We start from the raw sequence: 242350 nt of genomic DNA, 5'->3' as shown, positions 1-242350 counted from the left end.
AATAAGAAGCTGGTGATGCTTTCTGTTTTAGAAAAATTAATCTGGAAGAGATGAATAGAATGTTTGGGAAAGCAGGCACTGACAGATCTTTAATAAGGAAGCCGGTTAGGAAGCTTTTGCAATAATCCAGGCAAGAGGGTGGTGGGAGCATGAAAACATAGTGACCTAAAAGGAAATGGATGGAGGTGCTTGGCTGGCTCGTCAGAAGAGTATGCGACTCATGGTCTTGGGGTTGTGAGTTTGAGCCCCACATCAGGTGTAGCCATTACTTAAATAAATAAAACTTTAAACAAAATAAGAGTAAAAGGAAATGGATGAAGGAAAAGTCAAAGCTGCTGCAAACTTTTTTGCTAGAGTGATTAATAGATTTGATGGTATCATCAACAGAATAGGGAAGACAGAAAGAAGGAATGGTTTAAGGCACAGAAAGCAGTTAGAAATGTTAGCACAAACAGTAAAGATGAAAAACAAAAACAATAGCAACAGAAAGCCAAAATAATTTTAAAATAAACATTGTATAGGAGCACCTGGGTGGTGCAGTTGGCTAAGCAGTAGATGCTTGATTTCTACTCAGGTCATGATCTCAGGGTTATGGGATTGAGCCCTGGGGTGGACTCTGTGGTCAGCGCAGGGTGTGCTGGGAATTCTTGCTCTTTCCCTCTCCCTCCTCACGTGCCCCTCCACCGCTGGCATGTACCCTCTCTCTCTCTAAAATAAATAGAAAAAATCCTAAAAAAAAAAAAACAACCCCCAAAACTGTAAAGGTGATGAAAATATGCAAAGTGTCAAAGAACGAAATTTGTTTTGTTTTTAAGTGAGCTCTACTCTCAAAAAAGGGGCTTGAACTCTCGACTCTGAAATCAAGAGTAGCATGCTCTACTGACTGAGCCAGCCAGATGTCCCTTGCAAAGGACAAAGTTCTGGCGAAGCTTTTTTTTTTTTTTTTTTTTTTTGAAGGTTTTATTTATTTATTTGAGAGAGAGAGAGGGAGAGAGCACACGAGCAGGGAGGATGGGTAGAGGGAGAGGGAGAGACAGGCTCCCTGTTGAGCAGGGAGCCCTATGCGGGACTCGATCCCATGACGCCATGCTTAGCTGACAGCCACCCACGCACCCCAAAGCTTTTTTTTTTTTTAGTATGGACTATATATGAATACCATATAGACCATATATAACAATAACTACCCCAAAAGCCTTCTTTGTGGGGTGCCTGTTGGTTAAGATTACAACTCTTGATTTCTACTCAGGTCCTGATCTCAGGGTCCTGAAATCAAGCCATGCCTAGAGCTCTGTGCTGAGTGTGGGACCTGCTGAAGATTCTCTCTCTCTCTCCCTCTGCCCCTTCCCAACTGCTCACACTCTATCTCACTTTCTCTCTAAAAATATAAAAAAGAAAACTTTGAAAACGTTCCCATCCCCACATGTACCCCCACATTTTGTGAAACAGGGAGGAATAGCGGAGGAGCTGTTTTGCTGAACACAAGAGAGTGATCAGAAAACACAGGGGTGCCTGGGTAGCGCAGTCGTTAAGCGTCTGCCTTCGGCTCAGGGCCTGATCCCAGGGTCCTGGGATCGAGCCCCACATCAGGCTCCTCTGCTAGGGGCCTGCTTCTTCCTCTCCCACTCCCCCCGCTTGTGTTCCCTGTCTCGCTGGCTGTCTCTCTCTCTCTCTGTGTCAAATAAATAAATAAAATCTTAAAAAAAAAAATGAGATCATTGAGCCATAGGAGCTACCACAGTGCTCAGCACACAGTAGGTGCTATATTTCTCTCACTTCCTTAGTATGTGCACTCCTAGACCGGCACAACACATCATTATTCATTCAGTCAACATACATTTATTATCTACCTACTGTGTTCAAGGCATTATGTTAGATGACCAGGATATAAAAGTTAATAAGACAAAATTTCTACAAAGTCTTTTGTAAGAGATCAAGCAGCTACAAAAAAGTGAGAACAATTTGTTGGTATTAGGGGTGTGCATGGAGTACTATAAGGTAGAAAGAGGGGAGAGACCAATTCTATAAGAGGAATAGGGAGATTAGGAAAAGCTAGAGACAAGCTGAGCTTTGAAAAATGAGTAAGAGTTTTCCAGGCAGCGTAGGAGAAAAAAATATTTCAGAAGATCTGCATCATCCCAATGTTGTTAAAATTAAATATAACAATGAACTAGAAATTGTTTACAGAACCGACCTAATTTATTCTTTCATTCATTCAATAGGTATTTCTTATACAGATGATAGGCATCAAAGATGCAATAGTAGGGGTGTCTGGGTGGCTCAGTTGGTTGAGTGACTTTCTTCAGCTTAGGTCATGATCGAGATCCCCCTGCTTCAGGGGGCTGCGGGGGGTGTCCCTACTCAGCAGGGAGCCTGCTTCTCCCTCTCCTGCTCCCCCTGCTTGTGCGCTCTCTCTCTCTCTCTCCCTCTTTCTGTCAAATAAATAAATAAAATATTTTTAAAAAGATACAATAGTAAATAAAAACGTGGTCCATCTTGATCTTGGGGTAGTAAGTTTGAGCCCCATGTTGGGTGTAGAGATTACTTAAAAATAAAAGCTCAAGGGGATGCCTCAACGGCTCAGTTGGTTAAGGGTCTGCCTTCAGCTCAGGTCATGATCCTGGGGTTCTGGGATGGAGCCCCTCATCAGGCTCCCTGCTCAATGGGGAGCCTGCTTCTCCCTCTGCCTGCTTCTCACTCTACTTGCCATTCCTCCTGCTTGTGCTTGCTCTCTCTCTCTCTCTCTCTCTGACAAATGAACAAACAAAATCTTTTAAAAAATAAAAATAAAAGCTTAAAACAAACCAAAACCAAAACAAACCTGGTCCATGCCCTTCAGGGAACTTACATTCTGGAGGGAAAGACAAATCTTAATCAACTAATCACAGAAATTCATGTAAGATTGAGTTAAGTACTTTTAAGAGGAGACTTAATGCATGGTGATAGAAGACTGTAAAACAGGGATTTGACCTAACCAAGAAGTTTAGAAAAGGCTTCCTTTAGGAAGTGAAGCTTGAACCCAGAGGTGAAGGATGATGACTAGGGTTTAACTGAGGAAAGAAATAAGAAAAAGCATTCTAGAAAAAGGAAACAGAGCCTCTGGTGGGAGAGTTTGGTGGTTTCAAAGGTCTGACCACAATCTCAAATGCATTATTGCACTCTGTCCTTTAAGGGTCAAGAATTCAGATGCCTTCCAGGATCAGGCAGGTCACTTATACTGATAAATGTATGAGACAATAGAGGGAGCTGCTAGACTGGAGAAGTGTCAAAGTGTTTGTTCAGCCTAAAATGAAACTTGTCTGCAAATGAAATTTACTGGTTTACAAGAACAGAAATATTGGTTTGCAACTACAGAAGAAAGCCACTGTGGCTGGAGTAGGAAGAACTAGGAGGTTTGTGATATAAGATGAGATAGAGAAATAGGTCAAATTTTATACCACTAGCAGCCTTATAGCCACCATGGAGGTCTTGTCATCACCCTAAAAGCAACATGAAGCCAGGGTGTTAAGCTGTGGTTGACATGGTCAGGTGTACATTTCAAAAAGATCCCTGCCCATGGCTTGGTTAATGCAATAGGGACAAAAGTAGCTATGATTAGACTATTGCAAGGTGTGGCACATGGTCTAGAGTAAAGGCCATAGAATGAAGGGAAGTGGATGGATTGGAGAGACACTGAAGTGATAAAATGGGTGAGACCTGGCAATAGATTCAATAAGGGCAATGGGAGAGGGAGATGTCAAGGATAACTCCTAGGTTCCTGTTAACATAAATGGATTCACTGAAGCAGGGATCACTGGAAGAAGATCGGTTTAGATTGGTTTAGAGCAAGGTGGAAGGACAGAGGAAAGGATGAGTTGCTTGGTTGGGACATATTGAGTTTGCAGAAGCCTGGGAGACATCCAAGTGGAGATATTAAAAAGTTGACTACATAAGGAGCAGCCTGGGCTGAAGATATAACATTAGTAAATCAAGACTAAGAAGAAAGTGAGAACCCAGAATTCAGCCGTGGGTAATCACAACACTTAATGGCCTGCTAGGGAATGATGGCAGAAGGGACAAAGAAGTAGCTACAGATGTAGAGGGGGAAAAAAGAGTTACAGAAGTCAATGGAAAAGTGTGTTTTAAGAATACCATAGTATTGGGTGATCAGTACTGAGTAACATATGGAATTCTTGAAGCACTGAAACTAATATAACACTGCATGTTAACTATGCCGGAGTTAAAATTTAAAAATAAATAAAAAAATAAATAAACAAAATAAAAATAAAGACAAAAAAAAAAAAACTTAAGCGATTAGAATGTTGAGAGAGAGAGAAAATAATACAGTATTGGAAATGTTGAGTTTAGAGGCACCTAGCTGGCTCAGGCAGCAGAGCACATGACTCTTGATGACAGGGTCATGAGTTCAAGCCCCATGTTGGGCGTGGAGACTACTTTAAAAAAAAATTTGAGTTTAAAGGTTTGTGAAGGATCGAAGTCAAAATAATCCGGATCTCAAAAATGGATTTAAAGGGGCTCCTGGGTGGCTCAGTGAGTTAAGCATCTGCCGTCGGCTTAGATCATGACCCCAGGTTCCTGGGATTGAGCCCTGCATTGGCTCCCTGCTCAGCAGGGAGTCTGCTTCTCCCTCTACCCGCTGTTCCCCCTGCTTGTGTTCTCTCTCTCTCTCTGTCAAATAAATAAAGAAATAAAATCTTTTTAAAAATGGACTTTAAGTTTACAGAAATAAACTTGGAGGTTCACAGCATTTAAATTGCAATTTAAGCTGTACTTATTTGGGGAACAAGTTTAATGTGTAAAGATAGTGGTTGTACTCCATCAACAGTAGCAATTACTATTCACACACTTGAGCAATAATAACACTGGTGGATTTACTTACTGTTTTCCTCCCAGAAGATAAAAATACTTTGGAGATATTATGCAATTGCTTCTGTCAGTCAATATTATTTGGCCTGTCAGCAATATTTATTGAGGGTATAATAGTATGAGGTCCTATACAAAGATAAGATCCAAAAGAAATAGAAGATAGCAGTCTTACCCTGAAGCCTTCAGGCAGTTGGGGAAATAAAATGTTGATATATGTAATACTAATGGACAGTGTCAAAATTACATATTGGTGAGTACCAATTAGTAAAATTCAATACTATTCTTCATGAATGCTGAGGAGGGATGATAATTCAGAGGTAATTTACGTTTGCTGGAGTTGTTCAAGAACAATTTCCTAGAGGAACTGAGTTGTCAGTGGATTTTGAATATAGAACTGTAGAGATGGTAAAGGCTTTGAAAATCTTCAAGGCAATGACAAATATTTTTGAAGTTCTTCCTATACATAAGTGGAGGCAAAGGGCAAGGGACTTGCAAAGCCCCTGCTTTGTGTGGGCCGGTTGTAGGTGCTTTACATTTTCTGTCATGCTTAAAGTACGGTGACACCGTGAAGTTGATCAGGCAATCAGTCCTGCGGCACCTGGATGGCTCAGTCGGTTAGGCTTCCAACTCTTGATTTCGGCTCTGATCGCGATTTTGGGGTTGTGGGATTGAGCTTCCCAACAGGTCTGTGCCCAGCACAGACTCTGCTTGCCCCTCTCCCTCTGCTCCTCCCTTGGCTCACTCTCTTTCTTTCTCTCTCTCAAATAAATAAATGAATAAAATCTTTAAAAATAAAAAATTTGTTGTGCAAACATAGAATTGCTGGATTGCAGCCATAGCACCTCAGAGAGGTATTTAACAAAAACCAAAACAAAACAAAACTTTTTAAAATATTTTTTTAAGGAGATTTTTAAGGAGAAAGAGAGAGGGTGTACATGCAGGGAGGTAAGGAGGGGCAGAAGGAGAGAATCTTCAAGCTGACTCCTCACTGAGCCCAGAGCCCTAGGCAGGTCTCGATCTCATGACCCATGAGCTTATGACCTGAGATGAAACCAAGAGTCTGACGCTCAACCTACTGAGCCACCCAGGTGCCCCAACAAAAATTTCTTGAGCCATTTGGTATCTGCTGTGAAGCAGGTCCTGAGCTAAGCACTGGGAATATAAAAATGAAAGATAAGCCGCTTGAGGGGCATACAGTTTAGTAAGTGGAGTGGAGTGTGTGAGAGGTGCTATGACAGAGATGTGGAAATGCTACAGAAGCAGTGTGGAGGGAGCTGTGACACTCCTAATTCTGCCTGGGTCCTTATGTGAGGCTTCAAGGACAAAGAGCTCTGCGAGCTGGGTTTTAAAGGATGAGGATAAGTTTGCGAGATTGACAAGAATAAGAGTAATATAGAGGAAGGAGAGACAGAACAGGAGGGAAGACATTCCAGGCAGACCTGTACCCGCTCCAACCTTTCCATCTCTTATATTCACAAAGCCAGAGAAAATAGTTTGTTAGGAGAGACTCATCAGGTAATTAAGATAACGTTGAATGAATTCTCAGTGGGGAGGAAGAAAATCTTCAGAAATAATTCAGGCAATTGCTTGTAAAGTGTCTAACAGGGGCCCCTGGGTGGCTCAGTGGGTTAAGCATCTGCCTTTGGCTCAGGTCATGATCACAGGGTCCTGGGATCCACACATCGGGCTCCTGGCTCAGCTGGGAGCTGACTTCTCCTTCTCCCTCTGCCCCTCCTCCCTGCTCAGGCTCTCTTGCTCTCTCTCTCTCAAATAAATAAATAAAATCTTAAAAAAGAAAAAAGTGCCTAATAAGTGGAGGTCGCCACATGTGACATAGAGAAACATCAGCACGGAGCAGGGCCCAGGATGCTTCAGGTAAAAATGAAAGGAAAGTAGACCAGGAACATCGCCCATGGCTTCCGAGGTGAGAGATAATGGGCTGAAGTTACAAAGCAAAATATTCTGGGCTGCATTCAGCTCTGGAAGTCTTCTGCTGAACCGGGAGTCCTAAAGTACTTGCAATGCCGAGAGAACTCTGAGAAGAGTCAAAAGTCAGGGTGGGGGGAACAACATGGAGCTGTGCCGGCAGTGTGACGTCAGGAGAGTGGGTCATCAGGTTCAGGAAGAAATAGACGTTATAGGAACAAGAAACAGCAAGAAACAGAATCTGTCACAGAGAGAAATGGGACTTAAGTTAGATGGGAGAGCAAGATCAGGTAAAGGGGTGACCTGGGCAAGCTGAACAAAAAGACCTCTAGAATGCAGAGAAGACGGAGCATTGAAGGAGAGACTGAGATGCTAGAAGAAGGTCCCTTAAAATAGTAAAAACAGCTTAAATAAAATAGCATGGACACTATGGGCTCCAGGGCAAAAGTTACGGAGCAGCCGTATAACAGGAAAGAAACCTCAGCGAAGGAAATGGTACTGCTGAGGAAGGGTGGGAAGGGTACGTAAGAAATCTATTGCTTGGGTGGCTCGTTGGTTGGGCTTCTGCCTTCGGCCTGGGTCGTGATCCCAGGGTCTTGAGATCAAGTCCCACATCAGGGGCTCTGCTTGGGCAGGGGGGGGGGGGGAGCCTGCTTCTCCCATTCCCTCTGCAGCTTCCCCTGCTTGTGCTCTCTCATGCTCTCTGTCAAATAAAAAAAAAATAAAATCTAGAGGGGCTCCTGGGTGGCTCAGTCGTTAAGCGTCTGCCTTCGGCTCAGGGCGTGATCCCGGAGTCCTGGGATCGAGCCCCATGTTGGGCTTCTCCGCTGGGAAGCCTGCTTCTTCCTCTCCCACTCCCCCTGCCTGTGTTCCCTCTCTCACTGGCTGTCTCTCTCTCTGTCAAATAAATAAATAAAATCTTAAAAAAAAATAAAATAAAATAAAATAAAATCTAGAAGGAAAGAAGGAAGGAAGGAAGGAAGGAAGGAAGGAAGGAAGGAAGGAAGGAAGGAAGGAAGGAAGGAAGGAAGGAAGAAATGTATTGCTTGAGGGCCCCACTTGACAGCTTTGGCTATGGGCAGCTTGGGTGGTGAGGAAAATGAAGGCTCAGAACAGGTCCCATGGCAGAAAAAGGCTAAAAATCTCCCCAAACAGAGAGTACTGAGGAGCAATAAAGACTTCAGGCAGATTTAGGTCTTAAGATTTTGAAGCTGGCTAAGGCTCTAAGAGAATTCTGCTGTTGCAAGCAGTAGAGAAAATGGATGATGGGAATATAGAGGTCAAGCGGGGATGCTTCCAAGTTGAGTTGGGGAGACGTTAAGGGAACAATTGAATTAGTAGATTGAAAAATTTACCAATGAAATTGGTGGACAAGGCTTAAAAAGAGAAAATGGCCTAATCTTGTCATTAGAAGTAGGGAAGGAGCTTGCACCAAAACAGGCTCCCTTAGACCACATTCAGATAGTTCTCCATTTGAAGTTTGGTCCTTTTGAAAGTTGTCTATAATATAAAAGATCTTGTTTCATCATTATAACTAGAATATGTCTTCATGCTTTAAAATTACTGTGAAGACATGCCAATTCTACTTCCTTTCAAAACAGTTCTGGCAATACCAATTTTTTTTTTCCCTTCAGAATACCAATTTGATTTCCTCTCTCCCACCTTCTTCACGGAAATGTCTTTTGGTTTGTACCTACCATGTGTTGAATACATGCTGTGTATTCTTGACAATCTTTGAATTCAATTTAGAAACTTGAGTGAGAAAAAGGTTTTAGGTCTGTGTCTGCCATTAAATTGACCAACAAATGCCCTAAATTCCTGCAAACTTGCTCAGTGCAAATTCTCTGGTAATTCCCTTGAGTCTTTTCTGCTCTACGTTTTTCTTGCTCTCTTGAACTTCTGGCAGAATTGACAACATAGATGTTTTTCAATTTTTTTTTTTTAAGGTTTAGTTATTTGAGAGAGAGAGCACATGAGCAGGTAAGCATGAGCAGGGAGAAGGAGAGGAAGAGAGAGAATCCTCTCCCTACTGAGCACAGAGCCCAATGCAGGGGATCCCAGGACCCTGAGATCATGACCTGAGCTGACATCCAGAGTTGGCATCTTAACTGACTGAGCCACCCAGGCAAGCCAACAGCATAGATCTTTTTCAATACTAAGCTGTTACTGCACATTGATCATGCCCAGACTCCCCTGTTATCTTCTAGTATCCTGCAAATTGTGCTGTCCTAGATCACCAAGAGGCAATTAACTCTCTCCCACCCACTATTATATCATCTATCTATCTATCTATCTATCTATCTATCTATCCATCCATCCGTTCATACCTCCCTGATCTCCTAATAAAGAATACTTAGCTTGTCTTCCTTAGTTGTTATGCCATTTGTACTACCAGGAATGTATAAGATGTCCTCACCAATACTAATACAGTATTGCCAAATTATTGTTTTAATTTTTTTATTTTAATTCCTCTGTAGTTAACAGTGTTATATTAGTTTTAGGTGTACAATGTAGTGATTCAACAATTCTATCCGTTACTCCATGCTCATCACGATGGGTGTACCCTTCAATCCCCATCATGTATTTCACCCATTCCCCCCACCACCTCCCCTCTGGTAACCACCAGTTCTCTATAGTTCAGAATCTGTTTCTTGGTTTCTCTCTCCGTCTTTTTTTTTTTTTTTTTTTTTTTTTTTTAAGATTTTATTTATTTATTGGACAGAGAGACACAGTGAGAGAGGGAACACCAGCAGGGGGAGTGGGAGAGGGAGAAGCAGGCTTCCCACTGAGCAGGGAGCCTGATGTGGGGCTGGATCCCAGGAGCCTGGGATCACGACCTGAACTGAAGGCAGCTGCTTAACAACTGAGCCACCCAGGCGCCCCCTCTGTCTTTTTTTTAACCTTAGCTCATTTATTTTGTTTCTTAAATTCCACATATGAGTAAAATCATATGGTATTTGTCTTTCTCTGTCTGACTTAGTTCACTTAGCATTATACTCTCTAGATCCATCCATGCTATTGCAAATGGCAAGATTTCGTTCTTTATTATGGCTGAGTAATATTTCAGTGTGTGTGTGTGTGTCTCTGTGTGTGTGTGTGTGTATCATATCTTCTTTATCCATTTTTTTAAAAATTGTTTCAAGATTTTATTTATTTGAGAGAGAGAGAGCACACATAAGCAGGGGGAGGGGCAAAAGGAGAGGGAGAAGCAGACTCCCCACTGATCAGGGAACCCCCAATGTGGGGCTTGTCCCAGAACCTTGGGATCATGACCTGACCTGAAGGCAGACACTTAATAAACTGAGCCAGCCAGGCACCCCTTCTTTATCCATTCTTCTATCAATGAACACAGGCTGTTTCCATAATTTGCCTATTGTAAATAATGCAATAAACATAGGAGTGCATGTATCTTTACAAATTAGTGTTTTCAAATTCTTTGGGTAAATATCCAGTAGTGGAATTAACTGGATCATATGGTGGTTCTATTTTTAATTTTTTGAGGAAACTCCATACTATTTTCCTCAGTGGCTGCACCAGTTGGCATTCCTACCAATAGTGCAAGAGGGTTTCTTTTTCTCCACATCCTCGCCAACACTTGTTGTTTCTTGTGTTTTTTTTATTTTAGCCATTCTGACAGATGTGAGATGATATCTCATTGTGATTTTATTTTATTTTAGACTTTATTTATTTATTTATTTGACAGAGAGAGAGACAGCCAGCGAGAGAGGGAACACAAGCAGGGGGAGTGGGAGAGAAGCAGGCTCCTAGCAGAGGAGGGAGCCCGATGCAGGGCTCGATCCCAGGATGCTGGGATCACGCCCTGAGCCAAAGGCAGACGCTTAACAACTGAGCCACCCAGTCGCCCCTTTCATTGTGGTTTTGATTTACATTTCCCTGATGATGACTGATGTTGAACATGTTTTCATGTGTCTGTTGGTTATCTGTGTATCTTCTTTGGAGAAATGTGTGTTCATGTCTTCTGTACATGTTTTCACTATTATTTGGGTTTTCTGGTGTTGAGTTGTATCAGTTCTTTACGTATTTTGGATACTAACCCTTTATTGGATATGTCTTTCGCAAATATCTTCTCCCAGTTAGTAGGTCGTCTTTTAGTTTAGTTGATTTTTAAAAAATTATTTTTACTTTTATTTATTTTTTATTTATTTATTTATTTTAAGTAGGCTCCATGCCCAATGTGGGGTGTGAACTCATGACCCCGAGGTCAAGAGTCACATGCTTTGCCAACTGAGTCAGCCTGGTGCCCCAGAAGCTTTTTATTTTGATGTAGTCCCAATAATTTATTTTTACTTTTGTTTCCCTTGCCTCAGAAGACATATCCAAAAAAAAAAAAAGGTTGCTATAGCCAATGTCAGAGAAACTGCTGCCTGTGCTCTCTTCTAGGATTTTTACTTTTCAGGTCTCACATTTAAGTCTTTAACTCATTTTGAGTTCATTTTTGAGTATGGTGTAAGAAAGTGGTCCAGGTTCATTCTTTTGCATGTTGCTATCCCCAGTTTTCCCAACACTATTTGTTGAAGAGACAATATTGCCAAATTAAAAAATTTTTGCCAATCAAGATTATATTCTTTAGGAAAGAAGCTGTGTGTGGATGTATATGTGTGTGCATGCGTGTATGTGTATGTGTGTGTATGTTTGAGGAGAGTATATACATTTTTTCCCAGGGCACTGCCTAAGGTAAATTAGTAAGCAGGGCAGCCAAGATGAAATTAGTTATATCTTGAGGCACCTGGGTGGCTCAGCCGGTTAAGCCTCTGCCTTCAGCTCAGGGCATGATTCCAGGGTCCTGGGATCACTTTCTTTTCTTCTCCTTAACATAGTAGACACTATGTTATTGACTAGTTCCTCATGAGTTGCTCAACCTTTTAGTTTCTGCTATAAATATCAGACCCCTTTTCTGATAGTTCCAGATGGACCTGATGATGGTTGGCGAGATGTTTAAGACTCAGATACCAAGGTGGATGTAAATATCATGTACATGTGGAGGTGCCTGGGTGGCTCCATTGGTTAAGTGTCTAACTCTCGATCTCAGCTCGGGTCTTGATCTCATAGTTGTGAGTTCAAGCCCTGTGTTGGGTAAATAAATAAAAAATTAATAAATATCATCTACATGCTGATGACCCTCAAATCTGTTTTTCCAAATGAAACCTCTTTTCCAAAATCAGAATTGTCCCAGACTTGGCCAATGGGAGTGATCTATACTTTTTTTGGCATATAGAGTTTCCAATGTTACACTGTTGTGAAACGCAGTGAAATTTTTGTGTTGCCACAAACACAATCTCACCTGCAGGGCCTTTGCACTTGCTTTTTCCTACACATAAAATCTCCTCCAGCTCCCTCCCTTATCTTTTTCAGATCTACTCAATGAGCTCATTGCTGTATTTGAAATTGCAACTTTTGGGGCACCTGGATGGCTCAGTCAGTTAAGTGTCTGCCTTCAGCTCAGGTCATGATCCCAGGATCCTGGGATTGAGCCCTACATCGGACTCCCTGCTCAGCAGGAAGTCTGCTTCTCCCTGTCCCTCTGCCTCTCCCCCATCACCCCCACCCCCGGCTCTGTCTCTCAAATAGATAAATAAAATCTTTAAAATTGCAACTTTCCCCAGCACTCCCTGTCCCCTTCCCTGTTTTTCTCCCCCTCCCTCTAACCATCACCATCTGACACACTATATATATTCTGTTTATTTGCCTTCTTTATTTTCAGCCCATCCCCACTCTATGATGGAATGTAAGCTCCACAAGGACAGAGGTTTCATTCTGCTACTGTTGTTTTCCCAAAGTTCAGAACTGTGCCTGGCACATAGTATGCATTCAACTAACATTTAGGGAATGAAGGGAATGAGTGTTACCATGGACATTTTTTTTAAAGATTTTATTTATTTACTTGTCAGAGAGAGGGAGTATAAACAGGGAGAACAGCAGGCAGAGGGAGAAGCAGCCTCCCGCTGAGCAAGGAGCCCGATGTGGGGCTCGATCCCAGGACCCTGGGTTCATGACTGAGCCACAGGCAGATGCTTAACAACTGAGCCACCCAGGTTTTCCACCATGGACATTTTTCTACATCTTTATGTGATTTTCCCATTTCAATACTTTTTAAAGTTAATCATTTCAGTTAATTGACAAATGCCAGGATATTGCTATTTCATGATAATCTTTTCACCTTTCTTTTCTTTTCTTTTTTTTAAATTTATTTTTAGAAAGATTTTATTTATTTATTTGACAGAGAGAGAGAGAGAGCACAAGCAGGGTGAGCAGCAGAGGGAGAGGGAGAAGCATGCTCCCCACTGAGCAGGGAGCCTGACCTAGGGCTCCATCCCAGGACCCTGGGATCATGACCTGAGCTGAGGGCAGATACTTAACTGACTGAGCCACCCTGTTCTTTTTAAAATGTTCTTTCTTTTTTGTTTTTTTTTAATGGAGATCAAGTTATGAGTCAAACTCTCCCAACATTCTTTTCATCTAGGTCCTAGGAAATTGTTTCTGACAAGGTATTAATAATTAGGCTTTTGGAAACATTGAGAAAAATCCATTATTGCAGATAAGGTTTATTTCAAATGCCACATTTTTTACTTTCTCCAACTATTTATCTGACTGTAACCCTGAAAACACTGTAGGGCGGTCATTAGTTTGTTTGGCTTGCCAACCAGGATTTGTGTTCCTCCTGTTTAAGAGGCAAATTTTATTTATCTCTGTATACCTATATCCTAGCTCAAGAATAAATTTGAATGAATCAATCCATGAGAAAGGTTGAAAGTTTAGGAATCTTTCTCAAGAGAACAATCTGGTTATGCTTATTAAAGCAAGTATACCAAAGAATAAAAATTATGTGCAGAATGGGGGTAGAACGGTGTTGAAGGTAATGATAGGATGAGTCTTTCTCTCCAGCTGAAGTTTTGACGTGGGAGGAATGATAGTTCCACGAACACCATTTTCCTTATCAGTGTGAGCCCATGAAAGATCTGGATTCCCTTGTCTGTGTCATGACTGACTGCTGGAAGAAGCAATAGCCATCAAACATTTAGGGAGAAATTCCAATGCACCATTCGGTCTTAATTTGGGGTAATACCCTGGTTAATCCTTCTAATGCTCAAAACTTACTTCTTCTGGCGCCTTCCTTGCTCCATCCATAAAATGAATATGATCACCCTTAATGTACAAGGGCCAAATAGCTAACAAAAATGTAATGATGACCTTTTCAGACATCAAGTGTAGAGTCAAGGGAACACAACCCTCCTCTGGCCTCTCTTTGGTGTTGAGGGCAGTTTACCATCATCTGCAACCCAGATATTGCTCAATTGTGTCATCTCTGATCTGGCATTCCCTTGATCTGTCTATAAACATTCAATTTAGAAACCCTAAAATTTGTCTCTCAGCCCAAGAGCCCCTCCGAAAAAAAGGTAATGACAAGAAAACCTTGACACCTCTCTTCCGGTCCAATACTCTCTTTTGACCTTAAAAAAAAAAAAAAAAAAAAAAAAAAAAGGTGTTGTGAGAGAGGAGGGCGAAGGGGAGGGGTAAGGGTCGAGAGGGGAGTCCAGCTCCAGTTTGGGGAAATCCAGCGCGCGTTTTGACTCTAGCTCAGTGGTGCAGGGTCCAGCAAAGGCAGAGCCCCTGCTTCACTCCCTGAGGTCTGTCCTGGGGAGACACTTCTGCTCCGGGGGGCTGACCTGGCGGGGAGTGGCAGCGCAATCCTTTCCCGCACGGCTTTGTGCGCGCAGCCGCCAGCCCCTCGGCTCCCGGGTCTGCCCCCTGGGACAACCCCCTGCCCCGCCCCAGTCATGCAACTCTACCTGCCTCTCCTCTGTGGACCTTTGGGAAGCTGCCGCCCACCCCGGGGGCTCGGGCCCTGACCCTGCCAGGCAGCCGGTAGGTGTCCGCCCTGGGCCCGCTCCCGCTCCTCGCGCCCGCCGGGGCCCTGGGCTCCCAAGTTGTGGCGACCAGCGCGAGTCGGAAAGTTTGCCCGAGGGCTGGTGCGGGCTTGGAGCCGGGGGCACGCGCGCTGCCCTCCGAGCCTGAGCGGGCCAGTGGTGAGCTGGGGCCGGGGCAGAGGGCAGGGGTGCGGGGACCCTCACGCCGAGGCCGGAAGGGGGTGCGAGGGGCGGTACTCGGCTGGGGCTGGGATGAGGGCCAGAGCTGAGCGTCCGCGGGTCCTCGGGGTCCGCAGGGGTGGGCCCACTCCCCGCGGCGACCCCCTGCCCTGAGCGGCGTGGGGAGCTTTTGTTGCGGGTGGTAAACAATGCCCCCGGCCGGAGGACGCGGCCGCCTGCCCCCGAGGCCCAGCTTCGGCGCTGGATGGGGGGGAGCGGGGGCGGGGGCGCCGTGGGCTCGGACCTCCCGCGCCGCTGCAACCCGGGCTGGGGGAGGGCAAGTGTGCCTTCGCGGATCCCTGAAGGTGCCGGCGACCCAGGCGCCTCTTAGGAGAGTTGGAAGTCCGGCACCTCAAGACGAGAAGTAAGAGTTAGGGCAAGTTGCGGGTGGGGAGCCCGTCCTGTCGTATAATCAAGCCCACCCTCAGATTTTCTCCCTCCCCCATGCTGGTGTGGGAGACAGATTCGTTGGGAAACATTTGGCACGTCCCTCCCTGAGCATGTCGGGGAGGGGACTCCAAGGATGAACCTTTAGAGTGGAGGTAGCAGGGGAGTCTGACCTGAGGTGACCCGGAGTTATACCGATCGGCGAGGAAGGGAATGGGGAATAGAATTAGTGTTCTGTCAAAATGGCTTTTTAAAACCTCTTTCTGAGCGCCGCCAGGTCGCCGATCCCGCCAGCGTTGCCGCGCGTCAGTCCCGCTGGCGGGATCCGGGAGCTGGGAGGTGCGCGGAGCTGGGTGCTGCGGACCCGGGGAGGGGCCGGATTCCGGCCGGAGCCTGCGGCCGGGGGCGCCAGCACTTCACGTGTCGGGGAGGGAAGGGGCTAGACCTCTCTCCTCTCCCTCTCTCTCCCCTTCCTCCCTCTCACCCATACCCCCAACTGATTGAGCTTCTGGAAAGGCTGTATGCAGTCCAAACAGTTCCACAAAAAGTGGTCAGGAAGTTGCCGGTCGGCCCCAGTAGCCTTTCCACATGAATGGGGAACCCAAATTGAGCATTTCTGACCCAATAAAAATGAATGTGTTACCAAGAGAACAAATACTTCTTGAACTAGGAGACTTTCTGCCGCCCCCAACTCGTCCTCTTCCCAAACTAACCATTTTGCGTCGGTCGCTGATGTGCCACTTCTCTCCGGTTCCGCTCTCCGGTACCAGATGAGCTGCACAATACATGGGAATGGACAGTTTGTGAAGAAATGAAGCGTAAGTGCTTCGAGATTTGAAGCGAGTGAAAGATGAGGTGCACAATTTAGTGCCCGCGGGGTGCGCAGCGCGCCGCTCCGGGATGGGTTGAAGGGCGGCGCTGTAGGGCAGCAGCCTCGGGTCGGCCCTGAACCGAAATGTGCTCACTTGCCCTTGTCCTCCTCCCAACAATATTTAGTAAAATAAATTTAGTAAAATAAAGACGGTGGCTTCTTTAGGCCTCAGGATGTCAAGCACACACATACATGTATGTATGTATGTATGCAAATATATATATATTATTAACCAGTTAGGGCAAGTGTAATTTAGGGCATATCAGGAATTTATGACAACAGTTAATCAAGGGTGGTACACGCAGGTAGGTGCATAGATAAGGAAATGTTGGAGGTTAGTCTGTATAGTTTCCAAGAACTAAAAGACTTCGGTGCTGTGATTTTGGGTGTGTTTCCTGATTTTAATCGGTTTTAGATTACGCTGGTTAAAACCTTCCTTTCCCTCCCCAATTAAGGGATCTTAAATAGGTTGGTTGTAGCCTCTGACAGTGTTTAAAGCCCTGTTATGATTTCAGCTAAACTTCAGAATCAAGATATAGGGGAGTTACTGGCACACACTGTCCCTTTTTCTTTGCAAAGATTAGTAGCTGAGATTTACAATTCTTCAACCACCACTTACCGTTTTAATGAGAGTTAACTATCGTACTCAGCTCTGGTTTTCCAGAATTGATGGGTCGGAGGTTTGGATCACCGCTGTTCCTGCTCTTTGTTTCTCTTCCCTCTCCAGTCTTCTTTATCTGGTTTGTCCATCCCCTCCCCCACGCTCTCTTTGCATCTATCTTTCTTTCCCTGCACACTTAAATTTCTTTTTTCCCTCTAGGTCTTTCTTCTTTGAGTCTTCAGCATTTTGATCCCACTTATCTTTTTTATATTCTCCCTTTATTACTATAAATTTCTTCCTCTTACTCTTGTCTTTTGCTCCCCTTCTCCCCTTTAGACTTTTCTTCCTTAGGCTTTTTACTATTCCACTGGTATTTTACATTTTTCTTGTTTTTGGAAGAGCCGTTCTATCTCCATTTTAACTTCTCCCTTCCCTTTTCTGTGGCCCTCTTAGGCTTTTTTTCCCTTGGCTCTCTGCAGGGCAGCAGGGGTGTTTTACATATGGAAGGAGCCTTTGACTAAATCTGCTGGTATTCTAGTGAGTTTCCTTGAACAGCCTTTCCTTTCGCAGAGGGTTCTCACACTTCCTGTGGTAGAAGACTATCTAGGAACTGCAACCAGCCCGCCCACCTCCTCTTCCTTTAGATGTAGAACTTAGTGCTGGACGAAACTAAGTCAGGTGGTGTCTTTTAAAAGAAATGTTTTACATCTTCTATTTCGCAGTCAAGTGCAGTAGGCTGAACGGAGTGACCATGAAATCAGAGCCTCTTTTGCCTCGAGCCCTACGGATGAGAATACTCACCACTTTTTTGGCCACTGCTGGTAGTGGGAAGGGTTGCAGTATAATTTTAAATTGACATGCGGGCTGTCTGGTTACATCAGTTCAGCCACTTCCTGCCCAGGGGACTTCGGAAGATCCAGAAGGAGGAGGGATGTAGATGGGAGAGGATTTTCTGACGTGGTGCTGTCAACATCGTCCTTTACAGACGACGGATAAAGTTTAGGAAGTCAGCCTTTCATTTTCTAGGCAAGGGGATTACTTCAATAATTACAAAAAAGGCCTTCTGTAGGGAAAGGTTGACTACTTAGTAAGCTCAGATAATAGTGATGAAAATACCTGATCCTATTTGTTGACCAATTTGGTTAGGTAAGTTTTAAGTTACTTGTGAATAATTAGCAGATCCTTACACAGGCACTGTTTACCATATTCACCCTGGGGCCCGCTCCTGCCACTTCTGTCCTCTGTCTTTAGCTTTATATTCTCTACTTTAGGCTGGCAACATGTCTTTTCATGGTTCAAATTTTATGTTGGGCTCTTATCTCCTAGCTTTTAATGTTTGGATGACATATGCTCTAGTCCCCTATATCACAAGGACATTTTAGGAAAAATAATTTTTATTTTTGGTGCCCTCTGGTGAAAAGTCTTGCTAACTAAAGTTTTGCATCCCACAGTGATTGGATTTTTTTTCTTTGGTTCATTTTGTTTCTCTTTGTTTTCTCAGGGAAATAAGAACCCACACAATAGTATCAATTAATTGCAAATAATTTAGGAAAAATAATTTTTATTTTTGGTGCCCTCTGGTGAAAAGTCTTGCTAACTAAAGTTTTGCATCCCACAGTGATTGGATTTTTTTTCTTTGGTTCATTTTGTTTCTCTTTGTTTTCTCAGGGAAATAAGAACCCACACAATAGTATCAATTAATTGCAAATAATTATGGCCTATGGTATATGTTTAATAACAGCAACACTAGTCTCTTACTTTCAGCTTTGTTCATGTTATCCTACAGCTATCTCCGTAGCACTCAGACTCTTGGATATATTCTAGGGTAGAATAAAACTGATTTTGACAAATATTGAAATGTCAGTATTCATCGGAAATGAAAAATGGAAAAAAATGATAAATGGAAGTAGAATTAATTTTTAATTGTAAATATACCTTTTTGTATGACTTAAGTACTCTACAATAAATAAAAACACCGAAAAAGGGGGAAATGAAGCATTTAACAATGTTTACAGATTAATAAGGAAAATAAATATCAGGAGATCTGTGGGGATAATTCTATATTTAAATATGTGCCTATTTAATAGAATGGACTACATTGTTTTTTTACCCCACAAATATTTAAAAAAAAAAAAAAAAAAAGCTTGCTGCCTCTCCTCCCAGAGTTCAGCCCTGGAGATAACTTAGTTTATCACAAAAGAAGGTCACATTTCATCAGTGGAGCCAAGGGTGATAAAATTAGGATCTTGTGGGAGCCCTTATTTTGTTCCTGATTGTCTGTTTCTTTGGCTGGGTGGTACCCAGTGGTTTCTCCCCTGCAGTTGGGTTTTTCAGGGGTCATTGGCCTCTTTCATGATCTCATAAAAAGGCTGTTACCATTTAAAGAGGCCACATCTTCCCAATCCATGTTGCTCATACCTTTTCCATTTCCTTGGTAGGCTCTTTTTCAGGAGATAATGTTTGAATGGTAAACATTATCTTAATTACAAGTCTGAATTTCTAAAGCACTTTAATTTAAAAATATAAAAGAATATATGAGACAGAGATCAATTTATAAACTACTTTCATAGGCAGATCCCATGACACCTTCTGGCATATCCAGATTACTTGCCTACATATGTGAATTTTAATTTTTGTGGCTGATTGCAATACCTAGATTATATGCTCCTAATAATTTTCTAGCAATGTAATCTTGATACAAGAGATAAAGCAAGCTTATACCGATATTGTTGAATTACTAAAGAAAGGAAAGGATTGCTTTTTGCTATCTGAAAAAAACATCCTTATAAAGACTGCTGACTTTCTGGAGATTAGAATTGGAATGTCTTTTGTTTTCTAAAAATACTGGTACAAAAAGCAGTGGTCTTTGGAGAAAATATCCTACAGTTTTTCACAGCCAAAAAGTTAGTGCAAGCCAAAAACTTTTTTTTTCTTTTTTTAAGAAAAGGGGGAAGGCAGAGAGCTTAGATGCCAAGAACTCAAGTGAAGTATTCTCTAGTCTAGTGTTTGTGTTTAACACAGATTTATCAAACTTATTTTTCTTGTGGTTAATGTTATCACTAATGTCTATTTAAAAAGTCTGTCTTAAAGGCACAATGCTTTGACTCTAAATCTTGTGCTCTAGGATTTTTTATTATAGTGCCTGGCTTACAGTGTGTTAGGTGATAACAAAAACAAAAGAACTAGATCTTGTTTTGCAGGATATGGCAAACTGGGGGTTAAACTGGTTCTATAATAATGATAACAACCCTTTAGCTTATTTTCTCTTGTTATTTTTTGTATTTTGGAAGTATAAGCAGCCTTTATTTTTTTAGCTCCCATTTATTATTAAACACCTATTATATGCCAGCCCTGTGCTAAGTGTTTACACATGTCATCACATTTATTCTCATGGTAACCCAATGAGGTCGGTACTATTATGCTTCCTATTCTATTACACATAAGGAAACTGAAATATAGAGAGACTGAGGAATATATCAGAATCACATGACTAGTAAGTTTCTGAGCTGGAAACTGAACCCAAATCTGCCAACTTCCAAAGTCCTTACCTTACCCCCCCCCCCAACCTCAGATATCAATAGGAAGCCTCCAGGCTTTCCCTGTAGGAGCCCAGTGATACCTCAAAACAACCTCATTTCCGATGTAGAAACTGTGTTAAATAGGTTCTGGAAGGACATAGCTGTTGATCACTGATTCAAACTCACAGCTTTCTGATGGACACATCTCTAGCTACTAAACCAACCAGTGCATCCTAGGATTACCTGGATCAGATTAGTACAAGAAAAACAAATGCACAATTTGAGAATGATGGAGGGCTGTCAAGTTTTTACTTTGCCAAGTAATAATGGTATAAAATAAACCTATCACTACCTTTTCACAAAAAGGACTTTTATTACTTTTTTAAAGAAAGGACATTTTTAAAAAGATTTTATTTATTTATTTATTTAAAAAGAATTTTGAGAGAGTGAGAGAGAGAGCACGTGCGCGCACGAATGGGGAGGGGGAGGGGCAGAGGGAGAGGAAGAAGCCAATTTCTGGCTGAGTGTGGAGTTCTGGCAGGCCAGAAGCAGGGGTAGGGGGCGGGCCTTCATTCCAGAACCCTGGATCATGACCTGAGCTGAAGTCAGATGCTTAACCGACTGAGCCACCCAGGTGCCCCTATTTATTTGAGAGAGACCGAGTGAGCCTGAGTCTGGTGGGGGGGGGAGGGAAGAAGGGAAGGCAGAGGGAGAAGGGAGAGAATCCCAGTCAGACCCTCCCCCTCCCCCCCCAACCTGAGATCAGGACCCAAGCTGACCCCAGCTGAAATCAAGAATGGGTTGCTCAATTGCTAAGGCACCCAGGCACCCTGAGAAAGGACATTTTAATGAGAGAAAACTGGAAGGCACAACTTCAGAGTAAAGAACAGTTGTTTAAAATGAATAAATTCAACTTCATGAGAAACATGATACTGCCTGGTTTTCCTGATTGTGTCACAGACTGTTGATCACTTGGTTGCAGACCAGTTTTTGGTAACTACCCTACACCACTTTCCTATTAACCCAACAACCTGTCAACTGTTAAAGAACCCTCGCCCACTCAGTTGTATCACTCTTGATCTGTGATCATTAGAGAGTATATTGATACATCTTGTATGGTGAGCTTTATTCTTGTTCATAGTTTGATTTTAGTCTGCATTAGGGTAAGCAATCTAAGGAGAGCAAAGACAATTAATGATGGCTCTTAGCTCCCTTTCATTTTCTTCTTTTTTCTTGCTAATAGTTGCTTTCCTAGTATGCTTTACTGTTCTAATTATCTCATTTTCTCTTTATTTCCAATTTCCTTGCCTAGGCATTCATCATGAGACTTTTGGGACCCTTGGTAGAAGGGATTTTAGAACCAGCAGTCTTTGGATTAAGTCGGGTGAAACAGAAAAGAGGGACATCATTTCTGGGTGTGGGCGGTGCCCACCACAATGCCTTCCTTATACATAGTAGGTACTCAACAGATATTTGTTGGACCCGTGAGTCTTATTTGTAACCTAATCTGTCAATACTAACTTCTCAGATCTTACGCTATTTTTGTGTGCATGTGTAAAGCTCAAAATTTGTAGATTCTTAATTGGAATGTAGTATTAATATTATTGGATCTCCAAGTAGAGTTTCTTGAATTACAATAAGGCTCTTCGTCCTCTGGTTTTGACAGCTTTACTGTCCAACACATGACACCTGTGCCTGTATGGCGATGTGCTGAGGAAAGAGATTAAGAGATAATTTCTGAAGTATCTAAATTTGTAAAGATTGGGATTTGATCTTTAAACTACATGTAACTACAATAGTTGTGGTTTCTAATACAGAATAACCCCCTTGCTTAACCTGTGCATTGAACTTCATCAACTAAATCAGTTGTCACAGTAATTAAAGGAGCTTTATTTGTGAATCCAGGGTTTAAAGGATACTTTAGTATCTTTTGTGTTTGTCGTATTTGCTTTTGCAGTAAACATTCTTAGTGCCCTAATTTTGATTAATAATTGTTAGTAGATATTCTGTTTCAAATGGGAGAATACATAGGAAAAAAACTCACTCCCAATGTTTTTTTTTTTGTTGTTGCTATTTCAGACCAAAGTCTTGTGTCACTGAGCTCAACCATGGTGCATCCAGATTCTCCTCAGAAGTGAGACTTTCCAAAGGACCAATGACTCTCTTCCCTGTGCCCTTTCATTTTTTCCTACTCCGTAGCTATGTCTCGATCCCGCCATGCAAGGCCTTCCAGATTAGTCAGGAGGGAAGATCTAAACAGAACGAAAAGCACCCAACTGAAGAAGACATCTAAGGCAGCCAACAAAAATGTGGCATCAGTCAAGACTGTGACCCCTGGAAAAGTAAAGCAATTAATTCAAGAAAGAGATGTTAAGAAAAAAATAGAACCCAAACCACCTGTGCCAGTCAGAAGCCTTCTAACAAGAGCTGGCGCAGCACGAATGAATTTGGATAGGACTGAGGTTCTTTTCCAGAACCCAGAATCCTTAACTTGCAATGGGTTTACAATGGCCCTCCGAAGCACCTCTCTTAGCAGGCGACTCTCCCAACCTCCAGTGATCATAGCCAAACCCAAGAAAGTTCCACCTCCTAAGAATTTAGAAAAGCAACATGAATGTGATTATAATGTAGTTACTGACATGGGAGTAAAACACTCAGAAAATGATTCCGTTCCAACGCAAGTCCCCCTAATTGCTCCCGATGTAGAGAATCTAGTCGGTGTACAAAATGCATCTTTAATTAAAGGTGAGAGCCAAGAGACAACCCAGTCTTGGCCCCAAAGGGTGGAGGATTCCAAAGTAAATATCTCCAGTCACAGTGGCCCTGCAGTAGAGATCCTTTCTGGGTCATCGGAAGGGACACATGGTGGTGAAGGACTATTCTCTAAAGAGACATTAAATAATATCAGCGATTCCCCTAGAATGTTTGCTCAGGACACTCTATGTGCTCCTTTGCTCCAGAGAGCATCCCTCAAGGTTACTTATGAAGGAAACTCCAGCATTCAGTTAGAAGATTTGGGTTCACGAGTAGAATCTCTTAAGCTATCTGATTCTTACCTGGATCCCATCAAAAGTGAACATGATTGCTACCCCACCTCAAGCTTTAATAAGGTTATACCTGAATTGGACCTTAGAAACTGTTTGTCCATTGGTGGGTCAATATATCCTACCTCATTGATAAAACTCCTCTTGGCAAGCTCAGAACAAGAAACCCTTGGTGCTAAACTAGATCAAGAGGTCCTCAAAGCTACCCCAGATCAACAGGAAATTCCTGATACCACCCCTGTCGTAGGACAGGCTTTTAGTGCTGTCCCACATCGATGGGAAGTTCCTGGTGCTAACATAGTTCATGGAGAGGCTCTGGATGAGACCCCAGACCCACCAGAGATGCCTGGTGCTATTCCAGTCCAAGGAGAGGTCTTTGGTGCTATCCTAGACCGACAAATCCTTGGAATGGGTGGTGGTACTGCCTCAGACCCACCTATCTTTCTTCCAGCTCCTCTAAACCCAATTGCTACCTATAATGCTCTCCCACAATGGCCTGAGCCTCAGAGCACTGTTTCATATGGGCTTGAAGTCCAGGGCGCTGTGCAGATTTTGCCTTTGGGCTCAGGTCACACTCCTCAGCCATCATCAAACTCAGAGATAAGTTCGGTACCTCCAATAATGACTATTAGCAATATAGAAAATGAGAAGCAGGTTCATATAAGCTTTCTGCCAGCTAACACTCAGGGGGTCCCATTAACTCCTGAGCAAGGACTCTTCCATGCTTCCCAGGGCATTACCCAACTCTCCCAGGCTGGTCCCAGCACATTGGAAGGAGGGAGCTCCCAGATCAGCATGACCAGCGTGGTTGACATCAACACCACAGTGGTGTCTAGGCCAGTGTCACTCGCCAGTACCTCCTCTCCTCCTTCCTATACAACTTTGCTACCTACTTTGGAAAAGAAGAAACGAAAACGGTGTGGGGTCTGTGAGCCCTGCCAGCAGAAGACCAACTGTGGTGAATGTACTTACTGTAAGAACAGAAAGAATAGCCATCAGATCTGTAAGAAAAGGAAATGTGAGGAGCTGAAAAAGAAACCGTCCGTCCTCGTGCCTTTGGAGGTGAGTAAACCCTCAAGGGCTTGGAGATGCCTGTGAGGCTCAGTAGAGTGATCTGTGCAGAGACAAGGTGATTCAGAACTACATCCTTTTACTTTGGTAACATTTTGTATTATCTATAAGCATGTGTGGATCTCCCTGAAGTATGTCTTGTGCAGTGAGTGGTACATTAGCTTAATTTTAGAATTTATCTCAGAAGACTAGAACGTAAAGTGTTCCCATTACGGGATTTGATGGAGACAGGGAAATGACATGAAATGTGGTTTTGCAAAGATTTCCACTATACCTTATTTTGGATAGTTGTGTGTCTTTTGGAAGTTACAGATTTAACTTAAATTTAAATTAAGAGTGGAACAAATGCATTAACTCCCTTGCAGCTTGACAAACCAGTGGGATTAAACGTCTATTCTTTTGAAGGAATAAAACTGTCTCAATTCTTAATTTTGAAACTTTGCCTTTGAAGGTATAACAATAATAAAGCTTTCATCTTAACTTTTGGCGGGTGATTTCCGCCTGCTTTACATATCCCGTGTGGTTGTTAGGATTATCAGAAGTTCAAAATAGTTTGTAAACTCCAAAGTGATACATAAGCATTGGTTCTCATTATTACAGTTTATGGGCCTAAGGTACCAAAAATAATTCTGGTTGGCTTAGACTTTAAGGATTTTATGGAACTTGGTTAATACTTGGTTTTCAGACCTTTAAAACACATGCCAACTACGGTGTTATGATTTTTAGGTCACTCATTTGAAGTTATGCTTATTTTGTGTCTGCTATGAATACAGGTATAGTAGAATAGATTAATTTCAAAGTATTGTGGACTTAGACGTAGCCATTCTTTTCTATTTGACTGACCCATTGCCAACGGGATCAGACATTTAACCAATCATGTATTAATGGGCATTTGAGGTGTTTCTAAAATACTCTGTTATTACAAACCTTACTGCAATGAATAATTTTTACTCAAGTCACTTGACGTATGTGGGAATGGCCAGAAACTTAATGGTTTACAAACACATCTAAAACACAAGCAGCAATGTCTTACAGCAGAGAGACCTCCCTTGTCAGTTCATGATTTGGAACATTGCCAGATGGCATCATTGCTCAAAGTACTCACTTTATCTCTAATAGGTGTAAATGAATTTGTTTTCCTTTTTCCTAAACCTGCTCCTCTTTTTGCATGACATATTTGGCTTAATGACTGACCATCTACATGGTCACCCAAAATGGAAAATTGAGTCATCTTTGATGGCTTCCTCTCACTCTTCTAGATTTCTTGTTCTATGAGATCTGAGCACTCCTACGTCTCCATTTTCTTGGCTACTTCTATAGTTGATGCCTTTGTCCTTCATTGGGACAATTTCAGTGTTCTCTCTATTATCAGCAAGTATTTACTGCACTTCTACTCCAGTTTGCGTACTGGGGATATAGTCGTGAGTGTACCAGTTAGAAGAGAAGCCAGGATGTTGAACAAAAACCTCTTAAGTGCAGCTCAAGTTTTCTTTCTAAAACCCTGATGGTTCTCCTACTTAAATACATTTCGTGCTCTTCTCTATGTGTGACATATCTCACTCAAAACAAAACAAAACAAAAATAGAGAAGAGCTTCTTGTGCCTTCCAAGTACAGATGAAGCCTAGCTTCTTCTTCTTACTCTTTTTTTTAAAGACAGAGAGAGAGAGAGAAAGAGGAGAGAGGTGGGGGAGGGGTAGAGGGAAAGGGAGAGGGAATCTCAAGCAGACTACCTGCTGAGCATGGAGCCTGACATGGGGCTTGATCCTATGACCCTGAGATCATGATTTGATCCAAAATTAAAAGTCAGATGCTTAACTCACTGAGCCATCAAGGTGCCCCCCAAAAGATCCCTTTTATCACTTACAAAGCTGATTCTGAAGAATGTATTGGGTTGTCCTTGTACTGAACTCTGGCAGCAGATAGACCTACCCATCCAAAAGTTCATGAAGAGGCAGAGGAGAACACAGGAAACACTTCTCTGAGGGAAGTTCATTCTGAGAGAGCAAAGAACAGTTGCATACTCTTGTTTCTGGTTTCTCTGCTTAATATTCATCAATAATGGTGCTTATATAGTTATTCATTTTTATGGCAGTATAATGTTCCATTGTGTGTTTATATCATAATACACTAATCATTCTACTGTTAAAATTTTTTTTTAAAGATTTTATTTATCCAGTTGTCAGCGAGAGAGTGAGTACACAAGCCAGGGGAATGGCAGGCAGAAGAAGCAGGCTCCCCGCTGAGCAAGGAACCCTATACCGGGCTTGATCCCAGAACTCTGGGATCATGATCTGAGCCAAAGGCAGACGCTTCACCAACTGAGCCACCCAGGCATCCCTAATCCATTCTACTGTTAATGTGCACATTGTCTTAAATGTCTTTTGGAGAACATGTATGTGCATTCTAGTGAGGAGATTCCTAGGAGTGGAATTGCTGGGTCATAGAGTACATATGTTTAGCTTTCGTGCATATTACTGAGCAGTTGTGGTTGTTCCCCATTAAGACCCTTCATCAGTCGTGTATGAACATTCCACTAGCACCACATCCTTGCCAACGCTTGATACTTTCTGTCTTGTTTACTTGAGTCGTTTTGTTGGGTGTGTAGTGGCATCACTACGTTGGACTAATGAAATTGAGCTACTTCTCCTTTGCTTCTTAGTCATTTAGATACTGGTTTTTCTGCCTTTTCATTATTGGTTTATAAGAGTTCATTACATTTTATTGATATAAATTCCTTGTTGAATATATGATTGCAGATATCTTTACTTATTCCATGACAACTTTTCACTCCCTTTATCCTGCTTTTAATGAACAGGACGTTTTAACTTTAATGTCCAATTTACCAGTGCTTTCCTTTATGTCCTGGTTAAGAAAACTTGGTCTATTTTTTGCCAATTCCAAGGTCATGAAGATGTTCTCTTTTGCTTCCTTCTTAAAAAGTTACTTCTTAAAGCCTTTCACATTTAGGGGTAAAGTATATCTGGAATTGACTTCTGTGTATAGTGTGAGGAGTTAAGATTGATTCTTTTTTATATGGATCTCTAATTGACTGGCGCCATTACTGAAATGACCATCCTTTCCCTGCTATACGATCTCATCTTTGTCATAAATCAGGTGATTGATTAGTTCTGGGTCTATTTCTAGACTCAGTTTCATTGGTCTTTTTGTCTGTCCTTGTGTCTAAGCTCATCATCAGTAGGCTTTCTAATTGTTAACTGGTAGTATAAGTCCTTCAGCTTTGTTCTCCAATACTGATTTAGGCTATTTTTATTGTTGTTCTTTGCATTTTCATTAACATTTTTGAATCAGCTTGTAAATTTCCACCAAAAACTCTGCTGGGATTTTATTGTGATTGGGGTGAACCTATACATCAATTTGGAAAGACTGACATTTTTACGATATTGAATCTTCCAGTTTATGAGAATGGTATATCTTTATATATCTGTCATTTATTTTCTTTCAGTAATATTTTGTAGTTTTCGGGACATCTGGGTGGTTCAGTTGGTTAAGTGTTTGCCTCCTGGGATCCAGTCCCAAATTGGGCTCCTTGGTCAGTGGGGAGCCTGCTTATCCCTCTGCCTGCCACTCTCCCTGCTTGTGCTCTCTCTTTCTGACATAAATAAATAAGATCTTTAAAAAAAAATAACATTTTGTAGTTTTCAATTTCAATATTTATTTTATATCTAGGTATTTGATATTTTTATTCCTAGGTGTTTGATATATCCCTAGATATTTGATAGTTTTTAAAAATATTTATTTGATGCTAGTATTAATGATTGAAGACCATTCACTTTGATAACTAAGAATACAGCTAAGCAAATACATTTCATGTATTTGTATGTTCCTTACATCAGAATTATTTCACTTATTGAGAGTTGGAGTTAGAAATAGAAAATACATTTACAGTTTTAAAATATTAATGTTTTTGTTACTGCTTATATTAAACAAGTATACATTTTAAAAATAGATTTGTTAGGGGTGCCTGGGTGGCTCATTGGTTCAGTGTCTGCCTTTGGCTCGGGTCATGATCCCAGGGTCCTGGGATCGAGTCCTACATCAGGCTCCTTGGTCAGCAAGGAGCCTGCGTCTCCCTCTCCCTCTGCTCCCCCTGCTTGTGCTCTCTGTCAAATAAATGAATAAAATCTTTTAAAAAAATTGTTAGAATTCTTTTTCTAAAATATACTTAGCGTATGCCATCTCTCAAAAAGTTAACTACTGATGTCTGAGGGAAGTAAAAACAATTTTTTACTTGCCCCTTTTGGTCATAGATTACATTTTTGTCTGCCACAAAATCAGAATTTTTTTATTTGTATGACAAGGTGGTTAGGTAGTCTCCCCAGAGATATCTTTTGGCCAAGAGATAAAATGGTATTTTTCTGTCAGGTTTACTTCAGCTTGCTTTCTCTATATTAAAAAATATAGATAATTAAAGCCACTAACTTTGTAGCTCATAGGCATCTAGGAATTTGCTCTTGGCTAGGTATACCTCAAATGTATTTGTAATTTCACCTCTTTTTTTTTTTTTAAAGATTTTATTTATTTATTTGACAGAGACAGACAGCCAGCGAGAGAGGGAACACAAGCAGCGGGAGTGGGAGAGGAAGAGGCAGGCTTCCAGCAGAGGAGCCTGGTGTGGGGCTCGATCCCAGGACTCTGGGATCACTCCCTGGGCTGAAGGCAGACGCTTAACAACTGAGCCACCCAGGCGCCCCTGTAATTTAGCCTTTTAAGACATATTTTAAGTCATGTAGGATTATTTTCCGATTTATCGTATAATGTTAGAAGTGGAAAAAAAAGAAGGGGGTGCTTTTTAGAGATACAGAGTAGGTGTATGATCAGGCTACACTTTTGCAAGTAATTTTTAGTGTATATAAAAACAAAAGTAAAGAAAACAGTTGTTTGTAGATAGTTTCTGAGGGCAGGGTATTGAATTATTTATCTGTAGCTTGATGATTTGGGTACAGTACATCACACGTTTAATAAATCAAATGACTGAATGAGCAGTTGGTGAGTTGGTTGCCAAAGTGAAATAAGTTTTTCCCACAATATTGAGGGTTATTATGTTTGGTTATATTATTATTATTAATTTAAGTCTTTTAAATTATTTATTTATTTGTTTGTTTATTTATTTATTTATTTATAAGAGAGAGCAAGCGCTTGCGTGCAGTGCGTGCCTGCGTGAGCAGGGGAGGGGAGGGGCCGAGGGAGAGGGGGAGAGAGAATCCCAAGCAGGCTCCACGCCCAGTGCATGAGCCCTAGGCAGGGCTTAATCTCATGACCCTGAGATCATGACCTGAGCCAAAACCAAGACTCAGCGCTTAACCGACTGAACCACCCAGGCGCCTCTATTTTTTTCACAATTGTATTTTTAAGTAATCTCTACAGCCAACGTGGGGCTCAAGCTTGCAACCCTGAGATCAAGAGTCACATGCTCTGTGGACTGAGCCAGCCAGGAGCCCCTATTTGGTTAGAGTCAATAGCAGTGCACTAGAGAACACTGCAAAATGTGCTGTTTGTTACCACACTATCTTCTAAGCTAATGCAAATTTTATCTGGAAAAATAGTAATACCTCCAAAGGTTGTGCTTGAAAAACTCAAAGTTCAGTAGTAGTGTATGATACAAACTGAACCAATGACTGTTCGCTATTTTATGAATAGCGTGATAACAGTCTAGTTCCAGAGAGGTCATTTTGGAATTGGTTGACATACTTGTTTTTATTTTATCCATTTTAGTGGGAGTGGGGTGGGACAAGCCTCTCCTGGCCACTGCTTTTTAAATCTAATTTAATCAATCATTGAATTATATTTATTTTTAAGGTTTTATTTAGAGAAAGAGTGCATGTGTGAGTGCTTACATGTGCACAGGTGGGGGCAAAAAGGGAGGGATAGGGACGGGCAGACTCCACACTGAGCTCGGAGCCAACTGGGGGCTCAGTCCCACGACCCCCAGATCATCACCTGAGCCGAAATCAATAGTCAGACATTAATCGACTGAGCCACCCAAGCGCCCCTGGCCACTGTTTTTTTAGTGTTTTTAAACAGTCAGATCTCATTTTGGTTTATGTTGTGTATGTCATATGGAACACATTTTTGCTACCAACTCCTTTAATTGAGGGCAGATGTTATATGTCCTTAAGTATGCCTTTAAGGAATCTCTTTGGATCACTGCTGAGACTTCAGTAGCATACCTTACCGCAGGGCCGACTGTAGGCAAAAAAACCCTACGGTGTCTAGGATCCTTGCATGTGTAAATCACAAGTATGTCAACAAAACCATGCTGACTTTGATTGACTCTGACCTATGGGTGTTAATTTCTGGAATCTTGTCATTATGGCTCAAATCTTACCTTGCCATTTTGTGTGTATCGTCTTACCCAAGAAGGAAAATATGTGAAACTGCTTAACACCTTCCTCTAGTGTCAGCATAATCCGGATGATACTGTTATGTAATAGTGCGCACCATAGCATGGTACATGTTCACTTTGCCATAGAACTTAACTCCATATCTTGTTTTGTTGGTCACCCTCTTGTTTTTTTGTTGTTGTTGTTGTTTGTTTGTTTATTAGAGTAGTATTTTAAGAGTTGATGGTTTCAAAGCTGCAACGTTCGTTCTCCTTATAAAGTAGCCAGTAATTGTTGTACTGTGGTGGGTGTACCAGGGAGGCGAGAAGGCGAGATCTTATCTTTTTGCATTATTTTCATACTAAAATAAGATACAACTAGCAAATGAATCAAACTAATCAAACCAATTCAGGTCATTACTTTGATAATGAGACTCAGTGCTCGAGTCATAGTATCCAGAAAGTCTTGGCTAATTATCATTAGCTCTTCATGTCTGCAATGAAAGAAACAAAAGAAAATCTTGCTCTTTTCTGATTTAATTATTTTCCGTTAATACTGTGTCACGGGGGCACCTGGCTGGCTCTGTCAGAAGAGCATGCGACTCTTGATCTCAGGGTTGTGAGTTTGAGCCCCACGTTGGGTGTAGAGATTACTTAAAAAAACAGTAAAAAAATGAAAAATACTGAGTCACAGTTTTTATTTTTTATTTTCTTGGGAGGGGGAGTGGCAGAAGGAGAGGGAGAGAAAGAATCTTTCTTTCTTTCTTTTTTTTTTTTAAGATTTTTTTTATTTTAGGGGCACCTGGGTGGCTCAGTCGTTAAGTGTCTGCCTTCGGCTCAGGGCGTGATCCCGGCGTTCTGGAAACGAGCCCCACATCAGGCTCCTCTGCTGGGAGCCTGCTTCTTTCTCTCTCACTCCCCTTGCTTGTGTTCCCTCTCTCGCTGGCTGTCTCTGTCTCTGTCAAATAAATAAATAAAATCTTAAAAAAAAAAAAAAGATTTTATTTATTTTAGAGAGGGACCACGAGCATGAAGGTTGCCTGAGGTTGGGAGTGAGGGAGAGAATCCCAAGTAGACTTCAAGCTGAGCTTGGAGCCCGACCCCAGGGCTCAATCTCATGACTCTGAGATCATTATCTGAGCTGAAAGCAAGAGCCCTGTGCTCAACCTACTGAACCACCCCAGGTGCCCCAGAGAGAGGGAATCTTAAGCAGTCTGCATGCCCAAAGCGGGGCTCAATGTGGGGCTTTATCTCACAACCCTGAGATCATGACCTGAGCCAAAATCAAGGTGAACACTTAAAAGAGCTGAGCCACCCAAGTGCCCCTGAGACACAGTTTTTATAAAAGAAAGTCATAGTGTTCTCCTACAGAAAGAAAAGTGATTAATTGGAGTGAGATGTTTTTTATTTATTTATTTACTATTTTTTGGAAGTGAGATGTTTAAATTACTTTAGAGCCCAAGCCTAGGATTTAGGACTGGCACATAATAGGTGCTTAATAAATGTTTGGTGAACAAATGATTCAGTGATTGAATGAAAACATGAAATCTCATCAAAAATGTAAGATTTCTGCACATTTCTCACATACCAATGTATCTTTTTAGTTTAAATTTTGTTTTATTTATTTTTTTAATTTTTTAAAAACAGAGAGCCTGAGCAGGTTGAGAGGGAGGGGGAGTGGAAGAAGCAGACTCCCCGCTGAGCAGGAAGCTGGATGCGGGGCTCCATCCTAGGACCCTGAGATCATGACCTGAGCCACAAGCAGTTTAACGGACTGAGCCGCCCAGGGGCCCTTGATTTCATTTTTTTAAAGATTTTATTTATTTTTTATTTTTTATTTTTTAAGATTTTATTTATTTATTTGACAGAGACAGCCAGCGAGAGAGGGAACACAAGCAGGGGGAGTGGGAGAGGAAGAAGCAGGCTCATAGCGGAGAAGCCTGATGTGGGGCTCGATCCCAGAACGCTGAGATCACGCCCTGAGCCGAAGGCAGACGCTTAACGACTGCACCACCCAAGCGCCCCTAAAGATTTTATTTTTAAGTAATCTCTGTACCCAATCTAGGACTAGAACTTAAAACCCCGAGATCAAGAGTCCCATGCTCTATTGACCCAGGCAGCCAGGCACCCTCAATGTATCTTTTTAAGAAGCACACTACAAATCATCACTATATCCAATTATGTACTTAATATATCATCTTCTGGGCTAGAACCCCAAAGCATTTTGGGTTTTTTTCTATCAATATTATTTTCAAGTACTGAAGATTAGGATCATGGGATATCCATCACAGAAATTCAAGTAGAGGACTCGAAAAAAAAGTTTTTAGTAATGTAGACAGTGCTTTTTAAAATAGGTGTTAAAAAGCTGCTACCTATGTTGCTTAAAATTACTGGCATATGTGCTTGTGATTGTGAGTGATATCATGATGCAAAGTTTGAACTGCTCAAAATCCTGTATTTTTCTAATTCTAAATGGAAAAACAATTCTAGAAGGACACCTACCAAACAAAACTGTTGAAAGTGTTTACCTCTAAGGACAGTTTTTTTGGATGGAGGAAGGGCATATTAGGAAATTGGTGATTGAAATTTTTTACTTAAATTTTTCTATGTGGTTTGAATTTTTATATAAAGAGCTTATGTTACTTTAAAAAGTAATACAGCATACTAAGTCAAAGTAATATAATTTACATTTAGAAAGTTTAGGAGCAGGAAAAAAAAAAAACTATAATTCTACTTAGAGGCAGCCATCATGGATATATTGGCATATTTGCTTCCAGTATTTTTTCTGCATTTAAAAAATAACATAGTTGAAGTTAAATGGAATAAATGTGTTTCTTCTCTTTTCACATTTTCCCTTGTAATTAACATTTTGTAAAGATTTAAAAACTATGTGCAAAATACTTTTTTAGGTAAATGAACATAGCCCTACTAAATTATTTTTCATTGGTGGTTGCTTCAGTTTCTTACAGTTTTTTGTATGATAGTGAACTTTTTTCGGGATAAATCTTGGTTTCCCTTTCAGATTATTTTCTTGACACTGGAATCATTCGTCCTTTATTTCAAGCTAAAAGTATTAGCATAACCAAAATGTTTAGTGTTTTTCTAATGAGTTATTGCCTAATGGTTTCTAAATCTTTACCACTTTTAGAAACCCAAGGTTTGTATTTATAGTACAGATTTTTTTTGGAAAGTCAGGTTTATTTCCTTCTTCAAAAATGAGAAACTGAAGTTTCTATTACATTCTTTTTGGCTAACACATCTTAGTTGCCTTCTCAAAGATGGTGATTGAGGTAGCATTTCAGCATATCCCCTAACTAATGACTGGATACTAGCCAGATCAGATTAGGTACTTGGTGAACTTTTAGCTACCATGGAAAAACCAGAATTTTAAAATCACTGTTATTATATTATATTAGTTTTTTAGTCCTGCTAAACTTTCCACATGTTTTTTTGGTTGCCCGACAAGAATTCCTAAGACGAATTAGATCCTAGTTTGAATGATCCCAACACTCATACAGTATTTCAGTAATCATAAAAATAGAACTTATACTTATTTTTAAGGTATATTTATTTATTTTCCAGAGAGAGAGAGAGAGAGGGAGAGAGGTAGGGGAAATGCAGAGGGAGAGAAACTCAAGTAGATTCTGGCTGAGTGGTGAGCCCCATGGGGGGGCTCTATCTCACAACCCTGAGCCAAAATCAAGAGCGAGCCACTCAGTCAACTGAGCCACCCAGGCACCCCTACACTGGAGGGTTTTTAATGTGGATGGCCTTTAATAGTCTGCAATCTCATTCCTTCAAAATTTTATGCAACGTGTGTGTGTGTGTGTGTGTGTGTGTGTGTGTGTATTCCAGTATGGTTAACATACAATGTTATATTAGTTTGCAACACATTATTTTTATATGTATTTGTCTGGAGAGATGGTCCATAGTTTTTATTAGATTTCATAGAAATGTAAGTCATGTCTCCCACTCCCCAAAAGAAAAACAAGTAAGAGAATCATGAAATTGACAAGTGTTCCTATGGTTAAAGAAAAAACGGTTATGCTGAGTTTTGATATTCCCCCATGTGGTCATCAGTGCGAGAATGGATCTATTTGTAACACTGTGAGACAGGCTTGGGAAGGAGGGATGCCATAAGGAGCAGAAGTGATGTCTATAAAAGGCCTGGCAGTGTGCCTGCTACATACCAGGTGCCTAAAGGTGGTAGTTGTTATATCCTTGAAGAGATTTGTATATTCATTTCATTACATTCAGCCATTTCCCTCTTGCCGCTTGATTCATGTTATTTAGAGAAAAGTAATTGTAGTCCTCAGAAGTAGCCAGTACACACCATTTTGTAATATCTGCAAAAGCATTTTTCCTGCTGGAGAATTAAGATGTGTTATGAATGAACTGGTTTCACTGTTCCCATGTGATACAGAATTATAGTTGTGGTTTGCAGTGAGAGGACGATGGTGTAGTTATTTTCTTGCCTTTGTATAATGAGAAGGTTTCGGTGTTTCTGCTGTATTCTAAACATTTAGAGTACACAGCTTGTTTTCATATCAGATTTCATGTGCGACACCACTCTGGTGAGTTTTCTGTTAAAGAGCAAAAGTAGGATCAAGGCAAAGGAAGTGGGAGGACAAGACGGTGGAAGTCCATAGTTTATGCGAGGCATGACATTTTAGATGGAGTTGATATAGTTTAGGTTTAGAAAGAAAAGTGTGTGTGTGTGTGGGGGGGTGGCACCTGGGTGGCTCGGTTGGTTGGGCATCTGCCTTCCGCTGGGGTCTTGGTCTCCAGGTCTGGGGATTGAGCCCCGCAGCGGGCTCCCTGCTCAGCCGGGAACTTGCTTCTCCCTCTCCCTCAACCCCTCCACCCTGTTTCCCCCTCTCTTTCGCTCTATTTCAAATAAATAAATAAAAAATCTTTAAAAAGAGGGGCACCTGGGTGGCACAGTCGTTAAGCGTCTGCCTTCGGCTCAGGATGTGATCCCAGCGTTCTGGGATCGAGCCCCACATCAGGCTCCTCCGCTAGGAGCCTGCTTCTTCCTCTCCCACTCCCCCTGCTTGTGGTCCCTCTCTCGCTGGCTGTCTCTGTCAGATAAATAAATAAAATCTTAAAAAAAAATCTTAAAAAAGAGAAGAAAAGAAAATGTGTGTGTGTGTGTGTGTTCTCTACAACAAGTAACTTGTTTAGGAGTTAATTCAGAATTATAGGGAGATTGGTCTACTAGGCAACACAGAAATTAAAATGCCTTCTTTATTTACCTAGTTTCATTTTCTAGCGCATTATGAGATGCTAAACAAAAATCAATAAAACAAGGAAAACAAAATAATAGCATTTTTATCTTTTTTCAAAGAACTAATAACTTAGGGGACTCTGTCTTCATTGCTCATTGTGTACGTAAGATTTTGACAAAATATAAGCTTCTTTGACTTGAAATAGGAAACTGACAAAGGAAAGAGAAGAAAGAAATTAACATTTATTGAGGGTCTACTATGGGCTAGACACTGTGCTAAAAGGCTTAATGTTACCATATTCGTGATTGATGAAGTATAAGTATTAAGGACTCTCATTTTGCAGACTGGGGAATAGAAACCCACTTTTAAAAATAGTGTTTGATTCTCCATGGCTAGCAAGTAGTAGAGGCACTGTCTTCACTGTGATAAAGGAGAATTAAACAATCTCTTTTTTAAAAAAATTGAGATAGAGTTCACATAATAAAATTCTCTCTTTTAGTAGTGCACAAGTCAGTGATTTTTAATATGTTTACAAGGTTGTGCAACCATCACCACAATCTAATTCTGGAACATTTTCATTATTCTAGAAGAAATCCTCTGCCACTCAGCAGTCACTCCATTCTCCCCTCCCCCAGCTCCTGGCAACCACTAATCTGCTTTTTGTCTCTTTGGACGTGCCTATTCTGGACATTTCATGTAAATGGAGTCATACGGTATTTGGTCTTTTGTGTCGGGCTTCTTTCACTTAGCATAATGCTTTCAAGGTTCATCCATGTTGTACCATATATCAGTATTTTCTTCTCTTTAATGGCTGAATAATATTTCGTTGTATGAATAAACCACATTTTGTATAAACGTTCATCAGTTCATGGACTTTTAGGTTGTTTCCAATTTTTGCCTATTACGAGTAATGCTGTTATGAACATTTGTGTACAGGTTTTTGTGTAGACATGTGTTTTCAGTTACGTTGTGTATATTCCTAGAAGTGGAATTGCTGGGTCAAATGGTAACTGTTTAAATTTAAGAAATTACCAAACTGTTTTCCAAAGTAGCTGTACCATTTTGGATTCCAACCAGCAATGTATGAGGGTTCTGATTTTTCTGCATCCTCACCAACACTTATTATCTGACTTTTTGATTATTGCTGTCCTAGTGAGTGTGAAGTGGTATCTCATGATGGTTTTGATTTGCATTTCTCTAATGATTAAGGAGGTCAAGCATCTTTTCATGTGCTTCTAGACTATTTGTATCTCTTTTATGAATACTTTGCAATTCTGTTTTAGTCCTTTCAGGCTGCTGTAACAAAATACTACAGACAGGTAGCTTATGAATAACAGAAGTATATCGCTCACAGTTCTGGAGGCTGGGAAGTTCAAGATCAAGGTACCAGCACGGTCAAATTCTGGTGAAGGCCCTCTTCATGATTTATAGTTGGTGCCTTCTCATCGTGTCCTCACTTGGTGAAATAGGCTAGGGATCTCTTCGGAGCTTCTGTTTTAAGGCACTAATCCCATTCGTGAGGGTTCTACTCTTACTACTTAAGCTCTTCCCAAAGGCCGCATCTTCTAATACCATATTGGGCATTGGAATTTCAACATAGATTTTGGGAGGACACAAACATTCAGACTGTAGCAAAGTCCTTTGTCTTTCTTTGAATTGGCTTGTTTTCTGTTGAATTGCAAATGTGCTTTGTGTGTTCTGTATACTAGACCCCAATCAGATAGATGATTTACAAATATTTTTCTGGGAGTTGTCTTTTCACTCTTGTGATAGGTCCTTTGAGACAGAAATTTTCAATTTTGATGAATTCGCTTTTAGTTATCTTTTTCTTTGGTTGCTGTGCTTAATCTCTCTTTTTATTGTGTCATTTAGCTCTAAGTGAACTTTACTTTTTGTTTTGTAGAAATGTCACTGGCTTGACTGAAGAGGCTAGGTTTTTTTTTTTTTTTCCTTGCCCTTCATTTTCCCTGTGCGGTGCCTGGCATTTGGTAGCCACCAAACAAATGTTGGTTGAATTGAATGATGCTGATCATTGATGTGGAACTGTATGCAGTAAACATTGATATCTGAAGGGGTTAATAACAGAGATCATGTTTTGAGTACTTACTAAGTGCCCAATACTGTTTTAAGCACTGACATACTCATTGTCTCATTTAATCCTTGCAACACTCCTATGAAATATACATTCTTCCCCCAAGGTATAAAGTAAGACACTGAAGTTTAGAGAGGCAAAGTTAACTTTGTCTAAGACCACACGGTGGATCTGGGTTTAGAACCCTTGGCTTGAATGGTATGTGCTCATTTTTACCACCATGTTCTTGAGCGAGGGCAACAATCAAAACATGAAGAACCCAGAGGATGGAATGAGTGGGACCAAGAGGCGAACTTGTGAATAGTCACATTAAGGGTACTGATGCTTTCAGACTTGTGAAACTTTGAAAGAGAAGTTGTTTAAACAAGAGTCTTATGGGTTCGTTTCGCAAAAGTATCATTCTTTTTTGACCTGAATCAAATTTTGAACCGCTCTAAGTTCTCTTTAACCATCTTTTTAGCTGTTTCCCTCTATTTTATATTTTTACTTAAAATATTTTTACCCTCCCTGGAACTCCTTCCCCTCTGAATCTTGGTATGGCAATTCTATGCTATCACAGCAATTTTTCACTCTTCTATGTCTCCAAGCAGATGTTCTTATGTTTGGTGTAGATTTTCTAATTGTCTTTAGCAGGATTGTTGATCCAAATTATCAATTCTGTTATCAGTGAAAATGAAAGTTTCATGTTCTTCTTAACAAATAAATGTAGGATTGTGTTGTAATGAAATGGTGAAATTAGAATGCCCAACTCTAGCAGAAATCTTGTTAATACTGGATTTATCTGGGAGAGGTTCTAATGTCCCAAAATGGTGTGTGCTTGAATATCTTCAGTTTTTATATTAAATGAATTTTAATTGCTCATTAATTTTTTTTCATTACATTTTTTAAAATTCCATATAGTTAACATACAGTGCTAAATTAGTCTCAGGTGTACAATATAGTGATTCAACAATTCTATATATCACTCAGTGCTCATCATAATAAGTGTACTCTTTTTTTTTTTAAAGATTTTATTTATTTATGTGACAGAGATAGAGACAGCCAGCGAGAGAGGGAACACAAGCAGGGGGAGTGGGAGAGGAAGAAGCAGGCTCATAGTGGAGGAGCCCGATGTGGGACTCGATCCCGGTACACCGGGATCACGCCCTGAGCCGAAGGCAGATGCTTTAACGACTGCGCTACCCAGGCGCCCCCATAATAAGTGTACTCTTAATCCCCTTCACCCATTTCACCCCCCACCCACCTCCCCTCTGGTAACCATCTGTTTGTTCTCAGTAGTTAAGAGTCACTTTTTTTCGTTTGTTTCTTTTTTTTCCCTTTGTTTCTTAAATTCCACATATGAGTGAAATCATACAGTGTTTATCTTTCTCTGACTTATTTCACTTAACATTGTACTCTCTAGATCCGTCCATGTTGTTGCAAATGGCAAGATTTCATTCTTTTTTACAGCTCACTAATATCTTTATCCATTCATCTATCAGTGGGCACTTGGGCTGCTACCATAATTTGGCTATTATAAATAATGCTGCAGTAAACATTGGGGCATGTATATAATTTCAAATGAGTGTGTTCATATTCTTTGGGTAAATACACAGTAGTGGAATTACTGGATCCTAGGGTAGCTCTAGTTTAAATTTTTTGAGGAACCTCCATCCTGTGTTCTACAATGGCTGCCTCAGTCTGTGTTCCCACTAGCAGTCCATGAGTGTTCCTTTTTTTCTACATTCTTGCAAACAGTCGTTGTTTCTTTACATTTTTTTTCTTTTAAAATTTAAAATCAAATGTAATTTATTTGAGAGAGAGAGCATGAGCGGGTTGGGGGGGTCAGGGCAGAGGGAGAGGGAGAAGCAGACTCCCCGCTGAGCAGAGAGCCCAACATGGGGCTCAATCCCAGGACCCTGAGATCATGAGCAAGCGCTCATTAAAGCAAACACTCAGCTGGCTGAGTCACCTAGGAGCCCCTACATTTTTTTTTAATTACACTGTTTTTTGTATACAGTTTTTTTAACTAGTAACAGTCATGGTTCTCTGTTGATGCAACAGGTTAGGGTTAGGGTTGGTTAGCCAAATGCCATATCACATACTCTTCATAGTCATTTAACCCTAATGTCAGCTTCCTTCACTGAGTCTTTGGGAGGCTGATTTGCTCAAGGCGCCATATTTAATAGCATCATTGGGATTTGGACCCACCAGGGACCTATTGATCTTGCTTAAAATAATATTTTGAGGGGTTCCTGGGTTCAGTGTATAAACAATAGTAGAACATTAAGAATCAGGGGTACCTGGATGGCCCAGTTGCTTAAACATCGATTCTTGATTTCAGCTCAGGTCATGATCTCAGAGTGCTGTGATGGAGCGCCACATCTGGCTCCAAGCTCAGCATCTGCTTGAGATTCTTTCCCCTCCTCCTCCCTACCCCCTGACACTCATGCTCACTCTCTCAAACAAGTAAATAAATCTTGAAAAAAACCATAAGAACCATGTATTTATTTTAAACAACAAGAGCTAATGTGCCTATTGATTAAATATTTGGAAGTCAGGGAAATCAAACACTTTTGGGGAGAAATTGCATTTTCTTAACTAGTATTAAGAGTGAATATCTATGGGGGCACCTGGCTGGCTCAGTTGTTAGAGCATTCCACTCTTGATCTTGGGGTGTGAGTTGGAGCCCCACGTTGACTGTAGAGATTACTTAAAAATAAAATCTTTAGGGGCACCTGGGTAGCTCAGTCAGTTAAGGTCTGCCTTAGGCTCCAGTCATGATCCCAGGGCCCTGGGATTGAGCCCTGCCTTGAGTTCCGTGGGGAGCCTGCTTCTCCCTCTCCCTATGCCTGCTGCTCCCTCTGCTTCTGTTCTCTCTCTGTCAAATAAATAAATAAAATCTTAAAAAAAAAAAAAAGACTTTGTTTATTTGAAAGAGTATGTCAGGGAGGTGGGGGGTGGGGAAGGGCAGAGGGAGAGGAAGAGAGAGCATCTCAAGCAGACTCCCTGCTCAGCACAGAGCCAGATGCAGGGCTGTATCCCAGCACCCCCAGGTCCTGATCTGAGGGAAATCAAGAGCAGTCACTCGAATGACTGAGCTACCCAGTCACTCTTATACTTGTTGATTTCTAAGGCGAAGTGTGATGAAAATAACCTTTTGGGTCTTTTGCTATGGCAAGTATATCTTCTGACTTCACAAGGTATTTCTGAAGGGTTTTACTTTGCAAAAGTATGAAAAGATCCCCTTCAAACACAGATATAGTAGCATGTTAGAACTGTCTCTAGTAAAAGGGTGCCTGGGTGGCTCAGTCGTTAAGCATCTGCCTTCAGCTCAGGGAGTGATCCCAGGGTCCTGGGATAGAGCCCCACATCAGGCTCCCTGCTCAGTGGGAGCCTGCTTCTTCCTCTCCTACTCCCCCTGCTTGTGTTCCCTATATCGCTGGCTATCTCTCTCTCTGTCAAATAAATAATAAAATCTTAAAAAAAAACAAAAACCAAAAACTGTCTCTAGTAAGAACCTCGAGGACAATTTATTTATTTTAAATAAGAGATAATGTGCTCATTGAATAAGTGTTTGACTGTCAGGAAAATCGGACAAGACTTTGGAAAAAATTTTTGATTTTAGGCATTCTATTATTACAAATATTACAGGCTCAATAGCAAGTTTTTTGGGTTTTGTTTTTCTGTTCTTCCTGAAAAAAATGATAATTCCTGTCTTCTCTCTAGCGGGGTTAAGCTCCGTGGAAAGGAATTATTCATTAAATCAGAGATCCCAAAGGTATTAAGAAGTGTCTCCAATATAGTGTGTATTCTCTATCCTATTCCTGGAATGAACAAAGGTTACCCCTTCCTCCAAACATAAAAAGCATCTGTCCAGTATACTCAGCTGAAAGAATAACTTATTTCCTGGCAGACAAGCTTTCTTCTCTATAGATTGTGTGAAACTCTGATAAATAACCTCAAAAATTTAAGGAGTTAACCCTTCTTGGGGTGCCTGGGTGACTCAGTGGGTTGCATGTTTGCCTTCGGCTCAGGTCATGATGAGATTGAGCCCCTCATCGGTCTTCCTGCTCTTTGGGGAAACTGCTTCTGCCTCTGCCCCTCTCCCCAGCTTGTGTGCTCTCTCTCTCATTCTTTAAAATAAAATTTTAAAAAATCTTAAAAAAAAGAAAAAGGAGTTAACCCTTCTTGAATAACCGATCTTAACAAAAATTTTACATACATTCATTTCCAAAATATGCCTTTCTCTGATCAGGAGACTTACTTATACAAGGGTGCTTTCTATCTTAAAAACCAGGGTTTTAAAGATCTCAGCCAAACCAATCGCCTCTCCTTAGTTCTTCCCTTGAAAAAGTAGCCAATATTTGTGATGATTTAACAGGACCATCCTAGTGGGCTTTTGAAAGGACTAATTATGGAAAATTGAAGGATGGAACAAAAAAAGCCACATTTCAAACTGGAATGGTAGAGAACTGAAAGCTGATTACATCTCTTCATGTGCAAGCTCAGGGACCAGCCTTTTATGTGCATTGTCCCCTTTGCCTCTTCACAGCCATACTCTAGTGTGACTTTTCCTTAGCCACAATGCTACCGGTGTCCTTGCACATGCTGTTACTTTCATCGGGGGCACTTCTCTTCCTTCCTTCCCTCTAAATTTCACCAACTCCTGCTTATCCTCTTTAGGTTTCAGTGGAAAAGTCACTTCCCTGAGAAGCCTTCTCTGCCTTTCATAGCTTTCTGGGCGCATCTCCATTCTACACTGCATCATGATTGTCAGTTTGTGTCTCTCCTCAGTTGGTAGGTTCTGGGTGGGCAGGCCCAGCACCACTTTTTTTTTTTTTACATTTTATTTATCTGTTTGAAAGAGAGCGAGCATGCATGTGCAGCGGGAAGGGTAGAGGGGGAAGGAGAAGCAGACTCCCCACTGAGCAGGGAGCCCAACCCAGGGCTGGACACAGGGCAGACACAAGCTGAAGGCAGACACGTACCCGACTGAGCCACCCAAGCGCCCCATGGCCCAGCACCATTCCTGCATACTGAAAGTCCCCAACATTTATTAAGTCGTTGTATGGGTTTTTAATTATTTTTTTATTATTAAGTTGTTTAAGGGTTTAAATGGGGAAGTCCATTGTAAAAAAAATGAACTAACACTTTTTAAAGAAAATGTTTTTGGATGTGAGGTCAATAATTTTGATTTTGCTAAACTTAGGGGGTAACTAGATCTAACTTTCTCAGAAAGAGAAGTTGTCTGGATGAGGGGCGCCCGGGTGGCTCAGTTGGTTGAGCATCTGCCGTCGGCTCAGGTCATTATTCCAGGTTCTGGGATTGAGTCCCACATGGTGGGGGTGGGGGTGGGGGTGGGGGGTCCTTTCTCAGCAGGGAGCCTGCTTCTCCCTCTCCCTTTGCCCCTCTCCCCGCTCATGCTCTCTCTGTCTCTTTCTCTCAAATAAATAAATAAAATCTTAAAAAAAAAGAAGTTGCGTGGGTGTAAAATGATTTGAGCTTCTCAGTGAAACAATAAATTTTTATGATTTTGCTATTAGACTTGATGAGACAATTGGATTATTTAAAAACTGAGGGTACAATGCTATCTAGTGTCAGCTCTCTAGCGTGAATGACAGGGATAAGGAGCCCAAAGATACAGAAATTCCTTTTTAAAAAAAGGCTATTATTGATTACAAAATACATGGGACAGACTAGCAAATAATAAGAAGCAAACTTCAATATATCATTCATAAAAGGGGACATTTTTCTCAATAGCATCATCCTTTGTGATTTCTTTGTTTTTGACAAAAACCCATTGATACTCTTATTGGATTTCTCTGTCCAAATTATGAATCTGGACTGTAATGGAGTAGGCTTGTCGATTTCAAGGTAGTACTGAGAATGGCTGAGAAATTGAGGAGAGGTGATATTTCAGCCCCATTAGTCTCTGGCATTATCTCTGGTTCACCTCATTGTCAACAGTTCTCACTTGGCAACTATTGAAAACCATCGCTTATTCCTTAATTCTTGTTATTGAAGAGCCGTTGTTTTTACCAGCAGTAAGCAGGACTGCTAGAGGGAATGGGGTAGTCACTAGATAGACCTGGCCCCTTAGAAGGAAAAAGAGCTTCTGCAGATAAGCCTCAGGGAAGGAAGTGGGGGAGGGAAGCCAGGGAAAGGCTGTGTGAGGAGATCGGCCCCCTGTACCCAGACTATTATTGTTTACCCAATCACCCAGGAAGATCTGTTAATCTGAAGTTTCTCTGTCTCACAAGAAATAAAACCAAGCTAACTTTTAAGATCTCTGTTAGAATTGTGAAAGGAATGAGCTGTCCTTTTCTTATTTTTAATGGTTTAAAATTTATAAAATACGGTACTTGAAATATCTTTACCCAGGTGTCACAGCAAAAGCTATGACCACTCCCTGCCCCCAACAATATGAGAAAAGAGAAATATATAGAAGGATTTCATGGGAGAGGAGAGTGTGGCTAATACTGGAAGGATTTTGTGCTGCTGGAGAGGTGTCAACTTTGAGGAACTGTGATCGCTTGAAATTACCTTAGAAGAAAACTCCTCCTAGGCAGTGTTTCATATGTCTAGTTTCTTGTGGATGCAGAGTGGTTTATACTTAGAAAGAGAAGTGGAATTTTGAAATTATTCATTAATTTATCTGAGGGCACAAAATTTATTTTTTTAAAAGCACACCTAATGTGATTTTCATTTAAATACCAGTCTTGGAGAAATCTGAGCCACTACTCCTCTATCCTAAGTGCGTGGGAGTGCCTGGGTGGCTCAGTAGGTTAAGCGTCTGTCTTCAGCTCAGATCCTGATCCCAGGGTCCTGGGATGAGAGCCCTGTTCCTGCTCAGCAGGAGACTCTGCTTCTCTCTTTCCCTCCCCCAACTTGTGCTCTCTCTCTCTCAAGAAAGAAAAGAAAAACAAAACAAAAAAAAACTTAGTGTGTGGTTTTGAAGATGTTTCAATCTTAAAGGTTATTAGGAGGAGTTACAGAGAAAGTAGTGTAGACAGTTGGTTATACCTCAGCTCAAGTTAAGTTCTAACTTGCTGTGCAATGTGATTTCTTTAAGCCTTAGTTTATCAGTGAAATAATGTAGTTAGACTCATTTTTCTCTGATGTTCTTTTTTAGTTCTATAATTGTGAGTTTTAAGAGAAAAGAGATCTCATTTTGTAATATTTGAAGGAACCTAATACTCTAGAGTTATTACAAAATTAAATACATCTTTTGCAACTTAATAATCATGATTCCTTGTGAGAAAAACAAATAAATTTAAGAGACAGAAACAAGTTCTGAATAAGTAGGACTACAACACAGGGTTTCTTAGTTTCTGACTTGCCATTCTTCCAACAGAATCTAGTTGTATGCACTTTGCCCTAAATAATAAGAGAATGGGAATGGCTCTCCTGCCCTCCAATTTCTTTGTTAGTAATGTCTGATTATTTTCTCCATCAAAGCTCACCATCACCTAAGCCCTGAGCTGAGAGACTGTCAAATCAGTAAGTACAGGATTTAGAGCAGATGGTCACAACCAATATAGGTTACGAATCTCTTCTGTGTTCAAACAAGTGCAGATCTTCATAGCGTAGTATCACTTGGATATTTTGAGTTAATGTTAGCTGTGGTCACTTTAATTAACCCTCGTATTTAGTTGAGATGAGCTGTGGCTTTATTTATTAATTCATTTTACAGAACACTGCACACAGACCTCCAGTGTTTGCTTAGTTTGCCAAGTGCAGTGTTGTATGGCTTCATGAGTGTTCCATGCAATGAAAATGCTTGTCAATGGGGCTTTAAAAAGTGGACTTCTCACTGCTGTGAATATTCAGTATACCCAACACTCCGAGTCTGATTTTATTTTATTTTATTGAGACAAACATGGATCGCAGAGGTAATAGCTTGTTTTTAATTTTATAATTATATGTATTATATATCATGGATCACTTTACTAAATATTGAGCAATCAAGCTGGAAAAATGTTGATGCTTTTAAAAAATTGTATTCAGGTATTCAAGGGGGAGAGGCATAATTTAATTGAAATGCAAGGAACTTTAAGAAATGTAGGGCTACCCATGTGTGCACTGCTGACAGGAATGTAAAATGGAATAGCCACTCTAGAAAGTTTGGTGGTTCCTTAAATATTTAAAAAGAAGTATGTGATCCAGCAGTTCTTCTCCTAGGTATATATTCAGAAGAATTGAAAGCAGGGACTCAAATAGATACTCGTACCCATGTTCACAGCAGTATTACTCACTATAGACAGAAGGTGGGAACAACCCAACGGAAGAATAAACAAGTTTGGTGTATATACACACAGTGAAAAACTATTGAGCCTCCAAACAGAATGTAATTCTGATACATCTTACAACATGGATGAAGCTTGAAACCATTATGCAAACTGGAATAAGCCAGACCCGAAAGGACAAATATGTGATACCACTTATATGAGATACTAGAATAGGCGAATTTATAGAGACAAAAAGCAAAATCGAAGGTAGCAAGGACTGAGAGAAGGCAGATGAGTTATTGTTGAATGGATACAGAGTGTCTGGGATAATGAAAAGGTGCTGGAAATGGAGAGTGGGAATAGTTTCACAACATTGTAAATGTACTTAACGCTACTGAACTGTACACTTAAAAATGGTTAAAAGGGCAGATTGTATGTTACGTATATTTTATCGCGCATGCGCGCGTGTATGTTATGCGAGCGCACACACACTTCAAAGAAAAAGAAGGGTTTAGGGCATTTCCTAGTCTTGCTGTGTTTTAGGTCCTGTTTTTCTACCTATTTCATGGTTTTGCTTCGTTTGCCACAGAGAGCTTCTTAGTGTGGGCTCAGTATTAAGTTGGCCTGATGGATGTGTTTAGGTCAGAATCCACCGGTTTTGCTACAAAGAGGCTTGGTTTTTATATTTGTTAAAAATTTTGAGAGTGGGTAGGTGAGGGAGAGGTAGTTTAACGTGGGAAAACAGTGCATGTTGGCCTTAACCATTCCAACAAGGAAAGCGTGCTTTTGTGGCAAACCGAAAGGCTAGGAATCCCGGGTGATGAAACACAGGCCTTCCGGCCCTCACTCTGTTCCTGATTTCTGGTTGTGGGAATCTGTTCTGCATCCAACTGCAAGTGGAAAACCCATCTTTGGCTGAGCAGCCAAGGAGGCCCTCCTGCCAATCCCCTAAATATGTTGCTGAAACTTTGGCCCTGTGAGGATGGAGCTGAGGCTTCTTCCCAAGATCTGTGCAGCTGTCAAGGTGGCTGTGATGGGACTGTGACCGGTCTCTGCACTACATTTTGGCAGTGACCTTGAGACCTGCCAGCTCACAGCAGCTGTCCTGGTTCTTTCTCTGCTGCCACGGTTGCCTGGCCAGGGGGCTCGCGAGAAGGAGCTAAACTCCTCTGGCTCTGGCATTCTCAGGGACTGGCAAGTTCCAACTACGGTGCCCAGCTTTCTCAGTGCCTACCACCCACCGGGCGCAGTGGCAGTCCAGGTGCGTGAGTGTGGGTGGCTGCTAGTGCCGCCTCTGGCGCAGCTCCCAATCCCCGGGAAGTGGGTGGCCCCGTCTGACCATCAGCCGGGTGGGCGGACAGGCTCAGCGGGGGGACCTACTTGGCAGCTCCAGGGAGAGATGCTCAGTGACAGTTGATGATCTTGGGAGACAGAGGAGCCAAAGGTACCCCTTTTTCCCCCAAAGGTATGAGCCCGCCTTCTGAACGGGAGGGATTTCTTGAGGAAATGAAGGTCACCAGAAATGTCCAGAGCAAGAGAGAGAAATCTTTTTCTCTCCAGCCACTCAGAGTGGCAAGTGTATTTTGAAAACTCCTCCCCCTCTCCTTGTCCTCATCCTGTCCTTTTCCTTTTAAGTGGCTTCATTAGTATTTTTTAATCCGCCTTTGTCATTGGACATTTATTGACAGAAATCAAATTGCTGTGTTTCTGGGCAAAGCGCCTGCTGCAAAGAGGTGTGGTTCCCGGGGAATGAGACACGCAGCCCAACAGCTGAGCCTACACTGTCCTCACATAACCTCCCTGCCTTAAATATCGCCAATATTTAGCCTTGCCTTATAAAGTAAAAATGCACAATACCTTCCAGAGTTTCAGCAAGCCCAAATGCCCCCCTCGGCTCAGTTATATCTCCTGTACGTTGGAGGCAGAGCCGCGCACCCCTCCCCCCGCGCAGACCTGCCCTCGGAGCCGCCAAGAGGTTACTAATCAGGGAGCCTCCGCCATCGATCCGATGGTGGAGACCTGGGGGATTTGTGTGCATTGTTTTTGCTGAAGCCTCCTGTGATTTCGGCGCGACCAGATCCTCTGCAGCGCACTCCATGTCGCAGCTTGTGGCTGCCTGTGTCCTGTGGTGAGAGCGGAGCCGCACAGGAGATCCTTTGTCTAGGAAGGCTAGCAGAGAAGATCACTTTGGAGTTGCTAAGCTCTGCATTGCCATTGGCTGCACTCTTTGTGGGGCTGTTTTTGCAAAAGGCATGCCCAGCACGTCTACAGTGCTGGCAGGCCAGGGCTGCCTTTAAACACCATGATAATAATACCAAAAAGCAGTTTGCAGAACTGTTCCACTGTAGAGGCTTCCTCTGCAGAAGCAAGCAAGATGGCTACCTCGTGGGCTTCGCTGTGAAGAATGCAGAGGCTAATTAAGACAGACTTTAAGGGGAAAAAAGGGTATTTCCCTACTTCATCTTTATGCAAGGCTTTTTTTCAGTGACTTTTAAAGTATACATTTTACATAAGCTCTTTAGGTTCTGCCTAGCAAACATGTTGATGATTTTAAATGGTCTAAGTAGTTTTATAGAGAAATAGCCAAAAATTTTGGGGGGGTGGGAGCTAATTTTTTTTTTCTTAAATGGAGGCTCATTTTGCAATTTGATTTTTTTTAGGTTATAAAAGAAAACAAGAGGCCCCAGAGGGAAAAGAAGCCCAAAGTTTTAAAGGTAATCAGCTATCGATTAAATCATATTTAATTTTTTGCCATTTCATATAGTATTTTTCTGTCACTTAGGAGTAAATTTGGAGTACAGTGGATGTGAATTCTCCCGGATTTTCAGTAGATAAATGAATTTTCACTCAACCGAAGTGTTTCTCTCTCTCTCTCTCTCTTTTTTTGATGTGCTGCATGATGTGCATATTAGCATCCTTTATTTTCAACTCCACACAAGTCTGCAGAAGGAAAAGTTTACATGCAAAGTGTTGTGAATAAAATTTGTTTTTCTTTGTAGATCCCTTTGTAGCATCTGCCTTTGTGGTGTTGCACCAGTGTGTAAACTTAAGCTCTTAAGGAGACACTATTTGAAGTTGACAGCTATGATCCATTGTGATTTTAATAGACCTTCCATTAGATACTATTTTAAAATGTGTGGTTTTGCTTTCCAAAGGAAAAGGTCCTTAGAGGTTTTAGTTCAACTTAAAATATGTAAGCCATCGAGATCAGCCAAATTATCATTGCTTAATCCCAAATTCTCATTGTATCATTTTTAATTTTGGCATTCATAGAGCTGTAGCAATATGCATGTTTTCTTTATTTTCAGTAGTTTGCCTAATGAGCATTTAGCAGTAACCTAATTCGGTTATAAGCTAACAGTCTGTGTTGGGAGCTTTGTATGTATTTAGAAGGGTTAATTTAAAAGCATAGGGCACGACTAAAAGTTCAGGTCTAGCTTTAGTTTAGCAAATGGGTGCTTATGTGTTAAAGGTTTCAAGTGACATATTGCTGTTATAAATGTAAACAACCTGAGCAAGTAACCTTTTTAATTCAAAAAAAAGATTTATTAAGCAATAAAACTTACTGGTCTTTAAAATTATATCGTGTATATATAATTAACAATATTTTAACCTAATCTTAGCTTTTCTTTTACAAATAAAGTTTTAGCACTCAAAGAGGAACAACATGTTGAACTATGGATGTGGCAAATTTTTGTCATTTGCTTCACCAGTTGTGTACCTCGAAAATGTTATTGACATGGAGAACCAAAGCTTGCATTGCTTTCAAATTTGTCTGACCACCTTGAGTTTCTGTTTCCTGTATGTACACGGCGTTGCCATGTACATTTTCATGAACCAACAAGTATTTGTTTAATATTTACCACACAGTCATCAGTGTTCTAGGCACTGTGAAATGAATGAAATTGCTTGGCACAAATTCTTATTGGGCCTGGACAAATAGAATACTGGTTATTTTCAAGGTAAATTAACCCCTCCTGTTTTTCTTCTGCATATTGATCCACCCACCCCCTTTTACTTCCTTCCCCTTCTCCAGCTATAGAATTGTATCATTAAAAGCCCTGCTTATATTTCTTAATCTCTTCTTACACTCTCTGTATTGGGTGTATCCATCTCAGGTGTTCTGTCTTCAAATCTTCAAGGGAGAAATCATTTTAGTGCTGCTGTTAAAATGGCTCTCAAATTTGCAGGGGTTGGGGTGGGGGCATAGGAGAAAGAGGTCAATTGCATGGACATACTAATATAGATGAAGCTTGGTAGCTAAATCATCATCTGCTTTTGTTAGGAAGTAGAATTGGGTTTGGGGGATACTATTTAATTTTATGTTTATTTTGTTAGTCTGTGGGTGTCCTGTCACCTGAAATAAATTTCAGAAGTAAATATACCGTGTGTTGCTTTTTTGAATTATGGCAATGGACTCTGACTTATTTTTAAATGTGCCTGTGGGTGGCTGAATTTCATGTGCCACAGAAGGGCAGAACTGAATTGTTGCTTACTTTCCTCTGTAGTTATCAATTGTTGTACAAGAGTAGGGAAATGCCCTAAAAGGAAAAAAAAAAAATTTCCCCCCTGATGTTGGCATTTTAAAATGTTTTCTTTAATTTTCTATTGGCCATAATATATTTTGTTCTCCAGAGGAAGCTTTGTTTCTTTGTTCCACGGTAGAAAGGCTAAAATACTTTCAAATTTTAGCTTGATGGGTGTAAAAGAGGTAGTATGTTGTACAACCCTGAAGGAGATGTTAAGAAAATGAAATCCATATTTGGGGGGGGGGGGCGGGGGAAGAGTACAACTTTCAGTTTAAGGTTTTCTGGGTGAGGACTTAGTGTTCCAGCTGGCTGCTACCTGGCGGAGCAGTGATGGGAGTCTATAGGGTACTGCTTGGTCTCCTTTCATAATTCTCTCTGCATTTGTCATTGTGCCGGAGATCTAGTCCACTTCCTTTGACTCCGGCGCCTTAGATCTTCAAATCTGGGTCCCTCGCTCTTTAATCAGGGTGGATGCTGCAGGTATCCTAACCAAAGATGTTCATCTTTATCATCTGTGAAGAAGTAGTTGGACAGGTGAAGAGTCTGGTTAAGGAAATTGGGTGCAGAATTAAAGCTTGTCCCATCCTACTCTGAACGGGCTAACTAAATATTGAATCTAGTTGTGGGGCTGAAATTGCCTGGTATGTCTCATAGCTCTCACTTTTAAGCCATCTGTTATCTATATGAATAACCTATATTCATTCTATTGTAGTTCAAAATGTAAAACGGTAGATAGTGATTTCAAATCCCTGACTAGAGAGGGAATTCTCCTCTAGCTGAAATGACAGTTTCTGTCCAAAGCACTCAAATGGCCAGAATGGGTATCAGATGATGGGGGTAGAGGGTAGGCAAAGGACAAATTCCTGCCTGTACTGGTTCTGGAGGACCAGGTTCCGGCTCAAGCCCTATTGATTATCACTAGATATTTTTCATATACATGGCAGCTTATTGGCTGTGCTGTAATTGTTTCCTTGACTCTTGTGTAAGGTAAAGGTGTGAAGTAATTTCAGGCATTGATTCATCAAATTGGACTTGCGAGTGGTATGATTTGGAACTCCACATAGTAGAAACATTTATGTAAATAATCTCTACTTGGTGTGTCAGGGTAAGAGGATATATTCCCTTAAGAGAATGTCGATTTTAAGGTAATATCACTTTGGTTACGTTATCAGTCATTGTCCCTGGAAAAAATCAGATTGCATGGTCCTTTGGGGCTGTTGAGGGGAATTTAATAAAGGAGTTGTTTAAAAGATGTGGGCAGAGTTAAGAGAAGAACTGGGGATGCCAAAGCATCCCAGGACTAGTGACAGCAGAGATTTCTCACCACTTCTAGGCCTGAAGGGGCCAGGAAGTGGGAACAGAAACGCAGATAGAAAGATAGTTGGAGTTGAAGAGATGGAGCAGGGGCTTTTATTGCAGCCTTTGGTAACGGGATGTTTCTGCAGAAAGTTTTGGGGAGTGGGGGATGGAAATAAATACCTGCCCTCCAGTTTTCTGCTGCTTTCATTGGTGGATCTAATACGAAGCCAGAAGAGGCCAGTCGGCTCCTGTGGCAAGCAAGAGGGTATGGAGGATGAGTGTGGACCTAGAGGGTCAGACAGAACATATTCAGCAGCACTAGTGACCACAGGGACAGGGTGGCAGGGTCAAAAATAGTACCAGAACCCTTATTATACCAACGTAACATTAGGTGAGCCTGGGTGTAGATAAGAAACTATACTGTGTTTGCAACTTATCTGTAAATCTAAAATCATTTCTTTTTTTTTTTTTTTTTTAGATTTTATTTATTTATTTGACAGAGAGAGCAAGAGAGCACAAGCAGGGGGAGGAGTAGAGGGAGAGGGAGAGGCAGACTCCCCGCTGAGCAGGGAGCCCGATGTGGGGCTCCATCCCAGAATCCTGGGATCATGACACGAGCTGAAGGCAGACACTGAATTATCTGAGCCACCCAGGCGCCCCTAAAATCATTTCAAAATAAAAAGTATGGGCATCCCTGAGCGGGGACCATATTTAATTCTGGAATTAGAGACACTCTTTCGAGGTCAGTAAGGGATATTTTCTAGCTATTTGGTTATAAACTATCATCAAAGTAGTATTTGGAAGAACTGAGTGAACAAATATAAAGAAATGTCAGTGGATATTAAACCAGGAAATGGTCTACAGATGATTTAGAAAAGAAAAACATGAAAGCTAAGTGATCTTCCTGCTAGCTTCTGCACTGGCAACCCTGCTCTTCGCTGTTTCCTTCCTTCCTTGATGACGCTGATAAAGGAGAACAAGTACTGCTAGGGGCTGATGGGGGACATAGACACATCTCACTAGGAGAGAAGACACGAGCATATAGCTAGACTTAAATATATTTTTAAAAGATTTTATTTATTTATTTGTCAGAGAAAGAGCACAGGCAGGGGGAGAGGCAGGCAGAGGGAGAAGCAGGCTCCCTGCTGAGCAAGGAACCCGTTGGGGGACTCTATCCCAGGACCCTGGGATCATGACCTGAGCCGAAGGCAGACGCTTAACTGACTGAGCCACCCAGGCGCCCCTACTTAAATATTTTTTTGAAAAATGTTTTAAAAGAAGAATCAAATCATTCAAAAAGTCATATTCATACATGGTCTTGATTTGCATGACATAGTGACATTCAAAATATTTAGTACCATCATTTCCTGGCACTAAGTGAATGCTCAGTAAGCTCAGTTTCCTAAACACATTTACATTCAGTAATTTTTTTTTAAAGCATATACTAAATGCGTGGGCTACAATGGGGTACAAGACCAAAATGGTTTCTGCCCTCACAGAGATTAACTTTTGCTTAGGAAAGGCAGGCAAAAAAATTAAAGACAAATGAATAAATTCCAAATTGTGGTATATGCTTTGCAGGAAACAAAAAAAGTGTCAAGCTAGGGAAATTTACTTCATATCTTTGAAAGCTGTTCTCTTCATTTTTGAATTGTTACGTATCCTGGTGTTGATTTAAAAGTACCAAATTAGATACAATTGAGTTATCTTGTTTATTTTTAAAACCTTATTAAGCTAGGTGAAGTGGAAAATTTAACAGTTACTAAACATTTTTTCTCTGCACACTTATCTACAACTTTGTTTCAGTTAGTAAAAAAATCATTGGTAAAATGATAAACTTTTCTTAACTCTTTATAATGTAACATTCCATGACTTAGAGTAACATGTTGCAAATTTAAGTGCTAGATCAAATACCAAGCTTGACCATTGTTCAGGGAAAAAAGCATGCCATTTTTATAGTCTTTCATAGCTGCCTGCAGTGAATCCCAGACTTCTGAGTATAACGGACTAGTGGGGAAAAAAACTCAGAATGGGTGGTGAGAGTATCCAGAAAACAATACTAGCTTTAAAACAAACAAACAAACATATAAATTCAAGGAAGATAATCTCCGAATACAAGACAGTCATATAAATTTAATTATTTAGTTTTATGATTCAACACATGGTCCTTATTTTCCTCATTATGTCATAAACTGGCAAAAATTGTCAAAGATGTGTGCTCATCCATCAGTGTTTATTCACACGATCAAAGGCACACATGGGGCTTCTGGTTTGCAAACCCAGAAATTGTAATATAGCATTTTGCCCAGAGATGATCAGACTGATTTCAGGGCTAGGTTCTCACTAAGCCAGCTCACACACGGTCAAATCATTCATTTATTATTGGAGCACGTACATTTCCAGTGACTCAAGACCCATGTTCATTCTGTAATTTCTAGGAATGATCCCAGAGAATCAGTGAATAAAAGCCAAGTGGGGTGAATGGGCGTGAGGAAAATTTCATTCAAGCTACCAAAAAAAAAAAAAAAAAAAAAAATCTTGTGAAATCTTCCTAGCTAAGAAAAGAATATATACCTTGTGTCTTGAATACTTATGCTCATTTGAAACTGTGTTTGTGTTTTCATAGTGCTGGACTAGAATGTATTCTTAAGAGTCAGATAAAAAGTGCTAAATAAGAAATGTTAATAAATTTTTGTTGAAACCTTACTAGTATCTTAATTCATTTTCAAGTTTAATTAATTTAATAATGGAATGTCTTTCAGTGTCCAAAATGTTGTAAAAATAATATTTTTAAAGATTTGATCACAAAATTTACCGGCCACAGTGGCATATGCAAGAGAATGACAATTATAGAATCTCTTTATAACCTGTCATAATTATTTATTGTTTTAAATACTGACTGACTCTTTGAGTCCTTTTTGAACTAAAAGTAGGACTTTCTGCATGTGACAAATTTTAAGAGAGCAGATGCTATAGTTTTATCATCTATGTTTAAAATTTATTGATGTCATATGAATTTGATTAAAGCACATTTTCTTTTCATGGTTCGATGTTAAACAGTAAACTTACTATAGGAACTTATTTTAAAGAACTGAATTATTTAGTTTAGGTATTATGGTATGTGTGCTTAATTTTATTTTATTTTATTTTATTTTATTTATTTTATTTTTTTTTAAGATTTTATTTATTTATTTGACAGAGAGAGAGGCAGTGAGAGAGGGAACACAAACAGGGGGAGTGTGAGAGGAAGAAGCAGGCTCCCAGTGGAGGAGCCCGATGTGGGACTCGATCCCAGAACGCCGGGATCACACCCTGAGCCGAAGGCAGGTGCTTAACCACTAAGCCATCCAGGCGCCCCGAGTGTGCTTAATTTTAAATATAGTATATGTATAAGCATACCTACATAAGATCATAGGATTGTTGTAGAGTTAAATTAATTATTTAATACATGTAAAGTGATTAGGATAGCTTGGTATATAGTTATTTCTCAATTAGTATATTATTATATCTAAAGGTGTAAGATATGTTACTAAAAATATTAAGTGAACCTTTCAGGAAATGTGTATTTTCTTAGCAGTATATTCACTTAATTACTTTATTTGAAAAATATAAACCTATATTCCAGAAAGCCTTTTCTTTCCTTTTAAAAATTCCACTTCTGCTTTTTGTAATGAGGAATATCAGAAGTAACACTTTAAACCTTGAAAGTCCTAAATCTCTCTTTCCCCTTTTATTTATAAATACTTTATAGGGGTGCCTGGTTTGCCCTGTTGGTTGGGCATCTGACTCTTGATTTCGACTTAGGTCATGCTCTTGGGGTCATGAGACAAGCCCTACATTGGGCTTTGCACTGGGCATGGAGTCTGCTTAAGATTCTCTCTCTCCCTCTCCCTTTAAAAAAAATGCACACACACACACACACTCACACACACACACGTAATAGAATCAAGTATTCTATAATAAAGACTAGATTATCATCAGTATGAAAAAATAATCTCACAATTAATGGTTAGTTTGAATTATAGAACTCAGGTACAAAGACAAAGGTGAGATGGACATGAACACATCCAAAACAGAATACAACTTTTAGTGATGTTTTTGGATTATATATCTTAAGCCTATTTTCTTCCAGATGAGAATCACATAATAAAGTTCTTACTGAATTATAGAAAAAATTATCTTAAATGTCTGAAGGCATTTTTTCTATCTCAGAAACAAATGTTTTCACTTAATATCTTATGTATTCATTTCACTTTAGAGAAAAATTATCTAATAACTTTATTTCAGTTTTTGAAATAAGCTTAAGGTTATTTTAGACAAAACTTCCTTCTGAAAAAATAGAAAAAATATATCTGAAATTTTCTGAGCATTTAAATTTTGATGTCATAAATATCTAATGTTTTTAATTACATTTCATTTTTTATTTGAACTGTATATTCCTGTGGTATCAGCAATACCCAAAAGAAGGTGGATGACCTTTAATGTCACATAGTCCTGGGTTAAGCCCTGTTTCATCTATTTACCGTATGACCTAAGGAAGCCTAAGTGAAGTCTGAGACCTATTTTCCTTATCTGTAAAAGGGGAACAGTAACTAATCCACAGTGTTGTTTGGTAACTTGCATAATTTTTAATTTACTTAATTTATCTCATATAGTGTATATTCAATAAATGATAGCTTACACCATCATTATTGTTTTTGTTATGATTATTAATATAAAATAAAATTCTTTGTAGAACATTAATGTGTTTAGATTTTGAGTTCTCATTTTTTTTAAAAGATTTTATTTATTTATTTTTTGAGAGAGAGAGAGAGGTAGTGAGAGACAGCAGGAGTAGGAGAGAGAGGGAGAAGCAGGCTCCCCACTGAGCAGGGAGCCTGTTGCAGGGCTCAATCCCAGGACCCCGGGATCATAACCTGACCTAAAGGCTGATGCTTAACCATCTGAGCCACCCAGGCATCCCAGGTTCTCATTATTCTTTAAACTAGATTGTAAACCTTTTAGTTTAGAGCAGTAGTCAACTTTGTGTTCTGCATACTGTCTTAGTGTAATACCTTGGCCCTACAATTCAATAGATGTTAGTTTAATGAATGATTGAATTAATACAGATAATGGTCTAATTTCAATCAGTTGGGTTAGAACTGTAGAAATTACTATACTGACATCTTGGTGTATAAGAGAAACTGTGTTTTCTCAAATCATCTGGCCAGGCCTGAGTAGTCTGTGTAATGAATTGCTATGGAAATCAGAATATATATCTAATAAATTTAAATTAATTTGATTAATTTTTCTCTAATTTTTACTTGAAAAAAACTAAACCTACAGAAAAGTTGAAAGAAAAATACATTAAACATCTGTATTCTTTTGTATACTTTTATATACTTTGTGTGTTTTTTTTTGTTTTTTGTGTTTTTGTGTGTGTGTGTTTTTTTTGCTGCACCATGTAACATTTTAGCTGTAAATACTTCAGCCTACCTCTAAGAAAAGAATATTCTTCTATGTAACCACAATACAATTATTACACTAAAGAAGTTTCATATTGATTCAGTCTAATCTAAAATACTGTCTATTTAAAAATCTTTTCAGTTGTTCTCCCAACCCCCTAAAAATCCTTTCTAGCTGTTTCCTCCTGGTTTAGCATCTAGTGTTAGATCACATCTTTGCATTTGGTTATGTCTCTTTGATTATCTGGTTTTCCTACAATTGTGTGTGTGTGTGTTCCTTTTTTTTTTTTTTTTTAAAGATTTTATTTATTTGACAGAGAGAGACACAGCGAGAGAGGGAACACAAGCAGGGGGAGTGGGAGAGGGAGAAGCAGGCTTCCCGCTGAGCAGGGAGCCCAATGTGGGGCTCGACCCATGACCTGAGCCAAAGGCAGATGCTTAACGACTGAGCCACCTGGGCACCCTGTTGGGTCTTTCTTGACTGATGAGTTTGAACACTGCTTGTCTTTTATTATGTTGTTGTTGTTTAAGATTTTATTTATTTATTTATTTATTTATTTACTTATTTATTTATTTGACAGAGAGAGGGAGGGAGAGAGAGAGTGACCAAGCTCAAGCAGGTGAGAATCAGGCAGAGGGAGAAGGAGAAGCAGACTCCCTGCTGAGTAGGGAGTCAACGTGGGGCTCGATCGTAGGACCCCAGGATCATGACCTGAGCCAAAGACAGATGCTTAACCCACTGAGCCACCCAGGCACCCCTCTTTCCTTACATTCTTATAAAATCTTCTTATTTGACAGTCAAGAAATCCAGGTAACTTGACAGTAAATTTCAGGTTTTGGGTAGATTGTCCAATCCACATTTAGCTGTTGGAGGTTGTCCAGTGTTTCCTGGATTGGATCCTAAATTTCTAATTAGAGGAGGTAAGCAGATTGGAAAAGAAATAAGTGTAAACTCAGGGATTAAATTGATCTTCTGCGTCTACACCTGGCAGTAGCAGGGAATGGGTAAGAAAGGGATGCCTTGGTTATGGGTTCACTGAAATAAAGAAATAAAAAATGAAGTAGAGGTATTTATAGAGCCATGGGGAAGCACTTACAAATGTATTATTGGCTTAAAGGAAGGGTTTTGATGAACCTTATAAAAATCTGAAGTTTATTTGATTCCGATAAATAGAAGGTACTTCAAAATGTTAATTTTATCACTCCACCCATGAAATCTAGTTTACTTAATGGCTCGTGTAAAATAACTGCACCGCAGGTTAGAACATTTCTTCAGAAATGTAATCCAGCTGTCCAGGGTTTATTTAAAGCCTCTGATATTTGATCTCTTCACTAAAACAAGTTAGGGCCATCAGAAAGCAGAGTTACCTGGGCCACATTTCCTAAGGTCCCATGCATTATGACACACGATACAGTTATATTAGGGCCTGACAGGCTAACGTATGCTCAGTATAATTTCTAATAAAAACTGACTGTGAAGATTAATTTACACGCTGCCTGTGGTCAGAAAGGAAAAGACAATATAAGCAATGTTTTCCAATTTGGCTTTGCAGTCAGAATACTCAGATTCATAGGTCAAGCATTGTAAGGTGCTCAACTTTGAAATGAGAAAGCATCTGGTCTTCTCTCTACTTTCTTGTGAACCTCATTAAAATTAAAAAAAATTTTTTTGACATATTTTCAAACTACAGAAAAGCTGTGAGTAGTACAAAGTAGTCCCGTATACCCCTCACGGAGTTTTTCGAAATGGTAATGTTTTATATTGTTTGCTTTATCTCTCTCCACATACATAGATTTCACCCCTGAATTCTTTGAGTGTAAATTTCGGATGTGATGTCTCTTTACCCTAAATACTAAAATGTGTATTTCATACAAACAAGGACCTCTTCTTACATAATTATAGTACAAAGATCAAAGTCAGTAAATTAACATTGACATAATAACTGTCATTATCTAATCTACTGATCAGATTTCACCAATTGTCCTTAATAATGTAGTGATATCAAAAGATCATCTCAGATTATACATTGTATTCAGTTCTCTTTTTTATATTAAAAGTATTATTTGTTATGCATAGTTTTATGACTGTGTATATATACATATATACGTATGTATATATAGCATACATATATATAGTCATATATGTATATATATCTCCCCCCAAGTGACACAAGTTGAAATTAAAAATTTTATATCTATTAAATTGAAACTCCAAAATATCCATTCCTCAAAAAAGTAGAGTTCGTATAATTTTATTAGTGAATTTTTCTAAATAGTTAAGGTCAAAAACAAAAATAGCATTTTTACAAGCATTTTTCTTGAGAAAGGAACACTAATACTCTCTAATACTCTCTCTCTGACAAATAAATACAATCTTTAAGAAAAACCTTAAAAATATAGAAAATTTTGAATAGAATGGAACCATCTTAATTTGATATATTTCCCTTAAAAACAGAGCAGCCATTTTTCTAAATGGTTATATATTGAATAATTTTATCCTAAGACTGGGAAAATGAAAAGCATGTCTCCGAGACTAGTGTATTAGATACTATATTTGAGTTATAAGCCATTGCAGTAAGCGAAGAGACAAAAGATAAAGACAATTATAAAATAATAAATAAAACTGATGAATATGACATTGTAATATGTACAGAAAATCTGAAAGAATCTACAGATTCTATTTTAAAAAATCAATAGTTAGGGGCACCTGGGTGGCTCAGTCATTAAGCATCTGCCTTCAGCTCAGGGCGTGGGGATTGACCCCCGCATTGGGCTCCCTGCTCTGCTGGGAGCCTGCTTCTTCCTCTCCCACTCCCCCTGCTTGTGTTCCCTCTCTCGCTGGCTGTCTCTCTCTCTCTGTCAAATAAATAAATAAAATCTTAAAAAAAGAGTCAATAGGGGCGCCTGGGTGGCACAGCGGTTGAGCGTCTGACTTCGGCTCAGGGCGTGATCCCGGCGTTATGGGATCGAGCCCCACATCAGGCTCCTCCGCTGTGAGCCTGCTTCTTCCTCTCCCACTCCCCCTGCTTGTGTTCCCTCTCTAGCTGGCTGTCTCTATCTCTGTCAAATAAAATAAATAAAATCTTAAAAAAAAAAAAAAGTCAATAGTTAATTTAATAAAACATTTTAACTCAAGCAATGACTTTTTTTTAAAAGCGGGCATGTTTTATTTTATTCTTTGAAAAATTTTTAATTTTAATTAATTAACATATAATGTATTAGTTTCAGAGGTACAGGTCTGTGATTCATCAGTCTTATATAATACCCAGTGCTCGTTACATCACATGCCCTCCTTAATGTCCATTACCCAGGTATCCTATCCCTCCACTCCCCTCCAGCAAGCCTCAGTTTGTTTCCTATAATTAAGAGCCTCTTATGGTTTGTCTACCTTTATGATTTCATCTTGTTTCCTTTTTTCCTCTCTTCTCCTATGATCCTGTTTTGTTTCTTAAATTCCACATATGAGAGAGATCATGTGATAATTGTCTTTCTCTGATTGAGTTCTCTCTTTAATCTAGCCAATCTGATGTTTTCAAAGAATGCAAGTCAGTTACTTTTGTAGAATGTCACTTTAATTTGGGTTTATTCAATGTTTACTCATGATTAGATTCAGGTTATGCATTTTTAGCAAGAATGCCACAGAAGTGAGCTTGTATTCTTCTCAGTGGATCTTATCTGGAGGCACATGATGGCAATTTGTTTCATTACTGTGATCTCCACATTGATTACTTGATTAAGGTGTTATCTGCCAAGTTGCAATTTATTCCAACCTTTTGTGATTTACTATGTTGAGATACTCTAGGACTATGTAAGTATTCTCTTTCTTCTAACGTCTTTCGAATCCATTCATGATTCTTGTCTGAATGATATACTATTATTATGCAGTCAATTTTTAACCTAAACATTCTATTTTATATTTTATTACATTTAAGGCACGTTGACTTTGGGGGGGAAGGTGCATAAAAAAGTTGAACTTAAAAACTTTTAAGTTCTAGAGATGAAACGAATAAAACTTTTTAGTAGTAATGAAAAATGCCTTTGGCTCTATGTAGTGTCCTATTGCACATTGTAGGCAAATGGTTAATTTTGGTTGAGAATGTTGGATTCAGGCTACTATGTGCTAAAATGCGGTTATAGTATCTGGGATGTTGAGAAAAAGCGGTTATCGGGATAATGAGGCTAACTAGGCATAGAATTCCAAGGGAATGTGACGTTAGACTTCATTCCTTCTTTATCTTGCCCTTTCCACTTCTTATCTTCCACACAACCCTATCTTACCAAGAACTTAATACAAAAGAAAGAAGCCCAACTCAGAAACTCAACCGAGACAAAGTAAAATAGAAGATAATCAACCAGTGATAACCTACTCCCTCAGTTGAGGACCCAGTAGTTTTAAAGAAAAGAAAAAAGATTTGTTTATGAACCAGATAAGAAGCCAATTACATTAAAGATTTTTCAGGGTATATACAAGAAGCAAAACTCACAAAATCACCTCTGACTGAAGTTAATAAGTTATAATAATAGCAAAAGTATACCACAATCCTGTGTACAGTTAATGATCTGATGGAAACATCAAAGTGTAGTCAAAATTTATTATGTTAAATAATAAAATGTAAAGATCAGTATGATTTAAAAAAATCCAGTAAACTCATTTAAAAATAGTTTTAAATTACAAAAAAAAATTAAAAATAGTTTAAATTACATTTCAAACAGAAATATGAAAAAGCAAAAGTTGTCCTATGCTCCTTGTCCTTCCCTTCTGTCAACCTCCTTTTGTCACATCTGAGAGGTACATACTGTTACTAGTTTTGTATTTCCCAGATATAGTCTATATACATATAAGTGTATCTATAGTTCCATATATGTCAGGTACATATGCAGATATATCAACTCATTTTTTAATAGTGGTATTATTTTTTGAAATATATTTGATATGCCTTGAAATACTCAGGCTTTATGTATACTGTTCAACTAATTTTGGTGAATACAAAGACACCAATCATTCCTGTCACCACAGTAAGTTCTCCTGTGCTTCTTCCTACTCGGTGTTACCCTCCCCCCACACCAGCAACTACTGATCTGTTTTCTGTCATCATAGGTTAGTTTCTTTTACATATGAAATTATATAGAATAAATTGGCTTCTTTCACTCCGTACTAGGTTGGTAGATTTGAACATCCTTAGTTGTTTTTTTTTAACAGCTTCATTGAGATATAATTCATATACCACACAATTCACTCATTGAAAATGTACAATTCAGTGGCTTTTAGTATATTTACAGTTGTACATGGTTTACCATAATCAATTTTAGAAGATTTTCATTATCCCAGAGAGTAACCCTGTTCCCCTTAGCTGTCACCTCTCAACCTCTCCACCCACTCCAGCCCTAGGCAACCAGTAATTTACTTTCTATCTCTATGAATTTGCCTATTCTAGACATTGCATATAAATATAATCATGCAATACACAGTAGTCTGTGACTGGTTTCTTTCATTTGACATGGTATTTTCAAGGTTTATCCTTATTGTATCATGTATCAGTACTTAATTCCTTCCTTCCTGAATAATATTCCATTGTCTGTATACAGCACATTTTATTTACCCAGTCACCATTTGGTGGTCATTTGGGACGTTTCCACTTTTTGGCTATTATGAATAATGCTGCTGTGGTCATTCGTATAGAAGTTTTAGTGTGGGACATGTGTTTTCATTTCTCTTGGGTACAGACCTACAGGTAAAATTGCTGAGTTCTAAGTTGACGTTATGGTTAGTTTTTAGAAAAATTGCCAAACATCGCTAAAGCAGCTTCACCGTTTTACATTCTCACTAGAATTGTATGAGAGATCCAATTTTTCTACATTTTGGCTGACACTCATTATTCTGTGTCTTTTTATTTTAGCCCTCCTAGTGGGTAGGTGAAGTGGTGTCTCACGTGATAGTAAGCATCTCTTTATGTGCCTATTAGGCATTTGTGTGTCTTCTTTGGAGAACTATCTATTCATGTTCTAATGAGTTATTTGACTTTTATTGTTGACTTATAACTGTATATATGTATTCTACCTTCAAGACCCTTATCAGTTGTATGATTTGAAAATATTTTACCCCAGTCAGTAGGTTATCTTTTTCTTGATGTGTCTTTTGAAGCGCAACAGTAGTTTTTTTTTTTTTTTAATATTTTATCTATCTATTTGAGAGAGAGAAAGAGAAGAGGCTCACGAGCCCGGGGAGGGGCAGAGGGAGAGGGAGAAGGAGACTCCTCACGGAGCAGGGAGCCCGATGTGGCACTCAATCCCGGGACCCGGGGATTAGAACCTGAGCCAAAGCAGCCGCCTAACCAACTGAGCCACCCAGGTGCCCTGAAGCACAACAGTTCTTAATTTTGATTATATTCAGTTTATCTGGGTGGTTTTTTGTTTTTTTTTTTTGGTTGTTGCTTGCTTGTGCTTTTGTTATCATACCTAAGAAACCATTGCCTAATCCAAGTTTACAAATACACATAAGTTTTCTTCAAAGAGATTTTTTTTTTTTTTAAAGATTTTATTTGTTTATTTGACAGAGACAGAGACAGCCAGTGAGAGAGGGAACACAAGCAGGGGGAGTGGGAGAGGAAGAAGCAGGCTCATAGCGGAGGAGCCTGATGTGGGGCTCGATCCCATAACGCCGGGATCACGCCCTGAGCCGAAGGCAGACGCTCAACCGCTGTGCCACCCAGGCGCCCCTCAAAGAGATTGTTCATTGGTTTAGCTTTTATTTTAAAATCTTTGATTCATTTTAAGTTAATTTTTACATATGTTGTGATGCAGGGTCCAGCTTAATTTCTTGGCAAGTGGAAATCCAGTTGTCCCAGCACCATTTATTGAAAAGACTGTTTTCCTATTGAATTGTCTTGGATCTCATCACGTTTTTGAGTTTCATTCACATTACTGTGTATATCAGTCCTTTGCTCCATTTTATTGCTGAACAGTATTCCATTGTAAGAATATACCATACTTTGTTTATTCATTCTCACTGATGGACATTTTGATTATTTCCAGTTTGGGGCTTTTATGGGTGAAGCTGTTACGAACATTCTTACACAAGGGGTTTTTTTCGTGGACATGTGTTTTCATTTCTCTAAGGGAGTTGAATTGCTGAGTCATAGGGCAGGTGTATGTTTAGTATTTTAAGAATCTGCCAAACGATTTTCTAAAGTGAATGTGTCATTTTATACTTCCACTGCAATTATGAGAATTCTTAGTTGCTCCCCATCTTATCCAACATTTGGTTTGACAACTTTTTCATTTAGTCATACTAATGATAGCCACATTCTTATGTTACCCATCATATGGCTCTATAATTACTATATTTTTGAACACTATTCTATATATTACCTGAAAATAGTAGTGTTATTAAATTACATTAATATTTTGGAAAAAACCCCTATCATCCAGGAGAATTAATTCGCTTCTAGGTTTTCATCATTATGGTTATCATTAAAATAAACATACTTGACTAAACACAGATTATTAAAGGTATATAATCCATGCACCTGTCATATAATATTGAACCTGTAAGAACAGTATGAAGAAAAATAGAGTTAAAAGTGCAGTTCAGTGGGTTTTTAAAAATTATTAGTATTTTAAGCATTGGTGGTGAACTTTGGCAATTCCATAGAGGAAGCAGGACCTGTCTTGCATTTTTGCCATTTGTCTTTAATCTTTGGATTAAACGTTCTATTCAAAGATTAATCTTTGGATAGGACATCCAAAAGAGGAATTGAAGGTCAGGATGTTTGATGATAGTGTACAAAATTTTGCTCATAGTTGGTCTAAAAAGAGTTCACATTTCTACTTAAGATAGATGGCATCCCGTAATAACAACAGTACTTGGAAATAAGAGCACATAAATAACATCAGTGATGTTTATGGTGGTATGGAGAAGGAAAGAACTGTCTGGAAGTTTAAAATAAAAAGAAAAATTCCTAAGTTGTCAGCATCACAAAAGAAGAAATATAAACATCCAAGAAATAGTTTTTCAATGATCAACCTCTACAATAATTTGAAAATGTGCATTAAGATTCTGTTTTGTTTTTTTATATGAATTTGTAAGGGTAAAATGACAGGATTAGCAAATATGAGAAATTTGAATTAAAATGGGACACTTGGCACTCTGAAAAAAATAAATTTGTACGGTCTTTCTAGAGAGCAGTTTGGCTTAGTCTTGAAAGTATGCACGCCAGGGCTCGTGGGTGGCTCAGTCAGTTAAGTGTCTGTGCCGGGGTCCTGGGATCAAGCCCCACAGTGGGCTCCCTACTTAGTGGGGAGCCTGCTTCTCCCTCTCCCTCTGCCGCTCGCCCTGCTTGTGCTCTGTCAAATGAATTATTAAAGTCTTTTTTTTTTTTTTCAAAAGTGTGCATGCCTACTTCAGTCTTTAATAAAGAGAGATGTGTGTATATTTTTAAGTGAATAAGTAAGTTACAAAATGCCATGGTATAGATCTCATTTTTGTTTTAAAAATACAGTGCACCAAATATAATATACATGAAAAGGGATCTAGGAGACTACATACTAGTTTTCCCTGAGCACATGATTTGGAATCCTTCTTCTGGTTTTCCCTATCTGCCAGTTTTTTGGTTTTTTGTTTTCTTTTTTTTCCTGTAATGAGAATGTAATAAAATCAAAGAAATTTTAATTAAAATAAAAAATGCAAACCTTACCATTGTGATTAAAGAGCAGTGACTACCACTCTGAACACTGTGAAAACCATTCTGTCTGTATAAAGGGTCCAGTAAAGCCTTGAGGGCAGAACAGTCTTGGGGAGAGGAGATTGGGCTCTAGGCTATGACAGGTATGTTTTGTTTTGTTTTGTTTTGTTTTTTGACTTTTTATTTGAATATCCTTTCCAATTTATAAGAGTATTGCAGAAATAGTACAAAGAATTTACCCAACATCCCCAAATGTTTATGTTTTTATTTTAATTCCATTATAGTTAACATACAGTGTTACATTAGATTCAGGTGTACAATACGAGTCATAGTGATTTAACAAAACTATACATGACCAAGCCCTTATCATGTTATGTGTTCTCTTTAATCCCCATCACTTGTTCCCACCGCCCCCACACACGTCTCCCCTCTGGTAACCATCAGTTTGTTCTCTAATTAAGAGTCTGTTTCTTGGTTTGACTCTCTTTTTCCCTCTTTGTTTATTTGTTTTCTTAAATTCCACATATGAGTGAAATCATATGGTATTTGTCTCTCTCTGACTGACTTCACATAGCATAATACACTGCAGCTCCATCCATGTTGCAGATGTGGCTGAGTAATATTCCATTGTATGCATGTATGTATCTAACATCCTCTTTGTCCATTCATCCATAGATGGACACTTGGGCTGCTTCCATAATTTGGCTATTGTAGGTAATGCTGCTAGAAACACAGTGGTGCATGTATCCCTTTGAATTCGTGTTTTTGAATTTTTTGGGTAAATACCCAGTAGTGTGATTTCTGGATTGTACGGTAGTTTTATTTTTAACTTACTGTTTTCCACAGTGGCTGCACCAGTTTGCGTTTTCACCAACAATGCAACAGGATTCCTTTTTCTCCACATCCTTGTCAAAACCTGTTATTTCTTGTGTTGTTGACTTTAGCCATTCTGATGGGTGAGGTGCTATTTCATTAAAGTTTTGATTTGCATTTCCCTGATGATGACCATCCCCAAATGTTAACATCTTACATACTATGGGTCGAAACTAGGACGTTAACACTGACAAAATATTATTTACTGTTCTAAAGACCTAATTCAGATTTGGCCAATTTCCCCACTAATGTCCTTTTTTGGGAGTTCAGGGTTCAATTTAAGATCTCTCATCAAATTTAGTTGTCATGTTTCCTTAGTCTCCAAACTGTAATATGTAATAGTTCTCAGTGTTTCAATGTCTTTTTTGTTTGTTTGTTTTTGTCTCAATGTCTTTCATGGCATTGGGGCTTTCGAAGAATCCTGTTCAGTTGTTTTGTAGAATGTCCCTCCTGTTAGGTTGTGTGATGCTGTCTCGTGATTAAATTTAGTATATGCATTTTTGGCAAGAATCCACAGAAGCAATGTGCCTTTCTCAGTGTATCATATCAAGTCTCATGTCTGAATTAACTTTGATCTCTTGGCTTAAGTTTCTGCCAGGATTCTTCTCTATAAAATTACTATGTCCTTTTGTAGTTAAAAGCTATCTTATGGGGTGCCTGGGTGGCTCAGTTGTTAAGCGTCTCCCTTTGGCTCAAGGTGTGATCCCAGGGTCCTGGGATCGAGCCCTGCATCGGGCTCCCTGCTCTGCTGGGAGCCTGCTTCTTCCTCTCCCACTCCCCCTGCTTATGTTCCCTCTCTCGCTGGCTGTCTCTCTCTCTGTCAAATAAATAAATAAAAGCTTAAAAAAAAAAAAGCTATCTTCTGGGGAGATTCTTGGACACTATGCAAATATCCTGTCTTCCATCATGTTTTTACCCACTAATTTTATTTTTATTTTTTTTAGAGGTGGGTGAGGGGCGGGGGTAGAGAAGCAGGCTCATGCGCAGTGTGGAGCCCACATGGGGCTCCATCTCACAACCCTGAGATCATGACCTGAGCCAAAATCAGGAGTTGGACGCTTAACTGACTGAGCCACCCAGGTGCCCGACTACCTGTTAATTTTAGTATTCATACATAATTTTGCTTCCAACAATTATTAATATGGTGCTTACCAAATGGTCATGTTCTACTGTTCCTCTCCATCTGTTAATGGGAATTGTCGTGTAAGAAAGCACTGTCCCTTTTCTCCCACTTACTTATTCATTCAATTATTTATTATATCACTATGGACTCAGAGTATTTATTTTATTCTGTGGGCTTAATCCATCACTGATCGTTAAGTGAAGGGTTAAGGAAGACTTGCCATGTCAGATTCCAAGCATAAAAATAAAACTGGTACGTGTAGGATAGGAAGAAACAGCATATTTAACTGTTTAGAGGTAGTTTCTTGTTACTTTGGGTACTTAAGCAAAAGTTGATGAATCACTAAAGGTAATGCAGAGATTGGGCCTGGCATAAGGAGGTGGATTCCATGTCCTTGAAGGTCTGCTCTAACCTTGAGAACGTCTCATCTGCTTAGGCAGAAAACACAGATGGTCACTTCATAACTTACTTAACTACTAAGCTTGTGTAGTAAGGGTTTTATATCAGAGCATGTTTAGCCTCTGGTGTATCTGTTGCGTAATTTGTTAAAAACCCATCCAGCACCCCAGGCAAAGGCTGAGATGTGTGGAACTTCAGTGTATATACTCTAAAAATGCCAGGCCTGTCAGTTTCCATCACTTTCATGTAGCTGGGTTCTTACTTCTTAGAATTAAACATAACGATGTGTAAGTTTATCTCAAGGTGACTTTTTCTTGGATGTGTAAAGGAGATTATTGCATTGATTTGCTGGTGTAGTTGTGTTGTTTTATGATTTGCTGCCTGTTGAATTTCAAGTCTTTTCAACTCTTCTTCCTTAGAATTTTAGCCTTGGTTTATATCCCCCAGCCATTTTCATTTTTTCAAATGAATTCTATACTTGTCTTTGTTTCCATGGTTTCTGAAATATTTCCACGAAATAATAAAATAGTTTTAAAGATTTTTTTTTTTTTTAATTTGACGGAGAGAGGGGGAGATAGAGAACAAGCAAGGGGAATGGCAAGCAGAGGGAGAGGGAGAAGCAGGCTTCCCCCTGAGCAAGGAGCCTGATATGGGGCTTGATCCCAGGACCCTGGGATCATGACCTGAGCTGAAGGCAGCCGATTAACCGACTGAGCCACCCAGGTGCCCCTAATGTAGTTTTAACAAACTTATTTTCTTATTTTATGTTCTTATATTTGTGTATTTTATTACACATGAAATATTGAACTTTATGTAAAATTTTTCATATTTATTTTTCCCCACCTTTATTGAGATACACTTGACATCTAAGTATAAAGGGTACAACATGTTTATGGGATAGACATATATATTGTAAAATGATTGCCACATGTTTGTGTTCATTCAGAATGCCATTGAAATTTTCTTCCCTTGTAGTAACTTGTAGCCTTGGTCATAAATTTATTAGTGGCCCAGACTTTACTCTTTTCTGTGTTTTTCAATTAATTGTTAGAGTTAGCAGGTCTTAGGTGTGATTTCAATCTCTACTGGCTAAATACTGCTCAGCCCTGGCAAGGATCCTTTGTTCACCATATTTAATCCAGCTTTTAGGTCCACTGATTGCTCTTTCCCAAGCTCATTTGTTTGAATCATTTTTGCAAGTATAATACCAATTGGCCTGGTAGGAATTGCTTCATTATTAATGTTCAAACGTGTAACAACATCTGCTGAGGCTTCTTCATGCCTGGAGCCTTGTGTTCTCAAAAGTCCTGTTAACAGTTTCCACGGCTGTTGTCTCATTTGTTAGCAAAGCATCAGAATGGTTTTAAGAACAGGCCACAAAAGTTTTCCTGGCAGCTTTCCAGCCAGGTACAGAACAGAGATATTTTAGGGTCAGGTTGTAACTTTGAAATTCATAAAAAAGAGGTGAGAAAAATTCAGCGGTAACAGAAAGCCCTCAGTGTTCACAGACTAGGGGACTTTTTTCCCTGGTGTTATTTTTGTTTATTTTTATTAAAAGCCCTACACTCAGCTATGTCAGTCTTTACAATCATCCTCAGTTGTATGATAGTAAAGTGTGGCGATTTTCTGTTTTATGACACCAGTCTTTTGCAAACAGTGGAATTCAAAATCGTGTCCCTTTCTGATTTATGTTTTTATTCCTGTGTTTCTTAATTGGATTTATATTCCATGATGTCTAAGGTGTTCATGAAGAAGTCAAAGGCAACAGAGTCCCAGAATTGAATTTGTTTGTGATACCTGTCAAAGAAATACATAGAGGGTGTGTGGAAATTCAGTGCCCGCTTCCTTAAGGTAGTAATGACTAAAAACTTCAATGAAGTTTTTTGTAATGCCTTCATTTTTTCCTGTGGCATTTTGTTTGTGCTATGAAATACATAAAACGAGATAACACACGTGCTGGTGTTTTATTCTAAATAATGTGTGAGCCCAAGCAGATGACATTCTTTTTTTATTTTTTTAAGATTTATTTATTTACTTAGAGAGAGAGAGAGCAAGCAAGCACCTGCAGGGAGGGCCAGAGGGAGAGGGAGAAAAGGAATCTCAAGCAGACTCCTGGCCGAGTGAGGAGCCGGATGCTGGCTCTATCTCAAAACCCTCAGATCATGACCTGAGCCAAAATCAAGAGTTGGACACTTAACCTAGTGAACCACCCAGGTGCTCCCAAGTGCTCCCAAGCAGATGACATTCTGGACACTTATTAAAATGAGTATCTCTTGGGACATCTGTCTGCCTTAGCCAGAGGAGCATGCAAGTCTTGATCTCAGGGTCATAAGTTCGAGCCCAAGGTAAAATTGTCTTTTTCTTTAATTGTAAATTTAATTGTAGCAGACAGTTTGCTTCCCCCAGCTCACACACATGGACGCACTATTAACAATTGACTTATATGATAAGTGTCCTGTGACTATACTAATACTTATTATTTTATAAAAATTAGACTGTACCATGTTGCTTCTTTGCAGCTTGGTTCTTTTCGTATTAATTTATTCTGTGCTCCATTTTGGGTCAGTTTACGTAGATCACCAGTGTGATTTTAATAAATAGAGAAATATGGATTTAAGAATAACATTGAAAGATCTGAAAAGAATCAGTAGTAAATTTAAAATAGAGTCTATGTCTTTTATTTATTTATTTTTAAGATTTTATTTATTTATTTGAGAGAGAGAGATAGTGAGAGAGCACAAGCACAGGGAGGAGAGGGAGAAGCAGGCTTCCCTCGAGCAGGGAGCCCACTGAGGGACTTGATCCCAGGACTCTGAGCCGAAGACAGATACTTAACCGACTGAGCCACCCAGGTGCCCCTGAGGCTATGTCTTTTAAATTAATAGAGGAAAAGAGAATGAAATAGAAAAATAACCCATTTAGCAAGAAACCTGCCAGCACCAAACATTTATTATTACATTGTGACTATAAAATGTAGTTACCATCTAGAAGAAATGCCTCAGATTATGTAAATAAAACAAAGTCTAAATTAAATGATTTATTGTCCACAAGGGACACTCCTAAAGGAAAGAGAGTTGAAACTCAAAGGATGAGCAAAAATATTCCAGAGAAATGTAAACAAAAGTAGAATATGCTTCTATTTTTAAGTTAAATTTTTGATAATTATTACCATCTGTAAATTTAAAAATTGAACCAAGAGCAGCAAGTTTATCACATCTAGATATTACCAATTATTCTTTGTCAATCTAACATTTTTAATTGATTACATTATTTTTATTTAAAAATTATTTCTGAGGGTTTGTTTTTTGGATTTATTGAGGTATAATTGACAAATATGTATGATACCTAATGTGCGTAGCGTGGTGAATTGATACGCGTATATACTCCGGAAGGATTCCCTCCATCGTGGTAACACATCCATTACCTCACAGATTTACCTGTTTTTTTCTCTTTTTAGTGAGAAAATGCAAATTCTACTCCTTTAGCAAATTTAATTATACAATACAGTATTATCAACTATAGTCACCACGTTGTACATTGGATCCTCAGACCTTTTTCATTTTATAACAGAAAGTTTGTGCCCTTTTTATCAACCTCTCCCTATTTTCTCCACCCCCCAGTCCCTGGCAATCACTTTTGTACTGTTTCTTGAGTTTGCATTGTTAAGATTTTTGATTCCAAATATAAATGTTCCCATGCAGTATTTGTCATTCTGTGTCTGACGTTTTCACTTAGCCTAATACTCATAAGAATCATCCATGCTCATCTTTGTTGTTTCAAATGGCATGATTTCCTTCTCCTTTTGTAAGGCTGAATAAGTATCCCTGTGTGTGTGTACATATATACACATATACACATTTACTTTACCCATTCGTCTGTCAGACACACTAGATTGTTGCCTTAGCTTGGCTGTTGTGAATAATGCTGCCGCCTCATAGAGGTATCTCCTTTTGGTTTTGATTTGCATTTATATGATGATTGATAATGATTAGCACGTGGACACCCGCCTGGCTCAGTTGGTAAATCATCCAACTCTTGATCTTAGGGTCCTCAGGGTCATGAGTTCAAGCCCCACACTGGTCATGAAGCCTACTTAAAAAAAAAAAAAATGATTAGCACCTTTTCCAGTACCTGTTGGCCATTTGCATTTTAGTCATTGGAAAAAAATACCTATTTAGGTCCTTAATTTTATTTATTATTAATGAAGTGAAATATCTTTTTGTAGAAAATTAATTTAATATTGGGATTTGGCATACATATGTAGTTTTCTGGATTTTATTTCAGTTTTGTATGCCTTTATAATTTATTCATTTATTTTATTTATTTGAGAGAGTGAGTGGCAGGAAGGAGCAGAGGAGAGGGACAGAGCCCAGACATGGGGCTGAGCTCAGAGCTCACAGCCTGACCTGGGGCTCTTATCCAGGACCCTGAGATCATGACATGAGCTGAAATCAAGACCAGATGCTCAACTGACTGAGCAACCCAGGCGCCCCATGCCTTTAGAACAAAAAAACAAAACAAAAAACTTTATTATAAAAGGAACAGATACTAGTTGAAAAAAGTTAAAATATCAAAGTGCTAAAAGTTACAATTCCCATTCTCTTCTCCCTTCCTCCCCATCTCTTTTATTTCACAGCAGTAACCTCAGGACTATGTTGTTGTGTATCTCTTCAGATGTTTTATTATATTATTTTATTTTTAAATTATTTTTTAAAGATTTTATTTTTAAATAATCTCTACACTCAACATGGGGTTTGAACTCACAACCCTGAGATCAAGAGTTGCATGCTCTACTGACTTAGCCAGGCAGGGGCCCCTCTTCAGATGTTTTAAATCTACACTTAGAGATCTCCCCCCAACTGTCCCTACATACACACCCACAAGACTGTATCATATGTTCCTCTTCAGTTGGTCTTTTCATGAAATGTTTTGGATCTTTTGCCATTTCAGTACGTGGTATCTCATTGGCTACCTGGAATTCCATCGTACAGACATATCGTACCATACTTTATTCACCTAGTCCGGTACTGTTTTTGAAATATTTGCTGTTACAATGTAGCTCAAACAAGTCTGTCATAAACATTCTTGTGTATGGTGTTTTTTTTTTAATTCTTTTTCTTATTAAGGAAATATCTAAATCTGGAAATACTTTAAAATTTTTACTTCTTCTGAATAGAAGGAGAAGGGTAAGGCAAAATTTCCATCATTGTATTTATTTTCTGGAAATAAAAAGAGGAAAAAAGGAGTGTTCTCATGATGGGAATCTGTAGGTGGGTAGTACCTCTTAGCTTCATGACTTTGCCTCTAAGAGCTTACCTGGGTTTCTCTTCCTGACTTGCCAAGACTGAGTCACGCAATAAAAGGTGAGTTACGTAGAAGACTCTGGTGAAGGAGAAAGGTGTTATATACAGAGTGAATGGGGGTGGATGAGGAAGGAAAGTTTAGTGAAAGTAGGTGCTGGAGACTGTTTTGCAGGAGGCAAGGAAAGACTAGAACAAGTTTATCTAAATTAACTTTTCCTTTTTCCTAACCAATCCTACTATGTGAGGTGTCTGATTCCAGAAGAGCCACCTTCTGAAAACAAGTACTGAAAAATTGACATTTAGAAAGGAAGGACTATTCCTTTATTCTAAAATAATATTTACAAATCAATAAAGCTAAATTGGAAAATCTCTCCAGATTAAACCACCCTGTGGTTTTTCTTCTAAATTCATTTGTGTACTTATTTATTTATTCTTATGATCATCATCCAGCTTTTTAAATAAACATTTTAAGCAGAAAACAAGTTGAGAGAATAATGCAATGAACGCCACTATGTCCACTATCCCAATTCAATATTTGACTTTCTGTATGTATATGAACCACTGGAGAGTTGTAGGTTATCATCTTTAAGGTTAAATCCTACCATACAATCATACCATTATTAAGATTCCCTATTATCTAATATCTAGCGTATACTTAGATTTTCCCATTTGTTCCCAAAATAAAACCCGTTTGTGAGCCTAGAGGACAATCACCAAGATCTCTTCTCTGGGGATTAAAGTCCAAGATGAAGAGACCGCATTGCAAACAGATAAGTAAGTACAATCAATTGATATGATAAATATCTGTACCTAGATAGTAAAGGAAGGAGTGTTCAGTTTTATCTGAGCAGAGCTGGGGGAAAAGAAATACTGGAGTTTACCAGCTGGGGAATTGTTAAAAATAGTTGATTTCTACGGATACTTTTCTTCTAGTTCTAGGTGTTTTTTGGGCAAAATTGATGGGGGAGGGTTGAATGACGGAAGGGCATTCTACCTTAAAGCAGCTACTCAAGAAAGGACTGGGCTGCTTAAAATAGCCTTAGGGGAAGCAAGGCTGGGGGTGGGGCTGGTCTGCGGTTGCAAGATACATTCTGTAAAATTTGGCAAAGGCTAGGATCTTGGAGGCCTTTCTTGTTGTAGTGAAAAATGTGAATTTTGCTCTGGTGGTTAGTGGTTTCCAGGTTCCCTTACCATGCTGTTCTTTGAGTCTATATAGAATTTCTACCTTCAGACTAAGGGAATTTTGCTGGGGCTAGTTTAGAAGTTCCTTTTCTAAAACCCCTAGGGTGATGTTGATGTTTAGCCAGGTGCTTGTGGAATGCAGCCTAAATCAATGAGATTTGCATTTAAAATGATCTCTGTAAATAACTGCATATCTGATCATTGAAATTTGGGTAGAACAATGAAGAAATTGACTTTGTGATTTTATTTAATTTTAATTGGTTTAAAATTTAAAACTGAATTAAAGTGAAATATTTTTTATTAAATACAACTTCGTTTTAGTACTATAGTTTACTTTAACCATTGAAAATTTAGCAATGAATTAATTTTCAGTATGTATAAAATATACACTGAATTTCTTAGACTTAATATACAAAATATCTTCATTAATTTTTCATATTACATGTTGAAATTTTGATGATATTTTTAATATGGTGGCTTAAATAGAAATATATTAAAATTTGGTTCACCTGTTTCTTTTTACTTTTAAGAAATAAACCTCCTAAAATCTTTAAAATTATTTCTGTAGCCCATATTGTATTTCCATTGGACAGTGCTTCCTTAGAATTACAGTATATGAAGGTTTGGGAGTCCTACAGACTGGAAACCAATTCCAGTTCTGAGGTTAATCCACTAAGGGTAGTCGGTGAAAGATTAGGTTCTGAAATGCTTGTTACCTAACATTCACTAGAATGCAATATCCAGGGGTGCCTGGGTGGCTCAGTTGGTTAAGCATCTGCCTTTGGCTCAGGTCATGATCTCAGGGTCCTAGGATCGAGCCCGCATCAGGCTGTCTGCTCAGGGGTCCTTTGAGTTGGCTCAGCAAGGAGTCTGCTTCTCCTTCTCCCTCTGCCCTTCTGCTCCCCCCACCCCTGCCCCATTCTCTCTCTCTCTCTCTCTCTCTCAAATAAACAAAATCTTAAAAAAAAAAAAAAAGAATGTAGTATCCATAAGAACTGGTGCCTCTCATGTTAGCTCTACCATCAACCATGTCCACAGCATGTTATGGATACTCTTGTAAACGTAGAATGAACACACTGAGGCAAAAGCAGTAGAAATGAAGAACTGAGGATTAAAGGAAGAGGTTTTAAGTAAGACCACTGAATTCATTGGCTGAATTTGGGTGTTGAATGGAGGAGGCTTCTGAGGAGACTCATGAGTTACTATATTAGGTGAGTTTTGGGGTTAAAGCAGGTGTGGGGTAGAGGTAACTCATTAACTTTTAGATGTGGTTGAGTTTTAATTGCGGGATGAAGATGTCCAGTTGGTGCATGACTGAGTTTGAAGTTTAGAGGAAAGATCTTGTCTTGCTGTGGGAGTCATCAGCAAATAGGTGTAGACTGGAGGCCTATATATAGATAAATGGGGAGCCCAGAGAGAAGGCAAAGGGGAACACCGTCATTCATAAGTGGGTGGAAAAGCCAGCAAAGGAAACTAAAATGATGTGTGGAGAATTGAAGGGAGAACCTTACAGATGTGAGCAGCACTATTAAAAGATATTCTGGCAGTCCATTGAATTTGACAATTGGGACTACATTGGCCAGTTTCAATGAGGTGGTGGCCGCAGAATCCTAATTATAGTGGGCTAAAGAGTGCATGATAGTGATTGCAGACAATTATTTGAAGGCCATTTTTTGTAAAGTGGTGCAGTGAGGGTGAGAGCTAAATACTCCTCGAGGGTTTTTGTTTTCTTTAGTTGAAAAGCCTTGAATTTGTTATGGCCTGTGGGGAGGCGGCTAGAAGGGAAAGATTTACAGATCTTGATACTTCGGCTCCAGAATGCTCTCTGATTTTTCTGTTAGGAATGTGTAAATACCTCTGTGCATAGCATCACCAGCTAAGTGCTAAATAAATACTCAGTATTCTTGGAGTGTATGTTCTTAGAAAGCCTAAACAGAAATAGACACTTTTTTTTTCTTTAAAGGGAAACATTGAGGAAGGAGACCCAAGGCCACATGAGCGATATTGGAAAGAACTGAAAGTTGAAATCTTTATTGGTGCCTTGTAGGACCATGAATTAGCTAGTTATCTGATGGCCTTCTGGTTGGAGTCGGGTGAGGCAAGGTCCTTGAATTTATCTTTGATCATGAAGGAGCATTCCAGGCAGAATGACTTGATAGAGGCTAAACCCTAGTGGAAAACAGGATTTGTCATAAGACCAGTCTCCTGAAATCTTGAGGAGCATTTAAATGCTCCCCCCAAAAAAGATATTTGGAGCCTGCCTTCTATCGTGAACCTTGATAGTATGAGTGCATATAAATTGCACTTGCCAAACTAGTATGATTGACTCTAGTCTGATTGAATTAGACAATCAGCAATTTTTGTGTTCTTTTCATTGTTTTTTAAAAAGTAATGTGGTACTTCACGTTGGGGTATTATTTAATACCCATAAGTTTTTGGGGCACCTGGCTGGCTGAGTTGGTAGAGTGTCGTGGAGCCTACTTAAAATTCAAAACAAAACAAAACAAAAACAATTAAGTTTTCACTGAACCTTCTAATAATATGAAACTGAAAATTTTGAGTAAAAAGTTAAGAAGAAGGTAAAGTAAATCGGATTTATCCAGAAGTAAGGAGGGTTATAGTGTAGTGAACATTTGGAGAGAAAATAGACAGTGACCTCACAGTGACCTCTGATCATATCCTGAAGAGTTGGATTATAAATTGGATTCTAATTTCACCCAACTCTCCTTCATAACTTGGTGTGAACCCTGCGTGCATATACTGAATTTGCACAAAGGGAGAGAATATTTTGAATAGCAATGCAGTATTGTTACAAAACTCAAAAACAGGTGAATGAAAGTAGGCCAGTGGGTTCAGAAAAACAATAATTCACACAATCCAGGAAAAGAAACAACCAGAGGAATTGAGTTGTTCTTCTAAGTTTTAAGCATCTACGGTAATCTTAGGTCAGTAAACATTACTAAATATTAGTAACTGATGGAATTCGTCGTAAATGTTAATTATTACTTAAAGAGGAGTGCCTTGGGAGAGACCTCTGGTTTGATTCTGGCTCTAAGAGTATTGATTTGACTTTGCCTAGTTACTTAACCTTTCTAAACCTCATCAGAAGAATGGAAATACTAATACTATACTTAGTAGGAAAAGCAAGGAGATAATTCCTATAAAACATTAATGATGATGCCTGGCAAGTATTCCGTGCTCAACACATGAATAATAGCTATGAATAAATATTTTTTCTTAATTGTTGACTTGAGACTGGAGTTAGTAGGTTTTTGCTATATGTTGAAGGACATGTATCAAAGAACTACCTAATAGATGTTTTTCCCCTAAATAGTTCATTTCCACACATAGTAAGGTCCAACAATATGTGTAAATGCATTGTTTCATTTCATCCTGACAATAAACTGGTTCAGTGAATGCTATTACTAGTCCTGATATATCTTAGGGAAACTGAGGCTCAAAGAGGCTTCAGAGAGCAAAGCCTCACTCTCTGCCACTTGGTTGGTAAGTGACGGAGCAGGGAAAAGTAGCCAAAGTTTGTCTGCTTCCAATAAAGCCCCCATTCTGAAAATATATGAAGATACACAAAAAGTATAAAGAATAAACTACATTGGACACAGAGTTGGTTATTCACTTTAAGCATGGGGAAGACTGTTCATGAAAACGGTGAAGAATGAACAGGCAGTGGGTTTGGCTTTGGAATCCTCTAAGTTGTAGGCTCAGGGGGACACGCCTCCAGCCTGGGGACAGAGGCACAGAAATGTGGAGCTCCCAGGGACACCTAGATTTTACAGTTTCAGCTGAGACTCTCCTTTCAGGTCTACAAAAGAGCAGGTTAAGGAATGATGGAATTTGACAATCGAGGGCTCACACAGAACCTTGGGGTAGGCATTTAAGATACTTGAATGAGGAGGGAATTTGATAGGATGAGAGCTTGAGGCAAATTTGGAGTCTGAAAGGTTGTTAGTCTTTTTGACTTGGCATACATTGCACTGGCTCGGAGCTCCAGAGGAAGACTGCAGGAACAGGGACACCTGGGACTAAGGGAGGTTTCATTCTTGGGTCAGTTTCGTATACATTCAGAACCAATCTACAATTTAGATGTTTTTGGATTAAATAGAATTGTCTCTCCCTCTAATAATATGCTTCCCCTCCTCTGCCCCATCCCCCCCCCCCCATTCTGATACCCTGTGGCCAAATGAGGGTGGAGTTTTTGTTGGGAGAGGAGTAAAAAATTAGAATAGAAAAGAAGTCTGGATGTGGTGGATCAAAGTGGAAAAGGAATTTTCAGAGTCTCTGGGATGGCCTCTATTCAGCCCAGGCGTGGAAGAGACATAAGGCTTAATGGCACCAAGGTAGGACAAGTGGGGATGAGTACAGACTCAGTCCGTTAGACCCCACCCTCTCCTGCCTTTCCATGAACTTTGAACATCTTACAGGGTGGCTGTAGGCAAACTGGAGAAAATGGAACAGAGGCAAAGCTCAATTATTAGGGCTACAAAATGTGGTGGGGTAGGTGTCTTCTTTTTATGCCCCCAAAAGGGAAAGAGCTAGACAGTTGTAGTGCTGTAGGAAAATAAGGTAACTGTTTTGCAGGTCCCCGTTGAAGAAGGATTTGTGTGTGTGTGTGTGTGTGTGTTTAGTGTTTATTTTAGCTTTGGTGAATGGCTGGTTTATCTTTCTTTTGATTTCGATTTGGGTTTGTTCGAAAGCAGTTGTGCAGAGCAGGGGCTGACCTCCATGCTTCTGTGGGAATGTGCGAGGTCAAATACCGTATCCGGCATGATTACATCACCTTAAAGTTAACAGGAATGGAGCCACCAGTGGTTCTCCTGAATTTTTTCTCCAAACACTTAATTTTCAGGTTGAGAACATAGGTCCTGAGGGTGTCACTTCAGGTATAAATACTTTGTGGGTTGCTCCTTGCCTTCTACATGTTAGTTTTCTTTTTCTTTTTTTTAGGCTTTTTTATTTATTTGAGAGAGAGAGTGAGCGTGCAAGCTAGTGGGGGGAGGGGCAGCAGGAGAGAGAGAAGCAGACTCCATTGTCAGCTCAGAACCCAGGAGCCCAACGTGGGGCTCTCGTGGGGCTCCATCCAGCTCACAACCCTGAGATCATAACCTGAGCCGAAATCAAGAGTCACACGCCCTTAACCGACTGAACCACCCAGGCGCCCCTTCTACGCGTTAGTTTTTTTAATTCCTTAAGACCGGTTCTTGATTGCTGGGAGAGGGTAAAAATAATCTTAGATACAATGATGGGACCACAGTACATAAACAGATACATACTATATCTGTGAAATTAAAATTTCCTGGGGAGAGCTATTAGGGAAAACATGTTTTAAAAGACGATTGGTGGGGGGGTGAAAGAGGAAAGCAAAAAAAACCCTAAAGGCAGGTTGAGAAACATTGATCTGCCTGCCTGATCATATAGTCTTGTGGACCATGTCTCTGTACATGCTTTGAAAGACTTTTCCATGTGATCTGAGCAGCTGTTTCTTGATACAGGAAATACAGCATGTATGGAATGTGAGTGTTGGGAGAGGAGACGTCAGATTCTGTCCAAAGGGCATAGTCATTTCAGAATAAAATACCACTTTGCTCAATGCCATTTGAGCTCATTCAGGAGTGGGTGTCAGTATCACTATGATAGGAATGTGGAGAAATGAGAAAACAGGGTGTTTGGTAACTATTGGACCCAGATCTGATCTAAGGTGATCAACATTCCTGTTGGTTCAGAAGGGATAAGAGGGGCCCTGAGCAACGTATAGTCTTGTGCCTGGTATAGAGTAAGCAACGCAGAGAAGTGGGACAATTTGAATTACTGTCCTTAAATGGTACCTTTGAACACTTTTGGGGTGATAGAGGACGGAGAGGAGACACCGGTGGGCAGGTGGCATGAGTTTGGGTCCTCAGAGAATATATGGCGCTTGAGGGAGTAAAACAGCCAATTTTTTGTGAAACACTTCACTTCCTTCAGAGAGTTGGCATCTCTTCAGAGAGGTAGATGTTAACAAATATTTTGAGATTCAAAATGGGTATTTGGGAATGCACTCCACCTAAGCAGATTAAATGTCCAGGAAATCTTCATTAAAAAATAAACATTCATAATGTAGTCAGTGGAGCCTGTTCACGAAGTGGTTTGGGTTTGTACACTCTGGTAGGTTGGAGTGGGCTCCTTTCAGGTCAGTAATGATGTGCATTTCTTCCTAAGGCTGGCTCACGTGTCTTACTGATCATTTACAGCCCACCGTGGTGGAGGTATTGACACCACAGAAATTGGCCTATGTACCGAAAAAAACTGTTTCTTCCCTCTCAGTTCCCAATCTGATTGTTAAACACTCACCAGTATTCTACTGAGTACAATTTCTATGCAACAAGTGTGGAGAATCGGGCATAGCCTCCCTGAATATTAGCAAATGTGTATGTACTCCACATCCTATCTTTCTGCTCTAATTTGTTTGTAATTTGGTACTACAGAAACTTTTTAGCTTTTTTCACTTACTGTATGCTAGAAATCTTCCCATAGACTGCTTCACTTTTGGTTTAAATCTAAAGGAAGTATATTTTAAAAAGCAACAGTATTTGTTCAGATCTGGGTTTAACGGTTCCCAAGCTCCTGTATTGTTCTTGACCTCTTCCTACTCACCACTCCTATTAGTTTCATTTGTATTCTTCTGAAGTTTCTTTTTGCAAATATGAATATATATATTAATTCCCTATACTTTTTATTAAAATTTAAAAAATGGTACAGTTCTAGATCCTCTTTTTTTTTTTTTTTTAACGTAATATATCCTGGACATCTGCCTATTAGGAATGGAATTTCTTTTCTTTCTTTTTTATAGCTGCGAGGTATTATGTAGATAACACAGTTGAATTAGTCTGCTACAGGTGGATATTCGGGTATTATCGGTTACTTCTTAAAATATACAAAGCTGTCAGAACATACCATTAAGTGCAGGTAGAAGTAGGATAAATTCTCAGAAGTGAAAATGCTGTATCAAAGGAGAGGTTGAATTTGTAATTTTGATAGTTATTGCCAAATCGTTCTCCATAGGGATGATACCGCTTTGCACTCCACTAACATTATATGAGAGTATATATCCCCACAACTTTCCCAAGGGCTTGGGTGTTCAAACATTTTGATGTTTGCTATTCTGATAAATGAAAAATGTTATCTGGACCATTTTTAATTGCATTTTTCTTAAAATTGAGCACCTTTTTACAGTGTCCATCTCAGTTGTAGTGAAGATCAAATGAGTTCTTGCAGTAAGGACTGTATATTATAATATAACTAACATTCTTTGGATTACAACTATTATAATGAAATTGTTAGTGTTCTCTCTTAGTGATGCCTCATCTTCACTGGGCTAACAACTTTGGTCATATGGTCTCATTGAATCCCCATCACAATCTAGATGACCCTTAAAAAAGGAGGACACTAAAGTTCAGGCTACATGGCATCCCCTGGATCAGACAACTCCAAAGGATTGCTCTTTCCCCATTTAGTGTTCAAGATTAACCAGTAATAGGGGCGCCTGGGTGGCTCAGTTGGTTAAACATCTGCCTTCTGCTCTGGTCATGATCCCAGGGTCCTGGGATCGAGCCCCACATCCTGACTCCTTGCTCAGCGGGGAGCCTGCTTCTCCTCTCCCTCTGCCTGCTCCCCCTGCTTGTGTACCCCACCCTCTCTCTCAGTCAAATAAATAAATAAAATCTTAAAAAAAAAAAAGAAAAGATAAACCAGTTACAGAAATTAGATTGGTTTATTTTCCACACTTATGTTTAAAAATAAACATGTTTACACATTATTTAGATGTACCTTTTAAACATAAGGCAGTGTTATTATATCTTTTTCAAGTTTCTTTTTCACTCATCTTTTTTTTTAAGAACTTTATTGAGATATCCTATATTTACACCATACAATTCATCTGTTTTGTTGATGCACTTTTGAGATGACATGAACTTGAATTTTTTGTTTTTCCCCAGTAGCTGAATGTTTGTTCTGGCCACTCAGTTTCACTATGAACAGCAAGTGAAACTAAGAGTAACCATTTTCTCAGTGCACATACATGGATACACGTATAATCACATTTAATAGTATGTACTTGTAAGAGTTCCAGCTGATTTCAGAGAACAGAGAACATCTTACTAGCCCCTACTGAAACGTAATCTATCAAATTGTTTTCTTAAAGGTTAGGTTTAGTAGTTGGCATTGTGTAGACCATGTTCTCATGTATTTATTGACCCCGTGTTTTTAAACCCTGAGTTTGTAAAACAGTCATGAGATATAGGGGCACCTGGGTGGCTCAGTCGGTTAAGCGTCTGGCTCTTGATTCAGCTCAGGTCATGAACTCAGGGTGATGAGATCGAGCCCACATCATGCTTCGTGCTGGGTGTGGAGCCTGCTGAATGAAGATTCCCTCTACCCCCCTTCCCACCGTCTCCCTCTCTCTAGAAACAAAAAGTTATATGAGATATAACTGAATGATAAAGGTCAGTTTTTAATTAAGCCCATTAGTTAATGAGAATGTTCTGTGTTTGCAGCACATAAATCTTAAAATGTTCTCAGGGTCCTCTGTAGAGGAATATGTACGTCCTTGTGTCTTAGATATCCATATTTGTAAAATTAAAAGCATCAAGTAAAACAAACAAAACTTCTCTTTTCCTCACTTTTGTTTCCCAGTGGTAACTGGTATTAACATTTTACCTACCAGCTTTCAGCATCTTATTATTTAGGCTCTCTTGCCATGCAATCACTAGATTGATACATCCAAGTAATGGCTGTACATTGTTTCACAATATGAATAGGAGTTTGTTTATTTCATACTTTCCCTAGTATAAATGTTATATTGCATTATAATTTGCTTACATACATTTCTACATTTTTAGTTTTGTCATTTGGGTGGATTAAAAAGTTGCATTTATTTTCATTTGCTTGTCTTCTAGGAAAGTCAACAGCTTTTGATCCTGTGGATTTCCACTTAAGCAAAGTACATATTCCTGTCTATTTCTCACTCTTCTGTCAAGTCATTTACCTTTTCTTGTTGATTGTGGAAGCTCTTTTACATTAAGAATAGTAACTATTTACATGTAGTTTGAATATTTTCCTAGACTATCCTTTGACTTTTTATTTTTTTTAATGGCGATATTTTTCCTGCCTTTTTTGACAACTATATATATGAAGAAATAAATACATTTTACATTCTGATTCAGTGCACAGACATATACAAACACATTACATAAAAGATTTACATTGTAGGGTTGCTGTGGTAGCTCAGTTGGAAGAGCATCCGACTCTTGATTGTGGGGTTCTGAGGTCAAGCCCCACATTGGGTGTAGAAATTACTTAAATAAAAATTTAAAAAAAAGATTTATGTTGTAATAGTTATTTTTACTAAATGTAGTGCATTTGTATTTTTCTGTACTATTCCATTAAGAAAAAGCACTTGTTACAAAGCACTAAATTGGTATTGGAACTTGTAGATTGTTATCAGCAGTTTGTAAAGAACTATATTATGGTGCCTTTGCTTCAAAAATTGTTCATATTACATGTAGTGAAAATACATATTAAAAAATACATTCTTTCCTTTATGGCCTCTCACTTTTTACTCTTTCTTGGGAATATTTTCCCGGCTTTCTATATTTTCTTATTTTTAAATATTTAAATTATTAACATATCTGGAATTTTTATTTCATATTATGAGATGGGGGTCAAATTTCCCCTTTGTCATTACTAAGAAATTGTTACTTTTCTCCACTGCTTAGACATGCCATCATTTTAATAATAAATTGTTAAATATTTTCAAGTCTGTCTGTTAATTTATTACCCTCTACGTTAAGAATTGAGTTTTTTCAGATTTTTTTAAGTTACTACTGAAATGTAATATACATAAAGAAAATGTATGTATGATAATTATATACGTTAATGAATTTTGGCAAACTGAACATAATCTGTGTAACCTGTGTACCCTGCTCAAGAAATTAAATATAGTTTATTTCTACTAAGATTGTTTAATGTGAAAGAAAAGATTGTTTAATGTTTAATTATGCAGTTGGGTAATGCTTGCATATTTTATAGCTCTTCTGAACTTTGACTTAGTTTTTCAGTCGGTATTCCTGGTTTTTCTATGGACTCGGGTATGTCACTTCATTCACTAGGAAGTCTCCTAATCTTAAATTTTTCTCTCCCTGAGGCATTGAATAGAATGTCCAGAGCTATACTGAAGATTAGGAGGTGGAGGTTATCTTTACTAAATTCGCTCCTGACAACAGTTGGAAATGCCCCTACTGTCTCAATTCCTATGTTGTAATTTTGGATGAGCTGTTGGGTTTTAAAAATAGGGATTAGTAGGGGAAATAGAGAGCGATTGCTTAATGGGTACAAGGTTTCTTTTAGGGGTGATGAAAATGTTCTGGAATTAGATAAGGGTGATTATTGCATAACGTTGTAAATATGTTTAAAAATCACTGAATTGTACAATTTTAAATGGTAAAATGATTAATCTTATTTTATGGGCATTTCATCTAAAATTTTTTTTGAAGGGATTATATTATTCCCACTAAACACAATGGCTTAAGTGAAAAGACAGAAAATACTAACTGCTAATAAGAGTGTACAACAGTTAGAGCTATCATAATTACTCATGGGAGTGTATGTTTATAACCACTTTAGACAATTATTTGGCCTATCTACTAAACCCGAAGTTAACATATGCATACGCACACACTTGATAACCCAGCACTTCCACTCCACCCAATGTATATATAACAGTAATATTTATAGTGGTATACAACCAAAAATAACTCAAATGTCCATCTATAGTAGAATCAATAAATATCATTCAGTGAATTACTATACAATAGTAAGAATCAATGGACTGCAATGGGGATGAATCACAAATGTAATTTTGAGTGAAAGGAAGTCAGTTATGTAAAGTTTGGAAAATAAGCAAAAGAAATCCATGATAGATGTCAAAATAATGGTTACCCTTTGGTAGTAGAATGATGACAAGATGGGAGTTTCTTGGCTGGAATCTGGCCACATGGGGGTTCATTTGTGAAAATTCATTAAACTATGTACTTAGAATTTGTACACTTTTATGTGTGTATTTTGTATTTCAGTACAGTTTGCATTAAGATAAGAGTTATTACCCATCGAATGGTACTAATGTAAAAATATTTTAAAGATTTATTTGGAGGGGCACCTGCGTGGCTTTAGTTAAGCGTCCAAACTCTTGATTTTGGCTCAGGTCATGATCTCAGGGTCATGAGATCGGACCTGCATCGGTCTCTGCTCTGCACTGAGTGTGGAGCCTGCTTAAGATTCTTTCTCTCCTTCTGACCTTCACAACCCTACCAACCGCCCCCCGCCCCTGCTTGCACTTCCTTGCTCGCTGTCTCAAAAAAAAAAAAAAATTTTTTTTTTGAAAAACAAATAAATATACCAAAATATTAACAGGTATGAGTTAATGATATTTGTACTTCCAATTTTTTTTTTCTTTTTCCTTACACAGCCCTTTTGGTATTTTATTGAAAACATAAAAAGCAAAAGTAATATTTTTTTCAGGGACTTTACATTTAGTTCATGTTAAATCATAAAGTTCCTCTGGCTCTTATTCCAATATTTGTATAGATAATATAAGGTATTTCTGTGTTTATTTTGTAGGCAGATTTTGTCAACAAATCAGTAAATGGCCCCAAGTCAGAATCCATGGAATACAGGAGGAGCTATGGGGGGGAACAGAGATTGGAATTAAACCCACCTCCCCTTGAAAATGTAACTAAAAATGAAGAAAGTATGACAGGTATTGAAGTGGAGAAGTGGACGCAAAACAAGAAATCACATTTAACCGATCATGTCAAAGGCGAATTTAAGGCAATTGTGACAGAAGCTGACAAATTAAAAAATTCTGAAGATGACAGGAAAAAAGTCCTACTTACTGACTTAATTGAGCCTCAGAAATTGTTTGCACAAACTGTAAGAAACGGCATTAAAAATGTACACTATTTACCAACCGAAACAAATGTGTCTTTTAAAAAATTCAATATTGAAGAATTTGGCAAGGCATTTGAAAACAACTCCCATAAATTCCTGAAAGACACTGCCAACCACAATGCCATGAGTTCCATTGCCACTACTGCGAGCTGTGATCATCTCAAGGGGAGAAATAATGTTTCAGTCTTCCAGAAATCTGGGTTTAACTGCAAGTCTTTTCCAGATCCTGCAACTTTCAACTTAAATAGTCATACTAGTACACACAATGAAAGTAATCAACCCAAATCTCTAGAAAATATACCAAGTAAAGAACCAAAGGATGGATCTCCAGTTCAACCAAGTCTTCTATCCCTAATGAAAGATAGGAGATTAACACTGGAGCAAGTGGTGGCCATAGAAGCTCTGACCCAACTGTCAGAAGCCCCATCAGAAAATTCCTCACCATCAAAGTCAGAGAAGGATGAAGAAACAGAACACAGAACAGCGAGTTTGCTTAATAGCTGTAAAGCTATCCTCTATTCTGTAAGAAAAGACCTCCAAGACCCAAACTTACAAGGGGAGCCAGAAAGCCTTCATCACTATCCATCTTTGGAAAAGCAGAGTTCATGCAACACGGTGGTATTCAATGGCCAAAACATTTCCAAGTCACACAACAGCTCAGCTGCTAACCAGGCACCTACAAAGTCACAGGAATATTCAAAAGTCACAAATTCAATATCTCTTTTCATACCAAATTCAAATTCATCTAAAATTGACACCAATAAAAATGTTGCTCAAGGTAGAATTACTTCTGATAGTTCTAAGAATTTGCATCAGTTGCCCCCAACAAGTGATAAATTGGGGTATTGTAACCAGTCACTGACCAGCAGTAAAAAGATAGACTTAAAAGATGATCCGTCGTGTCTAAATACAATACATAGCAAAATAGAGGAAGACGTTGCAACACAGTTAACACAACTTGCATCAATAATTAAATTCAATTATATAAAACAAGAGGACAAAAAGTTTGAAAATACACCAACAAGCCTTGCTGCATGTAATGTACAGCAAAAATGTGGTCAGGAGAAGGTCGCAATACAACAGAAACCACCTTCCAGTGTACAAAATAATCATAGCTCATCGTTGACAAAGCAAAAGAACACAACACAGAAAAAGACAAGAGCTACCCCATCAAGAGATCGGCGGAAAAAGAAGCCTGTAGTCATAAGTTGTCAAGAAAATGACCAGAAAAAGCAAGAACAGTTGTCATATGAGTATAGTAAGTTACATGACATTTGGATAGCATCTAAGTTTCAAAGATTTGGTCAGTTTGGTCCACACGATTTTCCCATTCTGTTGGGAAAAATTCCTCCCCTAACCAAAGTATGGAAACCAGTGACTCAAAAGAGTTCAGCATTAGAACACAAAAAATTATTTCCTCCACTCACTCAAATAAAATTTGAGCGTTATTATCCCGAATTAGCACAGGAAAGAAACATGAAGGTTGAACTGTTGGATTCTCTCCCATTATGCCAGTTAAAAACAGAATCCAATGGGCAGGCGTTTACAGAAAAAGTTTATAATTCTCAGGTACAGCCAACAGTGAATGTCAATCAGAAAGCTCATCCTTTACTCCAGCCCTCCTCTCCGACTAACCAGTGTGCTAATGTAATGGCCAGCGATGACCAAACACAGTTCCAGCGGGATGTTAAAGACCAGCTCGTGCATCAGAAACTGCCAACGTTGCCTGGTATCTCTCATGAAAGCCCCTTACCAGACCCAGCACAAATTCTCAGGAATGTCAATGTAGTATGTTCGGGTGGAATTACAGTGGTTTCTACCAAGAGTGAAGAGGACGTGTGTTCATCTAGTGTTGGAGCATCAGAATTTTACCCAGTAGACAGTGCGCAGAAAAGTTTTAATGATTATGCCATGAACTTCTTTACCAATCCTACAAAAAACCTGGTGTCCACCACGAAAGATTCTGAATTGCCAACCTGCAACTGTCTTGGTAAGTGTGTGCACGTGTGCCCGAGTCTCTGTGTGTGTGTGTGTGTGTGTGTGTGTGTGTGTGTGTTCTTTGTTTACCTCCATTAATTGCCTCATCATGACCTTATCAAATTTTGGGTAGTCTTTTATATGTCGCATTTTTGCCCCATTCGTATTCTGGCGAAATTGGACTGAATTCTATACCCATTTTTCTGTTGGACCTTTATTGATTTTGCTCAAATAATTGTTAAATATAACTTATAATTTGGAATCTTTCCCAAGTGGAAAATTTGCTGATTTCTCTTGGCTTAATGTCTCCTAAGTTATTTATTGTGCATATCGTAAGAATGAATTTCTTTAATACTCTATTAGAGTTTATTCTTCCTATGTTTAAAAGAATTTCAACCTATAAGCATTTTGTTTAAAAAATGTTTTATTGTGAGATATACATACACAGAATGTAAAACATATGTGCAGCTTAACAAATAACTATAAAAAGTATCTATAATTGCCACCCCGTTCAAGAACTGGAACGGGTTTGTTTCTTTTTCAATCCCTGGTGCCTTTTTCTGCTCTGTGATACAAAGGATGTCCCTACAAATGAAAATCCAGTCTTGGCCATCGAAGAATTTGTAAACCTTCTGAAATTTTAAAATATGAAATTGTTGTATAATATTGATTCCCTATAAAGAAACAAGTAGGTATGTGCAAATAGCTGATTTATGGAGTTTATGACTGATACATATTTTGTGCCTTAGGAGTCATTGAAAGAGAACATCCAGGAACTAATAATTAGAATTTTTATCGATGTGTTAAAGGCCCTGAGACAATCTTGCTGAACTAACGATTCATAGGCAGGCCTTATGAGAAATCTGCTCAGTATTTGAAACACATGAAAGCTGAATTTGAACCCTGTAGTGATTAGTCACTGTCTATGGTCAAATTTCATGTAAGTGTTCAAATAAAAGAAGAATTAGTTTACTCTAATGTAGCTGTAATAGGGAGATTAAATAGATTGTGTCATTAAAGTTTGTAAGGCTGCTTGATGCCCTCATTATTACAACTTATGAGGAGAGAATTTGTGAAATAACCTATTTTGAACCCAAATAGGTTTAATTATTAAAACAGTCTTATTAAAAAAAAAATCTTAAAATATAACCCCAAATCACAAAGATTTCAGATTGGCCCTGAACTAAGGAAGTGTTTTTTGCCTGAAGTAGGTGGTTCATTAGTACATTCCAGAATGGGTAAATGATTGCTTGAAGGGATAAACTATATCATTTAGATTTTTTTTTTTTTAACCACAGTAGAAAAAATAGTGAAGTGTAGCAATGACTTTTTGCTCTTGATTATCTAAAGTACATTTGATACTCTGAGATCAATCCTTCCATTTCTCTACTCCTCTTTCAACGCAGTTTTCACAGCCTACCATGTGCCAGGCCCCGGGGATAGGCTCTTTTTAGAAGGATCTCATAAGCTGAAAAGGGTGACAGTGTTGAGTGGGGTTGAACTGGTTGAATGAGAGCTTCTTGGAGCAGGGACAGAAGAGTATAGTAATGATGATCCCTATTCCAGATATTTTACTGGGAGTCTGATACTGTGCCATGACCTTGACTTGTTATATTCAGAGCACGCCTATAAAGTGAAGATGTGTTATCTCCAATTTACAAGTTAGGAAACTAAGTCACAGGAAAGGTCACAGCTAGTAAATGATTAAACTGGAATTCAAAGACAGCAGTCTCAACTTCAGAGCCTATGTTTGTAGCCTCCTTCCTCTTGTTTTGAAAATCTGAATTAAGAAAGGGACAGTGTTTTTCTGAATATCATTACACATGGAAAAAAGATCTCAAATTTAAAATGCCATTAAAAGGTATATACCTGAGCTAGTGTAATCTTACTGTGTGCATAATGTCAGTAGAATGATTGTCTAATTTCAGGACTCTTTCCTTATGCATTACACAGTAACTAGTCACCGTGTAGCAGTTGAGACTTCGAGGCACTTAACTGAGCATCTGCAGTGGACCTGTGATTATTTTATACATTGTCACATGTTTTCCTATAATCATTATGTTTTCCTATAATCATTACATGTGAGGTTATTGTGCTCATTGTGTAGAAATGGGAAAAACAGAAAACTAGGGGTGCCTGGTTGGCTCAGTCAGTTAAGCATCCGACTATTTCAGCTTAGGTCTTGAATTGGAGTCATGAGTTCAAGCCCCATGTTGGGCTCCACGCTGGGAAGGGAGCCTACTTTGAAACAACAACAACAACAAACCCAAAAAGCAGACCCACTCAGAAATCATCCCAAGTGGAACGATCATATCTAAGAGTAAAAGATTTCCATGGAGGGGCCCCTAGGTGGCTCAGTCAGTTACGGGACTGGCTCAGGTCTTGATCTGAAGTCTGCTTGATATTTTCTCCCTCTGCCCCTCGCCCCGCACACACTCACTCTCTCTCTAAAATAAAATAAATAAATGCAATCCTTAATATTAAAAAGAGATTTCCGTGGAAGTATTGTGTTATAGCAAACTAAGAGTGATTCCCCTCCGGATCATGGTTTCTCAGTTTGAGCACTGTTGGCATTTTAGATAGGATAATTCTTTGACGTGGGGGGACTGTCCTCTGCATCCTAGCCTGTTAAGTGGCATCCGTGGCCTCTACCCACCAGATTCCAGTAACACACACACACACACACACCTCTGCGCAGTTGTAACAACCAAAAATGTTCAGCAAACGTCCACTCAGGAAAAATCGCCCCTGGCTAAGAACCACTGCTCTAGATCATCAGTAGTAAGTTAAAATCTGCTCATTGTATCTTAGGAGGCCACAGAAGTAATCCTATATTTTATCTGATATCCAATCAAAATGGTTAAATAATGACCTTTTGGTATAGGTGCACCATGGCTAGAAATGCATTACTCCGCGATTCTAGTTAGACATGATTCTAAGAGGTCAAGTTAAAAAATACTGTTTTTGAGAAATAACAAATTCACAGACATAAAATTTCGAATAGTACAGGGGCTCCTGGCTGGCTCAGTCACTAGAGCATGCAACTGTTGATCTCGGGTTTGTAATTTTGAGCTCCACATTGGGTGTAGAGATTGCTTAAAGTTAAAATCTTTAAATAATAATAATACTAAAAAAAAAATTTCAGATAGTACATGATGAAAATGTCTTCTTGAAGGACAATTCTCTAGAGAGAAAACCTCTGTTAGAGTTTTTTATATGAATTAATGGTATTACTGCTTTTAATTTTGCTTGCAGTTTTATAAAATTTAGGTTTTTTAAAATATACTATTTTTGCAATTTGCTTTTTTAAAAATTTAATGAAATCTCAGGTTTTTCCATGTTTGTAAATACTGTTTTTTTTTTTTAATTTTTATTTATTTATTTAAGAGAGAGTGTGAGCAGGGGGCGGGGTCAAAGGGAGAGGGAGGAAACAGACTCCCCACTGAGCAGGGAGCCTGACCCAGGCTCTCTTTCAGGACCCTGAGATCATGACCTGAGCTGAAGGCAGACATTTAACCAGCTGAGCCACCCAGGCGCCCAATGTTTGTAAATATTCGTTTAATAGTTTTATTGTTTTCCACTATATAAACATCCCTTAATTTATTCAGCCTATCATTTAGTGACAGATGCTAAGTGTGTTTCTCTTTCTTTTTTGATATTACAAATAACTGTGACAAGTAACATTCCTGTATACATTTGCATTACAAATATATAATTATGTGAGTGTATAGTAGAATAAACTCTTAGTAGTGCAGTTGCTGGGCTCAATTTTAATAGGATTCTGAGGCCAAGCTTTCAAAGATGTATTGCTCTTAGATAACCTTTAATTTTGCACCTCAATTATTAATAAATTTCTTTTAAAGCAGGAGATAGGAGAAGTAATATGACCCACATCTTAAAATTTTTTTTTCCTCCTCTGATGCTTAGAGGAAGAATGGAATAGTTAGGCGCTGAAAGAAAGGAACAAGTTAAATTCTAGGGCCTATTGTCCTAGATTTTAGTTATTAAAGTTCACCAAAACCTTGTCAAGATAAATTGTTCTGAATTGAAAAAAAAATTAATAAAAATAGCTCCTCCTTGCCCCTATGCAATTCTGTAAAGCTTTGGGTCTAATAATCTTATTCCTTCCACAGATCGAGTTATACAAAAAGACAAAGGCCCATATTATACACACCTTGGGGCAGGACCAAGTGTTGCTGCTGTCAGGGAAATCATGGAGAATAGGTGAGGAAATACCCTTCCCTGTTAAAATCATTCATTATTGTGCACCTGACTCAATGCAGAGAGACTGTCTCTGGGAACAAATGAGAAGTAAATGGAAAGCCTTCAGGAGTACAAGTCGGATGTTTCTTAGGGCCCAGGAAAAGAATAGTGTCCTGGTGTCCCTGCTGAGTCACTCAACACTTGAGCCTTTGGGCCCTCCACAAGACACTCACAAAGCAAGGCTGTCTTTGTTAAATCCAGAAATACTTGTTTTTATATCGTTGTATAATGGTAGAAATATTAAAATTACCTCCAACAACACTGCTTTTATATTCCTTATGCCAGTCCATGTTTTAAACGAGTGATCTTTAAGGATAAGTAAACAGAATGGGATAACAAATAAAAATATCTGCCACACAAAAGAAAATTTTTAACAAATGTAAATTTTAACAAACAGGGTGTTGGGTTTCTGTACTTCTGTAAGTCTGTATCTTCTGTACCTTAAGATGTTAAGAGGGTATATCGCAATTAATTGCAATTATTTTCCCTTCACTGTGTTTTGTACTCAGGTATGGTCAAAAAGGAAACGCAGTAAGGATAGAAATTGTAGTGTATACGGGAAAAGAAGGAAAAAGCTCTCATGGGTGTCCAATTGCTAAGTGGGTAAGTATTTTATACTTAACACGTTTTTCAAAAATGAATTTATTCTGCAGATAAAATCAATCAATTTATTTTCCATGAAAATGTGGACTAGAAAAGTATCCACTTTCATTATTCCCTGGGAAATAATAAGGAAGCTCTATCTATCTTGGCCTGGGCTTTTTATGTTAAATGAACAGAAATTCACAGTTATTACCAAGTGATCTTCATCTCCCCAAGGTCACCACTTTTACCAATTTCTTGTGTACTTTGCAAGATCTTTTAATGCAGGTATAACTGGGTTGCGTATGTAAAGGGTACTAAACTGTTCATACTGTTCTATAACTTTTATCTGTTTCTTTATTTTGTGATTATTTCCAAGTCATTATCCATCGGACCACCTTAATGCAGGTCATAGGATTCTGAAAGCAAAACTAAATGTTTTATGACATACTCCCAAGACTGTTCCCATGACCACTTTGAGTTTTCTAAACATGCAGAACTATACGAAGGACTGTATTCAATTTCTTTTAGGAAGTTCTCAAGTGAAACACAAGTTCATAGCCAAATGTGTAGATTCAATAGGATATTCATATCCACAAGGGTATCAACCAGTTGATTTGGAGTTTTTGACCATAGAATCATTTGAGATCTCTGTTCCATCATTTGTTAATAACGATGATGATGTAAAAAAGTTTTTTTTTTTAATGATGATGATGGGAACAATGGTAATAAAATAATAGCAACTACCTTTTATTACATATCAGGCACTATGTTAAGAACTTGACATACATTGCCTCATAAATCCTCACACAAGGGCTCCATTATGATTTTGAATAAGGTAAAGATCATTATTTTCATACCTCTTCTGGAGAAAAACATTAAATGCAAAGCAGAGGTAGGATTTAAACTCAGGTATTCCTGAAGTAAGACAATTGCCACACTCCTAGCTACTCTAGTAGTAGATTATTTGTCTTTGTTACTTTTCAGACTTTGGGAGGGGACAGCAGTTACAAGCACAAAAGCGGCACACTGAGCAGTAAATACTTTAGAATGCTTCATTTCTTCAGTCTGGAGATAGGTTGAGTCTAGTCTTGTCAAAATGCACATAAACTCAGAGATCTGGAATTTACCTTGTTCATTTATCTTACATCCGGGAAAGTGCACAAATTGAAAATGGACCTACCAAGGTTATTCTTGATTTGTATAACACTATCCAGATAATGATATAATCATTTTAGCCACCCAGAAGGCTCCCTCATGGCCCCTGCCAGCCAATGATTCCACATAATGATAACTGCTATTTTGACTTTTATCTCCATAACATTTGTTTTCGTTTAATGAACTTTTTATAACTGGAATCATATAGTATATGCTCTTTTGTGCTTGCTTCCTTTCACTCAGCATTTATAGAACACTGATTTAACGGCTGGAGTTCCAACAGCCATCTGGAAGCCTAAATTGACTTCATAGTGGAGGATATGTGCTAAGATAGTGGGAAGAAATATAGGTGCCCGAATTCTTGGTGATACCAATAGAGCTGCCGTACCAACCCCAGCTCTTCTTAAATCTGAATTTCTTTAACATGGGAGAGAAAAAAAAAATTTTTTTTACTTATTTAAAACCTGTGATTTGTGGGTTTTCTGTTATATGAAATAGAATCAATTACCAACTAAGATAAACTGCCTTCAATTAGTTACAATGTGGGTGAATTTTAGCAAAAAAAATTTTTTTTATTTTTCAGAATGAGAAAAATAAGTAAAGAAACTTGTGCTTGTTGAGAACTTTCTATTGATTGCCAGGCCCTAGGCTAGATATTGGGGGTGCAAACATGAATTAAGATCCGGTCATTTCATTTTGTAGATGGAAAGAAACTGGCCCAGAGTTCTATCAGCCAGTTTGCGATTAGGCTTGCTGACTACAGTTTACTTTACCCTCCAGGAATAGATTTGCTGGGGTCACCTTGCCTCTCAAGAACTAACTAAAATTTCCTTGAAATGCTCCCCAACTAGTTCTGAACTGTTGTTTCCTCATTTCATGGATCAGTCTCTTGTCCTGTCATGCACTGATTTTCACGCTGTGTTAACTCAGCTATGAAAGTACATCTCTTTCTCAGTCCCCACAAAACACTCACATCAGTCAGCTTCTATGTGTAATAGTTTGGGTGAAGACATATCTAAACAACAGCCAGAGTGACGTTTATTTTTGTTTTATTCACTCTTTTGAAAAAGTAATACAGTTTATTCAAAGCAGTTTAAAGTAGGAAATAATGTACAGATTGCCCATCTTTCTATTGGATTATTCGTCTTCTATTGCTTTTATAGGAGCCCCTTTAGAAAATTGACATTTGTGATAAAAGTTGCAGATAGATTTCCAGTTTGTCATTGTTTTTAACGTCCAGATTTTTTAAATTAAATTTTACATTTAAAAAAAAATTTAAACTTGGAAAAAAATTTTTTAAAGATGAAAAATACTTTTCATCTGTTCTTCTATGATTTTAGTGTATTGTCTTAATTAGAAAAATCTACCACTTCTAGCTTATAAATCTTCCATTTTCTTTATGTTGTATTTTAATGATTCCATTTTTCTGCATTTAACTCTTTTATTCATTTTTTGTGTGTAAAATATTGGTAACAACTTATATTTTTTCAGATTACTACCCAGCCATCCAGCACCACTTACTTAATTGTCCATCTTTTTCTCCACTGATTTGTGTTTGTTTATGTTAATAGATTTTCAGTTCTGTTTTCCAAGTGTTATGTGTCTCCTGTATAAGCATCAAATTACTCTTAATTATTTAGGTTTCATGTTTTCATATCTGATAGAGCTAATTCTCCTTTTAATTCTTCAGAAATTTCTTGACTTTTCTTTTCTTGTTTATTTCCCCGTAAGTTCAAAATCATCTAATTGCAAGAATAAAGTCCTATTGGTATTATTATTGGAAGCATATTGCACAGAAAATTTGTTGAATTTACTTCTATGTTTAGTCTTTCTATCTTAAATAGTATACCTTTCCATTGGCTGATGCCTTCTTTTGTCCTTCAGAGGTGTTTTGATTTTTTTTTTTTTAAGGAATCTTTACACTCAACGTGTAGAGAGCCCCAAACCCCAAGATCAAGAGTCACATGCTCTGCCAACTGAGCCAGCCCAGTGCCCCTCCTTCAGAGGTGTCTTGACGTTTTGTTCCTGGAGTTTCCATGTTTCTTGTTTTTCAGTTTATTTTTCTTGTGTATCAGAAGTACAGTCATGACGGGGCGCCTGGGTGGCACAGCAGTTAAGCATCTGCCTTCGGCTCAGGGTGTGATCCCGGCGTTATGGGATCGAGCCCCACATCAGGCTCCTTTGCTGTGAGCCTGCTTCTTCCTCTCCCACTCCCCCTGCTTGTGTTCCCTCTCTCGCTGGCTGTCTCTATCTCTGTTGAATAAATAAATAAAATCTTAAAAAAAAAAAAAAAAGAAGTACAGTCATGTAATCTATAGTAACAAGTTTGTATTCTCCTTTCCAAATTTTACATTATTAATTTCTTCTTTCATTTAATGTAGTTAGTCAAACAAACTAACTCCAGTTTTATATGGCTGTAAATATGGCCTCCTTGTCTTGTTTCTCAGTTGAGTGGGAACTTTCCAGGGCGTTCTCATGATCAGGTCATCAGGAAAGGCCTCTCTGGGGAGGGAACATTTAAGCTGAGTGACAAAAAAGAGCCAAGTATGCAAAGAACACTCTCAAGAATGCAGGGGAGAACATTCCTGAGCAGAGAAAACAGCAAATACGAAGGTAAAAGAAGAGAGTATATTCTTGAATAATCTGAGGAGTCCAGTGATTTTGAGAAGGTGGAGAGTGGAGACAGGTGAGGGTAAAAAGGTAAGGCAGAAGCCAGAGCATGAATGGATTTATACACCATGGCGGGGAGTTTAGGTTTTAGTCCATGAGCAGCATGAAGCCTTGAAGCATTTTAATTAGGGAGGTGTTCTCCATCTGATTATGATTTATAAAGAGCATTCTAAGGAATTAATTGACAATCTATTAATTATCTGTTGTTGCTTAACAAGTACTCAAATTTAGTAGCTTTGAACAATAAACATTATCTCATAGAGTTTTTGTGGATCAGGCATCTGAGAGCTGGGGCACCTGGCTGGCTCAGTCAGTAGAGTATTCGACTTTTTCTTTTTCTTTAAGATTTATTTATTTGAGATAGAGAGAGAGAGAGCATGGGAGCGGGGGAGGGGGGTGCGCAGAGGGAAAAAACTTCAGTCAGACCCCTTGACTGGGGAGCATGGAGTGGAGCTGGACGGGTCATTTGCGGGAGGCTTTTCCTTGGTGGCTGTTTGCTGGAGGCCTCACTTTCTTACCATAGGACTTCTTACATGTTTCCCCATGTCATGGCAGCTTAGTGTTCCCCATAGTGAGTCAGTCAAAGGATAAGGAAGAGACCACAATGTCTTTTAAGACATTGGCCTTGGAAATTGCTATACAAGTGAGCCCTATTCAGTGTAGGAAGTTTTTTTTTTTTTTTTTAAGATTTTTATTTATTTGTTTGTGAGAGAGAGAGAGCATAAGCAGGCAGAGTGGCAGGCAGAGGGAGAAGCAGACTCTCCACTGAGCAGGGAGCCCGATGCAGGCCTTGATCCCAGGACCCTGGGATTGTAACTTGAGCTGAAGGCAGACACTTAACCAACTGAGCCACCCAGGCATCCCAGTGTAGGAAGTTCTATGCAAGGGTGTAAATACCGGGTGGTGACAGTCACTGGGGACATCTTGGAAATGCCTAACACAATATTCCATATCTCTTCTTCACTACAAATATCAATATGTGAAAGACACTACATTAGATCATAAAATACATCTATCTCAGCCTTGTCCAATGTATCTAATTTTGGGGGCGCCTGGTGTTGCAGTTGGTTGAGGGTCTGCCTTTAGCTACTGTCGTGACCCTCAGTCCTGGGATTGTCCCCTCCCCCGCCCCCCATTGGTCAGGCTCGCTTCTCAGCTCTCTCACTCTTTCTCGCTCTCAAATAAATAAATAAAATATTCAAAAAAAACCCCAGTATATCTAATATTTAATATATAATGCATCTAATCTATCTGACTTAGTCCTATTTTTTCCTAAGGAATAGGTCCTTTGTGGATCTTTATTCACAAACTAATGCTATTAAGTATTAACATTTTTCATTATGTCAACAGACATAATCAACAGAAAAGTTCATAAAATATAAATGTACAGTTTACCTATAATTATATAGAAAATACTCATGAAGCAACTACCCAGGTCAGAAACAGATCATTCTTAGATTCCAAGAAGCTCTAAGGACTTCCCATTCTGACTTTCCTGGTAATATTCTTGCTTTGGGGAGCACTTGGGTGGCTCAGTCAATTAAAGTTCTGACTGTTGGTTTTGTTAGGTCATGATCTCCTGGGACATGGGTTGCAGCCCCACATCAGGCTCTGCTTAGTCGGCTTGGGATTTTCTCTCTCTCCTCTCCCTCTGTTCCTCCCCCTGCTCCCACTTGCCCATTCCCCCCCCCAATAAATAAATAACCTTAAAAAAACGCTTTTTTCTTGCTGTTCCCCTCCACTTACATGCTTCTCAACGGTATTGTTTCGCTTCATTCTTTTGTATCTTGCCCTTAACATAGTACCTTACACATTTGTTGAAATAAATAGCAGTTTATTGGTTCCCAATATCTGGCATTGATAGTTGACATAGGTTCATTTATCTGTATCTGTTAAATAATTCTGAATCCTTTACTTTCTTGCCCATTAAGTAGCAAAGTGTAAAAGTATCCTTAGGATGTGGCAGGTGGCTCTCCCTAGAGTAAATGAGCCAAAAGAGAGCAAGATAACTGGGATAAGTGGTGGGATTTTGGAGGAGTCTTCCTTCCCGCCTTTCAAAACTTCTCTTATGTAATAATGATGACACCGATAGAATTTAGTATATGCTTCTTTTTTTTTTTTTTGTGAAGACAAATATGAAATCTACAGTTCAAAGATTTTGGTAGCAACTTTCTGTTGATGTTATCAAGTCTTCAAGGGTTCTTAGGCAGATTAAAGAGTATTTAAAGAGTATTTAGCATTTTCCCTAAAGCAGTGGTAGCAAAATTACTTTCTTATTTTCCCCTTTGCAATATTTCTTTCAGAATAAATAGGACATTTCAGTACGTAGTGATACATATCTGGCACTTTTCACAAATAAAAAAACAATCCGGAGATAAAGAATGAAGTAAAGCACAGTTGCTAAGCAACTTATTGAAAATTTTGATATCTACTAGTGATAAGTCGAAGTATAATCTTGATAACAAAACCAAGAATTGATTTTCTAGATCTGTGAAAAAGAAAGTCTAGGCGTCATAAATGATTATATGTTAGAAAAATCAAAATATTAATCAAACTTTATTTTTTGCAAACTTTCCAAGTTATCTTCTTTAAAATATTTGTATGTTCATTGCTTGTGCCCAAAGCATTGCCGGCACATAGTCAACACTGAATAAATTTTGTTGAGTGAATGAATATAGAGCTTAAATAAGACTGCTTTAGAATATTGAATGTTTTGAACTTAAATTTGTATCTTGGAATAGTTTTGCTGTGGTATTCATTATTAGCTCTTTTCTGAGGAATGCAGAACTCTGAGTATTAGAATTGATAAGGTTGTCCATCAAAAATTTGAACTTTTGATAGAGGTTAAATAAAAAAGAGAGAGAGAGGATTAGGTCTTCATAGTTGTCATACTTTTTAGGACTTTATAGCAGATTATTTTGAATAATAAAAGAATAATTCTTTCTTTTTTTTTAAAGATTTTATTTATTTATTTGACAGAGACAGCCAGCAAGAGAGGGAACACAAGCAGGGGGAGTGGGAGAGGAAGAAGCAGGCTCCTAGCAGAGGAGCCTGATGTGGGGCTCAATCCCAGGACCCTGGGATCACGCCCTGAGCCGAAGGCAGATGCTTAACGACTGCGCCACCCCGGCGCCCTTAGAATAATTCTTATATGACTGTTTTATGCGGAAATGAAGAGGAAGGGATAGAGGAAGATCAATCATTTTAAACTAAGGAATCCAGTAAGCAATTAACTAGTGGGTTGCATTGTTCCAGATTTATTTTGCATCTTGCACAGTGTGTATTTGATATTAAGCATTAACTTAAATATTGTGTGATTTTTGTAAATTTTTTCACTCTACGTGCAGGCTTACATTTGTTCATAGTGGTTGAATTCTATCCTATTTTTATTGTGCTGCACTTGCCTCCTTTTCTTGAAAGAGGGGCTTATTGCTTCTTTTTTTAATGGTCACACACAAACAGCAAATTCTAACTGGGCAGCACAACTTTCTGGGCCAATTTCACCCTGTTTTGTCATTGCTCTTAACACTGTTTTCTTTGCCAGGTAGTCATTAACGCTCCCCCATAATTTGGTAGATGTTTCTGACCCTTCTGTGCTGTCACTGTGGGTCTTGTCAGGGACTAGTTATCCTGTTACTCAGTAGATTTTGGTGGAAAGGATGTACTTTTTTGATGGAAAGGATGTAGTTTCTTGGATCCAGTAGGCTCTATTAACTCCCTATGCTACTAACTCCTGCCTGTCTCTCTCCCTCTCTCTCCCTCTGTCACACACACACCACACACCACACACACACACACACACACACACACACACACCACACACAGAGCACAGTTGACCATCTGGGGTGGTGGCAGGAGTAGGGAAGAAGATTCAAGCAGTAGGCTCCCTGGATGGCCGTAATGCCTGATCTGTTCACGCCAGGAGTTAGTTCTTGGGTTCTCCTCTGTAGGATTGTTTATAAGTCAGTAGAACAGGTGTGGCAATGAATATACACAATGTATACAAGTGAATGTTTTGTTGCCTATTCTGATCTGAGGTGACCAGAGTTTCGGAAAAGGAGTAAACCAAGTATCTAAAAGCTTTCAAACGATCTTGCCTGGATTTATACATGTACATAATCTTTCCCTTCTTGTTTCCTTTGTTCCAAGATTCTGCTTTAAATGTCTTTGGGCTGCCTTTTTGTTTTGTTTTATGTGATGAAATAAATATACATATATTTTTATATGTGTGTGTGGGGGGTGAAATAAATATATGCACATATAGATGTGTGTATGTGGGTTTAAGTGATCTTAAACAATGGGTTTTTTGGTTGGCCACCATCATTTTCTGTTGAAAATACAGCTCTACTTTGTCTCTCACATGATTATTTGATACACTCAAAAATGAGTTCCAGTATAGTTTACATACAGTGTGTTACATTAGTTTCAGGTGTACCATACAGTGATTCAGAAATTCTGTATATTACTCAGTGCTCATCTGGATAAAGTGTACTGTTAATCCTCTACACGTATTTCACCCATCCCCCGCCCACCTCCCCTCTGGTGACCATCAGTTTGTTCTGTATAGTTAAGAGTCTGTTTTTTGGGTTGCCTGGTTGTTTTTTTTTTTTTTTTTTCTTTGTTCACTTGCTTTGTTGCTTAAATTCCCCATATGAATGAAATCATATGGTACTTGTCTTTCTAAGTTCACTTAACATAATACTCAGTAGCTCATTCCATGTTGTTGCAAATGGCATTCCTTCTTCCATGGCTGGATAATATTCCAGTGTGTGCACCACCCCTTCATCCATTCATCTATCAACAGATGCTGGGGCTGCTTCTATAATTTGGATGTTATAAATAATGCAGTAAACACAGGGGTGCATATATCTTTTTGAAGTTTGTGTTTTCATATTCTTTGGATAAGGACCCAGTAGTGGAATTTCTGCATCATTTGGCATTTCTATTTTTAATATTTTGAGGAACCTCCATACTGTTTGCCATACTGGCTGCACCAGTTTGCATTCCCACCAACAGTGCACAAGGGTTCCTTTTTCTCCACATCCTTGCCAACACTTGTGTCTTGTATTTTTTTATTTTAGTCATTTTGACAGGTGTGAGGTGATATCTCATTGTGGTTTTGATTTGCGTTTCCCTAATGATGAGTGATGTTGAAAGTCTTTTCATGTGTCTATTGGCCATCTGTATTTATTCTTTGGAGAAATATCTGTTATGTCTTCTGTCCATTTTTTAATTGAATTATTTGGTTTTTGCATGTTGTTAAATCAGTTTTTTATATGTTTTGAATACTAACCCTTTATCGAATATGTCATTTGCAAGTATCTTTTCTCATTCAGTAGGTTGTCTTTTAGTTTTGTTGATTCTTTCCTTTGCTTAAAAATCTATTACTTTCAGGGGCTCAGTTGGTTATGTGTCCAACTTTTGATTTCAGTTCAAGTCACGATCTCAGGGTTGTGAGATTGAGCCCCGCTGGGTGTGGAGTCAGTTTAAGATTCTCTCTCTCCCACTCTCCCTCCCCCCAGTAAATAGATCAATAAATTTAAAAAATTTTATTACTTTCAAATTTTAAAATCCATCTTAAATTTAGCCTCTGAGATAATGATATTTAACAAATTCCGGTATATGTAAACTATGTTTTGGCGTTAAAACTTTGAGTTACAAATGATAGACAACTGCTGAAGTATGTTGAACAAAGAAGTGACAGGGTCAATATTACTTATGGTAAAAACTGATTATTCTATAACTTTATAAACTTCAATAAAAGCTTATTTGATTAAATAAGTATGGGATAGTTTTGGAGCAGAATCTCCTTGAGCATTTGTTCTTCCTTACATACTGAAATGGAAATCTGTGTGTGTTCGGATGCAGTATTAGAAATTATAAAGAAGGCATCTGAGAACTCCCTTAACTGTTAAAAAAGGCTAGAGAAAAATGGATTCTTACAAATTCTTTGCTTATAATATTTGGGTTAACAATAAACCTTTTAGGGGCGCCTGGGTGGCTCAGTTGTTGGGCGTCTGCCTTCGGCTCAGGGTGTGATTCTGGAGTTCTGGGATCAAGCCCCACGTCAGGCTCTTCCGCTGGGAGCCTGCTTCTTCCTCTCCCACTCCCCCTGCTTGTGTTCCCTCTCTCACTGGCTGTCTCTATCTCTGTCAAATAAATAAATAAAATCTTTAAAAAAAAAATAAACCTTTTAGTTTATGTTAACTCTTCAAAAATAGAATTGTGTGTGTGTGTGTATAAAATATAATGTATTTCATCGTCAACCTAGTAAGTAAAAATTGATACCATGAATGAATTTGCATTTTAACTAGTAAAGTTGGTTTCTTTTAAATGTTTACTAACCATTTGTATTTATTCCATGATGTCACTCTTCATAACCATTTTTTTGTTTTGTTTACGTTATCTTTTTTGTAACAGAAACTTGTATTATATAGTTCGCCATTGTTTGATCCTAGATTTTCTTTTAGTCTTAGTGCTTGATTGTTATTTTTGTACAGAAGTTTGAAATTCTTAGCAGGTCAAATCTATGTCACTATATACCTTCAGTTTCTCATGTTGCTACAAAAGCCTTTCCTCACCCTGCTATTATAAAAATAGTGTCTCGTGTGCTTTCATAATTTTATGTACAGATCTGGTAGTTAATTTGACATTTTTCATTGATTTAAAATTCCACTTCATTTTCTACATTTCCGTTTTTGTTGACATTGCTCATTGACCGTTAGAGCAGACCATTGCTAGATACTACATGCTTTGCTTGAGCTTTAAGGAAAAATTTTAGATTTAGAAGGCCAATTCCCTCTCATTAAAAAAAAAAAAAAAAAAAATTGTCTTGAACACCTAATATTCTCTGTTTTTTTGGAAGTAGGGAGATTAGACAGCTGTTTAAATACTTTTTTTTCCTGTTGCCTATATAAATATACTATGACTAGAATCTAAATTTGCCTGCTGTAGTAGAAACCTTTCTTGGTCTTTTAGTTTCTTCTTTCTATGCCCTAAAGATATGAAAATACTGTTACCTTGCATTTGCCTCTTTAGAAATAGTAACAGTAATTTTGTTTTTCAGGACAGTCTTCTCTCTCCACCAGTTTTTGTTTTGGTTTTAGGATTTTATTTATTTATTTATTTGAGAGAGAGAGAGAGAGAGAGAGAATGAGCGCGGGAGGGGCAGAGGGACAAATAGACTCCCAGCTGAGCTGGGAGCCCAGCGCCAGGCTCCATCCCAGGACCCCAGGATTATGACCTGAGCCAATGTCGGACGCTCAACTGACTGAGCCACCCAGGTGCCCCTCTCGCCACCAATTTTTTTTTTTTAAGATTTTATTTATTTATTTATTTGACAGAGAGAGACAGCCAGCGAGAGAGGAAACACAAGCAGGGGGAGTGGGAGAGGAAGAAGCAGGTTCCCAGTGGAGAAGCCTGATGTGGGGCTCCATGCCAGAACGCTGGGATCACACCCTGAGCTGAAGGCAGACGTTTAACGACTGCGCCACCCAGGCGCCCCTCTCCACCAATTTTTATACGCATAGTAATGAGTTGTCCTAAACCCCCCTAGACCAGAGGTTATTTAGAATATCCTAGGTTATTGCTCTTCATCCTGGCCAAACCTGCTTTAATAAGAGTGTCCCATTGGGAATTTCAATAGGTTGTCGCATCTGGACCAGATTCTTAGAAAATAAGTTTAATACTTACTTTTCAGAGCTATTCATAAATATGCTGTTGAGGCAGAATAACTCATAACCTGGGATAAGGAAATTCTGTAATAGATTTGCTAGGAAATCTTTCCCTAATGATCATCGGACTGATCTATCTTCTTTCTCTACCCTTTCTCTGAAAGTGCAATCCCAATGATCAACCAATTCCTTAACTGCCAAGGAAAATTCTAGGTCCTCATAGCCTTTCTTCAGCAGCTCAAACTATTGGTTACACTTCACTCCCCTGAGAAGTTCATGTGTTGCTTGGCTTCTATAACAAAGCTTTTCCCCATCACTCCTCAGCTCTTCAGTCAGCCTGTCTATAACATGTCTTCTTAGGTGAGCTTATTCATGACCCTGCCTTAAGCAGTCACCAGCGTGCTAGTTATTGTGAAATCCTACCACTTGCCTGCTTGAGAATAGCATATAGAGGGAGTAGGGAGGAGACCAAGTTTGGGGGTGAGTGTCCAGGAAGGGCTCTGGGGAGATATTGACCCTTGAACTACATCTTATATACACAGCATGCATCATCTTAATGTCAGAGATCCCAGAAATAGAACCAACTATGTATAATAATTTAATAAAGGAGGTTTTATAAATCACAGAAGCCATCTGGTATCAATACAGTTAGCAGAATTCTTCCTTAAATAACATTCTTGCTTCTTGGAGCTTGCTTTCCAAAATCTTAGCATTGCCTTTGTACTATCTTCTCAATGGTGGCAAACTCTTTTTGTCCTTTAAGAAGAGTCTCCTCTGTGAAGCCTTCCTGCTCCAAACAGAAAGACTTAGTCCTACTTTGCACACTTATTCATACAGACCCCTTAAAAATGTCTTCTGTTATTCCCCTAACAATATCACAATTGAAAAATACATTGCTCATATTTTCCCCATTAGTCGAAATGATACTGTACGTTCAATTTTGTGTTCGAATTGTTTCACTTACAGTCATATTTAATTGGCTTCCCAGGTGATTACAATTTGTAGCATATCATAATTAGACAAAATGACATCTTGCTAACCTGACAGTATTTTGGACTTGCTACTAATTGCTTTATCTAAATTCACATACTTTTTCACTTACATTAATTTACTTTAGATGTTATCTAAAACTTAATAAACACCAAATATTTACTGTCCCATAGATTGACTTTAACTCAAAATAGAGAGATCTCTTATTTTGCAAAAAAAATGTGTCCATTGTTCATTCATCAGTTTATGTAAGAACTTACTCTTTGCCCTTCTTCTTGGTTTCTGACAGTGGCCTGTTTTTTTAAATCACTGGAGTTGGTACTTTCCATCCAGAGATCTGCCTGTGGGTTATCTCTTAACCTGTAACTCCACACATCCAGTAGCTCTGTTTTGAACCTTGTCTTCCATTTCTAGGGGTCATGAGCACTTGAATCCCAGGCTTGTATTAAGAATAAAATATACAATATGAAACTTTGGTCAGCACCATAGAAATATTTTTTAAACTTATGATTTTGAAATATTTTCAGACTTATTAAAAACTGGCAGGAATAGTGCAGAATTTCTGTATATTCTTCCCTGAAATTTCCCAAATTTAGCTTTTTACCAAATTAACTTTTCTTTATTTTTCACACTCCCTCCTTCTCTCTCCTTTGCTCCTCCCCCTTCTCTATTTTTATCTTAACACTTCAGTAGTAATTTGTAAACATGCCCTTTACCCCTAAATACATTGGTGCATTTTTCATAAAACTAGGACATTGCAGGACACCTGGCTGGCTCAGTCAGGGGAGCGTGAGACTCTTGATCTCAGGGTCATGAGTTGAAACCCCACGTTAGGCATAAAAATTACTAAAAAAAAAAAAAAATGGTGCACCTGGGTGGCTCAGTCATTAAGCATCTGCCTTCAGCTCAGGTCACGATCCCAGCATTCTGGGATCGAGCCTTGCATAGGGCTCCCTGCTCAGCGGGAAGTCTGCTTCTCCCTCTCCCACTCCCCCTGCTTGTGTTCCCTCTCTCTCTGCTTCTCTTTCTGTCAAATAAATAAATAAAATATTTTAAAAAATAATAAAATAAAATTTAAAAAAAGAAAAATTGATAAGAAAACAGTCTTAAAAAAAGAAAAGCCAAGACGTTGTTTTATAACCACAAAACAATTATGAAACTACAAAGCTACAGGACAATTATCGATGCTTTTATAATATTATTGTCTGATGTTTACATCTTATAACTAATAATTTCCTTTATGGAAAAAGAAAACAAATTTTGTCTTATATCCAAATTCAATCCAGAATCACTTGTTTATATTTAGTTGTTATATACCACATTTTTTAAAAATTAAAACTTTACAGTAAAATAAATTGTCCTGAAATGCCTAAGTGACTTAAAGACTTATTCAGTAAACAGGCTTTAGGTGGTCAATCATGTTTTCTTTTTCCCTTTATGTTAATTATCGAGGTATAATTAACGTAAAATGAAATATCCACATGGGGGGCACCTGGGTGGCTCAGTTGGTTGAGCATTGGACTCCCCTGAATTCCATATTTTAAAACGATGGACTTTATGATATTTAAATTATATTTCAGTTGCAGTGATATCAAAAGACAAGTGGAGTATATTTATGAACGCTACTTAAAACATTTTTCGTTCCAGCGTGTTCAATTTGCTGTATGTTTTTAATTAACACAATTACCAAAAGAATGTCTATATGATGTTGCATAGGATATAACAATTTCATAATATATAATGGAAATTATACAAATAGGTATTTTTCAATAACAGAGAAGTAGTCACAGGCGTTACTCACGGAAGTTTGTATACACAATTTAGCATCTAAAGTGACTGCCATGTGGCCACAAATTCAACAGCTTCCATGTTAATACATCCTCCAGTTACGAAATAATGTGATTCTCGAGAAAAGTTCTAAAATTTGCGACATTTGTATGATTTAAAATTTTCTTTTGAAATGAGAGTTTTCATCTTATTGTGTTACTTAGATATTTTGAAATTTTCATAAAATGCAACCACATTAGGTTTTCTTGGTTTTTCACCATCCATTCAACAAACATTTGATGAGCTGGGTTCTGTGCTCAGGAGCCATGTGTGCAGTAATAAAGCAAAAAGACAGAAAATAGTGGCTAATATTTATTAGATTCAAGCTTTGTGCTACTATAGAAAAGTTAAGAATCTTGCTACATCCGGAGGCAGTAAATTGACTAAGCAGTTTCAGGCTTTTGTTTTTAATTTAGGGTAAGATACACTTTTTAAAATTAATTATAGCGTACACTTAGAAGATTATAGAAATCCTAAATCACAGAATTTTTCTAAAGTGATTACCATTGTGTGGCTAGCATCTAATATTACTAGCAGTTCAGAAGCACTTGTGTACCCCCACCTGCTGCCCCCTAAAAGTAGCCACTCTCCTGTCTTCTAACATTATGGATTAATCTTGCCTGATTTGAACTTTATATGAATATAGTCTCAAAAGTAATTATTCTTTTGTCGTTTTTTATCCAGCATTAAAATTGTAAGATAAATTCATGTTGTCTGTAATTGTATATCATTCTCATTCTCATTGTTCAGTGGTGGTCTGTTATCAAATAGTTAAAATTTATTTATTTATTCTTCCGGTGATTAACATTGGAGTTGTTTCCAGATTGGGATAATTATGAATATTGCTGTTGTCTTTGGGAAGTAGAAGAATACATTTTTTGTGTGATATGTACCTAGAAGTGGAGTTGCTGGATTATGGGGGCAAGGAGCAGGGTGTTCATCTGTGCAGCTTTGGTTGATAGGAACAATAGCTTTCCCAAGTGCTTATCTCTTTTTCCATTCCCAAGAGTAATGCACAAATGTTCCAGTTGCTCCACATTCTTATCACTGCTCCACATTTTCTTTGCCATTTTGCACATTCTACTGGGGGTGTAGTGTAATGCCTCCTTTTTTTTTTTTTAAGACCTCTTTCCTCTTTTTTTTAATATTAAGTGTACAGTTCAGTAGTGTTACATATGTTCACATTGTTGTGAAATAGAGCCCCAGAATTTCTTCGTCTTTGAAATCTGAAACTTTATACCCATTAAATAACTCTCCGTTTTCCCATCATCACAGCCACTGGTAACCACCATTCCACTTCTATGTTTTATGAATTTGACTACTTTAGAGTAGTCATAGAACTAGAATTATACAGTTTACTTTTTTGTGACTGGCTTACTTCACCTAACGTTATCTCCTTATGGTTGACCCATGTTGTAGGATGTAACAGGATTTCCTTCCTTTTTAAGTCTGAATAATATTCCATTATATGTATATGCCACATTTTGTTTATCCATTCATCTGTCCGTGGACGTTTGAGCTATTTCCACCTCTTAGCTATTGTGAAGTGTTGCTGTCAACCTGCATATGCAAATCACTGTTTCAGGCCTTGCTTTCAACTCTTTTGGATGTATACTCAGAAGTGGAATTGTTGGATCACATGGCAGTTCTATTTTTAATTTTTTGAGGAACTTCCAGACTGTTTTCTATAGCAGTTGCACCATTTTATAATCCCACCAACATATGTGGTGCTTTAAGATTTTTTTTACTTCGTTACATGACTAGTAATGTGGAGCATATTTTCATATGTTCATCATCTGTTTGATATTCTCTTGTGTTGAGCCTATTCAATATTTTGGCCAGTTTTCTGTTGTGTTTTTATTACTCATTTGGAGAAATTTCTTTATATATTTTGGGTTAAAATATTTCGTCAATTATATCTATTGCCAGTATTTCTCCCACTGTATTGCTTGCCTTTATAGCTTCTTAATCTTTTGCTACTTAATGTTTTTGATGAACAGAGGTTCTTAATCATAATGCAATCCAGGGTTTTTTTAATATTTTATTTTTAAGTAATCTCTTCAACTAACATGAGGCTCAAACTTCCAACCCGCATGCTCTACCAGCTGAGCCAGCCAGTCACCCGTATAATCCAACTTCTTAACTTTCTCTTTTATGATTATTAAATTTGATAATTCATTCTAAAATGGTTTTACTTGCTTCAAGGTCATGAAGATGTTTTCTTCCAAAAACTTATTGTTTTAACTTTTGTATTTAGATCAACAATATAACTCAAGCTACTTATGTGAAGTAGGGGTGACAATTCATATTTTTCCCATATGGATATCTACATAGTACCATTTATTGAAAAGACTACTTTTTATTGCAATGTCAACTTTGTCATAAGTCTGATGGCCATATATATATATACATCTCCTGCACTCTTTATTCTATTGATCTGTTTAGTGTCATTGAACCAATACTAAACTATAATTACTATAGCTTTACAATAGATATTGATAATCTCTTAAATCACTTTGCCTTTGTTCATTTTCTTGGCTTTTCATCTTCCTTTCATTTCCATATAAACTTTGACACAAGTTTCTCAACTTCCATCCAAAACAAAATAAACTCTGACAGGATTTTGATTGGGATTGCGTCAAATCTAGAAATCCATTTGGGGAAAATTGACAACATTATATAATAGTGTCTATTCCATGAACATGGTACTTCTCTCTATTTATTTAGGTCATCTTTAATTTCTTTTAATGTTTTTATAGTTTTCATAGGTCTTACACAGGTTTAATACTTGTCTTCCTCCATTTAGACCTCTATGAGAAAATACCAGACTGAGTGGCTTCTATACAACAGAAATTTATTTCTCACAGTTCTGGAGTTTGGAAGTCTCAGATCAGGGTGCCAGCATGGTTGGGTGAGGGCCCTCTTCTCTTTGTGTTTTCACATGTTTAAAGGCATTAGGGAGTTCTGTGGTGTGTATTTTATATGAACACTAATCTCACCAATGAGAGCTTCCCCCTTATGACTTAATTATCTCGCAAAGGCCCTATCTCCTAAGACCATTCACAATTGGGATTCAGGATTTAATATATTGATTTTGGGTGGTCACAAATACCCATACCAAGGCAATAGCTAATGTGTTTATTGAACCTAGATCTGAATTTAGAGATTCATTATGCTTAATTTTCTAATGTTCACTAAAGGATATTTGGAAAATGTGGGAAAAGCACAGATACCTAATAAATAGCATTTTAGCATTTCCCATACAAAAACTGGATCAATGTAACTTTGTTCCTTGTTTGATAACTTGAGAAGTATCTAGAAAAATTTTGTTTGATACAATATATATCATTTTGTATTTGAGCTTATTTGAAAGCAAATGTATTCTTATTTGGCTGTAAAAGGACATATAAATATAGAAAAAAATTTTAATATAAATAATTGTGTTTAGGGGGAAGGTCCTAAAGCCAACTCTACTCAAGGGATGCCTTGGTAGCAATGATTGTTAACCATCTGGAGTGACAGAAGAAAGTGATATTGGGTAACTAACATCTTAAGAAGTTTCATCTCAAGTTTATGTAATATTGTTATAGCAACAACAATGGAATCTTAATTACGCTGTTGGTTGCTCCATTTTGGTCACAGGGGTGGGCTCCTTTATCACTTACTGATTATGTACTGATTAATGTGGTCAGTGTCTTTGCTCTGTAAATTTGTGATACATAGAGGGAGTTTTAACCAGAATTGGTTGGTTTTATGTTTTGTCAACAATTTTATGTAATTCTTTTTGTATGCACTGGGACCACCGGGCAATATTTTAAACACTTTTGAGGCCTTTTTAGCCCCCCATGGGTTTGATGCGGTGTAAGATAAATCAGCCACTATTCAAAATTAATTGTTGTATTTTCCATTTAACATGCAACTGAACCACCTTAATCTTATGATAATATGGGTGTGATAAATCCTTGTGGTAGCATGGGAAAAAGCCACAGAAATTGCAGGAACATTGCTTTGTATATTAATTATTCTGTATCATAAAACCATTCACCCAAGGAAAAGATCTGTAACTTTGCACAAATGCTGAATTTCAGTGCTGAAGTTCATTTTTGATATTGGAAGTCCTTGGTTATTTGCAGGTAGCTAGATTTGTCCCATTGTGGCCCTTATGGAAGAGCAGAACAGTTAGGCTCTTTTCCAGGAGATCCTGTGTTGTCTCTTTTGCAATACTGTATCAACAGTGAAATAAAACACAAACTGCTTTGGTCTACTTTTACAAATAACAACCACATACCACAGACTTCTGTTCTGCCTGTTGTTTGTTTAGTCAGGTAACCTGGGATACTCTGATGAGTTGTGTGGACACAGCTAGTCAGAAAACGGAATGTCTTATATAGGCTTCAACCCTTTGAGAAATAGTCATGTTTAAAAAGACCTAAAATGCAATGACACAGAGCTTTAAAAACAATATCCATTGCACTCGACTGTAGGTTTCTTGTTTTCTATAAATAAATGCATTCTGCTTTTCCAGGTTTTAAGAAGAGGCAGCGATGAAGAGAAAGTTCTTTGTTTGGTCCGGCAGCGTACAGGCCATCACTGTCCGACAGCTGTGATGGTGGTGCTCATCATGGTATGGGACGGCATTCCTCTCCCCATGGCCGACAGATTGTACACGGAGCTCACTGAAAACCTAAAGTCCTACAATGGCCATCCCACAGACCGAAGATGCACCCTCAATGAAAAGTAATCAGATCTGTTTTATACTGCTTTCCCATTCACACCTCTATCATATAACATTAAATTGTTCATTAACTACCAGTTATGCATATTACAGAATTTTAGCAATTCTGAAACTAAAGAATGGACTTTTTTTAAAAAAAAAAAGAGAGACTTGGTTTCATAGGGAGTTGAGACCAATGTAGGGTTGGTTTGTTTGTTTGTTTGTAATCTCTACACCCAGCATGGGGCTCGAGCTCCCCACCCCCAGATCAGACACTGAGATCAAGAGTTGCAGGCTCCTGTGACTGAGCCAGCCGGTGCCCTTAGAGAGTATTCTTTTTCTGCTTCCTTCTTTGATGCCTGATTCCACTCACCCATAGAGTCTGGAGGAGAGGGATTTTTCCAGAAAGGAAAAGCTCCTCCGTAGAGAATTGTACCATATTCTCAGCAATGTAAAAGAATATCTGTTTTCCTACCGTTTTGCCAGAAATAACCTCAAACTTGAGGTTTTCCACTTTTAGTCGGTGATAAATGGCATTTTTCATGTTATGAGCGAGTGTTTTTTCATATGGTTAAGAGTCATTTGCCTTTTTGGGTGGGGGAAGTTCTTGCTCAACTACCCGTGAATTGTTCTAGCTCTTGTTTCTAAAGGATTGCTTCTTTTAGGTATTGGGGCTCTTATAACACTTTGTTATATAATATCTAAACGGTTTTGCCAGTTTGATACTTGTCTTTTTACTTCTGCTATCTTTCGCAAAGGTTTTCCTTTTTAAATTATTTTTTATTTTTTAAGTAATCTCCACACCCATGGGCTCGAACTTACAACCCCAAGATCAAGAGGGATATGCTCCAGCAACTGAGCCAGCCAGGCGCCCCATCCCCTTTCCTTTTTAATATAGTTAATCAAATCTATTTTTTCTTTTGTGTCTGAATTTTAACTGATATTTAAGAACATTTTTCTCTCTTTCAAGTTATATGGTAATTCACCCATGTTTTCTTTTAGTTCTTGTTGAAACTGTGAATTTTTAAAACATGAATCTGTGATGTATTTAAAATTTATGCTAGTTAATAGTGGAGGAGGAGATCCATTTCTGTCCTTTTTTCCATTTAAGATTGGAGAGCATTTCTTAGAAGAGAGCATTTCTTCCCCTTGATTTGAAATGCCACTTTAACTGTAAACAAAAATTATATATGAGACGGAGTCCTCTCTTGTATTTGAAATTTATATCATTGTCCTGGCCTTTCATGTACCCCCTTTTTTTTTTTTAATTATAGAGGTTTTATAATGTATTTTAATATTTGGTAGGGCTACCTCCCCTTACTTGCTCTTTTTCAAAGTTTTCTATTATTCTTTTCTGTTTGTGCTTCCAAATAACTTAAAAATGAATTTGTCTAGTTTAAGATAGAGCCAATGACATTTTTAAGGAGATTTCATTAAATTAACTTATAATGATAATCTTCCTATTCCATAACATGGTTTTTCTTTCCATTTGTTCAAGTTTACTTTTGTGTTCTTCAGGATCATTTTGTGTGGTTTTCTTAATGTATGTCTCTCTTTTTTAAAAGAAATGTCATTATACTGGGCGCCCGGCTGGCTCAGTTGGTGGAGCATGCAACTCTTGATCTCGGGTTCTGAGTTCGAGCCGCATGGTCAGCGTAGAGATTACGGAAAAAATAAAAATCTGGGCGCCTGGGTGGCTCAGTAGGTTAAGTGTCCGACTCTTTCAGGTCAGTTCATGATCTCAGGGTCATGAGATCAAGCCCTGCATTGGGCTCCAGGCAGAACATGGGGCTTGCTTGAGATTCTCTCCTTCTCCCTCTACCCCTTCCCCTGCTCATGCTTGCTCTGTCTCAGTCTCTCTCAAATAAATGAATGAATAGATAAATAAATAAATGAAATCTTTGTAAGAAAAATAAATAGATAAAAAGTCTTTTTTTAAAAAGTCATTATACAAAATATAAACAATAATATATATTGTCCCCTCTCTGATCCCCACACAAAATTAATTTGCATACCTTTAAGAGTATTTTTTTCATGCTTATATCATCATTTCATTACATTTTCCTTATTTTTACAATGCCAGTAATATACAAACTATTTCAAACTATTTTTAATGTCTGGTAATTCTTTTGTATGTAGATTCACAATAATCATAATAACTCTTCTGTAAAGGCACTGCTTTGAAGGATATACACACATATTGTCTTATTTTATCTTCCCAAGAATCCAATAACATAAGTTTTACTCTTTTTCACTCAATGTAGATCGAGCATACCTTTTTAATTTTTAAGTAATCTCTATGCCCAATATGGGGTTCAATCTCATGGCCCAAAAATAAAGTCTCATGCTCTACGGACTTGTTTTTTTTTTTTTTTTTTAGATTCTTACAGGGGTGCCAGACTGGTTCAGTCGGTAGATGATGTGACTTCTGATCTCAGCATTGTGAGTTCAAGCCCCATATTGGGTGTGGAGCCTAGTTAAAAAAGAAATAAAATAAATAAATACTCTTATTGACAGAATAGATGCAAGAATCCTTCAATGAACTCTTAAATACCTTTCACCTAGATTTCATCATCACTAAGTTTGTAACATTTGCATTTATATACAAAGTCACCCATATATACATGCATATTATTTATTTTCATATTATTATTGATTTAAAAAAATTTTTTTTCCCTTCTGGAATGTCAGCTAGTTGCAGGCTTTATGCCTTTTTTCTATAAATAATATTTCCAAGGGTATATTCTTAGAATGAGGACATTCATTTACATAACCCCAGTAAAATTATTAAAATCAGAAAATTTAACTTTGGTAAAATGCTGTTATCTAGTCTACAGTTCATAGTCAGATATTGAATATTTTCCAGTAATGTACTTTATAGGGGCGCCTGGGTTGCTTAGTTGGTTAAGCTTCTGCCTTCAGCTCAGGTCATGATCCCAGGGTCCTGCGATCAAGTTCCACATTGGGCTCCCTGCTCCGTGGTGGGTCTGCTTTTCCCTCTCCCTCTGCCCCTCTCCCTGATTGTGTGTGTGCTCTCTCTCTCTCTCTCAAATAAAAAAATAAAATCTTTAAAAAAATAATAATGTACTTTATAGTAATTTCTCCCCCTCACAGGAACTGATGGATTAACTTGATTTGTCTTTTTCCTCTCTCTCTCTCTCTTTCATCTTTTTTGGTCTCTTGTTTCTTATCTCACGCCTTGTCTTTCATGGCATTGCTGATTTTTTTTTTTAAGATTTTTTATTTATTTATTTGGTAGGGAGAGAGACTGCGTAAGCATGGGGAGGGGCCACAGAGAGAGAATCTGAACTCCGCACTGAGTGCTGAGCCTCACAGGGGTTCTGTCTCACAACCCTGAGACCCCGACCCAGCAGAAATCAAGAGTCAGGTGCTTAACCAGCTGAGCCACCCAGGCGCCTGGGAATGGACGTGCACTGACATTTTTGAAGGCCTGATTTTATAGACTGTTGCTCAGTTTGTGTTTGTCTGATTGTTTGTTTGTAATTAAATTCAATTGAGAAATTACTGGTAGGAATACACTTTGTCTATAATATTAGGACCTATTTTCAGTTCATTTGTCCTATTATCAGTGATGTTGACTATTTCAGATATTCTGCAAAAGCTCTTTTAGGTCTCACAATCCTGTACATTTCCTATGTGTTTCGTTGTTTAAATAACTGTCAGCTGTCAATTAAAGTACATTTTTCTTTCCTTTCCATGTATCATTTCAATGGCACAGATGTAGTATCTATTTTTCCTTTCATAGTCAATGGTATCTTAATATCAGGTATTCTTGACTTTCACAATTAAAAAATACTACTAATTTTGATCTCAGAATTTCTATATATTTTTCATTTACTGGTGTTTTAACTATGGGGTTTTTTTGTTTGTTTTTTAATCATTACCAATGTACCACATTCATACTATTAGAAGTTTCAAGTATTATGCAGTTGGTTTCATATCTTTGTATGAATATTCTAATCATTGTCATCCTTATTATCGGGTCCATGTTAGGGCCTCAGAAATGCCCCCAATGTGCTAAAATAACCAAGTTACTGAATGAAACAAGTTTCAGTTCAATTTTTTCCTCTTGCAATCTTAATAAAGGCTTTTTTTAAAATTAAAAAGTGATTTCACATATAATATATATTATCCATTATCAATCCTCATCAGGATTATATCAAGTCAGTTTATAGATGGCAGGGTTAAAGTCCAAAGAGGTAATGAGATACTCTCCTTTCTAATTTAAAAGGATTTAAAAGGCAGACCCCAGGGTGCCTGGGTGGTTCAGATGGTTGAGCATCTGCCTTCATCTCAGGTCATGATCTCCAGGTCCTGGGATCGAGCCCCATATCTGGATCCCGGCTCACTGGAGAGTCTGCTTTAAATAAATAAATAAATAAATAAATAAATAAATAAATAAATGGCACCTGGGTGGCTCAGTCGGATAAGCGGCCAACTCTTGGTTTCAGCTCAGATCCTGATCTCAGGGTGGAGGTCCAGCCCCAGGTTGGGCTCTGCACTGAGCATGGAGTCTCCTTAAGATTCTCTCTCAATAAAGTAAAACGCAGACTGTTTATTTCCTCTGAGGCATATCCAAATCAAAGTTATGGGTATTTCTGTATAGTTTATTGCAGTTTATTTGGATTTACAGTCTTGAACAAACATTTTCATTAAAAGCTTGTTTTTATTCAAGGACAATTAGCTTTGGGTTGTTAACACTACTTAAGATAAAATAAGTAATAAAATAGATACGTTAAAATCAGTTCAGTAGTCGTTTGTACTTCTAAAGTTACAGGGATCTGAAATGTTCGGTCTGAGGTATTGGCCTTGCTTTACCAGTTCATTCCCTTCTGATTACCATCTTACAGTCGTACCTGTACATGCCAAGGAATTGATCCAGAGACTTGCGGAGCTTCGTTCTCTTTTGGCTGTTCATGGAGTATGTATTTCAATGGATGTAAATTTGGTAGAAGCCCAAGCCCCAGAAGATTTAGAATTGATCCAAGCTCTCCCTTACACGTAAGTGTCCTTTTTTACTTTTCAGTTACACAATGAATTTATTTATAAGTACATTCCTTAAAATATTTTCTAAATAGTAAAAGATTTCAATATTTTAAAATAGTGGGAAAAAAACTAAGAAAATATATATATAAGTAAATAGTTTAAAATTCTCAATAAATTAGGTAAAGTCTTTAACTACCAACCCAAATTCCAACTGTCCCTGGTTCCCTCCTCCTTCTCCCCTAACCCCAGAGGAAGTCATTGTTAAAAGAACCTAGAATTTTATACCCAGCCAAAGTAGGAAGAATAAATAAAGCCATTTGCCAACATTTCAAAGACTCAGAAAGTTTACTACCCACAGAACTACTATGAAAGAATTACTAAAGGACGTAATCCAGAAAGAAGATATATGAAACCGGAACCAATCTGTCCGGGACACGAGGCCATGGTGAGCAAAGAAATTAGTCAACCTTACTGTTAAGTTTAAATAAGTGGAGTACTTACATTTTTTTAATTAAAATAACAACCGATAAGTATAATTCCATACTCTTATCAACTCAAGGGTGGGTAGACACTGGGAGGGGGATGGGGCACCTATAGGAACTAAGTGTGGTGATGTTTTATGCTGTTTGGAGTGGGGAGAATTTAGGTACTAAGATCAGTGTTTTTCAAACTTTGAGCTGTGACCAAGAATAAAAAACATTTTATATTACAAACTGCTGTACAATAGGTATATTTAAGTAAATAATTAAAATAAAACCATCAGAAAATAATATTTCATCTTCTATGTAAGAGAAGATATTAAAATATTAAAAAGTTAATATCCAGTCTAGCTTTTGCTGAAGATCACTGATTCACTATAATATTTTTTCTAAAATTTCATTTTTCTTTTTTTAAATGTTAGTTATTACCTACTAAACTGATTTCATGGCCCATGAATGAGTCATGACCCACAGCTTGGAAAACACTGCTCTAGATGTTTTCAGAAAAACATATATTTGAGAGAGAAAGTGTATGTTTTAAGATTTTTTAGATGAATAGAAACAGAATTTTTAACATTTCGAAATAGTTGTGGGGGAAAAATCTTTAAAAAGAAGACAATCTGAAAGGATTTTTAAAAATCATTAGAATGCAAGATAAATAGGAAACACAAAATAAAACAGCAGGAATGAATCCAATTATATCTGTAATACAATGAATATAACATCTTTCAAGAAACTCAGAATTAATAATGATCCCTTTACAGAGATAATCAGAATTATTCAGCATTTTCTTGAGTTGCCATCTACTGCAATTAAACAAGGAAATGATTCCAGAGAGAACTATCATTCGCAAATCAAGGACCTTAGAAGAAATCTAATAAGTATGTTAGGGGCGCCTGGCTGTCTCAGTCAGTAGATTGTGCAACTCTTGATCTTGGGGTCACGAGTTTAAGCCCCGTGTTAGGTGTAGAGCTTACCTTAAAAAAAAAGGAAGTGTATTAGAACTTTAGGGAGAAAACTTTAAAAATTTAGTAAAGGACATATAAAACACCTGATCATGAAAAGGTGCTATATTCAACCATAAGAACACTTGATAATGTGATGTGTCCTTCTCCCTTAAAATTAATAAGTTAGGTTTTCTTTCCAAATATTATATGATGAAACTACCAGTATATAAATATATTAGTAATATTGACATGACTGTTAAATTTTTATTCTACAATAGAATAATAATTAATGAGTATGAGATCAGTTTTTGTTGATGAGCATTTTAAATATTGAATAACATTTATATAGTGCTTATAATACAGAAAGAAGCATTTCTCATTACAGAAACTGACAGAAGGCCAGTGTGAAGCTCAGCAGGCAAGGGAGAGTAAGGTGAATGCAGTGGCCTTGTGAGCGATGTCAAACATTTTGGAAGGTCGTTGAAGGGTTTTAATGAAAATGATACAATTACACTTGTCTGTGAAAGAGATCTCTCTGGTTTCTCTTTGAATAATGGATTGGAGTTGGTAAAGAGTGTGTTTAGCAAGATGAGATAGACTTAAAAATAGTCCAGAGAAGGGATAATTGTGACTTGGAATATGGTTGTGACAGAGGAAATGGTGGGCAGTGGTTAGTCTGGAAAAGTTTTAATTATTAGATGGTAGTGCTGTTGCTCGATAGAAGGTACATGGAAATAGAACCCAGTTTCAAAAGGGCAGATTATGAAATCATTTTGGAGCCTCTAGATTAGAGACTGCTATAAAATTCAAGTGGGAATGTCAGGTCAATAATAAGAATCTGGGGGCACCTGGATGGCTCAGTCAGTAGAGCGTCGGACTCTTGGTTTCGGCTCAGGTCGTGATCTCATGGGTCTTGAAATCGAACCCCCGTCAGGCTCCACACTCAGCAGGGAGTCTGCTGGAAGATTGTCTCCCTCAGCCTCTTCCCCCCACTCACGTCCTCTCTCTCTTTCTCTTTCAAATGAATAAATCTTAAATAATAAGAAAAAAGAGAAGAATCCGAAGCTCAAGTGTGATTTGTGGTCCAGGTAGTAATTGTAGCCACAGATGTGGGTATATGACAGTCCTCGGGATGAGGTATAGGAAGAAACGAGCAGAGGAATGTAGGCTTGAGCCCCAACAGGTAAAGATCTGAAAAGAAGAACCCTCTATATCTGACACCCACATTCGTTCTAATGAAAGAATTAGAAAATCAAAATTTTTACATTATGTATAATGAGACTTAAATTTGTAAAATGATACCAGTGGTCAGCTTTGCAAGCTTTATTTTATTTTTTTTCAACGTGCCTACTTTATTTCAACATTTCTACAGTATAAATGAGATACTTCATGATGACCAATTACTTAGTCTGGCTTTTGATACCAGATGATTCGTAATCTCCTAGTCGTAAAACACAGTTACCTACTCCACCTAAATATTTCAGGTATTAGAAAACATAATCAAAAATCAAAATCTTTTCAGTAGGTACTTAAATCACAATTGTTGTTTTCTCCAAATAAATGAAATAATTAATGGGTGAGTATATCCAGGAAGTGTTTTTAAAGTAGGGTCCTGACTTTCCTGACTGTATTTATGAAACTATATTAAGTATCAGATACATAAGTAAAACAGACGAAAGGTACACAGTAATCTATATATAGACCTGATATGCATAAATTTCTTTTTCAATGAAAGCATCAACCTAAATCATCAGGACACCAAAGGGGTTATCACTGATGCTTTAGGGTTGCCCAAATTGGGTTTGTTAAATGCACTCCAGATTTAACTTCCTGCATCTACATCGTGTGTGGCTTTGGCTTTATTAATAATCTGATGCATATCAGAAGTGAACTAATACACGTGAAGTTCTTCTTTCTGTATCCTTGGCATCCACCAAATCTCAAATGAAGCAGAAGCATCGAGCCTTCTTCAGTCTCTCCTTCACCCTTACTCCCAGTTGCCCTTCAGTGGTCTTCCGTGGATGTGACTGACCACTTATCAAGTCTTTGATTGATTTAGGATACAATCCTTTCTCAAAAATTACCACAGTGGGGGCGCCTGGGTGGCACAGCGGTTAAGCGCCTGCCTTCGGCTCAGGGCGTGATCCCGGCGTTATGGGATTGAGCCCCACATCAGGCTCCTCCGCTATGAGCCTGCTTCTTCCTCTCCCACTCCCCCTGCTTGTGTTCCCTCTCTCGCTGGCTGTCTCTATCTCTGTCGAATAAATAAATAAAATCTTTTAAAAAAAAAATTATCGCAGTGGCCTTTCAACTGTTGTTTCCAAAGTCTGCCTTATCTGCTGCCTATGTTATACTGTCTTCAGTGACTTTTTTTAAGATTGATTGATTGATTGTTTGATTTTAGAGAAGGAAACAGAGCGTGACAGGATAGGGGAGAGTCTCAAGCTGTCTTAGCTCTGAGATGGGAGCCCAACTCGGGGCTCAAACTCACAACCTTGAGATCATGACCTGACCTGAAACTTCAGTGAGATTTTGAATAGAGACATTTGTCATGACTGTTCTCCTTGAAAAAGAAGGTCTCATATGTTTCTACTATGAGTAGCAATCCGGATTCTTTTTATGGTGTCCCACTACGTCTTCCACGATTTGTAGCCGTTTTAAGGTGAGACAGAAAACACTAGTTTTAGACAATCGGTTGCCCACTTATCTGTATTTGAAGCTGTTAGCACAGGACCTGATATATAGTATGCGCCTTATGTTCGTTGTTCCCCCACTTCTGTTATAGACACTTGTTGCGCTGTGTCAGAGTTCTTTACTTCAGCATCTCCTCTTGCCACTAGGAGCCCTGTCTCCATTTATTTCAGGTGCCCAGTACTACTAAAATAGGGTTCTTCTACAACAGCACTTTACCTCTAACACCATTTAGATTTCTAATTAGCTTATAACATAGAAGTTGAATTTCAGAAACTCAATTAAAGCATAACAATGACCAGTAGTTCAGATTTTTGGAGAAACAATCCATGTGATTTTCTGTGGTAGCTCTTTTATTAGGGTAAGTATGAGTTCTGCATCACCCACACATCAGCAATGATTTATGATTCGTTTTCCTACCTAAAACTCCTGTCATTATGAAACAACTTTTATGGACTGTCTTTTCCTGTAGGAAAAAAACCTTGAAGATAATTTACAGAGTTTGGCTACACGATTAGCTCCAGTCTATAAGCAGTATGCTCCAGTTGCTTACCAAAACCAGGTACGTGTTGCGACCATATACAGTGCTCTTACACATCGTTGAAATTTCTATATAAGCAACATCATTGTTAATAGAAAACCTTCAGATTTGAACTTGAGTGTGTATCTGTTTTTACAGAACAGCTTAAAAAAATTATCCAGCCTGGATGTGCCAGGCTGGCTCAGTCGGTAGAGCATGCGACTCTTGATCCTTGGGGTCGTGAGTTTGGGGCCCATACTGGGTGTAGATATTTCTTTAAAAATATATTTTTTTTAAGTTTAAAAAGTTATCTAGCCTTGTTTTTAAAAGACTTCCTATCAGGACAATTGAATTAGAACTTCAGAGTGACAGAATTGTGATTAACTCTAGAAATATAATTTGTAAAACAGGAATGCATGATTGGTTCAACACAAGAAAATCAGTTAGTGTAGTATACTAACTACATTAATAGAACAAACAACAAAAAACACATGATCTTCCTATAAATAGAATACATTTCACAAAATCCAACACTTCGCTGATAAAAACAGTTAACAAAATAGCAATAGAAGGGAATTGCCTCAGCCTGATAACGGACATCTGCAAAAACCCACAGATAATATCATAATTACGATAAAAGACTAAAAAAATTTTTGCTTAATACCTGGAACAAGACAATGTCTACTCGCCATTTCTATTAAACATTTTGCTAGAGGTTCTATTAACAAGTTGAAGAAATTCAGGGGTGCCTGGGTGGCACAGCGGTTAAGCGTCTGCCTTCGGCTCAGGGCGTGATCCTGGCGTTCTGGGATCAAGCCCCACATCAGGCTCCTCCGCTGGGAGCCTGCTTCTTCCTCTCCCACTCCCCCTGCTTGTGTTCCCTCTCTCTCTGGCTGTCTCTATCTCTGTCGAATAAATAAACAAAATCTTTAAAAACAAGTTGAAGAAATTCAGAGTAAAAAAGGAGATAAAGTGATCTCTGCTACCCAGTGGTATGATCCTATATATGGAAACTACTGAGGGTTACACATACATACACACCCACTCTTAGAGCTAATAAATGAATTTAGCAAGGTTTCAGGATACAAGATCAATACGCAAAGTCATTGTTTTTCTATATACTAGCAATAGACAATCCAAAAACAAAAATAAGGAAAAATAGGTTGTCAAAATTTCTAAATTTTGTGCTTCAAAGGACATCAAGAAAATAAATGAGGGGTGGGGGAAATGAGATGATGGTCAGGGGGTACAAGCTCCCAGCCATAAGATAAATAAGACTTGGTCATCTGTTGCACAGCCTGGGAACGATAATTAACAATACTGTGTCATAGACTTAAAAGTTTTTAAGAGATCTTAAATGTTAGCATGACAAACACAAAATAATCCTCACTACGTGAAGGGATTGAGATGTTAATTAACCTAATTGTGACAATCATTTTGCAATACGTACGTGTACGCAGTCATCACACGGTAGAAAATAAGTGTAAAGATCTTTTTATTTTAAACATAACCAGAGATCTGGATTTCTTTTTTTTTAATGTTTTTTTTATTATATTATATTAGTCACCATACAGTACATCCCTGGTTTCTGATGCAAAGTTCGATGATTCATTAGTTGCGTATAACACCCAGTGCACCATGCAATACGTGCCCTCCTTACTACCCATCACCGGTCTATCCCGTTCCCCCACCCCCCTCCACTCTGAGGCCCTCAGTTTGTTTCCCAGAGTCCATAGATCTGGATTTCTTAAATCTTTATTTCTGTTATCATGAATAACATGCTGTTAATTGCCGACTTTTCGTTTTAAAAGAGTCATAAATTCACTTTCTGTATAGACTCATGTACATATGTGTATACGTTTACCTACTTTCTGTAGACACTGAAAACTCTTCACATGTGCTTCATGCACTGTAGTCGTCCATCTTCCTCCTGAGATAATTTAGACTTGGTCCGCTCATTTATTCACCTCCAGCACGTATTGTCATCAGCCTACCATTAGTCACCGCCGTCACTGTCATTTTACTTGATATCCTCCCAAACTCTTCTTCCCGAATGTTACTGAACTACACGGCTACTTGACCACACTATAGTCAGAAATCTGACATTACAAATGTAATTAGTTTAAGAACTTGGTGAAGAGGTGGTTTTTACTCTTTACTAAAGGTGATTCTTTCTGGCTCTTACAACTGTGTGTCATACATTCGTCTTTTTAGGTAGAATATGAGCATGTTGCCCGAGAATGTCGGCTTGGGAGCAAAGAAGGTCGTCCTTTCTCTGGTGTTACTGCTTGCCTAGACTTCTGTGCCCATCCCCACAGGGACATTCACAACATGAACAATGGAAGCACTGTGGTATGTACCCGCGTGGCTTTTGATTCTAAACGATCCATTCGCTGTGTGCTTAGGCTGAGGTCTTGAAATATGATGATCGTGAAAAATCCTGTTTTATGGTCTGTCCCACATAATATATAATATCAGTGGTGTTTAAGTTATTGTCGATAGACTTGCACGGAGTGACAGAACTGGCCTTAAATATTTTGTTACAAGTCTTGAATTATTGTGATGTGTTTGTTAGGAGGTAGGAGTACAGTTCTATGCCATCAAACTGGTAGGTAGGAAGTTAAGCAGCTTACTGCTTTTCGTTTTTGTTTTTTGCCTTCTGTGTACTTCAGGGTTTTTGTGAAGGGACTATGCCAAATGTATCATTTTTGTGTGTGTGTGTGCATGTTTGTTCTTAATGCCAGTATATATGTATAAAGTTAGATTAATATTCCAGAATTGTCAGAAATACTTCCATTTAGTTGTACACACTTAGGTTTACAGCCACGAAAAGAATTACACACCCGTAGCGTGATGTCAATCAAGAGATATTTAAATGAGGTCAAAGACCCTGTGGAGAATCGTGCAATAGTCCTTTTGTAAGTAGAAGGGGTTTGCTTCAAGTAACTGTCTTCTCACCTGGTAAAACATACCACTCTATTCTTCACTGCACCAGTCTGCTTGGTTGGCCCCGAATAAGAAAGATAGCCACAGGCCGCTAAGGTACACAGTCCAGTCCATCAAAAGGCAGCCTTCCTTTCTTGTCTGGCCAGTAAAGTCTATGAGTGATTAAGGAGCCTTTTTTTTCTTTTTTCTTAATCATTCTTCTCCACCGTTGTTGACTGTAGCCTTTGAGATCAATGTTATTTTCAGATGGTGAAATATTATAAACCTGTCCGGACGATTCTTAGCCGGAGTGTAGTTCATGGTCATTGCTTGGCTAGTGCATTTTACCTGATTTGCTTCGTTATAAACTATCTGTGATCGGGCTGAATTAGGTTCAGAATCAAACTAAATTTTGGTTTCGCTTCTCTTATGCTTCTCTTATCTATTATTCAGTGCTGCCTCTTCTCCAGTGCTCTGTTGTTCATGCCAAGAGGCTTGTACCCAGAACTTGACATAACTCCAAATTTCCCCATCTCTGAAACCCTGAGTTCTTCAAATTCGGCTGCCAACTCTTTTCACCCTGTCTGCTGCCTCAGTCCTTCTAATTATGCTCCTCAGATCTAGTCCTTGTCCCCTTCTTAGTCTCCTTGTGAACACATAAACTGATGAAAGTAAACATTTATTGCTGGAAGAGTCTAATTTTTAACATGGTTACTTTAAAATTACTGACAAATAACACTCAAGAGAATTCAGTATTTCAAGTCTTGCTGGTAAATGTGACTGTAAATATTGAGAAAATAGTGTGATTTTAAAAACTTTACGTTTAGCTTACTTTCCCATCTGTAGTCATCAAGTCTTATCAACCTTACAATCAGGCAGTTATATTTCTTTCCAGCCTACTGTCTTAGAAAGAGCCCTTAGCTCTAGGAGAAATGTTTTTAATAAAAATAAGGAAACCATTAGATATATTTTTGGTGGCTCTTTAATGACCCTTGAAAATTAATTACCACTAAGATACTAATCTATGAAGAAAAATATTAATATTAGGCATCAAAGTCAGGAATTTCCTGTATGTAGTTCTGTAGTTTTATTTCTCTACAATGAATAAAAACAACTTTTAAAGTAAGGAGAAAAACTGTGACAGGTTATATTCAAGACAGAATTTTCTTCAGATGTCTTACTTCACATGCAAAAGAAAAGTAGGTAACTTCTTGGTATGTTCCTAACCAGAATAGAAGCAACATGAAGCAGAAAGAGAAAATAGATCAAAGTGAAAGTTTAATTTTTAAAAACTATTAGAATTTTTAAAAACAAATAATTTTTTAAAATAATAGAAAATCAATTTAAAAATAAAACTATTAGCATGTAAGTCCTGCTAGAGAGAGAAATGTCTTGTGCTTCCTTTACTTCATTAATATCTGTTCAGTTCATTTAGTGAAGAAAAAATCACCCTGACGTGGGGGGGGGGTTGCAGAAAAAAATACCTATATATCTATAGATAAATTCCACTTATAAACAGAAGTGAAAAAATCCTGAAGGAAAACAGAGCAAATTAGAAAATTCTTCATAATTAATCCCCCTCTACCCAAAGAATGTGACATTATTTAAGAAACAGGGAAATATATAGGCTAAAATAATGTCTTCTTAATAGTTAGTATTTGATATGAACACTGGGCAATCCAGTTGATATTCCCTAACTTAGGCAATGAAGTAAAATGGAACGTAACAAAAGCCTTAATATTTAAAATATAGGAGTTTTGCGGTGCCTGGCTGGCTAGTTGGAACAGCATGTGACTCTTGATCTCGGTGTCGTGAGTTTGAGTCCCACATTGGGGATAGAGGTTACTCTTTAAAAATACTATAAAGTGCATAACGTGTATAATATCATTGACTTACAAAATCAACTCAAAATTATACTGGTCTGCTTACAAACAGTTGATAAATTACTAGAATTGATGCGTGTTGAGTGACTTGATACATATTATTTATCCAAAATCACTATACCAGCTGTAATCAATGGAAAACTGAATGGGAATACAGATCCTTTTGACAATGGCAACAGTTAGAAGGTAGAAATAACGATGTGACTGTGCAGGACCTATTTCCTGTTTTCTTTCTGTCAGGTTTGTACTTTAACACGAGAAGATAACCGCTCCTTGGGGGTTATCCCTCAGGATGAGCAGCTGCATGTGCTTCCGCTCTACAAACTCTCAGACACAGATGAGTTTGGCTCTAGTGAAGGAATGGAAGCCAAGATCCAATCTGGGGCCATTGAGGTGCTCGCACCCCGCCGCAAAAAAAGAATGCGTTTTACTCAGCCAGTTCCTCGTTCTGGGAAGAAGAGGGCAGCCATGATGACAGAAGTTCTCGCACATAAGATAAGAGCTGTGGAGAAGAAATTCATTCCTCGGATCAAGCGCAAGAATAACTCGACCACAAACAATAGCAAGGCATCATCGCTGCCGCTTTTAGGTGAGGCCTGTGGACACTGCTGAGTTTCTGTGCATAACTTCCATTGGCCAAAGGGTTGGGACTTGCCTTTGCACCTTATTTCCCCTCTCCTTTATCTTTGCTGCTCTCTTAGGAATGAGGGATTCTGGGAAGAAAAGAAAAAAAGGAAGACGAACCCAACTTCAGATCAGATATCAATTCAGTTAGACAATCCTTCTTAACTCTCCTTTGTTTTTAATACCGGTTGGTTTAGAAAATAAGACACTGACTGCATTCACGTACACAATTTCTCCGTACTTGCCAAAACTCAAAGTCATCCAGAAAGTGGCCCATCAGTATTTCTTGGTATTTTTTTTTTCTATTTATGGTTTTTTTGTTTGTTTGTTTGTTTTGTTTTTTTTAAACACGTTTTTATTGTTTTTTCCCCATCTGTTTTGAAGCCCGACTCCTCCTCCTTGTCATACGTGAAATGCCGTCACTTCCTTGAAGTCCTCCTCAGTCATGTTTAGCATCAATTTAAGTAAGGCAGTCAACAGGTATTACCGACCATCCCTTTGTGTGGTTGTGGGTGTTGGAAATATAGCGGTGAAAGAGGAGACGGAGTGCTGTGCAAGAATACCATTTGAATATGGTTGTCAGAGAATGATTTGCTGGGAATGAGGCGTTTGAGTCAAGGCCCCAAAGCAATGAGAATCATGAGTGTTTTTATTTGGAGAAATAGCATTTCAGGCAGAGTAAATGGCAAATGTAAAGGTCAGGAGGCAAGAATTTGCCTGGAATACTTGAGGCAAGCAAGGAGGCCAGTGGGGCTGAAGCAAGTATGAAATGGGGAGAAGAGTAGGAGATAGATCAGAGAGGGAAGAGGGGTGTCTGAGCTTTTCATCCCAGGCTTTGTTGACTGCTGTAAAGACATCGGCTTTTATTGAGTGAGAGGTAGGTTACTGAATATTTCAGAATCGAGGACTTAGGGCACCTGGCTGGTTCAGTTGGTGGAGAGTGTGACCCTTTACCTCAGGGTTTTAAGTTCGAGCCCCACCTTGGGTGTAGAGATTATATAAAAAAATGAAAGCTTAAAAAAAAAAAAAAAAAAGGAATAGAGAAGAACTATAACCTGACTCAAATCTAACATTCTACTTAGTGGATTGAAAGTGAAAACAGTAGACAGAAAACAGAAAAATAGGCTGATGGTACAGAGGCCATCCTAACAGCTCAGAAGGGAGGTGATGGCGCTTGGCCCAGATTGGCTAATTTGAAGGACGTGAGAAATGTCTGGTCCTGGATTTTTCAAGGTAGAGTCAACAAGATTTCTCATAAATCTGGAATGTGGACAAAAAGAAGTCTCAGTGTTTATCCTGATGTTGTTGGTCTGAAGGAACTGGAAAGATGGGGAAATGACCAAAGGTCATGAGAAATGGGGAGAGAGGAATAGATTTGGAAAGATACAGAGGGAGATCAGAAGCTCACTTTTGGACATGTCAATTTCAAGACACCTGTCAGACAGCTATGACATAAACAGTTGAATAAGTGTATAGTTCCGAGAAGAAATGTAGGCTCGAGGTATGATTTAGGAAGTCAGATGTGTAGAGATGGTATTTAAAAGCCCGAGAGTGAATGAAATCACAGAGACACTAAAGGAGCTAGAAGGACAAATCCTAGGAATTTCCAGAGTGTACAGTCTTCAGAGATGAAGAACCAGCAAGAGAGACTTGGAAGGTCTGGTGAGGTGGGAGTGAAACGCCAAGAGGGTATGTAGTGTTTCAAGGAGGGAGTGATCAACCATGGCAGATGCTGCTCTGTGCCAGGCGAGATGAGGATTGAAATTTCACCATGAGTTTTGCAGGCTACAAGAGGTCCTACTTGAGCAGACTCAGTAGTGAGAATGAATGAAGTGGATTCATAGGGAAATGGGAGAGAAATGGGGAAATTCTTGTGGCTGGCTCTAAAGGGGATCAGTTGAATGCAGTGGAGTTTACAGGGCTGTGAGGTTTTTTTCTGAAATGGAAAAAATTTTTAAAGTACAAAATGAGTGACTTAATTTAATGAATCCCACTTCCCTCTTTTGCTCCCAACTTAAAACATTTAAAAATTGTTTAATTCTTTTTTAAAAATATTTATTTATTTATTTTAAAGCAGCCTCCACACCCACTGTGGAGCCCAACATGGGGCTTGAACTCACGACCCTGAGATCAAGACCTGAGCTGGAACCAAGAGTGGACCCTTAACTGACTGAGCCACCCAGGCTGCCCCTAAAATATTTTTAATACGTAATAATTCTTATTTCATCTATATCCTTATCCAGGCCCTACCCCTTCAAAATTTTTGATAACAAATTGCAGAAGTCACATCATACTATCAATTACTTCATCAGTGTGTGCCACTAAAAGAGGGAATATTTAGAACCACAATACCCAAAACAAATAAATCAAATAATGCCTTAATACCAGTCAGTGCTCAAATTGCTCCACCTGTCCTCTAAATGATTTTTCTTTTTTGACATTTGGTATGTTTAAATCGGTATCCAAACAAGGTCACACATTATGGTTAGTTGTTATGTATCCTATACCTTTTTTCATTTGAAGCTGGCTTTTCCTATTTTTTCCTTCTTCTCTGTGTTTTTTACATATAGCAGAAACCATTATCCTGTAGAGACAAATTCAGCTTCAGTTTTAAAAACACTTAACTACGGGGGCACCTGGCTGGCTCAGTAGGTAGAACGTAGGACCCTTGATCTCCGGCGAGATGGCGAGTTCAAGCCCCACATTGGATGTAGAGCTCACTAAAACAACAACAGACCAGAAAACAAAAAACACTTGTTGCGGCAGGGACACTGTCCCATTTCTACACTCTTGTTTCTTCACATCAGGAAACACAGTGTCTGATGGTATCTCTTTTTCTGATGTTAAGGCTGATCTGTGGTACAGGTGTTGTCAATGTGATTCACTGATTATAACATTCCCTATGAGCTTTTCACCTGATGGTTTTAGAAATTACTATTATGTTCTACATTCTTTATTCCATTAGGAGTAACAAACTCTACCATTCTATTTCCATTTGTTAGTTGATCTTTTAAAAAGAAGTATTGTCCTTACCGATAACTTGTTAACTCTGAGATGTGGCTCATATCAAGAAATTAGAATAAATGCTTGGCAACTTAACTTTATTCACCAGTTTTCAGAATACAAGTTAATTCCTAAGCATGTTCCAGTGTGTTCAATTTTTTTAAAATTTAGTATCATTTGATCTCGTGTTATTATTTTACAGGCAGTATTTATATTTCATTATTTATAGTTTATATTTCAGTGCATATTAAATAGGGTTTTTCCCAATTAAATATGAAAATGCTTTAAAAATCCTCAAACTGAAACCAAATATCCTCAAATTGTCCCAACTTTGCTCAGTAGAAACCCATCGTGCTGGCTTCTGAACTTTTTTGTCATGACCCTGTCTTTCATAGCTTCCTTAGCTTCTCTTCCGACGAGATGTTCTAGGCTCATCTTATATAATCCTGCCCCATATATAAATTCAGCCATCTCTCCGGGGAGTCCAAAGAAAAAAAATACACCTTGAATGTATGCTGATACTCAACATTAGAATTACAGGGTATTCCTTAACTTTGATTTTTTTATATTTGCGAGGAGAGTTGGCTTATTTGGTTTTGGAAGATAAAAGAAATGACAGTGCAGACACTTATATAACGCTAGGAAAGATTCAGTAAATAGAAGTGAAGAGGCAAGGCCGAGAGAATTAGCATTCCTTTTTGCTTCTTAGCTCCATTGTACAAATACTTAGTTTAGGTTTATTTTAAGATTCTCATGCCTGGTTCCATGCTGCCTGTAAACAGCATTCCTATCATTTTCATCTTTGTGTCATGCCCTAATCGCATCTTTACAAGCTGTGTTTTCAGTAGTATCTATCCTATTAGTAGCCTCTGCACGATATTTGCCTTATTACGCTTTGTCCTTTTGTAATCTTACCCCTAAGAATGCTTTTATTTTTTGTCTTATTTTTCTTAAGATTCTATTTATTTATTTGAGAGAGATAGCAAGAGAGCACGAGCAGCAGGGAGAGGGAGAAGCAGGCTCCCTGCTGAGCAGGGAGCCCAACATGGGGCTCAATCCCAGGACCCTGGGATCACAGCCTGAGTCAAAGGCAGACGCTTAACCCACTGAGCGACCCAGCCACCCCCATAAGAACTGTTTAAAATAGATTTATCCGTTTCAATAAAAGACTCCATACTCTTTTTTTTTTTAATTCTACCTCCCCTACCTCCCAATCCCCCAAGACTCATTACTCTTACAATCTTTCCTCTCCGTGATTTATATTCTGTTGAAAACTTCTATTATACGTGCAACCACAGATTTCTTAAGGTGCCACCCCTTGGGTTCCACGTACAAGTTCTCTTTAAAAATGAGAACTGGCGGGGCGCCTGGGTGGCGCAGTGGGTTAAGCCTATGACTCTTGATTTCAGCTCGGGTCATGATCTCAGCGTTGGGAGATCGAGTCCTGCGTCGGTCTCCACACTGGGACTGGAGCCTACTTAAGATTCTTTCTCCCTTTGCCCCTCTCTCCACCCTCCTTAAAGAAAGAGAGAGAACTGGGTCACCTGGCTGGCTTAGTCAGTGGAGCATGAGACTCTATCTCACTGTTGAAAGTTTCAGCCCCTCATTAGGTGTAGAGATTACTTAAAGAAAGAAAAGAAAAGTAAAATAAAAATGAGAATTATCATGGTGCTGGCTTCAGCAGCACATATACGGAAATTGGAACGACGCAGAGAATATTAGCACGGCCCCTGCACAAGGATGACCTACAAATTCGTGAAGTGTTCCGTGTTTTATTTGATTTACTTTTTTAAGCTTTCCGTGCTTAAAAAAAGAGAGAAAAGAATTATCCTGTCTTCAGGTAGTGTTATGTTATATTAGTTTCAGGTATACAATATATGCAGTTACTTTGAATTCGATCAGTGTTTGCTCTTATATTGTTAATTATTTCAAAACATGGCCATTTTACATTTTCTATTTCTTTTTTCTTTTTTAAGATTTTATTTATTTATTCGACAGAGATAGAGACAGCCAGCGAGAGAGGGAACACAAGCAGGGGAGTGGGAGAGAAAGAAGCAGGCTCATAGCGGAAGAGCCTGATGTGGGGCTCGATCCCACAACGCCGGGATCACGCCCTGAGCCAAAGGCAGACGCTCAACCGCTGTGCCACCCAGGCGCCCCTACGTTTTCTATTTCTTATCCTAAAATCTGCTGCTTTTACACTTCCAAGAAAAATTTTCAGTACTTCAAAACATGGAGAATGTCCTCAAGAAAAATGTGTCCATTTGATATGAAGTTTGTGTGGTTCTGTCAGAACAGATGACCCACAATGGCCAATGTGATAATAACGATCTGCCTAATTAGTGAGAAAGCGACAAAGCTTAAGTGCACTTGGTCTCGAGGGTCACGAAGGACTTATTTCAACTAAAATTTCTTCTGTGACTTCCCTTTGCCTAATAATTGAATTTGCCAGTCATGATGTTTTCTTGGTAACTACTTCTTTATTTTTACTTTCTTGAAAGTGAGATCATGCAGTACCTAAAATGTATCTAAACATCTCTTTGGGTAGAAATACTGCTCTGTACCACGATGTTCTCACCTGCATTGTATTCTGATGTATGATTTTAATACTCACTTCATAGCCAATTAGGTCCTTTCTAATCTATTACTGTTTTAAACAATGGACATCCTTCTGGCAAAATCTTTGTGCTTATTTATGTTATTTGCAAAGGGAAGAATCCTTTAAGGGAAATTTTTGGTTGAAAAAGCATACCAAACTACATGCAATCTTTAATGCCTGCTTGTGTGTTTGACTTAAAGTCAGTAGAACAAAACTGGCCAGCCTTGCCATCATCAATGTGTTCTTACATTATCCTTTGTATTTCTCTTTGAAATACTCCTTAAAGACAACTCCCAAAAGTAGTTTGTACTTATCTTCGCATTTGGTGTCCTTTTCTCCATTTAGGGAATAAAACTGAAGCCTTGCAACTTGAAATAAAAAGTGAAACTGAACCCCATTTTATCTTCAAAGGTTCGGACAACACTAAAACCTACTCACTGACCCCATCCATTCCTCACACATTGAAAGAGGCAAACATATCTGCAGGTTTCTCCTGGTCCCCTAAGACTGCATCAGCCACAACAGCTCCTTTTAAGAATGATGCATCAGGTTCGTACGGGTTTTCAGAAAGAAGCAGCAATCCCCACTGCGCGGTGCCTTCTGCGAGACACAGTGGTGCTAATGCAGCGACGGGGGAATGCACTGGAATTGCACAGCCTGGCGAAGTGGTTTCTCTTCCCACCTTGTCAACTCCCATGACGGATCCCCTGGTTTATTCTGAGCCTCCCACTGGTCCGCCCGACCCGCTACCTTCTAATCATCCGAACCAGCAACCCCCCTTGACCACCTCTCCTCATGACCCGGCGTCCTCTCTGGTGGAAGAAGATGAGCAGCATTCTGATGCAGACGAGCCTCTCTCCGACGACCCCCTGTCCGACGACCCCCTGTCACCCGCTGAGGAGAAACTGCCCCACATCGATGAGTATTGGTCAGACAGCGAGCACATCTTCTTGGATGCCAGCGTCGGCGGCGTGGCCATCGCGCCTGCTCACGGCTCCGTGCTGATCGAGTGCGCCCGGCGAGAGCTGCACGCCACCACTCCCGTCGAGCACCCCAACCGGAATCACCCCACGCGCCTCTCGCTCGTTTTCTACCAGCACAAAAACCTGAATAAGCCCCAACATGGTTTTGAACTAAACAAAATTAAGTTCGAGGCGAAAGAAGCGAAGAATAAGAAAATTAAGGCCATAGAGCAGAAAGACCAGGCAGCTAATGAGGGTCCCGAACTGTCCCCCGAAGTTAATGAATTGAACCAAATTCCTTCTCATAAAGCGTTAACATTAACCCATGACAACATTGTCACCGTGTCCCCTTATGCTCTCACACATGTTGCAGGACCCTATAACCATTGGGTCTGAGGCTTTTCTCCCCTTCTTAATGCCTTTGCTAGTGCAGTGTATTTTTTCAAGGTGCTGTTAAAAGAAAGTCATGTTGTCGTTTACTTATCTTCATCTCACCCATTTGAAGGCTGAGGTAAAAAAACAAAAAAAAAAAACAAAACAAAAATGGGGTGGGTATTTCTTAACTGTGACTATATTTTGACAATTGGTAGAAGGTGCACATTTTAAGCAAAAATAAAAGTTTTATAGTTTTAAATACATAAAGAAATGTTTTGGTTAGGTGTTAACCTTGATAGAATCACTCAGTTTGGTGCTTTAAATTAAGTCTGTTTACTATGAAACAAGAGTCATTTTTAGAGGATTTTAACTAAAGGTTCATGTGCTATGATGTAAAATCAAGACACAGTGTTAACTCTACACAGCTCCTGGTGCTTACCCACATCAACAGTTAAAAATAAGCTGCATTATTATTTCATGGTGCCATCGTTCCAACATCTTCCAATCATTGCTAGAAAATCGGCATATTCCTTTGAAATAAACCAATGAAATGTTTTCTCTCTCAAAATATCTCTCCTGTATAAAATAATTCATTATTGTTAATAATGGTTGGAGGCTGTTCATAAATTGTAAATATATATTTTAAAAGCACTTTCTATTTTTAAAAGTAACTTGAAATAGTATAGTATAAGAATCTTATTGTCTATTGTTTGTGCATATTTGCATACAAGAGAAATCATTTATTCTTGCTGTGTAGAGTTCCATCTTGTTAACTGCAATATGTATTCTAATCATGTATATGGTTTGTTTTTTTTAATGTGTTCTTTCTCATGCAAATATTAGCTACTTATATAAAATAGTTAGAACATGCAAAAATTGTTAATTTTCTCTAAAATCGGAATTAGGAAGCATATCACCAATATCGATTAACATTTTATTTGGAACTAAGTAAGAGTGGTCTCTTCTGATTTATCAAGCAACAGTGGCCCCAGTTTTACTTTCACCCCAGCTTTCTCAATATAATCATGAAAGGTTTTTCCAAAAGGAGATGGGACATTGTAGTATTCGGAAGAGTCAAATGCTTCTAAAGTTTCAAGGCGATAAAATATAAAAATTAAGTAGCAAGAACCCCGCCCATCCAGATTGCCTTATTTGTTCTCAGAGTCACTCTGGTACAGAATAAGAATAAAATTCCCGTAGAAATCTTTTGAAAACAAATCCCCTATTGTTGTCACACATCCACACATCCCAAACAGTAGGAGTGGTATTCTAAGTAAGATATTGCTCGTTAAGAGCTAATCCCAAGTAGTTTACCTAAGCATATTAGTTTTAGGGAAATAAAAACTAATCTTCTCTGGTAATTGCCTGTGTTCTAGGTAACAGGAAAATAGGCATTCCAATTATGTTAGCCCTCCCATATTTTTTCCCATTACTTATTGGCTCATTTTATAGCAAAACAAAAGGAATTGCCCAAACAAAATGTTTAGAGCAAGAAATTTCAATGAAATACTTGATTCTATTAAAATGCAGAGGTGCTATAACATTCAAAGTGTCAGATACCTTGGGAGTGTGGAAAACCTAAATAATGGTGCTTCTCCCTTGGAAATGCCATAGGAAGCCCACAACTGCTAACACTCAACAATTTTGGTGCAAAAGCAAACAGTTCCAGCAAGCTCTAAAGAAAAACTCATAACTTATATTAAAATAATATATGGTGCAAAGTATCAGTTTCAAGCTTTTGACTAATCCAAGTACAGGAATATGAAGGGATTGTATATAACAAATATCCATTGGTAGACCATCATCTTGTACAAGTAGATTTCTGCTTCTTGAATATGTAAAATAGGGTGATTCATTGACTTGTTTTAGTATTTTGTGTGCCTTAGATTTCCGTTTTAAAACATGTATATTTTTGTGAGCCTAAGGTTTCTTATACATATGAGTATATAAATAAGTGATTGTTTATTATTTCAGCTGCTTTGATAAGATATTTACTAGTATTAGACTATCAGGAATACACCCTTGTGATATTTCGTTTTAGATATTAGGCCTTAGCTCCCACTAGAAATTATCTCCTCACCAGATTTAATGAATCAAGTTTTAAAACCCTTTATCCAACCACCCATCTTCCTTCCATTCAATACTTACTGAATGTCTGCAGAATTTAAATACTAGCTTTTGTTTTTCTTTGAACTGCCACCCACAACACAGTAAACGTGAAGCATTGAAATCCTTAAAGATGCTTTTACCCGTGTTTTTTCAAAGAAACAGCAGATTTCCTTCAAAAGAATCCACGGTAGGGGTGCCTGGCTGGCTCAGTTGGTAGAGCACGCGACTCTTAATCTCAGGGTCGTGAGTTCGAGCCCCACGTTGGGTATGGAATCTACTTAAAATTGAGAAAACAAAAAGAACAAAAGAATCCATTGTAATCTATCTGGAGCAGTTCAGATCAGTGTCACTAACTTTGAGTACGTTTCTTAACAACTAAACTTGAAGCACCAGCGTTACTTAGGGGAATATTGGGATTTGTGAGGTTGGTTACAGTTGCCCAAAGCAAGTACATGAAAATATATCCCTTCTCGACTAAAGTGTTTCCATTCTGTTGTTATGATTAACACCATCGATGTCTTGCCTCAACTGATAACCCCATGGTGGGAACCACCTGTGATTCCTACTTTGTCGGACTCTACTTGATAAGTTTAAATTAACAATTTACCATCCCATTGTCTGCCCTGCGATTTTCTTTTTCTTTTTAGAAGCTCATGCTTATTCAGTGTTCTCCAGCATTGCAATTGTATGCTAGTAACACTGCTTTTAGAATGCTCTTATGAAGCAAGGAAATAAATTTGTTTGAAATGACATTTTCACTCAGCAAACTGGTCATCTAACATTATTTCTGCACTTTCTATTATGGTTTATACTGTAATGATCACCTTTTGCTTTACCTGTCTTGTAACACTCAAAATGAGTTTTTCAATATTCGGCCTTTGTGGTATGATAATTGAATTGGTAAATACATGACCCGCGAGTTAACCCAGCCTGTCCATAACGAGTTACAGATTACAAACTTACTAACTACGATGAGCTGACTATTTTAGAATCCTACAAAATATGCCGCCCTTCAAAATCCCGTATCTAACGGCTCTCAGGCCATGGTGGAAAAAAGATTTCTTCTGCTTATCAGCCTCACCTCCATCTTTCCAGTTCGTCCACAACGTACCAAATACATCATGTCATAGACCTAATTGAACTATATTATTGGAAAGTGAGGCTAGCTGAAAATGTATAGCTGTAGGTAAATTTTTGCAACACATCAGCAAAATGTTTACAGCTTAACCTTCCAACATCTTTGTTATGCAATCTGCATGTGGATGAAATAATTTAATTTGTTAAATATAGAATTTCAACTAGATGAGATCCATAAGCAATTTACTTACTTAAGACATAACCCCAATACATACTTAATTGAATGCATACCCTTGTGTAAATGAGATGACAATTCATACGAAGTAACCTACTTTCTAATGTTATTACTTCAATGGACTCAACTGATTATCATTTATTCCACAATAGCATGTATGAAAATAACCCTAAACTACTTAAGTTTACTCTTTAAAACAAATTCTATGGAGGTTTCTTATCTGGGACAAAGTTTTGACATTGCATGACAACTTCCACCAGTAGTGGGCACAGGATTTCCTTCGACAGTGCCGAGTAAATCAGTAGCTGTCATATGACTTTTAATAATATATAGCTACCTTCTATTTCACAACTTCTTGATGCATGGAAATTTCTTTTTTGTCTAGAGTTAGTACAACTGTGAGTTTTGATCTTCTGTAAAAATTAATGACGAGAATTGTGAAATAATATGGTAGTGGCCTCTCACAGTTCCAGAAGACACCCTAGAAGTCACAGTTCAATCACGGGCCCAGAGAGCAGATGTTAATGTCGGTGTGTACTTAATGTTTATAATTAGAGTTGAAACAATCAAATGAAGGCCACTTTGTGCTTAGGAGGACTCCAGGAAACAAACTTGATCTGCTCACCCAGAGAGTATCTTATCACTGGGAAATAACCTTACTGTGGTACAAGTAAAAATTAAAATGTTTTTTTATTTTTTGTTGGTTTTTTTTTTTCCTGAGAGATTCGGGAAAACAAGTTAAGCGAGATTGGATCAAGATTCCCCCGCCTGCAGAGTTTTGTGGGCCTTGTGTGGGAAATCTAGCTGCCTTTTACCTATGACGCTGTCCTGTTAACTCATCCAACAAACTGTGGCGATAGTCTTTTATTTACAATTTCAATAAAGAAGTATCAAGTGCTTATATAGTACAGGCTTTTATTTCCCCTAGAACAAGTATTAGGTATATACAAGGAGTTAGAAAACATTGAGTGGTTGAAAGAATTGGGGGAAATATATCAATTGTATATACTGCCTAGCCATCATTGTACAGTCTATTCACACCTCTTGCCAAGGTGGCCTCACAATAAGTCCTAGCATGGTTCATTTTGATGTGATTGTCTGCGTGTATTAGAGTACTGTTGTATTGTGCACAGCTCCAAAACTTGCCCATACGTGTATTGAACTTCCAACGTCCAACATCAACACTAAGGCACAGTCAACCAGGTGATAGAATAAGTCTAGATTTACCCAGATCAAATTGTGGTCCACATTGTGCTTTCTTCTGATAGATTTAGAAAATGAGGCCATTCATGGCTCTGGATTGCAAGTCAAACAATCGGCATGTCAGAAGCTAAATTTGTGTTTTTCTTAGAATGTGTTGAGATTTATTGGCTTTTTTTTCCTTTTCTCATTTATAAAGTAGAGTCTAAGTTGGTTAATTTTGGCTATGGTAAAACTGGCTTTTATACAAGAAGACATCCCTCTTTGTCCACAATGAACTCCAGAAACTTGAATTTTCTGCATTCCAGTATATCTGGGTGACTGTTTCAATCTCTGGTACTTCTGGGCATCCAGTCAGATATCATTGTTTACTTTGAAAGGCATAAATTTTATTCCTTCAAGTGATGCAAAGGTGTTCCTTATGTGGCCAGTCCTAATCTTCACTTCTCCTTTAAGGGCCCCACAATGTGTTTCTCTATTGGTAATATGCAGTGCTTAATATTTCTGGCTTTAGATGTCCAACACTAATCTGCACTGTTGGCTGTATTTTTCCCATCCCTACTGTGATATCCATGATCCTGCCTGGGTCACGGGTTTTTCTTGTTTCTTCATATTCCCTATAATTAAAGCAAAACTTAGTCTAAGCTAGGAATGTCAGTATCAGATGTCTAACATATTACTGATTTAACTGATTTATGTTTGAGTGCAACTTGGGAAACCCTTGTTTAACAATATAAACCTAGTTTTCCTAAAAATAGAAATTTTGTCCCTAGCAGCTGTTATGAAAGGCATTTCTCTTGTTCATCAGAAAAAAATCTTGCAGCTTGCCGGAAACGTTCACTTTTGGAGAAACAGTACTGAAAAGTAATTTTCGTTTGTTCTTCATTTGGCTAGGTATAAACTTACCAGCTTTGACCAGAATTGCTGGTTGTTACTATTTTTCCTTTTCATTTTACTGAGGCTATGATGTCATTAAGTGTACTTCTCATTCTTTTTACCGTTATGATCCTTTTCTCTGATTTTCTTCAAATTAAAACTTTATTGCTTCCCCTCTCTGTTCTCCCTCCATTCCCCATGACCCCTACACACATACGCATGATTCGTGTTAAGAACAGCAGTGATTTTGGTCAAGTTGTCTTTTCCTGTTTTCTAAAAATCATGATTCACAAATCCTTTGTGGAATAATACCAAAAAGGATCATGATCTTTTATTAGGTCATTTTCCATTAGAGGCAAATTCAGTTTTTAGGAAGAGAGAGTGGTCACAAGCCCCCAGGTTAGAATCCACTTCTCTTTAACAATCCCAACAATGTTTTGCTTTGTTTGCGTTTTAAATCCCAACAATGTCGGACTCGCAACGTGTGTTTGAGTGTTTTGCAAAACTTTATATCAGAAGTTAAATATTCTAGCACTATCTCTCTATAGCTTTGCTATTTCTATATGATGCATCATACTAATTATAAGTTGTCTGACCAGTGGCTTTGAATTAATAACGGGTCTGATTTATACAGTAGACAATACTTTTTTTTCACATGCTTTTTTCTCCCAGCTCAGTTTTGTGCATAGTATTTACTTTCCAATGTAAATTTACCCCTTTGGAATTTGGGTTTTGGCAATCATAGAAACTATTCTATAATCTGGATGAGAAAGGTTAAAAAATGAACTAAAAGTGATTGAGGAATTCTTGGGGTCAATCAGTTATCAGGAGTTGTGAGTATAATAGGGGGAAGTTCAGGGGCAGGAAGGAGGGAGAATTGTGTTCCTCTCAGCCATGTGCAGGTTCGTTCCCCCAGCTCAACACCAAAACGTACTTTAATAGCTCTTCTCCCCGCCCCATAACAGTTTTATCTGAAAAATAGCAACTCAAAATGAGGAACCATTGTGAATGCAAATATGGTAGTAAGAAAAATTATAATCCCTATACTTTATAATATTTTAGGTTATCAAACTGCTTCACTGTGTGTTCCCTTTTTCTCCACAACACTGAGGGTCGGACAGATGTCCAAATGGTCCCATCTTACCCGTCATGCATATTGGCAAGAATAGCAAATGCCTTGCTCCGAGTCATAGAGCAAGTCAGCCCATCTGAGACCCAATCATTTCATACCCGCAGACTGCTGAGTGCATTTCTGCACCATAAACTATGACTTAGAGAGTGTTACTGAGTAGAAATTTTGTCAGACCTAATCTAAGAATAATGTAAAACCTACTTATCGTATGCAAAACATGCTTCTGAAGTATTTTGTTTCCAGTATTTATTTAGCCAGTGATTTTTTTTATGCATACTTTGGAAGGTCTCCCCAAATTCCCAAGACTTCTGCATTTTAGGATTTAGATTAATGAAGCTTTAGTTTTTCCCTGTAAATAAACTTTTTAATAAGGAATGTCCCTGTACTACTAAAACAAAGGGAAACCTCAATAATATTTGTCTTAAAAACATAATTTTTAAAAAGACTGAGATCAGCAACTCATTATCGAAGTTTAATGTATTTGTTATAATGAAATGCAGGTTTCTAGAAGGGAAGGTGCTAGGTAAACAGACTATTTTAGTTCCCAGGTACTCATGGTAAAAATGTAAAATCGTTGGCATCTCTTAAGAGATAGTACTGTCTCCCACTTATTTTTGTTTTGTTTTGTTTTTTGTTTTGTTTTGTTTTTTGTTCCACTCTGTTTAAACATAACTTTGCCCATAGAGTTAAGAAAAATAATGAGATGTATTTGTAAAGTTTCTGGTAAGCTCTTTATAAATATAAAGAGGTGGGGTATTTTGGCTATTCCATCAGTGCATCATGGGTTACTAATGAAAAACCCAAACTTCCCGAAATAGTCAGATAAATTCCACTTTTGGTGATTTGGTTCAGTAACTGCCAATCCTCGCTAATGCCTGGTGGTGGAATTAGAAAATGGCTGACAACGTAGGACTTTACAAAAACAGCTCTTCAAAAACAAAAAACAAAAAGAAGACTAAATATTTTTTATTAATAGGTATGGTCATTTTTTTTAAACTTCTATAACAGATAACATTGTGATAGGTGCTTTAAGAGAAATATTTTTCCAGAAATGGTTTTATAGTAAAAAAGGGGGGGGGCAGCTTTTGCATTGTGACGTATGGGTAGGTAGTCATCTTTGAGTCACTAAGAAATCATAAAGTGTTCCCTGAAGAGAAACTCATAAAACTACTTGGCAGAAAGAAAAGCGTTAATTTCTAGTTTCTCCATTTTCTCTTGTGTTATATGGTGTCCTACCAAGTAGGTTCACGTGCATATCAATACTTTGGCTCAAAAGAGAAGATTGAGTGCTTTTCAATAGTGGGAGTAACATTTTCACAGATTCTTCATCATGGGGAAATAGAGTAGTACTGACTTTGAATAGAGAAATACCAATTTCACAAGTTAATATTCCTGTCTCTAGGTGACTTCGTCTCTCCTTAGGGTATATTCACTATTTATTTTGTACCTTTGAACTTTTGCTTTGGGGGATTATTTTTACCTATTGCAGTCCTACTGTATTAAATATCCCATATAATGAAATAAGTTAGTTAGGTAAAGATTTTAAAACTCCACAAAATCTGGTTTGGGTTCTTAATATATGGGAGAACCAGTTTAAAGAAAAAGCACTTCACCATGCAGAAGGGAAAGAGATAATCTTAATGATGATGATTTCAATTCAGGATCAACATGTAGTGCTCTGCAGACAAGGGAACACTTACTAGCAGTACTTGAAGACTTGTGAGTTGGAATTGCATGTTACTTGAAAGACCTAATTAAGCTAAATTTTGGTGCACAGCAGTTGTACATGATTTCATGTTTATGTAGCAAAATGCATTGAAATGTACTAGTATTGAAACATACATGTAAAGATAGTTGTGGAAATTGTCTATTATATTTTCCTTGTGTGTCTCATTTATTTAGAGCACAAAGTTTCTTTTTTTTAAGTGTTCTAACTGAATAAGTCTAAATGAATACTGTAATTGAAATTATATTTTAAATCTTTGTGATGAGTTTTTAAAAAAATTATTGCAAATTGTATCATTCCTGATTACACAGAACTTTGTGGGTGGTTTTAAATAAATTTTATACTTCTATTTTGCACCTGCTAGTCTAATTTTTCTTTCCTCTTCAAAATAATATTTTAAAACTTTAATATCCAATAAGAATCACATATTTTTAACTATAAAGGACTGTAAGATTTAATATTTTGAGATGTCCAGTTGTGTGGATTACGTTCAACATAAAATCAAGATGGCTATATTTATGGAATCCTTATATTTTGGGTGGGGGGCGTTAAATAGGCTCCATGCCCAGTGCGGGGCTTGAATTTATGACCCTGAGATTGAGAGTCGCATGCTCTGCTGACTGAGCCAGCCAGGTGCCCCTAGGAATCCTTATTATGTACCAAACTCTTGCATTTTAGATAAATTATTTAACATCCACAGTGATGCTATTCAGTAAGGACTCTTATCAAGCCCATTTACAGATTAATTCTGAAGCTTAAAGTGGCTAAGATCATACCCCTAGTAACTGGCAGAGCTTCCAATCAAGTTGGATATAAACTGACTCATGCCCTGTCTTGGGTTTTTCATTATTTTCATAAACTTAATCCTGAACACAGTACGCTAACAGTATTTTAAAGTTGACATCCTAATGTATTTACTAAAACCTGGAGTGAAAAAAAGTTAATAGGCTTTTAGTGATATTACAGCAAATATCAAAAGGTAATAAATTACTTTAAATTCATCTAATCTAAGGGCACCTGGCTGTTTCAGTTGGTGGAAAATATGACTCCTGATCTCAGGGTTGTGAGTTCAAGCCCCATGTTGGGTGTAAAGCCTACTTTTTTTTTTTTTTTAAGATTTTATTTTATTTATTTGACAGAGAGAGAGAGAGAGAGAGAGACAGCCAGCGAGAGAGGGAACACAGGCAGAGGGAGTGGGAGAGGAAGAAGCAGGCTCCCAGCCGAGACGCCTGATGCGGGGCTCGATCCCAGAACGCCGGGATCACGCCCTGAGCTGAAGGCAGACGCTTAACGACTAAGCCACCCAGGCGCCCCTAGAGCTTACTTTAAAAATTAATTGATTGATTGATTGATTGATTAATCTAATCTGAAACCCAACTCCCCTGCTGCAGCATCTGGTATTACTCTTCCTCCTAGTAATGGGAACAACTCCACCCCCAGACCAGATCTCCTCCTCAGGTTTAGCTGGGCAGCTAGAGACCACATTTTCTACCTTTTTCCTGGCTGATTAAAAGGGAGATAATGTGAGTTAGGCTGACCATACATACATGGGCAGCACGCTAGGTGATGCCGGAACAGCAAAATAGAAGGAACTTAGGTCCCTGGATGACCTACTCCCCTGACCCACCTCTCAAATTTGTTTTTACACGAGAGAAAAATATTCTTTTCTACGATTTTGCTCCCTGCTAAACAGCTCAGTGAATATCCTAACTAAACATCCACCTTATAAGACAACTATCGTGTTTTGTTTTGTTTTGTTTTGTTTTATCTTCAGGCCAAATATACAGTTCCTTCCCTCTAGTGACATGGTTTCTAGATTCTTTATCTTAATGCTCTCTAGACAACAGCCTGTATATGTGTGTATGTATCTATGTATGTATGTATGTATTTATTTATTTATTAAGTAGGTTCCATGGGATGCTTAGCCATCCGAGCCACCCAGGCACCTCGTGTAATCTTTTAAGAGTATATCTCAGGGGTGCCTGGGTGGCTCAGTTGGTTGAGAGACACAACACTTTTTTTTTTTTAAGATTTTTTTTTTTTGGTACTCATTTGAGAGAGACAGCGAGTGAAAGCATGAGCAGGGGGTAGTGTCAGGGAGAGGGAGAAGTAGACTCCCCGCTGAGCAGGGACCCTGATACGGAGCTCCATCCCAGGACCCCAGGATCATGACCTGAACCAAATCAGATGCTCAACCTACTGAGCCACCCAGGCGCCCCGGGAGACCAACTCTTGATCTCAGCTCAGGTCTTGATCTCACGGTCGTGAGTTCGAGCCACACACTGGGCGCTGCCCTCAATGCAGTCTGCTTGAGTATCTCGTTCCCCCCCGCCCCTTCCCACCTTGAGCTCTCTCTCTCTCAAATAAATCAATAAACCTTTAAAAGATAATAAAATAAAAATTAAAAAAAAAACCCAGATCTCAGATCATGACATTTCCCTGCTCAAAAGACCTCTACGCCTTCCAATTGCACTTAGTATGAAACCGACCTCCTTACGTAGTCGGCAAAGCTCTGGGGAATCCAATCCCTGCCAGCCTGTCTGCCCACTTACCATGCTCCAGCCACCCTGAGCTACAGCTCCTTGAACAGGCCAAACTCTTTCGACTCAAACCCTTTGTACCTGCTGCTTGGTCCTACCTTCAGTTTCTCACACAGTTAGATCCTTCTCGTAGTTCTGTATCAGCTCCAGGATCTTATCTTTTTCTTTTTTTTACCCTCAAGAGATACCAACATTTATTTATTTATTTGTTTGTTTGTTTATTTATTTATTTTCCAAATATTTATTTAAATTCTAGTTGGTGGGCACCTGGGTGGCATAGTTGGTTAAGCACCCGCCTCTCGGTTTCGGCTCAGGTCGTGATCTCAGGATTGTGAGATCAAGCCCCACATGGGCTCTGTGCTCACATGGAGTCTGCTTGTGTTTCTCTCTCCCTCTCCCTCTTTCCCCTCCCCCCGCTCTCTCTTTCTCTCTACAAATGATATAGATACATAGATAGATTCTAGTTAGTTAGCGTACAGTGCTCAGTTCCTTGATCTTATCCAGGCACCTTCTTTCCCCTTCCCCAGAGCCTCCTTTTTCCAGTCACAGAATGGAATATATCATCACTTCCAAAATCATTAGCTCACATACCGAACATCAGGACCTCCTATCTGTCCTGTTGTCCTGCAGCCATTTCCAGAGCACCTTTTCTACCTCACTGGAGCCTCCGTGGCTCCTTCTTCCTCTGCAATCTTTCCCTTTCTGGCTTCTTTCCTGATTTCAATCATTCTCTGGCCAGCACTTTACATTGTCTTTCTAATCAGCCCTTTCTGGCAGTTTAAAGAAAAATTTTTGGCCAAAGATCAAGAAAAATCCCTTCCCCTTGCCAGACACCAAATTTGTTACCAGGCTTTTTTATAAGACTGTGAATGAAAAGTTTAGAACTTTAAGAGACAGACATTGTTCAAAAGCATTTTTCACACAAGATTTTAATTTTCTTTAAGACATTTTTTGAAGATTTATTTATGTACTTATTTATGTATTTACTTACTTGTTTTAGTACTCTCTATCCCCAGTGTGGGACTAGAACTCATGGCCCCAAGATCAAGAGTCGCACGCTATACTGACTGACAGCCAGGCACCTCTAACAGTTATGCTTATTGAGGTATAACTTACATACAGCAGAATTCTCCCTTTACATGAGTTCTCTAAGTTTGGACAAACAAATATAGTCATGTAACCGTCACGACAATCAAGATACGGAACAGCACTGTCCGACAGAGAACTGAGAGTTATGTCTGTAATTAAAATTTTGTAGGATAGCCACATTTAAAAACGTAAATAAGAGAAGTAAATAAAAGAAAAAGTTAAATTAAAAAGGAAAAAAGAGGGGCACCTGGGTGGTTCAGTGGTTTAAGCATCTGCTTTCTGCTCAGGTCATGATCTCAGGGTCCTCAGATTAAGCCCCAAGTCGGGCTCTCTGCTCAGCGGGGAGTCTGCTTCTCCTTCTCCCTCTGCCCCCTCCCTGCTTCTGCGCACTCTCTCTCTCTCTGAAATAAATAAATTAAATTAAATTAAAAAGTAAAAAAGAGACAGAAGAAATTATTTTTAATTGTATATTTTATGTAACTTAATATATCCAAAATAGTATCATTTTATTTTTTTAAGGGTTTTTTTTTTTTTTTTTTTTTTTTTTTGAGAGAGAGTGCTTGTGCAAGAGCAGGGGGAGAGTCCGGGAGGGGGAAGGGAGAGGGAATCCTCAGACAGAATCCTGGCTGAGTGAGGAGCTGACCTGGGGCTTGATCCCGGGATCCTGAGATCATGACTTGAGCTGAAATCAAGAGCCACTCAGGTGCTCCCCAAAATAGTATCATTTTAATAGTAATGATGAGTTTTTTTGCATTAAGTCTTTGAAATTTAGTGTGCATTTTATATATACAGTATATCTCAGTTCAGAAGTTATATTTTCTTACGAAATACTTGATCTACTCCATCAAATTTACTTGAAAAAGTAGACATGCATACCAGTTATTCTAAACGTACTTAAAAGTTTTCCAATAATTGAATCAATGATCAGTTTTTAAGTTTAGATTTTGGTTAATTAAAATTAAACACAACTGGGGTGCCTGGCTGGCTCAGTCAGTAGAGCACGCCACTCCTGATCTCGGAGTTGTGAGTTCAAGCCCCGTGCTGGATGCAGAGCTTACTTTGAAAAAAAAAATTTTTTTTAATTACATACAACTAAAAGTTCAGTTCCTTTCTTGCACTAGTCACAATTCAAGTACTCAGTAGCCGCATGTGGCTAGTGCCTACTCTATCAGATGGCTCAGATTACAACATATTTCCGATATCCCCCAAAGTTCCCTAATATCCTTGTAGTCCAGTCGCCTCCCCAGACGCTTGCTCCGGGCAATGACTGGTCAGATTTCTTTCCTTAATTTTTTTGCCTTTTTCCGAATGTCATGAAAATAAAATAGCTCGCTTATACCATTACGCATAGTGCTTTTGAGATTCATCCAAGTTATTTTTTCTGTATTTTCTACTAAAGGTAAGTTTGAATCATAAGCAGATGTTATCCGTACTAGTTTCCCAGCCCTGCAGGAATGAAGTTGCTCTCCTTGAACTGTTTCATGTATGTGAGCAGACATGGAATAGATTCCAATAGTTTCCTATATGCCAACACTGTTCTAAGTGCTTCCCTCGAAACCACTGCATGTCTAATAGTCATGTAATCCTTGATCAAGAAATAAGCCCCGAAAAGGTAACTGGCATGCCCAGCGTGACCACAACTGTTACGAGAAGAAGCCAGAATTGAATGAAGGCTGTCTGGTCCCACAGTCTATACTCTTTAACTTCTGCTTCCAAGCATCCCTGCCCCATCTTGGGTGATTCAGAGTAAAGGAGCTCCTCTGTGAGACGATTTGGTCACTACCTGTCCACTTTGCGATGGCCTTCGTCTTTCATGCTCAGGACTGATAATGATACGCAACTTTCCTTTCTTATTGGACCACTGAAAGGTGAGGTTTCTCTGTTCCTTAACGGGATATTACAAGGTCGTGAGCACAGCAAAACTGTCATGACCTACTGCATAATATAACGTCCCGGGAAAATGTGATGTTTTTGTTCTCTTTCTTTGGTTATTACATATAAATTATTTCATGAAAATGAAACAGCCTGGGCCTTGCTTACCTAGTGACGGGTTATTAACTCCATACGTTCCCAGGTGAAGAAAGCAGAGTCACATGGCATATGGCCAAGGAGCTCTTCTACTTCCTGAGGCTGGATTCTGGAAAGGTCCCCTGGCACGCTGGCAGAATCCCCCTCTCAGTCACATAGTCACGGTTACCAGCGTCAATGAGGCCTACAACACTGTTTTTCTAAACCATCCAATCCGTGTACACCTTTGGACCCCATTTGTTCTCAATTATTGACTGCCTTTTTCCTCAAAGCCACAAACCAAAACTCCTCTCCTTTTCCCATCTGTAGCTTATAAATCTCCCTCCACCTGCACCCATCTTCTGCTTCCCATTAGAGTGAGGGAAATGTCCTTCCTCCAATCAAAGATTAATCCCTCTCTGTGCACTCTGGCCTCTGTCCCGCCTAGCCTTCTCGGGGACTTCCCGTTCTTTGGAAGAGTGTTATTTCTTCTTTCCCTGTAACTTCAATCTCATTATTGGATCCTCCCTAGCAGTATTTAAATACATTCCAGTCTCTGGCATCGTAAGACAAATAAGACACTGCTCTTCGACCCCACATCCCCTTCCGGGCACCACCATTTCTTTCTTCTTCAGTCACAATCATTTCAAAAAATGATTATTTACATACATCTAAGCAGCTAGAATTTCTGATCGTTCCAAAGAAATGTAAAATGTGGAAATGTAAAAAGGTATTAGCTCAGTATAATGTGGGAGGAAAACTGCAACACCCAAAACTCGGGTTACTTCTAAGCGAAGTAAAAACTTCATTAATTTTCAGTGTGCTAGTCATAAAAATTCTATTTCGGGGGCTCCTGGGTGGCTCAGTTGGTTGAGTGGCCGGCCACCTCTTGCTCTTGGCTCAGGTGGTGATCCCCTGGGTAGTGGGAGCAAGCACTCACCGGGGAGTCTGCTTGAACAAGCGGCTCTGCCCCTCCCCCCACTCTTACGCGCATGCTCTCTCTCTCTCTAAGATAAGTAAATAAATCTTTCTCTTTTTTTAAGATTTTATTTATTGGGGCACATGGGTGGCTCAGTTGGTTAAGCATCTGCCTTTGGCTCAGGTCATGATCCCAGAATCCTGGGATCAAGCCCCCCATCAGGCTCCGTGCTCAACAGGGAGTCTGTTTCTCCCTCTGCCCACTGCTCTCAGCTAGTGCGTGCTCTCTCTAGCTCTCACTCTCCCTTTCTCTCTGGTGAGTAAATAAATAAAATCTTTCTTAAAAAAATACACATAAAGTTCACATGGAGGGGTGCCTGAATGGCTCAGTTGGTTAAGCATCTGCTTTCAGGGGCGCCTGGGTGGCTAAGTCATTAAGTGTCTGCCTTCAGCTCAGGGCGTGATCCTGGGGTCCTGGGATCAAGCCCCGCATCAGGCTCCCTGCCCTGCTGGGATTCTGCTTCTTCCTCTCCCACTCCCCCTGCTTGTGTTCCCTCTCTTGCTGGCTGTCTCTCTCTGTCAAATGAATAAATAAAATCTTTAAAAAAAAAGAAAGCATCTGCGTTCAGCTCAGGTCATGATTTTGGATTCCCGGGAATGAGCCCTATGTCTGGCTCCCTGCTCAGCAGGGAGCCGGTTTCTCTTTCTCCCTCTGCCCCTCCCACGCTCATACGCTCTCTCTCTCTCTCTCTCAAATAAGTAAATAAAATCTTTAAGAAAAAATAAAGTTCAAATGGAATAGATAAAAATAGCCCCAAAAATCCAGGGATCAGGGGGAAAGGGAGGATAGTTAAGGGCTACTAGTTCTGGGTGTCTGGGTGGCTCAGTTGGTTAAGCATCTGCCTTCAGCTCAGGTGGTGATCCTGGGGTCCTGGGATTGAGTTCTGTATCGGGCTCCTTGCTCCTCAGGGAGCTTGCTTCTCCCTCTGCCTCTGCCTGTCTCTCATGAATAAATAAACGAAATCATTAAAAAAAAAAAAGTGGGGGTACTGTTCCTACTCAATATTACAAATATAAAATATTTTTAAAAAGATTTTATTTATTTATTTGACAGAGAGAGAGCACAAGCAGGGAGAGTAGCAGGCAGAGGGAGAGGGAGAAGCAGGCTCTCCGCTGAGCAGGGCGCCTGACTCAGGGCTGGATCCCAGCATGACCCGAGCCAAAGGCAGACACTTAACTGAAAGAGCCACCCAGGTTGCCCAAGATAGAAAATATTTTATAAAGCTACAATAAATGAAAGAATATGGTACTAGTGTGATGAATAATAGATCGGTAGAACAGAACAGAATTCCAAAACGAACTGATGTGAAAATGTTGACGTTTGGAGTGAACGGTCCAGGAAGAATTCTTTTTTTTTTTTAAGATTTTATTTATTTATTCGATGGAGAGAAAGAGGGAAAGAGAGAACACAAGCAGGGGGAGTGGCAGGCAGAGGGAAAGGGAGAAGCAGGCTCTCCGCTGAGCAGAGAGCCCAATGTAGGGCTTGAACCCAGGATCCTGGGATCATGACCTGAGCTGAAGGCAGGCGCTTAACAGACTGAGCCACCCAGGCGTCCCTCTTCTTTTTTTTTTTTTTTTTTTAGATTTATTTATTTAAGCAATCTCCACACCCAGCATGGGACTTGAACTCTCCGCCTTGAGATCTGGAGTCTCACGCTCCTCCAACTGCGCCAGCCAGGTACCCCAAGAAAGAATTCTTGAGGCATCTTCGGCACACACAGAGTGGTTTTATTAAAGTGCAGGGACAGGACCGTGGGCAGAAAGAGCTGCACTGGGATCGTGAGGAATGGCGGATTATATACTTTCAAGCTGGGAGGCGGTTAGGGACAGCATAAGTCTCTAAGGAATTTGGAAGCAAGATTTCCAGGACCTTGAGGAGCTGACTATTGTCAGGAAAAGGTCATTTATTACTGTCTAGTAGAATCTTAGTCATGAGGCCTTTCAGATGTATATCAGTGGGCCCATATGCTTGGAGGATGACTGCCAACATACATCTTTGGGGAGTAGGGGGTAGAGGTAAAAGAAGTTTCCAAAGGGATTTTTACAGGATCTTAGAGGTCTGGCTAGCGTGAAGCTAAGGTTGCCTGTTGCCTCTAGCCATGTGTTAACATCAGGGCAGTTAAGCTCCTTGAGGATGGTCACTCTGCTGGTCTCAAGTACTTGTCAATAGGCTCTAAGTTCTAAAGAAGTTTAACTCTTTTTCTTTTGTCTTTGTTCTCCACATCACAAACCTAAATACATACAGATTTTTGCAATAATTTAAGGGTGGCGGTCCAAATCACTGGGGAAATGAAGGATTATTCAATGAATAATCAGAATAACTGGGTAGCCATCTGTATAAACAAAGTTAGATTCTTACCTCACTCCTTTCCTTAGGATAAATTCTAAATGAATTGAAAACTTAAAGATAAATAAATAAAAATTCTAGAAGATACCATTGTAGAATTTATTTTTTTTTTATAATGAGTGGGAAAGGCCTTTTTCCCCCTAGAAATTCAGGGGAAATAAAAGAAAAATTTTATAAATTTTACTACATAAAGATAAAAACTTCTGCACAGTAAAACGCTCCAAAATCCAAGTTAAAAAAATTAAAAATTAACATGAAATATTTTTAGGTGATATGACAAAGGACTAAGATAATGAGCTCCCAAAAATTAAGAAGAAAAGGATCAGCGTCCAGATAGAAAAAGAACCAAGGAAATGAATATTGATTACTAGGAAAGGAAATACAAATGTGTCTTACACCTGTGAAAAGATAGCCTCACTCATACTGAGAGAAATACTAACCAAAATTACATCAGGCTACCAAAGAGAGCCATCATCTCCTTTCCTCCCTCTCTGCGTATCTATTATGCTACCTCGTTCAAACTGAGCTGACATTATCCCCTTCCTTACTTTGGAGGCTGAGCGGTCATAAAGAAGGCCAGGCTGTTCCTGGAGAGGCTGAAAGGCAAGGAGGACTCACTCTAGTGCCAGATGTGAGTCAAGAGATGACCTTGGACAGGCCAGGATGAGAAGTCTCCAGCCTCAGCTGCCATCTGACTGCAAGCAAACCAGAGACCTTAAGCCACCACCATCTTGCTGAGCTCTGTCATCCCACAGAGCCTGCAGATACTAAGAAGTGGTTATTTCAAGCCACTGCATTTTGTGATGGTTTGCTACACGATAATGGATAACAGACGCAGTGCTATTCACCTATGAGCAGGCTTTGAAGTTTGAAAATATACTATTTGGCAAGCGTAGGGGAAAACAGATGCTCTCATACATTGCGGGTGGGAGTGTAAATTGGTGTGACCTTATGGAAGTCAAGTTGGCAAGATGCATTAAAATTGTAAATTCACAAGATCTGTGACCAAGCAACCCTACTGCTAGAAACGTATTCTACTGATATAATTTTACAAGAGAGAAATGACCTAGGTATGAGGGTGTTTATTGCAGCACTGCTTGAGTGCAAAAGATTCAAAATCCCCTACATAGGGGCACCTGGGTGGCTTAGCCGGTGAAGCGTCTGTCTTCAGCTCAGGTCATGATCCCAGGGTCCTGGGACTGAGCTCTGCACTGGGCTCCCTGCTCAGCGGGGAGTCTGCTTCTCCTCCCTCGGCTGCTCTCCTGCTTGTGTTCTCGTTCTCTCTCTCTGTCAAATAAATAAATAAAATCTTTTTAAAAAAATGCCCTACATAGGGGGTGCCTGCCTGGCTCAGTTGGGAGAACATGAGACTCTTAATCTCCGGTAGTGAGTTCAAGCCCCACTTTGGGGGTAGAGCCTACTTTTAATAAATAAATAAATACTTCTTTCCATTAAAAAAAAAAGATATTTTAACATTTCATTTTTAAGTAATCTCTATACCCGATGTGGGACTCAAGCCAAACAAAATTTGCCCACCTTACTGACTAAGCCAGTCAGGTACCCCCCAAAAAAGATTTTTTTTAAAGATTTATTTATTTATTTTAGAGAGAGAGTGCACACACGCACAAGCCAGTGGGGGGAGCGGCAAAGGGAGAGAATCTTCAAGCAGGCTCCCCGCCAACCCCAGAGGCCGGCTCAGGGCTTGATCCCAGGACCCATGGGGTCATAACCTGAGCCACAACCAAAAGTCGCACACTCAACCAACTGAGTCACTCAAGCGCCACCCAAAAAAAGGTTGTTTTTTTTTTTTTTTTTAAGACTTTATTTATTTAGTTGACAGAGAGAGAGACAGCCAGCAAGAGAGGGAACACAGGCAGGGGGAGCGGGAGAGGAAGAAACAGGCTCCCAGCGGAGGAGCCTGATATGGGGCTCAATCCCAGGACTCTGGGATCACGCCCTGAGCAGAAGGCAGACGCTTTACTGAGCCACCCAGGCGCCCCCAAAAAAGGTTTTTTAAAAATGGCCTATAGGGGCACCTGGGTGATTCATCCGGTTAAGTGTCTGCCTTCGGCTCAGGTCACAATCCCGGAGTTCTGGGATTGAGCCCCACATTGGGCTCCCTGCTCAGCGGGGAGTCTGCTTCTCCCTCTGCCCCTCACCCTGCTAGTACTCTCTCTGTCTCGCTCTCTCTCAAATAAATAGATAAAATCTTAAAACAAAAATAAAAATAAATTAAAATGGCCTATAGGGGCGCCTGGGTGGCACAGTCGTTGAGCGTCTGCCTTCGGCTCAGGGCGTGATCCCGGCGTTCTGGGATCGAGCCCCACATCAGGCTCCTCCACTGGGAGCCTGCTTCTTCCTCTCCCACTCCCCCTGCTTGTGTTCCCTCTCTCGCTGGCTGTCTCTCTCTAATAAATAAATAAATAAATAAATAAATAAATAAATAAATCTTTTAAAATAAAATAAAATAAAATGGCCTATAAACTCATCAATAAGGGATTAAGTAAACATATTATGGTAATTCATACAAAAAATATTACTTGGCTAGCAAAAAGAATGGGGAAACACTTAAATTCTAATATGGAAAAATTTCCAAGACATATTATTTGAAATGCAAGTATAGAATTTTTGGGACAAATGGGGAGAAAAGGGGCACCTGACTGGCTCAGTCAGTAGAGCACATGGCTTCTGATCTCAGGGTTGTAAGTTCAAGCCCCATGTTGGGTGTAGAGATTCCTTAAAAATAAAACCTTAAAAAATTTTTTTTGAGTCAGTAATCGAAATACTATCCACTGAGGGGTGCCTGGGTGGCTCAGTCGGTTAAGCATCTGCCTTTGGCTCAGGTCAGGACCCCAGGGTTCTGGGATCGAGCCCTGCATCGGATTCTCTGCTCACTGGGGAGCCTGCTTCTCCCTCTCCCTCTGCTGCTCCCCCTGCTTGTGTTTTCTCTTGCTCTCTCTCCCGCTCTCTGTCAAATAAATAAATAAAATCTTTAAAAAAAATGCTATCCACTGAGAAAAAAAAGTCCAGGACAAAATGAATTCTATCAAATATTTGAAAAGGAATTAACCCAATTCTTCTCAAGCATTTCTAAAGGGTGGCAAAAGGAACACTTCCTAATCAATTTTATGAGCTAAGTATTACTCTCAGACCAAAGCCAGTCAAAGACATCACAAGAGGGGCACCTGGCTGGCTCAGTCACGAGAGTATGTGACTCTTGATCTCAAGGTGGTAATTTCCAGCCCCATGCTGAGCAGAGAGATTATTAAAAAAAAAAAAAATTAAGAAGAACATCACAGGGGTGCCTGGGTGACTCAGTCGGTTAAGCACCTGACTCCAGGATTTCTGATCTCATGGCTCATGAAATCAAGCCCTATGTTGGGCTCCAAGTTCACTGGGAGTCTGTTAGGATATTCTCTCCCTCTGCCCCTTCACCCACTCTCTCTCTCAAATAAATAAATAAATCTTGAAGAAGAAGAAGACTACAGACCAATACATATGCAAAAATTCCAAACAAAATCCTAGCAAATCAAACCCAGCAGCATAGTAAAAGGATTATATACCACAACCAAGTGGGACTTATTCCAGGAATGTAAGGGTAGATCAATATACAAAAACGAATCAGTCTAATATACCATATTAACACAGCGCAGCGGAAATCCACACGGTCGTCTCAGTTGATGGAGGAAAACCATTTGATAACATGCAAATCCTTTCATGATAAAAAGTGTCAGTAAACTAGGACTAGAAGAGAACCTTCGTTTTCTTTTTTTCGAGTAGGGCTTGAACTCATGATCCTGAGATGAAGACCTGAGCTGAGGTCAAGCTTAACTGACTGAGACGCCCAGGTACTTCTAGGAATAAAAGAGAACCTTCTTAACCTGATGACAGGCATCTGTGAAAAAAACCCACAGCTAAAATCATATGTAATAGAAAAAGACTGAAGCTTTCCCCCTAAAATTGCATTTGGCAATTGCTTCGTACGTATGACACCAAAACCATAATTGTATGAGAGCAAAATTTGCCACCCCAAATGTGTGTTTTTGGCATATGGGTTATTCTAGGCCAATTATTTTTTTTAAGATTTATTTATTTATTTAATACTAGAGGGAGATGGGATGCCTGGGTGGCTCAGTCAGTTAAGGGTCTGGCTTCAGCCCAAGTCATGTTTCCAGAGTCCTGCTCGGTGGGGGTCTGCTTCTCCATCTGCCCCTCCCCTGCTTGTGCTCATGCACGTTCTCTCTCTCAAATAAATAAAATCTTTAAAAAATTAAAATCTTAAATACAATAAAAATAAGATAAAATAAGTAAATAAATAATAATAGTAAAAGGGACACCTAGTCGGCTCAGCTGGTAGATTATGGGACTCTTGATCTCAGGATCATAGCCCCACATGATGTATAGAGATTACTTAAAAATAAAATCTTAAAAAAAAAAATGTGCTCCTATTATTTTTTTAGTTATCTCTATGCCCAGTGTGGGGCTTGAATTCATGACCACAAGATCAAATGGTGCATGTTCCACCGATTAAGCCAGCCAGGCACCCCCGTCGATAACTATAGTTTAATATGAACTAGGTATGTTAGACAGGAGGACCCTAGCAAGGCCTCTTTGATCTCTATGTCCCATTGTCTCTGGATGGCCCGGCAAACATTTATTTACCAAATATTTACTTTTTCTGTTCTTCCTATGAATTACCTTCCTTCCCTTTCAAGCCCCTCACCCCTACCGCCTTTTCCTTAGTCCTTATGACATATAGACCTCATTTTGCTTGACTATCTTTGGAATCTCTCATATTTATGTGGATGTCCCACATATATATAATTAAATTAAATTTGACTTTTCTTCTGTTAATCTGTCTCATCTTAGTTTAATTCTTAGATCAGGGAGAATAATCTTAGAGCCTAGCAGGAAATTTTTCCTCCCAAACAGAAATAACAAAAGAAAAAAAAATAGATAAGTTCAACTTCAAGAAAAATCAGTGTTTTGTGCATGAAACGACACTATTAATAAAGTGAAAAGATAATCCACAGAATGGGTGAAAATATCTGCAAATCATATCTCTGATAAAGATTTGATGTGTAGTTGGGATGCCTGTGTGGCTGAGTCGGTTAGGCGTCTTGTCTTTGGCTCAGGTCATGATACCAGGGTCCTGGGATCAAGTTCCGCATCTGTCTGCTTTTCTTTCTCCCTCCTGTTCTCCCCCTGCTTGTGTACATGTCTCTCTGACAAATAAATAAAATCTTAAAAAAAAAAAAAAAGATTTAATATGTAGAACTAGAACTCTTTAGACTCAGTCAAAAAGACAACCAAATTTAAACTTGGGCAAAGGTAGGGTGGCCTGGGTGGCTCAGTCAGTTAAGCCTCTGCCTGTAGCTCAAGTCATGAACCCTAGGTTCCTGGGATTGAACCCCAAGTTGGGCTCCCTGCTCATCAGGGAGTCTGCTCCCCTTTGTCTCTGTGTGCTTATTTACTCTCTCTCAAATAAATAAATAAATAAATAAATAAATAAATAAATAAATCTTTACAAAAAATAAAATTGGGCAGAGGTAATGGTTGCCCCTCTCTGTAAGTGTACTTAATGCCACTGTATTATACACTTCTAGAAATGGTTAAAATGATAAATTTTATGTTATATATTTTTTATTACACATACTAAAGAATCACCAAGTTCAGGGAAGGGGAACCAAAGGAATTGAATAGACATTTCTGCAAGGAAGATATACAAATTGTCAGTAAGATAACTTTGTTAGTCATTAGGGATACTAATCAAATCCATTTCATATACTGGGATAGCTATAACAACAACTTTTTTGTTTTAAAAGATTTATTAATTTTAAAGAGAGATGGCGAGAGAGCACATGTGCATGTGCAACAGTCGGGGGAGGACAAAGGGAAAGAACCTTCAAGCAGACTCCAGGCTGAACAGGGAGCCTTCATGTGGCTTGATCTCCCCACGGGCAAGATTGTGACCTGAGCCAAAACCAAGAGTCTGACACCTAACCAACCAAGCCACCCAGGCGCTCCTACAAAAACAACTTCTTGTTTTTTTAAAGATTTTATTTATTTGTCAGAGAGAGAGAGCGCGCCCATGGGAGCACAAGCAGGGAGGGGGGAGAGAGAGAAGATCCCAGGACCCCAGGATCACGACCTGAGCCAAAGGCAGACACCCGACCTACTGAGCCACCCAGGCGTCCCACAACAACTTGTTAAAAAGAAAGAGTTGAGGAGGATGTGGTGCATTGCGTGCGGTAATTAAATTAGTGTAACTGCTGTGAGAAAAGGTTGGCATTTCTCAATATTTAAGTACACCACGTGACCCAGAATTCCACTCCTGTGCACATACCTAAGAGAACTGGAAACAAAAGTTAAAAAAACAACAACCACCCTGTATGTGAATATTCACAGATGCATTATTCATAACACCCTAATGTGAAGATAACCTAAGTGATCAACTTAGAACAAATGGATAAACAAATTGCTATTATCCATTTAAAGGATTAGTTTTAACAATAAAATGGAATAAAGTACTGATACTTGCTTCACGAACCTTAGAAACAATAGTTAAGTTAAAGAAGCTGTAGAGGACACTTTTAGGCAAACAGGCTTGAGCAACAGAATATAGAAGGGTCCACAAGACCACCTGGCTGAATAATGAGGGGCCCATTCCGGGAACCACTTCAAAATATGCATAGGTCCTAAATGGCCAATGAATTACTTACAACTAGTCACATTTACCAAAAAAGGGAGAATTCCGCAGGTGGCCACGCTCATCTTCCCCCTTTAAATACAGCCCCCCACCCACTGCTTCCTCCAGACAGCCTGTCCTCTGCAGTCCTGCTGGTGGCTCCCTTGTGGTGTATTCAATAAACTATCTCCTTTGTTCAGCCTCAGGTGGATTCTTTCACCACCTGCACCACTGGCTTCCACCTGAAGGGGTCGCTCCACATTTGAAAGGGGCCGATCAGATCCAGAGACACCCCACTTAGACACCGCAGAAGCCAGACACAAAAGACCATATATTATATAATTCTACTAATATGAAGTATCTAGGATATTCAAATCCATGGAGACAAAGCCGCTTAGTGACTGTAAAGGGATGGCGGGGGCAGGGATTAAGCAGTGACTGCTTAACGGGGAGGGGTTTCTTCTAAGGGTTGAGTTCGTGATGGTTGCAAAAACTTAGGACTGTATAAAGGCCATAGGAAAAAATAAAGCTCACTGAATTGTACAAAATATTTAAAACAGTGAATTATATGGTAAGTGAATTTTATCTCAATTAAAAAAAAACTTAGGAAGATGGTACAGGATATGTCCATTCTTCCAAGTACTTGAATTCAACTAGAAAAAAAAGACACAGAAAGGCGAAAAAACACAAAATGGCGGCGAGGTGATCGGATCACGTGACCGCCAATTCTTCCCTGCCCACCCTTAGAAAAGTCTTTTCTTCAGAGCTGGCGAACAAACACAGGCGGCTCATTGTTATGGGAAGCCCAGGTAACTCTTCTCAGGCGCGCTCTAGCTCTAGCTGCGTAGTGAGAGCGGTGAGCGTATTGAAGGCGAGCTGGGGAGCGCGCACGTAGAACGTAAGCCCGTAAGCGCCGTTCCTCGCAGAGATGAGGAGGAGGGGAGAGGCGTGGAGGAAGAGGGGGAAGTTGGCGCATGCGCCTAACGCTGACGGGTTTGAAATGGCCTCGGTGTTAGCCGGGACTCGATTCAGGTGAAGGTCTGGTCCTCGCGGTTGGAGCAGCGGGCGGCGGAGCCGGGGTCCTAACGTCCTGTCGGATCCGCGGAAGGGCCGAGAGCGACTGTTTTGGTAGCACGGCGTCCGTAGGCCGGCGACGGTGGGGCTCTCGTGGGACTGGGGCGGGAGGGACATGGTCCCTTTTGTGCGGGTCGGAGCAGGCCCCGCGCGGCAGCCCCTCCCCCACCGCTTCGGTTTTTTTCGACCCCCCTTCCCCCCCCCGCGGTTCTTCAGGTATCTCCAGCGCCCCTCAGCCTCGGCTTGACGGGTCTGGAGGGACTGCCGAGCGCCATCCCTCACTCTGGGGCCGCTGAGTTTTAGCTTCACGGCCTCCGGCCCAGGGCGTCGGGTGGCTGGCGGCGGCGCCGGTTTTGGGGGATAGAGGCTCTCTGCCCGGCCGGGGGGTTAAGGGGACCAGGACTTTCAATAGTTCTCTCATGGCGCTTCGCCCAGTCTCGTGAGACGGAGGATTCCGCCTTCTCTGGTCTGCGTCCCGCGAGGAGCTGGGGCTGGAGGAAGATGGATGGCAGAGCTCTGGCCCCTACGAGTCGCGGGGGGAAGGAGGGGGTGCGCGGGCTGATTCTTAGCCTTTTCTGGCTTGATTTTGGGGGGAGGGGTCTTAGCGATGGTTCTTTAGGGGGCATCCGTTATTTCAACTGTCTTTCCCCTGGAGGGAGGGGAGAGAAAAGGAGCCCCTCGGCCCTTCCCAACCCGAGAAAGTAAGGAGATGTTCGTTATTTAAATGATAGTCTTAAATACCTTTATTCAATGTCTCGTCTCCGTTTCCGTTATTGGTTCTACCACTTTCAGCCCCCAACTGATTGCCAAAAGAAACACGCAGGCTCTATTTTCTTTGAACCTGAAGCTGTGTACTTACTGTTAAGAACTGGGTAGATAACAGCACTTGGTTTTCTGTTTAAATGTGACAGTTTGTAGCCACGGAAAGAAGTGCCTTTCTTGTGATTCTACCCTTAACGTCTTATGTTGAAATTGGGTGTTTTTGGTGAGCTACTTGGTGTAGAATGTTCTTGCTGCATATCGGACGTATATATACCTTGTTATTTATACTATGATCTACGAAGATGTCCTTGACAAACATTTCTTTAATAATACTTTAATGATATTTATAGTTTGAACTTTAAAACGTGGATTCTTTTTCTTAATAGATCGCTGCTATAGAAGACAAACAGGTGAAGGTTTTTTCCCTTCTTTCATCATGGCTCAGTTTGGAGGACAGAAGAATCCGCCATGGGCTACTCAGTTTACAGCCACTGCGGTATCTCAGCCAGGTCAGGCCACTGAACACATGTACTGTAAACTTGGGGGTTGGGGAGGGGGTATAACTATGTGAATTAGGCTGTGTGTGATATTGAAAAAGGTTCCTAAAGGATGTATCTTTTATTTGTGAAGCTTTTAAAAATTCCTGTATCAACTAGCAAAAAAAAAATCTGTTGTACACAGCAGTTTGGATAGTTATATAGTTTTTCAAACATTAAATTAAGTTTTATTTGATTCAGTTAGGTTAGCAGCCACTCATTGATTAGAGGTTATATCATTTGGCATGTTAAGGTGTCAGTATGCACATGTTATATTTAAAAATAAATGTATTCAAATTTTCTATTTTATGAAAAACTATATATGACTGTTTTTCGGTTGTTGGAGTTTAAAGTGGAAAACCGAATTCTAAAGAATTTATCAAGCAAAGGAGAAAGATAAATAGATATAAAAGAATGAATACATTTTCAAAATAAGGTCAACAAATAATGTCATTGAAAATGTTTCAATAAGCTTCTTCCTTCTGCTTCTTAGGAAAAAAAAATTTTTTTAAGTAAAAAAAAAAATTTTTTTTTTTAACCATTTGACATAAGGTTTGAATCTATTTAAATAAGTTTCCCATGGATTCTACAGAATGAATTTCAGTTTCCTTGGGTGCCCAGAAAAGTTGCAGCTTCTTCTGTTAATTTGAATATATTTATTATTTATGACATCTCTAATACTGGATCTTTACTGCTTTTACTTAAAATATCTATTTTAATTCAAGGTCAGTTACAGAGATACTATGATCTTCTGACTTGGGTGTTCTAAAATTTGAGGGACATGATTATCTTGTTATGTTGGTGACCTTTCTCCTTAAAGAAATGGATACTTCAGAGTTTTTATTTCAGTTACTCTTCATTTGGGGGGGTTAAATGATCAATTCTGCAGACAACTGAAGAGATTATGAAATAATAATTATAGATTGTGTTTAATTCAGATCCAGGTACTTCTTTATGTTAAATAATGGGGGCTCTGGAGTTGACTTAGTTTCAATGAAACAGGACTTATTAGCAATTGCTCTGTGTCTAGAAGCAAGTGCTATGGACTTATATTTTGGTAAACTAAACATGTTTTACCTGGCTTTTTCTACATATGATTTGTTTTACTTATTTATAAACAAAGTCAGGAACATAATTAATATTATGAGTGACATTTGTTTTGTTTTTGTAAGGATTTTATTTATTTGTTTGATAGAGTGAGAGAGAGCTGGAGCAAGGAGAGGGAGAAGCAGGCACCCCACTGAGTAGGGAGCCTGATGTGGGGCTCCATCCCAGGACCCTGGAATCATGACCTGAGCCAAAGGCAGATGCTTAACCAACTGAGCCACTCAGGCACCCCTATAATATGTTTTAAATTGATATCTGTATTGTTCCAGTTAAATAGCTCTTAAGGTGGAAGCCTATTGTCTATAGCTCTTAACATTTGTATTGTGAGGCGCCTGGGTGGCTCAGTTGGTTGGGCGACTCCCTTCTGCTCAGGTCATGATCTCAGGGTCCTGGAATTGAGCCCTGTGAAGGGCTCTCTGCTCAGCAGGGAGCCTGCTTCTCCCTCTTCTCCCCACTCGTGCTCTCTCTTGCTATCTCTGCCTCTCTTGAAAATAAATAGATAAAATTGTTTTTAAAAATTTGTATTTTAATTACTTAAATTAATGTTATACTTTTTTTGTTTTTATTTTAAGACTGAGCGAAGAAGACACCAAACGTTCATAAAAATTATCAAACACAGGGGCGCCTGGGTGGCTCAGTCGTTAAGCGTCTGCCTTCGGCTCAGGGCGTGATCCCAGTGTTCTGGGATCGAGCCCCACATCAGGCTCCTCTGCTAGGAGCCTGCTTCTTCCTCTCCCACTCCCCCTGCTTGTGTTCCCTCTCTCGCTGGCTGTCTTTCTCTGTCAAATAAATAAATAAAATCTTTAAAAAAAAATTATCAAACACAAAGTCAATAGTAAATATAGATCTCCCTTTCCATATTTGGGAATAGAGTCCAAATATAAATAGTGGGATTTGTGTAAATAGAGCTTCTATTTGTGCTGTAGGAAATTATTTATGGGTTTTCTTAGAGATTGTTGTTAATCATAGTTTTTCAAAATCAAATTTTTTGACACATCATGACTTCAGTAAGTAGGCCAAGTGTTTTGTTAGCATCTGTCTACTCTTAGCTTTCCTCTAAAAATCCTGGATTAGGTTCTAGATGGAACTCTGTAGTGATACTGTTTTTATTAAAATCTTTATTTTCCAGGTGCTATATTTCAGGCTGCTTCCTGAAAGCTTGCTGTTTTCTTACCTTCATCTTACAGTCTTATTTGTGATTAATCATCTCGTCTTTTTAGAGCTGATTTTCAGAGCCACACACATTTTTATAAAAGTTAAATTTTCAATCCTGAGGCAATTAAAATATGTTTTATTGACATCTCATCTAAATGGAGAACTTTTTTTTTTTTTTTTAACTTTAATCTCCACACCCATCATGGGGCTTGAACTCACAACCCCAAGATCAGGAGTCACATGCTCCACTGGTTGAGCCAGCTAGGTGCCCCTAAATGGAGAACATTCCAACCTAATTATAGTGCCTCAAGTTTTCTCCTGGCAGCTTCAAATACAATTTGAGAAAAAATTTCAATAAAGGACATATAAGGACTTAATCAGGGCAATAGTTTAGGTGCCAGTTTTTTACTCTGTTAAAAAAAAAAAAAATGCAGCCTTTGAAATATTCCAGACATGTTAGTATCAGAGGCCACTGTCATAAATCAAATGATCATGGAACAGAAAAAGTTAACTGAGTAATTCAACTTGAATTAAATATTTTGATCTCTGTACCTATATTTCTGACTCATTTTTCTCTTGAGGGCAGTATAATAATTACTACTCTTTTCGTATATAACATAACATGATGTTCAGTTTTTGCTATTTCCATTTTCTAGCAAGCAAGGATATTTTGCATTTGTGCTAATCTTGAAAATTCTGTCTGTGACAGAAAATTTCACTGCATTCACACAGATGACTTATTTAAAATAATATAAAGGGGCACCTGGCAGGCTCAATTAGAAGAGTATGGGACTCTTTTTTTTTGTTTTGTTTTAAGATTTTATTTATTTATTCGACAGAGATAGAGACAGCCAGCGAGAGAGGGAACACAAGCAGGGGGAGTGGGAGAGGAAGAAGCAGGCTCATAGCGGAGGAGCCTGATGTGGGGCTCGATCCCATAACGCCGGGATCACACCCTGAGCCGAAGGCAGATGCTTAACCGCTGTGCCACCCAGGCGCCCCAGAGTATGGGACTCTTGATCTTAGAGTCATGAGTTCGAGCTCCATGTTAGGTGTAGAGAGTACTTAAATAAATAAACTTAAAAAAATAAAGTAATATTAAAAACTTCAGTAAAAGCATGCATGCTAACAATGTATTGCTGAAATCTGTTGTAAAATTAAAGATCAGTATTTGAATTGTTTCTGATTTTGGATTGCTAGGTGTCATTATCTATCATCTTTGGTTTTCTTTTCCTTTAACCCCCATATTCAATCATATATCAAATCTTGACTTTTTTTCTCTTTTGAAAATGCCTCAGGTATACTCCATTTTACATTTAGGCCCTGGGCACTTCATATTTGAATAACTGTGTCATAGCAGGTTTCTCTTGCTTACAGCTCATATGCCAAAGTCTCTCACCTAACTTTCAGGTCCTTCCTTGCCTTTCCCAAACTTAATCCATAGTGCTTACCATAGATCCTTAAGTCAGGAAGCTCTTTTTTCCATCTCTCACTTGGTAGTGTTACTCTTTATTATCCTTTATTTAGTTTTTGTTTTTTTTTTAAGATTTATTTATTAGAGCACGCATGTGCAGAGGGAGAAACAGACTCCCTCCTGAGCAGGGATGCCAGTAGGGGGGCTGGAACCCAGTGGGGGGCTTGGTCCCAGGACTCCAGGATCATGACCTGAGCTGAAGACAGATGTTTACCCAGCTGAGCCAAGCAGGCACCCCTCTGTTATTTAGTTCTAATTGCTTTTATTTGCTCTCCTTTCTTATATACTGAATATGCTACTTCTTATTTCTCTCAGCTTCAGTGTATCTGTCAGATGTGATACTACTAAAGCATTTTTTTTTTTTTTCTTCAGGTAGGCTCCACACCCTATGAGGGTTTCAAACTCATGACCCTGGGATCGAATCACATGCTCCACCGACTTAGCCAGCCAGGCTCCCCTTGTAATTTCTGTCTAAATCGAATTTTTCAAAGTTGGATGGGACATGACCTAGATTCTGTCTCAAAACCTTTCTCTATCAGATAAGGAATTTGAGGCCCATAAAAGTGAAAAAATTTGTTTAGGTTTTAAAGATGGTCACAGGAGAGTTAATGTTAGAACATCAGAATTGTGGTTTATTGTATCTTCCACTATTTTTACTCGTCTACAAAAAATATCTTCAAGCATTTTAGAATTCATTTTAAACTCCTTGAGATGGTATTCACGATGTTTTGTCTTTCCAGCCCTATATATCATTTTTCCTACACTGAAATAATTGTTCTTAATATTTCCCCTTTCTTCCCATCTAGCTGAAGTGCTGTGATACGTATTCAGTGACTTTTAGATTTGAAAGTTTAAGTTTCCTGTGTATAAAGAGACATTGAGAGAATAGCAGGTGAATCACTGATTGAATCTTTATGAGATTTTTTTTTTTCTTTCAAAGATTTTATCTATGGGGTGCTGGATGGCTCAGTTGGTTAAGCATCTGCCTTCAGCTCAGGTCGTGGTCCCTGGGTCCTGGGATCGGGTCTCATGTTGGGCTCCCTTTCAGGGAGTCTGTGTTTCCCTCTCCCTCTGTCCCTCCCCCTGCTTGTGCTCTCCCTCACTCACTTTTTCTCTCAAATAAATAAATAAAATCTTTAATAAATAAAAGTTTTTGTTTACTTATTTATTAGAGTGCATACGTGAGTGGGGGAGGAGCAGAGGGAGAGAGACAGTCAGACTCTGTGCTGAGCACGGAACCCAGCCTGGGGCTCGATCCCATGACCCTGAGATGATCTGAGCTAAAATCAAGAGTCGGATGCTTAACTGACTGAGCCACCGAGGCACCCTGTGAGATTTTTTTTTAATTAATTATTTTTAAAGATTTTATTTTTATTAGATGGGCAGCGAGAGAGGGAACACAAGTTGGGGGGGGGCCAGTGGGAGAGGGAGAAGCAGGCTTCCCGCTGAGCAGGGATCCCCATGCGGGGCTCGATCCCAGAACGCTGGGATCATAACCTGAGCCAAAGGCAGACGCTTAACGAATGAGCCACCCAGGCGCCCCTAAAATTTATTTTTATTATTGGGGTTGGTTGGTGACTCAGTTGGTTAAGCAACTGCCTTCGGCTCACGTCATGATCCCGGGGTCCTGAGATCAAGTTTCGCTTCGGGCTCCCCCTGCTCTTCAGGGAGCCTGTTTCTCCCCCTCGTTCTGCCTGCCACTCCCCCTGCTTGTGCTGTCTCTCTGTCAAATGAATAAATAAAATCTTTTAAAAAAATAAATAAAATTAATTTTTTTTTTTTTTAGTGCTAGGATTCAGGAACCCAAGATCAAGAGTTGCATGCTCCACTCCTGAGCCAGCCAGGTGTCCCGCTGATTGAATCTTTAACCCTTAGATTAATTATATTGACTAGGGGTTGTGTGTAGATTTGACTCAAAATATTTGCTTTTCTATCTGTATGCAATTATAATAATATTGAAGTGTGGGGAATGATGTAGCGTATTCTCACCTATTTTCTCATCTATTTCTTTTGACCATTTGTAAAATGACTGCATTCTGACCATAGAGAAACATGAACTACTTTAGAAGTTAAAATTATAGTTATAATGTGCTTTCCAACAGGTGACTGAAGCTAATACCAATACAGTTGTTTTAAATATGACTCCATTTTTTCCTGCCTCTCTATTCTGGCCCAGTGGTCATCTTTTAAAACCACAGTCTTTTGAATCAGCAGCTCAGATTGTTAAATTCCAAAACTCATGGTCTTTTTGAAACTAATAATAGCTGATATACCATGTGTGCTTCACTAATATTAGTTATCCCTTAATGGACTTGAATGTTTACAACTCATTTGGTAGGAAAGGATTGCTACCAGTATTGGTTTAACCCTGTTTAAACACTGCTTGTGCTATGTGATAGCAAATAGTTTCTAAAACATTTTCCCAAGAGTAAAAAAAAAAAACATAAAATCTTTTAAGGCTCATTGTTAATACATATTTTTCCCCCTCATCCTCTGAGTATGCCTTACTTGTGCTCTTAACTAGTGACAGCTGCATTAACATCAGGTGCGCCTGGGTGGCTCCGTTATGTGTCTGCCTAAGCGCCTGCCTTCAGCTCAGGTCATGATCCCAGGGTCTTACGATTGAGCCCCACATTGGGTACTTTGCTTAGTGGGGAGCCTGCTTCTCCCGCTCCCTCTCCCTCTATCGCTCCCCCTGCTTGTGTTCTCTCTCTCTTGTCTGAAATAAATAAATAAAATCTTTAAAACATCAAACTACAAACACTGAATACCCCCATCTCTCTATCCTAACTTTTCTTTTTTTTCCTCCCTATCCTAACTTGAGCATGCAGCTTTGAGGTTTTGAAATTTATTGTTTCAGGATGATTCATCTTAGTAAAGATAGAGCACCAAGGTTTAAAGGTAATATGTATTTTTAAATTTAACAGTGAGTTTGATAAGATTAAGGGACAACAGAAAAAGGACGGGCTTCTCTTTTGTGTTTTAGTGGAGTGTTCACTGGTATTCAGTGAAAACTACGAATATATCATAATACAAGTGTGTTTGAGTCCTATGAAACTGATTTTACATTTTAGAAGGTGATAAATTTGTCCTTAAAGGTTTAAGAGAACTTAGACCTTAAGTTTACTTATTTACCTGGTAGCCTGTGGTCATCTAGGGCTCATTTCATAGGTTTGTCTGTGCAAGTATTGGTACACAGTGATAAGCATATCTGTTTCAGAAGGGTCACAAGAGTTTCAGCAATCATATTGAATTAGGTATAAGTAGATGAACAGACTGTTCTATTGTGAATAATTGGAAAAGATCTCCAGCTGACAAGCGTTTGGCCACTTAGGTGGAGAGAAAGATTAAATCAGGGATTGATAACTTTGCAATATGCAAGTTATATTATTATCTTGCAGAATATTGATTATAATTCACAAGAGTGGAGAATGCTACTTACAAATACTCAAGGATAGTTTCTCACGTAACCACAAAAAAGGAATATTAATGAAATATACTTATATTGAGAGTAAAGTCTAAAATATAAATGATTTTATTTTATTTTAAAAGAACTTCTTGTCTTCTGTATTTTTTTAAAGATTTCAGGGGCGCCTGGGTGGCTCAGTCATTAAGCGTCTGCCTTCAGCTCAGGGTGTGATCCCAGCGTTCTGGGATCGAGCCCCACATCAGGCTCCTCCGCTAGGAGCCTGCTTCTTCCTCTCCCACTCCCCCTGCTTGTGTTCCCTCTCTCGCTGGCTGTCTCTGTCAAATAAATAAAATCTTTAAAAAAATTAAAAAAAAAAAGATTTCATTCATTTATTAGAGAAAGAGTATGCACACCAGTGGGGTGAGGGGCAGAGGGAGAGGGAGAAGGAGGCTCCCCACTAAGCAGGGAGCCCTATGCGGGCCTCGATCCCAGGACCCTGAGATGATGACCTGAGCCGAAGTCTGATGCTTAGACTACTAAGCCACCCAGGTGCCCTTAAAATATGAATGATTTAAAAAGAGCTATATTGCAGATATATAAAATTTTCACAGTGATTTCACAAAATTTGAATTAACTAGCTAATGGTGTGACACAACTAGTAGAATGTAAATTTCCTTCCCATAAATTTCTAGCAGTTGAACCCTTCATTATCAACAGGTGTTGACCCTTGAAGACCATGGGTTTGAACAGTGTGAGTCCACTTTTATGCGGATTTTGGAGGGGGGGGATAAGTACTGTCCTGTAAATATATTTTCGTTAATGATTTTCTTTTCTCTAGCTTACTTTATTGTAGGAATACAGTATATAGGGGCTCCTGGGTGGCTCAGTTGGTCAAGAGTCAACTCTTGATCTCAGCTCAGGTCTTGATCTCAGGGTCATGAATTCAAGGCCTTTGTTGGGCCTCATGCTGTGCGTGGAGCCTACTTAAAAAAAAATACATAGTATATATAACGTACAAAATATGTTAACTGTTATGTTACTGGTCAGGCTTTCGGTCAACAGTTGGCTGTTAGTGTTTTGTAGTTTGTTTTTAAAGATTTTATTTATTAGAGGGGATGGAAATGCATGCATGACGGTGGGGGGGAAGGAGAGGGACAAGCAGACTCCTTGCTGAGGGTGGAACCCTAAGTGGGGCTCTGTTTTAATAACCCTAAAATCATGACCTGAGCCGAAACCAAGAGTCAGATGCTTAACTGACTGAGCCACCCAGGTGCCCTAGAGATACTTTATTTTCCCTTCTAAATCCAAAGGCTAGTTTTAAAAATTGAATACCACTTAGTCTGATTCACATAAACATTAATGTTTAGCTTCATTTTCAGAGTCCAAGAATGAAAACTTTTAGTTGAACACGGAGTAAGCCACATGTTTAGGTAGTATTTCTTTAAACGTTTTTTGGTTTTTTTGTTTTGTTTTTTTTTTCTTAAAAAGTCTTAAAATATGATATAGCACCTAAATTTTCAGTGGCATGTATAGGCTATTAACACATGTTCTGAAACGTCAGTCCTGAGGTTTTTTGTTTTTGTTTATGTTTTAAATTTATTTCAGTAACCTCTACACCCCCAATGTGGGGCTTGAACTCACGATGCCAAGATCAAGAGTCATATGCTCCTCCAACAGAGCCAGCCAGGCACTCCCCTGAATTAGCTTTTAATAAAAAAGAAAACTGAGCTCTATATTTTTTCTATGCTACTATAGTTTTCCTTCTATTCATTTTAGCGTTTCACTTTATACTGTTTTCAGTTTTCTTTTAAAATCTTTGAATGGAATCCTACAATGCAAAATTTAGGGAGAAATGATAATTAGAAAACATACAATGACAAACTTTCATGACTAAGTGTTGATCCACTTAGTAACTGCTAATACTTGTGAATGGAATGGTTTTCTTGTCTGTCTGTTTTTTAGTAAGCTCTACACTCACCGTGGGGCTTGAACTCATGACCCTGAGATCAAGAGTTGCATGCTCTACTGACTAAGCCAGCCAGGCACCCCTGTATTCTTTTATTTTAGAGAGAGAGCGAGCATACAGGGAGGGGCAGGAGAAGGGAGAGGGATAGAAAATCTTGAGCAGACTCTACGCTGAGCAGTGAGGCTCAATCCCACAACCTGAGCCAAAGTCAAGAGTTGGATGCTCAGCTGACTGAGCCACCTAGACATCCCTGCTCCTGTATTTTTATTCATCAAGACATCAGTATGGTCTTAAAGCCTTGTGTCTGTATATGCTTCCCTGTGTGTGAATGGCTTACATAGACGTAACACTGTATGGTGGTCCTAGAAAAAGAATGACTTCAACAAATCAACTGATTGGCACTTTCTTTCATTAGGAATATTTTATCCCAAGGCTCTAGGCTATTGCTAGTTAATTTTGGGGGACTCAGAAGTTAATATACAGATTTTCAATTGTGTGTGGAGGTCAGGCACCTTTAACTCCCACATTGTTCAGGGGTCACCTGTAATTTTTTTGTAGTTTCTAATTTATCACACTGTTAACAGAAGAGAGGTGTGTCTGGTATCCTGCCTACTTAATGCTAGGCTACTGTATGATGCCAGGATTCAGAACACCTAGAAAAGTAATAGGAAAAAAGACTTTCTGGGATATTGGCTCTGAGCTCTTCTGCTGTGGCAACTTCCAGGGTTCATACCAACAGAACGAAACAGAGCAGATCTGAGGTCAGAGCTCAGGTGGGTGAAGGAGCTGGGTGTGATATTTGAATCATGGATGCTACTTTGTCAAATATATGACGTGCCAGTCTTAGAATTTAAAGCACTAATAATTTTTCCTATGGTCTTTATCTTGTGTTCAGTGTGTTATTTTGCTTCCATTATCCTGGAACCGTGGTTCTCAACATTTTTTGGGGTCCGTAATTCTGTTGAAAACTGATGAAAGCTTCGGACTTTCTTGTCTGCAATTTTGCATACAATTTTAAAAGGTTAACAGGATCCATTGATTAGAACCTGTGTGTCTACATTTCAGTACCTTTTCCTTTATTCTCATTGTAGTTAACCTGACTTTGAACTTAATGCTGGTGTTAAGATATTCTCCACTTCTATTTAGATTTCTGTTTAAATCCATTTAGTTAGTCCTGATTTCCTCTTTCTGCCCATCTGTGATATCTGACTTTCCTTAAAAACAAGAAAAGATTAGAAATTTTTTGTTTATTGTAGACTCTTCCTTTTCTTGCCCCTCCTTTTTTAATTTTTAAAAATCAGTATTTTTTGCAGGGAGTAATTTGTAATTTACAAGAACTACAGACATACTTTCTTGGACTTTTGTTTGTTTTTGCTTTACTTTGTTGTTGGTTTGTTTTGTTTTTAAATAAAATTAGTCTGAACTTTTAAACAACTGATGATGAACCTCACACTTCTAAAGGTTTTCTGGGATATTCTAGACAAAGTGCTTTGGTTAGTTCATTAACATTCTTTGTTCTTCTAAAGCAAAATATTGTTCTTTCTATAAGGTTGTTTAATAATTATAGAGCAGCATTTTTTCAGGTTATTTTCAGATACAAGCAAGCTGCTTTGGAAAAGGGAATTGCTAGATTGCTTTTATGGCTATCTTTTGAGATTCAGAATGCTGAGTTGGCATATTAAAGGTTCTGAGAAATCCTGCAGTAAAAATACGTGCTTAATTTCACTGTTTCTAAACTTTTTTGTTTTATATGATTCTCTTCTACTTGGAGGTAAAACAGTAAATTCTAGATAAGTAAAGTAAGATGGTTTATTTTCTGCTCTTTTTCCTAAAAATACTTCTTGAGAGTACTTCAGCCTCTTGGTCTAGGTTTGTGTTCATTATGTAGTTATTATAGAATAATGTTTTCTTCTATCTATTATGACATGAAAATTAAATATAAAGCCACTAGATCTGGGGAGGTACTTGAATCAATTAAATTTAACAAGCATTACAGGAATTTTGCCTTAGGTTTTTACTAAACAATGGCAGAACATAATTTCATAACTAAGCACTTATGGAAAATTCCTAGAAAGGATCCAAATAATGCTTTTTTCTTTTTTTTTTCCCCCATTTCCTTTTTAATCTCATTTTAGCTGCGTTGGGTGTTCAGCAGCCATCACTCCTTGGAGCGTCTCCTACCATTTATACACAGCAAACTGCATTAGCAGCAGCAGGCCTTACCACACAAACCCCAGCAAACTATCAGTTAACTCAGACTGCAGCCTTGCAGCAACAAGCTGCAGCTGCAGCAGCTGCATTGCAACAGGTGAGTCTTTATTGGGTTTCAGTATGTGACATGTTAAACTGAGTAGCCAGATAGTTTTTAAAGAATTAATAAGTGTGGGGTTTTTTTTTTTAAGATTTATTTATTTGAGAGAGCACTTGTGCGTGTGCATGCACGCACATGCACACACATGCACAAGGGATAGGGGCAGAGGGAGAGGGAGAATCCCAAGCAGACTCCGTGCTGAGCTCGGAGCCCGAGGTGGGGCTGGATCCCAGGACCCTAAGATCATGACCTGAGCCGAAACCAAGTCAGACACTTAACTGACTGTGCCACCCAGGCGCCCCAATAATTGTGTATTTTAATTATGCTTATTGTTTTTTCAGTTAATAAAATTAGATGTGCCTGTGACATATAGAAGAGTGAAGTTGTGTGGTCAAAATTCTTAAAACAGGCAGTTCTTATACCTTAATTATTTGAACAAAATTCAGTTCTTGATGAATCTTAGAGTATAAGGGAGTCACCAGTTTGCTTATTTTTGGTGAAGTTTAGTTCACAAAATTTCTTTGTAGTGTGATTTTGTTTATGTATTTGTATGTATGTATGTATATCGCTTCTTGAGAATGAATAAAACTGACTCCGTATTTTTCTTTGAAAAATCTTTTTTTTTCCAGCAATATTCACAACCTCAGCAGGCCTTGTATAGTGTGCAACAACAGGTTAGTTTATATTTTCCATGTTAAAAACTGATGTAAAAAAATAATTTGTCTCAGGTTCAGTTTATATATAGATTTTATTTCCTGTCAGCTACATTAATGTGTGATTTGAATTCTTTGGGGGTGGGCTAAATGAGGTAGGCAAAAAGGAATGTCTCCAAGGGAGAGGAAGATAGAGGTCCTGAAAATCCAAATCCTCAGCTAGCAGCCAGTCTTTGTCACATGTTTCTTTCCTTCTTCGTTTATTTATTTTTTTAAGATTCATTCATTTATTTATTTGAGAGAGCACGAGGAGGGGGGAGGAACAGAGTGAGAGGGAGAGGCAGACTCCGCACTGAGCAGGGAGCCCGACACTGGGCTCAATTCCAAGACCCCAGGATCAGGACCAGAGCCGAAGGCAGGTGCTTACCTGACTAAGCCACCCAGGTGCCCCGTCACATGTTTCTAGGAAAGCATGCAGAGGAGAATTTGGAAAGAATCACTGTATTACTGAATCTTTGTCCCAGTTTTTCTATTTGGTACATCCAGCCCCATTGTGCTGTACTAGACCATCCGTGAAAATGGGGAGATCCTTTTTCCCATTTAAAGCCTTAACCCTAGATAGACCATTGGCTTTGAGCCTTTGTTTATTTAAATTTTTTTCTTTTTGTAGAGCAAGAGCATGCAAGGGGGGTGGGAGAGAGGGAGAGGTAGAGAGAGAATCTTTAGCAGTCTCCACATCCAGCATAGAGCCCAATGTCGGATTCAGTCTCACAACCTTGAGGTCATGCCCTGAGCCAAAATCAAGAGATAGATTCTTAACTGACTGAGCCATCCAGGCCACCCCTAATTTAATTTTTTTAAACTTTTAAATGTAAGCTGTGTGCCCAGCATGGGGCTGTAACTCAGAACTCTTGAGATCAAGAGTCGCATGCTCTACTGACTGTCCCAGCCAATCATCCCATGAACCTTTATTTTTTATCTTTATTTTTCTTAAGATTTTATTTACTTAGAGGGGCACCTGGGTAGCACAGTTGTTAAGCGTCTGCCTTCGTCTCAGGGTGTGATCCCAGCGTTCCGGGATTGAGTCCCACGTTGGGCTCCTCCGATGGGAGCCTGCTTCTTCCTCTCCCACTCCCTCTGCTGTGTTCCCTCTCTCGCTGGCTGTCTCTCTGTCAAATAAATAAATAAAATCTTTAAAAAAAAATAAAAAAGATTTTATTTACTTGGAGATAGTGGGGGAGAGGGAGAAACACACTCCCCCCTGAGCAGGAAGCCCAACGTGGGGCTCGATCCCCGGGCCCCAAGATCACGACCTGAGCAAAAGACAGATGCTCGACTGACTGACCCACCCAGGTTCCCATTTTTTTTTTGTTGTTTTTCTTAAGATTCTACTTATGAGTGGAATCATATGGTATTTGTCTTTCTCAGTCTCACATATTTCTCTTAGCATAATATCCTCTGGGTCCATCTTTGTTGTCTCAAATGGCAGAAGCTCATCCTTTTTATGGCTGTGTAGTACTCCATTGTGCATGTGCTTGTGTGTATACCCACCGGGTTTTCCTTATCCATTTATCTACTGATGGACAGTTAGGTTGCTTCCATATCTTGGCTGTTGTAAATAATGCTGCGGTAAGCAAGGATGCGTACATCGTTTTGAGTCAGTGTTTTTTCTCTTTGGGTAAATATCCAGTAGTGGAATTATTGGATTATATGGTATTTCTATTTTTGATTTCCTGAGGAACCTCCATACTGTTTTCCACAGTGACTGTACCAATTTACATTCCACCAAACGTACCTGAAATTTCTTTTCTCCACATCCTTGCCAATAATTGTTTCTTGTGTTTTTGATTATAACTCTTCTGACAGGTGTGAGATGATAGTTCATTGTAGTTTTGATTTGCATTTCCGTGGTGATGCATGATGTTGAGCATCTTTTCATGTTTCTTTTCTCAATTCGTATGTCTTCTTTCAAACAGAGTCTGTTCATTTCCTCTGCCCATTTTTTAATTGGATTGTTTGTTTCTTGGTTTAAGATTTTGTGTGTTCTTTATATATTTTGTGTTATGGATTTCTTATCAGATATGTCATTTAAAGAGGCAGTGATTTTTTTTTTTCCCCAATGGTATTTCTGTAGCATGGTGACCAACATGTCAATACTAGAAATTTTCCCATCTAAGGACTTAAGGTTTTTTGGTGTGTTGTGTGTGTGTGTGTGTGTGTGTGTGTGTTTGTTTTGTTTTTTTGGGGCGGTGTTATTCCTATGAAATAAGATAAAAGATCAGTTTTTTATTGGATGTGTTTGTTTGTTTGTTTTCAAGATTTTATGTTTACGGGCACCTGAGTGGCTCAGTGGGTTAAGCATTTGCCTTCGGCTCAGGTTATGATCCCAGGTTCCTGGGATCAAGCCCCGCATTGGGCTCTCTTCAGCAGGGAGCCTGCTTCTCACTCTCCCTCTGCCTGCGTGCTCCTTACTTGTGCTCTCTCTCTCTCTGTGTCAAATGAATAAGTAAGATCTTTAAAAAAAAAGAAAAGAAAAGAAAAAAGATGTTTAGTAATCTCTGCACCCAATATGGGGCTCAAACTTAGAACACTGAGATCAGTAGTTGCATGCTCTACTGACTGAGCCAGCCAGGTGCCCCATTGAATGAGTTAGTTATACATCACGTCTGCAATTAGAAATAGTTGTAGGAAATCTTACACCTAATGACTTCTGTTGCTTTTCATCATATTTCTTAATTAGAAATGAAGTACCCATTTAATGGGAATTTTTCCTTATAAATAAGAGCGTCTGTGAAACAATTTTGATTGATCCTTTTCTTTTTTCTTCCCTGTTTTTGTTTGATTTTTCTATTTTCAGTTACAGCAACCTCAGCAGACCCTTTTAACACAGGTTAGTTTGCAGTTAATTTATTTCTTTTGGATATCTGAATGAAGAATAGGCCAAAATTTTATTCCTATTCTAGTATTTCTTTCAGGGTTTGAAGATGAATATTGGTTGGATTTACATATTAGTGTACATATTAGTTTATTACATATTAGTTTAACAATATATGAAAGATGGAGTGCATGTTTTGTTGTTTTGTCTTTTATGGTTTTTGATCCAGCTGTGATCTAGTTTGAATAAATATGAGGTCTTATTTTAAACTCAATCCTTTTTTTTTTTTTTTTTTTTTAAGATTTTATTATTTGACAGGGAGAGAGGGAGAGAGAGAGAGCACAAGCAGGGGAAGGGGCAGAGGGAGAGAGAAGTAGGCTCTCTGCTGAGCAGGGAGCCCATCATGGGGCATGATCCCAGGACCCTGGGATCATGACGTAAGCTGATGGCAGTTGCTTAACTGACTGAGCCACCCAGGCGCCCGTAAACTTAATTCTTATTTTGAACTTAATTCTTAATACATTGAGCTTAATTCTTAATACATTTTCATTGTAGCTAATATTTTTAGGAGATTTTTTTATGTGTTATATCATTTTAAGCTTGACCTTATTAGATGAGGGTATTGTATTACATTATCAGTTTAACTTTTCAGCAGCATTACAATGTTTTTGAACTTCAAGAAATATATATTTATTTGAGATAGAGAACATGCACAGTAAACAGCAGGAGAGGGACAAGCAGACTGTGCGTTGAGTGCAGAGCCCAATGTGGGGCTCCATCCCATGACCCTGAGACCATGACCTGAGCCAAAAGCAAGTCGGAGCCTGAACCGACCAGCCACCCAGTGGTTTTTTTTTTTTTTTTAAAACCTCCTTCATTTTTAAACTGAAATACATTGTCCTCCTTTAGGTTTGTGGACCAGTCTTTGTTGCATATTTTTTTCTTTTTAAAAATTATTTTAAAGTGTAAGAAACCAGGGCACATGGGTGACTCAGTCGGTTAAGTGTGTGACTTCACTCAGGTCATGATCTCAGGGTCCTGACATGAGCCCTGCATTAAGCCTCCCCGCTCAGCTTGTCCCTCTCCTTCTGCCCCTCTCCTTCATGTTCTGTCTCTCAAATAATTTAATAAAATCTTTAAAAATTAATAAAATGTAAGAAACCATCCCTGGTTTCCGAGCTATACAAAAATCACAAAATCGTAAGCTCTGGGCTGGATTTGGACCAAGGGCCATGGTTCACTGACTGAAAGTTAAATATTATGAAACTGATAAAAAGGAAGGAGAACCTGTAATAAAAGCTGGTGACAGTGATTGTGCATGGATAGGGAATGGGGTAGCTAAGGAACAGGAGTAGGGGAGAAGCTTTGTACCTTTCATACCATTTTAGTCTTGAATCTGTTATTTTTGTAAAAAAAAAAAAAATTCACTTGAGAGGTTACTCTCCCTTTGTTTTTATTAAGGGATCAAAATCAACTGACACTGATCATGTACTTTCAATCTCCAATAGCAGAATTTCCAAACTAAGTAGAAAAAGTATAAAAACTAGACTAGTCTTTTCTTAGAATAGCATTTCCTAGTTTGCATCTGTGAATCATTATTGTCTTAGGATGTTAAGGAAATTTCATGAGAAATAATTTTGTGGTTATAGTCTGAGAAATGTTGAATTCTTTTACTATTTATAGGACTTGGCCTTTTCTTTTTTTAATTGTAGAAATTAAGAGCTTGCTTTATTGGGCAAGTATAAAACAAATACTGTGTTTTGCCTTGAAGAGTCAGATGGTTGTTTCTTTATTTCTAATGATTTTATGTCTATTTATATATAGAAGTTTAAAACAGTAATATGCTATTCATGTTTGTGCCAGAAAAGACGAATGAAAGTGTTAACATTTTTCTTGTTTGTTCAGTTTTATGGAAAGATAATTGATTTGTAACATTGTATTAATATAAAATAAACAGCGTAGTTTGATTTATGTATGTATTGTGAAATGATGACCACAATAAGTTTTTTCTTTAACGTGAATCACCTCACATAGTTAAATTTTTTTTCTGTTGAGAACTTTTAAGAGCTGTGTCAGCAGCTTTCAAATATACAATACAGTATTATAGTCATCATGTTGTACATTACATCCGTGGAACTTATTTATCTTATAACTGGAAGTTTGTGCTTTTTGACCAACTTCACTCATTTCTTTCTCCCTCCATACCCTTGGCAATCACCAAGGTTCTGTTCTGTTTCTGTGAATTTTTTTTTTTTTTTTAGATTTCACATGTAAGTGAGATCATACATATTTGTCTTTCTCTGACTTACTTCACTTACATAGGACTTTCCTGAGTATTATGCCACTATTGTTTTGAATTTCTAAGAGGGGACTAAAATTCACAGGTTTTTTTTTTCTTTTTTCTTTTTTTTTTTTAAAGTAATATCTACTCCCAATATGGGACTCAAACCCAGAACCCTGAGATGAAGAGTCGCATGCTTCACCAACTGAGCCAGCCAGGCACCCCTAATATATGCAGTATTGTTTTAAGTGGGGGGTTGCACAGGAAGAGGGAGAGAGCGAATCTTAAGCAGGCTCCATGCCCGGCACATGAGTCTGACGTGGGGCTCCATCTCACAACCCTGAGAAATCATGAATCAGACGCTTAACTAATTGAGTCACCTAGGCGCCCCGATATGCATTATTTATTTTAGAGAGAGAGTGTGTATATGTGCTCAAGCATGGGTAGGGGCAGAGGGAGAGGGCGTAAGAGAATCCCAATGGACTCCTCCAGCACAGGGCTCGATCTCATGACCTTCAGATCATGACCTGAGCCGAAATTGAGAGTTGGATGCTCAACCAGCTGAGCTACCCAGACGTTCCTGCAGTATTCTTAAAACTCATTTCACTATGGTATCTTCTTTTCCTGGAACAACCTGTGAAAACTTTCATTTGGCGCAACTTAATGTTGAGGTAGAGTTAAAAAAAAAAAAAAAATTTTTTTTCAGACTTGATTCTTTTCTTCAAGGTGTACATGTGTATTTCCTAACTTCAGATAAGTTAATTTTAGCATTTTGAGTTCGTTTTGAGTGGTCATTTTTAATTTCTAGGGTATTTCAAATCATTAGCCTAATTGGATCTTGATTTTGTTTTATAGCCAGCTGTTGCACTGCCTACAAGCCTTAGCCTGTCTACTCCTCAGCCTGCAGCACAGATAACTGTATCGTATCCAACACCAAGGTCCAGTCAGCAACAAACTCAGCCTCAGAAACAGCGTGTTTTTACGGGAGTAGTTACAAAACTACATGATACATTTGGATTTGTGGATGAAGATGTATTCTTTCAGCTTAGGTAACTTAATTAGGTGTTGGCAAATGCCTTCTTGTATTTAGCATGAAATATATTGATAAGACCTAATTGTGGCATAGGATTGTAGTTTAGTTATAATTTTTTGTTTTAATTATATAGTTTGTATTATATTTGTATCTGGCCTTTTTTCATGGAGAATATGAGTGAAGATATTTTCTGGTTACTGAATAAAATAGTTATAGTGAATTCTTTATGCATGTTTTATAGGAATGAGTTAATTTTTCCAACTCTTCATGGGCAGGCTTCCAGTGAGAATAGAGATTGAAATAGTCATATGCCTTTTAAAATTTAATCTTCTGTTTGAAGTATCTAAGGATACTATGTACTAAAAAAGCATTTTTAATTGAAAAACTATTGAGTGGGATTGAATGATGAATGACTAACATATTCAGAATAGTATTTTTTTAGTGTGATGATGGTTGCATGAAAGATTTTCCTTGGATATTTTAACCGTATTCCTAGTGAACTGCCTTAGAAGTACTTTATTTGGGAAATTAACTTTAATTATCATAATGAGATTTTTCTAAAAGTGGGTCTCCTGTTTTCCATCTTCATCTCTCTTATCACTTCATAGCCCAAAGGAGATCTTACTCTTGGGTTATAAAAGTTACTACCGTAGAAGGAGGGACGCAATATTGGGAGAATATGAAGTGTAAAGTTATTTCTTCCACTCCAAACACTCTGTTTTTTTAGGAAGCGTGAAACATGATCAGTTCTAAAATAAAATAAGTCTAGGAGGTATATTTACTTTTTAAAAGGGCTTTTTTTAGACTTCCATTTCAGATAGTTTACATTAGATAAAATACTACAAATATAAATTTTTTTTGAGGACTCTCTTAATTGTGTATGTATTTAACTTGTTTTTTTTTTTCTAGTGCTGTCAAAGGGAAAACCCCCCAAGTGGGTGACAGAGTGTTGGTTGAAGCTACATATAATCCCAATATGCCTTTTAAATGGAATGCTCAAAGAATTCAGACGCTACCAAATCAGGTATATAAAATACTGAGTTAGGTGTTAGACAAACTTGGTGATTCAGTCTTCCAGTTTTCAGAGTTTTTTCTTCCTCTTTAAATTTTTTATTTTATTTCTTTATTTTTGTTAAGAATCAGTCCCAAACTCAGCCTTTACTGAAGACTCCTCCTGCTGTACTTCAGCCAATTGCACCACAGACGACATTTGGTGTTCAGGCTCAGCCCCAGCCCCAGTCCCTGCTGCAGGCCCAGATCTCAGCAGCTTCTATTACACCGTTATTGCAGACTCAGCCACAGCCTTTATTACAGCAGCCACAGCAGAAAGGTATTACTTGCAATGTGTCTTTTCTGTTTCAGGCTAACACATAACTTTTACAACTGTGTAGTTGTTAAAATAACGAGAATATGCTTTTAATTATAAAAAAGGCAGGGATTTCTAGAATACATGAAAGGAAGATTAAGTATCTTGTGTAGACCACTTCTACTTCTATAGCTGTTTGGAAGTAATTTTATTTTATTGCTCTTATAGAAAGACATGCTCTTTGTGAACTTAAATATCAGAACTATTAATCCCCAGTCCTTTTATTGGTATCTGTAATGGAAGAAAATGTCATAGAAACATTTTATTTTTTTTTAAGATTTATTTTTAATATTTATATTATGGGGGAGAGGGGCAGACAGGGAGAGAGAGAATCAAGAGCAGACGCCCACTTAGCATGGAGCCCAATGTGGGGCTCGATACCAGGACCCTGAGATCATGACCTGAGCCAAAATCCAGAGTTGCCCACTTAACTGACTGGGCCAACCAGGTGCCCTTAAACATAATACTTTATATATATATGTTTTCTGGTAGTAGTACTTTAAATTATGCATTGAATTATAGTGCATGAAATAAATGAGCTGTATTTTACATTTTCCTTTGCAAATTAATTGAAATTCTGGACACTTTTTATTGAAGCCTTGGCTTAATCAAAGCCTGCTTTTTTTTTTTTTTTTAAGATTTTATTTATTTTGAGAGAGAGTGAGAGAGCAAGCATGAGGGGAGTGGGTGGAGGGAGAGAGAGAAGCAGACTCCCTGCTGAGCAGGGAGCTGGATGTGGGGCTTGAACCCAGGACCCTGGGATCATGACCTGAGCCGAAAGCAAATGCTCAACCAACTGAGCCACCCTGGTGCCCCAACAAAAGCCTACTTAATTCATTTGTTGTTGTTCTTTTGGGTAGGGATTTTTTTTGTTTTTTTTTGTTTTTGTTTTGTTTTGTTTTTAAGATTTATTTAGAGACAGCACAGGAGCAGGGGAAAGAGCAGAGGGGGTGTGGAGGGAAAGGAGAGAAAGAAATTCAAGCAGATTCCGCCAAGCGTGTAGCCCAATGCGGGGCTCCATCCCATGATCATGAGATCATGGCATGAGCGGAAATCAAGAGTCAGACGCTTAACCAGCTGAGCCATGCAGACGCCGCTAATTTTTAAAGTGTGATTTGTGGCATTTTTCTTTTATTACAACACACTTAAAATCACTAAAGAGGGGGCGCCTGGGTGGCACAGCAGTTAGGCGTCTGCCTTCGGCTCAGGGCGTGATCCCGGCGTTCTGGGATCAAGCCCCACATCAGGCTCCTCCGCTGTGAGCCTGCTTCTTCCTCTCCCACTCCCCATGCTTGTGTTCCCTCTCTCGCTGGCTGTCTCTATCTCTGTCAAATAAATAAATAAAATCTTTAAAAAAAAAAATTCACTAAAGAGATTGCATTGTACAGTGTAATGAGTTACTAAATGAACACCTATGTAATGGTTACTTGGGTAAAATTAAAATTTTGCTAGTTTACTCTTTTTTAATAGTTTTATTCTCTAAATATGCATCCTCATGATACTGTTTAGATTTGTCTGTCTTTGAATATTACATAGTGTTTGATTCCATTTCTATAATCTGTTGTGTATGACTTATTTTTTTCCAACATTCTAAAAGTTTCTCATGCTACTTTTTCCATCTGGCTCATTCTTCATTTTCATTATTAGATAATATTACACATATGAATATTGTACATTTTATCTGTTCTCTGATAAACATTAGGATAGTTTCTAGCTTTTGGTTTCAGAAAATACTGCTATAAATGTCCTCATATGTGTGTCCAGGGGCAACATGCCCAGGTTTCTCTAGGACATACATACACCTTCAGGTGTAATTGCAAGGTCTGAGGGTTTGAGTAACTTAATAGGTAATTCCAGGGTGTTTCCAAGCTACTTGGTTCTTCCAGATATCTGACTGGTAGTCCTGTGATTTCTTTTCTGTTTGTTTTTATTTACTTTTCTAAAGATTTTATTTATTCATTTGTTAGAGCACAAGCAGGGGGGGAGCAGCAGGCAGAGGGAGAAGCAGCCTTCCGCTGAGCAAGGAGCCTCTTGTGGGACTTGATCCCAGGACCCTGTGATCATGACTTGTGCCAAAGGCAGATGCCTAATTGACTTAGCCACCCAGGCGCCCCTCGGTTTATTTGTTTTTAAAGATTTTATTTAAGGGTGTCTTGGTGGCTTAGTTGGTTAAGCATCTGCCTTTGCTCAGGTCATGATCCCAGGGTCCTGGGATCAAGCCCCACGTCAGTCTTTCTGCTCAGCAGGGAGCCTGGTTCTCTCTCTCCCTCTGCCTGCCACTCCCCCTGCTGGTGCTCTCTCTTTCTCTCTATCAAATAAATAAAATCTTAAAAAAAAAAAAACTTTAGAAAGAAAATTGCCATTGGCAACTAGGATTCCTTAACATAGGAAATGTTCATAAGTTAGTTGTTTCTTTCCTCCCCACAATTTTTATTATGAAAATGTTCAAGCATACAAAAATGTTGGAAGAACAATAAAGTGATCACTTACATACTTACAGCCTTGTTCTGTCTGCTTACATGTGTACAAATACAGTTTTTTTTAAGATTTTATTTATTGATTAGAGTGAGAACACGAGCAGGTTGAGAGGGGCAGAGGGAGAAGCAGACTCCCCACTGAGCAGGGAGCCCGACTCGGGGCACAGTCCCAGGACCCTGGGATCATGACCTGAGCCAAAGGCAGACACTTAACCACTGAACCACTCAGGCACCCCTGAAGCATGCTCTTTCTAAAGGAAACCATTTTTCTATATAACTACAATCTATTCTCACATGTAAGAGAAAACATTTAAGTATTCTCAGTATATTCCGATCTCCCCATTTGTCTCCCAGATGTCTTTGAAGGTTGTTTTTTGTTTCCTAAACAAAAAGCCAGTCAACTTTTATCCATTGTGTTTGGTTATGTTACTTTAGTTTTTTTTTTCTAGAATAGTTTCCCACTTTTTCGTTTTTTAAAGATTTATTTATTTGAAAGAGAATGTGGCATAGAGCGGGAGGCGGAGGGCAGGAGAGGGAGAAAGAATCCCAAGGCAGACTCTCCACTGGTGCAAAGCCCAAGGCAGATTCCTATTCTTGAACCTTGGGATTATGACTTGAGCTGAAATCAAGAGTTGAACACTCAACTGATTGAGCCACCCAGGTGCCCCAGTTTCCCGCTTTTTCTTTCTTCCTTTATGACATTGGCTTTTTTGAAGAAATTAGGCTAGTTGTCTTGTAGTTTCTTTTGGAATGTTGTATTATGGATTTGCCTTTGTTGGTTGTGATGTTTTTACCTTGTTCCTCTATCTGCCATATAAACTATGAACCTAGTAGTTAAAGGCTTTGGTAAGGGGCGCCTGGGTGGCTTGGTCAGTTAAGCGTCAGACTCCTGATTTAGGTTTCAGGTCATGATCTCAGGGTTGCGCAGTTGAGTCCACACATGAGTCTCCTCTCTGGGTGTGGAGCCTGCTTAAGATTCTCTCTTTCTTCCTCTCCTTCTTCCCCCCCACTCTCCACCCCCTGACTCAGTTGCACTCTCTGTGTTAAAAAATGAAAGGGGCGCCTGGGTGGCACAGCGGTTAGGCGTCTGCCTTCGGCTCAGGGCGTGATCCCGGCGTTATGGGATCGAGCCCCACATCAGGCTCCTCCGCTGTGAGCCTGCTTCTTCCTCTCCCATTCCCCCTGCTTGTGTTCCCTCTCTCGCTGGCTGTCTCTATCTCTGTCAAATAAATTAATAAAATCTTAAAAAAAAAAAATGAAAAAGAAAGGCTTTGGTCAGAACACATTATGGGTGATGTTTTGTAATTTGTATTATGTTTTACTAGGAGGCACATGTCAGATTCTTCCATTAATTGATGCTAAATTTGATTACTAGGTCAGAGTGGAGATCTCTCTGTAATGAGTTCTTTTTCTCTGTGGAACCTTTGGGTGATAGTTTGGCACCCTGTGAATAACTTGTACAGCAATCTTTAGTTTACTCTCTGTGGATTAGGGATTTCAAACTATAGCCCTTCGATTTGGTCCGTGGCCTGGTTTATATGGTGCCTGAGCTATAAATGGCTTTTGCATTTTTAAATGATTACAAAAAATATATACAAATATGCAGGTGGCGTCTGCTGTTTGTTCACCGCAAAGCTTAAAATGTTAGCCAACTTCTGCTAGTTGTATAACTTAACTAGGCACTGCTTTTATTTAAGTTAAAACGTTTTTTTCTCTTTTAAAGCTGGTTTATTGCAGCCTCCTGTTCGTATAGTTTCACAGCCACAACCAGCCCGAAGATTAGATCCACCATCGAGATTTTCAGGAAGGAATGACAGAGGGGATCAAGTGCCTAACAGAAAAGATGACCGCAGGTATTTTTTTTAAAGTATGCTTTTGGTGGTGGTGACGGTGCGCGCTGTGAGGGCATGTAATGCCACCAACCGTACAGTTAAAAATGGCCAGGTGGTGCGTTTGTGTTACACATACTGTACAACAGTTTTTCAGAACTTAGAGAATCTTACATTGTCTATTATATTTATTTTGTTAAAGAACTGTTCAATAATGCCAGAAATATTAGTAATTTTAGAAAAATTTGTTTTAAGTCGTGAAAGGGAGAGAGAACGACGTAGATCCAGAGAAAGGTCTCCTCAGAGAAAACGTTCTCGGGAGAGATCTCCTCGAAGAGAGAGAGAACGATCACCTCGGAGAGTTCGACGTGTTGTTCCACGTTACACAGTTCAGTTTTCAAAATTTTCCTTAGATTGGTAAGTTCTTTTCCCCCATTTTTTGTAGAATAACCAATTTTGTAATTTGTCTAATTTAGTAGAATGTGTTACAGAGATATTTTTCTTACAACTTTTATTCCTGACATTTAATATAGGGCAAAAATGCAATTTGAAGTAGGAGTGTATTTTCACATATTCATAAAATCATTAAAGATAGCAGCTATTGAAAGTTGTGATCAACTTGTGTTTTTTTTGTCTTGTTTTAATTTGTTTCTTAAAGTTACAGTCATTTAAGGTCCAGATTTATTGATAACTTTATTAAGTCCATGTTCATTGTGTATGATGAAGTAGTAACACAGCAGTGGAACTTCTTAGTTTCACCTGCAAAATGGAAATTTTATCAACTAGCAGAATTACTAAGGTTAAATTGAGTTCGTGTATCTAAAGCACTTAATCCAATCTGTGGCAGTTGTAGATATTCCATAATTAATGGTGGTGGTGGGATGTCATGGTCAGGTAATAACTACAAAGTTGTAATTCATAAGAAGGTAAATTGATAAAATGACTGATTTAGTCTAAGGGGAGGGAGGAATTATCTAAAGGCCTGGGGACTGGCAATTGTATATAAGATAAATTAACAAATGGAGAAAACAAATTGACAGTAAAATAAAAATGAATCATTAAAAGCACTGTTTAAAGCTGTTTAGCATAGAAACAACTGTATGCACTTCAGCATCCTGGAAGTATTACTGCATTTCAACAAAAAATGAGAATTAATATTCATAATACTGACCTATCAAAATGTTAATTTCTATATATTCAGTTCTAGGTTGAGTAAAACAGTGTAATTTACTTAAACTACTCAATGCCAAAAAAAATCTCCCCTTGGTAACTTTGCTTAATTGTTACATAGTTCACGTCCCTTTAGTCATGTAGTCAAATGAGCAACTATTCTTAATTTATACTTGTTTTCTTGTTACTCCTGTTTACTTACATATTCTTAAATATCTAGACTGGATGTATGAGAGAAACTTACTAGAACCAAAAACACTTCTCCAGTCCCAAAGATACTAAATAGAGCAGCTCTGCTCTAGACTGTTCAGTCTAGAATGCTACTTTTGGGGAGAATTGTGATGAATAGCATGTAAATTCAATAGCTAGCTATCTCCTTCTAAGTTAGACCTTCACAGTTTCATTTCACCACTTTGAAATAAATTCCCAGAACATCAATTCAACCCATTACAAATAAAAATCATTTTAAAATTACCATACCTTTTCTCATCTATAGTTGTGGAAGTAAAGATTGTTTTATAGTAATGTGATTATAAGGTACTATATGCCAAGAAATAACTCATTTGTACATCTTTTGTTGATTTTAATCCTACAGGGTAAAACACAACTTCAAAAATTCTAGTGATGGAAAACTAAGAAACAATTCACATAATGTTTGCAACACTTCTTTAAAAAAAAAACAACTCAAATACCTATTTTTCACATTTTCCTTATTTTGACAGCAGAATTTTATCCAGATAAAGTATAATTATGTTAGCAACCATACTTGATAAGTTAATCATTACATATTTATTATTTTTAGGCTTCAAATAAAAAGATACCCCTACAAATATATTAGGTCATATTTTATACCTTGTCCTTAGTTGTCTTTAAAAAAGACAGTGAAAAGAAAAGTAATAAAAAAGAGAATGTAGTTATCTTTTCATCTTACTGATTGTTGTTGTCCACTTTTTGTTATGCTTTTAATAGAAATCCTTTGTTCTTTTACCAGATTGATTTACCTTTGAGTTCTTTTCCTTTAAAAGTTCTGCTTCTTTAGGAAAAAGGAAAGCATCCTTTAAAAAAAATCAGTATGCCAGATTTAAAAGGCAAGAAACTTATCCTCTTTACGTAATAAACAATCAGGTATGGATCATAACCATTGAGAGAGAGAGGTATGGAGGTGTTAGATAATCAAAAAACATTTAGATTTAGCTTTCCTGTGGATTTTTGTGCTTAATTTTGAATGTAAATATGTTTGGTACAGGATCTTACTATAAAATAAAGGTTTATTTTTTTTGCATTGTATGAACCTGATTGAGGAGTACTCATCATTTGGTACCATTCTTGTCCCTTCTTTGTATCCACTCTATACAAATTATAACTTTCTAAAAAATGCATAGTTTCAGCTGAGGTAGAATTGCCTTTTGTTTATAACTTCTCTGGAGCTGGCGTTGAAGTTATTTTAGAGGGTCTCTAATGTATTTGAAGCTACACACAAAAAGCAAAGAAATGAAGGTAATACTTAGGTACCAGTTATTTATTTAAAGCTGTAAGTAGACAGATTTGAAAGTGTGGTTTCGTAGGGCTCTTTGCAAATCTGTAGCTCATTAATAATTGCCTCTGACCATTCTCAGCTGGCTTTTAACCATGTCAGGTTATATATTTAGATATGGAATGGAGTGAATGTTTATATAATTTTTGATGTTAAGGCTATTTATTCACTTACTTATGTCTGTTTTTCAGTCCTAGTTGTGACATGATGGAACTAAGGCGCCGTTATCAGAATTTATATATACCTAGTGACTTTTTTGATGCTCAGTTTACATGGGTGGATGCTTTCCCTTTGTCAAGACCATTTCAGCTGGGAAATTACTGCAATTTCTATGTAATGCACAGAGAAGTAGAGTCCTTAGAAAAAAATATGGCTATTCTTGATCCACCAGATGCTGACCATTTATACAGTGCAAAGGTTTGTATTCTGTGATATATAGCTAAAATTTCTGAGCAGTTATTCATATTAAGAGCGTGTATGTGGATTGAATCTTCTGAAAATGGTTAAGTTAAAGACATGAATAGCTATTTTTTTTCTTGTCTGCCTGATTCAGTTTTGGTTATTGAAGTAATTTAATTTAACCTCTTTGTCTTACTTCTGAAGCTATAAAACTTATGGTTATTGTTTTAATGTTTTGAAACGCAAATGTGAAGATGAAGTTGATTTTATTGAGCTTTTTGGAATGTTCTGTGACTTCTGGTAGCCTCAGATGAAATGTAATGTTGGTGAATACCCTATATGTTAGTCTTCAGGGCAACATTCAGTATATTGCTTATGGTTGGATAGTTTTTGGCTATTATAGAACATTGATCAAAAAGCATTTCTTGACAAGTTAAAACTGTGAAATATCTAATACCATTTCTGCTGTAGCGTTTTACTTTCCATTTTTATAAAAAAATTTGGATATCTAATATGTAAGGATAATTAGTAGTGCTTCTCATTTTTTTACATTACTTTAGACTTTTGACAGGATTGAATTATTTGACTATAATAGGTAATGCTGATGGCTAGTCCTAGTATGGAAGATTTGTATCATAAGTCCTGTGCTCTTGCTGAAGACCCACAAGAACTTCGAGATGGATTTCAACATCCTGCTAGACTTGTTAAGGTAAAATGAAACCTTTATTTTAACTTCAGGTGTATATTTGCTTTGCTTAGCTCTCTGTGTGTGTTGTGTGTGTGTGTGTGTACACATATATGTGTATATACATACATGCATATAGTTACAAACATATATAATTAAAAATACACTTAACATACTGATTAACAACTAATTTTTGTATTGTTGAGGCACTCAAAATTTAATGCTGTAGATTTTTTTTCATTGCAGATTATGGCTATATCTTATTTGTATGTCACTAGTTCAGCTGTCATTTTGGTGTTTTATATTAGCATAGTAAAATTTTAGTGGTAATGGATTTAGTATGTCTTTGGATTCTCTTAAAGTGTGAATTATAGCTTGTTTCTTTAAAGAATTCTTTATCGAAGAAATATTTTAGAAGGATGAGTTATGATGTATAAATCCTATTCCATTGCTGAAATGCAGTGTGGAACACGATGAACTGAACTCTTCCTTGACTGACAGATACCAGAGGTAGTAAAAATGGTATTGGAAAGGTTTGTACCTTTCCTTTTCAAGTATTTTATTTGTAATTTGACAAGTTGCATAATACATGTAAATGATTCTTTGTTTTGAATTAGTTTTTAGTGGGCATGAAAGGCAAGGATGAAGCCATGGCCATTGGAGGTCACTGGTCTCCTTCGTTGGATGGACCAGACCCAGAAAAAGACCCCTCTGTGTTGATTAAGACTGCTATTCGTTGTTGTAAGGCTCTGACAGGCATTGATCTAAGTGTATGCACACAATGGTAAGTACCAATTCATTTCTTGATTAGAAATGTTTTTTCATAGTTTATATAGATGTTCTTATGTGTCAGCCCCATCCCCCCTTATTTTAGCAACCTTGATCATGCAGGTAATCTCAAAGGAAAATCCCCATTTGTAGCAAAAGTTTATTTGGTGCCAAGAATGTTGGGGGAGGGGGAAGGATTTAAGAACTAATCAAAATAAACTGAGAATTATTTAAATGTTTTGTTATGCTTTACTTCGGAAGTTGGATGTATGTTGAAAATATTTTTCATTTCATGCATAGCTGGAGAAGATCGTCAAGAGAGAACTTCATTTCATTATAATTCTTTTGTTATAAAATGATGTAGTTGCTGATTATTTTTGTTCAGCCATATTTTCTCTTGAGGCTTATTTGTCCTTTGTATTTTAGTGTATTTCTTGTGACTTAATTGAGAATATTCTCTTTTTAGCACATGAATTCTGAACAGCTATCCAGCTTCTTCAGGTATTCTCTAAAATATGGGTAGCTCTATAATCAATCTTGAAAATGCCTTGGGGAACATATTCTTTTAACCATAAAATATTGTACAAATGTACCAAAAGAGGAACTATGGCTTCTATAATTTTTTTTTCTTTAGACCAACCTCAAGTTCTTGCAGCAAAATTTCTTTACTTGATGTGCTACAAGTGAACTAGGGTCTTTAAAATGTATTTTAGAATTTTTTTTCCAACATGCTTCTTCCCTTGCAACAGGTACCGTTTTGCAGAGATTCGCTACCATCGCCCTGAGGAGACCCACAAGGGGCGTACAGTTCCAGCTCATGTGGAGACAGTGGTTTTATTTTTCCCGGATGTTTGGCATTGCCTTCCCACCCGCTCAGAGTGGGAAACCCTCTCCCGAGGATACAAGCAGCAGCTGGTCGAGAAGCTTCAGGGTGAACGCAAGGAGGCTGATGGAGAACAGGCACTGAACGCTAATCCCTTTTTCTATTTCCGCTTCTCACAGGCACAGGAACACAGGCACAAATGCACACCACACACTACATAACAAACACACATGGAGGAACATAACTGGTAACAGCGACTGGTAATCCAGCTTTCAGCAGTATAGTTGTATTTTCTTTTCTTTTAAAAAAAATCTGTCTAGTATGCTAACTTTAAGAGTGCTGAGACCTCAAAGGAAAATAAGTTGTGCTTAAATTGCACAGAATTTTGTTTTTATCATAGGTCTAGTTGCTGGAATCTGGGACCAGTTGTTGAGCAAGATTCAGTATTAAGCCATTTTAAACATTTTGCCATTTTCTAAAATTTAAAAAATTTTCTCTTTCACGGTCATCAGTTCTAGTCATGGATATTTGAAATTGGACAACCACAAGTCTGAGAGATTTGACATTTCAGGCTATGTGGCATCGTCTTTGGTACATTTGAAAGGTCTGACTAAATCAGTCTTTGGGTGGCTTGAAAATTGGGGCAAGATCACACACTGTGTGGTTAGTGGAGACCGGCAGTGTTTGTGCATCCCTGATATCCTTTGTGTTGTAATTTATCACCCTTTTGTGTTTCACAGATCTGGCTTTGATTGGCTGATGAGTGTCTTTGTGATCAGTTAAAAGTGGTAGAGTGTATGTACGTGGACTTGCCTAAATAATAACTTTAGGAGAAGACAATCTGAAACATTTGTGACCTTGCACAGATCAGCAACAGACTTTTAAAAATAAATTACCTTTATTTTAAGGTTTCAGAATAGTAATTATGTTCTTAACTTTGTATATCAGGATGAAGAAGAGAAAGATGATGGTGAAGCTAAAGAAATTTCTACTCCCACCCATTGGTCTAAACTTGATCCAAAGACAATGAAGGTAACATTGAAATTGGTGGTATTTAATTGAAACCTGACAAGAATAGAGGATGAGATCAGTGTTTTATCATAAAAATTATTAAAAATAAAGTCCACTGATTTTATATAAATATTCTGTATTACATTTGTGTGTGTACAATGATTAAATAAAGGTTGACTTCATAAATCAGTGCAGCCAGTATCTGTCAAATGTAATACACAAGTGCCTGTAGTGTGAGTAACATCTTTTTTTAATTGGGGAACTGACCAAGAAAGGCAGAATTTCTGCACTTAAGTAATTTTAAATTCAAGAAAAAAGGGAAGAAACAGGAGAAAGATTATTAAGATTATTTTTAAAAAGTAGATTGATACACATCTGAACTGGGAAGGAAATAGTAATTTAAAAGCCTCTTTTGAAAAACATTGGTTAAGCTGTACTAGTTTTTCTTTGTTCCCCAATGTCTTTGGACCTGTTATCATTCTACACTTCGTTTCTGGGCTTATAATGTGAATGTAAATCCATAGAATTCTACATATGTACATTCTACATAGATCAGAAGATCACGAGCTTTTGCAGCCCGTTATTTTTAACACGTTATTTTTAACAAAAGCTGACCTTTTGGTTAACTTCTGGTATCAGCAAAAAACCAGTTTTCTTCCTTTTTATGAAATTGTAGTTTTTAACCCACATTTTTAAAATTTTAGTAAGTAGAGAATGTATATCATAAGAAGATTAAGCCTGCATCCCAGGACTTTTTATCAAACTGATGGCTTTGCCATTAACTTTCTTATTTTATGTATTTCTTTTGGTTATAAATATAATGTATGCTTATTTTAAAAACTGGTACATACATAAGAAGTAGAAGATAAAAGTTACTCAAGCCTATAACTCAAACACAACCCCTGTTAAAATTTTGATATATTTTTTCCATTTTTTCTGTGTACAAGCTTTGTGATTGGTTCGTTGGTTCTGATCACATATAAAACAGTTGCAGTCTCATCCTTTTCAATAAATCTTGTTGTTTCCCATGCAATTATTTTTAAATGTTCTTGTATTTCTCCCATCTGGTTGATGTGGTATTACTATCTTTTATTGGATATTTAGATTCTTCACATTTTTGAAGAAGGGACTGTTAGAAGAAATATGTCAAGGTTTTGTTTTGTTTTTTCCCTGTGTTTAGAGTATTTCTTTAGGGTAAATTACCATAAATTAGAATTTCTGTGTCAAAGAGCAGTAACTTTTTTAAGCATCTTAAAACATGTTACAGATTATTTTCCAAAAATATTCTATCAGTTTGCATTTTCACAAACATGTTCTGAGCTCTACAAGTGTATTTTTCACCAACATTTTGAAAAACCAGACAAAAGATAATTGCAGAGTTTATTCCCTATTTCAATATCTCATTTCCTTTTTCTGTGTTTTTATGCTCTGTGTATTTAGGTAAATGATCTCCGAAAAGAATTAGAAAGTCGAGCTCTTAGTTCTAAAGGATTAAAATCCCAGTTAATAGCCCGATTGACGAAACAGCTTAAAGTAGAAGAGCAAAAAGAAGAACAAAAGGAATTAGAGAAATCAGAAAAAGAAGAGGAAGAGGAGGATGATAGGAAATCTGAAGATGATAAAGAGGTATATACCATTAAATATAATATTGGTTTATAGGGGGTTCTTGAAATAATGTGTGTGTATACTTTTATTAAGATAAAACTACAGGGGTCCCTTCCCCCTGCTCGCTCACTGTCTCTCTGAAATCTTAAAAAAAAAAAAAAAAAAAAAAGATACAACTATGTAAGTCTAAGATTTGACCTTTTTAGTGAACAGTTTTGCAAGTTTGACAAATGCATATAGTTGTGTAAGCACCACCACAATTAAGATATAAAACAGGTCTGTCACCCCCTAAAAATCCTCTGTATCCCTCTGTAAGCATTTTCCTCTATCCATGTGTACCTTCTGCCTTCCAGACCAGCCTCTGGGAGCCACGGACCTGTTTCTTCCATTGTACTTAATAATTATTTACTTACTTCCTCAGTTGTCTGTCGCATACCCTCTTCTGTCTGGGTAACCCTCTTTACTCTACATTGGTCTGATATCCTACCCTGTATTCTGTCTTTATATGGATGCCCTCCCTTGCTCTATTTGGGTTTTAAAACCTGGTAACTGGGCAGCTCATCTGCTCTGAGCCTTTGTAGCTCTTCCTCTTTGTCAGCCTCCATCCCTGTGTAGACACCTGCTTTGCTTGGAGGAGTTGCTTTAGAATTGAATCATTACTGACAAAGAGTAGATAGAGAAGGCAAAGAAGAGCTGGTTTTCACTTTTTGATGTTAGCAGCCATTGGAGTTGAAAAGTGGTGATAATTTTTACCATTTTGTTTTCACATATTTTCCTCATCTGCTATTCGGTTACCGAGTGGCGTAGTTTTACCTATTCATAAATTCATGTAGAAGAAGGCAGAATCAATGCTTGATTGTTTTTTTTTTTTTTTTAAATATAGAGTGCTTCTTAAATATGAGTCATCCTTGTGCAAGGCCCATGTTAATCTTCATATTGTTTTAATTATATGTGCTACTGAAACAAGCACTGTTTTCCTGTATTTTATCCAGTTTTCAAGATACTGAATTGGTTCACTATCATCTTCTGATGGTTACCTGTTTCTTTTTAAACATCGTTGTGGCGGTGCCTGGTTGGCTCATTTGGTTGCCCCTCCCCCTGCGTGTGCTCTCTCTCAAATAAATAAAATCTTTTAAAAAAATAAGCATCATTATGAATTCATACGTTTATTTTTAAGATTTTTTACTAGAGACAGAGCACAAGCGGGGGGAGGGGCAGTAGGAGAGGGAGAAACATACTCCCCACTGAGCAGGGAGCCTGATGCAGGTCTTGATCCCAGGACCCTGGGATCATGACCTGAGCTAAAGGCAGATGCTCAGCCAACTGAGCCACCCAGGCTCCCTGGTTTATAGATTTAAACACATTTTATGAGTTTCAGTTCTTTGCAATTCTTATCCTTATTGAGGCTCAAATTATCTTTTTTTGGCCAGTGGGTAGGAATATATATACAGATAACACAACAGTAATGTAGAACTAATAGTGTACCACTAATGTTATTGCTGAAATTTATTTAAAATTATTTTTGCATTTCCTATTATTATTTTCTCCCCATTGTTGTTATGTTGTACTGTAAGTGTATCATCCTAACAGGTAGCATTACATATTGTACTCTCTTAATTCTCATTTAGTCTTGGTTCTACAATTACGTATCTGATGCTCACCACTAGTCCTTTTGTCATTGTCTCTAAAGCTCATCTCTAGGAGATTCCTCAGAGCTCAATGTAGCAATATTTAAGCTCTTGTATGTTGGTAACAGTTTGACTATACTTAAAAGTCAGTTTTACTCAATAAAAGTCTTTGATTCACATTTATATTCCTTTGAATATCTTAAATACATGTTACTCTTTTTCCTTTTTATTTTTTTTAAGATTTTATTTATTTATTTTAGAGCAAAATGAGTGGTGGGGGGAGCTGGGGAGAGGGAAGGGAAAGAACCTCAAGTACACTGTGTTGAGCGTGGAGCACGGTGTGGGGCTCAGTCTCACAGCCCTGATGATCATGACCTGAGCCGAAACCAACAGACAGACGCTTAACTGGGTGAGCTACCCAGGCACCCCTACGTTACTCTGTTTTTAATGCATAGTTTTGCTGTCAAAAAGTAATAATAAGGCAATTTACTTTCTGATACAATCACTTGCTGTTTTGCCTAGACACACAAATTTCTCATTTTTATCAGAATGGTATTTTGATATTGGTCATTCTGCGTTACTATCTTCAAATGCATGGTGTGCTCTTCTAGTATGGCATTTCGTCTTTTCTTTCCAAGCAAAGTTTCTCTAACAAATTTTGTTGTGGTAAAATACACATAGATAAAATAACCATTATACTATTTTTAGTGTACAATTCAGTGGCATTAAGTACGTTCACAGTGTTGTGAAACCATGCCTACTTTATACATCCAGAACTTTATCATTATTCCAAAGGGTAACTCTGCTTAGTAAACAGTAAGTCCCCATACTCATCTTCTGGTATACCCTGATAACCTCTGTTCTGCTTTCTGTCTCTGAATTTGCCATTACTAGATACCCCATGAAGTGAAATCATACAGTATTTGCCCTTTTGTGTCTGGCTTCTCTCACTTAGCATAATGTTTTCAAAGTTCATTCATGTCGTTGCATGGATCAGAACTTCATTTCTTTTTAAGATGGACTAATATTCCATTGCATGTATATACTGCATTTTGTTTATCCATTCATCTGTTGATGGGCACTCGAGTTGTTTTCACCTTTCGGGTATTGTGAATAAAACTGCTATCTGTAAGCATGTTTTCAGGGCGCCTGCGTGGCTCCCTGTAATTGTTCTTGTAGTCTATCACCTCATTTTGTTTTAAAATTCTTATTTATATTGTCCTGGGGCACCTGGGTGGCTCAATCGGTTAAGTGTCTGTCTTCAGCTCAGGTCATGATCCTGGAGACCTGGAATCGAGCCCCATATCAGGTTCCCTGCTCAGCAGAGAGCCTGCTTCTTCCTCTGTCCTCCACCCCACTCGTGCTCTCCCTCTCTCTCAAATAAATAAATAAAATCTTTAAAAAAAATAAATAAATCTTATTTATATTGTTTCATATCTTTTACGATTTTTTCTTAATCTCTTTTAGTACACTTCAAATTGTTAAGATTTTTATCTGTCTCTGCCTTTTTTTCTGGCCCACTTTCATTGTCTGTTGGGATGTGATTCTCCTTGTTCTCTTTTTTTAAAATAGTAGCTTTCTATAGGACTTGACCTGAATACTTTCTGTTGCTCATTTTTATGTGAATTTAGTTTGCCTAACATTCTATTAGAGGAGGTTGCTTAAGGGGCGCCTGGCTGGCTCAGTCAGATTAGTGACCGACTCTTGGTTTCAGCTGAGGTTGTGTGATCTCAGGGTCATGAGATTGAGCCCCATGTCGGGCCCATGCTCAGTGGGGAGCCTGTGAGCATGCTCTCTTTCTCTCCCAAATAAATAAATAAATCTTTAAAAAATAAATAAAAAAGAAGAGGTTGCTTGAGATAGCTTTTTCCTAACTTCATAGAGATCATATCTTTTCTTACTCTGTTTAAAACTATGGTGGTTTGTAGGTGCCTGGGTGGCTCAGTCGGTCAAGCGTCTGCCTTCGGCTCAGGTCACGATCTCAGGGTTCTGGGATCAAATATCGCATAGGGCTCCCTGCTCAGTGGGGAGTCTGCTTCTCCCTCTGCCCTCCCCCCACTCATTCCCTCTCTCACACACACAAAAATAAATAAATAAGATCTTCAGGGGGAAAAAACCCCAAACCTATGGTAGTTTGCTTTCTAAGATTTCAATCCCTGTTGCCCTTCTATCACTGTTTATTGGGACTTTTTCCTCCCATGTCTGTGTTGTTGCTTTCCTGATCACTGTTGATTCTGCTTTCAAAAATTTCTCCTCAGTGTGAGACCCTGTGCTGGAAAGATGCCCTGGTAAATCAACTTTGCAAGTTCATAGGACTAGAATATTCTAGGCCCTTTCAGATCTTAACACGGGCTCCTTGTAATATTGTTGGGAGTGAAATGTTACCTAGTTTCAGCTGCTGTTATGAAATTGACCTCACTTTCCAGTGAATGCCTTTTGACTCTTGTTGTTTTCCTGTTCTTAGATCCATCAGACAACCCCATTATTTCCTTCTACTTTCCCTCCACAGATGCCAGTAACATATAGGTCTTTTGGCTCTTGTGGCTTTTCCCAGTCATTTGTGTATTGGGGTTTGTGGGAATACCTTCACCTTGTTTTTTTCTGAATGTACATGAATATTGGATGTTGGTTTTGATATCTAGATTATTCTGTTTTAATGTGGGGATTCAGGAAGATCCAGAAACTATGCTCTTCTCACTATTTTCCAGAATCCCTCGTTTATATAATGTTAACATGGGTTTTTTGTTTTGTTTTTTTTCTCTTTAGAAGTCAGTTTATTGTGCTGGGAAGTCCAAAAGAGAAAAGTAGGAGCTATAGAAGCTATCTTCTTTACTAAATTTGAACTTTCTTCCCAGCCCTTATGATTGGCATAATCACCATAAGGAATCATGGGAATTTTGCCCTTTTTCTTTACATGGTGTGCATTTGATACATACATACATATTGTGAATGGAGGTTTAACCATTACTTAAAATTTCAAATATGTAGGAAGAAGAAAGAAAACGTCAAGAGGAAATGGAACGCCAGCGTCGGGAAAGAAGATACATTTTGCCTGATGAACCAGCCATCATTGTACATCCAAACTGGGCTGCAAAAAGTGGAAAGTTTGACTGTAGCATTATGTCTTTGAGTGTACTTTTGGACTACAGATTAGAGGATAATAAAGAACATTCATTTGAGGTAATATTTTAAGTTTGAATTGGGATCTAAATAAGGTATACACATTTTGATTGGTTAATATATTTCTTAAAAGTCTTGGATGGCCTTTTTCATGGATTCTGGTTTTTTTGTTGTTGTTTCTTCCTTGCAGTTTATTTGCGGGGGGGGGGGGGGCACCAGCTGATTTTTCCTAGAAGATTCACTTTTCGTGATTGCATTCCTGTAGTATCATTTAAATGTTCCTGTGGCCTCTGCATTTCCTGTAAATTGATAGTTGGATCTAAAGTCTTAATCAGGGGCGCCTGGGTGCTCAGTCGTTAAGCGTCTGCCTTCGGCTCAGGGCGTGATCCCGGCATTATGGGATCGAGCCCCACATCAGGCTCCTCTGCTGGAAGCCTGCTTCTTCCTCTCCCACTCCCCCTGCTTGTGTTCCCTCTCTCGCTGGCTGTCTCTATCTCTGTCAAATAAATAAAAACTCTTAAAAAAAAAAAAAAAACTTCTTAATCAGGTTCTGACTTAATTATTATTTAAAAAAAAAACTTCATTAGTAGCGATATGTTCTTTTATCAGAATATCAGGAGACACATGATGCATAATGTCTAATTGCCTCTTTTGGGAATGAGGTAATGCTATATTATTTACTCTAGAATTAAAATACCATTCAGTGGGATTTAAAATTATACTTGTGATTGATTGAAGTATAAGATAAAATAATTGATGTTTATTTTTCAACATGAATCTATTTGTTTCTTACCATTATTATAGAGCAGATTTACAACATATAGTTTATTTTTCAAAATAATTGAAGATTTTTATCCCTAAAGAAGTGATTGCTTCATTCATTAAACAATGTAAAATATTTCAAAATATTAATTTCATAATAACCTGTGAAAAATTATAATTGTGTTCAATTATTGTATCTTACCCAACACATTTTACACGTTTTTGTTTTTATGTTTCATTTTATAAATTATATTGGAAAAGTCCATCAGACTTCTTGACCCAAGAGATTATTGTCCACAAGATGAAAATGAAATACTTAGAGACATTTACAAACAAATATAGAGGATTACTGAGGCAATTATAAAACACGACATGCCTGCGTATTGGTCCTGATAAAAAAACAGGTTACAAATATTAAAATGTTAATAATTTTTAGTACATTAATAATTCCAATAAGCCTGTGTTTTTAAATATTATATACTACATGATTTTATTTTTATTACTAGTTGCTTAATATAACTCTTAATAGTGCCTACCATCTAGTAGTAATTTGAATAAATAAATGAAAAAATTAGTCTTTGGTATTACTTACTGCTTATGCAGTATATACCATTTATCTGACTGATGCTGTAGGAGGATCTCAAACTAGTGCTACTCCAGTGGAAACAAAGCAGTTTGTGAAACAGCCATTTGCTAGCAGAATGATCCTTTACCTTTACCTTTTTCATCCCCACTTAACATATCTCCTTTTAATCTATTTAGAATGTAAATGTCATTTTGGTACATGAATTTTTTTTTAAGATTTATTCATTTTAGGGAGAGAGAGAGCATGAGCGGGAGGGGCAGAGAGAAGGAGAGAATCTAAAGCAGACTCTGGGGGCGCCTGGGTGGCACAGCGGTTAAGTGTCTGCCTTCGGCTCAGGGCGTGATCCCAGCGTTCCGGGATCGAGCCCCACATCAGGCTCCTCCACTATGAGCCTGCTTCTTACTCTCCCACTCCCCCTGCATGTGTTCCCTCTCTCGCTGGCTGTCTCTATCTCTGTCAAATAAATAAATAAAATCTTTAAAGAAAGGAAGGAAGGAAGGGAGGGAGGGAGGGAGGGAGGGAAGGAAGGAAAGGAAGGAAGGAAGGAAGGAAGGGAAGAAGAAAGAAAGAAAGAAAAAGAAAGAAAAGAAAGAAAAGAAAGAAAAGAAAAGAAAGAAAGCGGACTCTGCGCTCGGAGTCCAGTGCAGAGCTTGATCTCATGACCCTGAATGACCTGAGCTGAAACCAAGAGTCAGACACTTAACTGACTTTGCCACCCAGGCATCCCTTGGTACATAAATTTTTTAAAAATAACCATTTACCATAAAATTATAAATCTTTGGCTGGTTTCATATTAATGCTAGATTTATCTCTTTCAATGCTTGTGCATGAAAAGATACATAAAAATTAATTCTGCTCTTCTAGGTTGTGCCTGACTGCCTCATTCAGAAGAGTGTGAAACTTGTGATCTCGGGCTTGTTGGTGTGGAAATTACTTAAATAAATAAACTTAAAAAAAATAATTCTGGGGATGCCTGGGTGGCTCAGTTGGTTAAGTGTCTGCCTTCGGCTCAGGTCATGATCCCAGAGTCCTGAGATCAAGTCCCAAATCAGGCTCCCAGCTCAGAGGGGAGTCTGCTTCTCCCTCTGCCTGCTGCTCCCCTTGCTTGTGCTCTCTTTCTCTCTGGCAAATAAATAAATAAATCTTTTAAAAAAATTAATTCTCCTACTTACTATTCTGGGCTTCTTCGAATTTAACACATTTAAATTATTGCTTGACCCTGAGATCATGACCTGAGCTGAAATCAAGAGTGAGACGCTTAACCGGCTTAGCCACCCAGGCCCCCCAAGATTTGTTTTTAAGTAATCTCTACACCTGATGTGGGGCTCAGACTCACAACCCTGCGATCAAGAGTCACATGCTCTAGTGAGTGAGCCAGCCAGGCACCCCATACTTAGAAATATTTATCTATAAAATTTAGTGTATAATTTTAGGTTTAGGAGTATGTCTTATCCATGGGTATTTGCATAGTAGTAATGCATGCTCCCTACTCACAATTCTGAGTTGGTGTCCCGTGCCTGAAATGCTTTCCTTGGTATCTATATGATCCATTCCCTTGTCACCTTCAGGTCACTTCTGATGTCATCCAATCAGAGAGGTCCTCTCTGACCACCCTATACTTTCTTTTGTTTAGCTTGCTTTTTTTCCTGAAAATTTGATGTTGTTCTGGTTATCTTTTACTTTTCCCCATTAGATTATTAGCACATTGGAGTCAGGATTTTTATCTGCTTCCTTCACTGCTGTATCCCCAATGCCTAGAACAGTCTATGGTACATAGTAGGTATTTCAGAAAAACTAGTTGAGTAAGTAAATTAAATACATTTATCATGAAGATTAATTGCTGTATAAAATAGAAATCCTTTTTTCAAACTACTCATTTTCAAATTTCAAATTTTCATTTCAAAATTTGTCAAACTTTTTTTTATTAATTTTTCTAAAATTTGGCCAAAATATATGAAGCATAGTATTTATATCTTGAGGAGAGTTTTTGAGTCTTTTGAAGATCTTCAACATCATTGACGTCAGTCATTATAACTCTCTGTTAATGTATGTTGTTAGATGTGGCAAGTCATTATTTGGTAAATTATTATGCTGGATTTATTCAGTATTTCTATTAAAGTTGGCTGGGTTACTGTTGGTATCTTTTTATAGGTTTCACTGTTTGCAGAACTTTTCAATGAGATGCTTCAAAGAGATTTTGGTGTCAGAATATACAAATCTTTATTATCTCTTCCTGAGAAAGAGGACAAAAAAGAAAAAGAAAAGAAAAGCAAAAAAGATGAGAGAAAAGATAAAAAAGAAGACAGAGATGATGAAACTGATGAGCCAAAACCCAAACGGAGAAAATCAGGCGATGATAAGGATAAAAAGGAAGATAGAGATGAAAGGAAGGTCTGTAATTATTTCCATTACCAGCAACCTATTTAGAAGTTTTCCTTTAGTTTTCTAGAGTATAACAAATGATGAATTCCATCAGAAAAGCAAAATGTAAGGGCTAACTAAAATATTTTAGTGTTTTATTAGAAATTTAAGTCTTTGAATTAAGCATATATAAACATCCAGAACAGTTTCTGGTAATTCCTTTTTTTCTAACTTAAAGTGTATAGCATGATGGTTTATTTACATGTATTGTGAGTGGTAGTTTACTTTTAAAGTGTATTAGGATTTTATAATTTGATTCTATTTCAAGTAAATTTAATGAATTTAATGTTTTTTGGTTTTAGTCATTTAACGTTTGTTTAGATATCTTGTTTAATTTAAGGCATTTTAAATTACAGAAAGAAGATAAAAGAAAAGAGGATTCTAAAGATGATGATGAAACTGAAGAAGATAACAATCAAGATGAATATGATCCAATGGAAGCAGAAGAAGCTGAGGATGAAGAAGATGGTACGGTTCAAATTTACTTCTTTATCCTTGGGATGAAAAATACATTTTTTGTTTGATGACTTTGCGTAATTGCAGTCTATAATTTTAATTTTTTTTCTTTTTTAGAATTGAAACTAAAATATTCTTTAGTAAAAACCTATTTATATTGTTTTAATAATAGATGAGAGGATTTTTTTGTTAAGGTAGAACCTAGCATTTTATTTAGGTCTTCATTAAACTGTTGGAATTGAGAACCAGACATACATAATAAACCTCCAAAAATAGATCCTGAAAGGCACTTTCTGCTTAAGGCAAGCAGTCATAGAATGAGCGTGTAAACAAGCTGGCTTCTCTGTACCACAGCAGCCAAGTCACCCTACTCGGGGGCCCCTGCACCAGTTCTGCCTTCCCTTCTGTTAACACCAGCCAGACCCCCATATGTGTAACCCAAGGTTTTTTTGTAGGACACCTTGGACTACCTGGAAATGCTGGAAACCTGTTGTTAAAGGAATCATGGTGTTGAGGGGGGAAAAATGTTTAAGCTGCCGTCTGTGGTGATGGCTTCTCTGTACTTATGCCATACCACAGAATACAACACATAAGCAATTAGAAAATGTTCAAGTATGAAGAGATTTTGTCCTTTCCACCCAAAGCACTGCTCTCTGAAGGAAACTGGTTTCTTTGTAGCTACATCAGCTGTTCAGAAAGCTCATTGGACCTGGTTTTGAAAATAAAACCATTAAAACCCTGGGAGGAATTACTGTGCAGTGTGGAGTACTCAGACTTTCTTATAAAGAAAAAAATAGTTACCTGGTACCAAAGTGTGCAGCCTACATACAGACCCTTAGGTACTGCTGTGTGACATCTGTGAGAGGGTTTTTTAAGACATGCTTTTTTTTTTTTTTTTTTTTTTTTTAAGGTAATCTCTACACCCAACATGGGGCTCAAACTCATGACCCTCAGATCAAGAGTTGCATGCTCTACCAACTGAATCAGCCAGGCACCCCAAGACATGTTTATTTTTGATTATCATATGTTCTGTATGTAATTAATACTTACTTAACTTAAGGAATGTATTTCCCTGAACATGGTGCTTTAACTATGTTGTAAAGGTATAATAGTCACTGTTAATTCCATAGTTTTCTAAGGAAGAACATATTCTGTGTAGTCTTTTGCATGTTTGAGAATCTCCATAATTTAAAAAAAAATACTAAAATCAGTTTGCTAAAGAAGAATATATTCTAGGGGTGCCTGGCTGGCTCAGTTGGTGGAGTGTGCAACTTTGGATCTTGGGTCATGAGTTTGAGCCCCACGTTGAGTGTAGAGATTACTTAAATAAATAAAAACTTCAAAAAAAAATAAAGACTGAGGCACCCTGAGCTACCTGCTCAGTGGGGAGTCTGCTTCTCCCTCTTCTGCTCCTTCTGCACTACCCTCCCACTCATGCTCTCTCTCAAATAAATAAAATCTTAAAAAGAAATTAAAAAGGAAGACTAATGATAATAAACACCTGTTTATCACCCAAGTTAATAAAAGACACTTACCAATGGGAATGATATTCATATCCTTACAGTAGGGGTACCTGGCGGGCTCAGTTGGTAGAGCATGCCACTCTTAATTCAGGGTCAAGCGTTCAAGCCCCACATTGGGCATAGAGCTTACTTTAAAACAACAGCAGCAACAATAAAAGTCCCAAATCATAGATGTCAGCCATGAAGTAACCCTGAAGTACCACTGAGTACTTGTCAATCTCCATATAGATTTGAGACTTTAAAAATCCTTTTTTCAGGGTGCCTGGGTGGCTTAGTCGGTTAATTAACCATCTGTCTTCAGCTCAGGTCACACTCCCAGGGTCCTGGGATTGAGTCCTGCATTGGGCTCCCTGCTCAGCCAGGGAGCCTGCCGCTCCCCATGCTGGTGTGGGGTCTGTCTCTCTGTCAAAAAAAAATACTGAAGGGGCGCCTGGGTGGCACAGTGGTTAGGCGTCTGCCTTCGGCTCAGGGCGTGATCCCAGTGCTATGGGATCGAGCCCCACATCAGGCTCCTCTGCTGTGAGCCTGCTTCTTCCTCTCCCACTCCCCCTGCTTGTGTTCCCTCTCTCACTGGCTGTCTGTCAAATAAATAAATCTTTAAAAAAAAAAAACATACAAACCTCCTATCTGGTTTCCTTGCTTACTCCCTTCTCCTCTAAAGTCACTTCTCAACACAATTGACAGAATAACCTTTGTAAAGTTTAAGTCATTTATTTGTTTGATTTCTTTCATTTGTTTTCAGATTCCTTCAGTGGCTCTCCATTTCACTCTGTAAAAAGCCAATGTTTACAATGACCTCTAAGACTCCTCGAAATCAAGCCTTTAATTTCATTTCTTACCACTGTTTCTACTTGCTCTTTGCACTCAACGCATCCTGACTTTCTTTCTTTTTTTTTTTTTTTAAAGATTTTATTTATTTATTCGACAGAGATAGAGACAGCCAGCGAGAGAGGGAACACAAGCAGGGGGAGTGGGAGAGGAAGAAGCAGGCTCATAGCGGAGGAGCCTGATGTGGGGCTCGATCCCATAACGCCAGGATCACGTCCTGAGCCGAAGGCAGACGCTTAACTGCTGTGCCACCCAGGCGCCCCCATCCTGACTTTCTTGAACCCATTACGTATGCCTCTATATTAGGACCTTTGCATTGACAGTTCCTTCTGCATGCAGACTCCCAGAGATCCACCTTCCTGAGTCTTTCACATTTGAAGTCCTTGTTCAGCTATCACTTTCTCAGTGAGGCCTGCTCTGCACCCACCCCTATTTAAAATTACAGTCTTCCCCAGCTGTGCACATTCTTGATTCCTCCTTATTTTGCTTTACTTACAGAACTTATACCCTATTCTATACTATTTACTTATATTACCTCTCGTCTGTCTTCCTTCTTGAATACATATAAGCTCTTAATAAGGAAAAGAGGAGTTTGGGGGGCACCTGGCTGGCTCACTCAGTAGAGCATGCGACTCTTGATCTTGGGGTTGTAAGTTTGAGCCCCACATTGGGTGTAGAGATTACTTTAAAATCTTCAAAAAAAATTTTTTAAGCAAAATCTTAGAAAAACAGGGGTTTTTGTCCCCTCTTTGCTGATACATAGTGCAAGTTCCTGGAGCAGTCTAAATATCCACATAGGCTCTAAATAGATACTTAATGAATGAATATCATAAACTGCAATGCCAAACAGGGTGATAGGATTATAGTTCTTTTTTGGTTTCCCTAGTATTTCCAGTTGCTGCTTGCTTATGTTATCATAGTTTTTCCCCCCATACTTTATATTTCATTATCGTATCAAGTTACTTGAAGACCACTCTTTCCAATAGAAAAATAGAATGGTGATTTTTTAAAAAATGAAAATGCGATGCCATTTAATGTCTAAAATGGTGTTGAATCATCTTAGTAATTAGAGGAGCATACAACAATAAGAGTCTATTTCTTACCGATCAATTTGATGAATTTTTTTTTTAAAGATTTATTTATTTATTTATTTATTTGAGAGAGCAGGGGAGAGGGGCAGGCGGGGAAAAAGTCTTAAGCAGGCTCCTGTAAGCACGGACACTGATGATGGGGCTCGATCCCACCACCCTGAGATCACTGCCTGAGCTGAAACCAAGAGTCAGATGCTTAACTTACTGTACCACCCAGGCCCCCCTTGATGAAAAGATTTTAATAAAAATCAGTTTAACAATTAACAACGGTAAAGAGAAGAGTTCTTTCATAACTCTTGCAGTCAGTTTAAATTGTTGCACTTTTTTTGGACATAAATTTGGCACTGTCAGTCATCTATATCCTTTAAAATTCCAGCATGGGTGTTCATTCCATAATTGTTTATAAAACAAAAAAATCAGAATTCTTTTAAAGATTTATTTTATTTTAGAGCAAGTTGGGGGGGCAGAAAGGGGGAGAGGAGCAGACTCCCCACAGTGCAGGAAGCCTGACTCGGGGCTCAGTCCCACAACCCCGAGATCACAACTGGGCCAAAATCAAAAGTTGGACGCTTAACATACTGAGCCACCCAGGCACCCCTGTCTTAATGTTTAATAATAGAGAATTATTTAAATATATTTTGCTATAGACGTGAAGTTAAAGTCTGCAGCCATTGAAGAAACTGTTGGAAGATCAATGACATTGAAAAGGATTACGAAGTAGTTTTTTATAGATAACATGTTCCTTTAAATGTGTTTCATATGAATAGTTGTGTATGTGGGGGAAAAATAAAGGGACATGATTGCTGCTGTAATTTTAGTGTATTTTTGTGTGGTGGGATTTATTTATTTTTTAAAAATCTATGTTCCAGGGGAGACTAAAGTTTTGAAATTAATAGCTTCCAAGTTAAATACTCAAATAAGGTGAATCATGTCTATAAAATGTTAATAAAGGAAAGAAATTTACCCTTGTGTAGTATATGGTATGCTCTTGATAAAAATTATTTGTAATTACAGTTCTACTCAGAGGCTATTGTTTTTTCTATTTTATAATTGAGGAAACTGAGGCTCTCAGCAGTAAATTAACCCACAATAATAAACCTATAATGCCGCTAAAGTATTCTGTTCTATAGTATATATGTGAGAAATAGGTTCCAAGGACACATTTTTTTAAGTTTATTTATGTGCCAGTCCATACTACAAAACTCACTACTTCTAAATATGCACTTTAATCATTCTTAATAACTTGACAGATTTGTTAAACCATCACCACAATCCAGCTGTAGACCATTTGCCTGTTTCCCTTTTACAAAAATGGCTTTGTTGAGATATAATTCACATACTATGTAACTCATCCATTTAGAAGTGTACAGTTTGGGGGACCTGGCTGGCTCAGAAGATCATGCAACTCTTGATCTTTGGGTCGTAGGTTTGAGTCCCATGTTGGATGTAGAGATTACTTAAAATAAAAAATGAATGAATGAAGTAAAATTTTTTTAAAAAGTGATTTATCCAAGTTCCCATCTTTAAACAAGAAATAGAATGTTAGTGTAAGCAAATCTGGGTATTAACACTGTTAGTTAGATTTTCTTAATCATCTTAAAAACATCTCAGTTCCTCACATATTGTTTTATTTTGTAATAATCTATCTGCCACTAGTGTTACTGCATTGACTAGTTTTCCTTTAAGGTTTTAGAAAATATGCTTTGCTCTGTTTTGTTTAAATTTGTGTTATAATTTTCAGATTTTTATGGAATTATTTGATTTAATAAAGTCAAATTTTTTTCCTCCTTTTACTGTCTCTATACATTTCTTCCTTTTCTTATTCTTTATAATTCTTTCTTTTCTGGGGTGCCTGAGTGGGTGAGTCAGTTACACGATCAACTGTTGATTTCAGCTCAGGTCGTGATCTCAGGGTTGTGAGATGGAGCCCCACGTCAGGTTCTGTGCTTAGTGGGGAGTCTGCTTGAAATTCTCTCTCTCCTTCTGCCCCTCGTCCTACCTTCTCTCTTTCTCTTTTTCCCTTCTCTCTAAAAAAATAAAATAAAAATAATAAAAATAATTTTTTAAGATTTTTTTTTTTTAAGTAATCTCCACACCCAAGGTGGGGCTCAAACTTACAACCCCAGGATCAGAAGTCACATACTCTACTGACTGAGCCAGGCAGGCACCCCATTAAATTCCATCCATTTTTATTTGTACAGTGTTTCTTTCCATTGTGTCTTGAAAATTATTCAGTAACGGAAAATTATTTTTGATCTTTACAGTAGTAGAAAATATCTGTATTAATGAGTATTTTGCTGCTGTTGTATTGATGATTTTATAGATCGGGATGAGGAAGAAATAAACAAACGAGATGACAAAAGAGATATCAACAGGTACTGCAAGGAGAGGCCCTCTAAAGATAAGGTATTTATTGAATACTGTATTCCTTATGATATAATAATTTCCATTTCTCACATAATCCAGACTTATTAAGCATAACACTGTCATGAAGTTTATTGGTCCTTATATATCTGTATCTTACCACTCAGAGCAAAATTCAGCCGATTGTATTTTTATATTTGTAGTTAATATCAGATAACCAATATGTCTTATTCCTTTCTCCTGTATACGTAAACAAGATCAGCTCATTTTAACTTGTAACATGAGGCAAAGGTCTTTTCATATTTTTAACCGTTACATGGACATAGTCTCAGTTTCTCAATTTTCAGGGTAAAGATTATGTACTATTATTATCTTCTGCATTTTCTTTAGGAAAAAGAAAAGACTCAGATGATCACAATTAACAGGGATCTGTTAATGGCATTTGTTTATTTTGATCAAAGCCATTGTGGTTATCTTCTTGAAAAGGATTTGGAAGAAATACTGTATACTCTTGGACTACATCTTTCACGAGCTCAGGTAATCTGTCCTATGAATGTTTAAAATGTAAAGCCATTTTACGTAATTATCTTTTTAATCTCTGACTTTTTGAAATATGAAAGTAATAAGCTAATAGTCAAGAAATATTAAATGTGTAAAATAAAAAAAAGTTAAAAGTCTTCTCTGTAGTTCTATTTCTCTGGCCTCATGTAATCCTCTAGATCTTTTTGTAAGCAACTTTACATATATCATATATAAACACATGAAATCATTTTATACATTACTGATAGATAACTTTTTTTCTTTTTTTTAAGATTTTATTTTTGGGGGAGGGGAAAAGAAACGATTTTATCTTTAAGTAATCTCTACACCCAGTGTGGGCTCAAACTTACAACCCCTAAATCAAGTCCCATGCCCTACCAAGTGAATCAGCCAGTGCCCCTGGACAGCTTTTTTCATTTAACAATATATAATGACTTTTTACTATTAAAATAGAGACCCACTTTGTTCTTTTTATAACTATAAGGCATTCTTTAATATAGATGTACCATAATTGCCTTAACTAGTCTCAGTTGCTAGGCAGTTTCCATTTTTTAGAATTATGGACTATGGTATAATAAATATCTTTATTCTGGGGCGCCTGGGTGGCTCAGCTTTTAAGCGTCTGCCTTCGGCTCAGGGCGTGATCCCAGCGTTCTGGGATCGAGCCCCGCATCAGGCTCCTCTGCTGTGAGCCTGCTTCTTCCTCTCCCACTCCCCCTCCTTCTGTTCCCCCTCTCGGGGCTGTCTCTCTCTGTCTGTCAAATAAATAAATAAAATCTTTTTAAAAATAAATAAATAAATAAATATCTTTATTCATGTACTTTTAAAAAAGATTTTATTTATTTATTTATTTGACACAGTGAATGTGCACATGCAAGGGGTGGGGAGGGGCAGAGGGAGGGAGAATCTTTTAAGCAGACTCCACACTGAGCATGGAGCCTGATGTGGGGCTCGATTTCTGGACCCTCAGTTTACAACTTGAGCCAAAATCAAAGATTGAACGCTTAACCAACTGTGCCATCCAGGTGCGCACTGCTCCCTTTTTTAAGTAGATTCTAAGCCCAGTGTGGGGTTTGAACTCACAACCCTGAGATTTAAAGTCACATGCTCTTCCAACTGAGCCACCCAGTACATATACCTTAATGTATGCTTTAGTGTTTTTGTTTTTGTTTTTTTAAAGATTTTATTTATTTATTCAACAGAGATAGAGCCCACGAGAGAGGGAGCACAAGCAAGGGGAGTGGGAGAGGAAGAAGCAGGCTCATAGTGGAGGAGCCTGATGTGGGGCTCGATCCCATAACGGCGGGATCACACCCTGAGCTGAAGGCAGACGCTTAACCGCTGTGCCACCCAGGCGCCCCTGCTTTAGTGTTTTAATCAATGTTACACATTTTTTATTAATAAAAATTTTTTCAAATGATAATTTGGATTTTAGGTTTATAGAGAAGACAGTTTAAAAATGCACAAGATGGGGTGCCTGGGTGGCTCAGTCAGTTAAGTGTCTGCCATCAGCTCAGGTCATGATTCCAGGGTCCTGGAATCGAGCCCATGTCCAGCTGCCCTGCTCAGCGGGGAATCTGCTTCTCCTTCTCCCTCTCCTCCCTGCTCTTGCTCTCTCTCTTTCTTTCAAAGAAAGAAATGAAAAATCTTAAAAAAAAAAAAAAGCACATGTTGGGGTTCCTGGGTGGGTTCAATTGGTTAAAGTGTCCAGCTCTTGATTTCAGCTCACGTCAAAATCTTTAAAAAAAAAAAAACAAAAACGCAAGTGTTTGAGTGGGAGAGGATACCTGTGAACACAGATGCCATTGATGTTTATTGTGTGTGAAAATTAGAGCACAGTTAAGGAAAATCAAAAATATATTCTCATCTTTTTGTTTACTTGCTTGCATAACAGGTAAAGAAACTTCTTAATAAAGTAGTACTCCGTGAGTCTTGCTTTTACCGGAAGTTAACAGACACCTCAAAAGATGAAGAAAGCCATGAAGAGTCTGAAGCATTGCAGGAAGATATGCTAGGTTTGAATATATTATTTTGAGACTACATTATTTTATAATTATTAAAGACAAAGAAATAAAATATGATCTTTTATTTTATAGGGAACCGGTTGTTACTTCCAACACCAACAGTAAAACAGGAATCGAAGGATGTGGAAGAAAATGTTGGTCTTATTGTGTACAATGGTGCAATGGTAGATGTAGGAAGCCTCTTGCAAAAATTGGAAAAGAGTGAAAAAGTAAGAGCTGAAGTAGAACAGAAGCTGCAGTTGCTAGAAGAAAAAACAGGTAAGAAACAGCATTGGGTATTTTGGTACTTACAAAACCCTGTTAGAATATATATGTGTCCACATATACATACCTGTGTGCACATGCATATCCATACTTTGCCTTTTAGTCTAGGCACATAATGCAACTTCCTTTTGACCATTAAAAGCTATAAAATTGCTTGGCTTTATAAGAATTTATCTTAGATTTTCATATGCATTCTTAGAATCCTTTGTTGTTCTTTTGCACTTTTTTAATCCTCTCCTAGTTCTACTTAGTTTTCGTCAGTTTTTGCTACTTTCTCTAATCCATACAATCATCTAAAAGTGGAACCTAGGTTTAGAAGTAATACTTAGGTAAAACTTAATCTAAATGAAGTGAGTATATTGCATCATGCTTTATAACTGGGGCATTTGTGGCCATTTTAAGGAAGTATAGCTGCTTTTTATTTTCCTTAATATTTCCTAAATTTTTTTTTTAAAGATTTGCTTATTTTTAAGAGAGAGCATACAAGCAGGGGAAGGGGCAAGGGGAGAGGGAGAGAATCCTCAAGCAGACTCCTGCTGAGCGCAGAGCCCAATGCAGGACTCAGTCCCAGGGCCCTGAGATCATGACCTGAGCCAGAATCAAGAGGCAGCCACTTAACCTACTGAGCCACCCAGGCACCCCTTTCTTACATATATATATATATATATATATATATATATTTTTTTTTTAAGATTTTATTTATTTGACAGAGAGAGAGCCAGCGAGAGAGGAAATACAAGCAGGGGGAGTGGGAGAGAAAGAAGCAGGCTCCTAGCGGAGAAGCCTGATGTGGGGCTCGATCCCAGAATGCTGGGATCATGCCCCGAGCCAAAGGCAGACGCTTAACGACTGAGCCACCCAGGCACCCCCCTTTCTTACATATTTTTAACCTGATAGTTAAATTGGAGATTTTAAAGGGTAAGGTGGTGAATTTTTTTTTTTTTTTAACAGATGAAGATGAAAAAACCATATTAAATTTGGAGAATTCCAACAAAACCCTCTCAGGTGAACTCAGAGAAGTTAAAAAGGACTTTAGTCAGTTACAAGAAAACTTAAAGATTTCAGAAAACATGAATTTGCAGTTTGAAAACCAACTCAATAAGACAATCAGAAACTTATCTACAGTAATGGATGAAATCCACACTGTTCTGAAGAAGGTTGGCAGCTTTATACTTTCATATTTTCAATTTGTTTCAACTTTTAACTCTGGAAATTTTAATGTCGTTAAGCTCTTAGTTTTTCTCAGAGCAATTAGTGGTTGCTATTCTGTTCTTCGTCAGATTAATCAAAAGCAATTTCCAAAAGATTGTATTATTCTAGAACTTAGTTGGAATGTCAGCATGGTTTATGTATGTAGACTCCTTGAAACTTCTTGAAAACTTACAAGTTTCATGTGTATTTTCTTCCAGAACTAGAGAGTGAATTGAATTTGAACTTGAGAATAAAACCATTTACTTTTTAAAGCCATGTATTGTTGGGCAGAGTTGAAAAACTCTTTGGCACTATCAAAATCAATTTATTAGTATTTTTTGTCACTAAAAAAAACTAATTCAGTGCCATTATAAACTAACTAGAATATTTGAGACATCTTCCACATCCTCAGTCTCACTCAGAGAACAAGTAATATGAAAAATTGTATTACTGTGCAAGGAATATACTACTACTGTTCCTAAGAACCTCTAATTGCTCAGGACTTAAGTAGCCTTCTCAAATACTAGAAACTGTTCTGCATAGAATTCAACGGTTTCTTTCTTAGTTGACCCCGGGGTCAGTTTTTTATCGATCGCAAAATGGGCTATCTGGAGTGTCTGTTTACTGTTTTTTATGCTTAAAGTTACATGTAAGAGAATCTAACAAAATACACTTTCTCCTTTTCTATTTTGTTACAGGATAATGTCAAGAATGAAGATAAAGATCAGAAATCCAAGGAGAATGGTGCAAGTGTATGATAAAATACATGTAGTGATGAGGAATGGTGTTAAATAATGTAATATATAAAAATCATGATACAAGAATGTTTGAAAGTGATGCATGTTTGATTTTAGTAGTATAAGTATCTGTTAGTTCAAATGATGTATAAAGTTTTATGAATGTGAAGAGTCTGCTTTTGAAAATTGCTTGTAATTCCTGGCATTCAAATTATTAAACACTCCTTGAGTGAAATAATTTTGCATTGCAAAATGTTTTAGGATGAACTTTGTTATAGTTTTAACCCCAATAAAGTTCATCAATTTAATTGATAGTAGTATTTAATTACCAAATGTCTTTTATTAAAATACTTAGAAAATTGCAGTTTTATTTATAGAATTATCATTATTAGGTTTTTATAAAATTTTTTAGTCTTTTAAAATTTCAGTATAAATCATAAAATAGCATGCTGCTTAATTTTTTGCAAGTTTTTTGAATCAGACTTTTTTACTTCTCTTTAAAAAAAAAAAATCCCGTCTAATTATCAGTCTCTAAACTATTCATTAAAAATTAAATTCATCCAAAAGACAGTACATCAAAAACTAATAGACAATTACCATTGTTACTATGTTAGACTTTACAAAAAAACGAACAGTACTGATGTTAATGTTACTGCTTTCAATTAATTGTTCTACTTTCCCAAAATAGCACCTATATTTTAATTTTGAGGTTTTTTTTTTTTTAAATGCAGTATATGTCAAATGTACAGTTTAGCACCAAGCTAGTAGATGTCAGTATGATGTCTTAAGTTAAGCCTTCTTTAATTAAAAATAATTTTTTTATTAGTCTGTGTACTTCCTTCAGAATTTTAGTGGGTACATAAGAGTTGATAAACTGTTGAGTGAAAAGGGTAGAAAATGTGATATACTCTAAAGCAGTAGTTCTCAACAGGGGGTGAACTTGCCCCAGAGGACATTTAGCAATGTCTGGGGACACTTTTACTTGTCACAGCTGGGTGAGTGAATGCTGCTGGCATCTAGTTGTTGGAGGCCAAGGATGTCGCTAACCATCCTGTGTTGCCTAAAACAGCCCCCCAACAAGAACGAATTATCCAGGGGTGCCTGGGTGGCTCACTCAGTTAAGTGTCTGCACTTCAGCTCCAGTCGTGATCCCAGGATCCTGGGATTGAACCTTGTGTCAGGCTCCCTGCTCAGCAGGGAGTCTGCGTCTCACTCTACCCCTTCTCCTCCTTGTGCTCTCTGCCTTTCTCTCAATAAATAAATAAAATCTTAAAAGAGAAAGAATTATCTACCCCAAAATGTGAATAGTGTTTCGGTTGAAGAACTGGTCCAAAGAAATATAGGAGTTGGTAGGGCAATATGCAGTTGGTAGGGCATGTGACCCTCGATCTCAAGGTTGTAAGTTCGAGCTCCACATTGGGTGTAGAGATTACTTAAAAATAAAATCTTGGGGAGAGAAAGAGAAATACAGGATTAGGGGCACCTGGCTGGCTCAGTCACTAGAGTGTGGGACTTTTTTTTTTTTTTTTTTTGAGATTTATTTATTTTTTTTAGTGGGGGCAAAGGGAGAGGAAGAGAATCTCAGGCAGACTCACTACTGAGCACAGAGCCGACAAAGGGCTCGGTCCCAGGACCCCAAGATCATGACCTAGAGTGGAACACTCAACCAACTGAACCACCGAGGCACCCCTAAATGACATCTTTTATTTATTTATTTATTTTTTAATATTTTTTTAAAGATTTTATTATTTGAGAGAGAGACAGACAGAGATAGCGAGAGCAAGCACGAGCGGGGAGGAGAAGGAGAAGCAGGCTGCTCCTTGAGCAAGGAGCCTGATGTGGGGCTCAATCCCAGGACTCTGAGATCATGACCTGAACCAAAGGCAGACACTTAACCGACTGAGCCACCCAGGTGCTGCATGACATGTCTTTTTTTTTTTTTTTTTTTTTAAGATTTTATTTGTTTATTTGACACAGAGAGAGGGAGAGAGCAAGCACAAGCGTGGGAAGCCTGAAGCAGGGGGAGAACCAGGCTCCCCACTGAGCAAGGAGCCTGATGTGGAGCTCAATCCCAGGACCCTGGGATCATGACCTGAGCTGAAGACAGCTGCCCAACTGAGCCACCCAGGTGCCCCATGACGTGTCTTTTATTTTTTTTAATTTTTTTTAAGATTTTACTTATTTGTCAGAGAATACAGGCAGGTGAAGCAGTAGGCAGAAGGAGAGGGAGAAATGGGCTCCCTGCTTTACAGGAAGCCTGCTTCTCCTTCTCCCTGCCACTGCTCCTGCTTGTGCTGTCTGTCAAATAAATAAATAAAATATTTAAAAAAATAAATAACACTAGAGAAAATTGAATCATATCTGTAGCAGATGATGAGGGTTTTTTATATTTAAATAACCCTCACTGGGCTATTTCTCTGTCATAGAAATACATGCCGTATTAGGATTTATTTTATTTCATTTTGCTTTATTTTATTTTGCTAGAATAATAGGTAGGTCTTCCAAATAGATTAACAGGAGAATGTAAGTGCCATGTTACACGTGTCTTAAGCTAAGAATTGAATCCGCATGGCTCTTACTAAGAAACAGATTAAAATACCTGAAATTCTTTCTTTCTTTTTTTTTTTTCTTAAAGATTTTATTTATTTATTCGACAGAGACAGCCAGCGAGAGAGGGAACACAAGCAGGGGGAGTGGGAGAGGAAGAAGCAGGCTCATAGCGGAGGAGCCTGATGTGGGGCTCGATCCCATAACGCCAGGATCACGTCCTGAGCCAAAGGCAGACGCTTAACTGCTGTGCCACCCAGGCGCCCCAAAATACCTGAAATTCTTTCAAACCAATTTTTGTTTGTTTTTCTGGTTTATGGTTTGTTCAACTTCCCTGGAGATAGATTACTGATTGATCCATAATTATTGTATAAATGTTTCTCCATCTTGAAGGTAAAATGAAACATTTCTGGGTACTTAGAAAGTTTTTCTCAAGGGAAAATTGTGGAGATAAACTTTTAACTAAAAGGCAGTAAAGATGGGGCACCTGGGAGGCTCATTCGGTTAAGCATCTGCCTCTTGGTTTTGGCTCAGGTCATGATCATGAGATCGAGCCTTTCCTCAGGCTCCCTTCTCAGCAGGGAGTCTGCTTGAGATTCTTTCTCTGCCCCTCCCCCACACCCGCGCAGACACTTGCTCTCTTACTCTCTCTAAAATAAATATTTTTTAAAAAGGGAAGAAAAAGCAGTATACATATCGAAAAGGTTGTAGAGAAGGAAGGATAAGCGACCTATTTTTGCCTTTCAAAACTGCTTTGAATATGCGGAAGTAAAGTGTCATCTATCCTTGTACTATCTTCTGAATTTGACAAAGTCCAAAAAATTAATAATAGAAATAACAAAGTAGGACAATGATAACATTCAGTTTTATTTTCTCATCCTTTTTATGTTCTACAAGCCTGTTTTTGCATTTCATTTTTTTTTTTTTTAGAAGATTTTACTTTTTGGGGGGGCGCCTGGGTGGCGCAGTTGTTAAGCGTCTGCCTTCGGCTCAGGGCGTGATCCCGGCGTTCCGGGATTGAGCCCCACATCGCTCTCCTCCGCTGGGAGCCTGCTTCTTCCTCTCCCACTCCCCCTGCTTGTGTTCCCTCTCTCGCTGGCTGTCTCTCTGTGTCAAATTAATAAAAATTTTTAAAAAAAGATTTTATTTTTTTGGTAGAATGAGAGAGCATAAGCAGGGGTAGCAGCAGATGGAGAGGGAGAAGCAGCCTCCCCACTAAGCAGGGAGCCTAACCAGGGCTCATCCCAGGACCCTTGGATCATGAGCTGAGCTGAAGGCAGACACTTAACAAACTGTGCTACCCGGGCGCCCCTGTTTTCGCATTTCTAATGCTTTAGTAGTTGTAGAACAATTGAAATTTTAAGAATTTAGTATTTCTCATTGAATTTTGCCTAAGTCCTAGTAAAACTGTAACAACACAAATCCTTTAAGTGACATTTAAACTTTATGTATGTACATATTTCATTCTTCTCAAAATTTTGAGTACCATCAGCCACATATTTTTTAAAATATTTTATGTAATCTGATCCCTAACAGAAACCTATTACATAACTACTTAGAGATAACTAATACTGGCTTATGAATCAGTGTTTATTCAGAAACTATAGAATTCTTCAACTTTTTAGTCATTTATGTACCACTTTAAGAAGATTTGAGGTGCTCTTGCCTTTTATCCTAAAAGTTCTAAAACCTTAACCATAACGTCTTATAGCTTGAATACATGGATTATTCCACTGATAAATAAGAACATCAATTCTGTAAATGCAAGACATCCTCTGAAGTGGCAAAAGAGGGGGTGCCTGGGATCTCAGGGTCTTGGGATTTAGCCCCATGTTGGGCTCCCCGCTTGGCGGGGAGTCTGCTTCTCCCTCTGTCCCTACCTCCTCCTCGTGGTTGCTTACTCGCTCTCTCTCAAATAAATAAATCTTTATAAAGTCAGAATTAACTGCTCACTGACATTTAAATCACTTAATAGACTTGAAAAAATTTCAGAAGTGATTTTGGTATTCATCTAATAATACCAGATTTGGGATGACACCAAATTTTATAGGTTTAAAAATATTTTTATATAATTGACCTCAGTTTATATAAACAGATGTAATTCCAGAATCACGGTGGCAGAGTTGAGAAGAGCTAACTGACATAGGACTCTTCCACCTTTCATATGTTTCAGCAGAGTGAAACCTAAATAATTCAGTCCTCAATAGTAAATCCTTGAAAACATTGTTTTAGTATAAGTGGAAAACGAAACACGTAAAGACCCTGAACTGAATGAGCTGGACTAAGTGGAACAGATTTCGCTGATGTCCTTTTTCATCCGCCCTCTGTGTGCATCCTGAGCGCTCACAGCGCTGCATGTCATACTGGGGACTGCACCTCACCCTCTGCACGAGGGCATGACTTGCAGAGAACTTTCCATCAATTGTGTACCCCTGGGCTTTTCTCTCTAAACCCTAAGAGTGGGGAGGATATGGAGCTGTACCTTTGTTGAGGGGTCAGGCTTTGGAGACTGCCAGAGGTAGACTTAGGAGGAAAGACATTTGATGCTTTTACATTTTTGGTAAATCTTAATGTCCATTGTTAGCACTAGTAGAGATGTATGATCTTGGACCCTGGACCAAAGATCACGGCAGTTTCAAGAGTCTCAACTTTCCCTATGCTTCTGTTGGTACAAATTTCAAGTGCCAGGACGCCTGGGTGGCTCAGTTGGGTAAGTGTCTGCCTTTGGCTCATGTCATTTTCCAAAGATCCTAAGATTGAGCCCCACATCGGGCTCCCTGCTCAGCGGGGAACCTGCTTCTCCCTCTGCCTGCTGCTCCCCCTGCTTGTGCAGTCTCTCTCTCTCTCTCTCAGAAATGAATAAAATCTTAAAAAAAAAATTCAAGTGCCTTAGTCTGTGGGCCACAACTCAGTCTTACCTGAGATCTAGAGGACAAAACAGGGACTACTGCCACAGTGGTGGTGTAATGGTGCTGAACCTTAATACAGAGGTGGTCACTTCTTTCTGGTAAAAAAAAAAAAAAAAAGTATGTAGAAAGCAAAAAAAAAAATCTCATTTTCTGCTAAAGAAATTTGGAGTATGTTGAACATGGAAGAGTTTGTTTATTAGAAAAGGGGAGAAATGCATCATAAATGTACTAAGAAATATGCCTGTGGATATCCATGCCCACAAGGCATTAAAGAATTTGGTGAAAACAGATAATGTATGTAGCAAACAGTAAGGATACTCTGTTTAGGTACCTAGATAGAATTGTTGACCTTCCAGCAGGAAAAGAATCATATCTTCTGTGGCTGGCTGGATCTAGGCCAATCTCTGTGAGTTCTCTGTGATACAAGTGGTAATGGACTCACGCGAGGCTACTCAGAACCTGAATTCTCTTGGCTACTTAATCTCTTAAATCCTGATTAGAATTTATTAAAAATACTACAGTGGGAACTATACATAAGGGTTTGACAGAATACTAACGAGCTCTCAGAGCACACTGACAGTCACATACATAGTGGACAAGGATACTTCTTCCATGTGGCCTTTCTAGCCCAGCACACTCCTCTCGTAAGAACTTTGCAAGTCTGCAAGTTAACGCTGAGATGGCATTGAATCTTTTTTTGGGTCTGAGATAACCTGAGGTTTTCACTGTCATAGGTTTGCTCTTGGTGTAAAGTCAAACTAAGTACAAAAAACACGTATCGATGGGGCACCTGGGTGGCTCAGTCAAAGCGTCCAACTCTTGGTTTTGGCCCAGATCATGAACTCAGCAGGACCGTGAGATCAAGCCCCGCCTCGGGCTACACTCTTGTAGAGCCTGCTTACGATTTCACTCTCCTCTTTCCCTCCCCTCCATGTGTATGCACGTGTTCTCTCTTTTAAAAAAATGTTGGTTTTAAGCAAAGGATTGACGTGAACACAGTAATTAGAGGCACAATAAAAGCCTCCTCTATTGGAGGACATGTAGAGTGCAGTGCATCTCCTGGTTTAACTGTGGGTTCCAGGAAAGAAATGTTTCCCTTCCCACTATAATTTTGTATTCAGATTATTTTGAGAATTAAATTAACATCTAAGAATATCTTTACAAATGTTTTTGTTAGATACAGCTTAATGGAATGATGAGAATGTTTCAAGAATCATTGACCCATTTCACTGCCTTATTTTATGACGTATTATTAATAGAGGTGGGGACATTGAGGCCACAATTTATTGTCTATACTGGGAATTTATTTTGAGAAGAGGGAGCCAAGGATAATTCTACCAAGATATTGGGTATACACCAAGACTAAGTCAAACTTGTTACTCATCTTGAGGGTAAAATTGACTTGCTTTTGGTGTTTAGTTTAAAAACAAGCCTCAGGCTTATATGTGAGTGAAGATTTCATCCCAAACTACTTTCGACTATAAAGTATTAGTTTTTCTTGTGTATGTAGAGGACATATCAGATAGATAGGGTACTACTTAAGGAAGACACTGAGTCAGCTCCTTATTTGAGCTGCATTAATGATGGAGTTTCAGTGTGATCATTATCCCCAAACCAAGGCAGTGGTTCTTCATATGCAGCAGAATTACCTGACAATCTTAAAACACAGATTGCCTGGCCTGCTTTCCAGAATTTCTAACAAGTCATCAGGCACTGCTGCTGCTCGTCCAGGTTAACATGCTTAGACACCCTCCTAACTAAGGTATACATAGTGGGTTTCCCTACCTAATATGTGATTTAAAAAAAAACAACTCCAGGATGGACACCTGGCTGGCTCGATTGGTGGAGCATGTGACTCTTGATCTCGGGGTCATGAGTTTGAGCCCCATGTTGGGGGTAGAGATTACTTCAAAAAACCAGGGCACCTGGATGGCTCAGTCGTTAAGCGGCTGTCTTCAGCTCAGGGCGTGGTCCCAGAGTCCTGGGATCGAGCCCCTCACCGGGCTCCCTGCTCTGCTGGGAGCTTGCTTCTTCCTCTCTCACCTCCCCTGCTTGTGTTCCCTCTCTCTCTGGCTGTCTATCAAATAAAATCTTTTAAACAAAACGATTTTTTAAATTTTATTTGTTTTGAGAGAGAGAGACACTGTGTGCTAGCAGGGGTGGGGGGGTAGTGAGAGGGAGAGAGAGCATCTTAAGCAGGATCAAGGCCAGTGTGGAGACTGTCCTGGGGCTCGATCTCACAACCCTGAGATCATAACCTGAGCCAAAATCAAGAAATGGGCGCTTAACCGACTGATCCACCCAGGTGCCCCAAAAAGAAATTTTTTTTAAAGATTTTATTATTTATTTGACAGAGACAGAGAGAGAGGGAACACAAGCAGGGGGAGTGGGAAAGGGAGAAGCAGGCAAGCAGGGAGCCCGACTTGGGGCTTGATCCCAGGACCCTGGGATCATAACCTGAGCCGAAGGTGGACGCTTAACGACTGAGCCGCCCAGGCGCCCCGGGAAATCTTTTAAAAACAAACAAAATAACTCCAAGAAAAGAAGCGATTGTATTGGAGATGTTATTTAAGCAATTTGGGCTTTTTCTTTGGGGGTAAATATTTCTACATTGGATAAGCAAGTCTAGGAACCTTTGAGATAGTCTCTTCATAGCAAGGGTCACAACTATTTAAGCAACAAATAAGCTGGGAAAACCCCATTTTCATCATCGTTTTTTGTTTCGCGTCTCACCCTCAAACTGGCATGACTATGTAATTCTCTCGCGGGGTATCATATGAGGAACATAATCTGTGTGGGTGGGGGGTCCCCACCACCTGCTGGGGGGCTCACAGGCAGGACGCTCAAACCTCAAGAGTTTGTGAGGGTGATGAAGTGCTTGATTGGGGGAACACGTAGGTGGTGAGGGGGCCTGTTGGCTGGCTTGCGCAGAAACACAGCTTGCTGGGTGGAGAGGGAAAAAAAGAATGGAGATGGTCAGCAGAGGGAGGGGTAAACAGTAAGCAACAAAGGATTTTTGACAATGGAGAGGTCAAGAAAATGGCAAGGCAAGAAGGGAGATAACAAGCAATGAGGGAGGCGCTCTCGAAGAGGTGGGAGTTGTGGGCAAAGGCCCAGGTTCCAGGTTCTCTGAGTGTCTCCAGCCGGCCGTCAGTCGTCTGCCCGAATCTGAAGGGACTATTCTTCAAGACAGTGACTTCATCTTCGGAAGCCTTACCTGGAAACACTGTGTTCTCTCCTTCAGGCAGAAGGGGAGCTTCCCCGACTAGTTAGGATCCCATAGAGAAATCGCTTTGAACTGGGCAAAGCAAACGGTGAGAGCAACTGTTGCCTAAATTAGATAAATCCTAAAATGTTGCTCTACCGAGCATTTGAGGAACTAGAATATGTCGGTAATCAATGAGACTGGTGATGGGGTCATCCTAACTGTGCTGCTCCCCCATGCCCTACCCAGCGGTGACTGATAGTCCAGATACCCATGTACAGGCTGACTTCACTGCCCGGAGGTCTGATCCGGTGAATGGAGAGAGGAAGGGGGGTGAGGAAGTAGCCCTCTAGGCTGTGTACTGAAAATCGGGCAGATTGTAATCGTAGCTCCAGGAAAATTGATCAGTTTGAATTAGACCACAGCTGTGGCAGGACCATGAAGACAGTCCAGTCCCTAAAGGAGAGGATTTTACAGACTGTCAGGGCCCCAACAACAAAGGTAGGATTCAGAGCTGGGGCCCCAGCTTCACTGCAAACAACTCAGGCCGAGGCCAGGAGCCAAGTAGAGGTTCATCTACACGACACACGGATTTTGACTGAAGAGGAGAGCTTGATGCGGGTGCTGGCAGTTGGGTTCACACCACATTTAAGGCAATGAAAGTTGTTGTTTTTTAAGATTTATTTGACACAGAGAGAGACAAGCCAGCGAGAGAGGGAACACAAGCAGGGGGAGCAGGAGAGGAAGAAGCAGGCTTTCAGCGGAGGAGCCTGATGTGGGGCGTGATCCCAGGACTCTGGGATCACGCCCTGAGCCAAAGGCAGACGCTTAACTGCTGTGCCACCCAGGTGCCCCTAAGGCAATTAAAGTTTTAATTCCTGTCCACTGGGGTGATGAACTCCTAACATGTTATCAGGCAGTTTGGATTAGCTCAGAAACCTGGTGAGCCTTAAACTACAGTTTAAAGGTATCTGATACTTACAGCTAAGCAGGGCTGAAATGCAGGCTTAACCTTGAGTGGTTTTACAAATATTTATTAATCAAAAATAAGCATTTATATATTTAATATTTTTTTTAGTGTGAGTCAGCCTAATTTCAAATTGGGTGAAATCAAATCTAGAGTAAATCTGGTTTTGGAATAAAATAAGAACCCTGCCATTCTAAAGATAAGATTTAAGCTCCAGTTAATTTTTCTTTTTCTTTTTTTAAGATTTTATTTATTTATTTGTTAGAGACAGCCAGCTAGAGAGGGAACACAAGCAAGGGGAGTGGGAGAGGAAGAAGCAGGCTCCCAGCGGGGCCGGGAGCCCAATGCAGGGCTCGATCCCAGGACCCTGGGATCACACCCTGAGCTGAAGGGAGATGCTCAACGACTGAGCCACCCAGGTGCCCCTCCAGTTAATTTTTCTGTTTTAGAACTTGCAGTAGGGGCACTTGGGTGGCTCAGTTAAGCGTCTGCCTATGGCTCAGGTCATGATTTCCAGGTCCGGGGATCGAGCCCCAAGGCAGGCTCCCTGCTCAACAGGGAGTCTGCTTCTCCACCTCCTTCTGCCCCTCCCCCCACTCTTGCTCTCTCTCTCTCTCTCACTCTCTCTCAAATTCTTAGAAACAACAACTTGTGGTACTCTTGTTTATAAGCAAATTCAAGACCAATGGGGAAAACCTTGTGTTTGCTATACGAAATCCTAAACTCTTGTGGATCTGTGTGTTAGAGACTTTATTCGTGTAAAGTGCATGAATATGTCGGGAGAGCTTCCTTCTAATGGTAACAAAATCTTATTGTGGACATTGCTGGAGTAACTGTAGATTCTGGCTTACTCTCTTTGGGTTATTTCTCCCTTCATATTTTCTAGGTGGATATTTTAAAACATCTATTCTTGGGGCACCTGGGTGGCTAAGTCAGTTAAGTGGCTGCCTTCTGCTCAGGTCATGCTCCCAGGGCACTGGGATCAAGCCCCGCATCGGGCTCCCTGCTCCGCAAAGATTCTGCTTCTCCCTCACCCTCTGCCTGCTGCTCTGCCTACTTGTGTGCTCTCTCTCTCTCTGTCAAATAAATAAATAAATAAATAATCTTAAGTAAATAAAGTAAAATATCTATTCCTTACTAAGATATTTAAACTTTAAGAATATTTTAAGTCTGGGTTTAGATATCTCAATCACCTTTTAAATACATGGCTCTTGGCATTGTTTTACAGTGTCTTGAGAGCAGATGGCTTTCTAATTCATTGATTTTTAGAACGCATGTGCCTTGGACCTAACTTCAAAGAATGTCATATAATCACTTTAATTTCTACCCTTTATTGCACAACTGCAGTTTCATAATCGTTACCATGTGGCTAAGCAGGTGCCTCTTTGTAGGAAGTTTGTGCTCGGTTATCAAATTTGGGGAATCAATTTAACTTCAGAATTGAACTTTTTCCAAATAATTTTTTATAACTGGTATTTATTTGTATTGGTATTATTTGACCTTTGCCCTAAAAACTCTTTAAGCTACTAAATCCGGTGGAAATTTCACCTTTGGTTACATATGCATGTGGTCCAACAAAAATTGATATTGTACCATTATCGTTCAGGCAAATCAAACTTCATAAAGTACAGGGAATAACTTTTATTTTTTAAGAGTTTTAAAAATTTTTAAGTAATCTCTCCACCCAGTGTGGGGATTGAACTCACAACCCCAAGATGAAGAGTCGCACGTCCTCCGACTGAGCCAGCCAGGTGCTCCAGCGTTGTTTGTTCATTTGAGTAAACTCCACACCCAACATGGGGCTGAACCTCAGCCCGAGATCAAGAGTCGCTTGTAGGTTCTACCCACTGAGCCAGCCAGGCGCCTGTGGGCAGGGAGTAACTTGAAGTGTAATCTATAGAAAGCCATTAAATAAAGGTTATTGTAATACTGATCTTGGAGTTTAAAACTTTTTCAAAACGTTTTCACATCTAAAGAGACAAAATAGTCTAAATTTTCTGACTTAAGATAAACCAAAAATATAAATTAGTCTGGAGATGAGTTAGCTATGGCAAATTCTCCTTTGCAACAGTCCCCCAAGAGTTTGGAGAATTGACATAGCAGTTAGTAGTGTTAAAAAACAAAATTCAGGCCGCCTGGGTGGCTCAGTCGGTTAAGTGTCTGCCTTCCACTCAGGTCATAATGTCAGGGTACTGGGATCGAGCCCCGTGTCAGGCTCCCTGCTCAGTGGGGAGTCTGCTTGTCCTTCTCCCTCTGCCCCTCCCCCACTCTTGTGTGCATGCTCTCTCTCTCTCAAATAAATCTTTAAAAAAAATTTTAACTGAGTAAATTTTAAAGATTCTATTGGCTTTATTCAGTGATTTATGAATCGGCCAGCATTCCATCTAGCAAGTAAAAAGGAACTCCAAAGAGCTGCGAGCAGCAGAGTGGATTATTTGTGGCAAGGTCACCTTCCTTTAGGGGATGGCAGGGTTCTATCAAGCAGATTATCTCAGTAGAGTTGACCAGGTAATTCCAGCTTGACTAGTTTCAAGGTTCTACTCCTGGGAAAGGTTAAAACTGTAATTAAGGTAGGTAGTTAAGTCTTGGTTTGGAGTGTGGGCTTAGCACAAATGACTCCATTTTGGGCCTGTTGTCTCTTTAAAAAAAAAATTTGTTCATGTAGGGCGCCTGGGTGGCTCAGTCAGTTAAGCATCTGCCTTCGGCTCAGGTCATGATCCCATAGTCCAGGGATGGAGCCCCACATGGGGCTCCCTGCTCAGCAGGGAGTCTGCTTCTCCTCTTCTCCCCCCACCCTACCCCCGCTCATTCTCTCTCTCTCTCCCTCTCTCTCTCAAATAAATAAAATTAAGAAAAAGAATTTTTTAAACAAAGATAGATTTATTTGATGGGGGAGGGGCAGAGGGAGAGAATCCTTAAGCAGACTCCCTGCTGCGCGTGGAGCTCTAGGTGGGGCTCGAGGCAGGGCTCATGTGGGGGTCATGTGGGGCTCACGTGGAACTCCACAAGGGGCTTGATTTCACGAGCCTGAATCACCACCGGAGCTGAGACGTGGAGTTGGATACTCAACCAACTGAGCCACCGAGGCACCCTTGTCTCTTTAAGCAGTTGTTTATGCTGCAGGAAAAAGAAAAAAAATCATGTTATTTTCCCCATTCTAAAGGTGAGAAAATGCAACCAAAAAATTCCAAAGTTATTCTTTCTGTCCCTCAGGTCAATGGTGAAGGGTTTCACATTTCACATCATCTCACCTAGTAAAACCTCAGATCTGCTTCCTAGTTGAACCTGGCCTCCCAGTCTTTTCATAACATTATATTTCCTTTTATTTTTCAAATAAAATTGTGTTTCCAAATGCAGCTCACTGGTTATCTCTAGCCTTTCTATCTCCCTTCAGGCAGGGAAAGAGCAGAGTCTACTTTTAACATGTATAGAATAAATATTTAATGTCCGTTCATTTCCTTGCTGAGATAGATAGACCTGTTGAAAGCCGGGCGCTGGCCACACAAAGACCGCTTGCTGTTTCTGGATAGAACATAAATATTTAACTAAAACCTACTTTGAGCCATTCTTCTTAAGGTATAAAATACACTAGCCTTGGGGTACACTTAGGCCATTTCCCAGATCCACCTGTTACCGCAGGGGTTTTATCAGCTTTGCAAACTCAGGAGGCAGTCACTTGGCTGTTGGAAATGCTTCCAAGAGGCGAATGTTTAACCTTTGAGCTACTGTTTCCAGAAGAGTTATCAGGCAACCAACCCTCACTGTAAGAATTGGAATTTGGAATAAAGTGAGAATTCTACCATTCTAAAGTTAATCCTTTAGCTCCACAGCTAATTTGCTTCTGTTTTAAGGCTTGATCATGCATGGTTCACTCTTGGTTGCCTGAGACCTCCAGCAGTGCACATGAAGAGCCCCTGAGGAAACTGAAGCCTAGAGGTCCAAGCTGTGATCCACAAGCTTCTGGCTTTCCCGTGCATTCAGCATGGCTCCAGCAGTACTTTCGTGTTAAATTATTAAGGAGCTGTTATAAGCAGATTCTATCTTTAGTAAGTAGCAGATCAGGGGCTCCTGGGTGACTCAGTCAGTGACGCGTCTGCCTTCAGCTCAGGTCATGGTCCCAGGGTCCTGGGACAGAGCCCCGTCATCGGGCTCCTTGCTCAAAGGAGAATCTGCTTCTCCCTCTGACCCTCCCCCATCTCGTGTGCTCGCTCTCTCTCACTCAAATAAATAAATAAAATCTTTAAAAAAAAAATTACTTTGAGCAAATGTATACTATCCCTAAATGACGTAATCCCATAGATAACCACATTGTTCCAGGTTACTGCACAGACGCTGACACCTTTACAAAATACTTTCAAAACAACTCTCTCTCAAATGAAAATGGTTTTATATTCAAATTATAATTGAGAGGATGATAGAGGAAATTTAAATCATAACAAATAAGGTTAGGGTAAGAAAAAATACGACATAATTATGGAATTTTGTGTAAACAAGATATTAACAGTTGCAAGACAGATGTAAGAAATACTTTGTAAAATCTGTTTCAAAGTATAATGTATAATCTTAATCTTATATTTCAATATTGTTTTACACCTCTTCTGACTGAGTCAACCAGATGCCCCTGGTTTACACTTCGATCCCAATCCTTACCCTAAATCATCCTTCACTTAATCACCTTTTAAGGTTACAAGATAGGGGGCGCCTGGGTGACTCCGTCGGTAAAGCTGCTGCCTTCCGCTCGGTCATGATCCCAGGGTCCTGGCATTGAGTCTCCCACATCGGGCTCCTTGCTGGGTGGGGAGCCTGCTCCCTCTGCCTGCCACTCCCCCTGCTTGTGCTCTCTCTCTCTCTCTCTCTGTAAATAAATAAATAAAATCTTAAAAAAAAAAAAAAGGTTACGAGATAGGGCTTTTCTTCATTCTCCCACTTTGCAGGTGAGAACACCTATGCAATGAACCAGAACTGTGGGGACTGAGCTCAGATCACACTTAAGGCTGTGAGGAATGTTTGCCTGCCAAACCCTGTAACTCCAGCTGAAGTCTCTCCCCAGCTTCTTAAAGAAGTGAAAACATTTGCATTGCTTTTCTTAGTTCTCATGAGAGATACCAAATAAAAACAAGATGTCTTGGATTCTTTTCATTATGAACTGGAATTCAGGGAAATTTACTAAAAATTCTTTGAGAGCCTAAACTATTTTTGGAAAAACACTTTATGATAGATGTAGTGTTGTGTTTTTTTTAAGATTTTATTTATTTATTTGAAAGACAGAGCACATGAGCAGGGTGGGGAGAAGGGGAAACAGAAGGGGGAGAAGAAAAGGGGGGGAAGGGGAGAGGGGTGGGACACAGGATCAAACAGACTTCCTGCTGAGCAAGGAGCCAGACTTGGGGCTTGATCCCAGCACCCCGAGATCATGACTTGAGCTCAACAGACTGAGCCACCCAGGTGCCCCATGGTAGATGTAGTTTCGGAAATGATGTAACTATGATGAACTGATCAGAAACTTGATATGTTGCTGCTTCAGCAGTGGCTTCACACATCTGCCCTCTCTCTTCCTGCTCAGAATGTTTCCTGGGTACCTGACGTGGTTCCTGTCGTAAATTTTTTTTTTGTTAAGTAAGCTCTATGCCCAGCGTGGGGCTCGAACTCAATCCCAAGATCAAGAATTGCATGCTTTACCAACTGGGTCAGGCAGGTGCCCTCCTATCCTACACCTCTTTGGGGCTTCTACACGGCTGTTTCACAACCCATGAGTTAGGTACTTTGATACATAGAAGTCCTTTGTAGTTTCCCCTTTTCCTTTGCAAATGTTGAGCTTAGGGTTGAAGAATGGCGATGTTATCAATCATAATGAAAAAATCAAATGTAGATGAAAAGTGGTTGAATGAAAGCCAAGAGGGCAGACATCTTCATTCCGGAAGACTGGCAAGGGGCTGTCCCAAACATTTGGCTTGGGAAATGGCATATTGAATCAGAAATGGTGAAATAAAGTCCTATTTGTTCATTATTCTCTATTCAAACCCACTAAAAATACAAAATTAATGAAATAGAGGGAAATCTCCCCATCCAGTTGGAGAACAGCCACAACTATATGAAGTACGAGTGCCCGCTGAGAGCTGACGCCTGACTTCTTTGACCTTAAACGATTTGTATCTTTTCCACAAGCGCCAGAGTCTTTAAAAGAATATTCTTGGTTAGAGCAATCAGATAAAATATTGAGGATGGGTCACTGAAGAAGTAGAGAATATTCCTGCAGAGACCCCGTTTCTGTCCAGGAGGCAGAGCTGGGGAGAAGGCAGGCCGTCCTCACCATGTGTATGACCTCTGACCCAGCTTCTTACTTCAGGAGGAGGCCTAGAGGTGAGATGGGGAAGAGGTACCGTGGACGCCATAGGCAGAGGGCCCGACACCTAAAAGGTTAGCGCCCGTCTCATGATCTCTGAGAGCCAGAGGGAGATGTACTCCTAGAGAAACCAAATAACAGATTTGGTGAAAGGGCATTTGGGATCACAAGGGGAGGCTCCCCAAGGAGCACAGCACCTAAAAAAGTCCCCTCTTCAAAGGAACATAAGCACGAGACAGATGGAAAATAGGAGATCACAAAACAAATTTTCCCCGGACAACAGGCTCAAGTAGTTCTCTAGGATTTTTAAGAAATCTTCCTTTTAATTTTATTTATTTATTTATTTATTTACTTACTTACTTACTTACTTACTTAAAGTAGGCTCCATGCTCGGCTTTAAACTCACAACCCTGAAATCAAGACTGAGTGAGATCAAGAGTCACTTAACCAACTGAGCCACCCAGGTGGCCCTGAAATCTTCCTTTTATTTTATTTTATTTTATTTTACTTTATTTTATTTTTTAAAGATTTTATTTATTTATTTGACAGAGAGAGAGACAGCCAGCGAGAGAGGGAACACAAGCAGGGGGAGTGGGAGAGGAAGAAGCAGGCTCCCAGCTGAGGAGCCTGATGTGGGGCTCGATCCCAGGACCCTGGGATCACGCCCTGAGCTGAGGGCTGACACTTAACGACTGAGCCGCCCAGGCACCCCTGAAATCTTCCTTTTAAAAACAAAGAAAGTGGTGCCTGGGTGGCTCAGTCAGTTAAGCGTCTGCCTTTGGCTCAGGTCATGATCCCAGAGTCCTAGAATCGAGTCTCACATCTGGCTCCCTGCTCAGCAGGGAGCCTGCTTCTCCCTCTGCCTGCTGCTCCCTCTGCTTGTGCTCTTGCTTTCTCTCTCTGACAAATAAATAAATAAAATCTTAGAAAAGAAAAGAAAAAGTCACCTTAAAATCATATTTTTAAAAAAGATTTTATTTACTTATTTGACAGAGAGCGCAAGCAGGGGGAGTGGGAGAGGGAGAAGCAGGCTCTCACCCAATGCGGGGCTCAATCCCAGGACCCTGGGATCATGACCTGGTCCGAAATCAAGAGCCGGATCCTTAACTGACTGAGCTACCCAGGTGCCCCCTTGCCAGATAATTCTAACATCTGGATCATCTCTTGTTGGTGTCCTCGTTTGTTCTGACATCTTCCTGGTTCTTGGTATGACAAGTGGTCTGTGACTGAAGCCTGGACATTTTGGTGTTGTGAGACTCTGGATCTTATTTAAATTTTGTATTTTAGCAGATAACACTCAAACCTCTGACACCACTCCAGTGGGTGAAGAAGAGTGCCACCTTGTTATTGCCCGATCAGGGCTGGGGGGGTGGTGTCCAGGATTTTTACTCTTGCTCCTTTGACAGTGGGGGAGACCAGGATGGGGGGCGTTGTTACTTCTAGGTGGGGTGGGCTTTCAGGCTGTCCCTAGGCCTGAAAGTGGTGGACCATCTTGTTACTGCTTTCCACGTGAGGGGGGGGGGCCTTGTTCCTGCTGAGCTGTGGTGGGAGTCCTCTCTCTCCCCCTGGCCACCTCTGACACCACCCCGGTGGGGAGGGGAGGGGCACTCGACACTGGTGGGGAGGGGTAGAAATCCTTTCTGAATGATCATAATCAGTTTAAAAGAATATTTTTCCCATTATCTGCTAGTGTGGTTTACCTCTCATCATCATTTGGAAATTTGAATGTCCAAGAGGGACAATTTATTGATTTAAAAAACAATTCTTGGCTTCAAATTCATTTGAGGAACAGGGACAGTAGGGATGTATGTACCCTGTTAATATTCAAAATATAAATGAAATTTTAGGCAAATGAGAAAAGGCTACATTGGCTTAAAAAACAAATCCTTCCATAGTGAATGCCACGGAGCCGTTCACTTTAGAGTGAACAATTTTGATTGAGGTAGAATAAACAAGTTATATTACGTGAATGGCATTTCAATTTGAAAAAATTATGAGATTCTGTTGAATAACCAACTATGAGCTGTCAAGAAGAAAAAGAGATAGACTTTATGAAACAATCCACCAAAGGGTTTGCTCTGCTCATGTTAAAATGTTCTAACGTACACATTCAAACTTATTTACAGTAAATTTTTAGACAATCTATTATAAAACACGTTTGCCTATAAATCCATCTTTCCCCTCATGGAAAAGAGTATTTTCACTTGTAAGAAGTGTGCTTTGAGAACACCCTGGCCTTAGAGGTGAGTCTCTGCTTTCTTAAAAAATTCAGAACTCTGGAGTGGAAGGCCGCTCTCTGGTGTTCTTGAATTCCAAGGAGACTGATTGCTACATATGGCTCTAATAAAGTTTTGCCATAAACATCTGTGGGAAATCTGAGGGTAATCTTGTGGAGGGATATTAAATTTGCAGGGTCTGTTGGCTGTTTCCGCCTGAAGTGTTAGGTCTCCATCTGGTAAATGAGGTGAATTCTTTGACACTTTTTTCCTAAGGAGTCTGGAGAGCTCTAAGGATTGGTAAGAGGGCTGCCTTTCACTTTTTTTTTTTTTAAGATTTTTTTATTTATTTATGTGACAGAGAGACAGCCAGCGAGAGAGGGAACACAAGCAGGGGGAGTGGGAGAGGAAGAAGCAGGCTCATAGCGGAGGAGCCCGATGTGGGGCTCGATCCCAGAACGCCGGGATCACGCCCTGAGCCGAAGGCAGATGCTTAACGACTGCGCCACCCAGGCGCCCCCCCAAAAAAAATAAAATCTTCTAAAAAAAAAAATGCCTTTCACTTTTTAAGCCCTGGTTTGAATCTAACCCAGGTTAACCTTGTGACCCTGAATTGTTTTGTGTGAAAGGAGGTGGTGATCTCGGTCTTGCCTAAAGGAAACGCCTTTCGCATAGAAATTGTCACTAATTGGTCTCCCTGTTGACAGGCTTAGCTGAGAGGCCACGATTGAGTAGGCAGTGAGAACAGAAACTAAGTTACCCCACCTCAGCTCAGCCTGTTGGCTGGAGGCCACAGAGGGCAGCTACCCGTTCTGCCCTCTTCCAGCAGCATCCGACATGGAAAGGACCGGAGTGGGCCCAGGGAGGCCCAAGGGCCTACCGATTGTGCGCTAAGAATACTTTCCATATGTCTGGCCCTGTTCTGCAAGCAGCCTTGGCGCAGACAGGGCTCTAGACTGGGATTTTGCAAACTTTTTCTGTAAAGGGCCAGAGAGGAAATAGTTTTGGCTTCCCAGACTATACAGACTGTTGCAACCACTCAGCTCGACTGGCAAAAGCTGCCACACCTTATCTGTACACCACCGAGTGTGCCGATCTTCCAACATAACTAGATGGACTTGGAAAATTGAGTTTTATGTAATTTTCACATGTCAAGAAATATTCTGGGGCGCCTGGGTGGCTCAGTGGGTTAAGCATCTCCCTTTGGCTCTGGTCATGATCCTGGGGTCTTGGGATCAAGGTCCACATCAGGCTCCCTGCTCATTGGGGAATCTGCTTCTCTCTCTGCCTCTGTCCCTCCCCTCTGCTCATGCTCTCTCTCTCTTGCTATTTCTCTCTCTTTCTTTCAAATAAATAAATAAATAAAATCTTTAAAAAAAAATCTTCTTTGTTTTTTTTTTCCAAGCATTTAAAATGTAAAAATTATCCTTAGCTTACAGCCCGTATAAAAACAGGCAGTGGGTCAAATTCGGCCCCCCATCTGTAGTTTGTGACCTCTGCTTTATTATTTTATTTCATTTTGTTTTAATTTTATTTATATGCCATAATTCTTTTTATTTATTATTTATTTTATTTTATTTTTTATTATTAACGTATAATATATTATTTGTTTCAGGGGTACAAGGCTGTGATTCATCAGTCTCACACAACACACAGCGCTCACCACAACACATACCCTCCCCAGTGCCCATCACCCAGCCACCCATCCTTCCACCCCACTCCCCTCCATAATTCTTTTTTTTTTTTTTTTAAGATTTTATTTATCTATTTGGCAGAGCAAGAGAGGGAACACAAGCAGGGGGAGTGGGAGAGGGAGAAGCAGATTCCCGCTGAGCAAGGAGCCTGATGCGGGACTCAATCCCAGGACCCTGGGATCATGACCTGAGCCGAAGGCAGACACTTAACGACTGAGCCACCCAGGCGCCACCATAATTTTTTTATAATTCAAGTATAGTTAACATACACATACATAACACATACAGTGTTATATTAGTTTCACTATGTTAGAAACAACATATGATTCAACAATTCTATACATTCCTCAGCGCTCATCAAGGCATGTGTACTGTGGGGGCGCCTGGGTGGCTCCGTGGGTTGGGCGTCTGCCTTCCGCTCAGGTCATGATCCCAGGGTCCTGGGATCGAGTTCCGCATCTGGCTCCTTGCTCATTGGGGATCCTGCTTCTTCCTGTCCCTCTGCCCCTCTCCGCCCCACCCCCCTGGTGCTCTCTCTAATAAATAAATAAAATCTTAAAAAATATATATGTGTGCTCTGAATCCCCTTTATCTATTTCACCCAAAATATGTGGAATGCGTCACACATTTGTGTGTCGTCCTTGCTCAGGGGGCGCTGATCTCTATCATTCCGATTTCAGCTTCGGGGCTGCGGAAGCAAGCGCGGGGCGCTCTGCGCCGGACCCGGAGTCCGAGCCCTCCCTCGCCCCCGCTCCTGGCTCCCTCGCCAGCTCTGCCGGCCTGGGCGCCCGCTTAGCTTCTGCGGGCCTCAGTTTCTTTATCGAGTGTCTTCCGACGGGATGGGGAGGAACAGGAACAAAAGCACAAAGTTCCTTTTAGCTATAATATTAGATTTCCTGATTCTATGATAGGAGTGTCAGTCAAGGGCGCCTGGGTGGCTAAGCATCTGCCTTCGGCTCAGAGTGTGGTCCCGGGGTCCTGAAATCGAATCCCACATCGGGCTCCTCCGCTAGGAGCCTGCTTCTTCCTCTCCCACTCCCCTGCTGTGTTCCCTCTCTCGCTGGCTGTCTCTCTGTCAAATAAATAAATAAAATCTTAAAAAAAAAAAAAAAAAAAGGAGTGTCAGTCAACCCAAGCAACGTTAGGTTTGTAGAATGGAAGTCAGTTCGTTTAAAGGTAACACCTAGGGGCCCTGGGGTGGCTCAGTCGGTAAGCGTCTGACTCTTGGTGACCCTTGGTTTCGGCTCAGGTCCTGATCACAGGGTCCTGGGATGGAGGCCCATGTCAGGCTCTGCGCGGGGCAGGGAGTCTGCCTGAGAGTCTCTCTCGCCCTCTGCCCCTCCCCCATCAGATAAAGAAATAAAAATCTATAAAAGGGAACACACAAATCTTAATATTCTCAGTGTGAATCTTTGTCCTAGTAAGTGGAGCAACGTCGCAGTCCTGAAAGCGAGACCGAGATGTGTAGCCGCCTATCTCTGTTTGAAGGCTCGCGCCCCTTCTTTCTGTCTCTCCAGGGCTACTCTCTTTCTTTTCTGGGTATTGGGAGGTTTTTTCTTTCTTTCTTTCTTTTTTTGGTGAATGGGGAAAGTATGATCCCACAGTTTGTTGGAAAAGAGAAATTTTTTTCCTTCAAAGATGTTATTTTAAAATATTAATGTTTTGGGTCTTAATGGCAAGTATATTTTAGAAGCACTCTGCTACTCAGATATACCTTATTGTAGGAGGTGATGACTGAGGGTTAGTGATCATTTTTACTGAAGATCAGAAAAGAAAATCGCCAAACAACTTACCCAACATACTGATGTTCCTTTTTAAAAGGTGGAAGTATTTCTTTTTTTTTTTTTTTAAGATTTTATTTATTTATTTGACAGAGAGAGACAGCCAGTAAGAGAGGGAACACAAGCAGGGGGAGTGGGAGAGGAAGAAGCAGGCTCCCAGTGGAGGAGCCCGATGTGGGGCTCGATCCCAGATCGCCGGGATCACGCCCTGAGCCGAAGGCAGACACTTAACGACCGCGCCCCCCAGGCGCCCTAAACGGCGGAAGTATTTCAAGTGCATATTCCTTTCTTCAAAATCACACTCATGTACCCCTTTGTTTTGCCTTTTGTTCTTTCTGTCAAATACCCAGGCAGTGTTCAAATTTCTCATGAACTGTTTCACGTTGGTTTGTTCCAGTTAGGATCCTAATAAGGTCCACACTGACCATGGCATTTGTTGACATCTCATTCTTTTTACTTCATGCTCTTCTCTTCTGCTTTTTCGCATCATAGATTTGTTAGGAGGGCTCTGATGTTTTGAAAAACACTAGATGGCAAGCTATGTGAGTGGACGGAAACGTTCCCTCTATCTTCGTGTCCTCCTCTTTATTACCTAAAGTGGCCCCTGGAACTTAGCGGGCTCCGTAAGCACTTTTCCTTGTTATGTTACACGTACCTCTACAAAGCCTCCTGTTTTATTTGGATCCGCTGGAGAACGCTGAGCGAACCGCCTCTGTGCCGTCCTAGACCAGTGCTGGTTGGCACCAACTTGAACGTCCAGTCCTCCCTTATCAGACTGTGTTCTTTACCATCCTGTTCAGAGAACTGTCTTCTGGCTTTTGAGCCATGCTGTGGGGGGCACTCTAGAGGGTAGACAGATGATACAAGGTCACCTGGATTCCGGTTAAGAGGCTTAAACAACTTGGGCCATCTGGGTGCCTCAACAGGTTGAGCGTCTGACTCTTGGTTTCAGCTCAGGTCATGATCTCAGGGTCGCAGGATCAAGCCCCGAGTCGGGCTCTGGAGTCAGCTTGAGACTCTCTCTCCCTCTTCCTCTGCCCTCCCCCCCACAGATAAATAAATAAATCTTAAAAAAAAAAAAGAAAAGAAAAGAAAAGAAAAGAAAGAAAAAGAGGCTTAAACAACTGGTAACAAGTAGATTGTGAGAAGGGACAAAGCAACAGTTTGTTTCCCGATCCAAGGTCATGTCAGTGCATGAGGGAGATGCTTTCGCATCTTTTCTCCCCGCTGCCCCCGAGAAAGCAGAGAGGAGACTCATAGCTACAGGGCAGGGGCCTCACGGGAAACAGAGTTTCTTTGAGATCTGGGCATCTGGAGCGGGGCCAACTCATTTTTGGTAGAATTTGCATGTAAATAGTGGGATATGAGGCCCAGCTTTACACTCTGTGCCTTAATCAAACTGAAGAGACGTGGTTCCTCCTTTAAAATCCTGAAACTGGGTTTGGCATCTTGCCTTAGGCCTACACACTTCATTCCTTTTTCTTTTCTTTTTTTTTTTTAAGGTGTAGGGAAAGAGTTAATTTGATTTTCCAGTTTCAAATAATAAGAATTTTGCTGACTTGCTCTGGTTCCAGAACACTTCATTGCACATCTTTTTGACAGGCTGGTGTTGTGGCTTTCTTTCTGGAAGTAATTTTTTCCAGCTCTGAGACCTGCCTTCCGACCCCAAGTTCAATGGGGAAGTGGAATGATGGAGTCTCTTCATTTTGGTTAGAAAGCTTATCGGCTCTGATGGCCCCAGTGCAGGAGCTTCCGCTGCCTTAACTTCTTTCAACTTCTTTTAAACCAAAAATTATTGGGGCCGTCTTCTTCTTCTTGCCCTCCTCCCCCTCCTCCTCCTCCTCCTCTTCCTTCTTCTTCTTCTTTTTTCTTTTTTGTAAACATTTGGCAAGTATAGAAAAACTCAAAGAAAGAAATAAAAATTGCTCATAATTCCACCATCTAGAAATAATTTCTGTTAATGATAATATTCCAATTCCCCCTCCCCAAACAAAAATGGGATTGTGGGGGTGTTTTAAAAGCTTTATGGGTATTAGTTCCTTTAACCAGTGGGGAGGGACAGAGTGCAGGAAGTTTGTATTGGCTTCTGGCAAAGACTCTTCTTGACCAAACTTTGGTCAGGCTCCTCTAAGCCTTCTTTCTTTCTTTCCCTCCCTTCTTTCTTTCCTTTCTCTCTTTCTTTCCCTCCCTCCCTCCCTCTCTCTTCCCCTTTCCTTCCTTCCTTCCCTCCCTCCCTCCTTTCCTCCCTTCCTTTCTTCATTTCATTTCTTTTTTTTTTTTTTTTTAGATTATTTATTTATTTGACCGAGAGACAGCCAGTGAGAGAGGGAACACAAGCAGGGGGAGTGGGAGAGGAAGAAGCAGGCTCCCAGCGGAGCAGGGAGCCCAATGCAGGGCTCGATCCCAGGACTCTGGGATCATGACCTGAGCTGAAGGCAGACGCTTAACGACTGAGCCACCCAGGTGCCCCTTGTTTCATTTCTTTTCTTTTCTTTCATTTTAGTAGGCTCCATGTCCAGCATGGGGCTCAAGCTCACAACTCTGAGATGAAGACCTGAGCTGAGATCAAGAGTCAAATGCTTGGGGCTCGTGGGTGGCTCAGTTGGTTAAGTTCCTGCCTTTGGCTCAGGTCATTATCCCAGAGTTCTGGGTTGGAGCCCTGCCTCTGTCAGGTTCCCTGCTCAGAGGGAGTCTGCTTTTCCCTCTCCCTCTGCTGTTCTCCCGGGTTTGTGCTCTCTCACTCTCTGTCAAATAAATAAATAAGTCTTAAAAAAAAAAAAAGAGTCGGATGCTTAACCGACTGAGCCACCCAGGTGCCCCTAGGCCTTCTTTCTGAGTAGGCCTTGAACTTGGGCCCCATTCTGTCTTTTGCGTGCCCCAGCCCAGCCATAGCAAGAATCCTGCTAAGGTCAGTTTTGTATGAATCTCCCGCCCTTCATATCTGATCAAGTTCTTCACCCCCCACCTTTGATGTATAAATCCTTGACCTGCCTTTAGCAGGAGTCCTGTTAGGTCATTTTAGCAAGAATCCCCCCACCCTTCATGTCTCTTATTAGTAATTTTCTATCCACTGACTTCCTCACTCTGCTTCTTGGCCAAAATCTCCAGCTTTTTTGCTATCTTTGCTTTACAGCTGTCTAGACTTTGCAGTAGTCTTGAATAAAGTCTTCCTTCCCATTTTAGCAAGTGTCAGAATAATATTTTTGGGGCGCCTGGGTGGCTCAGTCGTTAAGCGTCTGCCTTCGGCTCAGGTCATGACCAGGGTCCTGGGATCAAGCCCCACATCGGGCTCCCTGCTCAGCAGGAAGCCTGCTTCTCCCTCTCACACTCCCCCTGCTTGTGTTCCCCCTCTCACTGCCTCTATCTGTCAAATAAATAAATAAAATCTTAAAAAAAATAATATTTTTGGGGGGCACCTGGGTGGCTCAGTCGGTTAACTGTTTGCCTTCTGCTCAGGTCATGATCCCAGGGTCCTGGAATCAGGTCCTGTGTCATGTCAGGCTCCTTGCTCAGCAGGGAGTCTGCTTTTCCCTCTCCCCCTGCCTCTAACCTCCCCCCAGTCGTGCTCTCTCCCTCCCTCCCTCCCTCCCTCTCTCTCAAATGAATAAATAAAATCTTAAAAAAAAAAGGAATAATATTTTCTTTAACACTTCTTACAACAGAATCATGGGGTTTCTAGGATTCTTAGCCTTTAAGTGTTCCCAACTAAGGATCTTTTTTCCCCAATATTTTTTCTCTGTTGGCCTCTTGCCATTAGAGAGATAAAGAAGTGAACTGTTTAAAGGCAAATCGGAATCAGCTTTGAGATATCCGGCTCTCAGGCTCTGAATTTGCATCCCTTAGTGTCTCCTCGGACTCAGTGACTATTTAAATACATTAGGGTTTCTTTGGGTGTGAAAGTGGACTTGTAGAACCAGGAAGCTGGAAGGGACTCTAAGAAATTCTTCAGACTGACCAAGCATTGTTACTCTTTTTATGGGTAAGGCTACCGTGGTCCAGAATCTTGTCTGACTTCAGTAGCTAGAATAACGAAGGTAATTCATTGTGTGTGTGTGCGCATGTGTGTTTATTTTTTTTAAGATTTTATTTATTTATTTGACAGAGAGAGGGAGCACAAGCAAGGGGGAGCAGAAGGCAGAGGGAGAGAGAGAAGCAGGCTCCCCGCCGAGCAGGGAGCCTGACGTGGGACTCGATCCCAGGACCCTGGGATCATCACCCGAGCTGAAGACAGACGCCCAACTGACTGAACTACCCAGGCCCCCCACGCATGTGTGTTTAAAGAAATGACATTAGGGGCACCTGGGTGACTCAGTCGGTTAAATGTCTGACATTGAGCCCCGAGTGTTAGGCTCCATGCTCAGTCGGGAGTCTGCTTCTCCCTCTCCCTCTGCCCAGTCCCCTACTCATTGTCTCTCTCTCAAATAAGTAAATAAAATATTTTAAAAAAATAAAAAAATGGCATTAAATGCTTTTCTCCTGCCCCTACCTCCTTTTCTCTAGACTTTGCCTCAACACAGTTGCTTAGCAAAGCCTTGCGTTTTTCTTTGAGAAATACAAACAGAAGTCTCCAGGATTTTTTTCTTTTTCTTTTCTTTTTTTCTTTTTTCTGGTACAGGGAAAAAAGATGCTGTAGAAGTGGAAATGGTTATAATAAAGAGAAGCCAGATAGAAAACGATTTCTAAATCAGTCTTACGTGTCAAGGCTTGATTTTCTGAGTTAAGGGGAAGGACCTTCAGCCTGACGGATTTTGGTATGGAAACAATTTTGAGGCAGTTCATCCAAACATCATTCTCAGAGTAACATGTATGCTGTAAACAGACTCCAGAGAAACCACTGAACTCCAAATACCTGGGTGTGTAAGGCCTGGGTGTGCCTGTTCCCCGAGGCTTCGCCCCGGCATCGACTATTGGATAAGGAGGTCTTCCTGCGATTCACCCACAAACCAGAAATGCTTATGCGTGTGGTGACCCCAGACTGATGAGAAGCAGAAAAAGTGGAGTTATCCTGGATCGAGTACTAGTTAAACAGGACTTGATTCAAGTGGAATGAATCTATGGCTCATGTATTGGGCTACGTGCGGGCTCACAGGGATGAGTCAGTCAGGAGCCTGGTCCTCAAGGAATCCCAGGTTGCCCGATGAGACAGCTAGTTAAGTATTACAGCGCTGGATACACAAGTGTTATAAAGGGTTAACAATGTGCTCCAAGAACTGATGATATCTCCCTGCATGCGTCACAGGTTTCATGGGCTGAGATGTGTAGGGTAGCACCCCGTGCAAGGGGGAAGGCCTTCGAGGCCGCTGGAATAATGGCAGCGAAGACATGGGAAGGTGTATAATTTTGTGCAGCTGGAGCACAAGGTCGTCGGTGTGGCTTGCAGGAGGAGGGCAAGGCTAGAAATGGAGATGACATTAGAAAGACAGGCTGGGGTGAGTGTGAAGAGCACTGAATGCTCTACTTCGGAGAGACCCCAGACAGATGTGAGCATCAGATGATCAAGTTTATCTTCTTTTTTTTTTTTTTTTTAAGATTTTATTTATTTATTTGACAGAGAGAGAGACAGCCAGCGAGAGAGGGAACACAGGCAGGGGGAGTGAGAGAGGAAGAAGCAGACTCCCAGCAGGGAGCCCGATGTGGGGCTCGATCCCAGGACCTTGGGATCATGCCCTGAGCTGAAGGCAGACGCTTAACGACTGCGCCACCCGGGCGCCCCTCAAGGTTCTCTTCTATAGAGATTACACATGGAGCAGGTATGCGTTTGAGTCTCCTGCCGCTTCAGTTCTCTAAACCAAATGAAATCGAACTCTAAGCTTCATTTGCCAGAGTTGGCCAAATATGGAATCCTGGCTATGTTTTACTGAGCCACCCAGGAGACCCAGGAAATAAAATCTTAAAAAAAAAAAGTTTCTGTGTCTGGTGTCCAGAAATCACACAGATGGAAGGCCCTTAAGAAGTTTCTATTTCTCTAGTTTTGACATGTAATAATGGCCATTCAGGTTGGAGGTCTTCAGTTTTCCCTTAACTCCCTAAAAAAAGTTATTTATTTATTTGAGAGAGAGAGTGCGTGCACAAGCAGGGAGAGGGGCAGAGGGAGAAGGAGAAGCAGACTCCCCACTGAGCAGGGAGCCCGAGACCGGGCTTCCTCCCAGGCCCCTGAGATCATGACTCGAGCCCAAGGCAGATGTTTAGCCAACCAAGCCACCCAGGCGCCCCTCCATTAACTCTGAAGACATATTCCATTTGGTAGGAGTTTGGGCATATTTGTGAGGTAGCTGATCCTTTGGGAAAATAAGTGGATACATATTTGGCTGTAGTTTAAAATTTTTCTCTTTTCAGCCTTCCCTCTTCTTTTGTTAATCGGACTAGTTTAAGTAAAATAATGGAAATGTCACACATCTGAATAAAAGTTTCCACAGGTTAAGACAGTTCTACCTCATAATTTCAGGCCATGAAATCTCATAGCCAGGTCTACCTGACAGCATCCCAGCAGCTACAGGCTCTGCTAATAAGGGCCTTATTGTGTATTTCCAGTTCAGAAACTTGGGAGAGAGAATCAAGCTCAGGACAATTTTTCAGACCAGGCAACAGGTCCCGTGAGTCAGGGTGTGGTCTTCTGGCTTCCCTGTCCAGCCAGGTGTGCGGACAATGTTGGGATCTCTATTTGACTGTCCATTAGCTTTGTTCTCACAGGCAGCTCTCTAAGCTTTTGCTTGTCTTTCTTTCTTTTCTGTTCTTTTCTTTCTTCCTTCTTTTCTCTTTTCTTTTCTTTTTTTTCTTTTCTCTTAAGTGGGCTCCACGCCCAGCATGGAGCCCAACAAGGGGCTTGAACTTACAACCCTGAAATCAAGATCAACAAACCTGAGCTGAGATCAAGAGTTGGACGCTTAACTGAGTCATCCAAGCGCCCCGCCCCCCTTTTTAAGGTTTTGTTTTTCTTGTGGAAGATGGGGCTTACTAATATTACCCCTTTCAGAGGGTTAATTTTGAGGATAAAATTAGATCACACGTGTAAAACCCTTAGTACAGTTCTAGGCATAGAGTTAGCTGAGAGTAAACGAGAATTATCATTATCCTTATTATAATGGAAAAGACACTCTGCTAGATACTAGATACAGAGATAAGTCATTGTTCTCCAGGGTGGGAAACACAGCAAAGGTATCCCTGACCCCACAACGTTAGGGCGACAGAGAGAACTCAGTGGAGGAAACTTTGCCCTCCCTGTGGAGCTTCTACAGACAGGAGTTTAGTTCATTTAGGCTCTCGGCTGTTATTTATCCATCCATCCATCTCCATCAGAGTCAGAATTCAGACATGAGATGGTTATCTCAGGTTCGCATGCTTACTTGAATTCAAAATTGTGTCAGACTTATTTGTCATAGAGAACCCTGACTGGTAGTTGTCTAACTCTATTTCTTACTCTCTGTGTGATGAGGATGCACTTAATCTAACACAGCCCGCAGTTTCCCGATCTCTAAAAAAATCTGGAGATACTAACAGGAGTTAACACCCAGTTGTGAAATTAACACCCCCAGCATATAGTGTTCAACAAATGTTAGCTATCATTATTTAATAGAATCATCTATTATTTATCGTGAGGATAATTTACAAAGAGGGAGGGTATAGATTATCTCCAATTATTATGGTTGTTGACCGATGAGCTGAGGGAGTGGGACGTCTGAGACGACCCCCAGGTCTTGCCAAACACCTCTGCTCCCTCTTCTCGGGCCAGTTTCTAGCAGTAATAACGAACACCCTACCTCTCACGTCCCCTGTTCTTTCCTCCAGGAGCCTTCATCCAGTGACCCAGTCAGGGCTCCAGCCTCTGTCCCTCAGCATATGAACCGTACTTCGTTGCTCCGAGGCACTCGCTACAGTCCACCCGACAGATCA

General features: G+C 39.1%; 1 protein-coding gene, 2 non-coding genes and 1 pseudogene across 10 annotated transcripts; 3 read left to right on the top strand and 1 right to left on the bottom strand.

The window, feature by feature from the left end:
• Positions 1-14422: 14422 nt before the first annotated feature.
• On the top strand, positions 14423-213623 carry LOC113259115 (cell division cycle and apoptosis regulator protein 1). Of its 8 annotated transcripts, XM_044386130.3 has the most exons (26): positions 122541-122627; positions 124800-124937; positions 161183-161305; positions 172579-172751; positions 173384-173428; positions 176265-176297; positions 179419-179612; positions 180506-180620; positions 180734-180926; positions 185163-185292; positions 185524-185685; positions 188164-188389; positions 188967-189080; positions 189674-189840; positions 190574-190784; positions 191596-191679; positions 193099-193284; positions 197880-198071; positions 201511-201750; positions 202137-202248; positions 208002-208084; positions 208433-208579; positions 210477-210597; positions 210679-210864; positions 211822-212027; positions 212760-213623. In XM_044386130.3, the coding sequence occupies exons 2-26, from the start codon at positions 124826-124828 to the stop codon at positions 212817-212819; spliced, it is 3615 nt and encodes a 1204-aa protein (XP_044242065.2). In that variant the 5' UTR covers positions 122541-122627; positions 124800-124825; the 3' UTR covers positions 212820-213623. The 8 variants fall into 8 exon arrangements, 6 of the variants coding, with proteins under 6 accessions (XP_057164815.1, XP_057164817.1, XP_057164816.1 ...); XM_026504344.4 differs by lacking the exons at positions 122541-122627; positions 124800-124937 and adding an exon at positions 159886-159992; XM_026504343.4 differs by lacking the exons at positions 122541-122627; positions 124800-124937 and adding an exon at positions 159915-160088.
• Positions 132689-132795, top strand: LOC113259294 (U6 spliceosomal RNA). Its single transcript, XR_003317542.1, has one exon. It is a non-coding gene; the product is annotated as a U6 spliceosomal RNA (small nuclear RNA).
• Positions 189478-189542, top strand: LOC113259322 (small nucleolar RNA SNORD98). The gene has a single exon (XR_003317563.1). It is a non-coding gene; the product is annotated as a small nucleolar RNA SNORD98 (small nucleolar RNA).
• On the bottom strand, positions 194137-194233 carry LOC113259313 (U6 spliceosomal RNA; annotated as a pseudogene).
• Positions 213624-242350: the final 28727 nt, after the last annotated feature.

Source organism: Ursus arctos, unplaced genomic scaffold (genome assembly GCF_023065955.2).
Source record: "Ursus arctos isolate Adak ecotype North America unplaced genomic scaffold, UrsArc2.0 scaffold_7, whole genome shotgun sequence".
Lineage (NCBI taxonomy): Eukaryota > Metazoa > Chordata > Mammalia > Carnivora > Ursidae > Ursus > Ursus arctos.
The sequence above is the reverse complement of the archived record's forward strand: the minus strand, read 5'-3'. Positions and strand labels throughout refer to the sequence as shown.

Coding starts and splice junctions, on each gene's coding strand:
- LOC113259115 (XM_057308832.1), top strand. CDS start 22,473: ATGTCTCGATCCCGCCATGCAAGGCCTTCCAGATTAGTCAGGAGGGAA. Junction 118,394..122,537: donor GTCCGGGACACGAGGCCATG/GTGAGCAAAGAA, acceptor CTTTTCCTGTAG/GAAAAAAACCTTGAAGATAA. Junction 124,938..127,633: donor TGAACAATGGAAGCACTGTG/GTATGTACCCGC, acceptor TCTTTCTGTCAG/GTTTGTACTTTAACACGAGA.